Raw genomic sequence first — 208,456 nt, forward strand, 5'->3', positions numbered from 1 at the left:
GGCTGCGAATTTGAACACCTAAAATTTCAAAACACGTTTAATCGATGAATCATTATTTACTTAATTTATAGAAAATAAACCATTTATGATAAATAAAAAAGAAACTTCGCTTTTTATAATTTGTATAGCTTGAAAGTAATATTATTTAATGTGCAGTTTACTGCACATGAATCTTACCCGTTTATGTACGGTTAACTATTTTAAAAACAAGCATTTCATTTCTATGACAGTATCTCGGGGGAATTACTTTAAGCTCATCGTTTGTTATCTTACGACTATTTATCAACTAGGTAATTTTAAGACTAATTAGAGTGAATGTCTGTTTTCAGTTGAATAATTTTACAATACCTAGTGACTGCCGTACGTACAAAAACTTACAAATAAAATATTATAGATTAGGTACTTTATCGTTACTTAAATACAAAACGAATAAGTTTTTATTGTTTATTTGTTACTGTGTAATTAATTAGTTACAAAAGACGTTACTTTTAACAAATTTATGTTTGAATTTCTACTTGGAATCATACTTATGGAATACAAAATAATCAACATACGTACGTGTCATAACGTGTTTGATTTTCAACATTAAATGTATGTAACAATGCTTTTAAACTTTATTATGCCTATTTAATACATTATAATGGGTATAGCTTAGTTATTAAAATATATTATAAATAATGATGTTGAAAATCAAATAATAAATTCTAAAATTTAAATTTAAATTTTAGCCCATCCCCAGAGTACACAAACAGCTGTAAAAGATATCGGTGGAACTATAGAAATGAATTGTTCAGTTTTCAATGCTAGCAGATTTCCTGTCGCATGGCTTAAATTTGAGAAAGAAGATCCTACTAAAACTGTTGTTCTATCAATTGGTAATAATCTTATTGTTAGAGATTCAAGATTTTCATTAGGAGTTTTCATTGGAACCGAAAGCAGTAGTCGAACATTTAAGGTACGTAGTTAGATATATATATATATATATTTTTAAACCTAGCGCTATCGACATGATTTATTTTTTTCTAACGAATTTGGAAATGATTTATTTCCAGATTACGAATATACATAATAACGATGTAGCTTTATATCGCTGTGTAGTGATGTGTGATGATGTCGACGGCGACACCAATACATCTGCAGATGTTCAGTTAGAAGTCAATCGGTCTCCGGTCATTTTAAAATTGTCTTCGTCTTCCACCATAATGATCGCGAGAGAAGGTCTACCGTCGAGACTAGAATGTTATGCTGACGGATTTCCTGAACCAAGGGTTTCCTGGAGTCGACAATATAATGGAATTTTAACTACGGGAGGACAGTTTTATAGGTATCTCAACGGAGAAGGATAAGCGAAATTTTTTTAATTGAATATACAGATTAATTATTTACGTAAATAAATAAAAATTTCGTTTTTCCAGAGGTAATGTCTTACACTTTCGTAACGTAACAAAAGATGACCGTGGAATTTATCTCTGCGATGCGGTGAATAGTGTTGGCGAAGGTGTACGGCACATTGTCGACTTTCGTGTAGAATTTGCCCCAGTCATAACGGCTTCGAAAATTATGTATACTCACAGTGATCCTTTGAAGCAAGACATGGATGTCCAATGTCTTGTAGAAGCTTATCCAGCTCCGAAAATTGATTGGCTATATAATGGAGTTATACTAATCGGCGATAACAACAAAAGGTATACTAAACCGTTTGACTAGGTACTTTGAAAACGTTTGTATTGTTACGTCGACATTTAATGTGGGTTATTTTTAAGATTCAGAATTATGGAAAAGACCACTGAACACCAGCTTACCTTTTCGTCTTTAAATTTTAACGAAATTGATTATGATCGATACGGAAAGTACACATGTAAAGCTCGGAACACAATTGGTACAGCTGAAGTCACAGTTATTGGTAAATATCGTTTCCATTAACACATGAAATGGATAAATGTTAAACTTGGTTACATTGATACATGAATGTAGACAAGATAGAAAATAATATTAATTAGGTAAATGTTTTGTGTTTAGTCTGTCGGTGTATAAATAAAATATTTCTCTAACCAAATTGCAAAATCCGTCTTAATTTTCATTTTACAGTGAGTTCCGATAATGTGATCACATTGGAACAGGTAGGTCGTTTTGATTCTATTAATCGGTAGCATTCCACAAATACCTTTATCTTTATACATTTATACGTATGGGTGATTAAAATATCATTAAGAATACATATTTTAAAACGGGGAAAAAAAACTATCAATTTTAGATTAGAATTGTGAATGTCTTGTAATTTTTCATATCAGCCTGAAACTGAAACCGTATTTTGTGCACATTTTATTCTACACATCTCCAACTGTTTGCGCACGACACATACACCGATTAGTGTTTAGTTCGAAAATGAAATCGGGTTTATAAAGTTATATAAGATTAGAACACTCCAATAAACGGCTAATTTTATAAACCATTGATCCATATTATTTAGTAGAACTCATTGTACTTGTTTAATACCAAATGTACACGGTTATTTTACTATATTTTAATAAGTTTACATTTTTCGAAAAATCTATCCGGTATAACTGACAAACGTTGATATCTTATAAAATAAATAATGCTAATTAATGTTTTCTCATTCTAATCGATATAATAAAATCTACATGTGGCCATTTATTTGATGTTTACAATTGCACGGTATGTGCCCCAACTTGATTTATAATATTGAGTTTTATTGTTAAATTGTGAACATACCTAATTTGACTATTATTATTCGTTTATTTTACAGAAACACCATGCCAAAAACCAAAGTGTGATACTAAACGCATTCGTCCGGAGCATATACCAAATTTCTACGGTTTACCTTTTGAATAATAATTATACTTGGCATTGATAATAATAATAATAATAATAATATATGTAATATAATATATTTACATTAATTCTAATAATGTCTCATTTAAATGGTATAATTTGTATAATTATCTCTCGGCAAGCCAAACATTTGGGTACTAATGAGGTTATTTAGATATGAATAATTGTCTGACGTAAACCACATTTTAATTTACACAAATAAAAGTTTAACATTTTTATGATATTATAATGTTATTTACTACAATTCATCGTACATTAAATGTCGCCTATAATCAGTGATAATGGCCAACTTGTGGAGCATTTTCATCAGCTCTACTATTCAATTATTACACAGGCCGGAATATGCTTACAATTTATTGTACTTAGTGCGTACCCGAGAAATTTTATTTGAGTAGTATTTTTATATCATTAAAATAACATAGACGGCGTGCGATGGTACTACTAGCTCTCTGGGGAGACAAAAAGTCATAATAGTGCGGGCCCTAGAACTTATTTCAGTTTCACTTGTATGTATTTAGTTCTTCTAAAAAATTTGAATTCGACAACTTTTCACACTTTGTTTTTTTACCTAGTTTCTTACTTTTATTTTCTAAGTGCTGTACGTTTTTATGTTGTACACAATTTTTTTGTCAATTGAAATCATATACCACCCCGTTTACTTTTCTATCAATGGGCCATTAAAAATTGTTTGTCTTCCAAAACTGACACAAGATATAAAGCAACAGCATCAACAATGTCAAAAATGTCATCTAAAGATTTTTTAAATTAATTTATTTGTCTTTTTGTTTTTTATTTTTAGTTTACATATGACAATCTAATTTTTTGGTATTCTTGACTTTTCCCAAAAAACAATAAATTCTTTTTATATTATCGCCACGCAAGACCGCATCAACATTGCTATATCCCAAGTTTCCATAAGCATCGGATTAGACAAACCTCTTTTCAATGTTTTAACAGAGAATGTAAAATCTTTCAAAGAAAAAAAAAATATTGTATTTGATGAAGTGGGCCTAGGACCACAGTTATAGTACGATGACAACGTTGGCTGCACTGTTGGATTCGAGGATAATGGATTAGACCGTATCCAACGTTTTGATGATTATAGCTTGGTATTGATGATAAAAGGTATAACGAAAAAAAATTCAAACAACCTATTTCATGTACGTACTTTTTGTGAAAGCTCAACAAAACGATACGACTTGGCGAATCAAATTAAAACTAAAGGTACCTACTAAAAGGCAGTGCATTCGAATGGCCTTCGAGTTGCTGGTACCAACTTTATGTGATCAAGGTACTACAAACACAGCTGCTATTAATGTACTAATCAATGAAACAAAAGCGTTCTATTTGCGCCAAAATGAATATTACACTGACAAGTTTTATGAAATCGATTGTGGTGTAGAACGAATCAAGGTTGTTCACTTTTATGATTCTCCGCATCTCTTAAAAGGTATTCGTAACAACATTTTAAATATTAATTTTCTAGTTTTGAAATATTGTCCGTTAAAGTAACAATACCATTTTACCTGCTTATGATAAACTATCATATGGGTACAAAAGCCTAACTGATACACCGTTTAAAGTACCTAGGTATCTGACATGATTTTTATACCATTGTTTTTAAAATGACAATATCAATTTACCTGTTTATTATAAACCTTTTTGAGATTTCATTTAAACTATGAAACATGATTTTTATATCATAATTTGACGAATAACATTTAGAAACAATACGAAAATATTATAATGATTATAATAGTTGTACGGTTAAAATTGAAAAACTCAAAATGTTCACATATAAGAATAATATAACGACAAATGTTATTATAATATAACAGTGTGGGTTATTTCATTGAGGATAATATTAAGTTATTACTAAAAATAAGAATAAATAATTAAAACAACGGAATTGGACAATCTGTATCAACAACGTTGTCTTCAGTGTTAATTAACAATTATTGTGGCATACAAATTATTCGGTATCAATTGGAGAACATATTAAATAGGCACTATAGATCATAAATAAGTAAACTCGTATGTTAAATTTAAATTTGTCTGTTTTGCTTTGCAATTAATTTTTAAACTATGAATTATTATATAACACCTATAACGTTATTGTAATAATAATTGTATCACCATAAATGGTACTACAATAATTGTGACATCGAAATTGTTGTAATTATCACTTCAAAACAAGAAGGTAAAAATAACGAATAATATAGGTAGCGCTAGATACATAATTGCTCCCCCCCCCCGCCACCTAACAAGACTCTACTAAACATTTGGCGGCCTGGTAATATGGGTGTCTTGTCCAGTTCATTATATCTTAGTCCGCAGTCAGTGCTTAACGCCCATTAACCCATCGAAATTCTTGTAGCTTTGCAACAGTGATTTGGCATAACCGCGCAAGACTACTTTCGAATCTTTTTTCAAAATTTTATCTCGTTCATTCGAATAACAGTTTATTGTTCTCTTCTCCGCCCACCGGTTCACGTAAAGGACACGAGATGAAGACTGTTTACGGAGTTTTCTTCGTCGTTATATTCATCCACCACGGTGAGTACGTCTGAATAGTTAGTATAAATGTAAAATATATTAATCATAAACCAAAATTACCACATGTTTATCTGTACGGGTGTGAAAAATTTGTTGCTGTATTTTTAAAGACGTAGCTGGGTACTGCGTAAGTTGGTATATTAGATATAAGAAATTTAACGGGTAGTGTTAAAATATTATAAAACTATTGATTTCCTTGTAGGTTGGTAGATAGGTAAATGATAATTGATTTATATGTAATTATTTTGTTTAAGATAACCGAGAATAATAATGATCGTAAGGTTCGCAAGTAACAATATAACAATAAACAATAATATTATCATTTAATGTGCTTTATCGGGTTTTTTCTAATTAATTCATATCTTCTAAGTTACGGACGACTTCAGAAGTAAAAACTTCGCACTCGATCAATGATTAGGTACAAAATGCGTCATTAATTATTATGCCAACTATTGGAAACGGCTATTTGTTAAAAAAAAAAGAAGAAGCTTATTGTGGAATGTGTCACTTGAAAAATTGTTCTACTGAAATTGTCTGATTTGTAATCAATTAAATTATTTTATATCTGAAAATCAAATCTTAGGTATCCATTATGTTGAAATAACTATTCGCGTTGGTCGATCGCAATTTGCGTATTCAGTGAAGAATAGGCTTAGTAAATTGAGCCCGGCATTCTTTAGGTACATTAATTTGCACTCATAGTATCCAAGTGGCCTTGATTTTATATACTGTTGTACATAACACCGGTGTGAAAACCAATGTTTTAATGTTTATGATTAATATTATTAAGGTAACCAGTATAACCGGTGGCTGCGAATTTGAACACCTAAAATTTCAAACACGTTTAATCGATGAATCATTATTTACTTAATTTATAGAAAATAAACCATTTATGATAAATAAAAAAGAAACTTCGCTTTTTATAATTTGTATAGCTTGAAAGTAATATTATTTAATGTGCAGTTTACTGCACATGAATCTTACCCGTTTATGTACGGTTAACTATTTTAAAAACAAGCATTTCATTTCTATGACAGTATCTCGGGGGAATTACTTTAAGCTCATCGTTTGTTATCTTACGACTATTTATCAACTAGGTAATTTTAAGACTAATTAGAGTGAATGTCTGTTTTCAGTTGAATAATTTTACAATACCTAGTGACTGCCGTACGTACAAAAACTTACAAAATAAAATATTATAGATTAGGTACTTTATCGTTACTTAAATACAAAACGAATAAGTTTTTATTGTTTATTTGTTACTGTGTAATGTAATTAGTTACAAAGACGTTACTTTTTAACAAATTTATGTTTGAATTTCTACTTGGAAATCATACTTATGGAATACAAAATAATCAACATACGTACGTGTCATAACGTGTTTGATTTTCAACATTAAATGTATGTAACAATGCTTTTAAACTTTATTATGCCTATTTAATACATTATAATGGGTATAGCTTAGTTATTAAAATATATTATAAATAATGATGTTGAAAATCAAATAATAAATTCTAAAATTTAAATTTAAATTTTAGCCCATCCCCAGAGTACACAAACAGCTGTAAAAGATATCGGTGGAACTATAGAAATGAATTGTTCAGTTTTCAATGCTAGCAGATTTCCTGTCGCATGGCTTAAATTTGAGAAAGAAGATCCTACTAAAACTGTTGTTCTATCAATTGGTAATAATCTTATTGTTAGAGATTCAAGATTTTCATTAGGAGTTTTCATTGGAACCGAAAGCAGTAGTCGAACATTTAAGGTACGTAGTTAGATATATATATATATATATTTTTAAACCTAGCGCTATCGACATGATTTATTTTTTCTAACGAATTTTGGAAATGATTTATTTTCCAGATTACGAATATACATAATAACGATGTAGCTTTATATCGCTGTGTAGTGATGTGTGATGATGTCGACGGCGACACCAATACATCTGCAGATGTTCAGTTAGAAGTCAATCGGTCTCCGGTCATTTTAAAATTGTCTTCGTCTTCCACCATAATGATCGCGAGAGAAGGTCTACCGTCGAGACTAGAATGTTATGCTGACGGATTTCCTGAACCAAGGGTTTCCTGGAGTCGACAATATAATGGAATTTTAACTACGGGAGGACAGTTTTATAGGTATCTCAACGGAGAAGGATAAGCGAAATTTTTTTTAATTGAATATACAGATTAATTATTTACGTAAATAAATAAAAATTTCGTTTTTCCAGAGGTAATGTCTTACACTTTCGTAACGTAACAAAAGATGACCGTGGAATTTATCTCTGCGATGCGGTGAATAGTGTTGGCGAAGGTGTACGGCACATTGTCGACTTTCGTGTAGAATTTGCCCCAGTCATAACGGCTTCGAAAATTATGTATACTCACAGTGATCCTTTGAAGCAAGACATGGATGTCCAATGTCTTGTAGAAGCTTATCCAGCTCCGAAAATTGATTGGCTATATAATGGAGTTATACTAATCGGCGATAACAACAAAAGGTATACTAAACCGTTTGACTAGGTACTTTGAAAACGTTTGTATTGTTACGTCGACATTTAATGTGGGTTATTTTTAAGATTCAGAATTATGGAAAAGACCACTGAACACCAGCTTACCTTTTCGTCTTTAAATTTTAACGAAATTGATTATGATCGATACGGAAAGTACACATGTAAAGCTCGGAACACAATTGGTACAGCTGAAGTCACAGTTATTGGTAAATATCGTTTCCATTAACACATGAAATGGATAAATGTTAAACTTGGTTACATTGATACATGAATGTAGACAAGATAGAAAATAATATTAATTAGGTAAATGTTTTGTGTTTAGTCTGTCGGTGTATAAATAAAATATTTCTCTAACCAAATTGCAAAATCCGTCTTAATTTTCATTTTACAGTGAGTTCCGATAATGTGATCACATTGGAACAGGTAGGTCGTTTTGATTCTATTAATCGGTAGCATTCCACAAATACCTTTATCTTTATACATTTATACGTATGGGTGATTAAAATATCATTAAGAATACATATTTTAAAACGGGGAAAAAAAACTATCAATTTTAGATTAGAATTGTGAATGTCTTGTAATTTTTCATATCAGCCTGAAACTGAAACCGTATTTTGTGCACATTTTATTCTACACATCTCCAACTGTTTGCGCACGACACATACACCGATTAGTGTTTAGTTCGAAAATGAAATCGGGTTTATAAAGTTATATAAGATTAGAACACTCCAATAAACGGCTAATTTTATAAACCATTGATCCATATTATTTAGTAGAACTCATTGTACTTGTTTAATACCAAATGTACACGGTTATTTTACTATATTTTAATAAGTTTACATTTTTCGAAAAATCTATCCGGTATAACTGACAAACGTTGATATCTTATAAAATAAATAATGCTAATTAATGTTTTCTCATTCTAATCGATATAATAAAATCTACATGTGGCCATTTATTTGATGTTTACAATTGCACGGTATGTGCCCCAACTTGATTTATAATATTGAGTTTTATTGTTAAATTGTGAACATACCTAATTTGACTATTATTATTCGTTTATTTTACAGAAACACCATGCCAAAAACCAAAGTGTGATACTAAACGCATTCGTCCGGAGCATATACCAAATTTCTACGGTTTACCTTTTGAATAATAATTATACTTGGCATTGATAATAATAATAATAATAATAATATATGTAATATAATATATTTACATTAATTCTAATAATGTCTCATTTAAATGGTATAATTTGTATAATTATCTCTCGGCAAGCCAAACATTTGGGTACTAAATGAGGTTATTTAGATATGAATAATTGTCTGACGTAAACCACATTTTAATTTACACAAATAAAAGTTTAACATTTTTTATGATATTATAATGTTATTTACTACAATTCATCGTACATTAAATGTCGCCTATAATCAGTGATAATGGCCAACTTGTGGAGCATTTTCATCAGCTCTACTATTCAATTATTACACAGGCCGGAATATGCTTACAATTTATTGTACTTAGTGCGTACCCGAGAAATTTTATTTGAGTAGTATTTTTATATCATTAAAATAACATAGACGGCGTGCGATGGTACTACTAGCTCTCTGGGGAGACAAAAAGTCATAATAGTGCGGGCCCTAGAACTTATTTCAGTTTCACTTGTATGTATTTAGTTCTTCTAAAAAATTTGAATTCGACAACTTTTCACACTTTGTTTTTTTACCTAGTTTCTTACTTTTATTTTCTAAGTGCTGTACGTTTTTATGTTGTACACAATTTTTTTGTCAATTGAAATCATATACCACCCCGTTTACTTTTCTATCAATGGGCCATTAAAAATTGTTTGTCTTCCAAAACTGACACAAGATATAAAGCAACAGCATCAACAATGTCAAAAATGTCATCTAAAGATTTTTTAAATTAATTTATTTGTCTTTTTGTTTTTTTATTTTTAGTTTACATATGACAATCTAATTTTTTTGGTATTCTTGACTTTTCCCAAAAAACAATAAATTCTTTTTATATTATCGCCACGCAAGACCGCATCAACATTGCTATATCCCAAGTTTCCATAAGCATCGGATTAGACAAACCTCTTTTCAATGTTTTAACAGAGAATGTAAAATCTTTCAAAGAAAAAAAAAATATTGTATTTGATGAAGTGGGCCTAGGACCACAGTTATAGTACGATGACAACGTTGGCTGCACTGTTGGATTCGAGGATAATGGATTAGACCGTATCCAACGTTTTGATGATTATAGCTTGGTATTGATGATAAAAAGGTATAACGAAAAAAAATTCAAACAACCTATTTCATGTACGTACTTTTTGTGAAAGCTCAACAAAACGATACGACTTGGCGAATCAAATTAAAACTAAAGGTACCTACTAAAAGGCAGTGCATTCGAATGGCCTTCGAGTTGCTGGTACCAACTTTATGTGATCAAGGTACTACAAACACAGCTGCTATTAATGTACTAATCAATGAAACAAAAGCGTTCTATTTGCGCCAAAATGAATATTACACTGACAAGTTTTATGAAATCGATTGTGGTGTAGAACGAATCAAGGTTGTTCACTTTTATGATTCTCCGCATCTCTTAAAAGGTATTCGTAACAACATTTTAAATATTAATTTTCTAGTTTTGAAATATTGTCCGTTAAAGTAACAATACCATTTTACCTGCTTATGATAAACTATCATATGGGTACAAAAGCCTAACTGATACACCGTTTAAAGTACCTAGGTATCTGACATGATTTTTATACCATTGTTTTTAAAATGACAATATCAATTTACCTGTTTATTATAAACCTTTTTGAGATTTCATTTAAACTATGAAACATGATTTTTATATCATAACTTTGACGAATAACATTTAGAAACAATACGAAAATATTATAATGATTATAATAGTTGTACGGTTAAAATTGAAAAACTCAAAATGTTCACATATAAGAATAATATAACGACAAATGTTATTATAATATAACAGTGTGGGTTATTTCATTGAGGATAATATTAAGTTATTACTAAAAATAAGAATAAATAATTAAAACAACGGAATTGGACAATCTGTATCAACAACGTTGTCTTCAGTGTTAATTAACAATTATTGTGGCATACAAATTATTCGGTATCAATTGGAGAACATATTAAATAGGCACTATAGATCATAAATAAGTAAACTCGTATGTTAAATTTAAATTTGTCTGTTTTGCTTTGCAATTAATTTTTAAACTATGAATTATTATATAACACCTATAACGTTATTGTAATAATAATTGTATCACCATAAATGGTACTACAATAATTGTGACATCGAAATTGTTGTAATTATCACTTCAAAACAAGAAGGTAAAAATAACGAATAATATAGGTAGCGCTAGATACATAATTGCTCCCCCCCCCGCCACCTAACAAGACTCTACTAAACATTTGGCGGCCTGGTAATATGGGTGTCTTGTCCAGTTCATTATATCTTAGTCCGCAGTCAGTGCTTAACGCCCATTAACCCATCGAAATTCTTGTAGCTTTGCAACAGTGATTTGGCATAACCGCGCAAGACTACTTTCGAATCTTTTTTCAAAATTTTATCTCGTTCATTCGAATAACAGTTTATTGTTCTCTTCTCCGCCCACCGGTTCACGTAAAGGACACGAGATGAAGACTGTTTACGGAGTTTTCTTCGTCGTTATATTCATCCACCACGGTGAGTACGTCTGAATAGTTAGTATAAATGTAAAATATATTAATCATAAACCAAAATTACCACATGTTTATCTGTACGGGTGTGAAAAATTTGTTGCTGTATTTTTAAAGACGTAGCTGGGTACTGCGTAAGTTGGTATATTAGATATAAGAAATTTAACGGGTAGTGTTAAAATATTATAAAACTATTGATTTCCTTGTAGGTTGGTAGATAGGTAAATGATAATTGATTTATATGTAATTATTTTGTTTAAGATAACCGAGAATAATAATGATCGTAAGGTTCGCAAGTAACAATATAACAATAAACAATAATATTATCATTTAATGTGCTTTATCGGGTTTTTTCTAATTAATTCATATCTTCTAAGTTACGGACGACTTCAGAAGTAAAAACTTCGCACTCGATCAATGATTAGGTACAAAATGCGTCATTAATTATTATGCCAACTATTGGAAACGGCTATTTGTTAAAAAAAAAAGAAGAAGCTTATTGTGGAATGTGTCACTTGAAAAATTGTTCTACTGAAATTGTCTGATTTGTAATCAATTAAATTATTTTATATCTGAAAATCAAATCTTAGGTATCCATTATGTTGAAATAACTATTCGCGTTGGTCGATCGCAATTTGCGTATTCAGTGAAGAATAGGCTTAGTAAATTGAGCCCGGCATTCTTTAGGTACATTAATTTGCACTCATAGTATCCAAGTGGCCTTGATTTTATATACTGTTGTACATAACACCGGTGTGAAAACCAATGTTTTAATGTTTATGATTAATATTATTAAGGTAACCAGTATAACCGGTGGCTGCGAATTTGAACACCTAAAATTTCAAACACGTTTAATCGATGAATCATTATTTACTTAATTTATAGAAAATAAACCATTTATGATAAATAAAAAAGAAACTTCGCTTTTTATAATTTGTATAGCTTGAAAGTAATATTATTTAATGTGCAGTTTACTGCACATGAATCTTACCCGTTTATGTACGGTTAACTATTTTAAAAACAAGCATTTCATTTCTATGACAGTATCTCGGGGGAATTACTTTAAGCTCATCGTTTGTTATCTTACGACTATTTATCAACTAGGTAATTTTAAGACTAATTAGAGTGAATGTCTGTTTTCAGTTGAATAATTTTACAATACCTAGTGACTGCCGTACGTACAAAAACTTACAAAATAAAATATTATAGATTAGGTACTTTATCGTTACTTAAATACAAAACGAATAAGTTTTTATTGTTTATTTGTTACTGTGTAATGTAATTAGTTACAAAGACGTTACTTTTTAACAAATTTATGTTTGAATTTCTACTTGGAAATCATACTTATGGAATACAAAATAATCAACATACGTACGTGTCATAACGTGTTTGATTTTCAACATTAAATGTATGTAACAATGCTTTTAAACTTTATTATGCCTATTTAATACATTATAATGGGTATAGCTTAGTTATTAAAATATATTATAAATAATGATGTTGAAAATCAAATAATAAATTCTAAAATTTAAATTTAAATTTTAGCCCATCCCCAGAGTACACAAACAGCTGTAAAAGATATCGGTGGAACTATAGAAATGAATTGTTCAGTTTTCAATGCTAGCAGATTTCCTGTCGCATGGCTTAAATTTGAGAAAGAAGATCCTACTAAAACTGTTGTTCTATCAATTGGTAATAATCTTATTGTTAGAGATTCAAGATTTTCATTAGGAGTTTTCATTGGAACCGAAAGCAGTAGTCGAACATTTAAGGTACGTAGTTAGATATATATATATATATATTTTTAAACCTAGCGCTATCGACATGATTTATTTTTTTCTAACGAATTTTGGAAATGATTTATTTTCCAGATTACGAATATACATAATAACGATGTAGCTTTATATCGCTGTGTAGTGATGTGTGATGATGTCGACGGCGACACCAATACATCTGCAGATGTTCAGTTAGAAGTCAATCGGTCTCCGGTCATTTTAAAATTGTCTTCGTCTTCCACCATAATGATCGCGAGAGAAGGTCTACCGTCGAGACTAGAATGTTATGCTGACGGATTTCCTGAACCAAGGGTTTCCTGGAGTCGACAATATAATGGAATTTTAACTACGGGAGGACAGTTTTATAGGTATCTCAACGGAGAAGGATAAGCGAAATTTTTTTTAATTGAATATACAGATTAATTATTTACGTAAATAAATAAAAATTTCGTTTTTCCAGAGGTAATGTCTTACACTTTCGTAACGTAACAAAAGATGACCGTGGAATTTATCTCTGCGATGCGGTGAATAGTGTTGGCGAAGGTGTACGGCACATTGTCGACTTTCGTGTAGAATTTGCCCCAGTCATAACGGCTTCGAAAATTATGTATACTCACAGTGATCCTTTGAAGCAAGACATGGATGTCCAATGTCTTGTAGAAGCTTATCCAGCTCCGAAAATTGATTGGCTATATAATGGAGTTATACTAATCGGCGATAACAACAAAAGGTATACTAAACCGTTTGACTAGGTACTTTGAAAACGTTTGTATTGTTACGTCGACATTTAATGTGGGTTATTTTTAAGATTCAGAATTATGGAAAAGACCACTGAACACCAGCTTACCTTTTCGTCTTTAAATTTTAACGAAATTGATTATGATCGATACGGAAAGTACACATGTAAAGCTCGGAACACAATTGGTACAGCTGAAGTCACAGTTATTGGTAAATATCGTTTCCATTAACACATGAAATGGATAAATGTTAAACTTGGTTACATTGATACATGAATGTAGACAAGATAGAAAATAATATTAATTAGGTAAATGTTTTGTGTTTAGTCTGTCGGTGTATAAATAAAATATTTCTCTAACCAAATTGCAAAATCCGTCTTAATTTTCATTTTACAGTGAGTTCCGATAATGTGATCACATTGGAACAGGTAGGTCGTTTTGATTCTATTAATCGGTAGCATTCCACAAATACCTTTATCTTTATACATTTATACGTATGGGTGATTAAAATATCATTAAGAATACATATTTTAAAACGGGGAAAAAAAACTATCAATTTTAGATTAGAATTGTGAATGTCTTGTAATTTTTCATATCAGCCTGAAACTGAAACCGTATTTTGTGCACATTTTATTCTACACATCTCCAACTGTTTGCGCACGACACATACACCGATTAGTGTTTAGTTCGAAAATGAAATCGGGTTTATAAAGTTATATAAGATTAGAACACTCCAATAAACGGCTAATTTTATAAACCATTGATCCATATTATTTAGTAGAACTCATTGTACTTGTTTAATACCAAATGTACACGGTTATTTTACTATATTTTAATAAGTTTACATTTTTCGAAAAATCTATCCGGTATAACTGACAAACGTTGATATCTTATAAAATAAATAATGCTAATTAATGTTTTCTCATTCTAATCGATATAATAAAATCTACATGTGGCCATTTATTTGATGTTTACAATTGCACGGTATGTGCCCCAACTTGATTTATAATATTGAGTTTTATTGTTAAATTGTGAACATACCTAATTTGACTATTATTATTCGTTTATTTTACAGAAACACCATGCCAAAAACCAAAGTGTGATACTAAACGCATTCGTCCGGAGCATATACCAAATTTCTACGGTTTACCTTTTGAATAATAATTATACTTGGCATTGATAATAATAATAATAATAATAATATATGTAATATAATATATTTACATTAATTCTAATAATGTCTCATTTAAATGGTATAATTTGTATAATTATCTCTCGGCAAGCCAAACATTTGGGTACTAAATGAGGTTATTTAGATATGAATAATTGTCTGACGTAAACCACATTTTAATTTACACAAATAAAAGTTTAACATTTTTTATGATATTATAATGTTATTTACTACAATTCATCGTACATTAAATGTCGCCTATAATCAGTGATAATGGCCAACTTGTGGAGCATTTTCATCAGCTCTACTATTCAATTATTACACAGGCCGGAATATGCTTACAATTTATTGTACTTAGTGCGTACCCGAGAAATTTTATTTGAGTAGTATTTTTATATCATTAAAATAACATAGACGGCGTGCGATGGTACTACTAGCTCTCTGGGGAGACAAAAAGTCATAATAGTGCGGGCCCTAGAACTTATTTCAGTTTCACTTGTATGTATTTAGTTCTTCTAAAAAATTTGAATTCGACAACTTTTCACACTTTGTTTTTTTACCTAGTTTCTTACTTTTATTTTCTAAGTGCTGTACGTTTTTATGTTGTACACAATTTTTTTGTCAATTGAAATCATATACCACCCCGTTTACTTTTCTATCAATGGGCCATTAAAAATTGTTTGTCTTCCAAAACTGACACAAGATATAAAGCAACAGCATCAACAATGTCAAAAATGTCATCTAAAGATTTTTTAAATTAATTTATTTGTCTTTTTGTTTTTTTATTTTTAGTTTACATATGACAATCTAATTTTTTTGGTATTCTTGACTTTTCCCAAAAAACAATAAATTCTTTTTATATTATCGCCACGCAAGACCGCATCAACATTGCTATATCCCAAGTTTCCATAAGCATCGGATTAGACAAACCTCTTTTCAATGTTTTAACAGAGAATGTAAAATCTTTCAAAGAAAAAAAAAATATTGTATTTGATGAAGTGGGCCTAGGACCACAGTTATAGTACGATGACAACGTTGGCTGCACTGTTGGATTCGAGGATAATGGATTAGACCGTATCCAACGTTTTGATGATTATAGCTTGGTATTGATGATAAAAAAGGTATAACGAAAAAAAATTCAAACAACCTATTTCATGTACGTACTTTTTGTGAAAGCTCAACAAAACGATACGACTTGGCGAATCAAATTAAAACTAAAGGTACCTACTAAAAGGCAGTGCATTCGAATGGCCTTCGAGTTGCTGGTACCAACTTTATGTGATCAAGGTACTACAAACACAGCTGCTATTAATGTACTAATCAATGAAACAAAAGCGTTCTATTTGCGCCAAAATGAATATTACACTGACAAGTTTTATGAAATCGATTGTGGTGTAGAACGAATCAAGGTTGTTCACTTTTATGATTCTCCGCATCTCTTAAAAGGTATTCGTAACAACATTTTAAATATTAATTTTCTAGTTTTGAAATATTGTCCGTTAAAGTAACAATACCATTTTACCTGCTTATGATAAACTATCATATGGGTACAAAAGCCTAACTGATACACCGTTTAAAGTACCTAGGTATCTGACATGATTTTTATACCATTGTTTTTAAAATGACAATATCAATTTACCTGCTTATTATAAACCTTTTTGAGATTTCATTTAAACTATGAAACATGATTTTTATATCATAATTTTGACGAATAACATTTAGAAACAATACGAAAATATTATAATGATTATAATAGTTGTACGGTTAAAATTGAAAAACTCAAAATGTTCACATATAAGAATAATATAACGACAAATGTTATTATAATATAACAGTGTGGGTTATTTCATTGAGGATAATATTAAGTTATTACTAAAAATAAGAATAAATAATTAAAACAACGGAATTGGACAATCTGTATCAACAACGTTGTCTTCAGTGTTAATTAACAATTATTGTGGCATACAAATTATTCGGTATCAATTGGAGAACATATTAAATAGGCACTATAGATCATAAATAAGTAAACTCGTATGTTAAATTTAAATTTGTCTGTTTTGCTTTGCAATTAATTTTTAAACTATGAATTATTATATAACACCTATAACGTTATTGTAATAATAATTGTATCACCATAAATGGTACTACAATAATTGTGACATCGAAATTGTTGTAATTATCACTTCAAAACAAGAAGGTAAAAATAACGAATAATATAGGTAGCGCTAGATACATAATTGCTCCCCCCCCCCCGCCACCTAACAAGACTCTACTAAACATTTGGCGGCCTGGTAATATGGGTGTCTTGTCCAGTTCATTATATCTTAGTCCGCAGTCAGTGCTTAACGCCCATTATCCCATTGGAAAATGACCTTAAATTTAAAACACTACAAATTGATGATTCATTATTTACTTAATTTATAAAAAAAATCATTTATGATAATTAAAAAAGAAACTTCTCTATTTATATTTTATTTAGCTGAAGATTTAATTTCAAATTCCAAAATACACTGTAAATCATGTTACATTGACTCTAACCTATTTGAATTCAACAGGATTTCAGACGGATCCTAAATATATGATATTTTCTTCAGTATAGAAGACGTTATTATTAAATAATCGAATGCTAAGTCATTCAACAAGAATAACTATAAAAAATATTTTGGATCTAATTTATTTGCAGAGTATTTAAAACTTTTACTAATATTTAAATTAGTCAAAACGTCGTGATAGATAATATAGTAAATCATGTGTCCGATAGACAATTGAATGTAAAATTTAGTTGTAATTCAATTGGAAAACAAATAATAAGTTTCATAGTTGGCTACATTATAAAATGCTCAACACGACTTTTCTTAAAAATATTCCGTTTTGATCGCCCCAAATTTGTACAGAATCTGTACGTACTTATTAATCATCAACTTACATTAAGTAGAGACTAATATCTTGGTGGTAAATATAATTTAAAATGTCTAAATACAATGTTCTACTAATTCAGGGGATCATTGATTTGATTGGTAAAATAATACTATCTTATGTTACATAATTGGTGTACCCAAATAAATCTTTTACTTGCTGAAACCGCTCATTCGTCAAAAAATGTTAATGTTCATATTAAAATGAATGCTTTTTTGAAGTATAAACATTTTCTGAAAAAATTATGTATATAAGATGAAAACATTTGACTTTTATCGTCTCTGATTAAGAGTACGTTACACCCACATGTGTTGTCTTCGTCTTGCACACTTACGACATGGTGAATTTTCGTTTACCAATTTCAATAGTGTGCTTTTAATTTTGATATTAGAGTGAATTGACCTATTATCTAACTGTGCGAGAGGGCTGCACAAGAAGCCGGCGAGCAAGTGTATGCATTTGTGTGTGTTGTTGTAAGGTGCTTTTTTTACAATCTGGATAAATTTTCCGATGTTCTTGTACACATTTTAGTATAAATTGTTTTTGTTCTTCATCTAATGTGAGTGTAGAATTGTATTCTTCCATCAACTTAACGGCTCTCTCTGTAGTACCGTTAACTATTTTTAATGAATTAATAATTTTTTTACCATTTATGTAACTTTCACTAGATTCCCAGGAAGTCGGATCATGTTTTAAGAATCCGTTATCAATGTTATCAATGTCAATCGGGAAAATAGTTTTAAGCTTTCTTCTGTTATAAATGTGTCAATATTTTTATCTATAAAAATTATAATATTAAATATAATTAATTGCTTATTTTTTATTTTATGAATTATTAAACGTATTCAATATATTTTTTAAACTTAATGTTTATTTACTTACCAATAAATTTATCATCTATTTGGTTTGGTTTAATTATCAATCGTTTGGCTGGATATTTTGTCGCTTTTTTTTTTAAGGCTTTTACCATCTGACGCTTTACCTCTAGTGGTATAGAATCATCAAAGAAAGATAATGCAGCAGCCTCTTCAGTTAAATACCACAAATGGTTGCATAATTTTTGAATTGATACTCTAGATATTTCTCTATCAAATACTTCATATAATTTCATATCTTTTATAAATTGTAAGTCTTGATTTGGGAACTTATTGTAATGGACAAGTAAACCAAGCTTTGATGTAAAATTTAATAATAAAAACACAAATTTCACCGATTGCTTTTTTTGTTAAGTCGGAAATATTGTATTGGCTTCTAAACAAAAATATTTTTAAACAATAAATTGCTCGTGCCTATCCACAGGGCTTGATGCATGGCTCCGGGAGGATGCATTTTAATTTTATTTTCCAAATTACCGCCAATAAAAATAAATATTAACTCCAAAAATTCACGATAATCTCCACGAGGACGTTTAGTTTCTAATTTACTTTTAACAAAATTCAGAATATCTTCTTTCACATTTTCTAAAGCAGCACCACATGCCTGATCTTCAATTCCAATGTTATATTTGTTAATATCTAATTTATGCCATTGTTTTTGAAAATTTTTAAATAATGGAATGGCTGGGCTTGATGTAACTTCTGGTATTTTTATTTAAAAAACAGATCTCAAAATTAGCTCATAAATATGATGCCTACAAGGAAGATATAATAGGTCTTTACCGAGTTTTTGTTCAATTAAAATACATGCTCCATTTAAGCGTCCTGTATTGGATGCAGTTGTATCACAACACAATGCCTGAACAATATCACATAATCCCCATTCTTGTAATGCATTACACACAGCTGTAGCCTGCGGAACATTTATAATATGCTCGATATTCGTACTTGTTATCACAATTTGTAGTCGTTCTACAGTTGTATTTCTCATTTTAGTGTCTGGTAATAATTTCCCATCCCAATGTACAACCACGTAATTAGGTGCAGATTCTTTAAATCGTAATTTAATTAGTTCACTGCTCTCGCGACGATATATTTCTCGACACCTATGTATAGAAGTTTTATTTATAACATATTCCTCAACATTAAAATTTAAGGCTTCTAAAGTAGCTTGAAGAACATATACTGCATCCCGTATGCTTAACTGGCACCTATCTAAAGCTCCGGCTAGTTTTGGTGTAATAAAATTAATTTTTCCTCGGCATTTTTTTTTTTCTATTTCTAGTGAAATATTCATCTCTAATTCTGATGAATCACTACTTTCTGGACTCTCATTTTCTGAAGTACTATCAAATTGAATAAAATTTAATGACGAAGTTGAGGGACGATCTTTATTATAATTATCTTTTCTATTTGATTCATTCAACTTTCGTTGAACGTTCCTATTTTCTTTTACTGTTCCTGTAATATCTTTACCTAAGAGACATCCTGGACGTCCGGGCAAACGTTGGTTCAATAAAAATTGTCTATCAACGTCAATTTTTATAAATTTTAAAGCATCGGAATGAGCAATATCGAACAACAAATTTAATTTATTTTTAAAATCGTATTCTTTTAATCTATATGACTCACCTACTTTTGTAGAATTTTTTTGGAGACTGCGCCATTCATTATATAAATTAATTAATTTGTCAATGCAATGTTGAATCGCTCGAATAGGAATCCTTGCTTTTTCCCAAAAAATACAACATTCACGCACAGCCAACGCTGCACTTTCCCTAACAACAAGGTTAACAGTTCGCATATTGTAAAAGAATACTGAAAGCATTTGACCGTTTGATGGAACCTTAGAACCATGAATTTGTGTCTCTTCAGACCCGATTAAAAATATTTGATGATCACTTCTCAGTTTTTTTGACATTTTTTTATTTATAATAATAAAAAACGGGATCAATTTGAAATCATACAACGACAAACGACGGTAAATGTTAGATCTTCACTAAACAGATATTACGATCAAACTAACATTAATAATAAGGTACAATTGTACCAAAATAAGAACCAGACTTATCTTGCTATTAAAACGTAATATCAAAATAATTAACCATACGAATAGGTACTATCTAATCTATTGATATTTAATTTTTATGTACGGAAATATAGAGAAATAATCAGGTGAAAGAGATTAGATTAATATATTATTATTGTGAACATTATACTTGTATTGTGATTGTTATATTACCAGCGATAATATGAAGGCAAAAATACATAAAATAACTTTATAGAAAATATGGGAGTTTTGTAAAAATTATTTTAGCCCGCACAATAATTCATAATTATGAAAAAATACCTAAATTGTGGTTTTTTGGAGTCAAGTTGAAATACTTCACGAACCATTGGAGATATGAAAAAATGTAATAAAATAAAAGTTATAGCAAATTTAATTTACTTTAAAATATGTAGTATTAAAAATATCGATATATAACGAAATATTTACGAAAATTTCGAAAATTTTCGTAAATATTGAAAAATGTAGTAAGTTCAAACTTAAATCATAAGTCGGCACGGGTTAACCTTATCTGATCGAACCAAAACTTTTTGTAGTTCATTTTGATACATATAGGCACAATATTAGGGGGTGAGACCAAACATTTTATGATATTTTTTCTCATCATCTGTGCTAAGGAACACCCTAATATATATATATATACATATATATATATATATAACAATGTACAAAACGATTTATTGCACGCGTTCTGCAAAAAAATAGCTTAAACTAGGGTTAGTAAAATAAGCACGATCACATACGATCGGCTGCGACAAATCGAATAATAATATATTTAATGTACGTCGGAGACGACAAAATAAAACAAATAGTACGTGGAATATGGTGACGAATAATAAACAATAACAAATGATATCGTGTGTATGATCTGATAACCGGGTAGTTCGATGATAACACGACGATGGGATGGGACCACATAATAAAATGGGACTGCGCAAAGTTTTTGACTTGAGTCAGTTGAGGCGAACAACCAGATGTCACTCTGCGCCCGTGCACAGAGTCTTATGTGGCCCACCACAGGTTTATGGAGTATGATATATAAACCTTGGAGACTACGGGCGTTTATTGCGACCCTCGCACTATCGTCGATTTTGACGATAAGGTCGATGACACCATTTATGTGCGTGCGGAGGTCGACGATGATATGGAGGTGATCCAAATTGGACGACGCGGGCGTTGATCCAGTTGATAGATGTGATACTTGCGGTCGCAAGATTTACACGCAAAAATAACGTCACGCGTGGACGTCCGTTGTCGCGGACCAAACTACAACCCTCGTTGGTTTTTTGTGATATTTTATATTTTTCATACTCATAACTGGGGCCCGGATTTATATGCTAATGCATATTATTCCATAATTTACCTATATTCTATAATTTTGATTATAAATGTCGACGTTTTGTAATGTGTAGATTCTATGGTTAGTTTTTTTTTTCCATATTTTTGCATATTTGAACGAAAATGCATATTTCTTTATAGTTGTATAAATGTTGCATATTCTACAATTTGTAGATTTTACGCGTATAAAAATATCTACTGTTAATCGTAAGTAATCCATTATAATGTACATCGATGAGTTATCGACAAATATTGGATTTTCTTGCAATAATTCGAAAACTTAAAATCGATATTTATTACTTCATGCTGGTACTCGTCTCAAAATAATAATTTAATATAAATAGTATACCTAATACTTTTAAATACAATTTTATACAAATAATGTTATTGATTATTTTGAGTTTTAAAATAATAATTTTATGTAATACTTTACTTAATTAATTTATAATATTTTTATATACTTACACAATGTAAGTGTTTATATTGTGTGTACATGTGTTACATATTTAGATTGTGTACATTTTTTATTCAAAACCTTACGTTTGTTAATTTGTAAAAAAATATTTTTTTTTTGTATTTAGCCATTAGTACAAACTATTACGGCTCGACAATTAATGTACATAAACAAGATAAAACGATACAATAATATACATGTACTAAATATGTAGAATGCATTAGCATAGTAATATAGATAGTATATAAATAAGTTATATAATATAAATTACATGGATTAGCTGGGTTTCTATATTGTACTACAGATATATCATTATTTCTTAAATAATTTTCATCAATATAACATTCTAAAATAGTTTTAAATGCAGATTCCGTTTTAAAATAAATAGTATGTATCTTAAGTTTTACCGATTGGAATTCCAAAGTCAAATTATTTAAAATCGGTAAACTATATTCTAAAAAATATAAATTTAGTTTATTTAAAGGATTAGATAATTTGGAGAGTAAATTGGATATGCTTTTTTATCTATAAGATGTTGTTCATGAAAATAAAGTTCAACCGCTGAATATTGGTCAATTATTCTTTTAACACAAGAAAAAAGAGATAACCATCTTGTTTGATTTGGTTGTAACAGTTTATTAGGTTTTGCTTTAATAAAACTTTGAAACTCAGAAAATTCACACATTTTTTTATAAAAAAAATGTATTAATACATCAAAAATGTTTTGGGCTGTTGCATTAAAAACAGGTATTGAGGAAACAATTTCATCTTTTACTATTAAACTAATATTATATACCATACGTGTGACTATATCCAAATATTTAGTTGAACCTTTATCAGATGATTCATCTATTAATAATGAGAATTTCTGAACCGTCATTCTTTTTAATACTTCTTCAAATTGATACTTCCCAATCACATTAGTTACAATGCTGGTAGCCTTAGTACGATTCCAAGTTAATGATGTAATACTTTCAGTATCCGGATATAAAACTTAACAGTTGAATTAAATGATACGATGTTCTTAAAGAAATGTGTTCTGTTATAAACATGCTAACCCTGATTGCTACTTCTTTACTTTGATTCTGAATATTCACAGCACGACTACTTTGAATTGCTTGATTTATCGATTGAAGATTTTTGATTGATTTTAAAGCTTTGATGTGTTTATTAGAATAAGAATGTTTATGGACAGCAGAAATACCTCCAGAATGATCTTCTTGACAAACTTTACAGTAATAAAAAAAAATCCTTTTTTACTTTCTGCCAACCAGGGTATAAATTCTGATAATTTTAACTAGCTATCACAAAATGTATGTTTGTAAGACCTTTTTCTTCGGTTTTGCAATGGCGTGTTGTTCTCTGTCTGTATCATTGCTGTCACTCGTCATATTGTAACAACTATTCACTAAAAATATAATATTTTTTTTTTTTTCCGTTTGAACCGACAGCAGAGGAGGATCTGTGTGAACACTACTACTCCTCTGCTGCCATCGTTTATTAATGTTTAATAAAAACGTTAATGCATGCACATTCTTAACACATAACTAATTATGGTTGCTTCACCTTAAAAATAAACATTAATACAATAAGTACAATACAATGCAAAACAATGCGATACAATAAATAATAAAGTCAGTCAGTTGGAGCGGCTGCCACTGCATTCGCTCTTCGTTCGGCCTCAGCTACCCTTTCATCACGCTCCTTGCAGCTTAAAATGTTGTCAACCAAGTCATAAAAGGACTGAGTGGCACGTTGGGAGGCAGCCCGTAGCCGGTCGTTCTCGCTGAACGGGACATCAGAGGGGCCGCACAGCAAATCCTGGACGTCTCCCGGAGTTATATTTCGGTTACCAACAAACATCTTCACTGGCAGCCGAAGCGGATCCCAGTAAGCACAATCAAATATCGTGTGTTCCGCAGTGTCCTCAGGGTGTTGGCAGTACAGGCAAGCCGCATCAGGGGCGCGCTTCATCCTGTGTAGGTAGTACCTGAAACACCCGTGTCCAGTAAGAGCCTGCGTTACATGAAACGTGAGGTCTTTGGGGCATCTTTTCGTCTATCTTATCAGTTCCGGAAGAATCGTGCGCGTCCAGGCGCCTCTAACGCCCCGACTCCATCTGTTCGACCAGGCAGCAAGCAAGATGTCTCGCTCTGCTCTCCGGATTTCATCCTTTGAATCAGCTCTGTCCGGGTCGTCAAGTTTACTTCGGACTCTTTTGCGTTCCAAAGCAAGAAGATCACCCGGAGGAGTTCCCGCCAGGAATAAGGCTGCCTCAGCCGAGACTGTGCGGTACGCCCTCGTGACTCTGAGAGCCGCAATCCTCTGTGCCCGGATCATAAGGTTTCGACAGATAGCGTACTTGCATGCTCTTTCCGCCCACGTTGGACAGGCGTACAGCAGCCTGCTGTTCACCACAGACATTAGCAGCGTTCTCTTAGCCTGTGAGGGTCCTCCAAGGTTGGGCATGAGCCGTCCTATAGCCAGCGCTGCCTGGGACGCCTTCCCCGAAACAGTAGTGAAGTGTCCACTGAATGTAAGGTGTGAGTCCAGATGGAGTCCCAGGTATCGCAATTTCCTTAACAAAGGAACTGTGTGACCCCCTACAACGAACACCGGATCCCGATACGCCCACTTCTTAGTCAGCATGATGGCCTCTGTCTTGTGCCGTGCTAGTTGAAGTCCGTGAGCGCCCATCCAGCCATCAATAGCGTCTAATGTGGAGTTGACCACCTCTTCCAGGGTGTCTGAAGTCTCTCCGACTGCGAGTAGGGCTAGGTCATCTGCGAAGCCGACAAGCTGAACCCCCTCCGGAACGTCCATCCTGAGAATGTCATCATAGAATACATTCCACAATGTGGGGCCGAGGACCGACCCCTGCGGAACACCCCCTGTGACCGGTCTGTCAATGCTGTTCCCATCGGGTGTTCTAATGGTAATTGTACGATCCACCATGTATGACCGTAAAATTTTTAGGAGGTATCGGGGGACTCCTCTGCGTCGAAGAGCCTCATCCACGTGCTTCCATGGCGCAGAGTTGAAGGCATTCTGAACGTCGAGTGCCACTAGGACGCATAGTTCCTGATTTCTTGAGGGTCCATGATTGGCCCACTTAACCAGGTCAAGAACCTTATTGATGGCGTCCTCGGTGGAACAACCCCTTCGGAAGCCAAACTGAGTAGGAGGATCCTCTCAAATAATTTCCCAGTGGTGTCTAGCATGCAGAGAGGCCGAAAGCTAGATGGATTAGATACTGGCTTGTCCGGTCCTTTATGAAGAAGTAGGAGTCTGACCCTTTTCCACCTAACAGGAAAAACTGACTCGCTTAAACATCTATTGTACATTTTAACAAATATATCGGGGGACCTATTGGCAATCAGCGAAAGCATCTCATTAGGAATCTCATCCAGCCCGGTCGCTTTACCCCTTGACAGTCGTGAGACTGTTAGCCTGGACTCCTCTGTGGTGAAAGGTGGGCACTCATTACCATGATTTAAGTTGTAACCTTCGGCAGTGGTGGTTGGAAAGCTAGGATCTACTTGGCTATCCATCGGCACACGTCGCCAATTGATAATTGGCATAGTGGGAAATAGGTGATCAGCAATCTCTTTTTCGCGTCCTATTGCAGCTAAACCTGGTGGCTGTCTGCCCAGCCGCCCCGAAACAATTCTGTATGGCACACCCCAGGGATCGTTATCTACCGATGCGCAAAGAGCAGCCCAGCTAAGCTTCTGTGACTTACGTATGGAAACGCGTAAAGCCTTGCGTGCCTCTTTGAAGGCAATTTTTTCCGCTGTACTGCCATCAGGGCCTTGTCTCTTAACCACTTTGAGATATATGCGCCTATTCCTTATGCATTTGGCTCTAAGATCGGCAATCTCATGGTTCCACCAATGAACTGCTTTCCGTTTGTGGGCTCCGTAGACTCTTCTGGGCATACAAGAATCGCAGGCATTAACCAGATAGTTGTTGAGAACCTCTGCTGCGTTATCCACCGAGGCAGGCTCCTCCAAAACCGGTGGTCCCTCATCCAACTTTTGAGAGAGCGCAGCATGATCGAGCTTACGTGTGGCCCATCCTAGATGTACACCCCGTCCCATGGGTACGTTATCGTTAAGTGTTCGCGAGTAGGGAATGAGGTTGAATGTGATGTAGTTGTGGTCGCTACCGGAATAGTCATCGAGGACCTCCCAGTCCACTACCTCGTAGGGGCCCGGGCCCGAGAAGGTTACATCAATGACCGAAGAAGACGCCCCTCTCTGGAAGGTAGGGTGGCTTCCGACGTTGTTGGTCCAGAGTCCAAGACTTGCGGCAAAGGATTCAAGAGCTTCTCCTTTACTATCATCTACACTAGAGCCCCAGTACGTGGACTTAGCATTAAAGTCACCAGCAACCAGGAGAGTTTCATTCTCTCTTTCCCCCTGTCGTATAGCTTGGTCAAGACCATCCAGGAATCCCTTAAAGGCATTCAGGCGGTCCTCAGCAGAGTCGTCGTTGGGGGTCCAGTAGCAGCTGAATGCTCTAACATTCCCAAATCGGAGCCATGCAAAGCCCGGGCCAGAACCAGTCTCCTCCGCCACAATGCCCGCAATGGTGGTCAGTGTTATTGAGCATCTCCCGTCAGAACTAGATGCCCAGCTGGAGTGGTTACATGGGGATCTGTTGTGCTCACTGAGGATGAGGAGGCCAATGTCCATGTTCAGCACGGTTCGGGAAAGTAGCTGTTGGGCAGCCCAGTCGGTGTGGAGGTTGATTTGCAAGCAGTGAATCATTGCTTCGAGCGTGATCCATCTCCGCTGGCTTCCCGCCAAGACTGCGCTTGCGAATTGTGCCCAGCAAGTAACTTGAGCGCCTCCTTCCTGGCTTTGCACATACCTGAACCTGGCTTATGTTCAAAACGTTCAATGCCTGCTCTCTCACATGCAACACATCGGTCCTTGTCCGCCAAACAGTCTTTAAGTTCGTGTCCTGGTTCTCCACAGCGTCTGCAATTCAACGATAAGTCGGGCTCGGAGCAATTATCACTCCGATGACCGAATCCGTGACATCTAAAGCACTTTTTGGGTTCAGGACGCCTAGGACGAACGCGGCACATTGTCCATCCAATAGGGACGCGAGTTACAATAGCGGCAGAAGCTCTAGTCATTCTGGCGGTAGCAATTTGCTGGCCGGACCTGGTGGACCAAAGGCCAGTGATTTGAACTGCCTGTCGTTCGCAATTTGCAGCTTGGTCGTCTTCGGATCCGGGTATTGCCGCCCGCAATGCCGAAAGAACCTCACCCTCAGTCGTCACTGCGTCGAGGTCAACAATCTCAACAACAGTAAACTGGCTAAGCTGTGACACTCCTCCAACCGCATCACCCAACCTGGTGGCTATGGCCGACGACAATTTCTGGGCTTCTACTACAGATCCCGCACCTTTGGCTAACTCAACCAGCAAGTGCCCATCCCTGGTTTTGCGCATGCCAGTAACCTGAGCTCCCAGCTCAACCAAGTTCACCTCGCTGTTATTCCTTACTGCACGAACGGTGTCAGCGTACGACGAGCCGGCAGTCACCTTGACTAAAACCGCCGGAGGCTTAGCCCTGAACTTCGCCCCAGTCCTCAAAGGTATAGGAAGGCCCATTGCTCTTCCACTGTGCGGAGCTGCAGTTGCTTTCCTGCCAACAACTTCCCTCCACCCTTCGCCATCCGTCTCCATCGCCGAATCAACTCCAGTAAAAATATAATATTTAACTTTTAATTATATACATATTTATGGGTTTAATATTGTAAATCAGTATATAACTTATATGTTAGCTTACCAGTATTTTATATTATCTTGAATAATATGCCAATCATGGAAGTTTAATAGCCAATTGGTACTACAAATTTAATATAGAATACTATATTAAAACTAACACCTAAACTGAACACCATTAATAAATATAGACTCAAACTCCGCATGTTACCATCCGGCTTTACGACCACTACCAAGAACTGGTGGCATGAGTAATAAATTAACAGTTTAATACTTTAATAACAAGTAAACAACATACAACAAAACAAAAAACTTAACAACGTCAATAACAATTAACAATTGAGAAAAAATTGGAAAGCCAATATCTAATATATTATTGTCATATAGTTTTTGGCGGGGCAAGTATAAAGATAACACAATAAGGTGTTATGGACGCGCACTTAGCGATTCCACACAAATAAATAACACGAGTTTAAATTACTTTTGCTCAAAATAATATTCTTTATTTAATTGTGATAACGTTTAATTATATGTAAATACTCTGAAATGGTTTGTAATGGTCTGTTGTAACACTAACACTAACTGCTACGTGTGCGAGCCCCGCATACGAGCTGGTTGTCCGTTCAAAAAGGGTTTATTCAGCGGATTCCTTAGGTCAGTCGTATGCAGAGGGGCACACACGTATTAGTTTACAATATTAATACATTTATACTTATACTGCAAGAACTATAGAATAATATAACTAACAGTATTCAGGGGTTCTTAACACCCCTACCCTTAAATGGAACATGGGGGCTTAATAGTTCCCATTTTCCTTTACATAAATTAACTTAAATGTTCAATTATTTTCTGAAAGCTCGGTTTCTGCAAGATCCGGCTTGTACATTTTCGTATTATTCTTTCTAACTTTGAATATAATGAAAGTATTTAATATAATGAGACAACTAATAAATATATATAATATTACTGTGTCTACATCTATCATTATACAACTTGGAGGTTCTGAGGGTAGTTTCTCTAAAGTATTTAATTCTTGCAAGCTGTGTGTGAATTCGGTGAGATCTTTTATGATCTGTACATTTATAATACTTTGGGGTATTAGTGAATTTAACAATTTTATAAAAGAGTGTTTGACATTAAATTTAGAATTTTCTGGAACTAAATCAGCATAAGTGTTTGCTCTTATGTAATTAGAGGGTGGTAATAATGTTTTATCCGTGGGTATGATGCATGCTGTGATAATAGTCAATCGACCTACACCATAAATCTCAAAAGTAAATGTTCTGGTTGGATTTTCACAGTATATTGTTATTATATCAGATTGTGTATAGAATAACCAAGAATTTGACTGAAGTAGTCGGATCCACACAGATGCATTTGTTGTCACAAATTTTATATTACAAGTATCGGGAAAGTTCTGTGGTTTTGACATGAGTGAAATTTCGCATATGATTGACTTAGATTTATGATGGATCGGTTGACTATTTTTACATAGTGTATATGATTGCACCTCCCTGCACATTTCCATTCTTTATTTGTCAACGAGAAAAACTTTTGCGTATCATAACTAGTTGCTATAATTTCCATACTAGGGTAAATTAAGATAAGGCTCTGGCTGTCGTATATAATAGGTAAGGGAATTACTTTATAGGCATTTAAATCAATGGTTTTTATTAGCGGAATTTTTGTTACAAATATAAGGTGACCTTTATGACAAATTGTTATTTCCGAAATTTTTATGAAATCAGAAATAGATTCTGTTTTAATCTCAAGTGGGAAATTCGTCCCTATTGGGATGTTTGCCTTAATTTCACGAAGTTCTGTTAACCAACGCTGGGTGTGTAATACACTGGTGTGTAATTTCCCATATAGGGCAGAATCAATTATTGCCAAAAGATTTTGTGTCTCATATGCGTATTGGTTAAGTAGGACTTCGAAGAAGAGAGTCTGTTCTAATAGCATTGTTCTGATCTTTATTTGATCAATGTCCTTTGCGTTTTTCTTAGCTTGTTCGCTTAGTAGCTGAATGTTCTGTTCAATTTTTTACTGGTTCGTTAATATCTGATTTAATTTGCTATTATTTTCATTGGTTGTCAATTCAATGATTCGAGTTTGCTCCGATGCTTAATTGATATCTTTTACCTTACTTTTCACTAATTGAGTTATTTTGTTGAAGATAAATCCGAAATCAATGTTCTCAGCTTTACCGAATAGTATGTTGGCCACCCGACTAACGGCGTTACTAAGTCCACAACGGGTTCTACTTTTAGATTGATCATTGTCTCCTATAGTTGATAAAATATTTTGGTGATTTTGATCAATTTCATGTAGGTATGGAACAGTTGCTTGTGCAAACTGTCGGCAGCTTTGCGTATTTTCTGGATTTTCGATTTTCTGACGTATTTCACTACCGAGTTGAGATGTAGTATTATAAAATCTGGATAACGCTACGTATCTCGTTGTGTAAGATTCTAGATTAAGAAAATTTATTAGCTTCCAGTCGGAGTCTGTAACTTTTAGTTTGCCTAGAAATTTGTAATAAAGTCCTTCCGTGTTGTTGAAATGTGTAATTGCAGCTACATCCACGGGGGGGAAATTCTGACATTCCGTCCTCTTTGTTTGTAAGAGTATTGAGGTGACAAGCAGGTATCCAACGATTGTTATTGAATTATTCATTTTCAATTTTCTGTAAAACAGTGATGGGTTATCATTAGTATCATTCATAGAATGCTTTTAATAGGTTCGGATGAATCTTTTGCCTCTTTGTCTTTTTCTTTATTGTTACGTTTTTATTGATAGGGTCAACTTCTAAGACTTCAAAAGGGCCTAACCATTTTGGAGTTAATTTATTGTTTGGGGTTTTGTTTTGTAGCAGAACCTTCTGTCCTACCTCAAAGATTCTGTTATTGGCATCTTTGTCATATTGAGCTTTTGATTTATGTTTTGCTTCAGTCAAATGCTTTTTAGCTATCGCATGTGATTCTTGCAATTGCTTCTTGATTTCAAACTGGTAATCCTCATAGTTATATCGAGGTTCTGGTTCTTTTAATAAGGATGAAGGGATTGTAACAGGATTTCCGTATACCAATTCGTAAGGCTGATATTTAGTTGCTGAATGTATTGTGGAATTGTGACAGAACATCGCATATGGAATTTTTGTATCCCCATTCAATGGATCTTTGTCAATAAAATTGCGCAGATATTCTCCCAGAGTACGGTGACTTCTCTCCAGAGAACCATTACTCTGAGGGTGGTACGGTGTTGTCGAAATCTGCTTTATCTTAAGAAGATTGCAGACCTCCTTGAAAACTTTGTTTAGAAATTCTGTACCACAATCGGTTACAAGGCTCTGTGGTAGACCATGCAAACACACGAACTGCGTCACAAAATGATGCCCTACCGTATTGGCTTCGTGGTTTTTCATTGGGGCTGCCCACGCGAATTTCGTTAAATCATCTAGTAGCGTCAGGACAAAAGAATTCCCTTTATGCGATCTTGGTAAAGGTCCTACTACGTCCAAAAATATCTTCTCGAATGGTCTGCTAGAAGTAGTTGTGATCACCATGGGCTCTTTCAATGTTTTATTACCTATTTTATTTTTTTGACAAATAGGACATTTCTTAATAAAATCTCGGATTTGTTTCCTCATCCCCTTCCAGTGACACTGGGCATATATTCTATTAAAAGTCCTAGTTACTCCTTGATGACCTCCTAGTGGTGTATCATGGAATTCAGATATTAATTGGAGTTTCTCATCTTCGGATAATTCCTCCTTAGTATAGACGCTTACATAGATTGTAGAATTTTTAAAAATGTAACGAAGCATTTTATGGATTTCCTCCCATTTGAGTCCATCCAATCTACATCCTATTCTAGGACAAGCAAGCTTAGTGATTTGTTTTTCTTCACAAAGTAACTTAAGTCTTTGTAAACAATTAAATATTGACTGATAGGTTGGTTTCTGCCAACTATGTAACTTCGTTATTAAATAGAAAATTTTTCGATCTTCTACACGTAAAAATATAACATTTTCAAGTGATTTTTCTTGTCGGCGTAGTTGCTGTATTTGCCCAAATCTTCGTCTAAATTGGAGGGCTATACCTCTAGACATTTTGAGATCTGCGGAAATACAGTGCGCCAGAGAAGTGTCGAATGACGTACCAAAGATGTCGCCTACCATCTCAGTAACATTGGACGTAGGTGAGTCATCTGAATTTAAAAATGTTTGATACAATTCTGTATTATTTGATGATTCTAAACTGTCTGTAACTTCTGGATTATCGGAAGATTCTGTAATATTTGTAGGTTTTGGACTTTCTGTAGATTCTGTATTATTTGTAGGTTTCGGATTTTCTGTAGATTCTGTACTCTCTGAAGATTCTGGGATTTGTTCGTTTCTCAATGTTTGTGCTCTAGTTGTGACTCTGATTCTGCTCAATGCATCGGCATTTGTATTGTTACATCCTGGCTTATATTGAATCTGATACTAGTATTCTTCTAGCTTAAGCCTCCATCGGGTTAATCGTGACCCAGGATCCTTGACATTGAAAAGCCAAGTTAAAGCTCGGTAATCAGTGATAATGTTGAACTCTTGGCCCAGTAAATAGGGTCGAAATTGTTTAACTCCCCAAATTATTGCGCATAATTCCTTTTCTGTCGTGCTATAGTTCTGCTCTGCCTTATTCAATGTTCAGGAAGCATATGCGATTGGTAGATCCTTTCCAATTGGGCCTTGCGATAACACACATCCTATTGCGTAATTGCTAGCGTCACATGTGAGGTTGAATGCTTTGTTAAAATCGGGGTATTGCAACACAGGTTCATTAGTGAGGGCATTTTTTAAATCTTCAAAAGCCTTTTGACATAAATCGGACCACTTAAACTCCACGTCCTTTTTCAATAAGGAAGTGAGTGGTTTCGAAATTTTTCCATAATCAGGTATGAATCTTCTGTAGTATCCCGATAAGCCAAGGAAGGATTTTATATCCTTGTTATTCTTTGGGATCGGGTAGTCCATTACACATTGAATTTTCTGTGAATCTGGGCGCACTCCCTGGTCCGTAATTACATGTCCTAAATAATTTACTTCTTTCCTCATGAATCCGCATTTTGTTGGTTGAAGTTTCAGGTTTAACTGCCTTAATCTTTCAAAGGCTTCTTGAAGTTTTTTCGAATGATCTGGGATATCTCGAGCATATATTATGATATCGTCTAGATATACAAATGTTTTTAACCCATTTAACCCCGTTAAAACTGTATTCATCAGTCTTTGGAATGTGGCGGGTGCTCCTTTTAATCCGAATGGAACACGTTGGAATTCAAAGTGTCCTTGTTCGGTGGAAAATGCTGTCCTTTCCTTATGATCTGGATGCATCTTTACTTGGTGATAACCTTGGGCCAAATCTAAAATAGTGTAATATCTAGATTTCCCTAATTGGTCCAATATATCTGTTATGTTCGGAAGTGGATATGCGTCTCCACTGGATATATGGTTGAGTTTCCTAAAATCAACACATATTCGCTTTTGGACTACACCGTGACGGTCTGGTTTTTTAGGGACAACTAGCAAGGGCGCATTCCAGGGGCTCTTACTAGGTGTTTTTATCCCATCTTCCTCCCATTGTTTCACTTGTTTGTTTATTTCTTGCTTGTGTTTGAAGGGAAGTCTATATGGGCGTTCATTTATCGGCTGAGTTACCGTTGGTATATTTATTTTGTGATAAACCGCTTATGTATTTGTTAGTTTATCTTCTTCTAAATGAAAAATGTCTGTATATTGTTCACAAATAGAGATGAGAGATTCTTGTTCTTCTGAATTTAACTGCTCGGTTCGCAGGACACTTCTCAGTTTGATTATCCTGCTACTTTCGTATGAAATTTCTGTTTGGCTGATCAGCGTATGTACCATGGCTGTGCTAAATTTTTTTATATTAAATTTATTTATGTGTGAAGTGGTCAATTCGAACGCTTCTTCTCTGGGGTTCATGACAGTCACTAGTATACACCCGTCTCATACATTATTAACGGTATTACTACACATTAACACCTCACCAATAGTCTGTGCAGAGACTAAAAGCGTTTCCCCTTCATGAAAATCCGGGGCTGGAATAGCTACCAGAATTTCAGTACGTGCTGGAATTATGGTGCGTGTGTCATGTGCAGAGATAATTTCGTCATCTGTGGGTAGAGTAAGTTCGTTCGTCTGATAATTTATAATAGTCTGGTTCCCAGTTATAAAAGGTTTTCCGAGAATTCCATCATGGGGTATCAGGAAACCTGGATGTATTACCTGAAATTCTGTAGGTAAGTGCGATTTCCAATTTGTATCCCGATAGTAGTGTACCCCATGGTCTTTACTAGTTGCTCGCTAATGCCCTTTAAATGATAGATAATTTCTTCATATACTATCACTTCGTCTCTGAGTGTACTAATTTTGATCAAATTTAAATCACTCCCGGAATCGACTAGGAATTTTACGTTCGGATTGATGGTCTGAAATGTTCTGCATGTTAAGTGATGATCTGTCAATTTAGAAATTATTGGGTATGCTCTGCAAAAGATATCACGACGCTTTTGATGTTCCCTACCGGGCTTCCGCCGAAAGGGCCCGGTGGTTGGAAGTTTTCCGCCTGTTTATTGTCTTAATCATTTCTTTTTGATTGTACGTACTTCAATTTTCGGCACACCTCTTTCGTATGCCCAGGCTTCTTACAATACTGGCAGGTCATCGTGCTAACTGTAGCAACTGGTGCTGGAGTAGTATTCTGTTTGGTTTTTTTATTGTCTGCTTTTGCATATCGGCAATCTCGTGCCTAATGCCCAGGTTTTTTGCAAACATTACATACTTCTGGCTGGGTTTTTGAGGTCGCTGCTGGCTAATATAATTTTTTGGATTCCTCTGATGATTTCCTTACTATCTCTTCTTCCCGAGCCGCTTGAATAGCGTTAAAAAGAGAATCTGGATGTCTGGCTTTTATATAATTTTTTAAATCTCCTAAACCTTCAATAAATACCTGTAGGGCTTGTCTTTTTATTGTTCTCTCGAGTGCTTGTGCTACTTCTATTGTACATCCCATTGTTTCTTGTTCAATAATTGTATTTTGAAGAGCCTCTTTTTCCTTGGAATAAGTTAATATATCCATTCCTGTTTTTTGTTTTGTAGCATATAAAGGCTGATACAGGTGTTGAGTAGTTCTTTGTGGTTCTAAATTTGATTTTAGAAGATCCCTTAATTCTTTCCAAGACTCAAAGTTCTGATATTTTACTACCTGTCTGGCCTTTCCCGTTAATCTGGTTTGAATTGCTTGTACCAATCGTGGAATAGCTGTAGGCACCGTACTAGATACAGCAAAATCACATTTCTCCAGGAATACTTCTACTTGCTCTGTGTTCTCCCCATCAAGTGATTTTAGCAATAGCCTGATTGCGTCTTGTAGTCCTATCTGGTTGCTGGACATCGCCTCTACTGCCTGAGGGACATTTCGTATCCTGAGTGCCTCTTGTACCTTTTGGTTAATGATCTGTAATAGTTGATCTTCTGTGATAGTCAGAGTTCCCGCATTAGCGTTTTGTACGGTCTCTTCTTGTTGGTTTTCCGTTTCGTTTGCCATGTTCGATGGATCGAGTTTAATTAGATCTTCTGTCCAATCAATTCGATTTATTGAGTACCTCTTCTCTAGTTCTTGTTGTTCTGAATTTTCTTTTTGTGCTGGATTTTCTGTATGTTCGGAATGTTTTGTGTCCAAAATGGTTGTCTTTGTGACGACGTTATTTATACTCTTATCTACTTTTTGTAGTTCATTAGATACGTTAACTAATAGATTATTTGTGGCTATCGATAAATCTGTTTTCCTAACAAGCAAATGATCTACCGTAATATCAGCGACTTCCCGCTCAGAAGTAGGGTCCCGGAGGTTTGAATATCTAACAGGTAAACTAGTCCGTGAAGTTGGGATAGGGGGCTGAAGACTGTCAGTAGTTGAAACGTTATGTTCCTCTAATGAATTATTTTTGTCCTCAGAATTATTCATTAACCCCCCTTTCTTTTCTTTTTTTTTTGGCTAATAAACAATAGGATAGCAGTTACAAATAGGCAATCACTACTCACAGGCAAAGCAAGACAACACAATTAATATAATAGTAATTGTAATAATTATAGTCTAACAATTCATAGTACTATGTTATATATATAAGAAAAAAAAATATATTTTAACTCACGAAGATTGATGTATATTTACTAACATCCTGTCCATTATTGTGGAGATGATTGTGTTCGATGTTGAAATGTTCCGGAAATTGAGGTTGATTGATCGCGTACTCCTCTATAAATGACGACTATCCTTTTCGACTGCAATGTTCAGATTCGAAGTTCTCCGCCCCGAAACTGCTGGCGCGGGGACCAATGAGTTTTGTTTATTTACGTCAGCGGCGGCGCGTACTCTATTACGGCGGCGCGTACACTATGACGGCAGCGATTTCACGGTCACGACCCGATTTCTTCGCGGCGGCGGTGATTTCACGGTCACGACCTACTTCCTTCACGGTGGCTCGATCGAATGTCTGTTAGTCACTGTGTGGCGCTTGAATCGCGGTAACTCTCGTTTGCACTACTAGAGAGCGTTACCTCCACACGCAACCAGTTGTTCGTGTCCGCGGCGCGGTGCGGTGGCACCAGCTACGAGCGATGATGTATCGACGGCTATTCGGGCGGCGGCCGTTTAATACGACGCTTAACGTTATATATGATATTGAATTATATTACTTGAAATATTCCGTAGATGTTCTGTAGTTTGTGAATATTCTGGCGAGCCTTTTAATGTTTTGAAGTTGTTGATAATTAAACGATCACACAATTATACGAGAATAAAATGATGGCGTAATTTATTTTACTCGTGGTAACGGATACTGACTAATAGCCGGATCCCACCGCTGCCACCAAAAATGTTATGGACGCGCACTTAGCGATTCCACACAAATAAATAACACGAGTTTAAATTACTTTGGCTAAAAATAATATTCTTTATTTAATTGTGATAACGTTTAATTATATGTAAATACTCTGAAATGGTCTGTAATGGTCTGTTGTAACACTAACACTAACTGCTATGTGTGCGAGCCCCGCATACGAGTTGGTTGTCCGTTCAAAAAGGGTTTATTCAGCGGATTCCTTTGGCCAGTCGTATGCTGAGGGGCACACACGTATTAGTTTACAATATTAATACATTTATACATTTATACTTATACTGCAAGAACTATAGAATAATATAACTAACAGTATTCAGGGGTTCTTAACAAAGGAAAAAATCATCAAACAGTGCAGCTAATACATGGAAAAAAATTATGATTTTCTAGAATGGGTTTTTTTAGAAAAAATCCGATAAAACCGCCCATTATTACTTTTACAATAAAACCCACCGGGTTTTAGGGTTTTTCGGGGTTTTATTTGAAAAAACTTAACCGGGTTGAGTTTTTTTAATAAAGCCAGGGTTTTTGCCAACTCTCATGAAATGGACTATGTATGTTAAGTGTTCATCGTGAAACAATTAATATAAGAAAAAATTTAATTGAACAGTTAATAACAAGGTTTGCAATATAACAACCACGAAGACTTCAGTTTTTATTTAATAACTACTAAATAGCATATAACTCTTAAAAAATTTTGTTGTTTGCAATGAACAAACTTTAGTACTTTAAGTTGTTTGATTTTATTATACCCCTCCCTGATAAATTTCCTGCGAGCGCCCATATCGTGACGTTACCGTAGAATTGGGTCACTTCGGACATATTATACTCCGTACAACGAGAAAACGCATACGGCTCGCGCTCCATCGTTTAGAGGTCACATTTCTCCCACTATACCACTAGAGAATACATACAACAACCTAACCGATTAGTTCCGATAGCGAGCGACTTGTTTCGTCTTGAGATTTTTTTGTGAAAGGAGACGCTCGTGCGCGAAAAACAACGAGTTTCGGTCAGCCGCCTTATGCGTTATCTCGAGGTACGGAGTAAAGATGACTTCGGACAAAATTTGAATTTTTGGCGCTTTTTTCCATGGAGGTACATTTAAATAGTTGGAAACAATATATAATCTCTTTGACAGTGTACGGAACGCAATTATTCTGCTAGTTGTAATAGCAAAATTGGCGCATGTCGAGGATTTTGGGCTTAGACTCGGCGTGGGCTGCGTCGTTCAGTCGATGAACTTCTACCCGGAGGTCAAAGACCTAATTTGCCAGCGCGTCGATCCACCAACGTGAGGCCTGCGGTGTTGCTGGATCGGTTGTCGAGAAAGTGGACCCATCGTTGAAATAGCTAATTTTCCATCGTGGAAGAAAACGGCGTCGTTATTTCAGCACGTGGTTTTGGTGGTGGAGTAGGTTACTACGGGCGACGTCGTAGTAACGGTCTCGGAGACGTGAAAAGAATACGAGTATCCGCAATCTGGATGCCTACCGTAGCGCTGTAGAATTTTTAAGGTCACCAATTTGGCGCACAAGTGTTTTGATGCCGCGATTGTGGCGCAAGTTTGCCAACCGACCAATAAAATTACCGCCATAATGTTGAATACGTCTCAACTCCGTAAGAGAAGGTATTAAGGAAGCACAGGCATCAAGGCGAAATAATTGAACACTGATTTGAAATCGTCAAACGCGTGTGCGCCAGAAAGTATTCTATTTGTCGTAATAGAAAAAGTGACATACTTTGTCACGCGGGTGACTGAGCGTACAGTGTTAGGCCGCGCGCACATTGAATGCGTTTTCGTACGAACTTGTACGTACACGCACGAACGATCCCGACCTATCAAATACTATGTGAGCGCGCAGACTGGGTGCTATTTGTTCGTACGTATACGTACGTGTAACTTTGACGTACGAAAACAATCCGAACTTGTCCGGATTTCATTAACGTTCGTACGCCGGCAATGGATAAATTAATAAATTTAATAAAATGGATAACGAAAAATTTATTAATTTAATTTACCAACATATGTGTTTGTGGGATCAAAGCGATTCAAGGTATCACTTACGTGACCTTCATCACAAGGCATGGCGAGAAATATCCGAAGAAATGGAAATACCTGGTAAATACAATTTATTAAATTTATTTAATACTAAATCTTTTAATATTAGATAATACTAATTTATTAGATTTTACTAAATACTATACAATTTATTAAAATATATTGTTTATTACGTTGTTACAAATTATTACGTTGATTTATGATAAACAGATGGAGTATATGATAATTAATTATTAAATGTACCTATTTTGATAAAAATAGTTTTTAAGTGTTTCCCTGACATAGCGAGCTCTCGATGCGCTTCTATTCTCTCCTGCAGTCATAAATCTATTTCTGTTCTCATTTAGTGGTCGTCGTATTTCCGTAGATAAATCATGAATACCTCCCTTATCAATTATAATATTATGAAGTAAACATATACACTTTATTATGACATCCGCACGGTCGGGATTTACCTCAATTGCTTTTAATAACAATCGCCACTTGCTACTCAAAATACCAAAGGCACACTTAACAACTTGCCTTGCATTTGTTAAGCGTTTGTTAAATATTTCTTCTTCTGGGCCCAAATTTGTTTGCGGATAAGGGCGCATTAGATATGTTTTTAACGGTAAGCCTCATCACCAACTAAGAAGTGAGGCAAAGCTATGTTACTTCCAGGTAATACTTTTTCTTGGTTTGCGTTAAGAGCACCATTTTTCAATTGTTGTGAAAGATTTGAATGCGAAAATATTCCACCGTCACTCTCTTTACCATAGGCTCCCACATCTATAGCAAGAAATCTATAGTTTGCATCCACAACAGCTTGCAATACAATTGAGAAAAAGCACTTATAATTACGGAACATGCTGCCAGAATGCATTGGTGCGTTAATTCGTATATGTTTACCATCAATGCTACCAGAGCAATTAGGAAATCCCCATTTGGTCCAAAAATCATTAGTAATATTGTCCATATCTTCGCTTGATGGAAACTTCATATGAATGGCAGAAAGATTTTCCCAAATAGCTTTACATGTTTCATGTGTAATACAACCAATGGTATTGTCTGAAATCCTAAATGAATATGCAAGAGCTCTGAACGATGAACCTGTGGCTAAAAACCTGAAATAATAAACATTTTAGATTCTGAGTGAAGGGCTGGGAAAAAATTAGAAAATTCGAATTTGGAGGCTGGGGAAATGGACCACGAGGAATGTATTGATTTTACAAGTATGTATTTTTTATTTCAGTTGATAAGCTAAAAAAAAAGTGGCGAGGATTACGAGACACTTTCGGGAAAGAACTTAAAAAAGTCAACAGCAAAAAATCTGGTCAAGCAGCTGTTTCAGAAACTGACTCCAGATGGCCTTATTTTAAGAATCTGTTGTTTCTTCGAAGTACAATGTCTCGAAGGGATCTTAAAAGTAGCGTTCCCGATAACAGTGACATATCTGATGAGAAGTTATTGACACAAACAAGTACAAGTTCAAACTATACGGCTTCGTCATCCCACTGTCAATCGCCGGAAGTAAATGACGAACAAACTCCAAAGAAAACATTTAAATCTCCATTAAAAAAAAAAATTAAAAGGAGTCAGCCAGATGATATTGATACAAGACTATTGCAAATTGAAGAAGAGAAGTTGAAATGCTTTCAAAAAAGTGCTGATGCTCAGTTTCTAATGAGCCTTCACCATTTTTAAAAGATATCTCTAAACATCGTAAACTAATGGTACGAGCAAAATTACAGCAAGTTCTTATGGATGAACAACATTCTATAACATCGGTGGGATTATATGATAATTCTAGTGATTCGAGTCAATACAGAGTTTTTCAAAAATTGCCAGAAGATGATCTTACTCGCTACGTCACGCAATTCAACCCAAACAATAATAATTAGTTAATTTATATGTATATGTTTTGCTTTTAATGAGGAGGTCTTATCAATAAAAATCATATGATAATTATTAAAAAAAAATTTAACTGTTGAATTTTTTATTTTTATAATTAAATATATTATTTTCTTACCTCAAAGTTACTATTAATCGTTCCTCAGGAGATATTGTGTCGCGAAAGTTACTGAATTTTGTCAGGTTAGGTCGTATAAAGTTTAAATATATTCAAAAGTTTCTTTCTTCATGCGTAAATAGCCATGAAACAGTATGTGGTCATTATATAAGTCTTCCATAATATGATGAAATTCACCGAATTCATTTCTTTTTAAATATATTTCCCAGTACCCATTCGGTTCTACGATAATGACGACGACGCAGCCGTCTCCAGGATTAGAAGAGAATTATCTTGAAGGTAGAAATTATTCATTGCGTTCTAAGGACGTCACGATTGCGATATCGCCGGAACACTGATTATTTTACGGAAAAAAACGTATTCAGTGTGCGCAATCAATTCGTACGACCAGTATTCGTACGTTTTCGTACGAAACAAATTCGTATACAATGTGCGCGCGGCCTTAGCTGTTTCGTCGGGTGCTAGATGCTCAGGCGTGCAGTATAAGCGTAGAGGTGCACGCGAGTTCGGGGTCGTAATATTGAGCGAATGCACAGAGGTGCAAGTCGTTAAAGTTCGTATCACGAGGTCGGGTCGAATCGTGATTCGAATTAAAGTGCTTGTTCGTTGTTATATCGCGGGAAATGTAACGTGACCGTTGCGCGTCGATGCGCGTGTTCGTGGTCATAAACCCACGTGGATGATGTGCGTTGAACGTCGCGGTTTCAAGTCAGACTTGTCGAGTTGTGGCTCGGTCGAACGTCGTGAGCAAGGAGATCGAGCTTTACGTCGCGATTGGCGTCGTAGCCTTCGCGGGACAATTTAGTGTGTACGGCGCAGATTGGGAGACGCGATCGCTGCTTCACGTCGATATGTACATGGTTATATAAAATTCACAAAAGTCGTGTACAGATAAAAATATAAAAGGAATATAATTCAAATAATTGGTAAAAAATAAAAGGCAAAATTCACGTAAAAAATGTGGTACGTCGATCGGGCGGATCGACCAGTAAAGTGGTGATAACGCGGTGTTACCAAAACTTGTGTACATTATAGAAATAATATAATATAACCTCAATTCATTATTTTTTGTTAATCGGTTATAAACCTGCATATTAAGAATTGGACTACTACGTTCCTAATTGTGTACTTGTGTTTTCTGATTTTTAAACAATTTTTAAATTCAAAAAAATTAAAAGTAGTTTGATTTTGGATACGGGAAAATATAAAAAAAAATAAGGTGGACGTTCCTACCAAAATTATGATACTACTGTTTTAGAAAAGGTTGTTATTAAATATAATAAATCAAAGACTGAGAATAATATAAAAAATACGGAGTTTCAAAAAGCACTTGGTGTGATTATTTAAAAAAACACGGCAAACCTAAAAATAAACCAGGTGGTCAACCGGAGTTCTTTTTGAAGTTGATGAAAACTACTTGACCAGTTGGTTAATTAAATGCGCTGAGTCTCATGGGGCTGAGGGGCTTTCCTCTCAGTACTACTAGCATTCAAATAATTGTTCAAAATTTCTTAAATTGATATGGTAGAACGGTGAAATTATTTAAAATTCGTCCAAAACTAGCACCTAAGTTATATTTTGTGTTTCAGCTAGTGGAGAGATATTCCTCCTTATACTGTCTACAAATCACTTCATTTGTATCCCACGTGGGTTGAAGGGGACATAAAGGATGCTAGGTTTAATAGGAATATCAGTGGTTGGTTCGACATGAATATTTTTGAAGACTAGTTCATGACATTATTTATTCCGTTTGTTAAGAACTTAAAAGGCCTAAAAGTATTGATTGGCGATAACTTAGCTAGCCACCTATCTCTTGAAGTTATAGAATTATTTGAGATTCATAATATACGTTTTATATTATGATCTATTATGTCCTTCATTATTTTTAGCACAAAAGTGGCGAGTCTTATTTTGGCCTATAGAGTTTAATGTAAAATATTACCTACAGCAGAACATATCAAGGAAGCTTATTGTTTACACAATTATCTTCAAAATATTTCTACAATTTTTACTACAACTAAACCTGAAAAATATATAATAATAATTATGTTATAACTGCATTAAAAAAAAAATTGTATACTATAATTTATAAATTATGTTTATTAGTATTTATTGCAATAGTTTTTATATTCAAAATAGTTTTTGCACAAACTCCAATTATATTATTTATGATACTATTGTTTCATTATAGGTACTAATCATAAATGAAATACTTTTTACTTATTTATTTAACTATTAAATTCTTTTCGATTCGAATTATCAGTAATTGACTGAGTGTCAATGTCTCACTGTTTCATTAAAGAATTAGAGAATAATATATCCATCTATTTTATTTTTTTTACTTGTAGCTCAAATGTATTTTAACTTTAAATTATACATTTTAATGAAATATAATCAAACAACAGTCGTAGAAAAACAATATATTACTCTGTATAACAATAATCATGACGAATCAGAGTTGCTCGCCGTCGCCAGCTAGAAGAAATGGGAGGGAATTTTAGCTTTTGTGCTATCGCCGTCTGTCCGTTGAAAATGAGTTCCTTCTCTCGTGAAACGAAGTATAGGTAGTCGACATACTTTCCCAATACTTAAATCTGAGTAATTTAGACTCTTTAGCTTACAACTATGGAGCAGAAGAAAACTAACGCAACCCAAAGGTCTGATGATGTGTATGAATTTGACACATCATGTTTTATTTTTAAATATGAATCTTATTTAATTTACTACTAAAAATTAACAAATATCCACCGCAAATAATTGTAAATATTAGTAGTATTAAGGTTAAATGTAGACTGTAGAGGTTAATTTTTTAATACAAACCGTGGAATCCTTTTTTTAGTAATGCTATTATTCCAGTCACTGTTCAACTTTAAAGGTTATTATTTTCTATTTTAATGCGTTTATAAAAATCTAAATAAATGAGATGAATTTAAAAATAAATTGAAACATGCCAGTCTTCGACTGCATTATTTGTGCGTCGAATATCTTTTTCAACTAATAAATGTCAATTCCATATTCTAATAGGAAAACATTGGGGGTGTCTTTTGTCCTCTTCTATTAACACCAATATATTATGATAAAACCTCGTTCATCCAAACATAACCTTTCGCTTTCACCTAAATATTTTAAAATTGCTTTTCTTCTTCGCTCAAGAATATTATTGAACCTTTTTACCAAGTTTTTAAAGTCATGACTGGGAAATATTTAGGAAAATAAGGAAATAATACCATAATATGATATATTTATATATAAGATGATCTTTTAAATACAGGAAATAATTGTATCGCCTTAATAACATTTGGGTTACGCTTATAAGATTGTGGAGATGTTCACTGACTACTATGTCCGTTTTTAATTGAAGTTCAATTTATTATAGACCTTTAAATTAAATATAAATGCATATCAGTGCAAATTTCGAGTGAATTATAGACTTTTTTTGGGGGGGTTTCTCGGTCATTGAGACCGATTTCAACCAACTTCTCTCAATCAATTCCTTTATTCTGCTGCTACTCTCCATACTATATCTGGTTGGATATTAGGAAAAAGTCCAAGAAAAAATTATTTAAATATAAATTAATTATTAAATTAAAATAAAATTAGTTCTTAAAAAAAATGTTTTATTGAGCTTAGTTATTTTTTTCAAATAATATGTTTTAATCGCTAGTGTATACTCAAATGTACTTACTATTGAGATTAATTATACACAATGATATCTCAATTAGGGCCTAGGGGTATTTCCATATACAACTAACAAGTAGCATAACTACAACACTTACCTAGTATATTTACGATATATAGCACTAGTAATCAACCGCGTGTCATAGCAGTGTTAACAGTAATAGTGTACATACTTTTATAACAATGAATAGTGTAAAATTAATAAAAGATGTTAAAAAAAATATTTTTGGTGAATTTGCATATACAATCTAGTATAAACTAATAAAAACATTAAGATGAAAATGTTCCTAGAAGTCTTCGAAAATATATCCTGGTATATTAACTACAGAGGTAAATATCTATATTTATAATATATATACAGATTTAAAAAATCCAAGCTTAGATGTAGAGCATTCTCATGCTGGTGATCTACATATCGGCATTGTTAAAACAGCAAAGGAAGAAATGAAAAACCGATTTAAAATGTCAACAAACACACCTCAGGTTTTTGCGGAAGTTGTCCATAATTTGCCAAAAGAAAATACTGTAAAAAGAACATTGCATAATTGTAAAGGTCGAATGTATCAAAAAAAATCTCAAAATCCATCAGAACTAAGTATAAATTGTGATTGGACATTAAATAAAAATGAATGCTTTTTATTGTACAATAGTGGACCTGATTTTGATGAACGAATAATTATTTTTTCTTTGGATGATGGTTTGCAATATATCACTGATGCTGATAATTGGTTTTGTGATGGAAACTTTTCATTAAGTCCTGAATATTTTTACAACTATATGTTATAAGAGTAAAAAAAAGAGATGTATTTATTACAGCTGTTTATTGTTTATTATAAAGAAAAACAAAAGGTACTTACAAAAAAATGTTTAGTATTTTATATGAAAAATGTGCTGAACGTAATTTTTTTCCTGATCCAAAAGTGTTATTAATTGATTTTGAGCAAGTGACTATCCAGACTGTTCGTGAAATAATTGGATTTAAATTAGAAATAAAAGATGTTTTTAACACCTGTGTCAAAACACATACCGAAAAATTTAGGGTTACAGAATTTATACACAAATAACGAAAGTTTTAGTCATTTTTGCGGGATGTTAGATGGACTAGCTTTTTTACCAATACACAAAATTAATAGAGGTATGAACTTTTTAAAAATTGTTGTTCCGCTAGAAGCTAATGAGTTACTGGAGTACTTTGATTGTACATACGTCACGCGTACGTACAAAAAAAAATGATGCGAGAGAATGTATAAAAATCGTCGAATTAAAGCGTTCTATCCACCACAGATATGGAATGTGCACGAATCGACATTAAATGAGGAACATCGAACAAACAATAAATGTGAGAGCTGGAATAATTGAGTGAGGCAATCGCCTCCCTCTGGATCCGCCACTGATAATCGTAATACGTTTTACCACACAAATTTAAAATATTTTACGTTGTATTATTTTTTTTATCCCAAAACACATTTTAGAAAAAATACCATTTTTATTCTAGTAACATTAGTTAAAATATGGACCCATATATATGCTATACAGGACTTAAATTTTAGGCCCCCAATTTCATGTCGGGGGGTGCCCAGGTACACCCGGAGCCCACCGTGCGCACGCCTATGATTAGTGCAATTTAATTTTTTAAATATAGTTTGATCTATACTCTATTCAAAATGATATCGTGACTCGGCGGCGACCAGTTTTCGTCGAGTGGGGGTCAAACAACACCAGTTTGTCAACCTCACCGAGTCGACTATCTGTATGCCTGCTGTGTAGTAAAGCCACGCCCATGTGTACAAGTTGGCCACCGAGTTACGATGTTATTTTGAACAAAGTATAGACAAAATTTATTATTATAGTAATGTATAATTTTTTCATCTAACTTAGAAATATTAAGAGTTTTTAAATTGTTAGTTAAAATTAATAAAATTAATAGCAACTCTTCTACCTTTGTTATTATTTTAAAACTACTCAATGGAAATTGGTAATTTCTATCTCCAATTTAGGCTTACTAACATGAAAACTAATGCTTCTGTAGTAGGAACATCCAACCCTTCTAATCGTAACTCCCCTCCAAAATCACAATACCCAACAAATTTGTTAAATTTATCGTTCCACAAAATTTGTTTTTCGCAACGCCATGGTATCCATACATAAATTACAGTGCTTGACTTTACGACTATTCTTTTTTAACGGATATTGCCAATACTCAGCTGTGGGGTCTATATTTTTGTCATTTATACGATTTGTTAAGACTCGGGTAAGGCTAGGTAAGCTTGGAAGAGCTTGTAGATGTGGCTTAAATCATAGATGTGGATGTCCAAATCCCAAATTAAATTTGTTAGTAAATATAAAATAATATTTGCTGTATGATGCAATTTTCTTGTTATTGTTTATCATTTCAGTTTTCCAGTGATTATACATTAATTTGGTATTCAACCCAGGCTGAAGGTAATAACGCCCTGTGTCAGCTCTTAAGTAATGACACTTTTTTGCTTTAAATTTATGAATATGTTCAGTAATTGATAGTACAAAATCTTCATTTTTATGATTTGAACAATTTCCTCCACGTCTTTCTTTTAGACTAGCTAAATTGTGAATAAAATGTTCTACAAGGAGATTTAAGCGCCTTCTAGAAATTTATGTAATAGATTTAAAAATCTCAGCACATAAAGGTATTTTTTCATCTACAGTATAAAGTAGGTATAAAGTATTTAACAGAATTTCTTTCTTTTATGGACTGAGTTTTGCGACGATCAGATCTCAAAGGTTTATTTATAAACAATAAACATCATTGAAATCAAAAAATTATCTTGATCAATTTTTGACTCTAAATTACACAGGTTTGTTTTAAAACGTTGAATACAGCTATAATTGATTTCTGAAATTTTACAAAAAGGTTTACTGATATTTTTGTGGTTACATTCGATAGTAAAAGTTGAAGGGAGTTTATTTTTTTCTTTTATTAAGTTTTTTAGTTTTTTTACCTCCTTCAGTGACTTCAATATTTTCTGTATATTCGGGGTCATTACATAATAAATTGTCAACATTTAATATTTTGGATTCATTATTATTAGATGGAATCATTACTACTGTTTCGTATGTATCAATTGGTGTTATTGACTCATCACTGCTAGGAGGAAAAACTACTACATTCCCATGTGTAATACTTGAATTAGATTTATTTTTAACATCTATTGATTTTATCTTAATATGCTGGTTAGTATCTAAGAGAAATTCACTGGACTGAAAGGGAAGTAAAGTAAAGTAAAGTACATCATTGTCAATAATAATCATTTCCATAGAATAAAAATCCAGTAAATCCTTTAGAAACAAAATAAAAACATTACTAATTATTAATTATGAAGGTTAAAATAAGGGCTTAAAACCGATATTGGATACCAACTTGAATACCGGTTAAAACCGTTAAAAATCGGAAAAAATAAATACCGACACTTGAAACCAAAAACGAAAAAATTATTAATGATTAATAAAACATACAATTTCAATTTTTTCCAAATTTTTTATCAAATGGCTAACTGTTGGTCGACCGATTTTTCAGAATTCCGATGGAAATACACTACAACGTATAAGTATAGAAAATACGGATAATTAGATTACAACATCATTCTATACTCAATAACAACTAATAACTAGTAAAAACTATTAAGACGTAATAGACAATAAATAAAATATAAATGTATAATATTATGTTATACGTTATACCTATATAAATTGTATATAGGCATAACATTAAAGTACTTTGATAATTCATTTTATAAATAAACAGGATATATAAACTATAAAATAATATTATACATCATGTATGATAGGTATTACATTGTGATAGGTTGGTAGATAATATATCAAATATCAATTATCAATTTATAAACGTCAAATAAAATATTATTTCGGAAATAAAAATAAAAGTAAATTTAATTAATTTGTTATTTTTTGTGAATATTGTAGTTCCTTTACGTTTAATTAGAAATTTTACATTTATAAATCTATATTATAACTTAGGTATAACGTAGAAAAAACGTGTTGGATTTATTCAAAGAAATCTTAGAATAATATCAAATTATTAATATTGTATTAACTCATAATATAATCTATTGTTGAAGTTTTAATGGCTTTATCATGAAATGATTTGTGGCACTACCACTTAACCGTACAGTGAAATAGTTCAATATTTAAAATCAGTGGCAATCAATTCCGGTAATCAAAATAAACCCGAAATCGAAAAATAAATAAATACCAGTATCCGAAATCGAAATCAAAATCGAAAAAAATAAATACCAATATCCAAAATCCAAATAAAAAACGAAAAAAAATTTCTCGGTTTCAAAATTTATATTTTATTCAGGGTTTGAAATAATTATTAATAATATTATTATCAATAATTATGAATAAAATACAAATAAATAAAAAATATCTGTCAGCATCAAAATAATATCCTATTTAGTTATGTTATAAAATATTTTTACTTCTATTTAACATTCTTTAATAATATATTAATAGATAAGTAGTTGATCTTATGTATTATGTCTGTTTATGGTAGTTCTTATAAGATAAAATATGTATATATTTAATAAAAAAAGATAAAGCAACAGTTTTGCAGAATAATAAAATTTACTTAAATATTATATCTTTAGGATATTCATGAACAACTCACATTATTTGGATAAACAGGCTCTGTTCTATTAACATGAACATTAGAAATATTTTATTCTGGTACACTGTTGAAATCAACTGACTGTAACCAACTGCGTACTTTATCCTAAATAAATTAATTAAATTGATAAGAATGGACATTTCATGTTAAAAATAATAAATTAGCTTCCTTTTATGATATACTGATGTAAGATTTAAAATATAAACATACACACTAAATTATATACATTATGTATTTGGATAAATAAAATAAATATTTTATAAAAAATGACTAATCAACAGTTTTATGTGAATTAAAGTGAATTACTTTAAAATAATGCCTTTATCATATTATCCACAAACAATTTACATTACTTGGATGATCAGCCTTTGGTATAATATAATCTGTTTTATCATCGTGGACATTAGAAAGGTTTCCTTTAATAGATCTATCATATGATAATCGTTTACGCTGTAGTCCCTAACATATTAAAGAAATGGCTTTAAGTACTTACTTTATTAAAAATAATAATAATATTTTGAGCTATGTAGATAAAAACAACTTACTGATTTTGCTGCCTCCAATAGTTTTATGGCCCGTATTCTTTTCATAATAATATTGATAATATTGTATTGTAATATTAAGAGTAATTAATTATTACTAATATACACTAATTTAACGTAAATAAATGTTCACAATATTTTTTTTATTTTTTAATGGTTTTTTATTTTTGTTATTGATCACAATAGAGATGGATAGGCCACCACAATTTTCCCTCAAAAACTGAACTTGTTATCTATGATTTCTATAGTTCTATTGAAGTTCGGAATGATATGTAAACATTTTTTTAAATATAAATTAAAAATATTTAATTTCCCTGCGTACAAATTTATATTTTAATTATTAAAAATTTAATAACTTTTTTTTTTGTTTATGAGATGATTACAATATAAAATAAGTTCGTTTTGAAAAAAATCCATAATCAAAATATTAAACATATATTATAACTATAAAGGAAAAAGAACTTTTTGATAAAAAATGGAAAAGGAACGTTTTGCTCAGAAATTAAGGAAATAGCATATTTTGCTATGAAAAATTTGTTTCTCCTATGCTGACATATGAGGAAAAAGTGAATTTTGCAGGAAATTGAAAATAAATCATTTTGATTCAAACATACACCTAGAAAAGGAACGTTTTGCAGAAAAACTCGATTTTCAATCAACTATTTCATAGGGAATGGGAATAAGTGAGATTAGCCAAAAATTAACCTCGCCATTCGATTTCCCGCCATTATTTCTATTAGAATTAATACCTAACTCGATTTTGTTAAAAAATGGAAAAAGTCCATTTTGAATTGAAACCTCTCATTTAGAATATTAATTATATTCTAAGATCAAATTTGGGCCAAATTGTATAATTTAACTATAAAAACGATATTAATTATATTTGTATAGTTTAAAAAGGAACATTGTTCTTGGGGACAGAACTTTTACGTATGTAATTATTTTATTATTTTTTATACACATAATGACATTTTCAAATCTAATGTCTTAGACAAAAATTAATTTAACTTACTATATTACGAATAGTTCAATAAATTACTTTAACAGTGATATCAAAAAATGTAACTTAATAATGTAGGTGATAGTGAAAGATTGTCTCCACTCAGAATCGTTTCTCGTAATGATATATAATTGGGTTAAAATTTAATACTCGTACATACATCACTGTAACATACTTATCTAATTTTATTTTTAGTGTTTTCAATTATTAAGAAAAGTACTAAGATTTTTTTCTTAACGAACCTAATAGATTTACTTTCCTATCATAAAAGATATTGAAGTTGGAGATTGGAGTATTTTCACTGATCTAAAAGGTAATTGTACATACACTATACACTAAATAAATAATTAAAAAAAACATTGCACATCATTGTAAAATCAATTAATCATCATTATACTCTGCTTCATTACTCTGCTTAAAATCAAAAATAAAAAAATTCGCAGTTATTTTTAAAATTGACAAAATATACTCCACTTACTATTGTATTATATACACTATACTCTATATTATAGCTAATTGCTAACATTAAAAATTGTAACTACTGAACACACATTTTTTTTTATCGAATGTGGATAATTGATTAAAGAGAAAAATTAAATACCAATGCGCTTATACATTTTAAAATCTTAGTGTAAAGTATATTATATATATATATATATATATAATTTATTTTGTTAATAAAAATAGTTTATTGCATTTTACTTGGAGTTTTAATAACTAAAAAATAATTTTACTCCAAGCAAATACAATATTAATATACATCTTAATTCATATCAGCTATTTCCGTATAAATATATTAATCGGATTCAACTGTTGAAATAAAACAAACTTCATATAGCCTAGTTAAAAAACAATGGATTTAATTAATATAACTGTATTCGTGACTTATAAAAACAGTAAAGCAATACACTTTATTTTATAAATTATCCTTATTGACTATATCAACAACAATAAAGTTGTTCGTTCGGTTTTCTTTTATTTTAAATTTATTTAAATTGTAATATAAGATATTTATTTTACACGTATGAAAATGTCCATAATAGTAGTAATAATAATAATAATAATAATAATAATAATAATAATAATAATAATTATAATATAATTAACTAGAATGAATTGCCTATATTATATAATACGAATATTCGATTTCCATAAATGTATTGGCTACGTCTGCGGTTTGCTTATGTTGTCTTGTCCGTCAACCGAGTTCGGGGTGTTCCGACCACCTGAATTCGACGATTGGATGTGTTGAGATTCACTTGTGTCCATCCTATCCATACCGTCCGTCTGGTGAACTACACTATTAAAATATCTGTCTGTAAAACGTACAAAATACGATTAAATTATAGTTTGTACATTAAGTATTTCTGTCTGAATACGTGAAAGAGCATAGGTTTAAATGATTAAAATGCGAATTATAAAAACTATACAAAATAATGTACACACAGTACTTAATATATTAACATAATATGAAGATTTTGACATTATATCTATATAATCATATCAAGTCGTAAGTTATTGTTGACGCAATTTTCTTGGTTCCATTTAAATTTATTAATTAAATCAGTGTTCAATTTTATTAAAATAAGTCCACTCCCAAGTGTAAATATAAGGATCAAAATACAATAATTCTACAACAAATATGTGTATAATCATAACAAATTGAATATCGTTGAGCCATGCGCATAAGAAGGTGGGAGAATTCCGCATTTTTTGATCGGTTTATATTTTAATTCCAGTGGGCTATGTTTAAGTTGAATAATAATCTAATATCAATAATCAATGAAACGTAGGATGGCCCACAATTTCTTCGATATTATGTAGGTACTACTAAGTAGTGAGTTGTCATCATAACTGTTTATTTTGTCTCGATTGAAATGGTTAGATTTTATTTTCCCCATTTTTTTTTGTCCTTTAACTGCTAGACGCCAAATTCTTAATATGATAAAGTTTTAATACTTGTTGCCTATTATAACAATCGACTAAGAGAATATTTCCATTATAATATCATATTATACTTTAGGATATTTTTTTCAAAAACATTTATACATTTTGAAATAATTAGTGTTGTGTATGATAAAAGGAACACCCAAAATATATAAATATAAACTTGACATATTATTTTTTCAATTAAATTGAAAAAATATAAGTTATTAAAATGAATACTTTAGTATTTTAAATACATGTGAAATTAAAAAATATGAATGAATTAACCTTTGGAAATAACTTTGATTTTTTACTAGATACCTATAGTAATACATTAACTGTTAATGTCCACCTTTATACATGAGCACTGTCCTCTGTCATCTTATTAGCGTAATATATTATATACAATATACTTAAATATACTTGCCATCGTCAATCAGTGTGGCACCATTGCCTTGTCCGCCATTGCCGGACATCAGTGGCGTCATCATGTAGTCCTCGTCAAGTGTGATGAATGGCGGTCCGGACGAACACTGCGTATTCCAACGCGGCAACGTCGTCTGTGAGTGTCCACGAGACCTACTGCCGCCGCCGTTGCCACCGCCCGAAGACGACGATGGACTGCCGCCCGGGTTGGATAGCAGGCTCAGGTTGGTGGGGCTTATCACTCCGGTTACCGTGTTCACGGTGCCAATGTTCGAATAGCTGAACAACTATTGTGTAATATACACACACACACAACATACATGTATAGAACAATGATGATAATATAACAGTATAAAACAATAGAAGAAGATGTCATACACCGCAATGCGGTAATAAAAATGTTTAATGTATTATTCGATATGGGGCAGAAAAGTCGTTGAAGTTTCTTTTTTCATGTAAAATAACCGTAATGAGATGCGATTTTATGTACTTAAGCGTGATTTATTTTTCTTTAACTATAGATGAAATACAGTTTAGGTGCAACAACTTCTCGGCCCCTATTAAATACGTTATGCACATTGCGCACACTATCACACAGTCGGCGTAATTGGTTAGGTTGCAGGTCCGATCGTTAAAATCTGTAGACAAAAAAGTGCATAAAAAGTGTTGCCGTTACCATTACAAAGTGTTTTTATTTTATTTTTTAATTATTAGTCATTTGACACGTGCGACTTGAGACAAGGTAGTATTAACCGAGACCGTTGTATTAAGATAAATCTGGAACGTTTGTCGAAAATAATGATAATATGGTAAATATACAATATTATCTACATGGTTATCATTACACAGATGATTTCGGTGACTCAGAAATATCGGAAATTATATCGACAATCGTTATTTTATTGATGATTGACTAATACTTTAGATGTACACATTTAAATGCAATGTCATGTGTTCTACATTAAAATATATTAACTTACTACAGCCGAATCGATTGTATAATGAGGTCGATAGTAGCTAGTAGATACTCAATTTCTGTCAATTGTAGATATTATATTTGTCAGAATTCCCATAAAAGTGTTTAAATTAAAATTGATTCAAGAATGATTTTCTCAGAAAAAAAAAACAAAAATACGCGAGTCTTAAAACAAATTTTCAACAATCGATCATTTATTCACAGTTTCTCTAAATATTGAACTTTAAGAGAACCATAAAACTGCAGCGGCTTTTTCGCGTAAATATAGATTGAATTATCCTCACCTAATCTGCGAAAGACTATACACAATTACATCAGGTGGAGGGTAAACATTTTTATTGTTGGCACGCTGTGTCAACAATCGTAAAACTATATAGTATAGGTAGGTGTACCTACCGTCATGATTAAATCATTTATGCCAAAAAACCAATAAACTAATAAACCATATTTAAATTACTGTATCAACCTACAAATGTCTTATTCAAATTGGGTCGACTAGGAGTCTGGTGTCTGTACTACGTTGGGACGTCGTGAAGGAGCATCAGTGTTTTTGGATGTTTCACGTAGGTTAGTATTAACCTCAGAATATAATGATGCTTAGTGACCCAGTAAAGCGCAAACAGTATGTATTTATATAAAATATTGATTCACATTGTCCGATAGTTTTGTGATAAAAACAAAACCAATGCCTATTAGATGTAAGATACTCTTTGATGTATTCATATCAGTTAAGGTGTCTATGAATTTCACATATTTTTTTCTTTTAGTCGTACACATTTCTTCAGACCAAATTATAATCCATATTGTATGCAGCGCTAGATCTAGGACATTTGACGCCCGGGGCTAATAAAAATGTAACACCCTTACACAGTATTAGCTACGGGGATTAATATTTTTTACATACTTAAGAGCGCCAGGGACAGGGATACCCACTTGTTCCCCTAGATCTGACACTGAATGTATGATGTAAAATCAGTAGTATTAAATTGTAAATTTAGGATTTTTTTCAGAATAAACATTTTTTTTTTTAAATATTTTTATATTCGATATTTATAGATTATTTTTTGTAAATTCTATAGATTTTTCAAATTTCATATTTAAGATATCAAAGAACATTTTAAAAACCTTATAGGAGTAAAACTAATATGCATACAAATTAAAAATAAATAAAATTTAATTATTAAAACTGGTTATTATAAGTTATTAGGTAATAGCTACGTATACTGTTAAAAATGTATAGTTTATATTTTTATTGAATAATACAATTATTAACCCATTCTATAATGTGATATTTGATTATTTTAGGGACGTAATCAGATACTTTTTAGTATCTCTACATGCATTTTTTGTCAAAAACATCCTCTTGATTATTATTTTTTGATCTACTGTTTGTGGGTACTGTACGCATGGCGTTAGTATTACAATGCTGAAAAAGAATTAAAAAAGAAAGGCAAAAAAGTAAACCATTAGTTGCAGCAATATTAAAGCTGCAGATGAGTATGCGTGTATTATTATTGGTTAAGAAACACACACACAAAGACGGACACACAAAATCGCCGTGTAATGGGTACATTATTGGACAATAATATTGTAGTATTAACATTAAGACCCGTTTTAAACAAATATTCACGAAAAAAAACAAATTTTAAATTATTATATTATGTTATTTTTACATCTCGGTGACTTCTTGGCACAGTTTCCGCCAAGTGCTGACACGAAGACTAACGATTATCCTCAGCGCGCAATGAAACAGGAGATATAGACGTCGACGCTACTGCCGCAATACAACGTACGTACGTGTGAGTACAATTGTATAATAATTGTCCGCGATCATGGGCAGGCGTGTAATATCTCATTATATCGCGACGGTATTTTTTTTTTTGCTATAAATGAAATGATCGTAAATATCAAAATCGGTATCACCGACTAGTTCCGCAGCCATGTGGACGAGGCAATAAAACACGTCATTTTTATGCGTATATATAATATGTATGTATATGTACAATACAAGGAGTTTCAATATCACAAAACAGATTCTATTTTCTACTACACATAGTTATACAAAAAGAAATATTTAGTATTTATATATATATATATATATATACTTTGGTAGTTGAAAACGTATTGGTTTTACAAAATAATAATAATATAATATATATAAAAAGAATAAACAAAAACTTATTAGCATATTAAAACATAAGTGAACGCACTATTATACAATAATTACACTCTAACTATATTATATTTATATATATAAATATATGTGTGGTTTATTTTCATCAGAACAATAATATAATCACCGACATATTGTTGACATAATTGTAACATAATCACTAAAACGGTTAAATTTCTGGTTTTTAATTAATCGATTATTTATCTTGTACAATTACAATGCGTAAGACAAATGAATTATTACGTAACACAAACATCTATTAACAAACAGAAACAATAACAAAACATAATACATATCATAATTATATATTAATATAGTGTATTTTAAATAATATTAGATACTACGGAAAGAATAAAGAAAAAATAATAGTATCACTCAACTTTATCTTCTAAAGTGTATAAACATATATATATACACATTATTATTGCACATTATTTAGTTACTGGATGCAGTTGAATCGTATAACATAGAAAGAATAAAGGAAAAATTAACAATTTCAATAGTTACATAGACACGACGATTGATCGAGTGGGATGGGCGGTAAGTTTTCGGCTCGCTTGTGTGCGCAATTCAGTAATTGATAGTAAAACTATTGTATCGAATATATTGTATAATTACACATACGTACCTACGTGTACGTGCAGTTATGAAGTAGTAGTCTATGAAGTACAAAATAGTATATGTTATTATACGATGATCGGTTTGTATTGTAAATATTTTAATAATATTATACCTAAAATAAAATATTTTAAGTACGGGGGGTTTGATTTTCGACTGGGCTTTTTAATTTTTTTGTCACTTCATTCTATTCTAGCACAATCTAATGTAGTATACATTACACGTGTCGAACTCGATATATTTATAGAATGTAAACCATACTTATATTTAAAATATTTATTTATATTTTTGTATCTTTAATGTATTTTGCACAGTGCATATGAAATAAAGATACACTATAAATCATTATCTATATTTTTTAGAATAGCATCGTTATATTATCGTTCTTATTTATAGAATATAGAATATACGAGTATAGCTCATATAAAATAATGTAGATATATTATATTATTGCATGCAATTTTCCAAGCGCGACCTACTGCCGACGGAACGCCGTCCTTGGCACGTAAACGATGAATATAAAAAAAAATATATCGGTGAAAACGCCCACGAAGTTTGTTCCGGCTCTTCATTTTCCGCCGTATACATGCATATATGATATATGTACCTCCACAATGCACGATACTGAGGTCGACTATTACTAAGTCCAAATGCGACACGAAAACGTTTCAAAACAATTTCAAACCAGACGAAAACCTTTATCAACACCCCAAGAATTGGAAAGACAATTTTTTTGATATTTTCTTTTTTGTCTAGAATTTTGAGTTATCTGCCAAATATTTTATGGTTAGGTATATTCTCCGAGTATTTAACGCGTAATATAATTGTAATTATTCAATTGCACAATGAATGAAATGTCAGACGACCGAATTTTATTTTAAATTGGTGTTGAAATTAAATTTGTACTGCATTCTAGCGATGCAAGTGATTTCGTGGGTATAATAAGTATAATAATAATAATATATATATATATATATATATACGCGGCATTGTAGGTATGCAAAATATCACTTGATCAATATTCCAAGTCATATATGAGAGAAATACGTACGATGCAGTGTCGTTGTATACCTACGTAGTTTATATTATAGTCATATTATTTTAGTAAACTGGAATTTCTGGTTCATGTTTGTAAGATATCTAATTTTTTCTTTTTTATATCTTTCGTATTTAAATTTTTTGGATTGGAATTAATTTGCAAGATAAATCGAACGAACGAGAAGACACGATAATATTATAGAAGAAGAAGAAGATTTCACTGTTGTGAAACGTTTATTTTTTAAATGTTGTAACTTGTAATGAATAATAAAATATATTAAAAAATTAAAAATAACATTATTTTAAAACTGCAATATTGAGAAAAATTATTCCGTGAGAGGTAAATTTTTTAGTTAAAAATTAATTATTTTAATACACATTTGTAAAAAAAAATTCCAATTTAAAGAATAAATAACAAAATTTATTTTAAAGTTAAGTATTATATTATATTATTACGCAAAACGTTAAAAGATTTATTCGTGTAATTAAACCGGCTAAACACATTACCAATTACTGCAGAGAAAACTGAGAAAATGTATACAAAAATAATGTCTTCAAAGTTCGACTAATAATCGTTTCACGTTTAATATAATTGTATTAAAATCAGCAAGGTATGATATTATAGTACCTACATCAAATGCATTAAAAACTGAATGATATCGAATGCTTACGAATTTTACGTTTTTTTTAAAAATATTTTTTCTTTGCAGATAATTTACATGAACTAATTGAACATAATATGGAAGTTTTAATAATCAGTTCTTACTGTATAAATTATTTATTCTAACAAACGTATTCGTCGCGATGAACGTTTAATTTCAAAACAACTGATGTTTAATTTTGTTCATTACCTATGTAAACGCTACAGATGGAAATTTAATAATACAATAATAATTATAATATATAAGGCAGTAACAGCGATGTAGTTACGCCTATACATATATCATAATATAAGTCATGGTCGAAAATCTATATAATATTAATATAAACATATTCACAATGTCGTCTATGTATTAGGTTAGACACACACACAACTAATAATGCACTGACAATAATAATAACTGTATAATAATTCTTATAAAATATATTACAATAATAATAATTAATAAAAATAATAATAACACATAGGTTTATATAATAATATATAGGTACTACGTATAAGTATTATACCTAATTTAATAACTGCATCTCTCTACAATGGGTATTTTATTGCACTTTAGTATATTATGTACACTCAAATTTACATTTATTGATTCACTTTAGTAAACGTCGTTATAATACATTAAAACATAATAGAATGGCACATTTTAGTATTTTATGAACCTCGTGGTCCATTCGTATATTAACCTATATAGCGTTTATGACGTTTAAACGTTTTACAGATATACAATATTACATAATAATTATTAATTTTATTTATATAGTTGCAATACAGTTGTAGTATGTACTTTAAGTACCAAAACAGTTTATTCTAACGATGATTATACAAAAGTTATACACGATAATAATATTATTTATAATATAAAACACAAAAATAACGAAAAAATGAAAGTTACTAAACTGCGTGTAAATTATGCATCTTAATTATTATTATTTTTATTATTATATATATATAGGGGGGCTAACGCGTTTGTTACAATATATCAACACGCGGCGAAAACGCAAACGGATGTAAGAAAATTTACATTTTTGATGGATATAATTAATATCAAAACACAATCTTTACAGACGTAAGTATATATTATATATGTATATAAACAGACGGTATTCGGGACCGTGTGCGGTAAAAACAAATAAAAAAACGATAAAAAAAACAACAACAATAACAACAACAACAAACTATAAAACGCGATAATACTGCCGGCTAAGCAAAGCTCGAATGTACAAATGGGACGCACTTTTCCGGGTGGTGTCTGTATAATATATTATTATTATATTGGTGGTTACTCGACGTATATATTATTTACATAAACACACGATACAGAATATGTGGCGTGTGCATTTGTATAATTGTATAATGGATCGTGAACAGGCCGTTGAAATGCGGTATCGTACCCGTCGTATTTGAATACGAAAAAAGTTCCAAAACTACGTAAATCATTAGGTCCGAGAAAAATAATTTAATTTTGGTCAAAGTATGGTGGGTATTTATCATATTACTTGTACATGGCTCGGACAGTCAGACCATCCTTAGTATACTTGTATACGGGATTTCCGGCTATGACAATAATAATATGTGATTACCGATGACTGGTGATAAATGCGAGTTGATTGAGATAAAATATAGTTTGTTATGGAAATCATAACAAAATAAAAAACGACAAGCATAGTGTACTTAACCGTATATGTGTATGAAAATAATATATACGTCACAGGCACAGGATGAAGGGGGTGGGGAAATGTGTTAGGTCATATATTTATGAAAAACATTGTTGTTATTGCGCAAAAACAAACGGACAAAAAAAAAACAAACTAACAAACAAACAAACAAATCAAAAAAAAAAAAAAAAAAAATGGTAAGAGAAAAATAAAAACGTTAATAATTTGACGGGTTGTAATCGTGAGCTGGCAAGTTGAACGTATACGGTACCTGGCCGTGTTGTATGTGCGAGAAATGGTAATCGCGGTTGGTAGACACGGTAAACGGGCTGCCGCCGGTCACCACGCTCCGGCCGCCGCCGGACAGCTGTGACTCGGATAGTTGACCACTCATCGGCGGCGGACTTTGATCGGAATCTCTTCCGCCACCCGGCGATCCATCACCGCCACCTCCGCCGCCCATCGGTGGCGTGTTGGAAGTCGGTGGCGAGTTAGACGGAGCAATGGTCAGCTCACCTGCAACCACGCGTGTGTCGAACGTCAATTGTTAATAAGTGTAATTTATATTATTATTATTTACAATAATATTATTGTTGTACACACATTGATTATTAGTTAGGGACCGAATTTATATGCACAAAAATCCTCAAAATATGCTTCTAAAAATGTTGTAATATGTTATAAAATATGTATTTATCTTTAAATATGCACTTAAAATTTTCTTTCAAATCATATAAAAATATGTAAAATATATTAATACGTAAATGTATTATGTAAAATTATGTAAAAATATTTATTAATTAATACGGTATTAAAAAAGTTTAAAAAAGCTTTTAAAGTATTTTGTCGTCTTTGTCGCCATTTAACATTTTGTATCTTCAATATCGATCTATAAAGTATTAGCTCATATTAAGAGGACGCGTTATACCCGCATGTGTTGTCTCTGTCTTACTAATGTAGATCATAGCAAATTTTTGTTCAGTAGAACAAATAGTGTGATGTTAGCTTTAATATTAGAGTAAATTTACCTATTATCAAATTTAAAGATAAGAATATTATCTAGGGTAACTCTAGGCTTTTATTGGTATCTTAATTTTTAAGCGAGTTATGAGCATTTTTTAAGTATTAATATTTTACATAAACATAACTCACTTGAAAATTAAGATATCAATAAAATCCTATTTGATGCCCCAAATATTTTTAACTTTAAACTTGATAATAGGTAAATTTACTCTAATATTAAAGTTAACATCACAAAATGTGTTCTGCTGAACGAAAATTTGCTATGATCTACATTATTAAGACAAAGACAACATAATATGCGGGTATAACCATAACGTCCTCTTAATAAAAACAGAAAACAAAAATTGAATTCTTATTTTAATTTATTGCATTGGATGATCAGAATAAGTTCCTTAATGTGTTCAAACGTATATTATGTGGCTGTGAACATGACAATACGACGAAAAACGAATATATGTGTTATAAATAATAATATGCACTATAAAACTACAAATATGTATTCAATATGCATTTAATAGGTAAAAACGTTGAAATATGCAGAATATGCAAAACAAAATAAGAGTTATTTTAATAAGAATGATCTAAATCGGGGACAATGTTCATCAGATTTCAAAAAGCTTATTCCAATACATATATGCAATTGCTAATAAATAAACTAATAATTTATTAGTATCTGCAAAATATCACCTATTTCTTGTAAGTAGGTTATTCCTAGTACTCGTTCTCTATGTAGGACGATTCACCAAGTATACTCGCCTCATTTCTTTTTCAATGATGCAACTATTCAAAATATAATTTTGGAATTTTTAAATATACTTAAATATCATGTTTACAAATTCTCGAGATTTTTTTAAATTACTTAAAAGACTATTCTGTGGATACAAAAACTTCTGTTTTTAAATGAAAATTCCATTTTTATATAGTTAATTATTTAGCTGATAATCTATCTGAAAATGTTGATGTAAAATCAAAATTCAAACGAGCAGTTTTGAATTATTTAAATTGTATAATACTAAGGATATAAAAACAGAAGATTATATCGTCACTTGACTCTCCTTAAATAGTATTAAAAATCTTAAGAATTTGAAAATATGGTCTAGTATATAAAAAAAATTCCAAAAATCAAAATTTGAATAAATTACAATGTACAATTTAAGTCACCGCAATATAACATTTTATTTATTGATATAATTGTTTAAGGTTTTTTTTTTTACTTTTTCAAATGGAATATTAATTTATTGTATTCATATTCCGAATCAGACTATTTTTCTGAGAATTTTAATGCAACATTATTTTTTGTATCACTGCAGTTAAACTCAAAACAGTATTTTTTTATAACTTCAAATAATAAAACGAAAAAAAAAACAAATACAAAAATGGTTTTTAAAAATACATGAAATGACCGATAAACTTACTGTTTACTGTTCAGTGATAAAATAAAACTAAACTGTATTTAATAAACATAGTACTATTGTACGCATTTTAATGTATTGTTTGTGTTGTGCAAATATTATTATTACATAATAATAGGATATGTGTACATTATTGATCGAGTACGGAGCTTAAAGGTAAGAAAAATAGGACGCGAAAAAAGGCCTATCCATGCTGTATAATACATGCGTGTGCAATGTAGTGTGCGGTTAATATGGCAATGTGCCATGTTCGCGAAATCGATTGCTGAGTGCGAGATTTCAGGCGACCTTTGAAACATAACTATTCTACTTATTCTTTTACGTTTCAGATGCACTACAAAATTAACATAGATTATATGATAATTTTCAAGAATATTAATACGAATGCTGTAGTATCTACTGTTGTATTTTTTACAAAAGATATGTATACAAATAAATTAAAAAAACAATTATAATCATGTAATAAGTAACCAAATTTAGCAATAAGTCATAGTCATTAAATATTTGTTAGCCAATAATAATCATAATTTAAAGATAAAGATATGATAATAGGTGTGTAAGAAATAAGAGAAGACAAAAAGGGCTTCTTCAGCAGTCGCTGTACAGAATACCAAGGTAAAGTGCTTATATTTTAAATTATGTGTGTTTCAGTTTTATTCGTGTTCTACGAAGTGATTAGCGTATATGACATTATTATACATAACACTTATAATTATAATTTACATTATAAGACTATGTAAAATTAACTTTTTTTAACAATAGATAAAAATGTATTGTATATTCATCTGACAGTAGTTCTTACATATAATTAAGAGTGTCTAGATTCTATCCAAGTATGAATAACATGTTTGTATTATTAGTTAATCTATTTACAAGTTGCTATAAGCCATAATTCGGGACTTGTACTAAAAATTGTACATTTTATTTTAACCCGAGAAAACCAATATCATATTTCTCGATATACATTGTGCTGTTTGTGGTTTTTGATATTTTTTTAGGTCCTTGATTAATCAATCGCATGAGAATAACATGAGAAAACAAGACGATTGTTTTATCGAATAACACTCATTATTTCAAAGTATATTATAACGATTTAAAAATTGTTTTTTTTTTATAATCTCTAGTCAAAATAAAACTGTTTTTTTAAAAAATTATATTTTTTAGTAATCGGTTAAGTATTTTACTTTTTTAAATAACAAGATACATTTTTATTTTCATATTATGAAACAGAATACTCCGATAACCGAGTATTTCAATACATAAGATTCAAAATTCAAACTCATAAATTGTTTAAGTATTTAAAGTATAGGTGAGTGGAGTGAGAGTAACGGGTGACCCCACAAAATGCTAATTTACTACTCCACTTAGATTTAAGCTTTTTTTTTATAGGTATCCAAATTACAATATATCATCAGGGGTTATGAATTGAATGCACTAAAAAAATTTAAGCATACATTTTAAAATAAGCATGTATTTATGCATTAAAAATAATCAAAATACCTTTTAAAATATACACTGAAAATTTCCGAAATATATATTAAAAATTCTAAAGTATGCCAAACAATGTCTTAATAAAAACGATGATAAAAATCAATAAATTTTAAATTATTTATATATGTACTTTTTTCTAATAAAATAGACCTATTTTATCTAGGATTACAAATCTATAAATGTATCACGGGTTAATAAATATCAGTATAATGATGATTTTATTATCCGATAACAATTTAAGATAAATACCTGACTAATAACATAATAGTTTCATCGAATGACCGAAAAAATATAAATACTAGGAAAAAATCATAAAAACAAGCATTTAACTCAAAAATATACAAACGTATGCAAAATATCGTACTTGAACTATATATAAGAAAAAACAATTTTTTTCCCCAATTTAACCGAATCTAACTTCTTATAAGCTGTGCAAAAAAAAACATACAAATACATTCATTCAATTCATAGCACTGTATATCATATCATAATTATTATAAACGCACACACTCGACCTCGAACAAACTTTAGTATAACATAACTGATTGGTTGGCGCTTGTTCGGAATTCTACATATTATAGTACCTATTAGTGATTTAATTGTAACTCGTATTGAAACTTACCTGTAGATCGAATGATAGCTACTGGCCGCGCCATAGGCGGTGGAGGGGGAGGTGGTAGCATGGTGCTCGGATAATATTGTGCCATTTTAGGACTCCGCGTGGGTCCCGCCTACAATGCAATAGAGAAAACAAAACGATGCAAATTAGTAAAAATCATGGGAAATAGTATACAATTGTAGACTACACATAATATGATAAATTCTATATATTATACAATGTATTCTAAAATTTTACGACAAACGGTGTCAGAATTGGCATTATACCCGAGTGTTAACGTAAAGTTTAAATTTTTAAATATTTTTCCTGTATAATATATATTTATAAATATGTATAAATTAATGTAAAACCTGATTTCCATAGGCCCATCCCTACGTGGGACATAAAAAAAACAGTAAACGGTAATTAATAATTATTATTAGGTGAAATCAATATAATACACTCGCTACATTATGTACATAATATTATACATGACTAACGGTAATATATATATGACATTCATAAGAGGGGCAATTTCATATAACAAACATGTATTATATTAGTTTTATTTATGGAATTGGAATTTAATTCCAATTAGGTATACATTATTATTTACTATCACCATTAATATAATTTGCAAATCGTAAAAAAATATGAAAAATATTATACAAACGAAACTCAACAAGTAAAATGAGGGGAGAAGAATAATTCAACTAAATTAACTATGTATGTAAATGTAAATATATTATAAACATATAAGTATGATAAAAAGTGCGATGGAAAATGTTTTTATTTAAACTATAACAAACCAAATATACAATGAATTGCTGGAATTTTTTTTTATATTACTAATGTCAATCATGTCAATCATGATAATTAATATATAATTAGCCAATAATTTAAAGGTAAGTGTTAAAAGTTTAAATATATATATATTTAAAATTATAGTATACATCGTGTTTGAAAAATTTTGTAGAATTATAATTAGTTCTATGGAAAATCAATATATTTCAATGTAGTCTTTTGAAATAGCAATCTATAAGAAATCGTATGCCATTAAATTGGAATTTTCTTATAAATTATTGTCGAAAGTAAACATTTAAATTATATTGATAAGTCACATAGATTATTGAGGAAACACGCAACTTTAGACGCATAATATACAATAACTGAGTTAAATTACTGTTAAAAAAATATATATAAAAAATGGAAAGTTGTTCATTGATGCACAAGCGCGTTTTAGGTAGTTTAAAATATATATAATATATGTTTGTTCAATGTTTTGCTATTTTGGTAGTCTTGTAATTTAATATTTAAAATTGGGTATTGAACGATTTTATATATATATATATATATATATATATATATATATAACGTTAATATTTTGAGGTACAATAATTACATGATATATTATAATAATAATAAGTACATAATATTATTTTTATACGTTGTGATATTACATACCTGTGCGCCTTGAGAGCTCTCCGCTTCTTGACACACAAATGTGACGAAGTCCGAAAGCGTATCATGCCCATTCTCTGGGTACTTGGCTGGACTGTGTTGTTCTGGTCCCGATGTCGCCGAACCGTAATAGTTGGCAGACGCTAAGGATGCTATGCTTCCTGAGTGTTGGCCAGGAATACCTATATACGTGTTTGTGGTATTATGAGTTCAATATAAATTATTCAAATGTGGTAAAATTGATGAGAAAATTAACTCGTGTTAATCAAGTTGAGTCAACGTCAAGATTTTAAGCTATATTATAGCAAATTATTATTAACAACAGTGTAATTAACACTAAAAGTTTAAAGTTAATAAAAATAAACTTGACTAAGTTATTAAAATATTAGTTAAATTTGTTTTCAATTAGGTATCACTGTGTCGTACATATTATTATGCAACTTTCATTTTTTTTTTTTTTTAATAATTTCTATGAGTGCGAGGATATTTTTAATAAAAAATAAACACAGAATTAAATTATATTTGTTAAAATGTACTATATGTACAAGAGTACAGCGCAAATTAATATGCATTCATGTTAGTATTGATAGGTTTTCTGTTAAAAAAAAAAAAAATGAATATAAAAATGTACCATGATCGATGTCAGAGTGCCAACTGGTTTGACTAGATAGGGATGCTGGACTTTGGCCATAATATGTGATCTCCGAACTGGATTTATCCCTTTGGCCGCCTAAATCGATTTCTGTATCTTCCGCAGAGCTCATTCTCCGCATTCGTTTGATTCTGGGCTCGTTTAACGGGCTTTGTGTCCTCTGGATCGACATCGGGCCTAAAGGAAAAAAATGAAAGATTACTTTTATCAAAAATTGATATATACATATGACATATGTATGCATACTACTCGCAACGAATAGTATACTGTTACATAATATGTTATACATAATACACAAAGAACTCTTATAAGTTTTCTTGCCAATCTTTAACGTCTATTAAGTTTTAATAGAAACTATAATATAACCAATTACTCTATATAGACGTAGATAAACTAAGTACTAAGTTATAATCTCTATACCTAATAGAATTATTTGTTCACCCTACTGCCTGACTGCCCGAGTACATGCGTGACTTTCTAATTTAATATCGCTCAGAACGTATACGCCATGTTCAATACGGAAACATACCATTTCCATTAACGGTCGCTACATATAATATATAGGCAACAGTGACATACCGACTCAACAGCAGACAATTGCGATTCGTGGAACCACAATACATTTATTCTGTTTTTGCAAATAGTAGTGTATTCAGAAATATACAATATATTTACTAATAAAAACAATAAAATCATTGCCACATTTCTCCACATCGAAAATAATATAATTATTAACATTATAATATCTTGTTAGTTATGTTAAAAATAATATGACGTATTAAACACAAATTATGTGGTTAGGTTTCGTTATATAAAATCAGACAATTTTATTGAACAATATTATTAGCGATAGTCGGCTGTTTCAATAAATCTGTAAAGTGTCAAATACCAAAGTGATGTGAAATAATGTTATAAATTTGAATTGATTAAAAAAAAAAATTGTCACCCCAATGTAATTTCGAAACTTTGCATTTGGGTAAGCTGATCCGATTACTTTCTTCCTAAATATGCAACTTGCCAATATGAAATGCGTAAAATAAACAATTGGATGATAATGATTAATTTAATATAGTTGTACAAACAAAAATGTTTATAATCCTACTTTTTTCATTATACTATATATAGCATCATCTTCTATCTTAGTATAGATTATACAGTAATAATTTTAAAAATATTTATATTTATTCATTATTGTGTAATATGTTTAATTTAACAATAAATGTTTCGACTGTTTCAGGAATCTTAAACATATCAGGAAGGACCAAATAAAACTTCGTCTTATCCATGGATAGCAAATTGTAATAAATATTGTAGAATAAGGTTTTTTTTTTTTTTTTTGTTGAATTAATGTGTAAAATGTGAGTTGAATGGTATAATAATATATAGTATGTATTTATCTTATTATTATACTCACCTAGTTCTAATAGCCAACTAGTTAATTTATTGCGAACAAGATAATATTGCCAAGGTATAGGGTAATGCGAATAATGCGCGCAGCATAATAAAATATAGTATATTCTATATATGTAACGGTACCGAACCTATATGATATATTGTATAAATGGTCGCTTTCGCGTATCGTCCATTTTGATACCTAATAAGGGAAATCGCGAACAATGCGAAGAACTCGTTCATTTATCCTTCATCTTGAAAACACTTTTTTCCTTTTTTTTTCACACCACAGCGCATTATTATTGTATAATATACACGGACGCAGACGATATAACTATTATACCTATTGGTCGCGCGAGATAATAATCATTCCGACTTAACCGCGGTATATGCACACTTTATATAGATATATCTACACACACATCTTAATACCTATATTATAATATAGATACAGATTCCCGCCGCCACGGACGATCCAACCGCAATACACCGGATCGATACACGCGTATGATAAACACGTCGTCAGCTATCGTGTCACGCGCTTAATATATTACATAATTATACTTATACATTAGGACGTGGGAAAAGTACGTGGAAACGCGACGGCTAGGATATACGCATCTCACTATAATATAATATACCTACTTTTTTTCCTAAATCACACGTTTATACCTACATTATCGACATTTGTGTACCCGACGCATTCAATTTTCGCGAGATAAATAGAGCTGCACTTTTACCGGATAGAAATACACGCTAAACGAATAGTTAGAAATTACAATATATAAGTATGTATATATGTATGTATGAGGGCATACATGTGAATGGCACACTTACTGTCTAATGATGACGGAGAAATCATTTTCTACGACACATAATTTTCTTGTATAATGTTATCGGTTATAACAAATAAAAAGATTTCAATTTTTTAAATGAAATACAACAAAAAAGATTTAAAAAAAAGATAAGTTAAAAAATATTTCGTTTCAACACATTTTTGTTATAAGATATTATTCCGAAGATTTTAGATATGTCGTGGTACCCTAGCTAATATATTATTTTACCATATATTACTATCTTATTATAGTATCAATTTTAAATTGTTTAATATTAACATACTGTGATCGCGAAAAAATACGAAATTAGTAGATAAAGGATATAAATATCTTATAAAATATCATATCACATTAAACTTACTGTAACTGCCAGATGCCATGATAGATGAGTGGTCGCCTGGCGGGGTGAAGCTGCTGCAATAATACCCTGGGTTTTCGATTTTGATAATGTTCATGGGTGGCATACCGTTTGGATTCTGAATTATAGACGCTGTAAAAGATAATTTTAGAGAATCACTTTAAAAATATGTACGCAATATTGGTATACTAAAAATATAATATCAATGTTAAAATACATATATTATATTCTATATTGCATTATCAAAACGCAAAATAATATGTATAACAAAAATGTAATGTTATGTATATTATACTGTTACGATTAAAGGTTAAACTACTAAATTTATAATGCAATTAATTTCTGTCCTTATAGTTTAGAATGTTTAGATTATATTGATTTACGAGATTCATATCACGCGATGTGTAATAAAGGTATTATAATGCTTGTGTTTTTTGTATTATTAAATACAAATGGCAAATCGTTTGACATATCTAATAAATTAGAGATTTTGTTTAAAACAAACGAATTATTGTATTGTATAATATTCAATACCGTGATATAAACTTACACATCATAGTGCTATAATATGATATATTATATATAAGTATATATATATCTAAAGTCGATATTACTGTGTATAATCCGTTAGTTTATTTTATATATTTGTCGAAAACGATAACACGGTAAAAATACGATAGGTTTAAGTTGCACGCGCCCGAAGACGACGGCGAGCTCAAATTCGTCGAGCTTGGGGTGGTTGTGCGGGTTGACCATTATAGGAATTAACCGTGAAACCAGGCGAACATCGAATCATTCGCACACTCTCTCCTCCACTCTCTCTGTGGTCTCGTAAATCGCAATTTCAATCCCTCTCAAATCTCTATGTCATCGGGACGGCGATCGTCATATATTTTGAGGTATACCCCATTGACGAGTATATTATAAACTATATTATTACACTATTATATACAAAACGCAGACAATTATCGGGTTTTTCATCCAAACAATTCGGTCGCACGTGTGTACGCGCGGAAAATGATACGTCACCCCTTTACTCGTGGATAATATTATACATATACATGCGCATGTGTGTGCGTGCCGTCTCTCCTTGGTCTAATCCTTAAAATGGGCAATGTTGTGTGCCAGCAAATGTTGCGGATACCAATGGATGACTTACGACTTTGAAACAGGCGATCTTCCTATACAGTGGCGGTGGCAGAGCTCGCACGCGGCCGAGGGTGGTATATGTTGCGGGTGGACTGCAGGCGGTGGGGACCACGCGTTAAGACACACACACATAGAGTATATATATATATATATTACTACGAGAAATTGATATATATATATATAATTTGCAGCCGCGCACTGTGCAAAATGTTTTAATATACGCGCAAAGATATAGTTTAATCTAAAGTTATAAAGGTAACGAGTAAAATAAGTGAGATATTATCCAAAAAAATATTATCTTTAATATGTTTAAAACCTAACCTAACCTGACCTCTCTAATATGTTTAAATATCTGTTGTGGCTAATTATAATAATAATAATAATAATAATAATAATTTATCGATTTGATCTTCGTACTGAAATATAGTTAAAATATAATTAAACTTTGACAATTTTTAGTATTCTTTTGATATGAATATAATCAACAACATAATATTGAAATTTGAAACAATTAAAACCTAACCTAACTATTTAAAGGACGATCATTTAGTAGACGTTGATTCCTATGCCTACAGCATGTTTCTTCGGCACAATTGTCATACTATATTTGCAATAAGACGTTTTTTTAATTCCGACGACTATACATTTTATTATTCATATTATTGTTATAAGCTATATAAATACGACTTTGTTCAATCGTTTCAAGTTAGTTCCGCAAATAATATCGTCCTAATATATTAATCCAAATAAATATTTTCTTTCTTCAGAAATCGCTGTAATAACACAATATACTGTGCAAGTCAGGCTACTAATATATATCATTTATACTACATAGAAAACAAGACTTTTAATAACGTATTTTTTACGTTTTACGATTCTGGAATCACAAGCAAAAATACATATCTCGAAACGCATATGGTTCAAAGTTTAAATGCATTTTTTCAACCGTGAAATATGAATTATTATTTAACATGTCGAAGGCATGCATGTATGAGTTATAAATTTAGTATACATTTCGAGAAAAATAGAATGATTTATTATTTGAAAATTTATCATTTAATATAAGTCCACGAATATTCGTACACATTTCAAATTAATCATATCAATGTAATATGTGTGTTTTGCCTAAAATTTCCAATTCGACGACCTATGATTGTTTTATAGATAAAAACTCCACACCACGAAACTCGCCCACTATATGCTATATAGTGCTATATAGTTGCAACGCGCTTTGAGTTCTAGGTCGGTTTTCGTGATTTTTTTATTTTCATCAAAACTACCGGATTTATGAGTGGCGTTATATTTTTACGAGCGCCATGTGCTAGTAATTGATGTATACTAGTAATAATAATAATAATAATAATAATAATAATAATATGCCGCACGTGTATATATTAATATATTAATCGATATTATATTAATAGAGTCCGAGGGCGACTGAAACGCGTGTGTGCATTCACATACGGCGAGAACGAAGCATCGTCAGCTTATGACCATCACTATATAATAACTGACGGTTAGTTATTGAAAGTTTTATTTAATTTTATGATTGTATTGATAACGTTTGGTAGTTTTAGCATTGACAACCCGATCTGGCCGAGTACGTGGTTAATGAAGTCATCATAATATTATTATATTATAAATTATGTTTACTTCTTTTTGGCTCGTGCATGAATAAGTAACAATATTAGAATATATTATTATTATTGCGTTCCACCGTTATACAGCAGCCGACAATTTGTTTTGTTAAGTTTTCATGTCACCATCTGAACGGACATTATTTCGTCTGCAGATACGATCAGGCGTAAATGCAATACACATTTATTGTTCTCAATACCGATTGAATTGTACACCACGCAACGTGCCGATTAAAATATAAAATGCGTCATTGTACATCATAATATTGTCGATTATTCGAGTTATATTATAACAATATAGGTATTTATAATAAATTGGTGCGGCGACAACCCATTCTTGTCGTATAATTTTATGACGACAATGATGACAGTGCAGGTATTATGTATGTCTTGTGTTTTTTTTTACTCCTTGTCGGAATAACGCTTAAAGGAAAATCGTGTGGACAAAGTAGAAGAAGATACGCGTTGCTCATTTTTATTTTTAGCTCAATGTGTGTAGTGTATATATAATATATAGCTAGTATTATTATTATATTATAGGTGTGTGCCTGTATATTATAATAGTGACTAAGGAGTATAATATATTATATATTAAATATATAAGGCCACGGGCGTATAACCCTCTCCTACGACTGTTGTACCTATATTATTATTATTATTATTTTTGTGGTTCCCTACCTTTGGAAAGTCTCCAAAGTTCTTTGGACGAAAAAACTCCGGTCGCTAAAATGTTATCGTTGCATACCACACCGTTATAGGGGTTGTGCGAATAGCCTGCAACAAACCAGAAAAAAAAAATGAAAACAACCGTTGAACAAAATAAAACGTGTGTGAAATGAAAAAAATGTAGATACCTATTATAATATCTCCGAATGACAACTATATAACAATCTTTTTTTAATTTGACTTTATTTTACCCGCCATCCTCCCACGTTTACGCAATCACAAATATAGCCGATACGCGTCAGCGCAATGAGTGCTATAAGGCGGGTGGATGTATTATAAAAATTATATTTTTGAAAGCGGAAAGAAAGTACGTTGGACATCTGAAAGTCCTACGACCGAAAACGACAGCAGCGACGGTTTAACGGCCTAGACGCCCGTTGAATTTTGAAGAACTAACCCTAGTACGTATATAATAAACAATATACACATAATATGTATACTATGGATAAGACGCTGCCACCGGAAAGATCAGATTAAATCCTATTTACGAACGGGCCCGAGTCACACACACACACACACACACACACACACACACACACGCTATCATACATTATAAACGATGCTGAGAAAACGGACGTAAAAAATTAATTACATTATAGTATGCGGATTCGTAAAGGGGGCGAACCGTATAATGATGTGAATGTGTATATTGCTATGTGTTAGTTTACCGCGGGTACACGCGATTGCGGCGTGACGCCGCCGCTGTTGCGGTTTTAAGCGATCGTCGGAACGAGAACGTTTCTCTGCAGAGGACTGCAGAACGTGTATTATTATTATTATTATTATATATATATATATATATATATAATATGCGTTGCAGATATCATCGACATAAACTATAAACGTGGTATCTGCATTTTTATATATTCACTGTAGCGTATTCGAACTTGATAAATTACCTAAACAAATATAGACGTTTATAATATTATTATATATAGTTACGTATATCATGTTATTTAAGTGTTTTCCAATAGTCGACGAATACGGAACCTATATAAAATGATATATTACATTTTACGTATGTATAATAGTTGTAACATATAATGTGTTATATGTGTATAATACACATATAATAATTACGAGAATGCTTCATGTCTTTACATATTATACACAAGTTTGTTTAAGTCGGAGGACAAACAGATATTTGAATCAAGTATAATATACATTATAGTATTATACTCGTACATCATTTATGATATAAAGTTTTGTATTAAATTATTAACGCTTTGATTATGATTTTTTTTTTTAATGATATGTAGGTATTTTACAACGCCAAAACTGTATATCAAATATATATATATATATAGTATGGGAAAGAACTAATCGAATGGATTAATAATTCAATCATACATATACGTACCAATAATTATTTTAACAAAATCACTTTAGTAAAAACAAATCAACTCAATTCGGTTACCAATATTTCATATGCCTTCCGCCGTATACCGGAAAATTACTTTTGTGGATGGGATGGATGGTATTAGATTTAAAAACCGTCTCTAAACACGTTTATTCTAATATTTATACAATTATATAATACTGGTGGTTACCCTTAGTCGCATATAAATGCCTAGTGTTGATAGATATTAAACGACGTGATGCAGACCGCAGTTGAACACTATTTATTATGGTTATCGCGAGTATATATTAATAAAAATACAAACAACACGCGTGTTAGGTTTTTATTTCATCTGACTACTATTCGATAACAGTATATTATATGTATACAATAGTACAAAATTCTCGAAAATTCTAATAAAAAACATTAAAAGTACTTCAAATATATTAGATATTAATTAATAAACTACTACATCCACACCATACGATGGACATGAATCATATCATTAAATTATTTAATTTCTTCAAAAATCAACGGATGAATAGTATAAACTATTAAGAACTTATATTATTACCATATTTATCAAAATGAAAAACATTAAAATACTATTGTTACGTATACACTATACAATATTTAGATCAGTAAAAAATATTTTATTTTTTTAGAAAAATGTGATGGTTTATTAACGACTCATATTAATTTATTTTAATAGTTTTTGAAATAAAGTGTGTCTTACTTTAAATGAATCATTTGATTCATAAAAAAAAATACCTATTACTCTTTCCAGTAGATACGGTTGATTTTGTTGTATTTCATACTTAAATCTCACTAAAAATCTCTTCACGAATAGATTACTGCCTAACATTACTTCAGTCTGTGTCAATATCAATACTTAATATATACTTACCCTATCTATAAGTCTACTGATAATTATTAATTATTATTTTGATTTTAATATCTGCTATTGCCTTATGGTTTTAATTATTATTTTTGTTTTACCTATTTTTAGAATATTTAAATGTCCGATGGCTGGTCAGTCAACACCACTCAGCCATGTAAACTTATTTTGAATACCATGTTAAGCCATTAGGTAACATAAAGGCGACAATTATTGTATTGTTCTTTAAAAATCGTAATGCATTTTAATTTAAAATTTTAAAATATATACTTAAACAATTCTAAAAAAAAATAAATTAATAAACTGTTAAGTTCTATGTTTTTTGCTGGTTTATGTTTACTTATTATCACTGTTGATAATCATGTATTTTATGAAAAGTAAAATTTTTAATTTTTGGGATGTATACTATAGACATGTAAACATAGTAATAATTTTTATGTTAGATCAAAGACACGAGGCTCAAAAAGATAGCAAGCACAGTTTAATATTATGAACCGTCTACTGTACCCACGCGAGCACGCGCCAAATGAAACATTTATTCCAAACTTTACGTAAAATGCAAACTTCCAGGGATAAACTAGAAAATCATTATGGTAAAAAAATATAATAATTTGTAACCTATAAAAGTTTTATACCCTGCGGGCCCTTCTTGGTGTTTTTCTTTTTCCAGTGTCTGCAGCAGCAGGTGAATGGGACATAAACCAATATAATGTAATATATCATACGATAATAACACCATAATTGATTTTTACTTTCTGGAATAGTCGAACGTTATCTGTTTTATGGACGGATATTTATTTGGTACCTAATCTAAGTACCTATACATACCTAAATCATTAACTGCACGTGGATATAATATTATTATTATTGAATGGAAGAGAAATAAAACGCACATTTCGGGATCAGGCGGGGGTGTTAACACGTACGTGCAAGAAGGGTGTAAATATACATACATGTATATAATATAACATACGCCGCAACACAAAATATTACGTAACATAAACAATAACCGGGTCAATGGTTACAATAATAATAATAATAATAAAATAAAATTATTATAGGTATCCCTGTTGATGGGTGCAGATTTATATGTTTACGTATTTATAGCAGGACATCGGTGCTATAAACACGTATATTCACGTCGTTGGATGTACGAAAGAATGCGTTTTCTCCCTTTTTTTTTAGAATTTTCCCTTTTATTATTGTGCTCGTTGGTTCAACGCCGATGTACAATATATATCATTATTTCATCATATGATATAGGTACTCTATGTGCCGGTGCCTGGTGATTCTACCGTTTAACATCCGCTATCGTTCGACTACGACGTGCTCCGAAAACTAAATAATGTATGCGATGTACATCACCGGTACATAATGTTCGTAAGTATTATATAATGAAAACGATTATAACGGCTATGGTTAAGAAGTGGGAAATCGCAGTCAAAGGGTAGTGCGCGTTCGATTGGTGCGTATTGCACACAGGTAAATTAAGAAACAATATATTTTTAAATATTACATTATTTATTTATATTAAAGTTAATTATTGTTTTTTTTTATTCAAATCCATAATTTGTTTGCGATGAAGCTCTTTTAGTTGAGTTTTTAAAGTATATATATTATTTATACTAAGAAGAAATATAGAATCGTCCACTTACCAATCCAGTATTAGTATGAAAAGTCTATTTTTCATATTTTGGAATTTTTAATATATATTTCATGCTTTTTTTAAATTGTTAGTGCGTTCAATTCATAATTCCAATTTTAATAATTTAAATGTATAGTAAAATATGATTATATTTATATTATATTATATCATAATTTTAATTTTATGCTACCTAACTGGCTATATTTGTACCTATATATTAAATAATTATCAGGATTAAACGAGAACATTAAAATTAAAATTGTTTGACATATTATTAAGTTTATAAAGTACATTTTAAATGCTGATAAAAAATAAAATTAATTACACCTATTTATTTCCTATGTTGTATAAACTTATTATATTTAATTATAACGAAATCGTTATTTTGGAGTTTAATACAACAAAGTTAAAATTTCTAACACGTTAACATTTATACATTATTGGTAAGTATAGTAAGTAAATGTAATTTTTACTTTTGTGTGTTTTTTTTTTAATGCGTCTGTCGTTCAATTTATTTTGTCAATTTCAATACTCGTGAGTATGACAATATAATAATACATTGCGATACTTCTTTAAAAAAACTACATTTCCATTCCATTTAATGCGAGTAATGAGTAGTTGTTTAAAAAAAGTTGAATTTTTATATAAATGCTTTAAATTATTACTTCAATTAAGATTTTTGATTCTGATCCGAGCTGAGTCTCAGGGAATTGATTCATTTGATTCATAATGTATTTTTGATATTTTTCAATGCATTTCTGTAAGAGGAACCTTGTGGAACCTTGTATTTAATTTAATTATTTTATGTCTCTTTAAAAAAAAACTTTAGAATAGACTATTTTTGGTAAATTAAGTAATTTAATTTATCAGAATATTATATTACTACATTATTATTTGCGTATACACTCGTGCATAACGCATAACATATTTACCGTAAAATAAGAGCGGTGACAGAAGTTAGCGTGAAAAAAATAAAAAAAAATAAGCACCTACACGCACAAAATCAAAGTTTAGTATTTAGACGATATCGGAGGGGACGTCCCAAAGGGAAATGGTCCATAACGACCCGTTGGATACGATTTTCGCCTGAGAATTTGCATCTCGCGAGCACTAAACGATCGCCGCCGACTTCACGCCTCTCGTACGCACGCGTGTACATGTGTGAGTGCGTATAATATATATTATTACGCATATACACTAACGGATGTCTCCCGTTGATTTATATGGAAATCAACTCCTCTTATATATCCTTTTGCTCCTTTTTATTCGGATAAGGAGGAGGATACCGTGTTTTTTATAATAAAATAATAATATATTATAATGTGCCAGCGTAATCTCTTCTCCTTGAAAGCGCATGCGCGTTGCACACGTAATAATATATATTATTGTTTATTATAAACGTATATATTACCTACACTTACGGGCCATGCAATAGTAATATATAAGTATAGATAGTAGTTTCTGAGGGATATCTATACGCATCGCAGTCGCTATGGTGGAAATTCCGAAATCAATTTATAGGTGTATCGTATTTAAGAATCGTGGAATTTTTATTTTAATTCGAATTTTCCAGACCCGTCTCTTCAAAATGTCCACATACGCGATTTATTGAGTATATTATTTATTATATTATAAAATATAACACGAATAAATAATTAATTATAATTAAAATTTTATGATAGTTTTGTATCGTAATAACAAAAAGGAAAACATGGCTACGTGTATTATAATTCATGGCTAATCCAATGATGTAAAAACGAAATTAAAAAAATGTACATATTTTATAGACTGACATTTCAATTGAAATACACGTACGATAATACATTATACGCACGTGACGCATTTGCTTTTAAAAACTACGATGCGACCAAAACGTTTCTGGGCATAATAATTTACGGGCACATGGAATCAGGGAATAAAAAGATTCAGTTAAAAAAAAATAAAGCAATTCACTTTAATACGATTCGATTCTTGTGTTATTCGATTAAAAATCAGGCGCGATCGATATTTCAAAGAAACATTTTATTTTTGATAAAAAACGATGGAAAAGGATATATATATATGTAATTTAAAATTGACTACTACTAGTTGCCCACGAATCATGATCATAATATTATAATATATAAGTACCACAACCATTATAGTTATATATTTTTGATCCACATATATACCTCTTACCTAGCTATTGCATAGAATTACTGCGGAAATATACTAGTATCGTATAAAAACCATATTAAAATGTTCTCAATATTCATCCACTGACTGCTGTATATTACATACGAAACTCAAATAGATGACAATAATTATCGAAATAATTAGATACATAATCGTTCGGTATGAAAAAATACAAAATACAAAATATCTCACAGCATTTGTCTATACTGTGTCAAACAAGAGCTTCAAGTACAGTTATTACCCTAATACAAAATACTTGTCTTCGTATTTCTAAAAAAAATCTGTAGAGTAAACAGAGCTAATTTATATAAATATTTCAAAAACTACTAATTTCTGTAAAGTATTCTGATAGTTAGGTGTAAGTTTTCTATTTTAGCCATAGAAGCGATTAGAAATTTAGTATTTTGTAGGTGTGGGACGCGAACACACACATATACACACACACACATATATATACGCGATAAGGTACTATGATGATGACACAATACTTAACCAAGTGATATGTATACATATATATATATACATGTAGGCTAGGTTATACACGATAAAGCGCTGCGACGATAACACTTAACAGCGCGCGTGGTATATATAAGCGTGTACGTACATTAAGTTAATCTCTAATCGTCGTTGCGGTGATCCCCACAGCAAATTTAGGGGCTCCAAACTTTCTAGACGTACCACGACTGCGCATAACATTTTATACGTTATTGCCGTGCGTATATGCAATATACATAGCTTATATGCCAGGCATAAATCTCGATTCGTATATAATTTCCCTCTCCGTATCTGTATACTTGTTATTAGTTCTTTTTTTCTTTTCTTTTACCCTCTACTCCTTCTGTGTTTTGTAATCAGCACGTAATATAAAAGGGGAGACGTAGCCTTAGGTAACCATAACCACTTGCATAAGATGATTTTTAACGCGAACCTGGCAACAATATTTTGTATCTAGGTATTATACTACGATTTTAATTTTTTTATGTATAATATTTTATATTAGACGTATTGAATAACTTGGGGGCGATAAATAAATTAGAAACATTATATGGGCAAATTTTTAGATATTTCGTTGTTTTATTTTTCTGTATGTGTGAAAAATAAATCTTATTATGTCTATTGTACATACATATTATGCATATTATATTAATAATAAATTGTTTTTGTGGATTTAAAGTTGGGAAAGCATATGCATGTATATTGTATATTTTAAATAATTTTATTACTCTAATCTTAATTCTAAAACATTATCGGATTCAAGTCTGTCATACAATAGGACTTATTAAAGTAACGTTGAAATTGTTTTGTAATTATATTTCTTTTTCATTCGATTTATTGTATATTTATCTCTCGAGACAAACATATCAAAATATATATTATTTTAAACTTTCCAAGTTCCAACATAGCTTTAAAAAAAATAAATTTTAATAATTAATAAAAAAAAATGCTTTGTGTGCATCCTATAACTTTCGAGCATCTCAGAAACCTACAACTAATAATTATTGTTATTATTATTATGTTGTAAAATATTTAAGAAACATTTTTAGTTCAATATTAATATAACTAAGACATAATTTAGCACGAAGAACTTGTTATAATAAAAGACAAAAATGTTTATTTAATTATATTTATGTACTAGTCTGGTTTTATATACGCTACATTAAACTTTACACTTAAATTACGTACGTATGATGCTTCTTTGAACAATACAATTATTATTATTCAATAATAGTAAATTTGAATTAATATTGAAAAATTATAGGTTTACGAAGAATTGTTAATCGCTACGGATATCGTTTTATTAAAGATATAGTCTTAGAAAAATTATTACTATGGTAGGCAAAAGGAATCACGAAGCCTAGTATTTCTATGATCACAAATCGCGAATTTTCCTGTAATTATTTATAACAATTATAACTAATAAATAATAGAGTAGCTGTGCAACCCGATCAATTTCTAAATAATACGACAACAATACTATTATATCTTTGGCGCACGGGGAAATATAGGCTGATCACATGTTATTACGCATAATTATTTACTAGTACATCAAAATCACATATGTTGATGCGTAAATGAATATTATTATGATGTACTCGATTTTTCCGCCTTTCATAAATCAAATTCTATTCAAACGTTCGTGACACTTTGCATTCGATTGGTCTAATACGCGTATATACGATCATGATTCATTTGTTCATGACAAAACAGATGTGAATCATGAAACAAAAAAATAGTCTATATAGGATTCGCCATTCGCATAATATTGTATTGATACATACCTACTTATATAATGAACGGGTTGGTTTGTATAAAAATAATAATAATATTACTATTTTAGAATGTTCGGGAACGACGTAATCGAGGTTATACACCGCAAAGATTTTTGGAACAAGATCAAGGAAATATCCGGTCAGCACACTCGAGTGTATTTGATAAACGTAAAACACGCATTATATTAAATTGGAGTTTATAAAATTGTATATGAACCGTCAAATTTCGTTTGAATAAATTACTTCTTGACGTCCCCGCGAGTGAGTAAAATGTCTATTATATAAAATTAAAATAATAATAATACTAATAATTTAATAAGTTTATTACGTATTTTATCGCGCGCGTCTTTTAATTACTTAATATATTTACGTCCCTTTACTATTTTCGGAACTGCAGAACTACGAATTCTGAATATAAGCGGAACGACAGACCATATACACAATGTAATGTGTATACATTCTCATAGTGGGATTATTTATGGAATCGGGAGATGGTCAAGAAATGGATATATACATATTTTGTAAATGTTATTATTTTTTTTTTTTAACGAATCACACATAGTTATAATAAATATAAACGTGTTGAGGACGAAGAAGATTAAATTAAACTTAAAATAAATCATTTTTATTTTTTTTTAACTCAACATTTTCACAGATAGATTATAAGTTATATTAGGCAAGTTATGTTAATAAAATATAATCCATTTATAAAGATAAGTCCTATAGTTTGTATTATGACAAACGTTGTTTTATAAAAAAAAAAAACATGTGTTTATATACTCATCGTGATGATCTTTCATAATAAAAATCATCGGGTTGGATAATTAAATGACAACGTATGCGGTGCTGAACGATTTTTCGCGCTTAATTACAAAATTTTTGAATGGCGCACGTCGAAAAACGCTTTTAGAAATAATAAAATGTTGGAGGTTAACCTAATGTCGCACATATGCACGAATATAGACCTTTTTTTAAACAAACATTAATATACATTTATATATTAAAATCTGTTAAGAGGACTTTATTACCAACCTGATTTTTAATACTAGAGTGAATTTACCGATATTTTAGTATTGAATCAAATTTTGATCATTTTAAATTCCTAAATTTCTTTTTCAGTTGCGTTAGATAATATTTCTAACCTTTAAATGTAATAATAGGTCAATTCACTGTAACACTATGAATAACCGAATAAAACAAAATCTTATAAAATTTGTTATGTTATGTATTTGTAAGATTGGAACAACACGTCAACACATAACATTTAACACATTGTTATTAGGATTTAGTACAATAAACGTGAAGCATGTGAAAATTCAGTTAACAGAGCTTCATAATACAAGTTTGACTAGACTTTTATGATAGCATGATTCTGGACTAATTTATTTTACGACGTCGGTAGATGTTTTGAGGTAGCGAGTAGAAAGACATGTTACTAACAATAGACTTGGAACGGAATTTTTTATAATGGCTTTGTACAAGTTCATTTACTGTTTTTAATTTTAGACAGCAGTGGACGACTGCAGAGTTTGCCGTGCGTTCAAACTAGGTTTGAAATCTTGAATCTATTTCTTACAGACGCGTGGACGACGATACTCTTAGTAGTAATGTTAGCATTGTGGTCGTCCTCCATGTAAAATATAAAATGTAGTACTATATTATTATGTACAGAGAAACCATCGGTGCAACGCGATAGGGACACAAAAGAGCAACGACGTGTGGTGTGTCCCCTTCACCACGCCGCTGATGCCGTACGCGCGTAAGTTTATTCTATCCCATTTGGTCCGACACCTTTTTCTTCGTTTTTTTTTTTCGCTTCTCGTTTAAACGCCGAGAGAGATAATAAAATTGCGCTCGTGCAGCAGTGTTGTTTGCGCGTGCGAATCGATATAGAGAGCATTGAATGAATTATAGGGTTTTTCTTATACGCATATTATAAGCGTGTCGTCGTCGTCGGCCGATCGTCGTATCCTATTTACACATATCCAAGCACATAACATATGATATAAATATAGGTATACCGTTGTGCGCTCGTCTTGGGCTGTAAAAGAAATGCATTTATATGCGCGAGCGTGTAAAAAAAAAAAATAAAGGGCGCGACGTCAAACAATGCGCGAGAATCGCTTCTCACTCTATATATTATTATGTTATATACCAACACGTCGCTTATATTCCATGCGTGGATAATATATATGTATATACGCACCCGCGTGGCCCAGTACACTATATAATGTATATTTAAATGTTCGTTCGTTCGGAAACGGAACTCATATGGAAAATTTAGCCATATCTTCCGCGATGACTAGCACGTACACAATAATTTACAGATTAAAATCGCGGGTAAGTCGCGGTGGTTTTCACGCGAGACGATCCCAGGAAAATATAATGCATATAATATATACCATACATTATCGTGAAACACGCATAATATCATAAATATATTTTAATAACTCGAAATCGTCGCGTTCGTAGGACATTTATGTAAGTCGGCGCGGTACGATAATTATTCGTCCAACTGACAACAAAAACAATAATAGTAATAATAATAATAATAACTGTAAAACACACACGTGGTGTATATGGCCGTTTTTTCAATCTCCCGCTGCAGCTGCAGCAGCTCCCCGACGGCGCCGCTGCTGTGATTCATGGTATCGACTTTTTCTCTCTTACTCCGCAGAGATTGTTTATGCCACCGCTAAGTTAGCACCAGAGGAGACCGTCGTCGTAATAAAAAACATTAAATGAAACCCCGACGAAAGAAAGAGTGAGGGGGAAAAGAAAAGAAAAAACCCGTTAAACCGACGGCCTACGCGGTGCAGCTAATAAGAGAAAACGCATGTATACCAGTATATCACATGCCACGCGTATTTTTTTTAGTGGCGGCGATATTATTATATTGTCGATATTACCGATACTGAGGACCCTCGTTCGCATATATAGGTACCTATTATGTGTACGAGTTCACACAAATCACGTTTTAAATTCGAAAACTTTTCCTTCAATTAGCGAATGTCGCGCTGCACGTATACACATATAATACACATATTATGTATAGATCGCATGCAGAGAAAAAGGAAAGAGAGGGTGAAAAAAATGAATTTACGTAAAGAAAAGTCATATTACAATATCAACGCGGCGTATATGTACCACATTCATGGGTCGTAAATTTTCCGTCATGCTAAGTAATGAAAAAGATTCGGTAAAAAGAAAAAAATATGTCCGTTTTTTTTTTTCATTATGTGTGGCCAATATACAAAGGCGTATTCTTCGTATATCCTAAGTGTGTGTAACGAGGAGAGGACTTCCATCGGCGTGAAAAATTTCCAAAACATAATTAGTTGATACTGTACGCCGTGTCACATACTTAGAGATAGATCTTTGCAATTAATCAATTTGGCGGGCATACCAAAAAATACTGTAATATTTTTCATTATATTATTTATAGGAGTATTATCGTTTTCTGTTTTAGATTTTGAACTTGATACGCGTGTTACTATTACATTAGATTTGTTTTATTTTTATTTTTTATGTAAATATTTTTTTCCTGATAGAACCAATTCCCATCGACTATTGTTTTCAAAACCACAAAAATAATATTTATGTTACTATGTACCTACATCATAAGTTATAATAATTACTTTTAGTTTTTAGCATCTTACGATTCATCAGTATATTATAATATTATTTTTACACATAAAAAAAAAAGTCAAATCAGTGGGTAGTTCGTACGACATATGTATAAAGATGTTTTTAGACGCGCTAGAGAGGGCGAATCGACCAGAAGAACAATTTAATGTATGTATAATGTATATGTTAGACAAAATATCGAATAGGGAGAAGATCGGAAATACCATCGGCAGATCCGGCGTTTACTATGCGCTTGCTAGGAGTTTTATTTTTTAGCCTTTTTCAGCATCGTTTATATTCAACAAACCATTATTGTATTATTGTGAGATACGACCTTTTTGAACTGCACTGACGTCACTTTATTATATAATATAAAAACGGAAATTTTCAGATTTTTACAAGCAACACGATCTTAAAAGCTGTCGACAATTTGTTGGTATATACAGACATTATATTATATTCTTTGATATCACTACATGTAATACCAAATAATTAATAATTACTTACAATAAATTATGTGTATAACAATAAGCGATAAATCACATACAAGTTTATACATACATATTATATTATTATATAATAATATAGTACCTGAGCTTTGGCACAAACGTATAATGTATATAAGATCAGAGCTTGTCTATTATTTATGCTATTGTATTAATACGTTAAATTTTACGTGAATTAATGAGTCTGCTGATTGTGTTTCATGTTAAATTCATTATTATTATATTTTTAGTATTTTTTACTATGTATAAATGATAATTAAAATTAATGTTAAACGTAAAACGAGTTTAAATCTTTGATAATAAGAAAATGATTCCACCACGGCACTTAAATCTGTGTAATAATGTATAAAATATACTAATACACTAATATTTCATTAATAAAAATTTATCAACATTTTTCTTTTATAAATTATCATATATATATATATATATTTATTTTGTGAATTACTCGAATAAAATTATTAGTACCAAAATTCTAAAACTTAACAAACAATGAAAGTATACAAGTGGTTTTCCTTTTCAAGTGTTCCAATACATAAATAAACGGAATGTCGAAATCATGCAAGCAAAATGAGGTTAAGTATCATCACTCGCGTGCCCCTCAAACCTCTGCACGCATCATATACCACCTTCGTATATACACTCAACTAACTGGAGCGTAAGCTGTAAGGGGACAAATCTTGTTTACTAATAATAATTATTTCAATTGGAATGGAGACAGGAACTTTTGTAAACTATTTTTGAACAGTTACCATTATTCTTTATAAATAGGATCTTCATTTATTGGTTTTTACGTTTCTAATTAAACGGCAAACACATAAATATAAACGCGCGCAAATATAAAATAATGAATAATATATTACTCTTTTTCCAATTATTAAACAATTTTTAACATTTAAATATTTAATGCTTCTGTTAATAAAATCAAAAATAAAAAGGGATCAAAAACTAAAGGTTTAAACTTATTTTTTCCACACAATAGTTCTAAATTGCTTGTAATAAAATATAATATAATATATAATTATATTTATGAATATGTTTTATAAGAGAATGTCTTTAGCGCATATTATGTTGTATCTTTCTAAAGTATCAAACAATACATTTTATGTCTAGAATACTAATACATTAGATTATGCTGAATGTAAAACTTGCTATGTTAAATAAAGCTATAAATAACGGGAAGGAGTAAACCCTAAAGTTAATTATAATAATACATAATTAGTCGTGTATAAGATAAATTTGAATATTATACGTAGTTATTACTAATAAGTTATTAGAGCAACATATTGTCGTAAATCGCGGAGAATAATGGTAAACATGCTTTTAATATTTTATCATATATTTCAACTAAACTTATACTATGAGAAATTAAAAATATTTCAAAAATTAATTATAACAATAAATCATGATAAACTAATAGACAAAAAAGCTTGAGAGGGGATGTACGACACATTAATTCATCCGTGAATCATGGAATACTAGAATCATTAATATTTGCTCGTGATAATAATTCTGATATAATATATGCTACGCGAGTTGTGGAATAAAATCAAACTTTCCGCTTCAAAATCGTATAGAAGCTGTTCCGAAATTGTTTTATTTTCATTTCAAATACATGTATCCATTGGGTGTCCCGAATACGGAACAACAAATGTATTATCAATGCAATACAACGAATACAATAAGTACATGGGACAGACAATCAACACAACAATTCTACAAAAATCAAAAACACCACACATTTAGTGTTTATTAGCCGGTGTGAGTTAGCCGTCGATGGAGTATAATATATATGCGGTTGATATATGGTTAGCGCTCCATCGATGTTGGCTATAAATATATATTTTTGTACCACATTCTCTTGAAATCCGACGCAGTAAACCGTACCGAAAGTAATGCTTGTCGTTTGATGTGCCGTATCGCCGTACATAAAACTACTGCAGTATAATTTAATATACCATCCATATTGAAATCTATTTTGATAGAAGCCGTTTTTGAATTCTTTTATTGCATGTATACTGAGAAAAACGAATATACTTTTTTTTATCAACTTCGAATAATAAGCTGTGAAATATAGTGATTGGGGATGGACGCGTCTTATAAATTATATACCAATATATATATATATATATATATTATATATTTTATGAAATTTTAACATTAATTATCACAGGCGTTTCAACTACTAGGTTAAATAAGAAATTGATTAATATAATATATTGTTTTAATACGGTCTGTGATTTAGAAGAGTTTAAATTAGAGAATTTAAGGAATTGACGAAAAGAAAACTACATTACAAGTGGAGAAAGGAGAACATATTTCAATATTTGTTAATACAGTTAACAGCTCTATTGAATGGTATAGTAGGATGATTTATGAAAGGTACAATCCAAAACTAGAATAAAATGCACGATAGACTGTGATTAAGTCCTAATAAAATATAATAATATAAGTATAATGCGTGTTCTTAAAGTATTATAAAATGTTGAGGCCAAGCCACCACCTAGGTTATTTGATTATCATAGGACGATTTACTTGTAGGCCTGAAACCATAGTTTAGGTACTTATCAATACCTATAATGACATATTGAGCATAACAATTAAGATCGAAATTGTGAGTGTACTCTCCCACACAAAGATGATCAAAAACTATAAGAGGAAAATAAAAATTCACCGTGGTCCGTTAGTTTTTGCGAGGAGGGGGGGGGCAATATTCGCAGACGACTGCAGTGAGGATAAAACCAACAAAAACACGACAGGAAAAAAACCGACATCAACGACAACGACAGCAAAAGTCCATAAAAGTAAGTTTTCAAGTATATATATACAAGTCGCACGGGTGATGTACACCCACACTCTCTCACTTGTATTATATACGTCGCAACCGGGAGGACGGCTCTGCCTGGCCGGCCGGCCGGAACCGACGACGACGCCGACCGGATGGGGCGTATAAAAAGGTCTTGTATCCGGTGCCAGTTTGACCATTTGACACCCCTCGGCGGCGGCGGCGTCATCGCGTAGTGTTATATATATATATGCATATATATATATACACTAACACATACACATACATATAGATATGGAAGAGGATAGGGTACCCACATACACACAAACACGCGACAATGCCTCTACATCCGCTAGCTGCCTCTCTAGTAGCCGTCGTCGTCGTCGTCGTCGTCGGATGCTGGAAGTTCCGGTCTCGTCGGACCTCGTCGGGCCAGCGCGCACGTCCCTGCGCGATTCTTTGGCATTATTATCGTCGTAGTCGTCTTCTGCTGCTGCCGGCCACAGCGTTTGCGGCAAACGCGAGCGCGCGTTTATATAGTTGAATTATCTTGCGGAAAACAGTTGTTTTTCTCCATCGTCCGTATCCTATACATACGTAGCTTTGCGTATTATAACTGCTTTTTTGTCCTTTATTTATTTATTATTACTTTTTTTCCCACACGCGTTCAACATAATAAATGTCCCCACCAGCCGTCTTCCGCTCGCAACTCGTCGTTGTAAAAAAAGTGTTTTATTATACCGCCGAAGACGCGTGGCGTCTCCTACACGGTAATATATATGTGTGTGTGTATGTATACATATAAGACAATACGATGAAATAGCCGACACAAACTGACCGTAAATATTTATGTACGGCCATTTCACAATACAAAATGTCCCCTTTTTATATAGGTATGTTTCCGCGACGTCCGCGCTTATCCATCACATATACCTATACTTTATAGGCTTTAATCGTATTAATTTGTGATTATGACCCGCCCGGATGGCGGTGAATATTTATTTTTCTGTAATAACAGCAATATTATTATGTAAGGCTAACTAGAAAAAAAATTGATTTTTTGAATAACCTTTACTTAATTCATACATGAACTATTGACATTTTTGAAATATTGTAACTAGATTACTTTTATGAATTAAAATTATTTTATTTCATAAAAATAAATTGTTATTTTTTTTTAGAAAAACGTGTTCTGGAAAGTACAGGTAGATCAGAACCCTACAATTTTTATGAATTCAAAAGAAGACTTGGTTCCATCCGATATCGGAAATAATTTCAAAAAAATAATTTAAGCAAAGTATGTTTTGACACCATTATACGAGTATTATACCAATTATGTCATAATGATTATTTTTACAGTAACTATACGTCATGGCTGAAAGCCTTAGTCCCGAGTGACTATAGGACTACTGAAATAGTATGATTAACTAGAGTTAACACAATGTCCGTAAATGGTATAATATCAAAAGTAGTATTATACCCAAAAGACAAAATGGATTTTAATAATAACGGTTTACACGTTAAAATGTTTTCTTACGATGGTTTCCATTGTCGGCGAGTACCCCACGTAGTCGGAATGTTGATAAGCATCAATATATTTTAGAAAAATTCTTATACGGCTTTAATATGTTATGTATAAATACATCACATCGGATGCGATAGTATTAATAATAAACGAATAAAATGTAGTATTATATCGTGTTAACATTCAACGATTAGATACGCGTATATCTCTATATTAATATATTATACGCTCCACGCGATTGGTATTTATATAGGCATACCTTGATAATAATTATTATGATTGTACAGTATACCTAATGTAATAAATGTATATATTATTATAGCGCATATACCTACAAATCCGTATCTGGAAAATATGACGTAAATCAAGATGTAACTCGTTTTCGCGTGCCCGACCAGATACTAAATGATTTATTGCATAGTTACAAGTATAATAATAATAATGAATTTGACATTATACTCTCATGCGGTAATAATCGGGGTATAATCGTAGTGGTACATAAATCCGAGTAATATATATATATATATATAACGGTATGTTCCATAATATGTTAATCCCGTTTGATTGTATATAAATCCAATATAACATTAGAATAATTATTTACAACGAATTATATAATTCATTTTTGACCAATTTGTCGGCACTCCTATCTACCCATTTCAGTAATTGTTACCATTGTTATTAAATACAGTCGATAGCCTATACTAAAGATGACGTTGCGATATTCAACAAATACGCGAGTTGTTAACAAAATGTCAATGCTCCTAAGCATGTACAACAATAAATTGCCATTCGCGCAAGACCACATTGATCGAAAATTTCAGTTTATTTGGCCTGAATGATATTGATTAAATTATATATTGATACTATTTGACTGAAATAACTCGGAATTTCAATCCAGATAATTGTTTTTGATTTAAAACAATGATATCGTAATAAAATGTGATCTGTCTTTTCATTTCGTTTCGACGTTACTCCGTCAATATTACAGTAATGTATTAAGTGTTAACATCAAATGTATATTAACAAGAAAAGTCATCGAATAGAAATTATTATCACACGGGGAAAGTTCTCAAAATACGATTTTTTTTAATTGTTTTTTAACAATTCCCCAATCTAAAGAGTTTTGTGATATTAAAATATCGCCGTCCCCGATACAAATTTCTAAACAACAATTTATTACGTATAGCGGGTCATTGTATTGCATATTCAAAGCGCCTTCTGTCTAAATAAAATATGAAGCCTAATTTCGGTATTTTGGGATTTGTATATTTTACGGAGTACCTTTAAACGATATATCATTATTACTAATATATCATCATACTTTGTAAACAAATTGCATGCAAATAGAAAATATATATAAATATTAAAAAAAACATTTACTAATGTTTAATAAAATAAATAAAGTAGATAATAGAAAATAGAAATATACAAACGAAGTTATTTGTTTTTTTCAGGTAATTATTTATACGTCTAAAATTAATAATAGATTGAAATTATAAACATAGATAAAATCTACCAGCAGAAATATTCGCGTTAGTTTTGAAATTTATTTTACGTTATTATTATAAATACATTGAATATTTATATATTTCTATTTAATATTCATGTAAGTATATATTATATTATTATTATATGATAAAACTCATGCTTTCAAATTATCTCACCTTTTTCATTGTTGTTGTCATATATTCCACTTAAGACTTCTGAAAAAAAAATGTAAAACAAAATCACCCCAGTCGCTTATATTTAGTACTAAAATAAAAATAAAAATAAATAAATAATAAAGACATTATTTTGTTGACGATGTTTCCGAATACTAATTTTATAGGGATCGTTATTGGCAGAATAGTAAGAATTAAAAATTATGTTATCTCGCTAATCGCGATGAATATCGAATCATAAAATCATATAGATTAAGCATACTATAGGGTAGTATTATATATATATATATATATATATATAACTCCAAATTCTTATAAAAATGTAAACAATTTCATATTTTAAAATGCTGCTGTAATGCTTTCAAGTGTGTCGATCATCACAAGGCTCATAAAATGTAAATAATAACAATTCAACTAAACTTCTATAATAAGAAAGAAAAGAAATGTCATAGGTACAGCTATAGAACACACCATACTAATACATCGTCGATAACAAGCAATACTGTCATCTTGCGTTTTGGTCAAATTGTATTTAACTTGAATTACTTCACACAAAATAATTTTTTAGATCTCCTGTTTAATATTGTAAAAACTGAGATTAGTTGTGTTGCTACTATCTAATCAACGGCCATACATAATAATATAGTATTTCCCAAAGACTTGTTATATCTCGTTTAAAGAAATATGTCAGTACAGAACTTTCTAGTATTGGATTTAGGTATTCCTCACAATATATAATATGGTTTTTACATAAGAAATATAAAATGTTCAATAAAATCTATCTCATCCACGTTCCATCGGTTTTTATTGTCCTATATAATAAACAAAGATGATGACTATTATTATTATTCTGTAGCGAAAATCACATACTTAATAGAGACAATAATGAAGTTTTGTACAGTTGTTACTTGCGAATATAAATGACGATTATACGCGAATGGTCAAACGCACAATAATCACACAAAATAATGATTATAAAATACGATGTTGTGTCGATTTGTACGTTTAAATTTCGCTAATTACCGATCCGCGAACGACAATTTCACAATTCTGAACATACACAAACGACTTATATCATTAGATCGCAATATCGCACGGTTCGAATAACAACATTTAGATACACAGCATAATTTTTTTTATCTGAGCGACCAAAAAAAAAAAAAAAACAATAATAATAATAAATGAAAACCAAAAGCAAGCGTAATACATTATATTGACTAATAAAACACAGTAATAAATAAACGGGCCATCAGAGTTGTCTGCAGCGAAACCCATGCGGGGGGTGTAACTCGCGTATGCACGTACATAATAATATATCGTACGTATATAAATTGGATCGTCAGTGAGTGACAACCCGCGTGTATGAATGGGCGGGTAAACACACAGAAGTTGAAAGGAATTACAATGGATATGGGATGGTGGATGCTGTCGTGGGTGCGGAGCACATGAAATATATTTAAACGCGATCTCGAATGAAATCTAGGACGCGGTGAATCATGACATTTTTTAGGCGGGTGGAGGGAGGGAAAGAGCAAAAATAAAACACCGATACCGAAATTATGAAAAAACGTATACATATTTGCACTCGCAGAAGTACAATATTAGTATTATTTAAATTATTAAATTAAATGTTCACGTTTAATTGCGTATATTATAAAGGATCTCGGTTCGTTAAACTGTTTAAAAATAAAAATAAAATAAAAAAATATAAATATAATAATATCGACAGCATATAATATATAAAATGATGATATAGTGAACTGCACAGGAACCACGATACCCAAAGGAAGTGTACGGGGTGGTAATAGTAGTTCTGGTGGCCAAGAAAAGATATTTAAGGTGTAAAGTGTAAACGTTGTCAAAATATCGTTAAAATTTAGAAGAATCCGTGTGTATTTTATGTATTAATATATAAATACCTAAATAGGTTAAGCTCAAATAAAAAAATCAACCAATGAGTTGGAATATTGAAGATCACTCGATTAAATACCTCAGTGTCTTCTTCGATGAAAAACTAACCTGTAAAATACACATAAATAAAATAATAATCCTATACAAAAATGAAAATATTATACCCTAACAAATAAACTAAAACTCAAAACTACAAGTTAAATGCTCACTACTACTATATACATCAATAATAATATCACTCTTATTATACTTATATCCACTATAGTCCACCAAATCTCAAAAAAAAATTTAAAATCTACAGTCAAAACAAAATAAATTTCTCAGAATAACTCTAAAAGCCCCCTGGTTCATGCGCAACAAGCATCTGTATACGACACTAGAGTATCGTTTTTGGACATTTGAACCAAAGATAAATTCAAACAATTTTACTCAAGACTTAATTCATCTGAAGGAGCTCTCCACTATACAATTGATCAAAAAACAAAAAAAAATTGATTGTAACCATTCCTTCCTGAAGATGTCTTTCAGTTTCCATTACAATCATCAAAATAGTTTCATAACTTTAAATTTATATTCATAATATTATTGTAATTTATAATAATTTTTTTTTTGTATTTTAAATTAATAAATAATAAAGATATTAAATGATTTATTATCATGCGATCCTAGTATTATAAATAGAGTGCTCCATACTGATTGTTTTTCTTATATCCACAAAATATTAAGACGAGTAAACATTGCAGTTTAACCCAGTACGCACACACACATCTAGATATATTATATATACACTGAGTTTCGCGCTATAAGTGTCGTTGCACATTACCGAGATAATATTATAGGAAACGGTCTGGCGGTAACGGCCTCAGGACTAAGTCCAAGGGTGATTTACAACATTGCGTGGATGTACTGTATTATATAAAGTCCGTTATGCTGGTCAATAAAAAAAAAACCCAACAACACCGTTGGCGTTGCCGTATATCTGCAGTTACACCGTCGTATTCACTGGGAAATGGATTGCGAAGACAATATTAATGTGATCAGTGGTACAATTCGATGAAATAGGAGTATTGTATAGGCAATTAATTTAGCACACTTTCCCCCCCCCCCCCGGTTTTCGTGCAAAACGGAACTGAGATCAGTGTGTACAAGTCGTTATCGCACCATCCTGGTTATGATACCTGATGAATATGGCTCGCTTACGTATTAGTCAATAATGACATTATGGAGGTAGTAAAGTTCAATTATGATTTGGCGATTCACGGCAATGATAAGTTGAAAACAATGACAAAATAATGAACACTAAAACACTGGTTTTAATTTTAAAACCACTAGTGTATTCTTAATGAATAGGTTGCGTCGAAAACGATTTATAAATAAAAGCCATCTTCATCTTAAAAAATATTTCCAAAAAATGAAAATTAAGGAATGGTTTGAATGCATTCACAATTATATGAATGTAGGTACTATAAACATATCATTCAACGTGATAATGTATTTTAATATAATAACATTTTATAAATCATCTCAATTACATTAGTTTCCATAAAAAATGAATAGTGTTATTTAAGTGTTACAATAGGATTTTTCTTTAATACCTACTCAATAGTATTTGAAATCGTTAGTTTATTTAAAATTGTCGAAATCAACATAATTTTAAAAGTTGAGTATCGTTACTATTACTCATAACTGTAGTAAAAGTCAGCGTATTCAAACGGGGTGATGTTATAGTCTTTAATTATAGATGAGAGCTGGTGGGTGTAATATATCTTAAATATTAATACAGACGAACAGTACGAGTACAGACACGACGAGACACCCTATACATAGTTGGGTGTGTACGCGTACTTGCGAACGTTTGCCACCCAACTGGATCTTCGCGGATGTATCGCCGTCCCGCGCGTATGTTGTGAAATATATCGATGTTAGTTTTTTTTTTTTTGTTATCTTTCTGTAAGAAAAAAAAAACGAATCGAAAACAAAAACTGGTTTCGGTTTTGCTCCCATCTAATATTACATAGATACACGCGCATGTTCTATACCAATATAAATTATATTATTAATTTTAATATGAGAATTTATTGTGTGCGGATTACTATGAACCGCGATATTATAGTGCTCACACGCGCAAACGGCATGAATCGTCTGCAGCGTAATCAATTTCACGTTTATTATATAGTTATATGTATATATTTTCGATGGTAGCAATCATACACCTAATATAATGCTATATATCTATGTATATATATACAGAACAAAAACAATGGCACACAAAGTGATAACGCATAAATAACACGCGCACACAGATGACCAGGCGCCCTCGTGTTTTTTTTTAAACACCATTGCTGGGAAACGGGAAAATTTGTACAGTGGCCTACCCTGTAAGTACCTGTATAGTGTATATACTATATGCATATATACCAATCGCTTTACACACACACACACACACACACAAATATATAAATGTGTTTTTGAATAAACATTCCGGAAAACTGGTATAATAGTCCAAGGATAATCTATAAGGATAAAAAAAAAAAATAAAAAACACAACATAACCGAACATTTTATTTTATGCTAATTCCTTGTTCAAGTGTATATAATGTATACACAGATATATATATATATATATATATATATATATATATATATATGTTAGTATATGTGTGTATTTGCTATGGGTAACTGAACGACGCTTCAAAATCAAATAATTGTACACAAACAAGTTTTTGACGTTATTTTTTTTTATCATTCAAATGTTTCGCCACTTATAAAATATAATATTTTATGTCCATTGCCCATATATGAACGTATAATAATAATGTGTATTAATGTTATACATTTCAACCATCACCCGTAAACCACAAACGAGTACCTATCGTAAATATGTAGTTAGTGTATTGTATATTAATATATTATAGTTTGTATATATTACCCAATCTTTTGACAGAACTTTATGGTTTTTTTTTTTTTTTTATTATTATTAAATTAAAAGGTAAGACACAATTCCCGTTTTAAACTTCTCATTAAGACTAGGATTACTTAGGATATTACGAATGATTAGTCAGAAATTAAAAGATTTGATAGGTAGGATAGGCTAAGGAGGAATCATCTATATAAGGATTTAGCGATGTGTTTAACGAATGGTATGGAGTAGTCGTTATCGAGTGGTTTATTCGAAACATAAAAAAAAACTTAACATAGTTATTCGGATGAGATATTTGGACTTTGTTTAAGTTTGAAAGTTAGGTCTATCCAGAGTTTAATTTAAGAATATTTAATAATTAAGATATTTAGATATACGAGGTATGAATATTTCAATATTTACGTACAGAAAAGATACAGAAGGGATAAACACATAGTATTGAAGGTAAATGCATATGGATTTGGATTTTTCGTTAATCTCAATTGTCTAATATACTCTTGGTACAGGGTGTGTATTTAATTATATATTTTTTTACAAGGTACACATAAACAAATGTCATGGATTTTTCATATGTATCAACCTGCAGATAATATTGATATTCCGTTTGTGTGAAAATAAAAAAAGAATAGTTATCAAAAAAATTAAAATTAAAAAACATACAAAAACCACTGCACAAAATGAATACAGAAACAATTTTTTTCTATCCAAACGGTCAGCCTTATAGATGTTATCTACAACAGCATAAGCTACATATATCTATATATACAGTGTGTTCCCATTGAAATAATTATGTTTGAAATCAAGATTTCGAATTTATTACACTATTATGCAGGACACGGACGGGCTTATACATAGGACCCGGAGAAGAAATGATAATTTTCGGTTAGGCACACATTAGCTATATAATATTATTAGTATTGTGCTTTATGAACAAGTACGATATAAGTATTAAATATTAATCTAGAACAAACCTTAATATTTAGTATAAGGGAATTGGCTTTTTACACACATCCACATACCTACTTTGTTTGCCACATATTATTATCTAAAACATATTATACACTTTAAAGTATACGAATGCTAGGGGATGTACAATTTTCACGTTATAATAGCGTATAAAATGTTAAATTGATTTGAACACGAACGATAGCGATATCATCAAAAACAATGCGCCTGCCTCGATTACGGATATTATATTATATTTTTGTCCCGTGCAGAAGGTCACACACGAATTTATCAAAATACTAACCGATGTGGTCAACGACCGGCGTGGGATATAACGTTCGTGACAACCATATGATATTGTGATTGCACTTTTATATTATTATTTTATATATAATAATATGAATAAAGACATCATTGTCGTCTTGTCCGAGACAGGAATACAAATTTCAATAATTTTTTTTTATTCATTTTAATTATTTCGTTGCGTTCACCACACAGCGCAACGTTTGTGTGTGCGTATGTGAATACCTATATATATATATATATATATATATATGTATACGTCTATAACACGTGTTGTACACGCGCGCACACAGAAATGTACGCATTGTTTTTGTAACAATATAATATTATTATTATGATAATATGGCTATATATATATAATATTATATATTATTACGATGTTATCGCTATGCGGAGACAGGCGTTGAAATCAAGAGCTGCGTGTTGTTGTTACAGAGGAAAAATGGGAAATACACATTACGATTTGTTGGATTTGTCTAGAGTTACTGTTGATCAGGGACAATTTGAGAAGTGAATAAAAAAGATTTAGGAACATGACGTGCACATAGTCAATGCACAATGTCATAGAAATATAGGTAAATTAAATGCTAATTTTTTTTTTTTTTTTAAGTGACGAACCACGGGAATATCACTGGTAGTTAAGAGCAATCGCAGTGACTGAAATCGGTGATCTTGAGGTCAGATTTTCTCTAGTGGTCCAGGATAATGATATTATCATTATTATATGGGATTTCAAGGCGTTTTGATGTGCGTATATTATAATATTATTATTACCTACAATATTATGCAAATTTCACTAGAAAAGAAAACGAAAAAATATTTTTTTTATAATGTGGTGCTGTGTCTTCGGCGGAACCGTTTTCAAGGGCTCCGCGCGCCAATCCTAAGTACCCTCTGTTTTTTATTGTCACTAGAGTGAAGCAGCCAAAACGACCTTTACCCGAATTTGTCGTAATGATATCGACCTCTCCCCTCAAAAAATAATAATATATATATATAAACTAAGCGTTGTACACCTACGGCGAAGGTTTTTTTTTTAAAGGTCCGCGTGGATGTCTGAAGAATATTATTATATAATACGTTCGGAACAAAAGTGTATAAGTCATTACGAGAATGCACTTAGGGTTATTTTTTGAATGGCTTTTTATATCATAATTTATTTTATAACCAACTGCATTATTTGCTTTGGTTTTTTCTAAACTGTAGCCCTTTTGTTGGTCATTTGTAGGAGTTCAATAATATATTACATATTATACACTATATATACCTATGGTTAGTCCATAAAAATACCACTAAGTATAACGTATTTACATAATCGTTTTAATTTAACCTCTGAGTAGAATTTTAAGCACATGATAATTGTCGCATCCTGCATCCCCCTAACACACACACATGTGTCACATATACACACATACGTGCGCGCGCACCCAAACACTTGTGATATAACCATATAAAATAACATATATGACTTATAGTATATATCATATACTATCTGTATCTCTATTCATATAGTATTATATTAAATTGAATTTTTTGAAATTCACACACAAATGTTGGCGTGAATGATGTTAATAATAGTATGCTTAATGCTGATGATTAGATAAATCGGCCATTTTTATTATAGGAATACAATAATATCGACTGCTATTGAATATTACCATATCCTCCTCGACCTTTGGTCTGAATAAAAACCACCAAGCTTATAAAATACTTGCATAAACACACGTATCACTATAATACTTTAATAATAACTAATAATAATAATACGAATTGTGCCCAACCAAACGTCCGCGACATTGAAATTGTATTTGTCCCGTCGTACTTACATGCGTACTAGGTCTATATAGGGAATGAGTAAAGACAGTATAACAGTTCTCACCGACACGATCCGGTCCGGTATAGGACGACGATCGTATACATAATTTGAATTCAAATTTTACTGGCGACGAATTAATAATATATAATGCATCGCATTTATATACAACCATAGTCACGTCGCTCACACGCCGTCGTGGATCTACGGAATGCATTAGAATAATATAATATTATAAAATATGTTATTATTACTATTATTATCATCATCACTATATCATTGTTATTCCGTTTATAACGGTGGCGATTTCATCCATTTCTAGGTGCGTGTCCTTGCCCTAATTATGAGCCTTGTGAGAGACGACATATCGTTATAAATTATACGTACGACTTGGGCCAAGGCGTCGGTTAGTATTCAGATCGGCCGACCGCGTGAGACCCAATACTTAAACCAGAGAAAATATTACGTATCCGATAAACATATACATAAAAATACGTATGTACGTATATACCTATACGAGGACGTGCTTGATCGAATACCAATGACTGTGGCGGGTCGCGGTTCTCGCGCAAGCATTTGGCAACAGTTTAGGTATATTATTCTCATCGATTCAGTTTAGTGGGCGTGAGAGAGCAGGACGAGGAATAATACCCTTTAACGAAAACTACACGTTTCAGACATATAGCGAAAGAGTTAAAAAAAAGAAAATATATAGAGAGAGCTAGAAAGAAACAAAGATACGAAACAGTTATTTTACCTATCCGTCTCCTATACAGTCTAAATTACATTTATTATAACAATACATATTTTCAGATTGAATAATATCTCATACCCGTATAAATAATTTTCTAAAGAAACTATACATTAAGTAGGAAGATAGTATTTAAAAATTTAAATTATCACCATTTAATGGCACCTGTATATCGACATGATGCTATAGAGAAAGCTGTAGAAAACAAACAAATCGAAATCCCTGTAATGGTATATTACGGTGACTTAACATCAATAGTTTATTAGTTTGTCATTGTATGACATATGTATAATATTTGCAATACTATTGTAGATTAATCGAAATGAGTCTCATTGCATTAGTATAGAATACAAAACACAAATATCAATTTTTAATTAATATAATTTCAATGGGTAACTCATATCTATATATTATTTTTAAATAGTTGCGATATAATGGATCGAATGTTAATTGAACTAAACTACAAAAATCATACCAACAAAGAACATATTATATACAATACATAGTATAATTTATACTTAGGCAACATTTTTAAAAATGTGTTTATTTAATGGAAAGTCTATTTATTGTTAAATATTAATTATTATTGGGTGGAATTTTACTTGGCAACGGGACATTAGGAAATTTAAATTTTAAAAACAAAACATTTTTCGTATATTTCGGAAACACCGTACTATCACGTCGAATGTAACATATATAATCAATCAGAATTTAATGATGACTTTTTACCTTTCTCCATGTTTAGTTTAACTAAAAATAATTTTGGACAATAGTATTTCTAGTGCTTACACTTCTATAAAATAAAATCTTATCTTATTCCAACATTATAATATAATATTATATTTTGTACTCTTATGAATGAAAATATAGTGATCGATGTGAAAATTGAAGTAAAAAGTAGATACATTTAATATTTTTAATGTTATTGTAGTATTAGCTGGCATGAAAACAAACTGTATATAATTCTGTAAGTAAATATATATATATATAAACGTAGAGAACTACATAAAAGTTATATGTTTAATATGTTTTATAACGTAAAAGGATATATTTATATACTTATTCATCTTATTATTTGTTAGATAAAAAAAAATAAATAGATTTTTTCAAAATAAATTTCATTATCCTGTATTTTATGATGGAGTTAATTTTTAATTTTTTTTTAAATAAATTATCATAAAAAATACAATAAAGAATTACTTAAATAAAAATTTAAGTATAGGTATTTTAAAATTTTAATTTTGATTTGAAGAATAGTTAAATTTATAGCTATCAATGAAAATATTTTTCAAAAATAATCATTTTAAAGTTTCACTTAATACTAAACTTTTTGATATCATCATATTTATACATAAGAATTAATTTTTTTATCCCAACTTAATTCAGTAATATTTAGGGCGTACCAGTAGACATATTTAGATAGTTTTTAGAACATACATAATTCTCTGCCTTAAATTAATAAGGTTTATCTACCGCAATTTTATACTATGATAAATACACTTAGGAACGTATTTAAAAAGGAAATGTGAAGTACCATTTACTCGAGTGACAAACGTTTAAGGGACTTAGGGATATTTAGATAGCAGTAATGTTCACAACATGTAAATCCATCGTCCACAGTTATTCGTCAATCAAGAGTCATAAACATTTTCAAAAATGTTTCAGTAAAACATTTTTTACGAAGGGGATAATAAATAAATAAGTGTCAAAAAAACTTTACCTAGGACGTAAAAACTTTAAATACGTCTCTGGATACACCCATAGTTGATAAAAATATTCGAAGTTGTAACACCTACATAATATAACCTCATATGGTTTTATCCCCAAAAATTCAATATATTATAATAGTTATTGATTGGATTATTGTTGTTATTATTATTACATAAAATTGCATTTAAATAAAACGCACTTACCGTGACTATTGATGTAATTGGCTAAGTACAAGTCCAACTCACGGACAGACACATTGATGTGGTAAGGATTCACGCATAGGCTGGGGTGTGTGCATTCCGGTGACTTTTCCAACCGTTCTCCATCTGTGCTTTCGAGAGGGATCGCTTTAAACAGTATCACCATGACAAGATCTAGCCGCCATACCTGTAAAACGCGGTGATTTGTCGGTTTTAACAGAATCATAAAAATATTATATAATGTCTATACACAAAATCATATTTAGGTAAGAACGGGTTAAGATTGCTGTTGTCTACTTAAACATATAACATACTAAGAGTACGATATTTATCACTGTATTGCTATGTTATGTGTTAATACTAAACATACACGACCGATTAAACGGATAAGACACCACCTACGTATAGTATATATAATAGACAAAACAAAAAATTATACTACAATCATATAATTCTTTATTATTATTTATTTTATTTTTATTTTATATTTATTCATATATTATATTATTATATAAAAATATCGCATACATACATCAAGTCTAAACATTTGGTTCGTACGTCAAAATATAATTTTACTGTTTGCTTATTTTTTATTCATAGAATAACAAAAGTATCTAAATTTGAAATATTAAAATTAAAATTTACAGCAATCCTTTTTATAGAGATTAAAAAATATCGATACATATATTTTTACCACCTTAGGCTATTTCATAAACATCCTAAATAAAATTAATATACAGAAGTCATTGCTGAAAGAGAAACATAAATCACAAACGGATAATTTTCGGTTTGTATTCAGAGTTTAATTGTTGATACACTTTGAAAAAATATACATATTTGTTGTGTATAGCAGTAGCATTCATAGTCGTAGATGTTTTGGGAGAGGGCATTAAGATAATATACGTTTTCACGAATTGTGAACCATCGAAAAAATATTACGCTTCGTTTGTATTTATATTATTATATTATGATATCTATTAGTTATTTCCAGCCATTATCATTAATCTTAGTTTTCAACAGTGCGTATCAATGTAATTCGTGTACAAACGAAACGAATTGGAGGTAATTAAGTTAAAAACAAATATACCTGAAATAAACTTTTCAGCGACAGAAAATATAATACGTATATGTTATGCATATCCGAAATAACATACTTGTATTAAAATTAAAATCTCTAACAATGATATTATGATAATAAATTAATCCTTTATAGTTTAAAAATGTTAACATTTATAAAAATAATGATGTATAAGGTTCTTAATTTCTTAAAACCAACATTTTCAAATTATAATAATTATAAAATATTTGACTTGTGAAATTTTACCAATAACTCAAAATCACGTTTGAAATAAAACATCGTATTAAAAAAACTTCATACTCATATGAAGGATATGAGACTGATTTCAATGTTTGATTAATATTCACTATTTAATAATCATTTTATTTCACCATATTAATAAAATATCCATCCAATTTAACATGAAAATGTGTAAGTATTGTTCTTCGCATATCAGGTTACCTATAAAATGTAACAAATAATGATGTACAATAGTTGTGAACAGTGTTTAAAGACAATTAAATTGTGTACATGTAATTTAATTCTTACATTGTTTTAATTATATTGCATCTATCTAATTTCTATATTACTAAATATTCATATATTATCGATGATTTTGAAAATATACATTCATATAAATATGACAGTAGTAAATAAAAAATAACAGGTAATATTATTGTATAATATAATGGATTTTTACGATATTTTAAAATTGTACAGTTACACAAGAAAATAAAATAAAATCACAACCATGAAAAATGCGGAATATGGGTTGGATGTAATATATTATAATATTGTGTTTATTTCGTTATGCGAAATTATAATAAAAATAAATATATTATTAAGTATGAACGTTTATGAACGTATGACGGTATTTTTCTATTTTTTTATACGGAACACCTACGATATAAACATGATAACTTTACATGTGTATACATAATATATACATATTACACACACACACACACACACACACACACATGATATATACACTCAAAACCCAGCAGGAGCGATACGTTTTGCAAAATTAAATAAATTCTTATACGACAACCCGAACGCTATGGACAATTATATAATAATATACGGTGCTGGTAGTGGTCACAATCGTTAAGTTTCAATTTCAGATTTTCTAAATTACTTCCTATACAGCTACATCGAACTTGCAACGTCATACTTAATACTTACATAATTCATCCATAGATAGTATGGTACCTATGTGAAGCGTATATAGAGTGATCACCTGTTATGCTGAGTACTTATCCACATTTTTCTTATAATAATGAACTATTATTTTTAATTTTAAGTTTTTGAATTTTGAAGTATACTTAATTATAAGACCGAATTTTTAAATAAAAAAAAAAAGTTAAAAACAATATTTATGTATCCGATCCTAAATTTAAACGAGTAGTTTTTGAATTATTTAACATTGTGTACTAAAGATATAATATGATTGGAAATATGGATACTAGTGGATACGATAATTTGAAAATTATAGTAATTAATATTAATTCATCTGCTACATTTTAAAATCAATAATATAATTAAGTAATAGTTTAATAAATACCGGACGTAATATTACATCTATTTTATATTTTATATTTTTTAAGACAATTATCTATAATAGGTATATATAATTTAATAACTCGGAAATTGCTCTTGTTAAAATTTTGATTTAGATATATAAAAACTTTTCAAAACATCATCAAGAACATTTAGTTCTCATTTTAAAATAAAATGTTTGTATAGCTATTCAAAGTAGAACTCTCTTTAAATGGTATAAAAATTTAAGTAATTGAAAATACAGTCTTTAAATATACTTACAGGTTCAAAAAATAAAAATTTCAATAAATTCGTTATAAGATAAAATGGGAGGTTGTCATGCTTTGTGAATCATTCTGTATACATATTTATTGATATTGGCTGTATACGGTTTTTATTTCGAATCGCGACCAAACCACGCGTAGTTTACCAGGAACATCAATATTGTAATATTATTTCACTTATGTACCGTAAATAAAAGAATAATAAAAAATAATAATGATGTGGCCGGCGTGCGGTATTTCCGTTCGTATTATAATATATATATATATATATATATATAAATATTTATATACTGTACACACGGTTGCGGGTCGGTGAAATAAAAATTGTATTTCACAATCAGTGTAACACTAAAATGTAATGGACAATAAATTTCGCTAATTGGATGCGACAGACACCTCGTTGGTTCGTAAATTAGCAGGCCACCTTCGATGTATTTCTTTCTCCCGAAGGCACATGCGTACACACACACACACACACACACACACACACACACACACACACACACACACACACACACACACACACACACACACATACATATAAGTTCATAAGACTAGTGAACTCTGTTTGGTTTCAGTGTGGAGATATCGGAGAGGCAGAAGACGAGCCGACCAGAGATTGAAAAATGTATTATATAATTAGTTATTGTATTTTTAAACTGATTATTGCAACACGTAAATACAATAACATTGCGGCAATAATGAGTATCGGATTCAAAATTAACATTTTATAATGAGATCGGACGGATAAGATTGAGTGCAATCAAACCCAGAAAATGTGTTCCGCCAGTAAGATTTATAGTAGACGACAATAATGTATAAATATATATATATATATATGAGTGAGTGTGTTGTATTTAAATCACGGTTTTAATTGACATTTCTTTTGACTGTGTGTTATATAGCTGTTTAGCTATAGCTAGTATATAGTTTTAGAGCTGTTATTCGGTTTTGTCATCCGGTGGTTAGCTGCATTAGCTGTATATTATAAGTATAAATACTTTGGCGTGTGTATTTAATCGGAGATTTACGATATATTTTTTTTTTCATCGCACATTTGGATAACGCTATATAAATCGGTTTAAATAATGTTATATCTACGAAATATATACCATAATCATTTTTTAGCACCATTGTTTTCTTCAACAGTTCGTTTCGTGTTATTTGTAGCTAGTTGAATAGTATTATAGGAACATTTTTTTAGTGTACCTATTCATTTTATTAGTTATGTTTCAAAAATTACTAATTTTTCCGATTTTTCACGAAATATCGATGCTGAGATTTATAATGTGGTGCAGCAAGATTGCTTTATTGTACCAATAATATTATTTAAGGTAGAGTAGGTATATAATCATATATTTTTCTCATTTCAATATTTATTAAAATTGATTTGTATTGGTGCAAGTCCATAGTGCCGGAATACATAAATTTGATATTACATAGAACAAACAATTGCGAATTCTATACTACATTATTGAATGAGATAAAAGTTTCAAAATAATCACGTGATTACGTAATAAAATCACACACATACACACGCGCCTAACTATGGAGATTAGGTACATATTTATAGTAACAAGTTACAAGTATGCTAACTGGATTATATTATATTGCATTGTAATTAAACCGCGTTTGTTTCGCATCCGACGCGCCGTTATTCATGGGTCTCAAAATAATGATAAACAACAGTGGCTTTAATAGGTATTACTCATCGTCGTAGTCGTCGTACCCGTACAGATATTATATTCGATTACATATATCTCGTGTGCGTAGGTGTATACAGCTTCCGATGAACTAAATATTATGCAGTCAACAGTGTAGAACAGAAACTGGTAAAAATTTAATAAAAACGAAACCGACCGACATATAGTATAGGCACCGCGAAGACGACCACGCAACGAGCGTCTTTTTGATTTATACGCGTTATACCGTGTCAACGAAAGCAAAACAATATACATAACGCTCATACGCGCAGTGCCACTATATATATATATATATTGGTTCCTACGACGTATAACCTACTACAACGGCGGCATGATATTGTAAACCGAAAACGTCACGTTGTCGGGAGACGTGTTTTTTTATGTATATGTGTTTTTTTTCTTTTCGAATATATTATGGGTAGTTGTTACATGTTACACGTACCTATAATGCGTACACGAGTGTGTATAGGTATGGGTTACTCGATAATACGTCTCTCCGTTACAGTGTAGTTTGCTATACTCGGGGTTAATAAAATAACGCACAGAAGAGGACGTAAGCTATATCTGACGCGTATGATGGCGAAGACGATGTATCTACATCAAACGCGTATTATAATATACCTACGTACCAGTGTATATATTATTGTACGGGCACCTGATTTATTACTATCGGATTCGATTTACGACCGGAATTTCTGCACCTGCACACAATGTGTGCCACACATTACACTATGTTGTTATTATTATTATAAGTATTATAATATTTAAGCGTGTTATATTATAATATTATTATATATGTATAACCAGTGGTGTATTTGAAGCTTGAAAAATGATATGAAAGGCATAGGCGCAATATGAAGGGGGCTTGGGTGTGATCAGCACCCCCAATTTTGAAATTAATACCAGAAAATTGTTCATGTTAGTTTAGGTTTTAATAGTAACAAGTATCAATAACCTTAAGATAACATTATAAAAAAAGATAGGAGCTTCAGCACTCTCAGTTTTTTTTATTGAAATTGCGCCCCTGACGAGAGAGGAAGAGAGAAACAATAATTTATTTTCTAAATGTTCTAATACAACTCTCGATACGAAGTGCTATCGCTCGAATTAATCAACTTATTGATTTTTTTTTTTTAAATAGTAATATTAGTTTTAATTTACTTAATGCTAATTCGATGCACAAGTACTTCACTGCATACACTATGGAATGTTTTTGTAGTACCATCACGAGTATTATTTTATTTATTGTACAGTACATCCAAAAATTAAAAATAGTACATAGTATGTTTTTAATTACTATAAATGGCTTAATGAATGAAAAAAATGTTAAGATAAACTTCTATTAGGTTATACATTTAATTTAGAGTAGATTCATTCTCATGAAACGGTTGTTATTAAACCAATCTTAGAATAATTCAAGTTACTTACTAATTCTAGTTATAAACTTGGATTAAGAAACGCATTTGAGAACATTTTACAAGTTGATACGCTGAAGTTAATTATTATAATAATAATATACTTGATAATAATATCGCGATTTACCGGTAAACCTCACATTATATTATATTAAAACTATTGTTCTAAATAATATACAAAACTACTTAATTAGAATTATTAAGGTCGGGGGTAGTATCAGATATTTTTATCAAAATAATAACAGACATTAATATAAACGAACATTATTAATTTATCGTATAGAGAAGTTATTTTTAATTATTAAAAATTATCGCGTCAGAATATGTAATGCAAAAGAATCTGATTTTTATGAACCTGACATATTGTTCCTGTTTTTATCTTTTCACGAGTATGGTTATTTTTTTAATCCATTTCAAATATTAAAATTATGATCAGACGGCGTAGTAGGTAGGCTATACGAGTGCGTCACTGTCGCAGGTCTACTTTTCCAGTAGTTAAAAACGGTTTTGGATGTGGCGAGTTATTATCATTATTCATTAGTATTATTTATTATTTTATTTCTATATTATTAATATTACTAATTTGATACTAAGTAACAAAACTATCTGTATTGGTCTGGTATTTTTGAAATTCAATTTAGTTTGTCAAACATAATTAATTCGAATTCCATTACATATTATTGAATATTTATTGCATTATAATCACTTAATTTAATAATCACATATTTTATATTAAAATATACACCCGAACAAATAAATAATAGAAAATGTACGTTTGTTTATATTCATTGGCCATTTACATATTTTTCTATAAAAGGTTTGAAATAATTAAAATGTATACGAGTTTAAGATAATTTATTCAAATAATACGAACAAAAAAAAAAAAAATAGAAATACGAATAAGAGTAGGTAATTAATATTGCAAAATTAATACATAATAATTTTGTTATATACTATGCCCATCCGACCGACAAGACAGGTTTGACGAAGGGAAAAAAATGTTGACTTAACCTAAACGAATAACAATCATGCGTGTGGCTCAAGGAAACTAAATAAAACTTCAATGTTTATTCGTCGTTATATTTTGTTGAAACTTATCATAAACGCAAAAAATATTTCAGTTGCGTTTAATCACTTGGGCATTAAAATAAAATACAATTACGTTGGATCGTAACGATGTAGTCGTATAACGAATAATTATATCATTGTAATGTGAAACATCTTTTTTCTAATGATATTCCCCTTCCCTCACCTAATCACTTTGAATGCACTGTCTCCTTCGTCATCATCCTGGTGTAATGACTGAGGACGTGTCGCATGCGCACGGAGGAAGGAAACAGACCGAACACGATGTTTTAAATACGGCGTGGGTATCGGTTGAGACGACGACGACGGCAACGACGTGCTCGCTAGGTCGTCCAGCGTGTGTTTTTGTGAGAACTGAACACGTTGGCGGCGGCGATGGCATGGCACGTGAACTGAATGTGTAAAAAGTGTCGACTACGAATAACGATAAAAAAAAATACGGCGGTACCTACAAGGCGACGTGATGTGGGAAAGGCAGTAGTAGTCTGCCGTCGGTTTTAATCTGAGCGGTTTCTACCCTATATATAAAGCATATGGATATTTTTATTAAATCGTCAATTAGGTGCAGGGATATTTTGACGACAAATCAAACGTTTTCAAAAACCAAAAATAAATCCGAAATAAGAAAATATTTTTCGTCACAAATAATCGCTAAAACAAAGTAAAAACATTATACAATTTGCGGTACTTTAATATTATGACATAAATGATACACTGTACTTGATAAATAAATTTGATATAAACATATTTAAATACATCTGTAATCTATTGTTATTTTGTGAATTTAATATTGGTACCACTAAATACATTTTATATTTTGAATAGTTTTTATTCCAAAAACCTTTTTTAGGTTTTGTCATGGGATACGCATTTATTTTATTTATTTTAATTACCTACAGAATGAAAACAAATAATAAGATGTAACTACACTTAAAATTCGAAATAAAAATACGACTATGAATGTGTGTATCAACATATAAAATTAATCTTATGTTTGGCAATACCTCGCCCGCAAAAGATATTACATTATTATTCAGTATTGTAAACAATGAGCTGACGTATAAAATTGTGTGTATTAGGACACTGCAGTACGCATTTTAATGACAACATTAAAACATTTACAACAATGTAAAACTGCTATTCTTGTTTAACGAATCATAGGTACTTAATAATTATAATAATATAACATGAATCATTCTATTTTAGTTAGATACCTACACTATACCTAGTCAAACTTTATAATGTAAACTTTATAGTGTATACACAAATAATAAATACTATATTATGTAAATCATATTATACTTGAATTGGTTTTTATTGACTAAAGGTATACTTTATAGTAAATATAGTCACTGTACCTTAAAATAAAGCTTATTTTGGAAAAAGTCTTTATAAAATATCTCGTATGTATTTATTTTTATAGAACAACTGATTTTATTTTAAATTTTATGTTATAAACTATTATTTTACGAATAAAAATATTAGATGTAATTAAGGATAACAGAAATAGTAAAGTTATTGTCGTATAAATAATTTATATATATATATATATATATATATATAATTGATATTAGTTTAATGAATGGCTGTAGAAAGGGTGTCTCACGTCGTAAGTAAGGTTGTACTATTATAGGTACTGACATTTAAAATATTAATAATATTTATTTTTAAATATTTAATATTAATATCCTTTACCACCGCAAAAATTACAACTAAACTATGCGCGTAGTGTCTATATTATAAAATGTGTAACGATAATTATATTATATAACATAAATAAACAATAAATGCGTTGCCAGATTTTACATTCTATATAATTGTGCCGATTTGTCATGGTCACCGCTTCTCGTTGCTTCCGGGGATAAAATAAAGAACTACGGTTAGTTTCAAATTTAGAATGCGTCATAAACAGAGTTGCTTTTTCAATAACTTTAATGAGCTTTTTATATCGAATTGTAATACCTTATCAAATATACCTATTGTGTCAATTTGATTGCCTATTATTTATTAAAATTAAAAAAATATTTCAAATTTAAGATACTCAAGAGTCCTGAACATTATACATAATATATTATAGTTAGTACGAAAAGTAAATTTAATATAAAATACTATTTGGTACCTAATTATCCTAATTTGTTTTTTAATTTTGATTTTAACGAACAATATTTTAGTATATAATATTATATATATTATTTCATAATATATATCAATGATCACGTTCAATAAACAAGTTTCACATTGCACTAAGCTTCCAGATTATATACTTGGGATTTTATGTAAAAATAATAATTCTAATTTCAAAATGTTTAATTGGTTTCAAAAATATTTAATGTCCTATTGATTATATATGTTTATGTAAAATATTTTCATTTTGATTATACTGTTAAATGACTTACTAAGTTCTAAATATAATATTATCATTTTATTCTAGGGCACTTAAATTGATTGAATATGAAAAAGAAATAAAACGAAATTGATCGCAGCTTTCCTAAATATTATAAATATAAATCTTAGTACAATTGTATGGTAGGTATATTGAAAAAAGTCAAAAAGACATAATACATACTTCAATAAAATTAAAGTTAATAAATAAACATATTTCGAAATTTATCAACTATACGATAAAAGTAATAAGATTGTACAATTTTTAATTGTCTAAGTACCTTATCATCAATTCGAGTAATAAGCACATGAAAAATCACATGCAAAATATAGATACGTTTTGTTAATGCGATAGAAAAATTAAATAAAAACATAATATATTATGTGTTAATAATTAGAAAATTGTTAAAATAAAACAGAGTTATTGATAATCAATAGAAACCATTTTCATTTAAAGGGTTAGTTTATTATTCGTATATTATATCCGTTTACAAAATTGATTCGTAAAAAAGTTCCAGGTTTCTTTTTATTTTGTACTTAATTTACGATCAATTATATTTAAGACGTGCGTTTATTGTTTTACAATTCGACACATTTTATTGTTAATTGCAATGTTATTAAGATTATATGTATGCTTACATAATAATATATTATACTTTGAAAAAACATACTAAATACAAGACACTGAGATTATTTATAATACTATGCCATTTAAGAATAATTAAGTGATAATTTGTATTATAATTGTATGAATATTGTAGATTTCAGTAACTTTCTGATAAAAGAAGCTACTGTAAATACAAATTATTAAAAATTTTAAAAATGTTGAGCATAATAATATATTATAACCGTCTGCAAATGTATATGTTCACGTCATTTTTCGTGATGTTTGAATTATAACAAATCAATCAGATCCCTTGAATCCGACTGTTATGCATAATTGTATTGTTATTGTTTTACGGTACACGGTATACTTACTTATACTTTGTGTTATATAATAATATATTAATAATATTGTAGGATGCAACCAAAATGAATATACCTTATCGGCTTGTCGGAGACAATCGATGCGCCGCATTTTGCCCTTTTGGTCGGGATTGGACAGCACGCACATAGCCGGTTTTTTGCCAGTTATGCTCAGCACAAAATCCTCCCGGCATTCCTGAGTTATGTCTTTCCGAAGCTTTCCTAAAAGCCGAGACGCCCATTTCTGTTTTACCTCGGGTTTTTCGTTCTGCAACAATGCAAAAATTGCGGAAATCCATTAAACGTACATACATACATACATATTACATTTATATGTGTATATATATATTTATTATAGATATGCGACTATATATACCCGATAAGTTTTCGGTACATTAAGTTTCTTTGCGGTAAAATAAAAATTACCTTCATACGCACGCATTATGCGTGTTTATTAAGCTTTCGTGCATTCGTGAGTGAATGTGTGTGTGTGTGTATGCATGTGAGCGTATTTATAATATAATAATATATTGTCGTGTATAGTATATTTAATATTTATAGCCGATATCCAATAGTCGAGTGCACAATGTTTGAAACATACTATCGATAATATATTATAATTTTTTATTGTGTCGGAATATCGATTTTGGTTTGTGATAACGGTGGTAACGGATGCAAGTAAGTATATTAGTATATATAACATATACACGTAACTGTACAGTTTAAAGGATACGTGAGTATAATATTATATAATTATATACAAAATTATTTATTTATAGTTTCACAGTTATCTGGTTGAATGTCACTTGCGTCCATCAAAAATATTATTATATCTCCATATTATGACGATAGGTAAAACGCGAGTTATTATTTTACCGAATCATTAACTATATAATGCATCAATATAGGTTGCTTGTGTCACGAAGTTAACCAAAATATATATAAATTCGTGTCCAATACTTTCTTATGGATAGTACAATGAGTGCCACAATAGATATCGAAAAAGTTATAACAATGGCCAAACAAAAATAATGTAATTGAATGAAATATATAAAACTACATTCTAATAATATAAATATACTTATGCTACTACCGTCTTAAATTCTTTGTTGTTATAAATCTATAAAAATTATAATTTTTTTTAACTAATTTAATTTAATTTTATAAATATAATACACGCAATTATATTAATTTAAGAAAGTTTTGTTACCTAACAATTTTTATATTTTAAATTAATTTTTTACTTTAAAATGTTATTTAGATATAGGTACTATTACGTATATTATCTATTTATTATTTTTAATGCAAATAATAATTACGTTTATAAGTTATAACTTAAAATCTACTTAACTTAAAGTTATAAGCTCGACAAAGTTATTGTAGTATATGATCAGAAATACGTTATTCTTCAATATTTTACTGAATACAAATAATAATAATATATGTACGCCGTATACTTATTATTAGGATCATCTTAGTGCGATGAAAATACATTAAATTATTATCTATTAAATGATATAAAAACTAGGAGTCAATTATTAATTACTTATTACTAATAATTTATTAGGTATAATTATTGTACTATTAAATAGTTGTTTGTATAAATAAATAAAAAGTAACTTAATTAAAGTTAAATTATTTTAAACATTTCCACTGTTTATTATGTATTATTATCTGCAGAGAACTGTACGCAATCGATAAAAATTAATATTAAAATAATACATCAAAACACTATTAGAAATTGAAAAAAATAATTTTTATAAAAATACCCATATAATATAATAACATTTAATATGACAATATATACGATCAAGAAATTTGTAATTTAAATTGTATAGAACTACTCGTGTTGTGTTTATAAATATATTATATCTACATATTTCGTACGTATATTATATATACAGGTATAATATATAATATACGGTCGTATTTTGAATTTGTTTTCATTATTATTTCAAACAGCCTAACCTAACATGTCCAAGAATATTAAAGAAGTTTTTTCGTAGGTTGATTTATTATTTATATTTTATAAATTGTAATATTATTATAATATAGGTTCAGCACATGGTCCACATTACATACTACTGCACGTAGCTCGGATTTTTTTGTACACCGTGAACAAATTGAAAAAATCACACACACAGCACAATCCTATGTACAAGGGATCCATTCAAGTGTAATTATTTTGAAACATCTTACCATTATTTAATAACAATTTAATAAAAATTAAAAAATGATAGAAAATGGAATTTTAAAAATGTTGTTTTAACAATTTTAATAACATCAACGTATATAAAAATAGAATTTTCAAATCAAAAAGTAAAAACACAAAAAATTATGTGTAAACACTTAAATGGATCATCGTCTACATATTGTAATTTACTACCAGTTCACCAGTATCTGTCTGACTTGAATGATTTGGGGTTAGCGGCATAGAGATTTTCTGTTGCAGCCGGCCTAACGTGCAGTACTGCAGCACATAATCATAAACGTATTAAATATAATATGTATAAAATAGATGCAAAATAGGTCGTTGATGCAGTGTTAAAATATGATATTAACAGAAAAGCAATTTTCGAATGATCAGATTAATTTTCCATGTAACAAATGTCAAAAATATTTTTTGGCTTATTAATGTGGACAATGACTATACTTATAATAAGTATATGAATTTGAATGGAATAATAATAATGATATATGATTAATGTTATAGCTCAGAGAATACGGTTTAGAATATTTTTACGGGCGTTATGAGGTTCATAAATAATATTTACATCGTTTCAAATATAGATAAGCCGTCGACCGCTGAATTCTAATAAATTCTGATACCGGTTTCGATGGTAACTTTTCGTGCGCGAACGCATCCGTCGGCGAATTCGGTGAGGGTTCTGAGCCGGAGCGAGGTCTACCGTGCGTAATTTTTTTTTTTTTTTGAAAAATTTAAAGTGTAATAAATATCCAAACTGTCTATGTATAAGGTCTAACTCACCGGTTTTCGTGTATAGAAGAGAGAATAAAAATATAATCTTTATAAAACAGCTTCGTTTTTTTTTTTTTATAATCCAATCAACTGTCATCTACATTTTGTCATAGGTAGGAACACTTATTTTAATATATCCATCTAGTATAAATACTGAAATTCCTCGTTTTTAATCGAAATGCGTGAATACTATAGAAGAAAAAATAATTGTTTAATAAATGTAAAATTATTATGTTTTTTTTCGCAAAAGTTTATTGAACATAACTTTAGCGAATAATAAAAAATAATTTATTCCTAAAATAATTGAAGACACCGTCTCATTTGTATAGGTACAATTACCTTGTTACATCCAATGCTAAAAAATGGTATTTAAAATTTGTTATTGAATATAATTATTTAATAGTGACAAGATTATTTAAATACCAGTAACTATTAAAATACTATACAAAACCAGTGTTAAGTATCGGAAGAAACTTTTTTAAGCAATATAAATATTGTTTTTTATCTGTTTAAAATATTTTTGTATAATTTTATTTATTTAATTCATGTTTTTAATTTCTAAACAGGCTATTGCTGGGTCACAACTCTTACAATAAAATTGGTATATTTGATATGTGTACCTACTATCACAATTTACTATGTTGAACCTGGTTACGAATTTAAATTTGTTCCGTTAGGTGTATGTATGGATAAATTTGAAATTATATTATTCAAATCCCTAGTAGAAAAATTATTTTATTAGCTGAGTAGTATCTTAAATATTCTATAATGCTTAATTTATTCATTGATCCTTAGTTTATATTAAAGTACATGTTTATAATAAGCTTGTAATACTTGACTTAATAATGGTATACCCATTTCATATAAAATTATTATCGTAAGTATAGAGCCGATTCAAACGGTAAACAAAGCTTCTCGTTCTCATATATATAATAATGAATAGTAAATAGTATAATAACAGTAGATGAAATTTACCTATTATTTTACAACTCATTTTTTTAAATTTTTTTATATATTTAAATTTTTTCATAATAAATTTAACTTTTTTTTATCCTCTTTTATTGGAAAGAAGTATTAAACCAACGTCCAACACAATATAGAAAGTTAAAAACATTCTAAAGCAATGACGACTTACTTAACCATTTTTTTTTTTTTTTTTATAGTATATTATTAACACCGTAAAACAACCATATATAATGCACACATATTATATCGTAGTTGTACATTTATAAAAGAGAGAAATGTGTAGGTAACCACAATATAACGGAGGAAAAGTGTTTCCGAGGGTGTCCTCGAGACTATACTTTACCAAAATAACAGAATCCACTTGTTTTATGAGTAATTAATTACGGTAAATTTACGTACATATTTTCTTGACAAGTAATTAGAAAAAATGTACGTACATGTTACATCTCTAACATACACATCCGATACCCCAAGTATTCTCCTAGGTCTTGCGCATATACTAAAATATAATACGTACCTATACATACGATTGACTTCCCGCACGTGCACATCCGTTTGTTTATGTCCATGAACCTATTATGTATGTTTGTATCTGTATGGCTTATTTAAATTTAAAACGTACAGGTGAACAATATTACCATAATAAAACGAGTTTTGGAAGAAGCGTACGATTTCGTAATACCGCGATTAGGATTCATTACGTAATTCGATAATAGGTATAGCTTATTATGTCGTAATTATAATATGGACCTACTGTCACCTGTATACATTATTATTTATCATTAGTATTACGCACCGTTCAACACAATAATAATATAAATAAAATATAATTTATAAAAATAATAAAATATCGTATTATCGCGTATTAATGTAATATTATGTGTAACATGGAAAGCTGTTGGCCTAATGATCGTATAAGAATTCATCAATAGACTATGAAATATGGACCGTACGTCGATTTATGTAATAAAATGACAATATAGATAATTTTAAGCATAGGTAGGGATGTTCCATATACCTAGTGGCGTAATCAAGATTTACGATTAACGGGGATGAGTGAGTTGAAGAACTGCTTATACAATATCATAGAACACAAAAACAACCATGGGTAATACTAAGCCCAAAACCCGTCTCTGATGCGATGACACTATACATATCTTATATAAATGCAGAAGTGTATATTTACCGATTACTCTACCCCTAGTCATCCTATATACTTTATGTCCCACGCAAATAATACACCGCGTTGATGCGTGCATTGGCATGTGCAAAACCTATTGTTTAGAAATGTAAATTTCTTTGTAAGGTGTGGAAAACTATTTTTATTTTCTATTGATATGTTATCACGTTATAACATTATTTGATATTTGCCACACGCAATCCGTCACATTATTCATAATCATTTATGGGTAACTCGCAGGCGTTGTAAAACTCTATTTTTGTTGCGCAATTCGTTTTCAATTGTGTAAAAAAAAAAATACGAATATTCCTTTAGTATTATTTAGATTTAAACAGGACCTGAACGTATAACAATAACTATGCGAGTCAACAATAATATAATCATATATGAAATAATATATTATATTGTGTATTGTGCGAGTTTAATCAACAACGGTCTCCGAGCACGTTCTCTTGAAGATTAAACTACCTAAAGTGTAATACACGTAGGTACGATGACTACTGACGTGCGTAATTATACGAAGTAGTCTAGCCACAGCCGATGGTAAAAAGCCGAAAAACTGATAATTGTCTCTATAGAAGGAATATGTGTATAATAATAATAATAATAATAACAATAAAAAAACAGATTGTCATGCTAGTATATATAATTGTTATAATTATCGCGTATGGAGTAAAACGTATAATCTGACGAGAACGTAAAGATGAGATTACGATATTATCACTGTGATTACCCCAAGTGTTATCGTTGTTATTATTATTGTTATCATAATATCGCCTCGTCTAGACGACGCTTTGTTTGAACACCGTTTTCCGCGCGTGACCGTACGTGCGTATATTCTGTATAATATTATTATACATACATTGCGTATAATGCGTTTTATGCTCAAACCACAGTTTAGATTTAATTAGACCAGTAGTTCTCAAACTGTTCTAGTTTGGAGCACTAGTATTCCAAAGGGGTGATATCTTGGGGATCCACGGAAATATCCAGATTAAATAAGATTATAATATATTATATTATGTTACATTTATATTTAGATATAATAACTAAATTTTAACCGAACCACCAAAAAATAATAATCTTAAGTTGACGAGATCAATGATCACCCTCAACTATAAAATAATATGTTCGGTCGTCTTTCTTGCTAGTTTAAAAAAATATAAAATTTCCATCCAACGAACATACTGATACTACTGTAAGTATAAAAATAAAATATATAGGTAAAAAGTTTCATAATTCTTTGTTTATACTTTTCATAATTATTCTCCATAGTTCGTTTTATGCATAGCTGAATTATTTCTAATATAGTCCTAATGTTTTTTTTTTTTTTGTACTTACTGAATCACATATTATGCGAACACATACACGTTGTATATATGTGATGAGAAAGCCATCAGATTACCACTATGCCTCTTAACTATAGATGCTACTCTGGTGTGTAAAATAATTTTTACCGTCTATAAAAACGATTTACCGCTAAAAAAATATAGCTCACATTGCTTTTATCTTAAAGTCGATTGCTCCATTACGCAAAGAGTACGGTTGAGTTTTCGACAAACAAGTATGTCTTATGTATAACTATGGAAGAACCGTAAGTAACCGCTTTTTAAAAAACATTAAACATGCCGATTGTATATTCTATTAAAGTCTCAAATCAACAGTAATACTACAAGAATAAAAAAAGCTTATAACACAACGTTGTCACACAATAAACGCATGGGATTTAAGATAACATGACGGCGGTGGCTAAATTATAAATGACACGTCGAACAACTGATTTCACGAGTGATTTTGTGAAGGAATAAAAATCCACAAAGAGGGAGCAAAAGCTTCACACCCTTTTATATTATCTGGCTATTAGACCAAATTGTTGTCAGGTACCTTAATGTACATAGTAAATATAACCCCTCTTGGGATTGGTCTCTTGACGGATGTGTAACAAATTAGGGATGCCTTGTTCAGTAAAGTTGTGGGCTCACAGCCGTCTGATTTTTTACAAAAGGAGAGGGGTTATAAATAAAAACAATCATTCCCCTACAAACTCACGAACATGTCACGCCACCGCTACGTATAATAAACATTAAAAAGCAAACAATTTACGACTTTTTCGTGGTAAAAAACAAGACCCTTAAAAAAAAAAAACAATAATATGAGTATGTGTTTTTTATTTATTTTAAAGGATAAAAGGGAAAAATTCATATGGGGGTCATGATTTCATATATAACAATAACATACTTTAATATAATATTTATTAATTATTAATTTGTTCAAATAATATAATATACGTTTTATGAAACTTGAAACATAGTAATACGTAATATACGTAATAAATATATATATATATATATAATAAATATAAATAAATATACATTTAATATATGTAATTAAATAATTATTTTCAATGCTAAACTCTCCAAACCAAATACGATTATTAAATTTGTTTTATACAGAGGTTGTCATAATGATTACATTTTTTATATTTTGTTATTTCTGCAGCCAATTTAATACTTTATTTTTAAAGATATTGAGATAATTTCTATTTTCAATATTTATATTATTTGGGTGGTGTATACAATATTTTTGAACTAATATGTATAACAAATAGAAATATAACAATCACTGACGACAATTTATTAGAAACCTGTAACAAGGTGATAATTTTATAATTAAAATTATATTTTCTGTGTAATCCCGTTATCACGCACTCTTTGTGGGGTTAAACTTGAAACGTGCAGATTTAACAGTGAACGCTCACACTATATATACAGTCATATATGAGTATTAATAATAATAATATTATACCACAGTCGATATTACGATTTTTTCGTAATATGTAGTAATGTAGTTACAATATTTATATACACGCAAACGGATTTAGCCACAGCGGTCGCGACATTCCACGTCGTTCCGTGTTTTGGTATTTAAATTAACCTTTTTGGTCGAGTGTAATCGAAGTAATTACCGAGCGCACAATATCGTAAATGTCGGCGACCCGGGGACGAAATGTCAAATTGCAGTTGAGCGACGAATGGATCTTCTGCAGCGAGCGTAGCACAATTTATGTTTATATATAGCATTACACGCGTTTCCCCCTCAGGAATTGATAATACAATAATAAAAAGAGGATAAACGAATTTGTTGTGTGGTAGAAAAAAAACTACCGTCCGGGTCATATACATGTATATAATACCTATATGTGCAAATTCGATCCGACGCCGAGTCGTCTAGTCAAAAAAAAGGGATTTGTTGACAGTTAACGAAATGTTTCGAGCACGAGATACGAAAAAAAGAAAGCTGACCCGGCACGCATTTGTTATTCAATCCGCGCGTCCGACCGGTCAGTCGTCGATGTTATTTTATTATTAAATTAGCAATGTACATATTTTTACTTGTATTCCTACATACGAACGACGGTATATTATATAGTTTGGAATTATTGTTATTCGATTCGGACACGACGTGATTTTTCCCTTTTTTTTTATTTTTGTGTATTCCCTTCGACAAGCACCGCGGAAATGCGCGTCGTCAACTGTTTATATATTATCTTTATTATTGTATGTTTACATCAATACGATACGATAGTAATAATTTAATCCATAACCACCCGCCCTTCACATCATGGTCACATCGCTACTATCCTTTGTCACTGGTAGTGATTTCAGTTGGTACATGGCGTAGGAAGGAGAGTCTTAACCTAACTAAGTGACGAACGGTCGTTCACTCATATAATATAATATACACAATATAAAACATATTCATACATGATTTTATGATGATGTCGCACTGTTTTCATCACAATTTAATTATATATGGGCATATATGTCCATTGTTTTATGAATGTGAACACGTGGTAAATGATAAAACGTACCTAATCATACAAATCGTTCACTAATTATAAAATACGTAAGTTCATTATTACAGGATATCAGTTACAACTTTTAATAATATAATTTGGCGTTTACTTGGATCCAGTGCCGTACCTCGAGGGAGGCTTAAACATTCATACTTAACTTTATAGAAAAAGAGGAAAAAATTGAAAAACATATATATACACATACTATTTAAAATAAAAGATTCCGGGGTGGGCTTAAGTCCAATAGCCCCCCCCCCTTGATACGGCACTGCTTGAATCATATAAGATATGTTTTATTTTTAATGTACTTATTTTGTTAGAACATAAATAAAAACAATTATATATTTATTTCCTAAACGACTTAGAAAAAAAAACTAACAAATTAAACTCATATTCCATTTATTAGTAAAAAAAAAAATAATAAATTTATTTTTACTAGGTGCGCCATAGCCTTAACGCATAAGACAATACTGATACCTTAAACAATATTATGACATGCAAAATTTGTATTTTAAATCTTAGGAGCCATATATGTAAATATTAATTTAATATATTTAAAAGGCAAGAGCAAATCATTCCAAAAAATTCACTTTTCACCCAACATCTGTAATAAAACGTTTCATTCTTTACCGTAGTCGAAAATATAGACTATAGTTCAAGAATTCTGATTCTATTCAACATTTGCCCAGATAAGATTAGCTTGTTTTATAGCCAATGGCGCTGTCGTTTGGACATCATCATTGACCGTAATATATGTTTTATAAATACCATACAATATCATGTTTTACTTACGTTTTACACCATTATTATATCGCAGGTGTCATAAAATATATTTATATATATATATATATATATCTTTATATTCCAACGATATAACTCGACGCGTGCGCGTATAATGACCGGTTATAATATCATGTCTTACAATAATATATATTTTTATACTGAGTACACAACGATGTTGTTTTATTGATGGTATATAATATATTTCCATTCTGCTTACGCCCAGCGATTTTTCACTTTTTCCCCAAATCGTCTCGTCAATTGGTCCCGCGGGAGATCGATTCTGGGCACCGAACGCGGACCTTAAACGAACAACCCAAAGCTATCTATAGGTACTACCCTCACCGTTACACTATATATATATACACACAAGCGAGCATTATACACACATTCGTCTTGTAGCGGGTGTACACGATTTATGACTTTTCATGTACACCGCACGGCAGACTTGTGTGTACAGAGATGTCTGACCGACGCGATTTTTGGCTTTTCCCAACGGTGCCGGAGGTTAAGTAAAAAGCGCCGGGAGGCCACACTTAAACCCACTATATTCCCAAATTCGCATTATATTTCTCTCTCTATAAATATACTCGATAGTCGAATGTATATACACAATATACGTAACCGTGAGCTAACCTCTTGTGTTTGAACGGTTACGTACCTTAAATATAAGCACTTGATTTACGTCGAGTAGGTACGTAGAATAATATGTTACACCATCATAGAGGACCGTTGCCGACAAAACGTAACAACAACCGAAGATATAGAGTGCATTTATTGTATTATTATATTCAAAAATTTCAAACGCAAATGTGAACAACACGAAACTCAAACCTACATAATATAATATAACATATATTTATATTAATACAAATTTAAAGTTTCAAATGTTGCTTTTCTACATTTTTTTCCCGAAGTAAAAAATGATTGTTATTGGTTGAATGTACATCCGATATATATATTTAACAGTATAGGGTGTTTTATATTTATTTATTTTTCGTCAAATAACCAGCAAGTACCACTGTAATGTTAAGAACGTTAAATAGTTATTCAAACCTTCACGAAAAGTTCGTGGCGAGCGAGTTTATAAATATTTAGAAAATAATATAGATAGCATATTTACACATCCTATTAAATAGATAAATGTATAACGAATGATCACTGTGGTTATAATTTACCAAAGTTATTTGAGCACTGCAAGTTGAGATGAGAGAAGTACAAAATATGTAAAAAAAAAAAAAAGCATAAATAACTCATTTATATAGGTAGGTAATTCCATGACTTGGCGCCACCATTGCAGATATATATTGAGTATATATATATATGAATAGTGGCTTAAGGTCAACGCTGGTTATAGGTGCATGCATATAACAAACCACTGCAAGCCTGCAGGTATAGGTGTACATTATATGGCGCCCGTGTTATAATAAATTAATAAATAAAAATACGCTACTATATATAATATTATAATATACATAATATACTACTAATAATACACATTCTCCTTTGATATTATTATTATTATTATGACGTCGACTCTGTGTCCGACGACAACCATAATGATATAGCTTATATAGGTGTATAACTCATATAATATGCAGGTGATGTTAAGAGGTAGGAGACCTGTAAAATATATTATTTATATACAAACAGAAAACGCACAATAAATGCAATGGAAAATTAAATTCAATCAGAAACGCGTGCATAATATAGGTGTACAACTTTAAAACCCATACGTCGCGTACAGCGTGGTAGAAACATATGTTGTGTGGGTTTCGTTTTCGGAGGATGATATTATATTTTTATACTTGTACGGTGTACATCCCATAAATATATATGTATATATATATGCAAGTTTGTTTATCATTTTATTTTATTGTACGTACTTACGTAGATGGGTCGCGCATATCATTACAATAATAATATTAGCAATAATAATAAATCCCTCCGCCGAGAAAGCTCTCGTTATTACCATTATTATCATTATCAACATCGTCATTGTAGTCGTTGCTGTCTTATAATACGCGACACGCGTACCGTATAGATTGTAATATTATAATCTTCGCATCGAAGCGCATAAATATTATGCACAAAACGTCACAATAGTGTGTAAAAATGAAATAATTGCGTACATACGTGCGCAATATAATAATAATAATAATAATAATAATATAATAATGATTCGTGACGGTACAAAAATGGATTCATATACGCCCGACGCGAGCATAATATATATTATATCTATACACATAATCTGATCGTTTTAAATAAATATGCAATGTCTTTGACATCCGGGCTCTCTCGCTCTTTCACAGTCGTCTGAATATACGTATATTCGTCGTGAGATATAATCGTCTGTATATGTGCAGCGTATAACGTACGCGCGTAAATAACTTAACAGTTTCTCTATATTAATTCGAAAATCGTGTTCAAAGTAAAAAAAAAAAATAATAATAAATGAACGTATATTATATATCTACCTCTATATATTAATAAATTATATGATAGTTGATGTACAACGGTTTTCGTTAAAAGCGTTTCCGACCTGCGCAATAATATACGTAATAATATAGGCACAATATCGTAATGAATCATAAATATTGTAACTACGACACAATATAAAATACATGATAAAAACTAAAATTTCGTTACTGATCGAAAATGGATTTTAAACTAGGACTTATCAATATCACACTCGGTTAAAACTCAATTTTCTTCCTCATATATTTTCATACCTACCTATACTTAAAATATGGTATTAGAACAAGTTGAATATAATGTTGAGTTATAGAAATGTCATGTTGTAGAGTCATTACGTATATTATAATTTATAATAATGTAAAGAAGTAGAAAAGTACGCGTAAATATATATGATTTATTTTTATTTTTTTTTCAAGAAGATAATAGGTCACACTGAACATGTTCGTATGTATAACCGAACATGTTTATTGTACATCTAAATTTGTTATATACCTACCTATTATGCTGTTTTAAAATACAACAAAATTAAAATAACGAATCATTGATCGACCAAATTTCTTTTTATTGAATATTTTATACACGTAATACATTTATATAGTATGGCAAATTTTATTACTGCGCAATAATTAATAACTAATATATATATGTGTGTTTGTGTGTATCGTATTGCAGAATCAGTGACAAAACGAAAGACATAGAAAAATGTTGACCTTTAATACCTAAATATGTAGCTGTTGCTATGCTCAGCCCTAATTATTAAGGATGTTAATTTAATGCACCGAAAAGCCATAAAAAAATATAAAAAAATAATCTAACAAATTTAAAATGTAATATGTTGTTCGACAATTCAAACTTTTTCTAAGGAAGTTACATTTTATAAACATTTAAAAAAATGCATTTTATACTAAAAATGTACAGCTTCACTCATACTATAAAATGTATTGTAACCCTCGATTCTTCATGTGTATGTATTTTGACTATAATACTTCATAAATATATATATACACCTCACAATGACATTGTAAAAGCTCACAAGTCGTGTTAGTATTACTGTATACATAGTGTATACGACTTATGCAGAAATTCATCCAGTGAAGGCGTGGTTGATACGCTACACACACACACACACACACACACACACACACACACACACACACACACACACACATACATACATACATACATACATACATACATACATAATATTATATTCACTGTATAGTGGAGACGCTAATACTAATTTACGACCTACGTGTGTGGATAAAATGTGTATAAATATTGCATTTCGACTTTATCGAAGGTCACTATGTATAATAGAATAATATAGTATACTATATATATATATATATATATATACGCGTGCAACTTGCAAACGGCGCGCGGCGTACAACAGCATAAGAAGGTAGGTACGCGTATATTACACAAGTCGATGAGGCACGAACCGAACCGGTTTCAGCTGTAGCATAATATTCTAAATAATTGTAAAAAACAGTTCTTTTATTATTATTATAAGTCTTGTTATTCCAATCAAAGTCGCCCGCGTTTCTACGGTCACTCGAATGAAATATGTACCACGGCCGCACGCATTTGACACGAGTAATATTTAATTATTAATCTCGGTTCGATGCCTGCAATTGCTACATCGTGAAATCGATTTAAAAACCGATTATTGTACTGCACTTTATACTACGGCGTAGGTGTTCTATATAATGTAGATAATAAAAACATTATCACCAAACTGGGGAGAGGAGAAAAGAGAGTGTTAAGCAATTCAGCACTTCTAGTTAAGAGGATGTCATACCCACTTGTGTAATCTCAGACGCATATCATAATTCATAGAACAATTTTAAGTTAGGTATAATCTATTTCTTATTCAGTTTTTCAAAAATAATATTTCGAAACACGTCGAATATAATGTAGTATTTTTTGGTCACAATTCAAAAGTTGTGCTGATATTGTTGTTATCCATATGTCCCAGTGGCGGCGCCAGGATTTTTTTGGGAGACCAAACATTTTATGGTAGAGCCACAAAAAATTAAAACTGAGTATATTATTTGGTATGTATAAGGTTAGGCCAGTGGTGAGGCCACTGGTAGGACCAGGCATTTACAAGTAGGGCCATGGCCCTACCTTTCCCGTCTCTGGCGCCGCCACTGATATGACCAAAATGTGGCTTAAGGAGCGTGTGTGGCATGTTACTGAATTGAGTAATACGGTAAGCAACTTCTATATTCTCCCTATGGCCTAATGTATTACTATATATCATGATCAATTGTTGCTCATACCGATACCATTATACCAAAATATTAAAACTAATAAAACTAAATGGGTTCTCATAAGTTATTAAATAAATATATTATTATATACCTACACTGAGATAGGTTTGCGAGACAACATAATGTACGGACGATGACGTGTTCTCTATAATACATTTATATCCTGTAAAGTCTAAAACATTATTTGGACACACGTCGTATAACAATATTCACAGTAGTGTCGTATTCTCTCTAATAGTACACGGCGACGCGATGTGGCAATTAGAAATTCGCATCGAAAACAGATATCCCACAAAATATGCTTTTTATTTATGTACGTCCGGGCCCGGTTTGGAGTATTTTTCGTATTTTTTTGCTTCTTCGAGTTTTACAAGGAGCAATAAATTATTTGAGCGCGCGGAGAAGATGTTCGAGAAAAGTAAAGCACCAGTCGTTCGACTGTTAAGTTAATTGCGTGAAAAGTGGATGGGGAAATATATATATAAAAACTGTAGTGGTTGAATATATATGTGTGTGTGTGTGTATATATATATATACGTATATCGAGAAGAAAAAAAACAACGACCCCAGCACACACTACCGCGACGCGCTCCCGGCGGGGTGTTTTGTAAAGAAGGGTAAAAAGTTCTTTCTTTATTTTTCCTTGTCTCTTTCTTTTTTACTTTTTTTCTTTTAATAAAAATAAAAGTCGTTAAATAACAGCTAAAAGGCGTACAAAAGAATGGCGATTCCGGGCACTAATATATAATTAAAATGCAATTTCGCGAGCGCGCAACAACGAAATATCTACGCCCGCGAATGGTTATCTGTATATTTATATCAAGAGAATCGCTATGGTAAATATAATAAGTCATTGGGAATGGGACGGGGATTACAGGAAACAACAAATCTGCAAGAACAATACAGCGCTCGTTGCGCTTCACACTTTTGTTTTTTTTTTCGGGAATTTTCTTTTATCTTAAATAATGACTCGACAAATCCTTTTTTCTCGCCGAGGGCTGCCCGCCAACCAATACTCGTTCCATCGAACCCATCGTTTGTCAGTTCAGTTTATTTCGGGGCCTTGAATAGAAAGATAATAACTGCCACCCGTCATAATATTATTATCTATATTATTGTGCCGTTCCATACAATATATAGGTACTCATAATTAGGTAGGCTTAAAAATATTTGTGTAAAATTTATATTAAAATATCTATAAAAAAGAAATTATATTCTGTAAATACTTTATGATTATAGACTATAGTATTGTCGAAGTGTTCCGAACATTCCTAAAGTACATAAAATATAAAAAATTAGTCATTGGTTTAATTAACTATATATTCAAATATTTGTATAAGTTACTACAGAACATGAAAACAAATGAGCAACAAACAACCATTGCACTTAAGTACTTATTCAACTCGATTATTATTTATTGAACAATATTTGAAAATGATAATAAAATAATCAGTAATTTTGATATATTTTAAGAGTAATTTTGAGAAAACAATATTAAAAACGTTTTATAAAAAATTGTATTTTAGTTAGTATTTAGAATTTCAGAATATTTCTCAACTATGATTATATTATCGTGGTTTCTATCTATTATACAATGATAATATAAATATATAATGTACAAATTACTCATATTGTAAATTTAACATTCACATTAATTGTTCGTATTATAAATATTATAGATAATAATGTTATATATAAGTTATACCTACTTCTCTACCCAGAAATAAAAACTGCATGGCAGATGCACAAATTCTATAAATACATATACACATTTCTATTCCGTGATGTTTTACGATATTATAATATGTATAAATGTATAATACCATAATATAGTAATATCATGTTTGTATAAAAATAATACAGTGAAAGTATATCAGCCGCGGTGAACTGGACTCTGCCTGGACGTGTGCCCACTAGGTACAGAAAACTAAAAAGATAAAGAAGACAATAAAGAAAAAAACCAAAAACCGGAAATCGGAGCGAACCAATCGTGTTCATATTCATCCAAGTGTTTATGTTTCGTACGTTTGGCCAAGTGTAGTGTGCGAAAACACACGAAAACACCGTAACCTATAAACTATAAATATATAGATAGCATTATAAAAGATGAGTTTCAATTATGGTTTTTAAAAAAACTAGTATTTCTCACATACAATTCCATAAAGAAATCTGACTTTAAATTATCAGTAAATAATAAAATTATAAAAATGTATTAAAAAAAAGTAAAAACTACCATGCCAGGATCAAACTAATAAATATATATATATATATTGGTTACGTCGTCAGCATACTATTTTATTTTGACAAGCCACGAAGTCGTTTGTACCGCACGACATACTCAGGACAAACATTCTAACGTTACATACCACACAGTACTTCAATTTTATTAACAAGTAAAAACAATAAAAAAAACTCATCTTCAACGACTCTTAAATGTCTATAAGGAATACTACCCGACCACAGACCGTCGTAAATAGAGTACAGAATCCATTATATTATCAAATAAATATATATTTCACTCAAAGCACTGCAATATGTGTTCTCTTAAAAAACCTAAAATATACATAAATTAAGATTGGACTTTAATATAATAAACAATTTAAAATAAATTAATGTCTTTATTTTTCTTCAATCTAGGATATAACAATTTATCTAGCTGTTTTGGATTGTTTATGATGTTAATGAACTTTTACTACGGCAAATTATTTGGTAGTATTGAATTAGTCATACAATTTAGTTATACTTCTGTGCAAGTAATGTGCAATTTATCATGATTCTATCATGATAATTCTAACAAAAAAAAAAAAAAAACAAATTTACGTTGCTGTAAAATCTAAATATAAAGCGCCATGATTAATTTTATATTTTTATAACTTAGCTTTTCAAGAGCAGAAGTTGGATAAGTCGTCGTACAGTCTACATTTCTACAACCTTTTCATAAGACCATATCAAAATTGGTTAGATTTTTTAGACAGTTTTTGAGTTTATTGAAGACAAACATAAAGTACATAAATATCTATAAAAATATATATTATCTTTTTCTCAACATATATAACCTATTCGCGTTCTCAATCGCTTTATTACACAGCTTCACAAAAAAATCGCAATTACTATAGAAATTCTCTGTTCCCTCTCTATCTTTTTATCTTTATGCAATGTCCCAAAAAAAAAACCAACTAATAAAATATATTTTTATAAGTTATAAGTAATTGTTGTAAAAATATGTAAAATAATCATTTAAATTAAATTGTTTTAATAACATAATCGCAGATTGATGAAACTATTCAACAATTACACTAACGAGTGGAAAGATTTATTTAAACATAAAAATAATTGTATTATATAAACTTATAATCTGTGATTTTTAATAACACTAATATCAAAAATATACACCTAGTCAATAGCGGTCGGTTTATAGATAAACAGTTTTTGCACTCATGTCACGCAATGAGGGTATATAATATAATATATTACGATACCCCACCTCCACACAAGTCACCCTGTTTAAGAGGTTGTGGCTGTAGCGGTTTCGACAGTGTATATTGTATATGCATATGCGTTATACACGATAATAATATTATATTAAACCCGACGTATAAATATAAACATGTACAACGACATCGACGATCCGCGCGGTAACGAAAACGGATATGCAAATTACCATTTTTTTTCCTACTCCAATAATAAATTGTATAAATACAGCGACGTATATAATTTATTTTCATTTTTATACACGTTGATTTTTTGTATTGCATATTTTTCCATAATCACGAAATCAAATGCTGTAGCATGCGGGTACGGGTTTTTTTTTTCATATTCCTTCATACCTATATTATATCATCATTTATTTTATTTTATTTTCTCTTCTAACTCCAGCGAAATTCTAGCTCGTCCCATGACTGGGAAGTAACCACGACAGCGAATTCACGGGCGGTGTACTCACGGTCTTATCACGCACGCTAAAATATCATATTGAAATACATATTATTATAGGTACAGCTGCACCTGTAAGATAGAAGAAGATAATACAAACTTAAGAATTCGAAGGACATCATAGTCACTTTGATGATTTATGCACTACCTATATTATAGAGTAATGAATTTGGTGAACACGCATATATGTTGCAGCTAATCTAATTTTTAAACCGTCCTGTATAATATTATTTATGTGTAGAATAAATTAAGCACACAAAAAAAAAAAAAAATTACTCGTTTTAACGAAATAAGCATAGCTCTTTGTAAACGAGTCTTCTTGTATTTGTTCCCATATGTAAATTAATCGATCGCAATATTATTATATATTATTATAATAATACTATGACATTATCCTTAAAAAAAGTTTTTCAATAGTGCATCAACATTTATTTAATTTATTTTAGGGGAAAATTTAATTCTAACAATTTATTGTAAATTTTAATTATTATCTATTTATATGACTTCAAAGACAACATTTGAAGATATTCCACTTATAAACATTGCATTTACAAGTTTACATAATATTTTATTACTTATTTATATATGTGTGTGTGTGTGTGTGTTTGCGCAATTACAGCAATATCGGTAATTGATGTGTAATGTACAATATTTGCTACATGACCGCAGGAAGAAAGACCATGCAACACAGTAGACAATTTATTATGGCCAGCTACATAAAACAAATAGTATGTATAAAATATGTAGGTATAATAATATTATTATAACGTGATATACGGGTATACGGCACATGCCCAGCTAAATTATTATATACGCGTAACCTAGCTGTAGCTGGATCAACTGATTACCTATTACAACGACGATTTCTTATCGAAATAATAATATATGCATAGGTGTTATATAAATTAGTAGATATACATATCTATTGCTGTAAATTTCTATAAATTTCTACAATCTAGAGACTACCAATTAATCTTTCTGGAAAGATCACTTTAATAGGACATACAAATTAATGTAAAAAACAGTTGGACTATTACAAAATTTTTAATCTCGTATTATATACTTAGTATTCCGTACTTCACATAACTTGGGTGTATTTTAGCAACATCAATAGCTACATTTTAAACCTAGGCGTAACAAGGTCAAATATATATAATTCAGAAATATAAACTTGTCGTTTATTGTTTTATTTTTTTTTTTTACCATGTAACAGCTAGATTCACGCAGCTGGTCAATATATTCGGATATTTGTTTAATATATTTCATCTCAGAATTCGTCATTAATAAATTATATTATATACTGCAGACATACGAGTTATAAATTATTAAATTATATACATATTATGCTACTGTAACGTGGTCGGGGGTGACCCGTTAAATATAAAAGATTCAGTGAAGAAGTTAGTTTCTTTTGAATCTGTATTAACCGGAGCTCGGGAGCAGAAGGTATTTAGGATCTTTAATAATACAAATAAATGAAGATCGGGCTAATAATAGTTAATACATAAAAGTTTATTCATACTTACAAAACAGCTTAATAAAATGTAGGGCTGTCTTGGAGTCCCGGTGAGCGTGATGGTCATCGCGGAGAACTAACGTTCTTGTACATATTCGGTTTTGGCCATAACCTTACAATATACTGAATGTGGCACAAAGCCGGGGGGGACTTAATATCTAGATCAATCAGCATATATATATATAAAGTTTATAATATATAATATGTTACTATAATATTTACCTATATTGTACATATTATGTTTATTAACTATAAATAATGATGTAACGATTGTTACACTACTTACGAAAAAAAGACTGCAATAAACATAAATAAAATGCGTATATATTATATTACATAATTACTATTATTTTAATAATGCTTACAACTTACAAGACACAAATGATAATGTAAAAGGACGAAAGATGGAATTTAGTACAGTGAAAGAGAAGTACAGTGGCAAAAAGATTTTTGGGTATATGATATGTAACGTAGTGAACGATACTATACGGTATCATATAATAAACCATCGATGGATAGGTGGACGGGACAGAGGGTGAGAAAGAGAGAGAAAAACCAAGATTGCAACGGATTCGCGTATTTAAACCACGAACGTGTACGACACGCCACGCTCGGCCGTTGAGGGCGGGCGGAAAATGTTTCAACTGATTAACCCCTCGGCCCGCCACTGCCGCTGTTACCTTGATTTACGCACTCTATACCCCTTTTTATCTCTCTCGCGACATAGTCCCCAAGCACATCCTATATATCCACGTTAAAATATATTTATATACTATGGATATAAATTTTGTTATACGAACGCGGGTCTCGTTTTTAATCGAATTATCGAGTTTATTCAAAGCGGCGGCGGCGGCGGTGTCGTCGACGACAACGACGACAACCGTTTGTCGAAATATCTACATATACCTATATAAGTATATATAAATTATAGACCCACCCGCCGAGGAGCCATACCAGAAAGGGTCTGCTAATAAACATCGAACCGCTCTCATTTGTGTTTTATTTTTTATTTTTTGTCGGGTCCCGTTTAATTTTATTTAACAGCCATTATCGCGCGGGTGCGCGGATTTCGCGGACGAAAATTGATATCGCGCGTTTCGGTTTTTCCCTTTTAATGTAATTAAAACCATTTTAAAACTCTTATTCGGGCCGCCCGTTATTTATGTTACTCTTACATCGAATTAAAAACTTTTTAAACGCCACTGTCCCCTACTACCTCTTCTCGCTGTTGTATACGTACGTACGTATACTCTACCGCTACGACTGGTGTGAATATAAACCTATACACTTTATAAAAAAAAAAAAAAAAAACGACGACGACGACGACGACAACGACTATCGGTGTGTGCTAATTAATTAATTTAACAGCAAACTATCGAGTTAAGTTAATTAGTTTTGTGTGTGTGTTTGTATACGCACACAGAAGCAGGTGGTGTCTGGTGTATACTGCAGTCAGACTGGTGTGCGGAAGAGATTAACAGACTCGCCGTCGTCGTCGCGCCGGGCGGAGATAAATATCCCGACCGTGCATACTACACCCCGCGCTAAACGCGTACAATAATTGTAATAACAATGTGTGTGTGTGTGTCTGTATATGAGTGTGTTCAGGACGAAAAATTAATTACGGGCGCCCGACCTTTTATCCCGCAGCACTGCAGCAGTAAGTGTTATTTGCGTGTATCACGAGAAAACTCTACTCGACTCTCGCGATCAACAATGCTATCGTCGGTTTTCATAACTTTTTCACTGCGCTTACTAATTATATTATTAGGTAACTGGTGACTCAGTTAATCTGTTATAAACTATGTAATATTATTTTATGTATACCGCGTCCGCGTGGCGCGGCGTGATTTACGATGGTCCGAGCGCGACGCCCGATAATTGCATTACGATAATGAGTAATGACAATGACGTTATAGTTATAATAGTAATAGTTATGCATTGTGTACATTGTTGCATACGCCGGTCCACTTCGACGCACCAGAAAAACAATGAAACACATACTATTTAAAATACAAACACTTTATTAAACCGTAGTGTTCTGGTGAATAGAGTATAGAACGCGCGGTTACCGCTGAAGAACCCCTTTATCCGTTTTCTCTTATTACTTACACCTATACCAATTAAAGCTTAACCTAGTTTCTTGTGTTGATATACATAATTGTTATTGGCATACTAATATTTAATGACTAAGACTTAGGTATTGCTAAATTTGATAACTTAATGCATAATTGTCTTCTTAATTTAGTTTTATAGGTAGTTACCTAATGTACTATATTATAATTATTATAACATTATTATAGAACAATATTACAATAATATTTATAAAAATACATCAGTGATTCGCAGGGTGTATGGAAACGGAGCAAGTTTTCTCATTCCAGACATGAACAAACATAACAATTTCACACTTTGTAAAGTGCTCGACACCAGTTTAACCACCACTATTTAATTCACGTGTATACTGGAATTTTTAAACAGATAAACATTAAACACAGAAATATTTTTGAATTTTTAACCAACACCAAATCAAAGTATATTTTCTATCTGTGACGATGGTTAAATGCACACTGAAAACTACTCGACTCGTTTAAAATGTTTAAACGTAAAATATAATTATTATATTTATAATATTTATAATATTTATATATTTTTATTATTTTTATATTAAACTTTTCATCTTATTTGAATGTATTAATTACGACTATAATGCGATTACTGGCTGAACCTCGTGTATCTATATGTAATTAAGTTATTATCATGATTTAAACGTTTCAAAAATAACCTACAAATCAAGGATATATTGTTTTTATTGTTTTAACTCATCGCATTAAAAACGGCAAAATATCTATGAAAAAAATTTTACTTAAGTGTTCCGCTATAGATTATAAAAGATTGTTGTGGTCAAAATTACGGTTGAATCCATAATAAATGGTCCTCTGCAGTTTAAGTATACGCTCTGCTATGACGATATAGCCTATAAAAATAAAATATTTATGTAATCTGCAACTGGCTTTTTACATAAACATAATGTTACGTGTTTAAAATATAATGTAGCATTTTTATAGTATAACTCCGCGTGATTAGTTGAAAATAACGCACGTCTATAATGTATATGCCACATCACCACCGATTTTCTATTATACGAGTATAAGGCTACTGTTACATTCACTTTTTTTCGAACCGTTTTGACTAAATCCAAAATACCCAAATGTGTATTAATGTTATTTGTTTATTTTTTCCGTCAGAAAGCGATGTTTCTTTAAAGCGTTATCGCGTATAGCGCTTGGGTATTTGTATTGCATTTATTGCTCGATATAGTACCTATATAATATAGTTATTGCGAAGTTTCTTTCCACTAACCCTGTGGGTACAATGGGTACATATAAGTTATAACGACGTAATCGACGTTTTATCGTAATCTTTCTGATCGATTGGCGTTTTACCGCGCAATAAAAGAACGAAAACCCACTGAATTCCGTGTTTGCCACACCGATGGCGCGTTCGAGTGTTTACTAAATCATGAGTAGTATATATATATATATACATAACCAGCGATAAGACATAATATGTATAATATATATATATAGTACAAATAAAGTCCATTGCGAACAGCCCGAACAGGTATAAAAGGTATCAATGTGTACATATAATTGCTTACAAACGACATAGCTTTGTACATCTTTAAATTATATAATATATATATATATATATATATATAGCTCACGATTAAGACGGTGATAGTCGTCATAAAAATAAAGTATACACAATAAAAGAGTAATCGGGTAGAGGAGAGGTGAGGCTCTACAGCAGCAGCACCATGAACGTTTCATTTTAATTTTCCACGTGATGATGTGGTAGCGGAAATTGTGGAGAGGACGTGCGGACGAAAACTCGTCGCGGAATTAGTTCGGGAAAGAAATCTGGCACCGACCCGTTGAGGGGAAGAATACGGCTGTACAAAAGGACCTAATGAAGTCGTCGTGAAGTGTGACCGCCACCACTGCCGTCGTCGTTCTAAACCACATTCATTATTATTAACCACTCAGCTTTGCTGCGGCAATTGCCGGGCGTCGACGAAATAGAAACCTCCAATTATATTTATATGTACGTGGCGTTACCGCAGTACGTCCACCCTTCGATCTTGAAATCCACGACTTCTTGGCAAACCTATAAAATGGTTATTTGTGTGTTTGCGGGAATCACGCAGTGTCTATAATATATCTTACACATCAACATCATATATATATATATATATATGTGTGTGTGTGTGTGTGTGTGTGTGTGTGTGTGTGCATTTAGTTCCACTGTACAACGTGTAGTTTGGAAATTGGAGCTCATAGCTATTATTGAAAATAAAATCCATATCGGAATATAAATAGTATACGCAAATATAATATAATAATAAATTATACGATATGTATGATTAATAATATACTTCAATTTTAATATGTTTGATTAAACTGTATACACGATGATGAATGATTATCACGCAAACTGTCTGATTTTTTCCTTTCGTTGAAGCTAATTAATTAATAAATACAATATATTATAATTCTATATTATATATATTATACATAATATGTAAAGGGATAAATATATCGAAGTTAAATATTAGAAAGAAATGCGTTTGAGATCATACCGCTGCAAGCATAATGGTAATTTTACGATATACGATATAAAAAATATATATTAACCACTCTACCCCGTCAATATGCATTACGAAAGAACTATAATACTTTGTGAAGTAATGTGTACGCACTGTATATGATACTATTGATACTAAATCAATACATCGTAATATATTATATTATAAGTATGATGAATGTGTCAAACATATAGACGTAGTCAACAAGACAACAAATGCGGGTGAACCACGTTCAGATGGTAACTGACGATGTGGACGATTCGAGAGGAAATTTTCATATGACATTTCAACAGTTTTCTATATTTATTAAAAGCTTTTGATATGGACTTTGTGAGCTTAACTTATTTTTTATAAACCACGGATACGTGGATACGCGGTCCAAAACGAAACATCGATGCCACTGCCGTTTACATCGCGTTATAATATGTTAATAACAACAATAATATTGTTACAGTATTAATACAATTGTCATCAGATTAGCAGGCCGGCAATAGAACATATAATATCAAGTGTAGAACGCTGTACGGTCGTTTGGCACAAGTTTGGCGGCGACGGCATACGCTACAATTTAATACATACGTTTGCGCGGGTCCCATTCGCGCTGCAGCGTGCCGTTCGCGCATACGCGACCAATGCATGCACATTTTATACCCTGCATCAGACGTCTCCCGTCGCGTATAGTGCTCATAATAATATATAATAGTATATACGCGTAGTACACAATAATGTTTACATATTATTTTATTTCGTTTTATTATCTATATTAATACGCGTATACGTATATAATATTATGTATGATCTCTGGCAGAGTTCCGGTCTCTACATGAGCCACGCGCTATACATAATACGATAATAATAATAATATATTACATACTGCGACAGGGCCCAACTGAGGGCTAATAACTCTACACACTACATTGATCGCTCCCGCTTCGTCGTCACTATCACCCACAGCAGCTTTTGCAGCGGTTGTTTTTATGCGCGAGATAATGTTTCCGAAAATTATGTGACCATTATAATGATGATAATATGATACGGCGAAAACATTCGGAAACGCATACTCGTTCATGTAACTGAGTGGTATGAGTGTAAACGTATTATTATTATGTGTACACAATATACATACACATATGGGTGGACATTATAATACAAACGACGTCTGCGTACATAATAATAATATAATATCGGCCGTTCAGACGTCATAATTTTTAAGATATTGCTCCCGCTCTCGTCCTCATCCGTCACGCCACTGCACCGCCACTGCCGTCGACTCCGGGACTTTCACGCAAAACATAATAATATTCCTCAGTCGGTCCCATAACGCCGCACTAATAACAATATAATGGTGTATAATATAATATAACGATATTACGCTATTTAGTGGGGTGCGATTTTATTAATATTATTGTTTTTATTTTTTTTCATCTTTACTCATCTCCTCTTTTAATTGTTATTTTTCTCCGTCTGTCATACTCTTTAATTCTCTCTTGCCTCAGATCATCGTCATCGTTGTCGTGCTTACGATTATTTTTACCGCAGACGCGCATAATATATACCTCATATACATATACAATTATATTGTATTATACCATGGGTGACTACTACAGAAAATGAAACATTTCGTTCTCTAGTTCTCGTCGTAACCAGGGAGTAAAAATAAGTAAAGCACAGTAGAGGGTTGAAATCAATAACAGTATAAGAACTTGAAATATAATATAAAAAATAGTAATTAAATATTTGCAAACGTAGCGTAATTTATTTATTACAAAAAATGAAAATAAGTTAATTTTTTTACTACGAGCTTTAATAAAGTTTTTATGAAAGATAAAAATGAAAAGCCTGTATAATTAAAACTTAATTCAAATTGCTTTTTTTTAAAAAAAAATACTTTCAATTACATTAAGTTGAGCATTCTTTTCAACTAATCAAGCTAACTTAAGCAAGTAACTAGGTCAATAAAAAGGTAACTTTCTTTATATACACCTCGTCACAGAGTATATTACCTGTAGGTCATAACTGTAGCTATAGACGTTTGCTGACAAAATAAACGTTATTATATTACAGGTTCTACAAGTACATAATACATTGACTGATAATTCTACTTCAATTTTTAAAGTTATAATTATTAAGTTTTGTATAAAAGTATTAAAGTTTGATTTTCTATAGTCAATATATAAACACATTATACGTTTAATTTACAACAACGATTTGCTTATCGAACATGCATGGATCATGAATCTTAAATATACAGTGATTTAAGTAACTAATCAGTAAAATAAATAATAGTATAGCATTTGATTTGCATATAGGGACTACTACAGTGACAACGTGGGCATTATAACTTTTTATTGTTTTTTATTTTTTTATTTAATAAACTCGTTTGCAGCATTTGTTATTAGATTCGACTTTTAAGTGTTTTCGGGTCGTTTAAAATAAATAGGATTGGTGTTTGTGCATCTTTTTTTGGCGTGAATTGTTTTTATTTCACTTTCCTTTTTTTTTTATTCAAAACAACAACAACAAAAAAAGGATGAAAAAATTGTCTGATGAGAAAAGTGTTAAAACGAACCTAATTTTCTGAAACATTGCCAAAATGTTAGGTAGAAACACGATGAATTTCACCCGAGTGGTCCTGAATTATGGCACACCACTCTTCTCCCTCCATGAAATCATCCTGGTGTCCCCGAGGGTGCAATTGGAAAAATAGGCGGCTTGGTTCGAAAAATAAGAGGCAGGTATGTGAGAAATAGATAAATATAGATAGAGGAACTGCACTCGTCTCAGATGCAAAAAACATACACACGTGTGCGCGCATAAAAGAAAAGAACAAGAAAAATTTAAATCACTATAACAAGTAAATATTCATCACGGTGGCAGAATAAAACGGTATTATACACGCGCCGTGTTAAATTTCGTGTTTTCCAACCTGGATTTTGGCGAAGCATCAACAGAAATCCGGTGCACTATACCTACATACGTCCTTATCATTTTCGATTATTCAGTTCAAAAATGACGGGCTCTGATAAACGTGACGATTTATATATACTGCACATATATATTTGTATGAATATGTTTAATGTTTATTGTAACTAGGTAAATAATATTATTATATTATGCTCCAAGGTGCACTATACATGCGACAACATTATATTTTAATCATAATAACACTATTACAGTGTCAACGTATTGTTTATATATTATTATAATATTTTTCAAATATTATAAACGATTACAGTGTACGAACGTTTTGTGATTAAATATATTTAAACACAAAATTTGTATCTTTGGTATACAATATTTAAATAACCTTATGACATTGAAATATTGATAATAGTAAAATACTATATCAATTTACACAATAAAAACGACCCGGGAGAGCCTTAGCTCAGCGTTGGTCCTATACGAAAAGTAAATCTGCTATGTTTTGATACGATGTGATACGTCTCTTAAAATGTCATCTTACACATATACAAAATAAGAAAACTATTTTTTATCACAAAATTCTGCAGGACATAAGATGAATTAAAAAGAAATATAATAATATGTTGAACATTTAACAATATACAAGCATGTATACTAAAAATAATATACTATAATATAAGTCACAGCCATGTAAATACAAATTCCTGCGTTGGTATCTACTTAATTGCACATGTTCAAAATATAATTATACAGGTGGGTATGCATAATATTTATGGTTTATAATTAAAATACATGGTTATTACATTAATTAAACTTTAATAATATTAACACAAGTATAGGGACATGTTTAAAATCCAAGTCATCTAGGATTTTCATAATAATAACATAAAATCAAAAATATTATTTATTTTAATTTTGATGTTCAAAAAAATAAATAAATGTTTTGGAATTATGAACTAATATCTCGATAATTTAAAATTATTTTCGTGACTATTTATAATTTTTGAAAAATATACAACTTTAATAGAAATAAAAACCAAAAAGTCATATTGACAAACGTCATTATATTTAAATGTCTATGGAAAACGTATTTTAAAAAGTGATTCAAATGTTCTAACTAAACTAAGTATAGTAAGTACTATATGATTCTTTATTAATATCACTTACATTTTTATACCTACAGTTATATAAAACCAAATTTAAGAAATATTCTATCTTTATAGTATTCTTAATATGCATTAGAAGAACTTTTAAGTTTATATTAATTTAACAACTAAGAAACTTTCATAAAAATCACCAATTTTTATAAATCATTAATGTTTTACAGTAAAATAGGTTGATTCTTGATGAAAACGTAGTTAGAGTATTATTGTATCGCCACATATCATTCTTTAAACGGTGTTAAAATATCTAAGTATCTAAAAAATAATTTGATCCTTCGGGATTATTTACGTAAATATGCTTAAAATATTTAAAATGTATTATGTTAAAGAAAAAGCCAGGCCTAAGAGCATGCTCGGTGAATCAATATATACTAATATGTATGGTTTATGCTGCATCGTATACATAAAATATAATATTTATTTATTTATATATTATATATAAGGTAATCGCGTCTAGTCTTGGCCCGGCTGGTTGTACAGTTTAAGTATAATATACGGTTACACGTATCCTGTGCGCGTTTAAACGGTGGCGATAAACGGCGGGTCACCCGATACGGTGATCATAATTAACTCCGACCCCTCGAGCTGATGCTGCAGTTGCAGGTACATAATATCCGTATATCTTCCGTTAACGCACGCGAGAGCGTTATAACGGGCGCGCGACACAAACCCCGCCGAAACAACGCGGCACCTAAATTATCGGGCACGGACCATTGAGCAATGGCGCGGCGGCCGTGTTTTCCTTGACCACAACGGGCCGTCGGTCTTATCTATCGGGGCCCTCATAAGTTGCTTTTATTACGTTTTCCGCGGCGTGGATACAATTTATACTTCACCGGCTTAGCGGTTTCATTTTATTTTTATTTTCTCTCTTCCTCCCTCGAACGACTCACGTTGACATAATAATATAATACCTATGTGCATCGCGCTATGGTATCGAGTATTGTGTACGATTCGCAAGATTTTGGTGGATTTTGGTATTTTGCGATTTCTTCATTATGATATACAATAATATTTACAATAATATATACAACATATAAATGCATGTATGTAACAACAATAGGAATTCAACAAAAGTATATCATATTATTGTAATACACAGGGACAATTATTTAATCATTATAAACTAATTATCTGAAGATAACTTAATATGTTTGATAAAACATTTTTTTTCTACATGATAAAATCATAAAATTATACATTTACCCACAAAATATTGATCTCCAGTCGTCTATACTTAAAACATACTTATTATAATTATTGAATTCAATATTAGGTAGGTACCTATATTTTTATGGATCGAAATTTTCAGAAAGTATTTTGTTACCTACAGAATATTGATTATAAAAAAAAAATATAACAACCATATATATTAATACAATAAAACTAAAATTTTACAATAGCATTTATTTTTCTATAATTTCTAAGAAATATTTTCAAAACTCATACATTTACTAATAAAATAACTATTTAGTGTTAAGTAATAAAATTAGGAATAAATTCTCACTGAAATCATGGAACTTCCGCGTGTACACTTTGAACTTAAGAAATTTGAGTAATTTAAAGACCAAATAAACTGTTTTTGAATAGATCGAATAGATTGTTTGAGTTCAAAATGTATGACAGCAGATAAATTTGAATTTTTTTCTTTGTAAAGTGTTTTGTTCATTTTTTAGTTCCTATACCAACTAGGTTTATTTAATTATTTTACTACTATTAAGTAATATTTTATTATACATTTTAAAGAAAAATTTTTAAATAAGATTCGAGTTTGAGTTTCAATTCAAATAATTTGAGATTAAAATTAAGTTCAACCAACCTATTCTTAAATAGAAGGATCGCCATGTTATGATATATCTTAGATACCTACCGGCTATATAATATGTTTTATTGCTGCGGGCAAACGCAGGCGATAACGGATTTATTTTATGTTTTCGTTTTATCAGGGCTTGAAACCGAATGAAATAATTTCGGTTTCGATTTTGTATACCAGTTTTTACATATTTCGGTTTTGGTTTCAGTTTCAATTTAGATAAAATTAAAGTTGAAAAAGTTAGGTTACCTAACCTTGACAATAAAAATTAAACAATACTTACCAATTTAAATAAATATATTCATTACTATTAATGAAACAATTAATAATTTTGCTAATAATGAAATGATTATCAACATTTTAATCAAAATCTCACGGACATATTAATGGAATTTACGTATTTAAAATTTTAAAAACACGTAAATTAAAAAAAAATTTAACGGTTTCCAATTTTTTTCTTATTTTGGTTTTAACTTTAATACCGGTATCCAATTTTTTCCGGTTTCGGTTTTGGTTTTAAAACTGTTTATACCGGTTTCTGAAATTGGTTTTGAAAACGGTTTCAAGCCCTGTGTTTAATACGTGTGATCCATGAATGATACCACAACTTCTATCGTTTAGGAGTAATATCAATTAGTTACATAATGTTAAGTATAATCATTTTTATTCATTTTTTTTTTAAATAAATATGCACAATAAACTATAAAGATAATAACAACATTATAATAAGTTAGTTATTTTTAAAATATATGTATTGCAGGATTTTATTCCTATCGTCCTAAACCCAGTCCTTGACCCATGCCTGCAGATGATCACGTATTAATTTATATCTAAACCTACATGGCGAAGAGCTCAAGGAAAGTATTATATTTTTTTTTTATTAATACATAAAAGTGTCCGAAAAAAAGGTACAGAGTCGATTCAAAATATTTATATTTCTGCATTTTCTAGTGTACGTGTACGTATATCTACTGCCTATCAACGTGATCTATATAATATTTTATTATAATATTGCATTTGCAGATCTACTGATTAACTGATTAATAATACTTTTGAAATTTATTCAAAATTTAGTTTCTAATATAATGAAAAAATATTAAAGTACTAACACTTACTAGCATTTGCTTAGGTAACTTATTTTAAAGGCATTATAGTATGTTAATATTTTAACAATAAACAATTAAATTTGTTTTTAAATAATCTAGTGAAAACAAGACAACATATAAATGTCCTTACCATTAATCATACAATTATACTTCATATTTTTTTTATATATTTTCAACTCTCTATAGTCTATAAAATCACAAAATTCATACAATTATTTATATTATACATGTAAATTAACATAATACACTTCACAAGTATATGTATTTTATTATATAGTACATTAGTACATTAGAACAAAGTTATTATTTTACTGTTTGAACCACTACATATGTATGGTGAATGAGGAAGAACTGAGATAGCATTACTTTCCCAAAAGTACTTAAGTATACAGGGTCAGGGCAGACTTGGATCTAAGGGGGTGCCAAGTGGCTATGCCTCTCCTTCGTAGACTCTACTACACAGGTAAATTTGAAAGTGTCTGTTTTAGGCAGCTAAAAAAATACAATACGCACATGGTATTACCTCCCCCCCCGTAAATTTATTCTGGATCTGCGCCCGGGTCAAGGTGCAATACAACAATTGACTGAATTATAAAAATACTATAAAGATTAATTAATATGTAGACCCAAATATTTTGTCTGTTATATAAATATAGTTTCATAGTATGTGACTTACTGTATTTGGCTTTTATAATTAAAATTTAAAACTAGGAAATATACGTAATTTGTTTTAAATACATAATACTAATAATATCATTATCGTAGACCGGTGTATACGATATAAATAAAGTACTTACCAAAATATTATTATTAATATAATACTATTTATGCAATTTTTTAAAAACTTTAAATAGTTTAAACTAAAATTAAACGCTAAGTAATAAAAGATATTTGTTAAATATTCAATATTTAATTGCATATAAATACATTTTGGTACAATATTTTTTCTTGAGGATTCGATAATGCTATAATAAATTTAAGTTGCATTTAAATTTAATAGTGGTTTTGTCCTCAATCATAATAGTTAGTCGGAAAAATAAAAGCAGTAAAATTAAATTAAAAAACTGCAAAATGTATATGTAATATACAATATAAAATATTTTCCAAAAGTAAATTTCGATAAAAGTTAAATAACATTGTGTGTGCGTTACAAAAATAAAACAAGAAAACCGATTTATGAACACGAAATCCAAAATTTCATGTTTCCTGTTGAAGATTTTCTTTTCCGGTTGTCCGGTTTTTGTTTTAGCACTCCTTCTGTACACTCACCCCACCGACCGTTACCGCTGGATTAAACACGCGTAATCACGTTATACACGACTGCAACTTCAACTGTTTGTGTGTATTTGTGTGTGTATGTATGATATACATACACGACATATAGCAACTAACTTTGCAGGATAATATTCTGGTCGAAATGATATAAAACAATTGGAAATATTTTGGACTGCCGCCAGTCGTGTATATACGCGCGTATAGCCGGGTGAAAAGTTTGTAACTTTAAACCTAATAACGATTTCAACAAAACTGCTCGGTTTTCTGCGGCAGTGATGGTATAACTTCGGTGTATTGTACATCATCATATATATTTATATTTCATGGAATGCTATCATCGACGTATCGATACAAATTAAATATACTATACCAAGGAGTGTAAACACTAGCTTATAACATTTATAAAGTTGTTTTTTTTATTAAACAAAGGGTATTTTTAAAGAACGTGATGCTACCGGTAGAACTCCTATATCAGCGACGTGTATAATACATTTTTGCCCATATTCACAGTGTATCGATATGACCGTTATAAATTACCGTTTATTTTACGGTTTTTAGAGAAATGATTAATAAAATTAATTACAAAAAGTTATAAATAAATTATAACAAGATACTAATTATACTAGATCAGGTATCTAAATATACTTGATTACGTCAAAGATCAAACTGTAAATTTACAATAAAAATCGATATGTAAGTAGTTATCTCAATTTACGTAGATGAAAAATAAAAATAAATCATTGTTAGCGATAAATTCAAAACCTTTAGAATAGTATAATATACGTAAACAGTACGCAGTATCGCTTACAGTAAAGTTAAAACATCGTTTATAATTAACGGTTTATTACAATAAATATTAAAAAATGTGATAATTTTTATATTATTACTACACCTACATTTGGACAATGACAGTTTATAAAATTCTCTATTATTTAGTTTGTCAATAACTCATATAGTTTATATTAATATATTATAAAATATAGGTATGTGAGTATATTGTCCCTTTCATTTGAATGGCACAATAAAATAAATTTTATTACTTTTGATTTTTATTTTATTATTATTAATATCACACGACCGGTTTTTGGTTATACATAAAGAAGAAACACAACGTCGTCGCACAAAAACTGATGAAGCGATATGTATACGATCAGGAACAATCTTGTTTTGTCAAACACGTTTATAGATTCATTGCCGAAAAATAACCGATTTCTCAACAAAATGTTTGGAATATATAATAATATAATGATAATTGAATTCAAAATCGTATCAATTCACGGTTTTGTATATTATTAAATGTGAAAAGCCAATTATCAAAGTATGTAGTTACATGAAATCTTCAATATTTCTGTATATGTTATGTTATGTATACTATAAATTACTGTATTGACAAAATTTAGAATAACGTATTGTAACGTTATACGTCATACGAGTATAATTAAACGACAAAACGTAAAAATGAAAGTAATTTAAAAAATGTACAAATATAAGATTTGAAACCATTATTGGAAGCCGGGTGAGTCTGTCATCTCTGTGACAATTGTTCATTAATTTTCGATAAAAGATAGGATCAAAATATGGTCATATTTTCGTTAAAATTGATTGGACAGCCAATGAAAGAACAATATTGCCAGATTGAACAGTATCCGCTGAAGATGTTGAACATCTCAATGTTTTATAATAATATGATGCAACGCAATCAATTTTTTTTACAATAGGTGCGTTAAAAAAATTTGCAAATATGCAATTTACAATACGAACCATAATTATATATCAGGTTCAGTAACTCCAACGCTCAAAGGATGTGTATAATAAAATGTACTTATATAATATTGAAATGGCAAAATACAAAGAGAATATCATATAATCACAATGATATATTATAATAATGTAACTATCTATATGGAAATAATAATAATAATAAAACTCCGAGAGATTTCTCGTCTCCTCTTTCATTAAATAAATATATAAACTTAATTAGTTTATTCTATATTAAATATATCCAGAGATCAAAGGCCGTTTGTCGTTAGTTGCCATTTATGATGTATATGTAGGTATCTACGTAACAAGATAACTCCATTACATTATATGCGCTAATATTGTCATTATTTCCCAGCAGTTAGAAAAAAATAAAAACTGGTATGTAACATAATAGACGTGTATTATTATGTATGCGATATACCTAACCTAACTTTGTATAGGAACGTTTAAATATAATATAACGTATATTAAACTGCAGGTAGTTCCCGAGGTATGCAATTTTTTCCCAATATACACCGTGCCGCCTTGTAATATATTATTATAATCGAAATTACATGTTTTACATGTTTGCTTTATAACTATATTATGTATAGATATATGCAAGCATTTGTACGTTGTTTTTTTTTATGCTTAGAATAAAAATTACCAGATGATTTATTTAATTTATAGTTGTATTACCTATATATTACAATACGTATACATTATACAGTATATAAATTATTTATACAATTATTCAAAGTATGAACAATTATATTATTATTCGAGTGAAATAAACACACATATTACTTTAACCTATGTATAAACTCAAATGATGATGACTACAACTTACAAGCACAACATACATAATATAGATAGGTATAATATATATATATATATTATATATATCAATAATGATAATATATTTAAAACGACGATACCTCACATAAACACATTTTTATTACAAAAATAGAAATACCTACAATTCGTAGTCGAAATTAAAAACGCACAGTGCACTCAGTTTGTAGGCGTATTATTAAAGTTATATTTTATTAAAAAAAAATGACGAAACTGTTTTACACAAGTTTTTAGCAAAGAATTTCCTATCGTCCCTCGCGATTGCTCGCGTAGAAGATTTAGTTTTTTTTTTTAAACGGTTGATAACGTTAAGTTTATATCGGCCGATTAGGTTAGGTATCGCTTGCGAGACGTAAACTTTCTTTTTCTATAGAACTACATGGTCTACCTCTTGCATACCACGATCATAATAATCTTACGTCAATCGTTAACTTTTCCCTTGATCTTTTAAAACTTTTTTAATTTACGTTTCGACATTTTTTAACACGAATACTAAGTACATAAACAGAATGCCAATTGTTCGAATACAAATGATCATTTATTCGTACAAGAAGAGATAATTATAAAACCGTATATAGTTACAAGGAGATAAAAATTCGATTTGTCGATGTTTCGTACAATATTTATGTGCGAGATGACGAGATAAAATTCTGTACAAGGGAATCGGGTTTTTTCTTTGACTATAACAGTCAAAGTTCGAGACAACTTCAGTGTGACACATACTGCATGTGATATCAATCGATGAAATATTTATATTAATACGGTATACCCAAACTGATACCTAAAATAGTAAAAACTATACCCGCACATGGGAATAATAAATATAATTACAATTATAGTTTAAATCATGAGTTATACTCGTATTATATCATAATCATTTATATCTATTAAATGTGCGAAATAATATAATATTATATTGTCAGTAGTAATCAATCAAATAATTTCACTTATAATACAGTACAATTCAATATTACACTTTAAATAATCTCAAAGCCAATACGGCAATGCGTAACATCGTTTAAACGTGACGATTTTAAGGAAACTTCAAATTTTTGACCTCCGCTAGTGTCTGTTGCAGATTATTCAAATTAAACAATATATTTAACGAATTAGCTACACGAGCGTAACGATAATACATACATATTTGTTACTTAGCGAGTATTGAAACTCGTACAAATCGTCATAATATGACGGCATTCGTTTAGATGTTTAGAAGGACATCACACACTCATGCATGCAATAATAGCATTTAAATATTAAAATTACAGATAATTTTTTTTCTAGAATACAATTAATTATTATAAAACAAGATTAATAAAAACAAATGTCGATATCGAATATCGATATACTATGGTGATACAGTAGTATATTTTTAGTATTTTTTTAATTCATAAAATAAATCGTAAGAATCAAAACTTGTTAAACCATATTAACTATATAATGATAGATTAAATTAGTATATCTGTGATAGACTGTGTAATTAGTAAATCAATGCAACTATGATATTATTATATGCTATATATATTAATTATAATTAACTGTTTTATTAGTGACACGTAAAAGTAACACTATATAATATACATATTATAATGAACTAAAGTTTGTTTGCGTTCATTTTTATAAATAATTAATTATATCACTGAGTAAGTAATTTAATTATTATTAAATATTTTGCCAAACGATTTTCACATTAAGCACTTATTTATTATTAAACTCGATTGCGCGTTAATTAAATTATAATTTTGCTTTTGCGCTTCGATAGAGAATGTCATATTATTTTTGTAATACTATAACTTTAAATTCGATTATTATTCAATAATAAAAAAGTCGGATACTACATGATAAATATAATATAATAAATAATAATACAACATACATAATATTATATACATATAAAATATAGGCTTAATTTCCATAAACAAATTAACTCTTAAATTATTTTACTATTGTAAAGTTAAGAAGTTTATTGAGATCAAACGGTTAATTTTTAAGTTATATTATTTGATCATAGATTTATGAATTTTAAAATGTTAATTAAAATTATGTACAAAATATATTATGGACATTAGATATATAAATTGTAGGTTCTGACTTCTGCCAATTCTTTATTCTATAGAATATAATACGAATACTAATTGGAACCTAAACTACTTATACATTTTTTGTTGAAAAAATAAACTTTGAAATTTAAAATTTTCAAATTACACAAAAAAAAAATAGTTTACTTTTTCGTATAAAAACTACTGTGAATCGCTATAATGCCTTAATGATTAATAATAACAGTAATTATTATATAGGTAAACACTTCATTATACAATTGACCTAATATTTATGCTGCATATGTTTTTTATATACTTCGATGAGATATTAGTACTTGAATAATTTAGATTATTTTTAAAAACGTATATAAACATAGCATAATTTATTTTGCCAAAACGAGTGTATTTAATGTTATGTTATTATATACGCATCTGTAAAGATTTCTGCGAGTTTTTCAAATTAAGTAGTATAGAGCCCACCCGATAGGCACTCAAATCATCGGAGATCCCTGTCCTATATTCTTACTAATGCGAGCCGCCCCTATATACATATACACATACATACGAGAAAACTTAGGGTAGGAAGAGGAGGAGGAGGAATTACATTGCATATAATTTATACACGCATGCAGTGCGTATATAGGGTGGTGGTGTATAGTGCGCAAAAACAAAATGCATATAATCCAAACGAATGCGACACACTCGTGAGACTTGGCAGAAGGGGGTGACTGTGGTGGTTGAAGGGGAAGATTAAAAACTAGAATAGATGTATAAATAAGAGAAACGCTACGCGGGCATATATATATGTAAAGAATGTAACTCCTCTACGGCATTTATACAACATATATACGTATACAGGGCGGATATGGTCGGGGCGGCATATTTCTTGTGTCGTCGTCGTTCCTCGCACGATAGCAATTTCGGAGGTTTTTCGAGCGTCTCGGGGGTGGTAGGGAATGAAAAAAAAAGAGAAAGAGGAAAGGAGACGCAGACGAGCTGTTTGTAAAGGCGCCTTTGGGTCATTTCACCCGCAAAACGGTTATTTCCCTGCACCGCCCGCAACGACAAAAACTAACGTATATATATATACATACATATGTGTGTATATAATAAAACATTCTTGTTGTATTTATTTGTTTATTATTTTTTTATTTTTACGAAAACATTACGTTATACATATCTATGTGTGTCTGTATACTGCACACATGATACAGCATAGTTTCACATTGCGAGGGCGGTTGTTTGACACACGACCCTCCGATGACAATTAGTTGCGCTTTTACGTTTTGGCTTATGACGCGCACGGCTCTAAGTGTAACCATATTTCGTCGTCGCTAACCGCACCACACGCGTATACTTACGTATAATATACAAGTTGCAGGCGGGCATCTTTCGTATATTGCTCACGCGCGTGTGTGGTACACACATACTATGTATATAATATATAATTCTCGATTGTGTATACGTAGTTAAACGTCGTACACGCGTAAGTGTAATATATCATTTCGCGTACACCATACTCGAGTCGGTCGTTGGTCGGTATATAACCAGAGCTGCGGAATTCAAAGTTAGGGTCGTTAGTGGTGTGTGTGTGTAGAGAGAGGAGAACGACATTTTATCGTGGTCGGACATAAATCGCGGACGCAAATGTGGCGGCGGCGGCGGTGGACTCAAGTCGGGAGGTTTGGATTTCCCTTGTTTCGACAAGACATGATCACGCATACATGGCTTTTAATTAAGCTACGCGTATATTGTATAGTTAACATTACGTGGCGCGTCCAAACTCGGTGCAGCGGCGAACAACGAGTTTTAATTAACATGAAATTAAATTAAAATAATCTAGAGAATATAGAAATTGATGAAAAAATCAAACGTACGAACGTCAACTGTGAAACGATATAGTTTAATATTTATATTTATGTATTAATCACTAATCATTATTCCTACAACCGATCATATAAACCCATGGCCCCTTGTGTAGGTACAAGAGTTTAATATATCACTTTCGTATTTCGACGTATTTTCCTCCAGCACATGTACCGTTAAATCAACACTGCTGCGCAATTCATTATTAATAATAATATATAAGTACTTACTTACGTTTCGTTAATATTTTAACGATTATAAACGTAAGTAATTATTATATATACACACACACACACACACAACAGATCACGTCTATATATATACATAACACAGTTTTAAATACCAGACTTAATCAATTTTATTTGCTTATTAAAACGCACTTTTGTATATATATATATTATGTGTGTATTGTACATGTATGTCTATTATGTTAATCATGTAAATTATATAGGTATATATAGTTACTACTTAGTTATCGAGATACGTATAAACTATACCATAATAGCACTATAAAAAAAACTGGTTAGAAGCTAAAAAGTTGTGTCGGAACATTAAGACGTGTCAAAACGATTTTAAAAGGCGCCACGCGTTTCCTTTTTATATATTTAATGCATACAGGACAATTATGCAAATCGCATTTCTATATAGGTACGCATTTTATATGGAATAACGGACATAGAGGTTTGATTTCAATAGTCATGTATATAATAATATAATAATTATTAATATAGTCACAAGCAGGGTAATCCAGAAAAATGTACGCATAGGTTATGTGTTTATTATAAATATACTATAATATAATATATATACAGGAAAAATAATTAAAATAAAAATAATATAATTTTTTTACACACTTCAGATAGGCACATATATTTTATGCAAAATACTTTTATATAACGCTCGTGCATTCGGTACAATATATAATATATTATGCTGTATATATATATATAATATATATTATACAGGTGTACCTATGTATTTCTATATGGCGAGAATGTTTTATTAGGAATAAAAATCGAGTTAAAATATTACATTTTCCTTTTAATAGCTATAACCTTGTGTTATTATTATATATTATAATAAATTATGGTTGTATAAAACCGCAATGTTTCGACTAAGAAAAATAAATAATATACTTTCAAAATGTACATATATTGCAATAGTATAGCTGGTTTTGTTTGGACAGAGAGAAATACAGAAGACGACAGACAAAAATAAAACCGAGATTTCAATTGATTTTAATATAAATGAGTGTAAGAGGAAAGCAAACATATACGTATATATATTATAATCAAAGTTCCAAGACCGAGATGAGAGTTGTTTATTATATGGTCTTCGGCAATAGTGTTCGGGGCGTGACAAAGTCGTGGCTTCAATCAGTATTTTTTTTTCACGACAGTCCAGCCCCCGCGCCGACTACAACGACGGCACGCGATTAATTTAAGTGCAGCACGGGATGTGTCTGGACGCAATATATACTTTCCGTCTAGACAACAACTGCTGTGCAGTATCTGTAGGGACGGAATTCCGGAGACGCTCACGCACGGAAATGCCGTAAATATGTGTCGAAAACGAAAACCGCAAATGCAATACACATTTTACGTGTACAATAATAGGCCACACTATTCCACAAACGTCTGCTACACGTCATACATGTATATACAATATATACTTAGGTATAAATAAACAGTTTACATAAAAACCGTTTATTGCCGTACAAAAATTTCATCAAGTCTCCGACCGCCTCAGGACCTTGGATAGTCGCCCGAGGGCACAATGCACCGCGTGTATGACAGTAAATATTATAATATGCGAATGTGACTAGTGTGTATGTGCAACATGTATGGTGAATAATATGCATATGTGGTGAGTGTGTGTGAGCTCGAGCGACCATAGGTCATGGACTCTATATTATTATTATAACTATATACTACTACAACTACATCCATCGGCCAAGCGTATTATTTCAACTTCCTATGTACTTGGTATCATATAGAAGCAAAAATAAGCACGCGTGCTGTATGTATATATATTTTTACTTTCAATAAACGCGACACGGTTATTTTTCATTTAACAACTTTTGTCCGTCCGTCCGACGATTAATCAACCAACATATAATATTTTAATGTAACAATGTATATACGTTCCAAGAGTCTTGTATATGTATAAACACTATAAACTATTATATAGGGAGCTATAAATAAACAGGATGGTTACTTAAAAATACAAGGAGTTTTTAAATGAGAAAAAATATTATACTGAAGATCATAGATAAACATGTAAAATAGTATGTTATAATGTCTTGCTTAATTAAAAAATTTAACCAAATTTTACTTCCTAAGATATCATAAAAGAACTCCAAAATCCTTCCGAAACGTACCTACATAGCCAAACATTGATTACCAACTAATTTTTCTATGGCGTCTATATGTTGTTCATCATTTTATTATTACCTAATTATCAATATCCACTCTACTTGTGTAATGAATAATACATACAGCTGATTTTCACATATGCAACAATGTGTATTTTACATTAATAAAAACATCCAAATTCCTAAGTGCAAAATTTATAAATTTAAAATGTTGTGGCATGCACTATTATATGCAGGTATATCCATTACAAATTGTCTACATAATAGTTTGTACCTGTCCATGTCTATCAATACGTATTATAATGAATGCACTCGGTACATATAAAATGATTATTTTTTTCATTATCTATAGTGCATTGCGCACAGCGAAATTCACTCTTATCACACGTTATATAAAACAGATATGATACAAATTTGACACATTCATAAATGCTTTAACCACTCGTTAAGACATTTATGAATATTTGCGGAATAATTAAACGACCAACGATCTAATATTATTAAAATGTATTTAAATATATAATATTTTAGGTATATCTAACCACAATTATTTCTTACATAAGTAAATACCTAAAGCACTTATCTACTTAGTACTTAACTAGAAACAATTTGAATTAAAAAAAAAAATAACAGTAGATATGATTGCAGTTTAAACATTTTTATGATATATGTACTTATTTAGTATATTAAAATATTTTAAGCTATTTATATAATAATCACGCGTTAATAAAAATGTATATTATAAACTTATAACAAATATTAACATCTTATAAACATTTCAATTGTTTGAAATATTTTGAAAATTTTAATTTTATATTTTTTTAGCTTTTCTTTATTTGTAGAAAAATGTTATGTTACTTGATACAAAAATTGAAAAGATTAATACAATTTCAAAAATATCGAAAACAGTCATTTTTTTTTATAATATAATCAATTGTAATTAAAACTTTGATGACATTTTATTTTAATAACAAAAATAATATAGTCATTATATTTAATTTACCACGGTTAATTTTAAGCTAAAAAAAGTAAAAAGGCTCTACATTAGATGTCGAGTGAGTAATTATTATAGGTGTGTTAAATTTTAATTCAATGATAAATATCATTGTATACGAGAAACAATCTATCAGACTATATATATCACCAAGTAATATGACTTTTTGATATACTTATTGAAGTCATTTATTTTACTTTTAGTATTATAGTAGCTATATGTAACACACAATGACACACACGGTGGACTGCGTCAATGGCAGAAGACAAATGCATAATTATTCTACGCTCAGCTAAATATGACACAATAATATTGTATACATCTACATGGTAACTAATAATATTTTAAAAGAGGTTAATAGAGAGAACCGTGTTCTCGTATTCTCCGTTCAAACTCTTTAATCTCGGCAAATATTTATCATCTTCGATCTTTTCTGTATCATCAGGCATTGCGACTTACGTCTGTTTCCGTCCTGCGAGCCCGGCGCGACATTATAACCGTTCTAAAAACAACCCAAAGCCGTAAAAAGTAACAGTTCAAAGAAATTTTACGTACGCGCTCGCGCATTGCAGTTATAAAAGACCTTTTTCCATAAATAGACACGCCGCCGGGATACCAGTCATCTTGCACGCTGTCATTTCTTCATATACGTGTACTTACTACTTACCAACAACCATAAAGTATTACAACTTTCTTTACGCAACTTATTTCGGCACGTAAACAATTTGAAAAAATACGCACGCAATCAATACACATATATTTAAAAACATGTGAGTCATGAATACAGTAAAGTTATTGATATAATTTTATGTATATCTACAGCTGCAGGACCATGACTTCATAAAAAACGAAAACATATCAAAGAACTCAAAGCTCCATTTTATGTTTCAAATAATACCCTCTATAGAGACCTTAATATTTCAACAGTCCAAAATATAACCAAAATATTATATAAACGCCTCCGCTCCTATCTCTCCAACCACAGCAACCCACTTATTTCAAATCTATCAATTCACATTATCTCAGGTAACTCCAGAAGGTACTTAAAACGAAAATGGTGTTGTGACCTTTTAGAGGACTAAACTCTAATACTATCCACGCCGTGAAATTCCGTCAATGAATTTTCTTTTCTCTTACAATTACTGCCTCAATATGATATACGTATTTAATTTAATTATCGTATCTGTTAAATTTGATTGTTTTTTATTTAATATTCAAATCACTTGTACTTATTGTAAAAAATATTACTTACAGATTGTACAGTTATAAAAATAAATATATATATACCAAAGAGCTTACCCACTTGGTTCTTACAATTTACAGTGCTTATTCGTTTATGTATCAAATAATTGATTGTGGGAGAGGAGCTTTGGAGTGGTTTTGCTTAAACCAGTGCAGTAGCGATTATCCATCACAGGATACCACTAACTTATAAATTCGAGATATTACATAACTATTTAAAATATAAAGTATTCATACATTTTTTTCGTAATCTTTAAAATTAAAAAAAATTGTATCATATAAACTAGGGGTAAAAATTATTCAATTGTATTAACAATTAAATTGAATTTGATTATAATATAAAGTTATATTTATAACCTTAGTTATATGGTTAGTATGCATATACTAACTATATAATATGCAGTACACGGTTATATCATTAGTATCAAAATAGCCAAATTAGTTGTAAAAACTAAACTGCCCTAAAATATTGACTTAAAAAAGCTCAGGGGTAACCCCCACTAGGCCCAACTATTGTTTTTATATTAAAATACAAATTAATATTTTCATCAGTTACATAATATTTATTCAATACCTATAACTATTTTATATCTATAAGTAAACGGGGTTAATAAGCAAATATACATAGGTATCAGTGGTGTGATATTATGAAATCAGATTATATTATTCTCTTATTAACACATTTTTTAAATAAATAAACAATTTTTATCCTCTGTATTTATATCAACTAATCAAACAATTTTTAAAATGTTAACTATTTTATAGGGCGGATGAGTCAACGTAATCTGATATTTAAATATCAAATAAATTTGACAAAATAAACAAATTAAATTATTTAAATTAGTGTTCAAAAAGCTCCTGAGGTAGTTCCTTAGAAGAATAAGATTATAAATATTATTGAGAGAATATACTCCACAGTCAAACAGGCGCAGATCTAGAATATATTAATGAGGGGCTGTCCCTCCTTCCACCCCTCGGATCCGCGCCAGAAATCCAAGATAACACTACGTCATTATATTTTCTAACATAAAAATGGTTTTGACCTAAAGGTGTACATACAACTCCATATTATTAAATATTTACACATTATGCATCATTCTGTTATTGCTATTACAAAATATTGTGAGTGTACCTACCTATTATTTTTTTTATAATATACGCGAATGGGTTGTTCAAATTTACGATTTCTATAGGAGTATATACGTAAATAACGTGATCGATCAATGTGGTTCATATACAATAACGATATTATGTTTAGAATTGCATGTTCTGAATGCTAAAATGATAAGTCCCTTTGAATAAACAAACCTATATGCTTCAATCTATGCGCGGAAAAGAAGACGCTTTAGCGTAATATCATAAAACACAAAAACACGTCGTCGAATTGCGTATTATTTTTTGTAAATAAAAATCTAATATATAAGTAAAGTATATATTTATAATAAAATGAAGTAATAATAATATATATATATATATGTGTACATAAAAAAATGCCGTAATGTTTCGCAATGTAATGAAGAGCAATAGAATATAGAAACGACGAAGAAAAATACGCTCGTTTTGATATAGATATTACAATCGACTCACAATCATAATATATATGAATAAGAATATTGTTTGTACCAATACACGAAAATAAATAACGGAGAAGAAATTTTAGTTTACCGTGAAATTCATAACAATTTACTATTACAGTTGATCGTGATCAGGACCACTCACAAAATAGGTACCCGTACTACGTCACATTTAAAATTTTAAGATAAATAGAACTACGGAAGCATAGAATAAAATACTAAATTTGCCTGCGATCGTGTTTCTACATTATTACTGTATATTTAGGATTACGATAAAGTATTCATACACGGTGGTCATACTGCAGGTAATACTAACACAGAGAAACGGGAAACCGCGTTAGACGATAGGCCACACATTATATATTATGATGATAATATAGTATGCACACGATCGCAAGTTAACTTAAATGTGCCTCGGTCGTTTATTTTTATTATTATTATCATTATCGTTATTATTATTACTACACTATTTTATTCGTATTTTATTCATACGATTCATTCGTTATCCGGTTGACACTAAGCGAAGGTATATTATGCACTCCAACGGAGGTGAACGAGTTGGCCGCCGTCGCATCGTTTCAATGCTATAACACAATAATAATATATATGCGTGTCGTGTGTATTAAACGAAAAAGATTCGGTGCGCGCCGAGAAGCACACACGCGAACGACCGTCAGTGGGTTCTAATTTATGAAGATGTTTTTTTTGTTTTTTCCCCCGTCCAATAAAAACAAGATAATATTGTTGTCATTATCATTATTGTTTTTGCAATGGGTGCGAGATCTCGTCTTCGGTGAAAAAAATAAAAATAATATTATGCCTGTAAGCTATTCTATACGCGATGGATGTTCTATAAGATTTAATGTAAGTGTGTATGTGCACGATGAGTAAGTGCACGCACATACAGAATATATGATTTTGATCTCAAAAATTTGAGTTCGGACATAGGAAATATCGTTTTTATTAGGTATATCTTAAACATTTTCGAGTTTTGGATGTGCACATGGCGAACATTGAATAATTTTGCACAAAATTAAAGATAAAACTTGGAATCCCGTCAAACTTTTTGTATACTACTGAAGTGCAATCCACCCAAAGCTTTAAGATAACTAAAAAAAATCGTATGCACCAATTAAATATCACAAAATGTTCTTGGTAATAATTTGGTTCTGATTCGTTGCTCGTGTATAATATATGAAAATATTCGATTGGCAAATGCAAAATACAATGATTTTTTTGACTTGCATCGAAACACAACGACGGGTTTTGTTTTAGATTGTTATCGTACATAGGTACAAACATGCTTCATAAAGCGAGGATATAAATGTGTATAGTTACAACGACGGGGTACCGATTAATCACATGACAATAATATTATTACTGTTCACCGGACGCCACTGGACATCCTTCAAACCAGTCCGTAGATTTATATCGTCAGAGGAAGGATTTTTGACGTAATATAATGGCTATCATAGATTCAATATCAAAATGATCTGTACAACTGTGACTATAATTCATAATCGAAAAGCAGATGATATATGTGTATTGTGTGTATATATGATATGAATAAAAAAATTATATTTTAGGGTTTTTTTCTTAGTGGTTATTTGTATTAAATTATTAATAAATCTTCTAGGTATTTTAGAGAAAACCTTAAGTCCTGCATATTCAGTGGCGGTGATACCCAAAAATGTAAATCGTAAGATTTTGCAGTAGCCCAAAACTACGAATTCGTATATAAACGCGCTGTTTATACATTAGTAGTAACTAGTAAGTAAATTAAAGCGCAAAAATAAATTGAATTACCTAATAAATATTGTACCCGTTCCACTATGAGTTACAGTTTAAAATTTGACGCTCATTATGTTTAGTTCTCAAATATATATAGTATTTTTTTACTTAAAAAACACAGTGATAAGTTCAGTTGAAGTTTAATATTATTGTATCTATTTTATGAATTTTAAAAAATTTTCAGATTGGACTTTATAAAACCTATGAGCCACAAATTTCAAGTTTAATTTTAAAGTACTCATTATACTTCTAAGTTTAAAATAAGTAAAAATTATAATAATTACTATTATTTAACTCATTTTAATATCACTTTAAAAGTTCAATTAATAATGACTATTTGACTAAAATGTATTTATGCATAAGAGTTGTTAAAAAGGTAATTTTTCGCGCTTTTAGTTTACGTTTGGGTAATATATTGTGCTTATGAACTACAGCCGTCAGTGGTGATCTCGCTAATACACTGTCTTAATATTAGATGTTTTTTCCCCTATACACGCTATTTAACGTAAACAATAAAACGTGTATCATAGTTTTACGCACTCGTTCGTAACAATAACATATTATGTTTTTCTTATTATATCGGCTACAAATTCACTACAAGTATTTTCGAGACGATATGACTCCGCTATATACATGTAAGGGATGACAGTAATGATAGTGATGGGATGGTTACACGCACAATCGATTCAAGTATCTAAAAGAACTTTGTCTGGAATAATAAGATGAGTGCAATATATACATATTGTAATGTTTAGTGTGTGGACCGTCAACACGACAACGACCACTCCTCAACGGACGGGAGAATAATATATGACCTTGAACTGAATGCCACCGCCGCTCGGCAATCGAACAGGTCAACATCGCGGGACATTCGAAATCGCCGCGTGTGTGTGTATTATGCATAATATACAGATAAAACGTACATCACGCGAGTCGTCGTTTATATTAATGTTTTATTTTTACTTTTATTATTATAGTTTTTTTTTTTTATACACGAGGCGATTCGTATTTTATTTTTATTTTTGCGCGTACGCCTCTGCCACCACCTGCAGTTCAACCGTTGCAGTGGCGGCAGCACATACATGATAATATAATTTATAAGTATAAATATAAGTTCCAAGTGATGTGTGTTTATGTGTATGAATTGTGTAAATTCGAGCATAATATTATATATTATAATAATATAGTTGATTAACTCACCATCAGCTCTTCCTTGCACCGTCTTTCCTCTTCGAGTGACATCCGTTTCTCGTGTTTTTTGAAATACTTGCGTTTAGCGGCCTGCAGGTTGAACCACGTGTACGAGAACGCTTTGACGTTGGGCAGCAATGCCTCTATGAACGGATGAAATTCATCCTGTTGGGTAGAGAAAAAAGACTTAGATAGATGTTAAATCGCCGTTGTTGTTACACAATCATAATATTGTTGTTGTTATTATTATTACGAATATTATTATTACATTTCACTTTTTTACTACTTAATTATTTAGTTGCTATAATATAGACAATAGTATACGCGAAAATGTGAAATCCTTCCCTAAATCTGCAGTTATTGGCTAGGTATTATAAATACACAAGTGTGTACAGTGTACGATGTACGATCGGACCTCGGTTATCACTAAGCAACAGTTCTGAGCACGTGGTGCAGCAAGAGGTGATGCCAATTCGCATCGCACCGCACTGGGTTAGTGGGAATCGCGCACATCGAGATCCTCCGGGACCCAGTGCCAGCCAGACCGTTACAGCCTGCCAAACGCGCACACTTCTATGGTCGTGGTCGTGTCGTCGCCGTGACCCGGTTGGCCAAGACTTCTTATGCAATTGGCATGGTATATCGATGTGTATGCATGCTGGAGAATACGCACGACATGCGTACGCACATAAACACTAAAATTGGAAACTGCCAAATTTTTTTTTTTTGATTTTCAAACGAGTTTCGGCAAACGAGACTGTTGTTTACTACAGTGATTCGTCTACTGCATAAGTCTTTCCATTAATGAAATTAAAAATTGTTACATTTATTCATAATAACCATTGTATAATGTATATATTACATTATTACATAATGTTAATTACTAGGTATATTATATTGTACGTAGCATAGGTAAAAAAAGTGATTTTTTGTGTACCCACTTCTCAATTACATATTAAAATATATTTTATTTTATTAGTAAATACAGAACAAACCCAGAAAAACACTGGTGTTAAGAATCTATAATGATAACAGATTAAATGATACAATGTATTACAATGTATACACAAATGTACAATGTACAAATATTTACAAGTTGGAATGAAAAAGAGGGGTGTGCAAATTTACGATCCGCATAAGCTAAATAATTGATGAGTATTAAAATAGTTTGCTGAAGAAATTTGAAGTATGGAAGCGTAACGCAAATTTTAATTCAGAGTTACATACAATTAGTATGAGGGTTAGAAGTAATGGAAAGTAGATTTTACCAATTAGGAGGTTGGATAGAAATATAATATTTGTCACGTGTCTGCAATCAGCGATACTTCATAGATTTAGGTAATCTTATTTAGAAAATCATATTTTTTGAAAACTTTAATATTCTCTAGGACGGCTTTAATCGATTACCTATATAGAGTTGTTGATGGTACACTAAATCTAAGCTATGCCTATCAGACTGCAGGCAAAGACTACCTACCTATAGGTTATAAGTTATATATACCTGATAAATAAAATAATAAAATACAATTATTTTGATTTTAATACCTAACTATTTTTTTGAAATAAAAAGATACAAAAGTACAAATAAATTAATCATCATATTATGTATACTGTAAATATTAAATAGTAACTCAATATTATAATTACAAGCAATAAATAACAATTTAAAAAATTAAAATCAGTAAAATAGTTACCTATTAAGAGGACGTAGTACCCGCATGTGTTGTCTCCGTCTATTTATTTATATTGAAAATGTTCGTTCATCAGTTTCAATATTGTGCTGTTAGTTTTGATATTAGAGTGAACTGACTTATTATAAAATTCATAGGTAAGATTATTATCCAGGTCCCCACGTAACCTTTTTTGATATTATTATTTTTAAGTAAGTTATGATCTTTTAGAAACTGTATATTTTAAAATGATCATAACTTACTTAAAAATAACAATATCAATAAAAAGCTACGTATGCTCTGGATAATAATCTTACCTTTAAATTTTATAATAAGTCAGTTCACTCTAATATCAAAACTAACAGCACAATATTGAAACTGGTTAACGAGAATTTGCTATGTCGCACGTTCGTAAGACGGAGACAACACATGCGGGTTATATGTGACTATGTCCTCTTAAATTAGTTAATAATCTACGTGTGGTTCTATTAAGTATATAGTATAAGTCTTAAAGTATTTTTTCCATCTAGACTATACATATAATTTCTTTCTAATAATGCAATTTGCTGTATATAAAAGAAAACAAAATGTCTACGTCACCAGTGTTAGATTCTGTTTCCAAATCTTATATTTAGTCAAATTTTAATATACTGTGCGCATGTACCAGTTTATATTTATATCCGGTAGTTTGTACATCTGTGTTTTATTAGTATGGGAACCGTTATTTTAACTATTTATCGGTAGTTCGATTATTGACTGAACAATAACTTGACAGTTCCGTGAGAAATAAATCGCATAATGGGTCAACCGGAGAACAACGCGCACTTTGCTATTGGCAAAACAATATCGTTAGACAAAAACACGTACATATACATCATATTGAAATCGTGTCGACGACATATTTTGAATTTATATTCTCTGATAATATTACGGCAAATCGTAATTATTTTATTAACATTTTCTACATGATACTTGTCAGTATAAAACATATGTGTATTAATGTAAATACCTATTATTTTATAGTATTATACATTGATCCATTAAAATAATATCTGTTCCAACTAAACTTTTCCACAAATAGATGTATACAAATCAATCTAGGTGTAACTACTAAATCATGTGTTAGATGATATTTTATAAATGAGATTATGATTAAAATATATAATTTATTTATTGATTAAATTATAAACGAAACGTTGATCAGTTATATAAAATAGAAAACTATACAAAAGTCTAAAACCATTATGGTTATAACTTTATAATACATTTTTATATAAATCATTAATAAAATATTAATTAAACAAAACAAAAATAATTCAAAAATAATGATTTCTAGAATAAATTTTTTTTTTCCGAGATGACAAATAAATGTGATAATATCCTGACATGTATAAATGAGACCGAAGTCATTGGTAATTATTTTAAAATTATTAATTATTATTTAGGGACGGAAATCGAGCGAATCAACAACAATATACGTATCAATATTTAATATTTATACGTGGTAATCATATTTATAATAAGTAAGTTGTCGGGCGGGTTAGAGGAAGCGTTCGCGAACGGCTTGCATCACGGTGGCGACGACTCACGACGTCCTGTTGGTCTGTAGTCCTAGTGGTGGTGGTTCGGTAGTGATGGTTGTTATTTCGACTCAGTCTCTGAACAAAACGCACATGTTCGTCAAGAAAAAAAAACAAACACGCATACACATACGCAGATCGCAATGACTTGAACCATGTGCGATGCGTATGAAAATAATATTACGTACACCTATATATACATAATATATTATACCCATGTGTGTGTGTTAGCATCAGTATAATATCCCACACATGTGTTGTGAGCGTGGTAAACATAATTTAATGTAGAGTCGATAGCCTCGGCTCGCAAACATCAAATCGGCGTTGTACGCCTGTAAAGTCTTTTTATATATGAACGGGCATATTCCATTATAATCAGCAATCACTTTTGTTTTTCGTTGTAAATAATATATAGGGTGATTACCTCAATCGTGCTGACCCCTCATTTTTACCTTAATTAATAAATGCATTCAAATTTATATTTTTGGAATTATTTGGCTTACCTGATGACCCTATTTTCAAAATGTTTAGATTTTTTTATACTTTTTAAATAATAAATAGTGTCTTTAGTGATAAGTCCCACAACCTTATTCAAATGAGAAGCATTATTTTTTCTATACATTATTATTAAGTAGCTAATACTGTTTAAAAATGTCGATGTATCCAAAACGACATTTGAACGAAAGTATATTTTTTTAATTATTTAACTTTGCGTACCTATTTATAGAATATTAGGTCTACATAGTTCTGAAAGATAATGTAACAGACTCTGATGATTTAAAAATTATAGTAGGTAATTAATATTAATTGTAAATATCATCAAATTCTACATATTTTTTAGTTTTATTTACAACATAAATATTTATATTATATTTGTATAATATATTCATATAGAATATAATTTAATAGTCTTATCCGACATAATATCATTTAAATTTAGTTATAAATGTTTTTTCCAAATGCATTATATTATGTTCTATAACAGTGGTCGGCAACCGGCGGCCCATGGCCCACATCCGGCCCACGCCGCTATTGTATACGGCTTGCTTTAAATTTTAGAACGACAACATTTTTTTTTATATATTTCATTATCTTAAAGTTTTAGACAGTATTTTTTTTTTTATAGCAACTCATTTAAGAATATCAAATTTGTATTTTTGTCCGCACCGCGAAATCGTTTTAATTCGTGAATGTGGCCCGAGAGTCCAAAAAGGTTGCCGACTACTGTACTATACTAAAGAACCAATACGACGACATGACCCATGTTATTACTCTATATTATATATTATATATAGAGAGCCTATATATGTCTGATTCAAGTCTACTGTGATAATAATACATCATGTATGTAAACATAATCATGTTCTTACTAATGTTTTAATGTTTACTCTATAGTTTATAATATTGTGTACCTACTTACACAATTAAACAAAACTAAACGTAACAATATATTTTCATAATATTTGTCGTCTATCCGGAGCACTGTTCACACTGTTTTCGCGTATGTATTCATTCGCTCACGCGAATTCTTGAATATCAACGACCAAATACTAATTTTCCAATCTGTGTGAGATCTAACCTAACCAGTTTGAAGGCTACAACCGGTAAACTGATTCTGCGGAATTTCTCTGCGCCGCCCCATCGACAGCGTATTTTTTTCATCAAATGACAATAATATTACAATATTATTTTATAATAATAATAATATTTTTATGTCCGTACATACATAAAAGAGAGAATGAGGGGAGTAATTTATCAATGTACCTGCAAGACGTGCGACATGTTGGCTGCGATGCAGTAAAATCTATAGTATATTCATTTTATGAATATGAGTGAAATTGCTTAATTCGATTGCAAAATAACAACAATGCGAATGAAAATAGAAATGAAAATGAAAATACAACATCATTGCCATCATTAAAATATGAACATACAATTTTACAATAGACCGGATTCATAGAATTTTTTTTAGGAAAAAAAAACAAAAATGTACCTTTTCCCCCATTGCACAGCCTATTAATAGGCTATATAGTTGTGTGAATTACCAAGCACGTTCAACTCTATTTCTTCTATAGTAATGGATTTATTCAATTTTTGACTTTTTAGAATCTAAGTATATGCAATTATTTAAATGTTTTATAACATTTAATAAATATCTTGAGGTAGATCGTTAACCAATCAACAATATGGCTAAAAAAATTTCTTTTTAATTATTTTTGATAAAAGATGATAGATAATATCGTATTTTGTTCTTTCAAAATTATGATAAGAAAAATATTATCTTCATAAATCATACTTAAATGTTTGTGGTTTTGTACTTGAAGCAATTATTTTATAATATGTGACTAAATAATTAAAGTTAAATTTCAAAATAAAATTAAAGCCGCAGATGGTGCAAATATAATACCAGCTAATAATCCATACTGCTGTACTTACGGCACCGGAATCGGATATATTCGAACTATTAAACAAGCGCGCACTGCACGCGTAGCCCGCGCGATGATCCGTTGGATGTCGCACGAGCGTTCTCGCTCGCTATTTATAAAACGACGACGGCTGTAAGACTATAGCAGCAGCGGCGGCTGCAGCAGTGGTATACAATAAGGCTTATCCATCAGAGCTATATTACATAACCACCGCCACATGGGATAAGGTCGTCGACCTTGTTTTCTCCTCTCGTAAAGTAAAAAAAAAAAAATAAAAAAATAATAATAATAAAATACACACACCATACACACAGGCATCGCAAGATATTATATTATGTACGTTTTACACGGGACACCCACATTCCCCCGCGGTGATCACTGTGCGACGACCGGGTAACATGATACCGCGGTCGATCGTCCGAAGAATGTACCGGCAACCATATTATAATATTCTCGCGTATTATATATAGGTACACCTACAATCTACATACGCGTGTGCGATCTCATTTTGAACATTTTGTACAAACTTCCAAAGTGCAAATCAGAAAGGTAAAAAAAACATTTTATTCGGCAACGGCGTTGGTATATATCGAAAAATATTATAATCTCATATGGTATTATTATAACTATTTATATTCAAGATAATTAAGATGCGCATGCGCCGCAAACGTCGTTTAACATATTATACCTCTAATATAAATACGATGATCGCGTGGTTGTCAAGTTGTAGTGGTGACAGTGGTGTATCGTGTGTGTGTGTGTGTGTGTGTGTGTGTGTGTGTGTGTGTGTGTGTGTGTGTGTGTGTGTGGTGTGTGTGTCTCCCATAAGATTTTTTTTTTTGGTTGTTGTAAAACATAGAACTAGCTTTGGAGCAAACTGTATTATAGGTAGATATTATAATACTGTGAGTAAAAAAAAAAAACGAGGAAAAAAATTAAATGCATATTGTCGATAAATGTCAAGGAACGTCCGCGCTCGGCGACTAGTTTGGACCACCGAATGAACCCACACACACTCGCACACATACACGTATATGTAAACAAACTAGCGCGTGTTACCGATGACCATACAGTTTACTGGCTCTTTCGATCGACAACGGAAATTGGTGGACCGTCAGCTGTAGTGATACTTTATTGTATTGATATTGTACTCGATATTCCGATAAAATAACAACATTATTTTTATTAAAAAATATTGATATTTTAAATTTTTCTAGTATTGAATTATAATAATGATTACATATTTCTATAATATTGAAACTGCCACAATACTAGCGCTTGTGCGCATAAATATCTATTATGTTAATAATGATCCATACACGAATAAAAATTCATCACATACCAATGCTCAAAAATCTATATCAAATAGAGGATGAAAATATTGGCAAAATAAAATTTTTTTTTTGTTTAAGTTTTTTGTTGAGCTTTGTAAAATGTGCTATTCTATAAGATTTGTTTTAAAACAAAATGTCAAAGTACTTGGGTCGTGAAGAAAATTTGAACAATTAATCAATATCAGTTTACGATTTTAAATTTATTTTTCAACTTAATTTATGAAACGTATTTTTTAAATTTGAAACAACGATGTAATATCGCTCTTAAATCGTTAGATTGATAGTTTGATACGCAATTTCAATTAAATATGTACCCGAATATAATATTATTATAACATATATGATTTTTTTCATGATAACATTTATTTATGCTTTGAAAGATATACATGATAATCTTAAATGCGATTATTCAATAATAATAGTCCCATAAAAGTTTTACTGCGCAAATGGGATATCATTTCGACATAAAATTTTATTGTAGTTTTATCGAAATATACCAAAGAGTAAAGATAATCTATCTATACACAATGATTATAGTTTAAAATCTCATATCAATTTCACTATATTATACTGTATTCGAAGAATGTATTATGCTAAATATAATTAGGTATGCATTAAGAAATGTTATTAAGTATTAATATTTTATTTTGAATGGTACGTTAAAATGCATAGATGGTCTCTTTCTCTCTCCCTTCTCTCTCAATTTAAGACAGCAAAAAAAGAGTGCCCTTCAAGAATACTGAATATATATTTTTATGAAGTGACATTTTAATTTTTTGCATCTGGGGAAAATTTTTATGCTTACACCACTAGTTAAAAATATAATTCCTTTTTGAATGTCCTCACTTTCTTATACTGTGTATTATGTAAACATTTACGAATAACGTAAATATTATTATTTTTTTTTAAGAAATAGCAAAAGTATTAAGTATTGCAAACCTTTTGATTAAAAAAAAATATATATTGCTTAAATAAATTCGTTGGCGGCGTCGATTATCACTACAAAGAGATTATTAAAATAATACTTAGGTACTATATATAATATATATTAATAATATTATGAGAACGTCCATCTCACTCGACGTTAGAAATTAGTATCCAATAACACGCACGCATGCAAAAAACACACGTGACAGGTTGTTTTAGCGTGGGTTTCGCGTGTATATAATATTATGTTATGTTTAATTTAAATCTTTGACACAGATGATTAATCAAACACACTTCTTTTAACTCCAAATGTTCGACCGGTATGAGTAAATTAGAAAAATATGTTTTTTTCGAATCTCAGTAAAAAACGCAAAGATTAGAAAATTATTTAAATATTATAATATTTTTAAAATATATTTATATGTATTTATGTAAGCTAAATATAAATCATGCAATAAATAGTTTTCAGCTAAAACTTTCGTTTTTATACATTTTATTCAGACGCTTTTTAAAAGACTTTAATTGGCATTCCTAAATATTATACACCGCCACAGTATTGATTCCAAATTACTTTTTTTTATTTATAATATTTTTAAATGCCATAATAAAGCAATACAGATGAGTATAGAAATCGAATAAATGTACTTAATTAAATTATATTATCTTATAATCTATAATATTGAGTTCTTAAACTGCTATATATACTATATTTTTTATTCTGCAGAAACACTGAAATAATAAATTACCATTGAAATGTATATTAAAAATTCCGGCAGTCACTTTGAAACATAAGTTTATTTCGAATATTTATGAATGATTTTTAAAATAATGTCTCTCGGAATTGTACAATGAACTATATACAGCAATAAAAATAATATTGTGTAACGTTGTCCAAAACCAACTGTGCACCGGGGCGGTAATGACGTGACTATCATTTGAGACAGGACGACAGCAGCAGTCACCGCGGTGCAAGAAGGGTGCCGTGTCTGCGGCGACCACGGCGACGAGTGCGTAACAATTACAGAGGGTAGTTTTATATTTATTATATATAGCGTGTATATATAGATAAAGGGTATCATAACCACACGCGTATATTATTATTATCGTAGAGACGCGAGGTCGAGCACGTATCATTTATATTATTTTTTCGAACACCACCTCCACCGCGGCTGATCTAAAAGTGGATGCGTATATTCCATTTGCATATGATTTTCGCCAGAGAACGACATGTTGGCATACGCACACGCGCACACACAGACACATACGTGTTTTAGTGTATACATACGTATTATTATATCGGAGAGCAATAAACAACTGCCCCCGGGGTGGGTGCGCGCAGACGATTTTTATATATAACGTACAGTCTCATTCTCGGTCGCGTCTCGCCCGCCCGAATAGTAATAAATAGTAGTTTGTACTTGGCGTATTAATGCGATTGCCTTTTCGTATTTTTTTTTTTTCTTCTTCTTATGTTCTCCGTTCCCGCCGCCGATGCACATTTTCGCAGATAAGATCTAGAGGAACGTATACGCGCCGTCGTCACGCGTATAACTCTCGACAGCAAACGCGCGAGGAAGGGTGCCACCGCCGTACTCGGCGTCGTGCTTGCTAACGCGAATTAAGGGATATAACGGCGTAATCTTTTTTTTCCGTTATTTTTTTTTTCGTCCCTGGATTTTCAATGCGGATTTCAGCACCGCGTTTACATAAGGATTTTTAACCACCGATTCCGTTACCCCAGCGGGTTATAAAGTCTTCACGGCACGATTACCGTTGTAATGTTTATATATTGAAGTACATAATATATAAGTTTTTAATAGATTTTTTTCTGATGTAACTACGCAAACCAACTTGTCGGGCACCTTATACAATTTTTACTTCAATATTCTTAATGAACGCTCGTTTTTTATTGAAATAATATTCTTACACGATAGTTGTATATTATATTGCATTACATTTAATACGGACACCATTAATATAATATATAAAACCTATCGTTATATACCGTAGAAAACAATTTTATTTTTTTATATTAGCTATAATCACAGTTATATGTAAAGGTACCTACGCATTGTTGCGCAAACGTGTAAATATCACGTAATATTATAATAATTTATCATCATGAACAATAGGTATAGTTTGTGCAGTACTTAAATTCAAATGCGTATAATATAATATAATATAATATAACCGTATAAATATATTTTATACATTATCGTGTAGCAAACACTCGTAAGTAATACAATTTGCCCGTTATTGTTAACACCAATACCTTCAGTTAAAAATTTAAATTGAATTCGGTTTCGTTTAACTGTACACAATACAGGAGATGCGTACAACTAGATAAGATGTGACAAGTGTCTCTTGATTGGTAAATCTAATAAACCGTTCTGGAAACTGAAATACGGTAAATGAAAACAAGATAAACGGCACGAGCTGCCACAGTTAACGCGTAACCTTAATTTAAATTTCACTATAACATTTGAAATGAATAGACGGTTTCTGGCCAAACGTTAATAATATAAAGAATTATAGACAATATATATTTGTTATGAGATCACGCATATAATAATTTATTATTATGTAGATAATATTTAGAGAAACTTTTCAAATTCACTTTATCTTATTTTTAGAAACGAGTTCAAATATAGTAACATAATAATTTTTGTACTATGTAACAATATATAGCATACGCGTCATACAAAAAACTACCTCACTGCTTACTGCTTAAAACTGTACTCATCTAACACGAATTTCAAAAGTTAAATGTATGGCGTGAATAAACTATAAAAAGACATTTTTATTTTACTCTTGTGTTTCAATGATGATGTCATCAAGACACATTCGACCGGATGAATCAAGAGAAAATCGTCCAAAAAATTCAATCGAAAATTGTCGTCAGAATGTGACCCACGTTTACTATACCTACTATACGCGTCTCTCTATTTCTGTAAATAAGTGCGTACAAAATATGTACACTAAGTCAATAACTAATAGGTAATAACCATAATATGATTTAACGTATAGTCTGAAACGCCTATGGTATTATAATGTCGGAAGGGAGAGAGTAATGGTTATCGATCGATGTTTATCTATTTTTATATCTCTCTCACCCTCTCTATAATTTCTCTCCCTCACACGCTTTCTATCTCACTCACTACCCTGTATATATATAATTGTAATAAACGATCCTATTAATTAAACGGCACGGGCCGCAGAAACGTCGGCGGCGGCGGGAGTCGAGTGGCGGCGGATTACACGCATAGGGACGTTTGCAAAGGAGTGTCCGAGCGCGTACCGACTTTTGGACATCGCGTAGGAGGTACTCGCGTGTGTATATATAATGTACAACGCGAACGACCGTCGATTGTGCATAAATTCTATATCTGTGAACGAGGGCACCGTATATTGTCCGTGTATAGTTTGTGTGTGTGTGTGTGTGTGTGTGTAGATTTCCTTGCCCTTTTCAAACACAGCCGCTTATAACGACGATTTACGCCAAAGTACGCGTTTTGGTTTTATTCGAGAATTTCCTGAAACATTTCCCCTCACCCGTGTCACCGCAAATCCGGCATGTAAATAACGTGTGTACGCCGTGCGGACAAGGGCCCCACTCACTACAACCGTACGTCGTACACGATAAACATAAGTTTTTTCCCCTTTTTGAGTATTTTTACTTTTATTATTATCCGGAAAATAAAATCACGGGCACATATTATATAGTGTGTGTAATGCAAAAAGTCTCTTCGTGAGAAAAAGTCATTCAATCGTGTGCGTGTATTTGTATATTACCTACATTATACATACATCAATTAGTGCGTTTGCGAAATTAGCTTTAAAAGAAAAAATAGTTTTCTTTAAGTTTAACAGTCAAGTATAATATGATAATTATATTATAAATGTACGCGTAGTATCTATACAAAATATTTTTTTTGTTCTTGTATACTAATTAACCTGGATTTTTTTTATTTTCAACAGAATTTTCCGTTTTTTTTTCAGAAATAGGTACCCTACCTAACCTATAACCTATTATGTATTACTACTTATGATTGGAACCAATGACATGTATGTGCTGTGTAGTATGACGTAATAATAATGCGATATGTGAATTCTTAAATATAATTTAGTAATTTGTGATATTATAATTTATTTTTGTTAACATATATCATTGAAGTGAATACAAACAAAATATAATTTTTCTATTTCTCAGGAATCAATACAGCCTTCTAAAAGTAATATTTTATGGTTAAAATATTACAATTGGCGTTATATGACATTCAATAAAATATGTGTTTTTATCAGATTATTATAAAAACAAAATATAATTTTGTACATGGAAAATACCAATAGTAGTTTTCTTTGTACAAATCATTCATACATGGAAATAAATAATAATTGAACGATAAATTATTGTTTTAAAATTTACCAATTGGAAACAGCCGCAGTATTATTATTACCTATACTCGACAATGTGGAAACAAAGCAAAATACTATTAAGTTGTAAAGTTATAGTATAGAAAATGATCTATTATACTTGAATATTTTACTTATATACTCATATAGTTACGTACACTTAAGTTCGTTATAATTTAAAGTTCTTCCAGTAATTATAAGAATAATTACTCTATGCGTACACCAAGTAATTGAAATAGCCAAATAGACATTAAAAAAATAAAAATAAAATAAGTAACGGTTGATTAATAAATATTATGTAGGTAGGTAAATGTGATTAATATTATAAAAGCACATCTTAATTGTGGTTATAATATTATTATTTTAGTAGTCACAGATTAAGTATAACCAATATATCGATAAGAACGATATTGGATGTAAATAATATAGTATATAGCACTATTATTGTTATAATAATAGCACAATCGCAGAAATTCAATCGCAACGTCCTTTAGGTGAAATTCGCTCTGCGTCCCTCAGTTAGTTGTTTTATAAAACTGTAAATGACACGTATAGGAGCGACCGTAGCAGCAGCAGAGACCATGTGAATTATTCTCAGCAGAACGTTTGAAAACACAATGGAAGGACCCAAAGACCGACCATATACACAATAATATAATAATATGCCCTCGTATATACGCCGCAGACGCGGGTCGGAAAGTTGTACTAACTGATGCCCGAACACGTTAAACACCATCACTGCCATCCCCGTTCGTGTTTGTTGACCCCTTTTATATTATAAATATCTATATATATATATATTTTCACCAATTCACGTCGTTCTTGTCCAGGCCGGTCGCCCGAACATGACCGCCGAACCGTCCAAAAAGCCTGCCTGTACGGTGGCGGCGGTGGCGACAGACAAAACGGTTTCGACGTTTCACAATAATGGCTCATTGTTTTTTTTTCTTTTTGTTTTTTATCTTTCTGAAATTAATTTTAATTTTTTTTAATTTATTGGACGCGTAAACTTATGCCGCGAGAACCACCGGAGTATTTCCCTCTAGTGTTTTTTTTTAAATTTATTTAATTTATTGTATTTAGGTCGGATGTTTTATATTTTTTTTTCAATATTTTTTTAAGTACCTAAACTTTGGTTTGAAAACGCAGCAATAAATTTCGGTCAACACAGCGGTTTTATTTAGCCACCCATACTTTCACCCCCCCCCCTCCACCCGTCATCGCATCGCTCTGATTTCCCGCTCGCGCGCTCACTGACTCTCTTTTTTCATTTTTATCCCCAAGCATCCTCTTGCGCCGCAGTGGTCCATTGGATCCTCTAAATGGTACACATTATATGAGAAAATTGTGTTCAACGTAATATCGTTGTTATGGGTCTTAATAGCAACCAAATGTACTGACGCGAAAAGGAGCATATAAATTACAGCTGCAGTGCATGAACGAGAAAACAATTAGAATTTAGTTGATGACAATATAAATTAGAATTTTGCTTAAACATTAAAAATGATTAATACCAATATTATTAAACAAAAAAAAAAGCAATAGGGTAATTCTGAATTGTTGCACTTTATGTACTTATATATACTAAATTATTAGATGGAACATAGTATATATAATATGTCGGATCGTTGTAATTCGTACGAATCAAATCAAACTTATTACTTTGATTACTTAATAAGTTTATATTATTTATTGTATTTAAATGCAGATAAAGTCATTTTTAATGCGTCCACCATTAACAACAATATATATGTATATATTATATATCATATAATAGCATACAGTATTCGCATATATATACAAATAGTATCCATTTATATTCTGCAATGACATCGTCTGCAGCAGTAAGCGAAATATAAAATAAAAAACGAGAGAACAATTCTTAATATGCAAAATGCATTCATGGGTGCGGTACAATATATATATATAGTTTATCATGTATGATATGACCCTAAAGAGGATACAGCTAGGGCTCGTAAAGATTCAGTTGAATGCGACTGATGCGATACACTGCTGATGTTGCACTCACTGCAGTAATTTTAAAAAAATTGTCTGAAAAATCGATAGCTGCCGTCGACTTACGCATTTATATAATTTATATATCCTTGCAAATATTGTACTATAATACTGTGATGCACAGATCATTCTGCAATATTAACGGTCTCGTACGTCGTATGTGAGTTTCGAAAAATCGCCAGTCATTTATCCGCCATTTACTAGTAGATTTGTAACTATTCTGCAACGACTGCGGTATAGTGTTTCTTCGGCGCGTCGCTGACAACTAGAATTAATGAGTCCGTCATGCCGGTTCTTTTAAATCCTGCGGAGGCTAACGCTTAAATCCTTTGCAATCGTACACATACAAAAACTAGACATCCCCTTAGATTAATTGCCCTTTTTTTCGCCTCTTCCCTCGCTTGTTAACCCTCCGACCGACTTATTTTTGCGATGATATTATCGAAACGAATCGATCGGATAGCTGCTGCGCTGCCGCTGCAGTTCTCCGACACAATACGAATGAAACACATTTTTCAAACATGAAAATCTGTTGATCACAATGGCGTTTCTATAATACGCGCATAACAAAACATTCATCACTATGTAATTTATAACATATTCTACTGTCGTAATATGTTTCAATTTAGATACAATTCAATAACAGTTATCCGCAAAAAAATCGAATAAATACAATTACAAACTCCACAGTCTAATGAAGTATTTATAGTATTATTAGATATAATACGTGTAAATTATTCATGGTTCGTGTATCTATTATTATAATTATTATGAATTATTATCGTTTTTCAAGTATAAATGTATAATACACTCAAAAATCGTAATAATATTTAGGTATAAGTCATCTTAAGTCATTTTAATCATAATTAAAAATATTATAAGTTATATAAGTTAAAACAAAAGAAATCTAAGCGTTTATTATGTATGCATGTTGAACAATAATTTACACCATACACGTGTATTTGATTTTATATTCGCTACTAAGATTATGTATGAAAAATTAGTCCGTTATGATCCATACTATAATATATTCTATATTATTATATTATTAGTAGTAGTACTATCAATATAATGCGTATAATTATTGTTTGGACAACACATGGTAATACTCAATATTTACGTCTATTTACGGGTACGTATGTATTTAAAGATTGTAGTTTTTCAAACCGCAGTATTAGATACATAAGAGAATTCAACGTTTGATTTATTCGTAAAATAAAAAAATACTGTTGCAATTTCAACAATATTTATTGTTATATTTAGAATATTATATTTGTTAGTAAATTATTATTTTATCTTAGGACGACAACAAGCTTCGTGTTAACTTAAGACATTTTGATATTGTAACATGCTTGAAATCTACTTCGACACATTTTCTACAATACAACTACCTATTACTATCATTAGAATATACAATAATCTCATTTTAAGCTCTGCAGCAGTGTTGGTAAAACAATGCCGTCTGTTGAACCGAAGGCCTATAATAAGCCACTGCCGTGTCCCGTGCGCGTCCGTCTATTTTAAGCGTAAAACGAGCCCTATAAATCTGCAGCGTACGTGGCAAGTCAATACATCCGAGTCGCAGCAGAGGTTCCTATGAAATATGAACTGGTAAAATATTATTTAGTCTATGATATAAAAATAACCTGATGAGTCTCTCGCCTCTAGTACACCAACCGACAAATATATTATTAAACATATAGGTATTATGCAAGTTTATTATATCCTATACATCATATATCATATACATAATTGTATTATTATTAAAATGTATAGGTATGCATCCTCGTATGCATCTTTATAGTTTGAAAATAACTCAAAAGTTGCCAGTGGTAGGCTTATATTTATTTTTTTATTTTATAATATCAAGAAATATTTAAGTGATAAATAATATATTATTATAAATTTATTATAGTATCTACTACCTACGAAAACTATAAGAAATACATTTGAAATAATTATGTCTAGTTTTGAATAATGTATTGGATTTTTTAGATACTATTGTTTCGAAGTAAGAAAAACGCTAATCACATTCTTCGAATATTGCATTTATTTTACTCTTTTGTATGCTTAATAAGTATTAGGATAAAGGTGCAAAAAAAATTGTATTACTTGATACAATATTGTACTCATTGCACTTTAAGTTATAGTTTAAAATTTGAGAACATTATATTTCATTCACAATTATATAATATTTTTATATTTCAAAAACAACTGTGATAAAGCTCAGTTTAAATTTACTGTTATTGTATCATATTTTACGAATTTTAAACAATTTCAAAATTGGACTACTTAAAAACTGTGGACTTAAAATTGCAAGTTTAATTTTAGGGTAGGTTACTCATTATACTTCTAAATTTAAAATAACTAAAATTCTAATTATTATTATTTTTATTTTTAACTCATTTTAATATCACTGTAAAAGTTCAAAAATTAATACATTTTAATTATGTTAAATTAATTTGCATTTATGAGATATTTATTTTTGTACTTTTAAATGTTATGAGTCATATTTTTCGCTTATGGACTAAAACCTAAATTCACTTTAAACAGTAAATAATACATAATCTAGAAAAATAAAAATTGAAAATGCAAAAAGGCTCAAAGTTCCTATAACAATATAATACGTATTATGCTGCGGTTTTTCAATAAAATACACACACCAACGCATTTTATTCGAGATGCAATATTTATTATAAAGCGTACCTATATTATTATTAAAAACAATTATATACCATACAAAGAAAATAACATAATAATTGTTAGGTTATGGTTCATATGAACATAATTATTGTAATAAATTTTAATATATTATCTAAAATATGCATATATATTCATCATCGTTGATTGCGCTCTCGTCACAGTTGAATACCCAAAAATAAGTGCTTCAAGTAGCATGTAAGTATACTGTATTGCTATGTGTGTTTGTGTACCATTAACGTTGTATCACTTATATCGGAGGTTTGGAGCCCTCTGAAAATGTCACGGACCCCAGCAGTGTAATCCGGATAACGGCGATAATAATCGAATTATACGGAACTGTGTACAAAACGCTATATACTTGGGCCGCCGAATGGGTTACGCATATCAATTTACAATAATTTCGTCTGCAAACGTAATCTCTCGAGAGAACCTACTTACTTCCTACTCCTCCGTTATCGCAACCGTTATTAATATATTGTTATTGTATCAACTCTTGTCCAACTAACATGCATGCGAGCGTCTACTATTAACCAACGTAAAGGTATACATAACGTTTAAACGTGAAGGGACATGACCTGAACGGTCCCAGAGGAACGAGCAACTGATTCTCTATAATAACAATATATACTGTATAATATACATATTTATATATAGAATAGGCATCTTCCTTTGATTAAGTCTCGCCCGACCGGAATGCTAATGTCATTCGGGTCCCCGTGTACAAGTCTTATATATACCTACATAGTAAAGGATCCTTTTTATCAATTTACAACTACAATGATTCCGCAAGACGCGGCCTGGTAATAGTGGAATAATCGTGTGGTGGTGCAGTTCAGGGTGATCAGGACTCTGGATGAACGATATAATATTATAACATTGTCACAATAGTCGATTACTTATATAGTAAGTACGTACCATATTATAATGGTATTGTATGTTTATATTAATATATGCAGTCATGGTTACACGCAATCTCATAATAATTGCGGTGTATCGATACTGATATAGTTAATGTTATCGCACTTCTGAGGAATCTTGTATAATATTTTTAAACTTTTTACAAGAATAATTTGTTTTTAATATTTATATATATTTTGCTATTCCTACACTATAATTATTTGTGGTTCTTGTTAACTTTAATAAGTTATCGAATAATATTGTATAAATTAATAAAGGGCCAAATTTTGAGGAAAAATTATTATTATTTTATTTTAACACCAATAAAGAAAGTGAGTGTTAAAAAAATGTAAAATTATACATTTTGACACACTGAGACTATCTTAAAAAAATGTAGATGATTTGGATTTAAAATATTCTTGTATATCAAATATACATTTTACCATCAAGAGGTTCACTTCGTAGTTGTCGTCTATCGGTGCAACGATGACACATGTGGCTATATTGGTACTGTGTAGTATATTATTTTAAACACAATATATATTATCATCAACAACGCGTCGTCTTCACAGGATTTTTTCGATTTGTACTACAGTAAATACGTTAAAAATTGAGCATAGAGAGAAAAAAACATAAAAAGACATAAGAAAAAAACTAAAAAAAAAATCAAAATGAAATCCAGTAAAATATATACCTATGTATTAAATAAACTATATTTTTACAAAAAATTATCTTTCTATATAATTTTAAAAAAGGCATTTGCTTTCAAATCCGAACCTTATTCTCGTATTAATATAAATTATAATATATGTTATACAAAGCTATTTATGAAAAATGTAACGAACAACAACCTAAAAAATATAATATTTAAGTTCCCTTATTATATATAATATAATTACATATTTGTGTTGTTTTCAATTTTGTTTCTAATCCGGGGCTTTAAAATGGCATCATGTAATAAAAAAAAAATTGCTACAGGCTTTTTTAAAGAACGTTTACGATATACGTTTACTTCCCTGCAGGTAATTTCATGAAGTCCACTCCATTAGGAAACAGTTTCTGTATGTATATATATATATATAATGAAGATAAAACTTCTGATACTTATCAACCCCTCTATATATTATAGCCCTTCGAACATATATATAATTCGTTTGAGCTGTGTAAAACCGTATTTATACCTATTATACACCAACATACAATAGGTAAAAGCTAAAATCGTTATTTTTTATTTAAAGGTTGTCATATATATTATAGGTACAGAAAAACACAATAAATTTAAATTGAATCATGATGCGTACATCGTTGCGATTAAATATAAATATCTACTATTATTTACTGTGTTATATAGAACTTGTTTCAGGAAGATATGACATAATATTAATATATTATACTCAATTGCTCATGTGTAATGTACAATTGTCATATATCCGGATCTCCTAAATATACCATTACCCTGTAATATATTTGTAATAATATAGTCATCGTGTAATATACTCGTATAATAATAAATAATAAGACCAAAACCATAATTTGCATGCATATATCAGCCCAATTCATACACAAAAAAAAAATATAGTAAAATGTAATTATCTGCTAGTTAATGGCTTATATTAAAATGCTGAGAAAAAAAATAAAGCCACGTGGTCTGGCTTCACAGACGTTTACCTGTGATGGTCGCGATTCACGAGAAAAAGCTGACTTACCGGCCAAAACGGTCGTGAGAAAATAAAATACAATAAAACGTCGGTCCAACTGGATTATATCCAAACGCCCTTCAAATCGCTGAATCTTTTAAGGTCCAGTATGTGTTTTACAACCGTGCCAAACATCACGCAGTGCTAATACAGTCGTGAATATATCACCCTCTGTTATTGTTTTACAAATTATTTTCCATTACTAAGTCTTCTTATAATATTATATATAACGTTATTGCATTGACATTAATTATTTATTAAAATTATTATCTTTTCATTACTGCTGTTACATGTATGCTATATTATATTGTTTTCATTTAGAGAGCGCGTTTTACACATCAAAACGGCCTATATTCTAAACGTTATTTATACACATGTATGCTGCACGTATATATACAAGCTGCCGGTGCTATTTTCGAACAGAAGCTCGAGGGTACCTAAATTGCCTAATCGCGACGCCCTCATCAAGGTTTTGACGTTCTAAAATAAAACATTTTCTAACAAAATAAAAAATATATATATATTTTTGTCCTTTTGAAATTTTGCCAGATCGTAAATTTTATTATAGCTCTACAATTCGAGTGGAACTTCTCCGCCTTTTTTTTATTTAACAATTCCGCTTAGTCTGGTACTTATTTTATTTTATTTTTCCAACTCGGTAACCGAATAGCCGAACCGGACACGACGAAAATTGCTTTGCGGACATTTGTATTTGAATTACTACTTGTAAAGGAGAAATGTGTAGATTTAATTTTTGATAAATATAGGAGAAAAAAATATTATAATATGATTATAAATTCGCCCACGGACTACCAGAATTGCAGAATATTGTGCGCCTTGTCGTATATATCAATGACGGTAACAAAATGCAATTCTATTGTCCAGACATATTCCATTCTTATAAATTTATAATCATCGAATATTATTATGCACAATGATAAAATAAATGATTTTTTCTGTATTGCGTCTGTACACAATTTCTTGTAGGTGGCAATTTAATTTACTAGGACACGTTTATTTTCATCTTCAACCTACTCGATTGTTTTCAATCAAAAAATTCAATTTTCGAAGAACGCTTAAAAGTCTTCAATAACGTAACAATCACAGTTTTTAAATGGAAACGTAGATTATTGAGTGTTAAACTAATCGACCTTATTTTTTTTAAATGATAAAATATTTTGTTGTGTTTTAATATTGATAATTAATTTAAATTTCAAGTAGGTAAATAAAACTATAATATAAACAATAAATAATAACTTTATTTTTAGTAAAATAATCTCTTCCTTAAGATTTCAAAAGTAAAAGTTATATGCTTGATATACAAGTAGATAAACCTTACCTAAACCTAACACAAATAAATTTAATCAAACATGTATTTCTAAATAATGTTAAATATACAAAACAAATTGTGTATGAATAAAAGTAAATCGATATATGTACATATATGATATAAAATATGTTGTTTAATATTAGGTTTGAAAAGAATGATTAATGACTATATGTATACAAAATAAGCAAAAACACGTGCAATGGCATTTTGTTAATCTTAACAGCATCATCAATTAATAGAAACAGTTACAACAAAAAATTTTCAATAATTTATATTAATTTGAATTGTAATTATTAAACTCGTTTTTCTTATTAAAAAAAAATTCTGTAATATACAGCTTATTTAATTTATAACAGATGTTCGAATATTTTGCACATTATTTTAACACTCGTGAGAAAAAAAGATAAACCGAATCATCTTAAGACACGCGATAACCTTACAATTATGTATGTGAATTATCACAGTAAAAATAGAATCATCTACCTAATTAAAGTAAATTAATTAAAAATACGTAAAAGAGTGAACAACATAGATGTTTGTTTAACAACAAGTTCACATTCAATCAATGTAGAATAGGAACCTATATATTATAATATCGGTTAAATTGTTTTGTCTAAGAAAATATTCTCATAGACTTCAGTCTGATAATAAATCTTTAATGCATATTATACATAAAAAAGTAATGTTAACCTATAAGTGACAGTTTGAAGTGCATACGAGACATTATAGCCTAATTATATTTCCACACCATAAATAAATACGACCAAAATAGCAAAAAGGCTTTTATAAATACACATATATTTACATATTATATATAATAATATTATATATAAATATATAGAAGTAACTACTCGTATAATTGAAATTATAAGTTTAAATGAATTTATAAATTGTATTATAAAACAATTTCAACATACTTTTAAAATAGCCTTCATTATGTCATACAATTACATAAAGTAATAATGTATTTTTTGTTCTATATAAAAATAATCAACATAAATATGTATGTATATTATACGTATAAGCTTTTAACAGTTTTATAACCATCATGCATTGAAACTTATCATAAAATAAAAAAAAAACCTAAGTGCAATATTTATAAAAGCACTTAAAACATTTTTCTTAATAAACAATGGAAAGTGTACACAATTTATTTTCAAAATTAAAATGTGATTTGTGATTCATGATGCGGCGTGTTGTAACGTTATAGTTTCATTATATATCATATATGTCAATATGTGAGATTACCGCCCGCCCTAGTTTTCGACCACTATGCATTACAGACGCGTATAACTGTGTAGGTATATTATCCGACCCCTTTTTTCCGTTTTTGAAACCGTTCCAATCAACTGCGTACATATAGTACTTTGCAAACCCACTATTCCGGGTCAAGGTCATACCGCGGAGGGTCTGATACATACTAGTCCATTGAAAACGCAGTGTATTACTCGATTTACGAAAGAAACACATGGCTGAACTGGATATTTTTTAACTTCCTGCATATTGTACGTTACAGCTGTAGTACAACTGTAGGAGAGGAATCTATTGGACTTTCAATAAACAAAACCAAACTTCAACTTCCACGAATGAAAAGAAACTTGAAGGGAAATTTTTTCAACTTAAATCCGATTTTTCGACCTTAACCTTAACCCACACAATTTTTATGCCAAAATCATCGTCTGCTGTGAACGCCAATGGTTCATTTATAGCTTTTGCCAAAAACCCTAAATTATTGTTGTGTATAATATATGTACACAAAAATTACATAACAATAAAGTGTTTTACAAAGAAAATGAACTAAACAATTATGTGTATAGTATACTGTATATACTATATATCGTAATCTCGTTATAGTAGGTAAAACTGTGTTTTGATTTATTGAAATTATTTCTGCTATTTTTCGATGATGATATCTCAATTAAAAAAAATATATAATTTAATTATACAAATATGGTCGGACACGGTTTGCAAAGAATACAATGAACTGAATAAGCATTGAACATAATATGCGATTATTAAAATATTTTTAAACTCCATGAGAGTCATGACTCATAGAGCTTCCTGCCTTAATAACGTACCTAATTATAATTCCCTAACAAACAGACACGATTATCGTGAATGAAAAAGGAAACAATAAAATGATTTAACAGATTATACGCGACACGTCAATCATGAAAACGTCAAAGAATTCGATCACATGTTTATATTTATAAATTATAAATATTTATACATGCCTATCTGGGTAATTATACATTTATTATTAATGATTATTAAATTATTAGGTAGGTATTGTTTTTTTTTTTGTGAATTAATTTCAATTATTTTGACTGTGTCTGTACCTATTATTGTATTATAATAACATTTTTAATAATAAACATTTAAATAAAAATAATATACAAATCTAAATAGTATTATTTTCATATTATATGAAAGTTAACTTATTACTGAAACTGTTTCCACGAAATAAACTGAGAATATCTACTTTAAATTTTATTCAATAAAACATAAAATATACTCTTTTTAAAAACCTATTGAGTAAATTATAGAGTAATTTATAAACTTAGCGTATTGCACCTAAAGTTATAAATTAATGAAGAAGTATAATAGCATATGTTCAAATAGTACATACAGGTATTCTTAAAAAGTATAACTTAAAGGAACAAGAAAAACTGATTTTTTTTATTTTTACTAGCGATAATATGATGCCGTCTAACCGTCTTTCTAATGGTCATAAGACCTAACTAAAACGCATAGATAAATTTGTTTAAGTATATATCACGAAAGTTTAAAAATATTGAATAATCTTATAGTATTTAGATTAAAGGATACACGCATAGATACTGCAGTAATATTACTTTAAATAATATAATTATGATAGGAAAATGTTGTTTTTTATTTGGTTGATCAAATTATCACATGACTTTAATATTATAACATTAATATATATATAATAAATACATATTTTTTAATAAATATTCTATACATAGTAATTTCAAATATTTCAATATTATAGAGCAATAACAATAATTAAGAAATACCATATATATAGTTATAGAGTTTGAAATTTTCAATTACCAATACTTTATACACTATATAGAAATTCACAATGTTAGGTAATATATATACTATAATTATTATATTATGATTATACCAATGACAAATGACAATAATATATTGAAAGCATCATGAAAATATGAATATATATATATATATTATATGAAAGTTGAATAATTTTTTTTTGAACGGTTAACATTCATCATATCTAATATTCTGTAGGTACCTATATACCAAACTTTTTTTTTGTGAAAAAGATAAAAATAACAAACCACTTTAATTTTAAAAAGTAAGAAAATATTATATAATATAAATATTATATATACATAGGATTTGGAATTTTTGTAATTCGTTAAATAATGGTTGCAATATTTTTACCATCCTCAAAAAGTCAAGACATGCATATAATATTAAATAACATATATTTTATAGATGAGGTGTACCTAAGAAATATAATAGTGTCATCAAAAAGAACTTATCTATAATAAGATATAATATACTATCGCGTGGGTGTGGTGACAAGTTATTGTAATTTATATAGGTGCATGAAAATTATAAGAATCTCGGACAAATTATATTAAAGTTGGTTCACGATATGTAGAAAAATAAATTGCAAAATTGTACGATGTAGGTAGATGTATATAAATATATTATTATCAATTATCATTATTGTTCATTATTACCTTGTGTGGTGGATAAAACGGAGACGGCCAGCTGGACGATTGGTGGTGATATCCGAGTGCGGGCGGATAAGTCCCGCACTGATACATATTTTAACGTCTGATAGATATACGTCATATATGATCATACGGATCTCAAAATATTGGATAAATCGTTTCACGAAAAAAAATTGACATTACATTGAAAATTTAGATAATTATTTTTTGTCGCAAAAAAAAATAAAAAATACTACGCGGTACGCAAGACACTCGATGACGTTTAATGTAATGAATAACGGCAATAAAATAATGCAATATTTTTTATGTTATATTCTATCAGTGGTGAGTTTCGTGCACCCGTACAAAAATAACTTGCCCGCGATACATCGACACCAAACACGCGTGCGCGCGTCCGCGCCCCGACGAGTATACAAATCGTTTATTACCGTATAGAAGCAGGCTGCCGGCATGAATATTGTAGAACGTACAATATAAGATTAGGTATACCTACCTACCACATACCCGACGTACTACTGCGGTATAATAATAAAACATGTAGTGTTAATAACCACACTCCGACACTCGTACACATACATACTGAACGGACAACGCTATGATATTATTATCTATATATAAGTGTGTGTGCGTGTAAAAAAAGAAAAAGTAGTAATAATAATAATAATAATAAAGAAAATAATAATATTACGATGATAATGAAAGAAAAATAATAGGAAGAAAAGAGACGCGGAAAAAGGCGAAACGCGGCGGACGGAGATAGCGGGCGGTATGGTACGTGTGTGCGAGTGCGACAGAATGAGGAGGACGTGAAAAATAGAAAGAAAAAAAATCAATCACGTTCCAAGCCACGCCCTCGTGTCCGTTCGTTGGCCAATCATGTCGGGCGCGCGATAAACGTCCGGAGGCGGCTACGCGACGGCGGCTGCGGTTACGACCGAAGCGGCTTTGTCGTCAGTGACAATGACGCGTGGTGACATGGTGATGGGTTGACGGCGGTGACGGGGTAACAGCGATGATGGACGATCTCGCGCGAGCCCGACCGGTATATCCGTTTCACCAACGGCATGTCGAACAGGTACTTTTTAACACCAGTGACGGACAGCCACTACGTCAGATGTGTCGGTGGACGTTATTTTTTCTGTCGATAGTATTTCCAATAGAGTTAATGTAGATTACATATTATACAAAATTGTGTACCTACCAGTCTACTAGTATTATTTATTAATATCTACTCGAAAGAGTTGTTTTTACGTAGATTAGGTATACTCATCACTATCAGTTATCAACCGTATATTATAGGACTAAATATTGCACGACCATACGAATACAATAATAATTAGTGTTATATTATACCGTTGTATAATTATATTATGTTGTAGGTACATAATTTGTAGAATATATAGTACGTAAAAAATGTACTTAAAAATATTCTATATGTACATAAATTATAATAATATTAATTAAATAAAACATTACTTGCTGAAATGATCAATTGCTACTAAAATGATTATTTAAATGATAAATAAAATATGAGCAATTAGGACTTAGCAGTATAATATAATATAAAGTGAAACCTCTAAATACTGGGCACTCTAAATCGCTGTATTTTTATCCAATATTCAAAAATCGAAAGTGTCATTTATTCTGAAGATTTAGTCGGTAGTTTGTTCTAAAAAAACGTCACTATTTGAAAGTATTCAATATTTTGAGGTGTACTGAGGCACACCTAGTATTAAGTAGGTTTCACTGTACAACTAAGTAGACTGAAATGTAAAGAGCTTCAGACGGCTTCATCCTACGCCGTGTTATTATATTAAATATTGATTATTTATTTAAGTATGTATGATTTTATAGGTAAAAGACTGGTATATATTGCAAAAGCGTAAAATTACAATTTTTACTGTTTTAATATAAATTAAAACAGTAAAAGATAATAATACATTAATATAATTTTTAAATTTTGCAATCCTTTAATTAATAATGTCCTTACATCTTATATTTTACGACATTAGAAACTGATTTTTTTTTTATCAATTTTAATCCCGCAGACAGTCAGGAACCGTTTGAATTTATTCAGAGTAGTGTGCAGAAATTATTTACGGAAATCAACTTGCAGAGCTCATTATACTCTTTATACGTATTTTCAGGTAATTTATTTTTGTATAAAAATAATCTTTATGTGAAAATTCTATTTTTATTTTACAAGAAAACGAAATAAAAACGATCGAGTATCTTATAGTTAGAAATAATTTAGCACGAATCAATGAATCAAGTACTCATAACTATATTAGGTAGTGAAAATGCAAATGTTATTCTTGCATTTAACAGATTGATATCTGAAAAATATCCAGTTAAAGGATTATAGTTTTCAGAAACCATTAAGTGCATTATACTTTTACTGTATAAAATAAATGTTCACTGTTGCATTTATTAGAAATAAATAATTCGTATATTGAATATTTATGACTCGGTGTTTACGTTTTGAATTATAATTATGTTATAACTTATACGAATTACATACTAAAGTTTTACATAACTATAATGCATTGATATATTATACTGAATCTAGTTATGGTCAGTACTTTCAGAGATTTATTTTATATTCCAAATGACTTATACAATTATATGTTTTATACATATTATTATGATATTCTAAAGCAATAATCTACAAAAAAAAAAAAAAAAAATGGAATATATACTTAAATAGAACATTTAATATTGTGTGCACAACTAAGCATTAATATAATAGTACTCAAAATCATACATCATAGATATCATAATGCTATTTAAATTTAAAATGTTTACTACATCTCACAATAATCGTGTTTAATCTGCCAGTATTTATATTTGTAAGAATCAATTGTATTATTTATTAAAAAATAAGCAAAAATACCGATAATAATAATACTATACGAAATTCTGAAACAAAGCCAATGGATATTAGTATTAAAGATCACTCTTGGATAACTGTTATAGTCTATAGTCGCCAATCCTCTGTTGTTATCATTTATCAATAAACCGATTTATTGATATTTAAACCTATATATATTTTCGGGATATCGCGATGATACTAACTTAAATTGTTTTATTTGAAATAAATGCTTTATTACAAAAATTAAATTATTATCTTATTATTATTTATTAATTAATTAAAAATAATAGTACGTAAATTATTTTTCGCTATCCGCATTACAGCTATATTAATAACTAATTTATTCATCTGTGATATAAATATTCACAAATTAAGACATTTAAATATTAAATATTGAGTGTAGTTATAAGTGATTTAAGTATATATAAATTATAAACTATATGTAAGACACTAAGACTATTAAACTATAAATAAATCCTAGTATGATTTTATTTATACCTTTTAGTAACGTACTTTAAAAATAAAGTTATTTGAGTCTTACTATTTTCTAAACAAAAAAAAGCAATGAATTTAAAAACATTTAATCATATACTTTGAAAGGCCTATAGAGTAATAACTGTGATAGACCATAAACCTACTTAATATATACACACAAAGGTTTTAATTGTATTTTTTATAGTGCGCGTAAAATAATATAGCTGTACACAATATATATAAAAATGATTTTAGAATAGTTATATATATAATGTATAATAATATGTACTACATCACATCCTATACAGATTGTGCCAAGTACGGCAAAATATTTTAGAATTATGGGTTGCAGTATGCAGAATTAAGTATCACACCACGCCACCAAACGTGATATAAATGAAATAAATAAAAAAGTTACATTCATCAGTAATATCAAAGAATATATTCACAAAAATCTTAATATAGCTACCACACATTCAGTTTTTTAGTCTTTATACTTTACAACAAGTTACAGTAACAAGATAGGCATAGTTATGTTGCTATGAGGACATACGCAACATATAAAAGCCTTAGGGGTAGTATACATAATAAAATCGCAGAGGTGGTAAAATTATTTTTCCGGTCACGAATCGTATACGCGGGTGGTCCTTTTGATATGCTCAACGGGCGTGCGCGAGAAAAGGCTCCGCCACTGGACGTCCCCTTTACCGATGTAGTGGGACCCCCTACTAAGGAAAATTCAACCAGCTATAGTTATAACATTTTATCGAAATTGATATATTATTATTTTCACATTAAAAATACGGGATGATATGCTGCAAATGATAAACATAATAATAAATGATACATATATAAAACATATACCTACACTGCATCAGTAGCAAACTATAAACTATACAGTAGGTAAGTGGTAGTAGTGGTATATATATTATATACTATGATATTAATATATTATAATTATAGTATGTGATGCGCGCGCGCGCACGTGTGTGTATGTGTATGAGTATGAGTGTGTCATACTGCCGTATGTATTTTGTACCGGGGAAACTGCTGCGACGTTGTCGTTGTTGAGAACCCCAAGAGGTTCTATTAATAATGTCTTGTCGGTGTACAATGATAATTGAACGCTCATATTATATACACATAGTAAATATAAACACATACGCATACGTACAGTACGTACACACAGTATTATAATATATAATACGCATACGTACAGTACATACACACAGTATTATAATATATATGGCATGTGTAGAATTTATTTTTCAAATCAATTTTGAATTATTATTATTTTGATACCTACCTATTTGCCTTCATAAGATACTTAAAAAAAAAAAAGGAATTAATATTTATGCTGTCAATAAAAATAGCCGTCACAACCATCAAAACCATACAAATTAAAATTCATAAATTAGTTTTCCTTTATAATACATTAACATATAATTTATGGTTTATAATAAATATTATTAGCTAAATATTATTGTTTAATTCAATATAGTTTAAGTATAAAATGTATAATACCTACCTGCTATTTTTATTATAATTATTATTATTTTTACCTATTTATTTTTGTGCCTACCTATTTAGATATATGTATGTATATAGGTAATGAATGGTCTAGTCACTAGTATATAGTTCTGAGTAGTAATTTTAGATATGTGATGAGTGATGACTAAAAAATTATATAATAATACTCACTATAGTCCATACATTCATGCATCGAAAGTTGAGTTTTTGTCATCAATATAAAAGTTAAAATTGTATATAATATAGACATACATATATTTAAATTGGTTATAATTTTTATATAGTATAAAAATATGATACTTTTAAATAAACATTTCAATATTATATTTTGATCAATACATTCAGATAACATTAATATAGTTATTTATTTTATGACAAAAATCGGATATCTATATCTACTTATAAAGGCATCTCTAAACATTCTAAACCTATATTATCTATACGTATGTAGGTATTACATATAATATGGTCATGTGGGCAAACCGGCATAATAATAAATGTACTTTCTCTGTAAAATGGGGAGTTATATATGATTTTTGTATAATTATTACAATTTATAAATATACTTAAATTCTTTACATTAACTTTGAAAAAATGCTAAAATGCTTGTAAAAGTTTTAAGTTTAAACTGTATAAACAACAAATATAATATAATATTATAAGCCAAAGCTCAAAACACAATCATAGGTACCTCCTTTATATATATATAAATTGTGTTTTATGTAGGAATCGATTTCCAATTAAGAAGCTTGTGAATGTTTAAAAATATAATTATGTATTAGATAAGCATATAAGAATTATATCACCTAGCTTTTACAGTTTTACATATTGTATAGGTGATACATATGTAGCAAATTATGGAAAGTGTCTAAACGGCTTTCTGGTGAGAAAATAAAAAAAACAACTATAATATATCTACAGTTAAAAATTATATACATAAATATCCTAACACTTTGATGAACATATAAAAAACACAACTTCAATTAACGAATTAATAAATATAAAAAGTATTAATTTTATCAACAGACACCAATATTTAATGTTTGAATAACAAACTTTTTTTCATGTGGCATTTTAACCACATAAGTATAACTTTCTCCAAGTGACAGTTAGATTTGCTCCATATAAGTCCATATTTATTTTAGTCATACATACAAGAATATAACAAATACGATTGTTTACCTGTTTCAAAATGTGAATATTTATCTTTTGGTTTTTAATGATAGTTCCTATAGATAGGTATATTTTGTTATACACTTTATATACTATTTTAGGTACCTATAGTCATAGGCTATAGTTAATAAAACTTATAATTAAATTAGGTTAGGTAACTAACGTAGAAGCACCTACATAACAATAAAATCGTATTTTTTTTCAATATTTAAATAATTACAGCGAATTGTTTTCATAGCCATAAATATTAAATAATATAAAGAAACTGATTTTCACGAAGAAAAAAGTTCGCACAGATGTGGAGTTTACTATAGCTACAGTTAAAGAGTATACCGCCATTAAATGTTTATTATTCTTGATGACACATTTTTATTTCGGTGCGACCTATCAACAACTGTCGTTTGATAAAATACGATTTCGCTAACAGCCGGGTGAGTTAAATCAGCGTATATATATATACTTATACAACAAAATGCGTACGGGACATCGGCCAAAAAGCACACCTGCGCCAATGTCAATACGCAATTGTTGTGCTATGCAGTTAAAAATATTGTTTCGCCCTGTAACAATTATAAATAAGTGTGTTACATGACACTTATATGTATACGTACGGACTCTGTTGCTGACCAATGCATTATTAACACACACATACAAACACACATATATTTGTAAGGCCTATGGCCAAGCCACTGAATGCATAGGTAGTCAGTCAGATTGTACACCTTAGACATAAAGAATTGCAGGGTTCCGTACGACTAAGTTAAGGTCATTTTTAGTATAGAAGATAATTACCGTGAGTAGCATTATTTATAAGTATTTAGTATGTAATAAAAGTTAATAACACCTGAAACAGAACCCTAGTTATTCATATTACATTTAAGATTCCTACATTCTACCCCTGGCTACGGAAACTATATCTATAGAGTCCTACGACTCTCCCTGGATATCTTATATTTAACTGGTCATTCCCCGACCACGTTACAGCCCTTTACATATATACGGTACGGCAGTTCAATTTCGATGAACAAATATCTAGGACAACAAATTATAATCGATGCGGAACACCAAAGTATAGAAATTTTAGTGTTCAAGCTACTAACATGCCTATACTTTATATTTCTACAGACGAACAAGCAATAGGAGCAATATTCATGACTGGTTCATATTCAAACATTATACCTATCTGTCTATCTAATATATAATTTGTAGTTAAATTTGATCACATTGAAACTATTACAGCGATATAACAGGTGTTGGGCAGTTAAACCATAACAAAATATAATAAAAACATATAAAATATTTATAATAATATAAAAACATAATAATAAAGAATAATATTTATATATATATATTATTTTGAACACACACCTGACTGGACGAAGGTGCCTGCAAATAGTTGGACACGTCCGGTTCTATCATGTAGTTGCGCAGCGAGTCCGGTATGAACATAATCGCGATGTATCCAAAACGCGAATACGGATTTCAAAAATAAAGAGTTATTGTTTACGTTTTTTCGAGATCGCGCGTAAATCGTTCCTCCGTATGTATTAAATGCAATACAACAACAAAATATTATAATATTATATACACAATTTGTATAGGTATAGGACGGAAACCAGAGTGTGTACCTTTTTACATTGCACCCAAAGGTTGATTAATATGTCATTTCACGATAATATTTGTCGTCGTTTGGATTGTATAAGCAGACAGACGTCGGGAGGAAAAAAAATCGGAGCAATAAAATTCACGCGGTTCGACGGCGCGTATACCACACGGACGACGACGACGACGACGGTATGTGTGCGGGCGGCGAGCGACTCGCTGCGACGGCGGCACGGAGCAGATGCGGTGTGTGATACGCAAAGCACCGCACGCGGCGGCCGAGCACCACGCGGCCGGACCACCGATGGGCGGACACCGTCGTCGGGGAGGAGCGTGCGGTAGCGCGTGCGCCGGCCCCCGCCCCCCTATCCACCACCCCCCTTTGGGGAACGCGCACGTGCGCCTCACGCAAACGCATCTCCCCACCCGCGGGCGCGCGAACTAAGACACGGTGCAGACCGCGGACGCCGCCACCCTCCCCTGGGTCGCTCATGGGGAGGTATTCACTTAGTCGTTTTCTTTCGCCTCGTCCTTTTACAACCACGGATAAAGGCATCTAGGTACCTACTTACTTACCGTCGTACGGTACATTACCCAATACAACAATAACGTTATAATATATGCTTAAATGAATTAGTTAGCATAGCGCTCGTTTTATAATAATATTTTTACCTACTTATAATATTGTAAATTATAACCCGGCAACCGCAATGACACATTAGCAGTAACCCTTCAGAAAAAGTCAAGAAAATAATATTATATGTTACGCACGCGATCGGCGTCGAAAATACTTACCATGATATTTGGGCTTTCCTAGTTTTGGCGGAGGTAATCGTGTGGCCCCGGTCACGTAGCGCTCATAACGGCGATGACACGGAGTAGCGGTGTGTGTGTGTGTGTGTGTGCGTGTGTGCGTGTGTGTGTGTGTGTGTGGTGATATTCGCGCACACTTGACAACGGCGAAACCGGTGCGGAAGTTCGGCAGTTAAAACGGCGGGAAACGCGGAAAAACCAACACGCGCGCGCGCGCGCCCGCAATCGCTCGCGCGCGTATAACGTGTACGGGAGAGTACGCGCGTGTGCGTCGTGCGGTTCGTGGTGCACGCGCGCTCGCTCGCGGATGTTTGCCGGCAGACTGCTGGCTCGGGCCGATGCTGTTGCGCGCCGTCTCGTCGCTGCTGGTTTCTGATCCGTGCGCGCTTGTGTGTGTGTGTGTACGTGCGTGTACGTGTGCGTGCGTGTGTGTGTGCGCGTGTGTGTGTGTGTGTGACAGCATCCAGCGGCGGCCGTGTCCCGGGCCGGGGCCGTCGACTGCTCTAGGCGGCTGGCGTGGCTGGGCCGGCTGGCTTGGTTGGCTGGCTGGCTGGCTGGCTGGCTGGTTGCTACCGGACGCAAAAATAAACTCTCCTTCCAACAGTCGCCGCCGCCGCAGCAGTCTCCGTCGACCGGACGACCGCCGTTCTATTAATAAACCTGCTGGCTGCTGCTGCTACGCGAGCGCGCGCGCACACACACACACACACACACACACACACGATTTTGCCGCCGCGTAAGTATGTACGCACCAAAGACCGAACGGCGGCGACTTTGCTCTGCGCGCGCGCGTGTGTGTGTGTGTGTGTATGCACGCGGCTCGGTGCAACGAACTCATCGTTCATAATATCGCGCGATGTGCAGCAACGTTTTTTTCATTCCTCCGAAAACCGGACAATCTTCTCTCAAAGGCGCCATGAGTTTTGAGGATCAGAAAGTACTCGCAAACTGCAGCAGTGACGACGTCGGTAAAATGCCGTTATCTTAGCGGTGCCGCCGTCCCCGCGACAGTGTTAAATAATAAATAGTGCCTGGATACGCATTTTACCGGTACGGTACAATTTGCGAGAGTCTCTGTGTTGTCAGATCATCTCCTATTCTCCTCGCATTCCCGAACTTGCTTATGTACATTTATGGTACTTAATAATATTATATTATAAAATATAAATCTGTAGTTTTGAAAGTAGATAGTATAATTACTCGGTATTGATATACCGTGTCAATTACCGGAACAGTGGTAAGGTTCTATAAATAACCCTAACTTTATCCCGAAAATTGTTGTGATATACGTTTACAATAAACATAATATCATGTATTGCGTGCCGAGAAACTTCGTGGAAATATGAATATATTTTTACATCGTGTTCAGAGGAAAAACCATACTACACGCGGTATTAAGAGAGAGAGGGGAAATACCCTTTTTCCCTTTTTGTTCCTGGCTCTCTGGATCTACAATATTGCAGTAGCCCTCGTCAACTCTTACAGCAGTAATAATTATTCGCTATTGTCAAATTGGCTTGTTAAAAAATACTCCGTGACATCGCGTTTTTCTAGAAAAATATCTTTGTCATGTGCGCACTAAATAATGTGTACGTTAACTCCACGTGCAGCAGATGGGCGCAAAAAACCACGTCCCAATTTTCGGGACGGCAACGGCAGCAATGACGTCGCATGGTGTACTTTATTTTTAGTGACTATAATATGGCGGTGGCGGTCCTAGGAAAACGCGCGTCTTCGTCGTTGAGCGCCCGCGCCGCACCGCCGCCACAGGCTGATACGCTTTTTTAAACATCATTTTTTTTTTTTTTATCATTCCGTATTCTTACGACCGGAACGTTGCTATTTATTTAGGTTTTTTCCCTACGTTGTTATAACGATTTTCTTTTTGGTGTATTCACTACAGAGTTTACGAGATTTTTTTTTTTTTTAATTAAACACGCGCAACGTATACGTGTTTTGAGTATAATATTAATTATATTATACTTTTGTATACTTTCGTTTGGTTTTGCGAAGCAGAATAATATCTGTTTTCGAATCAGTAGCGATCTATATTGACCGCTGAAATGTATTTATAAATTTATAATATTATATAGTATATATATCACGTGTTATTATAATGTACTATAATTTTATGTAGAGAGACGAACGATTTACGACTAATGTAAACGTTGAATATTTTATCGTCCGCTATATACTTTCATATTTATTATTCCGTATAAAAAAGCTCTCTTAAGCTGAAAATTCTCAAAGTGATTTATTATTCATTAAAGTTTTTTATAATTTAAGTCTAATTATTGGATAAAGAAATATCAAGAGTTATTACGTACTTTAATAATATTTTAATTTAGAAATATTTTCTCATATATTTTAGTAATTATACTAAAAAATATATGTGAACGAAAACGAGATCAACTATAATATAAAGTAGTATAATACCATAAAATAAGCTTAATAAAACCCTTTTAAGAGCTATTATTAACGTTTTCAAGAATGAATTAACGTTTTTATATTCTATACACAGTCACAGAAAACTTTCAAGTGGTTTAAGTTTTAAAAAGGGTAATTGAATACTCCTATTCCGATCATTTATGCGTGTGACATTTTAAAATTAATATTTTTTTTATAACTATTTACAATCTATAAATTCTAATTTAATTTTTGTTTGGAATAGATGCAGTGGTGTATTTTTTTAGTGGTGAGAGGGTGAGGGGAAGGGAGTTGTTTTCTGTCTCTGGACACCACAGACTTAAAAGAAAAATTAGCCCAATGTAGTAGTATTTCACTCGTACCTATCAAAATATTTATTATCCAAACTGAAAAGTGAAAGTAATTTTATTTGATCCAATAATACGTTTCAAAGTATATTTTTAAGTTGAGTTTACAGCCTATTTGAAATATACAAGGATTGTTCGAATTACACTGGGTAATTACTCATTAAGAGATATTTGAGACAGCTCTCGAAAATTGTATATAACAAATTAAATTACATACTAATATTTATTATTATTAATGTTATTGTAAAATTCAGCATAATATTATTAAATATTTATTTTAATATATTTTAATGGTTAGATAATTGTTTTTACTATTACAGTATTACCTATGCGATAAATATAAAAACTAAAATGTAGTGGTAAATAGATAATGTTTATTTTTCATTCATACCTAATTAATATTCAAAGTGGTGGGTGAAATTAAAAATCATATGCTAATATTATTTATTTATTCATGACCGTCAAACTTTAAAAGGTATACGTATAGTCATTTATCAAGAATTTTTCGTATTTTCGTAACGTGGTTATAGTAAGAAATAATACATTTTTGATATATATCTTAATCATTCAACTTAGAATACCTATGTGGCTATATATTATTATTTATTAAGACATTTAAAATGTAATCTGTTTTAATTTCTAAGTGCAGTAATTATTCTTATTTAAAGTTATCCACTAATCAACCTATTGGCTATGTGGTATCACCCTGTAGAGCGACACACAATTAAATCTACTATGCGCTTTACTTTTGTATCCTCTAGCTAATGATACTAAAATATAATTTAGAATGACACTGTTAACTGGTGAGTTGTACAATGGTATGCGCTTGACAATTTTTACATTCGTTCCTAATCCGCTGGAATGACTCAAAGATTACATATACCGTATACCTTGGTACTATTTAATTTTATTAGAACTTCATTGACACATAGTACGTATGTCTCGGCATTGTTCCGATCAAAGGTAAGAACGTAAAAATGACTGAATTAAAAATGTTGACTCGGGTTTATTGGTCAGAAACACTTATTCAGGTGTAAAACAAACGTAAAATTTACACTAATTATTGAAAACACATTAAATGCACGATCGTCGTGCCTACTTCCTTGCCGAATCACTCAGCGATAACGGAGACCCGCGCGTGCGGTAATCTTAACAAAATGTGTTGTCGCCTCAGCACATTTCGCTTCACTTATCTATCTTATCATTAATATATTCTCACCTATTTTGCATCTACATTAAATAATAATATTATATTTACAATAACTGTCTACAGTAAACGACAGCTAATTGATTTTAGAAATTGTAATTACATATTTCAAAGAATATTTTTGATATTTATCCAGTATGACAGTATCCTTAGGTAAAATTAAGTAATATCATACTTGATAAGATTGTAAAATATAGTTGAGTTTTCGAATCAAAATGTACCTATATTATACATACCTACTACATAGTTATTATTTATTATATTACAAATGTAAATATGTAATATATAACCAAAAACACCGAGCTAAGTACAAATATAATGATAAAAACTTTAAATTAATTGATTTTTTCAGAGTTTCAATATTTATAGGTGTGCGTGGCTAATATCAAAAAGAACCATCGCCCTTTACCACCGTTTCACGTAGAACTGGATCTTAAAGAAAACAACAAAGAAATCTTCAAGACTATTACACTGCTTCGCTCCCCAGTGGTGATCGAAAAACCATATAATGCAAAACGTCAAGATTTCGGCCATACGCGCATGCAACTACTGCTGTCCAAATTCCTGGATCATAAAAAAATATTTGAAAGTAAGTTAAGTAATTTATTGTACTTTTTTGTATTAAATATAATTTTGTGTAAACTAATGGTTCATTATTTTGCAGATTTTTAATGTTTATTTTCTATTTATTTCTCGGTATCAAAAGAAGAACTGGAATCTTTCAAAAGTTTATTAAATCTTGATTTCCCTTTAGTAGATTCTGATTCTCATAATCCACTAGCAGAATTAAAGTTGTGGAAAGTTAAACCTCCTAAGCTCAATGTAGTTCCAAAAAGTAGTCTTTTTTATGTGAATCAATACATTTTCTCAACATTAATAAATTGCTAAAAATTGAATGCACATTATTACCTGTTTCGACATTGACTCCCAAAAGGACATTTTCAACACAAAAACATGTAAAAAACTATCTAAGGAACACTATCGATTATTAGGTAAGCTATTAAACAAATTTTACATTCACTTTTCATTATGATGTTCCTAAATTTTTCATTAGAATAGACTTAACGAACTTTGTTTGCTTTTTTGCTTTCGGTATACAAATATATAATTATAAAAACAAATGAAGTACTCGATATACTATTATTATCATTAAGAAAGTTAGATTTTGTGTTATAGTTAAGAAATCAAATTGTAAGTTTTTTTAGTAGGTACCTACTAGCATTTATAAACATAAATTGTATCTATGTAATTTTTTTATTAAATGTAAAATAAAAAAAATAACATATCATTGTCTATCTAAAATATATTTATTACCTACAATCAAAGCTTATAACCACTTATTAATTTTTTATTTTGATTAAAAAATAGATTTTATAATATTTATTAACATCAGTACCTATAGTATATTTCTTGGTATGTTTATATAGGGCATATTATGTAAATACATAATTTTATTGAATGCAAATTTCAGACTATTTAATACCTCGAAGAAAATGAGACCTTTTTATTCTTTTTATATTTTGATGTAAATAAATATTTTAAATATTTTACCAGTATTTACATATTTTGTATATATACGAGTATACACGGTGATTCTTTTATCATAAAACACTCATCATTTCAAAAAGTATTCATGTTTTTAAAAACATTTTTTTTACATAGTTTCAAGTTGTTAAAAAAACAACATTTTTGTAAAAAAATTATATTTTTAATTACTTTTTATCCTTATATTTTTTTAAAGTTTTATATTTTTTGAAAGACAACATAAAATTTTAATTTTATATTCCACAGCAGAATAAATTTCTGAGTATTTTGATACATAAAAATCGAATTTAGGGCGAGTAGTGTAAAAGTTATACGTATTTAAAGTTTAGACAAGCGGAGTAATGGACAAACATTTTGCGGGGTAACCCCGTACAGGTTATTCCGCTTGTCTAAGCTTTAAATACGTATAACTCATAAGCTTCTCGCCCTAAATTCGATTTTTATGTACCAAAATACTCAACAAATTATTCTGTATATTATACACGCATATAATATTTCAGCAAATATATTTTTTTTTTGGTTACAGTAATAAAAAAATTTGAAATATCAAATCTAATAATATTTGAAAGTATTGCGATAGTGGAAAATGCAACAGACAAATTAAATGAAGTTCAAGGAAGATTCGAGGTTATAATAAAAAATAAATTAAACTATGCACTCAATGAAAATGTTGATTTACAAAAAATTAACACTATTAGAGATATTCTTCTGAATAAAAATGAAAATTAGTCAATGAATAAATTAAGTATGAAATTACCCCATATTCTTCAATCGACGTTGAACGCTTCAGCAGCTAAACGTCAATTTTGAGGTCTAACCCCTGTATATTTAAATTTAAAAATCTCCCAATGTACGTTGTATTTAATTGTTTCAAAGAAGACAACAATGAAAATGATAAAATGAATAATTATTAATTACAATTTCAAAAAATATGTATAATAAACCCAATATATGGCATTATGGCTAAATCTATATAAAAATTAATTTTTGTTTTTGATCATTTATAGGTAAAATTTAAAATTAATGTAAAATACCGATTTTTCTATTAAATATTTCATTTTTTTGAAAACATATTTTAGCAAAAATAAGAACATAAATATGTTTTATATATTTTGACGTTTTTATTACATAACAATCCGTGCCTTATTAAGAGGACACTGCACCCGCATGTGTTGTCTCCGTCTTACACATGTAAGACATGACAAAAGCTGTTTTGCGCGGGAGAGAATCAGTGAAGCTGTATAGTGATAGTTAAGACTCCAAATTGATTTAAGTATAATATAGTTAAGAACATCTATGAAATATCGTTTTTATTTTTTTAATATCGCGAAATATACACAAATACTACAAATACTGTAGTTTTATTCATCTTGTTAGTAGAGAAATTAATATTTCACTTATAATTATTATATAAGAATTATTATTAGAGTTTGATGAAATTAAATACCACTATATTTTTCCTACATGTTTTCAAATCATCTAAATTATGCACTTCGATTTCTTCATAGTTAGTATATCCCATCTTTTGAATTACAAATAATATAAAATGCTTTAATAATATTATCAGAAAAATTTGGTTTAATAAAAAACGCCATTTATTAGCCAAAACTTCGAAAGTACATTCGACTACAGTGCGTCTTGACCTAGATAGTTTGTTTTTACCCAATAAGTATTATGAAGCCCACGAACTGGATTTGTATAAATACCAAAATCTTCATTAGAACGAACATTTTGAAAATGTTATAATTTTCTCAGTGTTCGGTTAGGTAATCAATTTCCGTGTAGAAGTTTACGCAAATGAGTAAAAAAAAATAATTTACGTTTGCCACGTGTATTTTAACGAAAAAAACAATTTGAACAATAAATCCAACTTGAAAAATAAAAGTTAAAATCCTGCTGTGATTTTGATTTAGAAAGGACGACGGCTCAAGGACGTGTCCAATATATTACAAACTGGTGATCATAATATATAATAATATAATATTCTGTTATGTTATTATTCATACAAGTATATATGATTGCGCGTGCGTGCATACGAATAGGAAAACAATAAATAAAACTAAAAACACTAGCAAACATATACATCGATTCATCAATTCGATTTCTTTGATAGGTCGAAGTGAATTATTAGTCCTATGTCGAGTGTGTTTTCTGGTCTGCCGAACAAAGGGAATATTATATCAATCGAAGGCACGAGGGGGCATGATTATTATTTTTATCTCTTTTATTATTTTTATTATTCCATAATATAGTGCTCCCTAAAAACATTTATTATTACAGTAGTCATCCCTGTAAACGTTTTTGTTATTTATTTTACTCGCTTTCCTAGTTTTATTATTTTTTACTATGTGTTCGATTTATAGCCAATTTTCGTTGTTTACATATACATATAAATGTTATACTAGTACATATTATATTTAAGCTCTTATATTATCTAATTATATATGTAAATTATTATAATCCCATAATTTAATATAATTTCAAAACTATAGAAAACATCTTGTGTGTAATTTAGATAAAAGATATAATTTTTCAAAGTAAATATACTGAAATTAACTCAAAAATCAAAATAGATATAGTTATTTATATTTTATTTTTTATTTAAATGTATGTTTGATTAGTATACGCAAATACACAACATAAGTTTATAAATGCAAACAATTGTAAAAACACTTATGCAAAAACTATATCTATGTTTATAAACGTTGAATTTCATAAATTTGTTATCAAACTTGGGGATAGTAGTGTTACTGGGAGTGTAAAAGGAATCACGTACAAGCCATATACATCTGAGAAAGGTTATTAGATAAATCGACATTATTTACCTATATATAAAAACACATGACCAAATATTTATTTAGATAAGTCTGAACTCTATTTTTATTCTTATATAGCTTTGCATCATTAAATTAGACCATTTTTTTAACATTTTTATTTTTTACTAAACAAAACAACCATAAATAGTTTAAGAAATCAGTGAAGATAGGTTATATGTTTTTACATAATATATCTAATTTAATTAAAAAATGATAATGAAAATAATAAAGAAGCCTAATATAATCTAAATTAAATGTTAAAAATTATTATTGAAAAATTAAATCTCTGTAATATTTTAGTCTCATATCACTACTGTATATCTGTACATTATTAATCGATATTGATAATCTTGAAAATGAATCAGAAAATAGCTACAAACAAATACAATTATATAGACATAAGACTTTTATGCAAATTTCTATAACTCATCAAATAAAAACAAACTATAAAACCTTGGACGACGACCGGTTTATTGAATTATATTATAAATAAATATAAAATAGATAAAATGACAAAAAAAAACCTAATGACAAATTATCATATTATTTTATAAAACCAATTACATTTCAGGTTAACTTGCGTTTTAATAATGTTATATTTCTACAGATAAACAAAACAATCATTTATTATTACAGTACATAAGACTAAGGATTTAAGAGAAATTTATAATATCCTATATCCTTTAATATCAATAATAATAATAACCAAATTAATAGAAAAACTATTGAAAATTCAACTAAATAAATTCATTATAAATGAAAACGACATAATTGAGAGACAATCTAGATTTTAAGAATATGTATGCTTTATATAGTATTTTTGTGTTAAAGTATCTAGAAATATGTATAGAAATATTTCTGGACATTGCTAAACATTTGACTTAAGTTTCACACGATATATTGCTGGAGAAATTAGAAAAAGACAAAAGTAGTAGGTATAGTTATAATTTGTGGTATTGTTTTAAATCGTATTTGTTTAATATAGGTTGCGGGCTGTAATAAAAAAAATTAGAAATATTTGTGATTTTTTTAACAATAAAATATGATATACTAAATGGTACAATTGTAGGACCTATTTTTTTTTTAATTTACATAAGCGATTAACTTGAGTTAGATATAAACAAAGATATATTAGAGTTTGTAAATAACATAGTATTACTTTTTTAACGGTGAAAATTGGTATGAAATTGAATCGAAAATGATTTAGGTTTATAAATAGTAAATAAATGGTGTAAAAAGAACAGTAAAGTTTATTATTCAATAATAATAAATGCGTATTTATCTCATTTTAATTTTCATTTATTTAATTAATATCAACTCTCTAGAGGAAATTATTCTAAAATCCCACAGATATAAATAAATGTTTTCAAGAAAACAATGCAGATTATTATTATGATACAATTTGATATTGCATTAAAAAGGGTACACTAAACTAAATATTTTTTTATAATAATTGACTAAAATTTGATATTTGCTTCACATAATGATAACGTAATAATATGTATCAGAAAATATTTTTTATATTCAAAAAACTACGAAATAGAATAATATATACATATATATATATATATATATATATAGATATAATACAATTTATTTTGACATATTGGTCTAGTTGTGTATAAGTCTGCTTACATAAGTACTCTGGAACCATTTAATGGCATATTTTGAGTGGTATTTAATATTTCCATGTCTATGCACTCCCGGGTTAGGTCTAAAAAAGTGGCCTAATACTCGTATATTGGTATTATAACTGATTTTATAGATTTTATAATATTATACTATTTAAAAATTATCATTAAATTAATGGTATTATCATAGGGACGTCATTTGCGGTACGCAGGGTATACATTTGCGTACCTAAAGTTCTAAATTGTAAATTTTGGCCCGCAAGGCACATTCACATGGCCCGCTCGGCCACATCACAATAATATTAAATATGTGGAAAAAAATAAATAGTGCCCAGCTCAATATTTATGCGTACCAAAAAAAAAATTGAAATGACGCCCTTGTATTATCATTCCTTATGTCCATCAAAATATTTTTATCTTAACTGCAAAAGTGAAATTATTTTATTAGATTCAACAACACGTTGCAAAATTAAGTCTACAGTATCCAAGAATTTTATTTGAATTTCACTGGGTTAAATATTAACCTATGTTATATTTAAAATATTAAAAAAATATGATGTTTCAATTTTGATTTTGATGGCAAATACTTGAACTTAAAAACTATTAATTAATTTCAGGAATTCTCAAATAAGGAGAGGATTACAGAGGGGACGGAGCTTTTTTAATTTTTTTTTATATTTTAAGAGCACTTCTTCTAATTATTTTCATTAGAACAGCGGGACAGAACGTTTTATTTTGTTTAAATAATATTGTAATTTTGTAATTATTATGTCGTGTACCTAATCAATAAGATATTAAAATTCAATTTAATTTTTTTATATATAATTAATAATGTGATTAAATATAATACGTCAAACATTTTTTATCTATTTATCATAACTACAGTTTATGATTATTGATTGATTAACTTTGTTAATCAGTTAAGAGGACATTCGCCAACTTGTGTAGCTTCGTCTTGAAAATGTAAAACATATCTGCATATCATAAACTGTTAGTTAAGTATGCAAGTGAAGACTCTAAATTGACATCCAATATAGTTGATAACACTATTTGTGAAATATCATTATTTTTTTTTATATTACTTGTACGAAAAAAGTTCGTATTGTTTGAAAATTGAGGTAGAAATTAATCCTTCTTGGTTTTTTCCGCGCAAAACAGTTTTTGCTATGTTAACATTTGTAAAACGGAGACAACAAAAGTGATTGTACGTAGCGTTAGCATTCTCTTAACTCAAAATAACCATATGATATATCATAGATAAATTATATGAATAGTTAAAATTTATCATTGTAAAGAACGCTTAATTTTTTTTTATTTTGGGAAACCTCTTTATTTTATTTTTTTAAATCGAACACTGAATTTCAGTGTTGTAAAATTGCCAAAAATAGCACAAAAAATCAACAAGAAACAATTACTTCCTTTTTTAAGTTAAAGCATTCTACCTCAGAATTTAAATTATTACACAAAAATAATACGTCTACGATTATACAAGCATCCTCATGTAGTAGGGATTTGTCTGTGGATGTCAAAAATCAATATTCCCTTGAAAAAATCTGAGCATACGTCGCCACTATACTGAGTAATATTGAAGCAATCACTCATTTAATAGTTTTTACATTAATAATATTAAGTAGGTACAATAGGTACATATTATTATATTATTTTGTGTTACAGTATTTTTGTTGAAGTTCTTAAGCAATAATAAAAATTACTGTATGTAATCACTAATCAATAGGCAATATTGTACGTAGTTGGAGCGTTGTGTTAGTTGTTAGTATGACCTGAAATATATTAATATATTATTTATAATAAAACCGGTTCTCCTTCTCAGTAAATGACAGAATATCCAATAATTTATGTGGAATTTCAAAAAATTATTGACGCGTATTATTGGGTGATTGTAGCACTATTATATAGTAATAAACTAATAAAATAATTTACTTTTCACACTGTTAAACTATGTTAAAAACACACTGTTTGAATATTTAATCGAAGATCATCTATAAATTACTTTTTATAATGCACTTTTTTCCAGTTCACTAAATTACAGGGGATCTTTGTAAACATTTAATCAAAATTGACCATTAAAGAGATTGAACCTGGTTTTTTTTTTTAAAAACTTGACCTATCTTATGACAATTGTACCGAATATCCTATATTAATCGTATACAAATTCTTAATCATAATTTAATTTGACATTAAATACTTAAACCTACAAAATTAATTTTCTATTATGAACGGAGCATTCGGAGCAATGGTGTCATCATCTTTTAAAGTAGTAAAACTGTTTTGATTTTCAACGTTGGCAGTGATTTCTGGTAGTAAATGAAATCTAGTTTGTACTTAAGAAAATTAAAAATTAAAAATTTCCAAGTTTTTTTTTGTTGGAAAAAACTAAAAAAATAAATAAGGAAAGTGGGAATTTTTATAAATAAGCCCAATATATTACTGTTGTTTTCAAGGTTAAAACACATGCTCGACTAGATTTAAAATAAATAGTTAGTAAGTGATGGGATAGAGGTTCCCAAACTGTGAGTCGCGATTATATATTTTTTTAAATAATACATTTTTTAATCATCTATTATTTTTCGTTGATGTTCAAATTCAGTTTTATCATCTGTGATGGTGACGATTACGAGTTTACAGCGACTGTGTCAAAACGATGCAATCAGATTTATTTGAAATAAATTAATAAGTACCTGCATGGTGTTCAAAACTTTTGATTATTTTTAGTAACACACAGCACATTTAATACGATACACGTACGCAGTTGTATATTTAAATTACTTTTTCTCAAATAAATTCGTTTTTTTTTTTGTACTTTTGTACAACTACGGACAAATGGTTAAGCAAAATATCAATGACTCAAATCCAAGAAGAAACAGAGATAATATCTGTGTTAACAGTTAAAAAAAGAAAATTAAATTACGATTAGCCTTCAACAAGTTCTTTTGAGTCAAAACAAAAAGAAACTTTCAGAAAATATTGTTCTGAATATTTTATATTTGCAAATTGGATTTTCGTGGAACGGAGACGAAGAACATCCACGACCACAATGTGTTATTTATTTTTACAGAATGATTCCAACATTTTATTAATCATGCTAAACCAACTGCAGAAGATCCAGTTCTTCTTATATTAGATGAACATATGACTTACACAAGGAATTTACAATTTATTGATCTGGCAAGGAACAATTATTTACCACTGTTGTGTGCTTACCACCACATTGTAACCACAAATTACAGTAATTGGACCTTATTTTTACCTCCCATCTCCCTATAATTAAGGACAACATTTTGGCGACTCACAGTTCCTGGGATTTAGAAGTTTCACTGTTTATATTATAATAATTAAATATTATTACTAATAATAAAATTAATGTAATATTTTGAAAAAAATAAATCAACCTACCGTAATATTAAAAGTAAAATAAATGACTTTAATAGCAACATCAAAAAAATATATTATAAAATATACTTAGT

The 208,456-nt window shown here is 30.5% G+C and overlaps 5 protein-coding genes and 1 pseudogene across 14 annotated transcripts; 3 read left to right on the top strand and 3 right to left on the bottom strand.

Moving 5' to 3' along the window:
* Window positions 1-640: 640 nt before the first annotated feature.
* LOC113555974 (lachesin-like) lies at window positions 641-2,878 on the top strand. The gene is made up of 6 exons (XM_026960637.1): window positions 641-644; window positions 729-955; window positions 1,053-1,324; window positions 1,416-1,685; window positions 1,764-1,903; window positions 2,768-2,878. The coding sequence occupies exons 1-6, from the start codon at window positions 641-643 to the stop codon at window positions 2,851-2,853; spliced, it is 999 nt and encodes a 332-aa protein (XP_026816438.1). The 3' UTR covers window positions 2,854-2,878.
* Window positions 2,879-4,220: 1,342 nt separating this feature from the next.
* LOC113558857 (lachesin-like) lies at window positions 4,221-9,099 on the top strand. Of its 3 annotated transcripts, none has more exons than XM_026964427.1 (7): window positions 4,221-4,303; window positions 5,231-5,409; window positions 6,948-7,174; window positions 7,273-7,544; window positions 7,637-7,906; window positions 7,985-8,124; window positions 8,989-9,099. In XM_026964427.1, the coding sequence occupies exons 2-7, from the start codon at window positions 5,361-5,363 to the stop codon at window positions 9,072-9,074; spliced, it is 1,044 nt and encodes a 347-aa protein (XP_026820228.1). In that variant the 5' UTR covers window positions 4,221-4,303; window positions 5,231-5,360; the 3' UTR covers window positions 9,075-9,099. The 3 variants fall into 3 exon arrangements, with proteins under 3 accessions (XP_026820228.1, XP_026820229.1, XP_026820230.1); XM_026964428.1 differs by having other exon boundaries at window positions 7,991-8,124; XM_026964429.1 differs by lacking the exons at window positions 4,221-4,303; window positions 5,231-5,409 and adding an exon at window positions 6,733-6,810.
* A 1,347-nt stretch (window positions 9,100-10,446) lies between these two features.
* Window positions 10,447-15,326, top strand: LOC113558831 (lachesin-like). Of its 3 annotated transcripts, none has more exons than XM_026964399.1 (7): window positions 10,447-10,529; window positions 11,457-11,635; window positions 13,174-13,400; window positions 13,500-13,771; window positions 13,864-14,133; window positions 14,212-14,351; window positions 15,216-15,326. In XM_026964399.1, the coding sequence occupies exons 2-7, from the start codon at window positions 11,587-11,589 to the stop codon at window positions 15,299-15,301; spliced, it is 1,044 nt and encodes a 347-aa protein (XP_026820200.1). In that variant the 5' UTR covers window positions 10,447-10,529; window positions 11,457-11,586; the 3' UTR covers window positions 15,302-15,326. The 3 variants fall into 3 exon arrangements, with proteins under 3 accessions (XP_026820200.1, XP_026820201.1, XP_026820202.1); XM_026964400.1 differs by having other exon boundaries at window positions 14,218-14,351; XM_026964401.1 differs by lacking the exons at window positions 10,447-10,529; window positions 11,457-11,635 and adding an exon at window positions 12,959-13,036.
* A 3,306-nt stretch (window positions 15,327-18,632) lies between these two features.
* On the bottom strand, window positions 18,633-19,197 carry LOC113555973 (annotated as a pseudogene).
* A 21,132-nt stretch (window positions 19,198-40,329) lies between these two features.
* On the bottom strand, window positions 40,330-40,704 carry LOC113555950. The gene has a single exon (XM_026960594.1). The coding sequence runs from the start codon at window positions 40,702-40,704 to the stop codon at window positions 40,330-40,332; it is 375 nt and encodes a 124-aa protein (XP_026816395.1).
* Window positions 40,705-52,620: 11,916 nt separating this feature from the next.
* LOC113555943 (nuclear factor 1 X-type) lies at window positions 52,621-195,447 on the bottom strand. Of its 6 annotated transcripts, none has more exons than XM_026960580.2 (13): window positions 186,541-186,627; window positions 161,820-161,975; window positions 113,326-113,517; window positions 102,821-103,004; window positions 92,268-92,306; window positions 73,783-73,878; window positions 70,322-70,450; window positions 67,712-67,909; window positions 67,084-67,262; window positions 65,644-65,752; window positions 61,367-61,611; window positions 53,973-54,258; window positions 52,621-52,935 (listed from the first exon to the last, which is right to left on the bottom strand). In XM_026960580.2, exons 1-13 carry the CDS (start codon window positions 186,625-186,627, stop codon window positions 52,784-52,786), a joined length of 2,052 nt encoding a protein of 683 aa, XP_026816381.1. In that variant the 3' UTR covers window positions 52,621-52,783. The 6 variants fall into 6 exon arrangements, with proteins under 6 accessions (XP_026816381.1, XP_026816384.1, XP_026816382.1 ...); XM_026960583.2 differs by lacking the exon at window positions 186,541-186,627 and adding an exon at window positions 194,981-195,447 and having other exon boundaries at window positions 52,784-52,935; XM_026960581.1 differs by lacking the exon at window positions 186,541-186,627 and adding an exon at window positions 193,952-194,420 and having other exon boundaries at window positions 52,784-52,935.
* Window positions 195,448-208,456: the final 13,009 nt, after the last annotated feature.

The sequence above is a fragment of the Rhopalosiphum maidis genome, chromosome 3, assembly GCF_003676215.2.
Source record: "Rhopalosiphum maidis isolate BTI-1 chromosome 3, ASM367621v3, whole genome shotgun sequence".
Classification (NCBI taxonomy): Eukaryota; Metazoa; Arthropoda; class Insecta; order Hemiptera; family Aphididae; genus Rhopalosiphum; species Rhopalosiphum maidis.

Bases quoted from the DNA above. Each gene is read 5' to 3' on its own strand.
- LOC113555974 (XM_026960637.1), top strand. The intron at 956-1,052 runs GTACGTAGTTAG...ATTTATTTCCAG, and splicing joins GCAGTAGTCGAACATTTAAG to ATTACGAATATACATAATAA. The intron at 1,686-1,763 runs GTATACTAAACC...GTTATTTTTAAG, and splicing joins ATCGGCGATAACAACAAAAG to ATTCAGAATTATGGAAAAGA.
- LOC113558857 (XM_026964427.1), top strand. From the start codon at position 5,361: ATGAAGACTGTTTACGGAGTTTTCTTCGTCGTTATATTCATCCACCAC. The intron at 7,545-7,636 runs GTATCTCAACGG...TCGTTTTTCCAG, and splicing joins ACGGGAGGACAGTTTTATAG to AGGTAATGTCTTACACTTTC. The intron at 8,125-8,988 runs GTAAATATCGTT...TTTATTTTACAG, and splicing joins AGCTGAAGTCACAGTTATTG to AAACACCATGCCAAAAACCA.
- LOC113558831 (XM_026964399.1), top strand. From the start codon at position 11,587: ATGAAGACTGTTTACGGAGTTTTCTTCGTCGTTATATTCATCCACCAC. The intron at 13,772-13,863 runs GTATCTCAACGG...TCGTTTTTCCAG, and splicing joins ACGGGAGGACAGTTTTATAG to AGGTAATGTCTTACACTTTC. The intron at 14,134-14,211 runs GTATACTAAACC...GTTATTTTTAAG, and splicing joins ATCGGCGATAACAACAAAAG to ATTCAGAATTATGGAAAAGA.
- LOC113555950 (XM_026960594.1), bottom strand. From the start codon at position 40,704: ATGAAGTTTCCATCAAGCGAAGATATGGACAATATTACTAATGATTTT.
- LOC113555943 (XM_026960580.2), bottom strand. From the start codon at position 186,627: ATGTATCAGTGCGGGACTTATCCGCCCGCACTCGGATATCACCACCAA. The intron at 113,518-161,819 runs GTGAGTTAATCA...GCATTGTTGCAG, and splicing joins GGTGCAAGGAAGAGCTGATG to AACGAAAAACCCGAGGTAAA. The intron at 73,879-92,267 runs GTGAGATAATTT...GGTTTGTTGCAG, and splicing joins TGACAACAACAATGAAAAAG to GCTATTCGCACAACCCCTAT.